Source organism: Rattus rattus, chromosome 1, assembly GCF_011064425.1.
Source record: "Rattus rattus isolate New Zealand chromosome 1, Rrattus_CSIRO_v1, whole genome shotgun sequence".
In the NCBI taxonomy this organism is placed as follows: domain Eukaryota; kingdom Metazoa; phylum Chordata; class Mammalia; order Rodentia; family Muridae; genus Rattus; species Rattus rattus.
Window position 1 is genome coordinate 250,730,108 of NC_046154.1, and position 250,508 is coordinate 250,980,615.

The following is a 250,508-nucleotide window of genomic DNA, read 5'->3' on the forward strand; positions in this document are numbered from 1 at the left end:
CTGAGCCATCTCTCCAGCCCCAGAACCCCTCATTCTTAATCTTCACAAGAGAATCCCTCAAAAATACATGGATCACATCCAACAGTAAGGTTAAGTGCGGTTTTGGGGTAAGAGATGCTTCATAAAGGCTGTCACCTGGTTTCCCTCTCCTGATGCGCTTGCCTTTCACTGCTGTGGCTTGAGGGCACTGGGAAATGGTCTTCTGAACTTCTGACTGTAATATCTCTTCCATGCTTTTACATTTTTTTTTTTTTTTGGTTCTTTTTTTTCCAGAGCTGGGGACCGAACCCAGGGCCTTGTGCTTCCTAGGCAAGCGCTCTACCACTGAGCTAAATCCCCAACCCCACTTTTACATTTTAATAAGGCAGCTCTCTTTAAAGTGTTCAAATTAGGATAGTGCTGTTTATAAGATTATAGGTAAATGCGCCTGAAATGTAATACAAAACCCAGACAAGGTTTAGCTAAGAATTTAACCCATAATTCATTAGGTGAATGAATTGCTTTCCCCCCAAGGATAAGAAGAGACTAACAGACTTTTCTTTTTTTGCATTTAAAAATGTTCATTTCAGAAACCATAGTGACACACACCTATGAATGATCTCTGCGTGCAGGAGGTGGGGCAGGAGGATGAGAAGTTGAAGGTCATCCCTGGCTACATAAGAGAGTTTGACAGCCTGACTTGTGGTCACAGCACTTGGGAATGCTGAGGCAGGAGGATAGTAAAGTTAACAACAGCCTGGTCTGCAAACTGAAGCTCTGTTTCAATATAAAGAAGGGGCATTGTTTCTTTTGTGATAGTTTAGGAAGATTATATATTTACTTTGTTGTTTGGAGACAGGGTTTCTCTGTGTAGCTCTGGCTGTCCTGGAACTCATTCTATTGAACAAGCTGACCTTGAACTCAGAGATCTGCCTGCCTCTGCTCCTGAGTGTTGGGACTAAAGGCTAAACCACCATGCCCAGCTTCTGTCGGCTCTTGAAATGGCGCCATTTTTTTTTGATTCAAAGAACTCTATGACAGTCTTTGGTTTTAGCTGGTGAAATTTCTCCTATTTACTCTGTATCCTGAGGCAGGTGCCAGTTTTCTCACACACATGTGCAGCTTGGCTGAATAATGTCAATACACAAGGTCCCATCTTATATGTATTTGTCATTGCTAAAACTGAAAGGAGCCTTGCTCTGGGCAGTGACTGTCCTAGGGCATTAAACCGTTTTTTGTTTGCTTGTTTGTTTGTTTTTGTTTTTGTTTGTTTGTTTGTTTGCTTGCTTGCTTGTTTTCTTCCTCCTGCTTTTGACTAATGTGGCCTAAACATATTTGTGCAGTTCCTATGCAGCACTTTGAAATAAGAAATATGTCATAAGGCAGATTTGATGGCGCACTCCTTTAGCCTCAGCAACTCGGAAGGCAATGGCAAGCAGTCTCCGGGAGTTTGAGGCCACCCTGGTCTACACAGGGAACTCCAGGTCAGCAAGGGTGAAGAGACCATGTCTAAAACAAAAACTAAGGGCTGGAGAGTCAGCTCAGTGATTAAGTGATTAAGAGCACTTGTTGCTCTTACAGAAGGACCTGAATTCAATTCCAGCTTCCACGTGGTGACTCAGAACTATCTGTAACTCCTGTTCTAAGGGATTTGAGGCTTTTTCTGACCTCCCCCAAGCACCAGGCATATGCATGGTATGCACTCATGCAGGCAAGGCACTAATACACATAAAATAAAATTCATACATCTTTCAATTTTTTAAAAGATTTTATTTATTTTATGTATGTGAGTACACTGTAGCTGTCTTACACACCAGAAGAGGGCGTCAGATCCCATTACAGATGGTTGTGAGCCACCATGTGGTTGCTGGGAATTGAACTCAGGACCTCTGGAAGAGCAGTCAGTGCTCTTAACCACTGAGTCATCTCTCCAGTCCGACATCTTTTAATTTTTAACCTGTGTGCTGGGGATGAGTTGTACACAATTAAAATGGTGCTGTGAGTAAAAAGACAAACCAACTTCTTGGCTAATGAATTCAGATTCCATTTTGCCCCTTCCTAGCTCTTGCTATTTTGACCAGTCCTTCTCTAAAGGCTTCTGTCATGAAATCAGCCTATTTGCTGGCATGCACCACGGTGGGGCTCTTGGACTGTTGGCATTCCCTCACAGAAGGAGGGGCAGAAGAGGGCAACTGTTCCCCCGACTTGAGATTACAGAAGCTCCTCACAGCCATTGGGAGGCAGTTCTACCCTAATTACACATGGCCTCTAAATCTCCAGATGTGACAGGTCATACATACTTCAGGAAGTTGAGAGGGGCCATCTCCTGAACTGTGAGGAAGCCATATTCCATTTTAGGTGCAGATGACAGTATGGCTGCTCTGTGGTTACCTGTGCTCCTGTATGCAATCTATCATCCATGCTCTGTAAGCGATCCCAATAAACTCATTGGCTCTCCAGGTTGAACTTCTCCGAGATCGTACTTCCAGTCCTCGTTGGGGCCACTTAAAGATCTGGTAGCTATTTAAGTCTCTCAGGGAAGGAATTTCCTGAAAGAAATGAGAATGATGACATTCACTCTGCGTTCAGCCCATTCTCGTGCTTGGGAGATGTGAAAAACCTGCCAGTGTGCTTTGTAAGCCGTCATATATTGTATAGCCAGGCTATGGCTGAGTCCATTTCTTGTTTTGAAAGCTTCGCTTCGTTCATCTGGGCACAACTAAACCAATACTATGACCAGGTGTTCATTGCAGGCAGTGTCTTTTCAGACTCGGCCGAGACGGCCCTTTAACGCTGTGGAAGCTGTTGGTAGCCTTTCTGAAGTGAGGGAAGGGGGAAGGGGGTTTCAAACTAGATTCCTTGCCAGCAGTGACAGCATCAGCTGTCATCTTTCTGGATTCTTCTTTGGTACTGTGTTTAAATGTTACCCCTACACACTGAGTTCTCATAGAAACCTCAAGTTCCAGGTTTCCATGGATGTGCAAAATGTTAAGAGTGACTCAAAAACAGGCCCTCAGGTTCCGCACACTGCCTCCTTCTTAGTCATGTCCTCAACCAATTAGTGTTTTCCCCAGGGCCAGTGACTGATGGAAAACTAGATTAACCTGGCCTAGAAGCCAGCTCTGTGAGCCCTAAAGAGAAGACCAGTTTCGGGACTTGTGCACTGCTCCCATCCTGACTGCTCCAAAACAACCTTGATTTGCTTGCAGCACGGACAAGGTCCCCAAGGTAGCTCCAAAAGGAGGCCTGGAACCTGGAGTGGGCCAGTCTTTTCGTGAAACTACAGCCCCCAGCATGCCCCGCGGCCGCCGACTCTACAGCCCGCGCGTGCGCAGTAGGGCAGCTGTGCGCTGATTAGGAGCCAGCCGCTAGCCGGAGCAGCTGAGGTGCTGAGGTGGCCCTGAGACAGGTGAGCCGGGCGCAAGTCTCCGAGCGAGGCGGACGCTCACTATCCCCTTAGTTGGAGGCCGCGGGGTACGAGCTGAAGGGAAGGCGGCGGGGAAGGTGCGGCCTCAGGCGGGGGAGGCGAGCTGCTGCGGCGCGGCTGCTCCCACGGCGACCCGGGACGCGCGTGACAGACCCACCCCCTCCGGCGGCTCCCGGCGAGGGTGAGGAACTGCGCCTGACGCAGGACTCCTGTCTGCGAAGTAGGGCAGCCGCGGGCGTCTGGGCAGGTGGCAACTCTACCTCAGAGCCGACTTGGGTGTTTTCATTTAAGAAGCAGGTTTAGCTTCTAGGCCGAGTCTGAGCGCGCTGCCGTGTGTTAGCATCAGGGAAACTGAGGCGGACATGTAGTCAGGGTCGCCTCGTGTGCTTCGGGTTAGAGTTCCTGAAATTACTCTGAGATTGAGGTGTGGATCCTGACTGCTTTAATATGGCAGTAATAGGAAATACAGATGCTTTAAAGTTTCTTTTTCAATGACAGATTGTGCTGTGTCTTCCCGTCTAATGCGTATGAAATGTATGATGGGCCATGGTGGGTTTCTTTGTTTTTCTTTTTGTTAAGTTTTTTGTTGTTGTGGTTGTTGGTTTTTGTGGAATATTTAGAGATAACCGGGAGCGGGGGGGTAATGTATTATCTGCCTGTCTGTCTGCCTGTCTGTCTATCTATCTCCTTAAAAGAAATCTTTCTAGGTAAATTCATTTTGTCTGTAGCCCAGGCTGGCCTCAAACTCAGAGATCTGCCTGACTCTGCTTTCCAAGTGCTGGAATTAAACGTGTGCACTCTCAAACCTCCCAAATTCAAATTTTTTTTTCTTTTTTTTTCTTTTTTTCGGAGCTGGGGACCGAACCCAGGACCTTGCGCTTGCTAGGCAAGTGCTCTACCACTGAGCTAAATCCCCAACCCCCAAATTCAAATTTTTAACTGGACTAATTTTCAGCTTCATCATTTTTATTTGTAGCTTTTCTAACTGTGCTGGTGACTAAGTTTCAAGGTACACGCATTTCCTAGTTCTTTTCCCCCTTATTCCTTTGTTAGCCTCCAGTTCTCTTCTGACTCCCATAATTTTCTGTTTCCCATACTCTGTTCCTCATGACCTGTGCGTGTGCTGCTGCTGCTACTGTTTTTGATAATCCCATATGGAACCCAGGGCCTCCACTACTGAGCTGTCCCAAAATCCTTAATGTAGCTTCTTTGTCATTTTTTGTTTGTTTGTTTGTTTGATTGGTTGATTGGTTTTAAATTTTTCGGATTTATGTTTTTAAGTGTGTGTGTGTGTGTGTGTGTGTGTGTGTGTGTGTGTGTGTGTGTTCATGAGCGCCTGTAGGTACCTGCAAAGGTCAGAAGATGGCTTTAGAGCCCTTGGAGCTAGAGCAGTGGTTAGACTGTTATGCGTTCTGGGAACCAAATTTGGGTTCTCTGTTAGAGCGGTATTCATTCTTAACCGTAGAGTTATGGCTCCACCTCAGATTGTTGCTGTTGTTTGTCCCTAATTAGTCTGGAACTTCCTGTGTAGACTAGGCTGGCCTTCAGTGATCATCCTGTTCTCTAAGTCTTGTAGATGTTGGGATTAAAGCATGTGTCAACACACCCAGCCCTCTGTCCTTTTTAACCACAGATGTGTGTGGTCTAATGGCAGAGAGGAGGTGTTTTGGTTGGTGGCTATGACCCATGGATAAACATTAATTTAATAAGACTCTGGGGAGCCCTGGATATGGCTTGGGTAGAATGCTGGTTTACAATGGTGAGACCTTTTGTTTGGTTCCTAGCAAGAAGAAGGTTGTGATCAAGTAGTTGCTGCCACATAAAAACACAATCACCCTCTTTCTTTGTGAATTTGGGAACTTGTCACATTGACAGGAGATGAACTGGGGTATGTGTCATGGCATCGAGGGAAGTTCTGAGAAAGTGACTCAGGAGACCATCCCTGCTGTTACACGGCTGTCTTCCTGTGCCTGGAGTGGCCGCAGCAGCATCCTACTGGCTCAGAATCATACAAAGTGTTCTGTCTGTGTTTTTACCTTATCTCTTCTTTGTTATCAGTGAAGATGTGGCAGAAGCCCAAAACCTTGTAGATTTGGTGACTTAACAGCAGTTTCATCGGCCTGGTCTCCAGACTCTGCCTGTTACTCAGTTGGTAACAGCAGTAATTTTCCACAGCAGCCATTCATGGACTCAGACTATCATGAGGAAGTGGGAATAGCACAAAGGGTGGTACACAGAAGAAAGATCCTGTTCGTCATTGCATATAACACAAACTTGGACAGGAAATCCGGACAGGACAGCTAGGTGGGAGAGGTTAGACACAGGAGTGTGGTTTCTATTTGCAGAAATATCATTGAAACTCTTTTCCCTAATAAACACTGTAACTGTGGCAGTCAACTGTAGGCTTATTGTGTTTTACATATGTGGAAATAAGGTTTAGAGGTTAAGTGATTTTGTACGAACACTGTGACACAGCCAACTTCTAGTCAGTTCTATCTAGTTCTAAAACCCTGTTTCTTCCCCTCTTCCATAATAATATAATGCTGAGTAGCCTAGAACCCAGGGTCTTCCTGCCTTTACTTTCCAAGTGCTGGGATACGAATGTGTACCCTCACTCCTCTTTTGACAGTGTTTTGTATTGTCCTGTCAACAAGTATATTCAAAGCATTGGGGACGTGGCCTAATTACTTTCTATGTACAAGGCTCTGTGTTCAATCTGCAAAAGGACAAAAGCAAGTTTGTTTACATCTTTCCTTATTCTTGTTCCCACTCATTCCTTTTAATGTAGTGCTTGGAGTCAAACCTAGGAACTGTTGTACGGTAGGCAAGCTCTACCTTTGAATTTTACTCTCAGGGCAAGCTTCCCATTTTCCTTTTTTTGGAGACAAGTTCTCTTTTTTATATAGCTCTGGCTGTCCTAAAATTTGATCTGTAGACCAGGCTGGCCTGGAACTCACAGAGATTCATCTGCCTTTGCCTCCCCAGTGCTGGGGTCAGAGGTGTACACCCCCACACCAGGCTCAATTTCTTCCTATATTTGTCCTTAAAGAGCAGATTCTAGGCCTGGGGATACAGCTCAGTTTGTAGGTTGGTTGTCTAATATGAATGAAGCCCTGTATTTGATCTTTAGCACCACATAACAGGATATGGTGGTATGTGCCTGTAATCCCAGTGGAGGCAGGGGGATCAGGGGTTCAGAGTCATCCTCAGTTCTGTAGATAGTTCAAGGTCATCCAGGGATACATGAATTTGTCTCAAGGGTGGGTTCAGATTCTACCCCTCTCTTTTATTTACTCCTTAGTGTAATACAATCTGGTGTTCATCTTCATGAACTTCATTGAGTCATGTACTGAATATCTACTGTGTATCATACCTTCTGAAGTTTTACCCTGAGACTTTAGGGAAAGAAGTCAGAAATTGTCAGTATTTTATGTTAAATGCTTACACCATCGCCTTCAGTCTTGGGAATTGGGGAAAGATGCAGGATTCCTAACAGAAATAATTCCTTGCTCTAGAAGTAGTCTAAGCCTGCATGTGTGGCGCTACACTCTCAGAGAGAGTAATACCCCCATCCCCCTCCAGTGAGAAGTGATATGGTTGGAAGATAAAGTGCAGGCTCTGGAGTCTGACAGACTAGGACCTGAGCCACAAATGCGTCCTTGTGATGCCAGCTTTTAGTGTAAGCCCTTGGAAAGTAGAGCCTTTGTCTTAGCACTACCTTACCTCTCTAGAGCAACAGTAGGTGAGTGATAACTTGGAGGAGAAATGCCTTATGGGGTTGTTGTGCTCAGCATGGTAGAGATGAGTGCTAGTAGTAGCAGCATATGACTAAATAATGAGGCTAAGTTTTCCATGCAGCTTAGCAGCTGTTTGACAGCACTGTGTTTTGAATATTACATATATAATAAATCACTCCTCTTTTGAAAATGTAGGCTCATTGCCTTATGATCACCATTCACAAATGAAGCATTCACCTCTTTACAGTAGGCACAGGTAGCTATTATCTGTGTCTTTTAACATCATATCTCTCTTCTGGTTATATTCATATTCCTACCCCTCCCTTTTTCATTCTTTTTTTTTTTTTTTTTTTTTTTTCTGGGGTTTCTCTGTGGTAGCCCTGGCTGACCAGGAACTCAATCTGTAGACCAGACTGGCCTTTTAAACTCGGAGATCCACCTGCCTCTGCCTCCAGAGTTCTGGGAGTAAAGGTGTATACAATAACCACTTTACCTTTTTATTCCTTTTTTTTTTTTTTTTTTTTTTTTTTTTTCGAGACAGGTCTCCATATAAACTCTATCTGGTCTGGAACTTGCCATGTAGACCAGTCTGGCTTCAAACTCACAGAGATCCATTGCCCCTGCCTCTGAGTGCTGGGACTAAAGCATGTATTTTTACATCCAGCTCTACATTTTCTGCATTTTAAAGTATTCATGTTATATAGTCTGTATTTGTGAGGTTCTATTTGTTTGAGACAGGGTCTCTTAGAGTCTAGGCTGGCCTCAAAGTAACTGTATAGCTAAGAGTGGCATTGAACTCTTGATCTTCCTACCTTTGTCTTCTATGTGCAGAAATCACAGGTGTATTCCACTGTGGCTGGCTCTATTTATGTGAGTTTTGCTGTTGTTTGTTTTAGATGTGGTCTTGTTATGTAGCCCAGGTTGGCTTTGAACTTGCGATCCTCCTGCTTTTGCCTCCTGAGGACTAGGACTACATGTGTATGCCATTCCAGAGCCCAGGATTATATTTGTGGTTTTCTCTAATGATGTGTGTTCTTGGGTGGCTTCTCTTGACTCGTCTTTCATTAGATGGATTCTCAATCAGATCAACATGAAAACTGAAGTTGAGAGCACTAATTAATTCCCAGAAGTCTCATCTTAACACAGGAGATGGCCCATACTTGAATTCCCAGCTACCGTGGAGCCTGAGGCAGGAGATAGCTTGAACCCAGAAAATTTCAGGTCAGCCTGGGTGACAGAGGGGAGACCAAGCCTCAATAATAAAAATAACTCTTAGAAAAGGCATGGTTTGCAATTAGGGTTTTAAAGAAGATTATTTTTTTCCTTAACAAAATAACATGGGCATTCCCAGCCCCTTTCTAGATGTGTAGTTAGCCTTCTAGTTAACATTCTAAAGACAGGAAACAGCAGGTCAGTTCCCACTTCTTATGTTTGAGTTCCATCTGTAAATATCCTTAACTTGTGTGACTTGAGAATAAGGTTAAAGTCCAGCACTCCTTTCATCCCTTCTCCTCTTTCAATTTCTCTTCTTCTCCTTTTTGAGGCAGTCTCATCTGTAGTCCCAATGCCCTCGACATTGCTGTACATTGCTGTGCGGGCCGGTGAGCTGGCTCAGCAGGTGCAGGTCTGATGAACTGGGTTTGGTTCCATGTAAAGGAGACAACTGACTGTACTTTTACCTCCACAGGGGCATGTGCTCTGCTGTGGTTATAGACAGGTGCCACCATGCCTGGTTTTCCTCTGGTAGCAAACTCTTGCTCTTCTCCCAAGATATTTGCCTGGTTTTCTTTCCTTCCTTCCTTCCTTCCTACCTTCCTTCCTTCCTTCCTTCCTTTCTTCCTTCTTTCTTTCTTTTTTTTTTTTTTGTTTTTTTTTTTTTTTTTTTTTTTTTTTTTTTTTTTTTTTTTTTTTTTTTTGGTAAACTTTTTTTTTTTTTTTTTTTTTTTTTTTTTTTTTTTTTTTTTTTTTTTTCCTTTTTTTTTTTTTTTTTTTTTTTTTTTTTTTTTTTTTTTTTTTTTTTGAGCTGGGGACCAAACCCAGGGCCTTGCGCTTGCTAGGCAAGTGCTCTACCACTGAGCCAAATCCCCAACCCCTCTCCTCCTTTTTTTTATTGTTGATGTTTTAAAATTTTTAAAAGATTTATTTATTTATTATGTATGAGTGCACTGTAGCTGTCTTCAGACACACCAGAAGAGGACATCAGATCTCATTTACAGATGGTTGTGAGCCACCTTGTGGTTGTTGAGATTTGAACTCAGGCTCTCTAGAAGAGCAGTCAGTGCTCTTAACCCCTGGGCCATCTCTCTAAAACCCCCCCCCCCCCTTTTTTTTCTTTTAATTTTCGAGATAGGTTTTTCTCTGTGTAGCCCTGGCTGTCCTGGAACTCACTCTGTAGCTCTGTCTAGCTTTGAACTCACAGAGGTCTGCCTGCCTCTGCCCCTCTGCCCCTCTCTGCCCCTCTCTGCCCCCCCTGCCCTCCTTTCCCCTCCTTCCACCCCTCTCCCCACTTCACCCCCTGCCTCATTGTTTATATGAATACACTGTAGCTGTCTTCAGACACACCAGAAGAGGACATCAGATCCAATTACAAATGGTTATGAGCCACAGTGGGACTTGAACTCAGGACCTCTGGAAATGCAAGTCAGTGCTCTTAACCAGTGAGCCATCTCTCCACCCCCTAGGCTGTGGTTTGTGTATGGTATTATGTGAGTATAAGATGTTGAAAGGAAGCAGTAGGAAAAGCATCACAGAGTGGTATTTACCCTGAGTGCTAAAAAAAAAAAAAGGAAAAAGTCGAAATGAGAGGCGGCCTTCTAAGCAGAGAAACAGGGTAAGAGCTGATACAGACAGGGCTGATAAGAGAGCTCATTGGTTAAGACAGCTTCTGTAACTCTAACTCTAACTACAGGGATGGGATATTCTCTTCAGACTTCTGTGGGCACCAGGAACACACATAGTATACAGACATACATGCAGGCAAAGCCCTCATACACATGAATTAAATAAATTAAAAAAACTGAAGCAGAATTGGATTATAGGGGTAAATCAGTGGCTCAGTGGGTAAAGGTACTTAACTCAAAGCCTGGTGGCCTGAGTTCAGTCCCTGGGACACAGGTGATAGAAGGGAAAAATAGTTTCTATAAGTTGTCCTCTGAGTTCCATGTTGATTGTGCACAAAATAAGTAAAAGTGGAGGTGGGGCTAGGGGGTTGGCAAGATGGTTCAGTGGGTAAAGAGCTTGCTGCTCAAGTATGAGGAACAGGATTGGGATCTTTAGCACTCTGGTGGCATATATCTGTAAGCCCCTAACATTTGGGGAGCAAAGACAGGCAGACCCCTGGGGCTTGATGGCTAGCCAGTTTAGCCAAAGGTAAGCTTCAGTGACAGGCCCTTTATCTCCAAAAAATAAGGCTGGGAGGCTAGAGAGATCGCTTAGCAGTTAAGAGCACTTTCTGTTCTTACAGAGGATCTGAGTTTGGTTTCCCAACACTTGCCTGTTAACTCCAGGTCCAGGGGCTCTGATACCCTCTTCTGATCTATGGTACCCATATATACATGGTATACACTTACACACACACCCACGCACGCACGCACACACATACACATGCACGCGCGCGCAAAATTAAAAATAAAGCAGAGAAGGGATTGAACATCCTGAAATCGACCTCTGGCTGAAGGGTTGGGAGCATATGTGCTACAGGGAGCTGTGCTTCTAGGCTGTTAATCTGACATAGTGCCTCCTTCCCCTAGTTCCTCATACTGGGGAATGAACTTGTGATCTCTTGCTTGCCTTGCTGGGCATGTGCTCTACCATTGAGCTCTATCTCCAAGGTTTTTTGTTTTGTTTTGTTTTGTTTTTTAAATTTTTTATTTTGAGACTGTTCTGTAGTCCAAATTAACCTTGAACTTGCCCTAGAGCCCAGGCAGCCCTTGAAAGTGTCACCCTCCTATATCAGCCTCCTGAATAACTGGGAGTGCAGGACTGTGCTGCTAGACAGGACTGATCTGTTCCTCGTTTGAATAGAAGACAGTCTGGAGGCACAGAAGCCTGTTTGGAGCTATGCTCGGTGGACTAGGAACATGGCAGTGAGGGTATGGATTAAGGTGATGGGGACAGGATACTAGAGGTGTTCTAGATGCAAAAGTGGCAAACTTCCCAGATAACTCAGTGTGAGAGTAAAAGAAACATAAGACCTGAAAATTACCTTAAACCTTAAAATCTAAATATGTTAGAAGAAAATTAGGATAATAACAAATCATCTGGGGATGGGCTAAAAATAGATGTGTGGCGTGATACCCAAAGAAAAGTTAGAAATAGCAGTGGGGCCTGTGGTGTGAGATGATTTGTAGCTTAGTAGGACAGGATGGCTAAATCTTGATTTTTTTTGTGGGGGAAGGGGGTTAATCCCCCTGCCTCGCCCCCTAAATGCTAGGATTAAAGGTGTTTGCTATTAAAGGTGTGGTGGCATCTCAGTACTCAGGAGGCAGAGACAGATGGATCTCTGTGAGTTTGAGGTCCACCTGGTCTATATAATGAGTTAGAGGACAGTCAGGGCTATATAGAGAGACCCTGTCTGAAGAAACAAAACAAAAGAAAAGATGTGTGCTACCATGCCAGTGTTAAGAACAAACAAAACCCAGTTGTTTGTGTTTATGTGTGCACATGCCCAAAGTGTGGAGGTGAGAGAACAACTTGCAGGAGTCAGATCCTTCTTTCTACAAGTAAGTCCTGGGAATTAAACTCAAGGTTGTCAGGGTTCTAGCAAGTGTCCTTGACCTACTGAGCCCTCTCACCGACCCTAAATTCTTCCGTGTTTTTTTTTTTTTTTTTTTTTCCAGAGCTGGGGACTGAACCCAGGGCCTTGTGCTTGCTAGGCAAGCGCTCTACCACTGAGCTAAATCCCCAACCTCTCTTCCGTGTTTTTAATTTTTATGATTTTATATGTATGAGTGTGCATTATGTGTGTGTCTGATGCTCTTAGAGGACAGAAAAGGGCATCAGATCCTTGGAACTGGAGTGACAATTTCGAGCTGCCCCGTGGATGGTGGGAATCAAACCTGGGTTCTCTGCTAAAGCAGCCAGTGCTTTTAACTGCTAAACCATCTCTCCAGCCCCTTAACTCCCACTTTGGAAGAAAAATAGATCCCAAACAATGGAGGAAAAAAAGAGTATGACTGACTTGGGAAATGAGGCAACAGAAGAGCCAATAAAGAAGCATCTGGGTAGAGAAGACAGCACCTGGGGTTGGGGATTTAGCTCAGTGGTAGGGCGCTTGCCTAGCAAGGGCAAGGCCCTGGGTTCGGTTCCCAGCTCCGAAAAAAAGAAAAAAAAAAGAGAGAGAAGACAGCACCTCAGAGTGTTAGGAAAAGAATTCTAAGAACCTGGGGGGGGTGGAGGGGTTAGGTGAGCCCGGTGCTACAGAGTGGAGTCAGGCCAGGGTAGAAGATTCCATCCATGAAATGACTAGGAAAGCAATGAGTCCCTAGAATCTAGTTGTTAAGCAAGTCAAGCCACAAAGTGTAAAGGAGTGAGTTGATCGACAAGTGCTTTTAAAAATATGTCAGCCAATAGAACAGATAAAAAGATGTTGCGCTGGGGAGGCAGAGGCAGAGGCAGAGGGGCAGAGGGGCAGAGGGGCAGAGGGGCAGAGGGGCAGAGGGGCAGAGGCAGAGGTAGAGGCAGAGGCAGGGGAATCCCTGTTAGTTTGAGGCCAGCCTCTTCTACAGAGTGATTTCCAGCACAGCAAAGGCTACACAGAGAAACCCTGTCTTGAAAAAAAAAATTTAAAAAAAGGTTGAAAGACAAGAGTCTTATGTGACAGTCACTTTATTGATTCATTAAGGATTCAGAGATCTGAGTATATGTATTGACTTAAAAGTAATGAAGAGAATAAGACACCACAAAGGGCTGGGCTTAAAGGCTGCTGTATGTGGAAGAGTTGTGGAGTAAAGGGAGAATCTGTTTTTCTAAGTGGGAAGGAGAGAGAACAGAGAAAATAAGTGGAAAGGCTTCACAAAGGATTAAAGATGTATTTATATTTATGTGTGTGTGTGCTTGTGTAGAGTTATGTGTATCCTGTGCATGGAGATCAGAAGAGGGCATTGGATCCCTTGGAGGTAGAGTTACATTGGTTGTGAATTACCATATGGGTGCTAAGAATCCACTCTGGGTCCTCCGCAAGAGCACTGAGTGTTCTTAACCACTGTCTTAGTTAGGGCTACTATTGCTTTGATGAACCACAATGACCAAAGCAACTTGGGAAGGAAAGGGTTTATTTCTCTTACACTTCCATATCATAATACGTCACTGAAGGAAGCCAAGGCAAAAATTCAAATAGGGCAGGAGATAGGAGGCTGGAAGCAGGAGCTGATGCAGAGGCCATGGAGGGGTGCTGCTTACTGGCTTGGTCCTCATGGTTTGTTCAGCCTGCTTTCTTATAGAACCCAGGACCACCAGCCCAGGGACTGTTCCACACACAATGTGCCGGGGTACACCCCACCCCCACCCCTATATGTCACTAAGAAAATGCCCTGTTTGCTTGTCTGCTTAAGCCTGATTTTCTGGTGGCATTTTCTCAGTTGAGATTCCCTCCTCTCAGATATCTAAAGCTTGTGTCAAGTTGACATAAAACCAGGCGGCACAGCCATGTCTCTAGTTCTTTTCTCCCCCTGACAAACTTATTGTTTTGCTTTTGCAGTGCTAAAGATGGAACACAGGGTCCTGCCCACCATCACACAGTTACACTGTCAACCCAATTGCAGTGTTGAACTCAGCTCTCTTAGGCCATGACCCCAGAGGTCATCAAAATTGTAAGGAGTCTGAATTAGCTCCAAATGAAATATAATACAAGGTTAATGAGACCGGGTGCATGCCCCACACATGTAATCATAGCACATGGTAGGCCGAGTGGTGTTGCCACTAGTGTTCCAGCCAGGTTGGGCCACTAGGTTCCAGGACAGCCTGGGCTACATAGTGTGACACCTCGAAGAAGAGAGACAAAGCAAGTCAGATGCATGGTGAAGCTTTCGACAACAGTGAAAATAAATGTGGGTTGTTCTTGGCTTGTTCAGTATGGATTGTTCAAAAGGAGCATGAATAGAAGAAGCAATGAAAGGAACGTACATGGGGCTAGCTAAGGCAGGAAAGTTAGGGTTACTTCAATGTCGTGATGTCATTCCTACCATGGAATAGTTACGTATGTGGCGCGATTGTTTTGCTTATTCTATAGTGCTGAGGGTGGATCCCAGGGTCCATGAATGCTAGGATAGCACTCCTCCCAGTGTTCCGTTCCCAGCCCACAACCTGATTGCTTAAGTCACGCACACCAAGTGCGAAATATACATAATTGTCACAAAAACTTAAGATATTATGGAAGGCAGGCCTGCAGATAAGATGAACACTGCCGGGGCTGGAGAGATGGCTCAGTGGTTAAGAGCACCGACTGCTCTTCCAAAGGTCCTGAGTTCAAATCCCAGCAACCACATGGTGGCTTACAACCATCTGTAATGAGATCTGATGCCCTTTTCTGGTGTGTCTGAAGATAGCTACAATGTATATAATAAATAAAGATGTTTAAAAAAAAAAAAGATGAGTACTGCCACATCTAGCTTTCTACCAGTCCTGGAGGTCCATTCAGGTCCTCATGCTTGCGCAGTGTACACCAATGACCGAGTCACCCCTCCCCGCCCCAACACCAGTTTGTATTTTTAGTTTATTTTCATCTGTTTGTTTTCATCTTATACATGCCTGTCCCATGCTACCCTAGAATGTAGCGAAAAATGACCTTAAATTTCTGATCTTTTGCCCCCACCTCTAGAGTACTGGGGTTATTACCAGCTTACACCACCATAGACTGTTTCTCTGTGGTATTGGGATAATACATTACCAGACCCCCGTCTTACTATACATTTAAAATAAAGATTTCACAGTGGACTTTTCCCTTGTCAGTCATCAAGGAGCCTTACTTTCCTCAAAAACTACCCACTGAGTGCAGAGTTTCAGGTAGGCCACACATTTCATTTTCTCTCCCTCAGTGGTAGAATAGATGGGCTGTGCAGGTGCCTTGCTTGGCGTTCCTCATTACCTGCTGGATACTGTCAAGCTGTAAATATTAGAGGAGAGATCCTTGGAGGGACTCGAAGGCTCAGAGACATGATGTGAGCTGAGCAAGTTCTCGCCAGAGGGCTGCAGTTCTCTTGGCTGCTGAGCAGGAAGTGGCAGCCTGTTCCTTGGCACGCTGCTCCAAGGGAGGTTCCTCTGTGCCTGGCTTGTGTTTGCCCAGTGTGTGTTCTGTATTACACTGCCACACCTCTCTGGCCTAAAAGAACATTCTAACTCTGGTCATAAAGGAAATATTGACTTAAGGAAGGGACAGTAGCCACAGTCGCAAACCTGTAGGAGCAGGAGCTGGAGGGGAAGTGGATGAGGAGGTTGCTTTGCTCTTCTGCTGGTGCCAGTTATAGGAGGCGCTGCTGAGAAGTGGGAGACTACCTCAGATGTGACACTGGGGCATGTAAAAGGTGATGGAATAATCATGTTTTTAACAAGGGTCATTGGTGTTTGGGAGAGGACCCGTTCTAGAAGGTTAGCAGGAATAATTCCTATATCAAGGCTTCACTAAGCACCATGCTCTGAGAGGATACAAACAGGCTCCAGTATCTGGGGAAATAGACTTAAGGCAGATGCAACAGTGCATGTTGAGAGCCAGGCAGGTGGCAAGGCCATTAGGTCATCCAGTATAAGTCAAGTCAACAAATTAACCCCTACCCCACCCCTTGACAGGATCTCTCTCCATCGCCCTGGCTATCCTAAAGCTCACTATGTAGATCAGTCTGGCCTCAGCTGATACTGGATGCTAGAATTGAAGGTGTATGCCACCATGCCTAGCAATTTAATATTTTTTTGTTTTTGGTTTTTGAAGTAAAAGAGGTTTAAAGAGTGGAAGGAAATTATTGAGTGATTTTAAAAAAGATTGTGTGGTTGTAAGATAGTGGATAGGAGAGGTGACAAGACTGGAGGCAGAGGTCCTCCCAGGAAGATTGGTAATGATGTTGATTACAGGAAATATTGGGTTCTTTTAGCATCAGGTTATAAGAAAAATGTTTCAGCCAGGCATGGTGGCATACATTCAGGGGTCAAAAGCAGGTGAATCTCTGTGAGTTCAAGGATAGCCTGATATCAAAGAGAGTTCCAGGACAGTCAGTGCTATACAGAGAAATCCTGTTTCAAAAAATTTTTTGTTTTAATTTCATATATATGATATTTTTATTTGCTTGCATGTCTGTGTACCTTGTACATATCTGGTGTCCTCAGAGATACAAGAGGGCACTGGATTCCCTGGAATGGAAGTTTACAGATGGTTGTAAGCTGCCACGTGGGTTCTGGGAATCAAACCCAGGTTCTCCAGAAAAGCAGCCAGTGCTCTTAACAGCTGAAGCATCTTTCCAATCCCTGGTTTTATTTTTTGAAACCATTATTATTGTAGCCCAGGCTGGCCTCAAACTTACTATATAGCCCTAAATGGCCTCAGACTCTTGGTCCTCCTTCCTTAGCCTCCCCAGTGCTGGGATCATAGACCTGTGCCTGTGTATGCTGACTATATCAGAGACTGGAGGGTAGCTCACTCAGGCAAGTGTTTTCTCTGCAAGCATAAGGACCCAAGTTTATATCATCAGCACCCACATAAAAGCCAGGCAAAGCTGCACCTGTAACCCTTGCTGGGGAAGCAGTGACAGGAGGGTCTCTGGGCTGCTGCTCAGCTGGTCTTGGTGAGTTGGTGAGCTCCAGGGTTAGAGGGACCCTATTTCTAAGAAAGGAGGAGGTAGGTGAAGAGCGTTGGATGCTCTCCCAGAGTATCTGGGTTCACTTTCCAGTACTCACATGGTGGCTCCGAGCCATCTAGTACCCTCATCTGGCCTCAGAAGGCACCACTGTATGCACACGATACATAGACATATACGTGTTCAGGCAAAATACCTATGTACATAAAATTAAACCTTAAAAGTGAAAAGCAGTGAAGAAAAATACTTGGCATTGACACAGACATGTGTGTGTCCTTGACAGACACATGCAGATACCACACACACACACATCAAAAAGATACAAGAGGGTTAAGTAAATTGTACCTACTGCCCAGTTTACCTTGCCTTCTATTTTATGTGAAATAAATGCCCAATTTTTTACATGGTTTGCTTGTTTGTTTTGAGATAGGGTCTCTTACATAGCTTTGGCTGTCCTAGAACTCATTGTATAGACCAGGATGGCCTCAACTGACAGAGTTGTTGCCTCTGTCTCTGCCTCCATAGTGCTGGGAATAAAACTGGACACTACTTACTACAGCTGGTTTTTTTTTTTGTTTTTTTTTTTTTTTTTTTTTTATTAACTTGAATATTTCTTATATACATTTGAGTATTATTCCCTTTCCTGGTTTCGGGCAACATCCCCTCCCCCCCCTTCCTTATGGGTGTTCCCCTCCCGACCCTCCCCATTGCCGCCCCCCTGCAACAGTCTAGTTCACTGGGGGTTCAGTATTAGCAGGACCCAGGGCTTCCCCTTCCACTGGTGCTCTTACTAGGATATTCATTGCTACCTATGAGGTCAGAGTCCAGGGTCAGTCCAACTACAGCTGGTTTTAATCTAGCTCTGCTTATTAGTGTTCGTGCATGGAAAAAGCCCGAATCGAATGGTAGCTATTAAGTATGTCTGGACAGGGTGGTTAGGAACTTGCTGGCTAGTTTTTATGTCACCTTGACACAAGCTAGAGTCATCTGGGAGGAGAGAATGTCAAATGCTTACATAAAATTAGGCTGTAAGCAAGTTTGTGGGGCATATTTTGTTTTCATTTCCTTTATTAGTGATGTGGGAGGGCCCTTCCCATTGTAAGTTGGTGCTACCTCTGGGTCCTAGATTGTACAACAGGCTGAGCAAGCCATAAAGAGAAAGGCAAGAAGCACAATTCCTCCATGGCCTGTTTATCAGCTTCTGCCTCCAGGTTCCTGCCCTGACTTCCTCTAGTGATGAACTGTTTCCTGGAAGTGTAACCCCTTCTCCCTCAAGTTGTTTTTGGTCATAGTGTTTCCTAACAGCAATAGAAACCCAATTTAGGCAAACAAGCATAAACTGAGGCAGAGGGAAAGAAGCTAAGCTTGAGCATTGAAGAAGGAATAAGCAGATAAAGTGTGTTGTAAGCAATAGGAGCCAAGGCATAGGAACTGAAGAGAGTGTGCTCCGTATTAGGAGCTACTGGGTTATTATCCTCCAGTCAACCCCTGCCCTACCTATATCAGACTCTGGATCAGGTACTGGATATAGGACAGCCATGTACATAAGCAGTATGAAGTAGGAAATATTAGGAGCATCCATCAATGATTGAGTCTTTCAAGAGAAGTGAACATAGGAGTCAGAAAGGGTTTGTTAGAGGTCCCATCTGAATTAGAATTTGAAAGACCATCCAATGGGGAATTTAGACTCGTGGGTCTGTGTTTTCCTTCCAGACCCAGCAGAATCAGCACCAGGGAAGTGATGTCAGCACTCAGCAGTTTGAGATCTGCTGATCAGGATATCCTGTAAGGGGACTGAAGAGATGACTCAGAGAATTTTTTTCTTTTTTGTGTATGTATCTCTGTGTAGTATGCATATATGTGTATGCATGTGCAGGTATGCATTGTGGAGACCCAACGTTGACATCAGGTCTCCTTGATTGTTATTTTCACCTTATATTGAGACACCGTCATGAACCCAAGTGAAATTTCTCACAGTGATGGCCACAGGCCAACTTGATCTAGACTGTTTCTCATTAAGACTTCTTCCCAGGTAATCCTAGGTTGTGTCACGTTGACAATTAAAACTGATCATTACAGCATATTTTTTCACTGCGTTGTAATTATAATAAAAATGCAGGTATAGATCATCGAGTCAGTTGTCAGCACCACATTAATCTTTTATATCAACAGTGCTATTAACCCAGCCTTGAATTCGGGTAATGTGTCCAACACAGAAGCAGATTTAAAAAATCCAAGTTCTCTCTTAAGTAAGACAGGTGTTAATTTCATTTGTTTTGTTTTTTTTATTTAGAGACAGGCACTCACTCTGAAGCCCCTGCCTCAGACTCTAAATGCTGACGTTACAGTTGTGCGCCATTGCACCTTGTTTATGGAGACTGAACCTAGGGCAAGCCCTGAGCTACAGCCTAGACTTTAACTTCTTTTTAAAAATATGCATATTTATTTTTTCTGTGTATGTGGATGGGTAAGATGTGGAAATCAGAGGACGCCTTTTTTTTTTCTTTTTCTTTTTTTCGTTTTTCCACACAGGGTTTCTCTGTGTATTCCTGGTTGTCCTAGATTTGACTCTGTAGACCAGGTTGGCCTAGAACCCAGAGATCCTGCTTGCTGCTGCTTCTGGAGTGTAGGGATCAGAGGTGTGCACCACCACTGGCCAGCCAGAGGATCATTCTCCTGCCATGTGGGTCCTGGGGATTGTCAGGCTTGGTGGCCATCTTGTCAGCCTTTAATTTCTTTTAAAATGTCTTCAAGTTTGGTTCCCAGGATCCTTGTAGAGGTGGAAAGAGAACTTACTCCACGAAGTTTTTCTCTAACTCCTACACAGGCAGAGCCATGGCACAGCTACACACACATACAGACTTAAAAAAAAAATCAAAATTGTTCTTTACAGTGTTTTTTTTAAAAATATTTATTTATTTATTTATCTATCTATTTATTATGTATATATACATCATACAGCTTTCTGCCTGCATATATGTGCCTGCAGGTCAGAAGAGGGCACCAGACCTGATCATAGATAGTTGTGAGCCACCATGTGGTTGCTGGGAATTGAACTCAGGACCTCTGGAAGAGCAGTCAGTGCTCTTAACCACTGAGCTATCCCTCCAGCCCTACAGTGTTTTGTTTTGTTTTTTTTTTTTTTGTTTTTGTTTTTTCTTTTCTTTTCTTTTTTTCGGAGCTGGGGACCGAACCCAGGGCCTTGCGCTTGCTAAGCAAGTACTCTACCACTGAGCTAAATCCCCAACCCCCCTACAGTGGTTTTTATTGCAAAAATCTCCATTGATATTTAAATGTCCACTGGTAGATGACTAGATCAGTGAATTATTGACCATATGAACAGTACAAAACATGCTGATAATGTTTAGTACTTCCCAAGTGCTGGGATTTCACAGGGATGTGCCACCATGTGTGCTTTAACATGTCTGTGATCTCTGTGTGTTCGTCTGAGATAAAGCTGAGGATGTAAGAGAGGAAAGTCAGGGTTGGGTATGGAGTCCAGAGTTCCCGCTCAGCTTGTGCAGCGCCCTGTGTTTGATCCCAGCATCTCTCCCTTTAAACAGGTGGGGGTGGATGGGAAGTGCGATCTGATCAGAGGGTATCAGGTCCCCTGGAACTGGAATTACACAACAGATAGTTGTGCAGCCATGTGTGTCCTTATTCCCCTGTGTAAAAGCAGCAAGGGCTGGAGTTTTAGATAACTGTGAGCTGCCATGTGGATGCTGGGACTTGAACCCAGGTCCCCTTGAAGAGCAGTCAGTGCTCTTACTCAGAGCCCTTAGCACCAGAATTATTTTGTGTTGTTTTAGTGTACTATTAAAAAGTTCAGGGGCTGGAGAGATGGCTCAGAGATTAAGAGCACTGACTGCTCTTCCAGAGGTCCTGAGTTCAATTCCCAGCAACCACATGGTGGCTCACAACCATCTATAATCAGGTCTGGTGCCCTCTTCTGGCCTGCAGGCATACATGCAGACAGAAAACTGTATGATGCATACATAATAAATAAATAAATGTTAAAAAAAAAAAAAGTTCAAAGGCTCTAAGCATGGTGGCACACATCTTTTATCCCAGTATTTAGGAGGCAGAGGCAGGTGGATCTCTGTGTTTGAGGTCAGCCTGGTCTACATAGTAAGCTCCTCCAGATCAGCCAATGCCACAGAGTGAGACCCTGTCTCAAAAAATCAAAAAACCAACCACAAGTTCAAAGGAGTTCAGAATTTCCTCTGTCATACATAATAAACCCAGTGGCTCTTTACAATCTAGAGACTTTTATTTACTTATTTTTATGACAAGGTCTTGTGACGTTGTAGCCAGTTGTCTTGCCTCCTCCCACATCTTACCAGAGAGCTTATTTGTCTAGTAGCTGTCTTGAGTTTTCATCTGTGTTTACACCTTACTGTGTTGCCAGTGGATAAGATGGTCCTGTGGGCAATGCAGGGAACTCAGGAGACAGGGAAGCATTGTGGAAATGGGTTTGAAAATGCCATCTTTCCCCGGGGAGTGTACTTTGCAGATAGCTATGCTTTGCTCTTCTCTCTGGTAAGCATCTTTTTTTTCCCTGTGGGCTGCTTTTATGCCTTTTGCTTTTGAAAAAGTATTTCATTTCAGCATGGTGGGAATCATCTGCAGCCCGTGTGAGGGCTGGGGTACCTGGGGACTATGTCCAGCCTTACAGAATAAAACTAGGCCTTATCAGCTCTAGTTCCAAGGTTCACTTCCATTGGTTACTTAGCCTTTCAGGGGTGGGGGCCTTCCTACAGTAACGTGGGAAGACTGCTGTACCCATTAGCAGTTTAAGAAGCTCATTTTCCCAGGTTGCTAAGATGTCAAATTCAAACTGTGCTGTGTTAGTAAAGTGTTACCTCCAACAGAGAGGGGAAGGGATCCTTTTCACAGTTACAGAGCTATTTGCACTTTATCTCCTCCTCCCCTCCTCTTTCTCCACTTGGTTTTGCATAAACACTAAATTCCCAAAGCAGGAACTCTGAGGTGGCAAGAGGCAAATAGTCTTGTCACCAGAGGAAGAAAAGGCTTAAAGACCTGCACCTCCTATCCAGTGTAATTACTAAGTTGTAATTATTTCTAATTATTATACATATACTATAACACTAGCCCTAATAGTTAAGTAATTACTTTGGAGATAGGGTCTTCCTATGAAGTCCTGGCTGGCCTGGACCTCGCTGTGCAGACCAGTCTGGCCTCAAATTTGTAGAGATCTACCTGCTTCTGCCTTCTGAGTATGGGGATTAAAGTCCTGCACCACCACACTGAGCATTAATTTTTAATTATTATTTGGGGCTGCAGAGATACCTTGGTGGTTGAGAGCACTTGTTACTTTTCTAGAGGACCCAGAATTAACTCCCAGCATCCTACATGATGGCTTACAACTATCTGAAAGTCCAGTGCCAAAGAATCTGACCCCTCTGATCTCCTCAGGCACCAGCAACACATATAGTGCACATACATACATGCAGGCAAATTTCCATAAATAAAAGATAGATCTTTAAACATTTTTAAATTTTAAGCTATTGTCTTATGTGTATGAGTGTTTTGCCAAATCTTTGTACTATACACATGAAGTACTCTCAGAAGCCAGAAGAGAGCATTAGATCTCCTGGAACTGGAGCTACAAACAGTTGAGAGCCACCATGTGAATGCTGGGAATTGAACCTGGGTCCTCTGCAGGGTCAGCAAGAGCTCCTAAATGTTTTTGAGTGTTTCTGATACTTAAAAAGTTTCAGGCCAGACATGGTGGCACATGCCTTTAATCCCAACATAGGGAGAAATAGGCAGATCTCTGTGAGGTCAAGGTCAGCCTAATCTACATAGCAAAATCCAGGACGGCCAGGGCTATGTAGAGACCCTGTCTCAAATAAAAAAATGAAGTTTTAGACTTTCCAATTAGGGATACTAAGATTTTCTAAATTCGGAAAAAGTGTGATAGTGTGATACCTCAAGGAGTTATAGTCCCAAGTATTTCCAAGGAAAATAACAAAAGATCAAGACCAAGCTGGGCAGAGTGGCATATGTCTATAGTCCCAGCATTTGAGTCTGAGATGGAAGAAAGATCACTTGAATCCAGAAGTTCAAGACCAGCCTGGGCAACATAGGCCAGATTTTTTTTTCTTTTTTTCTTTTTTTTTTTTTTCTTTTTTCTTTTTTTCGGAGCTGGGGACCGAACCCAGGGCCTTGCGCTTGCTAGGCAAGCGCTCTACCACTGAGCTAAATCCCCAACCCATAGTCCAGATTTTAAAACACATAAAAACACAACAAAACCAAGACCAATAAATGGCCTTCATGGCCTGATCACCTTTTGTTTTGAACCAGGATCCCATTATATAGACAGGCTGATCTTAAGTTTCCAGTCCCCTACTTCTGCTCCCTGAATGCTGGTATTATAGGTGTGGGTCTTATGACCTAATCCCTCCTCCCTCTCATAGGTCCAGTCATTTCCTCTCTCTTCCTGTTCTCTCCCTCTTCCTTTCTTGCTTTTTAGCCTTTCTCAGACTTTCCCAGCTCTGAGCCATTCTCACCAGGTTATCAGTTATCTGTAGCTTTCAGAGTCATCTCATCTCTTTACAGAAAAAAAGTGGTCTTTAGGCTCTTAGGTGCCACCAAAAATCAGCGTTTTGTCTGTATTGGTTCAGCCTTTGTGTATCCTGGAAGCTGTTTGGAGAAAGGCACTTGTGAGGCAGTAACCCTGCTGCCTTGTCAGGGGTATCTGTCTCTCCAGTCCATGTCAGGAGACCGCAGGAAGTGAACAGTACCTCTGTGCCTTCATATAGTGGCAACATTCGTCTAACGGGAAATTGTGGGATTGATAAACTAAGGAGGGACACACAGCATCAGAACTGGCTCTTTTAAGCTTGTGCATTTGTTACAGTTTCTTCAGAGCAACTCAGAAGTGGCTTCATCAATTATGGTTTTCTAAGGTTTCTTTTTAAAAGACAATATGGGGGCAGCCACAGATCAGGTAACCAACATATGATTAACTCCTTAGGCTGCTTCTATCAGTTCCCAGCTGAGTGCTCTCAGGGTAATTTCCAGGGCAACCAGAAGCTGAAAAACCTGCCTGCCCAGCTCAGCAGTGTCACGTCCAGGAGACGTAAGGACAGCCCTAAGTGTATGTGTCCATAAATGCAACATGCACGAAATAGCAATCGAAGCTCTCAGCCTGTAAAAATGTGTCCACGATCTGACCCATTCTCAGTGTTTGCACCCAGGCAAAGCCCACATCATCTCCTACCGTGGGCTCTGCTCCAATCCTTCAGTCTCCATAGATCTCTGGGCAGCTGGAGATATTGTTCAGTCCCAGCAGATTTTGCTTTGTGGCTGTTCAGAATCTCTTGACTTCTCTACTCTGAGAATAGAGGTCAAAGGCCTGTCTTCAGAGTGAGGTGCCCTTGGCCTCTGCTGTTGCTTCCTCCCACTCTGTTCCCCCAGGCTGTGAGCTCCCTGACTGCTCCCTGGACCTGGATCCTCCCTCAGTGAAGTCCAGGCCTTGGTCTCTAGCTTCACTTTGCCCTTGCTCAGCCCTCAGCTCTCAAAGGCTCTTTCGGATTTGATACAGAATGCCCCGTATGATACCATCCCACCTCATTTTGTCTCTTATCTGATTTTCTACTACCCTGCCACCTGACCTTTCTCACTGTTCATGCCTGGCTCAGTGCTCCGTCATTGTTTGCTGAGTGACAGGTGAGTAGGAGGCTGGTGAGAGGGAACTGCTCTTGAGAATTGTCTTCCAGCCCCTTCTGCCCTCCACAGCAGATGTCATTTCCTCCACTTTAAACAACCTCTTTTCCTCCATGTTTTTGCTCTGCCATATTTTATCCCCACCCCCCTTTTTTTTCTTCTCTGACAGGGTCTTACTATGTAGCCATGGCTAGCCTGGAACTCACAAAAATCTACCTGCCTCTGTTGGGATTAAAGGCATGTGCCACCCTGCCTAGCTGATTTCTCCAGATTCTTGCTAACATTTTTTTTTTTTTTTTTCTTTTTTTGGAGCTGGGAACGGAACCCAGGGCCTTGCGCTTCCTAGGCAAGCGCTCTACCACTGAGCTAAATCCCCAACCCCGCTAACATTTTTTAAAAGAAAAAATTGAAATTATGTATATGTGTCTATGTATATATGTAGGTATACATGTAAGTATGTAAGTGCCTTTGGGTTCAGAAGAAGTGATTGGATCCCCTGGAGCTGCAGTTACTGGCTATTGTGAGCTGCCTGATATGAGTGCTGGGAATTTAATTCAGGTCCTCAGAAAGAGGCTGTCTTAACTGCTGAGCCATCTCTCCAGCCCCTCTGTTTTAAAAAAATGTTTTCTGAGACAAAGTGTCATGTAGCCAAGGATTCTCTTGAACTTTTGACCTTTCTTCATCCTGGTGCCGGGATTACCGGTGCACACTGCAACACCTAATCTCATGTAGCGCTGGGCACTTAGACTGAAGAGTTTCATGCATTCAAGGCCAGCACTTTATCAGCTGAGTTAGCTCTCCAGCACTCTGCTTTTGTTTGAGCGTAGCCCTCGTGGCTGTGGAGTAGCGTAGTTGCCTTCACAGTTAGATCGCCTTCACCTGCTATTGGCCATTTCTCTCTCTTATTTGAAGAAATGTATATTCAAACATCTTTTTAATTAATTAACTAATTGATTAATTTGTGGATGTTTTGCCTGCATGTATGTCTCTGCATCACATATGTGCAGTGCCCTCAGAGAAAAGGGCATGAGATCCAGAACTAGAGCTATAGCCTGCTGTGAGCTGCGGTGTGGGTGCTGGGAACCCAAGCTCTGCAAAGCAGCCAGTTCTCTAACCACTGAGCCATCTCTCCAGCCCTGCTTACCTATTTCTAAATTGGGCTTTTTTGTGTCTTTACTGTTCAGTCTTTTTACTGTTGAGTCTTTTTTTTTTTTAAAGATTTATTTATTATGTATACAGCGTTGCACCCGCATGTACACTTGCAGGCCAGAAGAGGGCACCAGATTTCATTATAGATGGTTGTGAGCCACCATGTGGTTACTGGGGATTGAACTCATGACCTCTGGATGAGCAGACAGTGCTCTTAATTTCTGAGCCATCTCTCCAGCCCTACTGTTGAGTTTTTAAACAAACACAAATGAACGAACGAACAGGACAGAAAAGAAGGGACAAGACTTTAAAATGATGAGAATGGGAATATGGTATATAAAGGCTGTTCAACACCCAGCACCACCACTATTACAAACCCAACAACAATAAAAAACAAAACAAAAGAAAAACCCCAATCCACTCAATATTGTGGCTCTGGGAAATTGATGGTAGGGTTCAGTTTCTTCTCTCAAAAAAAAAAAAAAAAAAAAAAACTCGTCCAGGAGGGGCGTGGTATGTAATGACCTCTCCTTTGCTTTCCTGACAGGGCAGATGAAGCCTGAGGAGCCTCACGACAGTCAGAGATGCCAATGATGACCATCTATGCCTAGACCTCTGAAGAGCTGCCGTCGTCCACAGCACATGATGTCAGGTGGGAGCAAGGCCTGCACTCACCAGGAGCTGACTTCTGAACCGTAACAGCCTCCACCGAGGCCGAGCCCGAGCACAGGGCTACGAGACCTTTTCTCAGAAAACAACCCAAACAACTGAAAAGAATCTTCTATGAGAGAAGTGGAAAAGGGGGAGGAGGGGGCTTTAGGCTCTTGTGTTGATGACCCATGCTGTCTTCTCTGTTCAAATCTCTAGCTCTCTGTTCCTCCGGCCTGTGAATCCTCCCAGTGTGGCAGGGAAGGAGGCAAAGAATCTGCGTTTTTGTGTTGGACACACTGTTGGTTTTCCACAGTGTTCACTTTTAGGTTTCTCCACCAGCCTCCTTGTTCTACTCTGTACAGCCAGTCTTTTTCATGAGGATCCCCTTGGATAAGGGAGAGATATCTCACTTCAAGGATGCCTCCACATTTTCTTTCTTTTCTTTCTTTCTTTCTTTCCTTTCTTTCATCCATCCATCCATCCATCCATCCATCCATCCATTCATTCATTTTTTTGAAGTAGGATCTTACTAAGTATTCCTGGCTGGCCTGGAATGAGAACTCACTATGTAGACCAGGCTGGCCTCAAACTCAAACACATGTGCCTCAGCTGGGGTGATTAACGGTGTTTGCTTCCATCACGCCTGGTGCTTCTGCTTTTCTTGATTGTTCTTCTCTCTGGTCTTTGTAGGAAACCACACGCCTTCTGCTAGTGGCCCTTTCTCTGCCCTGACTCCAAGCATATGGCCCCAGGAGATCCTGGCAAAATACCCACAGGTATAACAGTTAGCATAGCCAGGACCAGCCTGCCATGCTACTATGCCTTTCATGAAGAGATTTACCTTCTGGGAATGGGTGACCCACTCAATGTTCATACAGGGTCACGACTCAGTACTCGAGACAACATCGTAGTTTCTTGTGGGACTCGGTCACTAGCTAGGAGGAAGGCTAACTGGAGACACGGGAGACTGCATGACCATAGTCAGCCCTTGCGGTTGAATGATGGCCAGAGAGGGCATCATAGAAGGGTAGCCTTTCTCAGGGTGGGTTCCAGCAGTCAGCATTTGAGTGTCATCTTTCGGAACTGCTTCACAGTAGAGAATAGACAAGCCTTCTTCTTACCCTGCTTCTAGAAGGAAGACTCCTCAGAGCAGCCAGAGATCTGCTATGATGAGTTTGGTTTCCGAGTGGACAAGGAAGGTAAGATGGAGCTTCCTTTTGTGTGTGAGTTTGCTGATGTCCTTGGGAAAATTCTGGCCCCATGTCATGCATTCCTCTGCATGTGACTTCTGAGGTCTGGGAGGTGTCACTTAAGGAGTTAAGGACAAGAATATATTTGAGGATGATGTAAGTTTATGAGAACTTCTAAATTTTTTGTTTTTTCAAGACAGGGGTTCTCTGTGTAGCCCTGGCTGCCCTGGAACGCACAGAACTCAGAGATCTGCCTGCCCCTGCCTCCCTAGTGCTTGGATTAAAGACATTCTCCACCACACCTGGCTTTTTGTTTTGTTTTTAACTTCTGACTTTTTTTAGATACATTTTATTGATCTTTACAAAATAATTGGTTATTTATATTGTAGAAAAGTTAAACAGTGCAGAAAGGGATGAAGATTAAAACCAAATGAAGAGTGAGTTCCAGGTCTATGTCAAGATCACACATAGCAACCTTCTCTTGGAGGGGGTTATTTAAAAAAAAAACCCTATAGTCCCAAAATTTGAGGAAGCTGCTGCTGTCTGAGGTGCTCTTTCCCTGACACTGCAAAATATCACAAGTTACAGGGGCATTTCCTATGTTATTTAAGATGCTAAAAAACACATTTTTAATGGCTGCATAATATATTACAGCAGATTCATTGATGTTTTTGTAGCCCTTTTTTCTTTTCTTTTTTAAGACAGGGCCTTTGTACAGAGTCCTGGCTATCCTGAAACTCCCTATGCCGACCAGGCTGGCCTTGAACTCACAGAGATCCAGCTGCTTCTGCCTCTGTTGCTGGGATTAAAAATGTGTGCCGTCATTCTTGGCATAGCCATTTTTCTTTAAGAGAGCATCTGACTAGGTGCTTATTGGGAAGACTGTTTGTCAGAACTGTGACAGCCTGTCCTCGGGAAGAGCAGGAACAATTCCTTAACTGAAGCACTCGACTTCACTCGTATTTCTAATTCAGGCATTAGTTTTCCTTGGTCTTCTAACTTGCAAGAAGATGGGAGTTAAATCCTGAGGTTAAGAGAGACACAGAGGACTTTGTAGAATGGTGGATCCGTGTTGATAGGTCACTGGAGTTTTAGAGTTAAAAGTTTTCACAAGCTTGCAGAATAGCGTTTTGACATTTGTTTATTGATAACCATCAAGATGCACACTGAGGACTTGGGCATTTTCTCTGTGTAATGTTGACAAGGTTAAGGTTTTTAGGGCTAGCTGGGATAAGAGCTTGGCTTAGGATGGGTGCTGAGAAGGCTCTGTGGTCAAGACTCATCACAGATCGTTTGCTGGCCACAGGCTTTGTCCTCGTATGTTCATGGGGTTCGTGAGGTTATGGTGCTTTCTCCCCTTTATGTTCCCAAAGATGGCTCCCACTCTGGTGGAGGGATGGCCGTAATCAAGCAGATATAGAGCATGCTGGGGGCAAGAAAGCCTGTGAAGACCATTCCATGGCTAGCAAAGGGGGCAGGGAAAGAGTTATTCATAGGAAGTGAAGTGAGGCTCTTCTGATGGGAAGACTTTGGTAGAGACTTGGTGGAGGTGAGGGAAGTATGACAGGAAGAGCAGTGACAGGTGGGCAAAGCTTCCAAGGAGCGAGTAGGTTTTTTGCTGGGGAGAAATGGAGTGGAGGAGTAAAAAGGCGTGAGGCAAGGATGGAGCCTAGAAAGCCTTCAGTTTTGAGCCATAGACATTTCTGACAGTGACGTGACATGGTCTGACATGTCCTACACACACGAAGTAAATTTAATAAAAAAGAAAAAGTTCAGGAGCCACATTGTATTTGCAATTGAATTTGGAGTTTAGGGTACAGGGAGACCCCTGAGCCTCTGGGGGATGGAGACCTGGCTTCTGGGTTGGGCAGTTTTGAGTAGAGGGTCTGCCTGGGTCTGCCTTGGCACTAAGAAGACTGTGTAGCTAGAGCTCCCAGGAGGCTTTGGGCAGTGGAGTCTTTTCAGAGGAGCCACCTGGCCTCGAGACAGCTCGAACGCATCAGGGCAGACTGGGCTGCCGTGATAGTGTGGAGTGAGGAACACATCTTCCTCCCTCCTCTGCTCTCTTGGTGGAAGGTTCTGAGCCTGGATGCAGCCAGATGGCAGGCACACCCCTGGTAGAGGATCCCCCTCAGAGGCTACGTTGGCAGGCTCACCTGGAGTTTACCCACAACCATGATGTTGGGGATCTCACCTGGGACAAGATTGCAGTCTCCCTCCCCCGCTCTGAGAAACTCCGTTCCCTAGTGCTGGCTGGCATCCCGCATGGCATGAGGCCACAGGTAAGACAGCCACAAAGACAAGGATCTCCTAGGGGGTTGAGAGTGCCCTAGTCTGTCACAGGAGACACTGCTAACATGGGCTCTCCCTCCAGTTGTGGATGCGGCTCTCTGGGGCACTGCAGAAGAAGAAGAACTCTGAGTTGTCCTACCGTGAGATTGTAAAGAACAGCTCCAATGATGAGACCATCGCTGCCAAACAGGTAATGTGGGGCAGCCAGCCAGTCAGGAAGGGGGTACTGGGCAGAGCCTGTGTGCCCTGGCACGAGGGAGAGGTCACCTCTAAGATTGCCCCTTGTTGGTCTCCGCGGCAGGGTGGGTAGCCCCTTTACTCATGAATGTGGCCTAGAGTAAGCTTGCTCCTTTCCAGGTCCTTCAGGGCTGCAGGGAAAGTTACCTTAAGGTCCCGTGTGTGGGAAGGACATGGAGAGCTCCACATGGGGAAGCAAGAAGTTTTAAATACAGATCTGGGTGCTGAAGTAGGAGGCAGGCAGCAGGTCCTCAGTAATGCACACATCGTCTGGAAGGCGTCCTCCTCCTCCAGGAACAGCAGGAGACAGGCAGCCACCTAGGCAGGGAGGGGAACAGAGGCTTCTGCCCAAATATTCATGGGACTCAGAAGAGGGGTTCTTAAGTGTGGGCTCAGTTTTATACTTGCTGGCATCTAATCCTGGAGAAGGTGGGGTTAGCCTGGGCCTGGACTATAATAAGGAATACCTATTCCTGGGACAGAGCAAACCACCCACAGCTCCTCTGCCTTATTACATGGGCATCAGTCTACAGTTTCATCAAACAAGGTCTTTTGGGGTGGTGCGGGGATCTGACAGATCGAAAAGGACCTGCTCCGTACCATGCCCAGCAACGCCTGCTTTGCCAATGTGAACAGCATCGGAGTGCCCCGCCTGCGCAGAGTCCTTCGAGCATTGGCCTGGCTCTATCCAGAGATTGGCTACTGCCAGGGCACAGGCATGGTGAGCAGCCTGAGAGGCAACTGGTACACCAGGGTCTTTTCCAGGCCTCTTGTGAGGCAGGTTTTCCCATGAGGTGCTGTAAGGGTGGGGGCAGGGACTGACCTGGGAGTCCCCTTTTTCCTAGGGGCCCTCAACCAGCCTGAAGAGGCACCAAGAGCCTTTCCTGAGGGTCTCTCCTAGAATGGGGCCCCTCTTCTGAGTCCCATGAATATTTGGGCAGAAGCCCCTGTTCCCCTCTCTGCCTAGGTGGCTGCCTGTCTCCTGCTGTTCCTGGAGGAGGAGGACGCCTTCTGGATGATGTGTGCCATTATCGAGGACCTGCTGCCTGCCTCCTACTTCAGCACCACCCTGCTAGGTGTCCAGACTGACCAGCGGGTCCTGCGCCACCTGATTGTCCAGTACCTGCCTCGCTTAGACAAGCTGTTGCAGGAGCATGACATTGGTGAGACCTGGCTGCCTTCTTCCCCGAGGTCCAGGGAGCCCAAGACGGTAGTGCCAGTGCCATCTCTGAGCGCTGAGGTTTTGAGGCAGCAGAGGCTGAGGCCAGGCTGCAGGCAGCTCATGTGGTTTCCGTTGCTTTTGTCTTTTACATTCTCACCCCTTCCCTTCCCTTCTCCTCCCCTCCCCCTACTGTTCTTTGGGAGCTGGCCCACACCTTTCCAGGCTATTCCTGCAGGCCACAGCCTGGTCTCAGCCCCTGTGGCATTGGTGTCTGTTGGCAGAGCTGTCTCTGATCACGCTGCACTGGTTCCTCACGGCCTTCGCCAGCGTGGTGCACATCAGACTGCTGCTGCGCATCTGGGACCTGTTCTTCTACGAGGGCTCCCTGGTGTTGTTCCAGACTACGCTGGGCATGCTGCGCCTTAAGGTGCTTCTCAGTCTCCGGTCACTGCTCAGGGCTGCCTAGCTTCTAGACAACAGGAAAGCACACGCACCAAATACGGTAGCCCTGGTGTCCTCCTCTGGGGACGCACTGCAGTAGTCCAGTCTTCATCACAGTGTTGCCTGAGAGAAGTCCTGAGTGTGGGTGGGCACAGGTTTCTGAGGAGGGTGCCAGCGCTGTGCTCCCCTACTCTCCCGCTCCCAGGAGGAAGAGCTGATACAGTCGGAGAACTCGGCGTCCATCTTCAACACGCTGTCGGACATCCCTGCCCAGATGGATGATGCAGAGCTGCTGCTGGGGGAGGCCATGCGGCTGGCTGGCTCCCTCACTGACGTGGCCGTGGAGACCCAGCGCCGCAAGCATCTGGCCTACCTCATTGCAGACCAAGGCCAGACCCTGGGGACGAGCACCACCACCAGCCTCTCTCAGGTGGGCTGAGTAGGGAGGCCCTGTCTTTGACAAATCATGGAGATCTCAAGAAAGCCATGATTGAGGGGGTATGGGGGAGCAGACTAGCCTTTCCCTGCTGAGCCACGGTCCAGCTCACCCAGCCCAGCCTGTACCTGCAAAGACCCAGTTAGACCATCAGACGGCCACTAGGGGGTGATGCAGGCTTCCTTGGTAACATGCATTCCTGAACCCTGAACTGGGTAGTTTAAGAGTGGGGCACCATCCATAGCCTGAGCTGAAGAACTGCCTTGATCTCAGAGTCCGCTTCAGGCATTAGAAATTCACAGGCACTAGCAAGCTGTGTCTGCCCTTTCTGCGTGGCTACTTTGCCCACTGCTGATTGGCTGTCCTCTCCACAGGTTGTACGGCGCAGGACCCAGCGGAGAAAGTCTGGCATCACCTCCCTGCTCTTTGGTGAGCCCAAGTGTGGGTCTGTTTTGGCTCTTCTAGAGGTTGGGCAGGAGCAGGTACTGTGTGCCTCTTGGGGATGGAGGTGGGCAGGACCAGTTACTATGCCAGTTACTGTGCCTCTCAGGAGAGGACGACCTAGAAGCTCTCAAGGCAAAGAACATCAAACAAACAGAGCTGGTAGCTGACCTTCGTGAAGCCATTTTACGTGTGGCACGCCACTTCCAGTGCACAGACCCCAAGAACTGTAGTGTGGTGAGTGGCAGGCTCCCCTCAACTTGGGGCTCTCCTTTTCTAGCCCATTCTTGGCACTGAGGCTTCTCCTTCACTGTGGGCCTTTCCTTTCCGGCAGGAGCTGACGCCAGACTACAGCATGGAGAGCCACCAGCGGGACCATGAGAACTATGTGGCATGCTTACGCAGCCACCGGCGCCGGGCCAAGGCCCTGCTGGACTTTGAGCGTCATGACGATGACGAGCTAGGCTTCCGCAAAAATGACATCATCACGGTGTGTGGGGACCTAGCATGCATGCTTCCTGCTGCCTCCTCCCCACCTTCCCTGCAGCCAGCTGATGCTGCTGAACAGTTTTGGTCTCAGCCTGGCGGGCACTGAGCAGCCTGCTTTGTGCAGGCCCTGAGCCCCGGCCTGTTCTCTCCTGCAGATCATTTCTCAGAAGGATGAGCACTGCTGGGTGGGTGAGCTGAACGGCCTGAGAGGTGAGGGCTTTTGTCTGCTGCAGGCTGGCAAGGGAGAGCCTTGGCTCTGCCTAGTCCTTCCTCTTCATGGCCTGTGCAGCCGCAGACCCCTGACCTTGGGGTGCGGGGCTTTTCTTTCCTCTTGGTCTTCTTGGCATGCCTGGCCTGCCTGAAGGTTCTGGGAGGTTTGGGAGCCCTTTGTTCTTGGACCTTGGGGAGAAAGGTTGGCACAGCTGCTACTGCTCCCCACATAGCTGCTTCCCCCCACAGGCTGGTTTCCAGCCAAGTTTGTGGAGGTCCTGGATGAGCGAAGCAAAGAGGTAAGAACGTGGGGCTGCTCCTTGTCACAACCCCTAGTCGTGGGCACATCCTACCAGGTCCATGTCCCAAGTGAGCCCAGGCTTGTGGCAGCTGCCAGGATGACAGGAGAGGGTGGCTGGCTGTAGGTGTCAGGCAACTGCTTCTCAAATGTTCTCTCCATCAGTACTCCATTGCGGGGGACGACTCTGTGACCGAAGGAGTAACAGACCTCGTGCGAGGGACCCTCTGCCCAGCCCTCAAGGCCTTATTTGAACATGGACTGAAGAAGCCATCCTTGCTTGGGGGGGCTTGCCACCCCTGGCTGTTTATCGAGGAGGTAATCAGCGTTAGTCCCTGTGCCTTCTCAGTCTTAGCACTACAGGGCCCGTGGTGCTCACCTGACCTTTCCCCGGTTCCTGGAGGAGGCGGAAGGAGCTGGTAGGGCAGTGGCATGTCCTCATACTCACCGTGTCTTGTCCACCGCAGGCAGCAGGCCGGGAAGTCGAGAGAGACTTTGATTCTGTGTACTCCCGCCTGGTGCTCTGTAAGACCTACAGGTACACACACACTGCCTGTGTTAAGCCTGCCAGTGTCCAGCACGGCAGCCAGTGATGGCCGCAGCCAGTAATGGCACTCTTGTTCCTGCAGGTTGGATGAAGACGGCAAAGTCCTGACCCCTGAAGAGCTGCTGTACCGGGTAAGTTACCTGCGCACTCTTAAGATCTCTCTGGCCATCACTTGGCACTTAAGTGACAGTGTGCTCTTCTCAGGCCGTGCAGTCTGTGAATGTGACCCATGATGCAGCACACGCACAGATGGACGTCAAACTCCGCTCACTTATCTGTGTAGGGCTCAAGTAAGTGTAGAGGAGGGACCTTCCTTCAAAGGGTACCCCACAGGGCAGGGCCAGTGTGCATGGGAGGTCCTCAGGGATTCTGGGTCTCCTGGACCTTTCTGTAGAGGGTGCTCGGAAGCTCCTGGGAAAGGGTTGTTGGAAGTTGAGGTCCTCCAGGCCCTAGCCTCATCCTTGCTGGTTCTCAGTGAGCAGGTCCTACACCTGTGGCTAGAGGTACTCTGCTCCAGCCTGCCCACCGTGGAGAAGTGGTACCAGCCCTGGTCCTTCCTGCGCAGCCCTGGCTGGGTCCAGATCAAGTGTGAGCTCCGGTGAGTAGGCGGCTCTGCAGGGCTTAGAACTTGCTGGTAAAGGAGGCTGGCAGACGAGCCCAGCGTGAGCACAGGCTGTTCTTTGGTCCCCAGTGTCCTCTGCTGTTTTGCCTTCAGCCTCTCCCAGGACTGGGAGCTCCCCGCTAAGAGAGAGGTGAGTATGTGGTTTGGTTGGTCCTGGCATTGGATTTGCCAGGAGGGCTGTGGTGCAATCTGGGCTGAAGAAGTGACCTGTGGTTCCAGGGTGGTTCCTGCCCATGACTGGGGCTGTTCTGTGCGCAGGAGGAGAAGCAGCCACTGAAGGAGGGTGTTCAGGACATGCTGGTGAAGCACCATCTCTTCAGCTGGGACATAGATGGATGATGCTCCTTCTAGCTGCTCTGTGGCTCCCAGGCCTACCCATCATAGACTGCCTGGCAGGCTCCTCCCTTCCAGAGAAAGAAGGCAGAGCCCTGGCCAGCCTCAGGCCTTCCTCCTCAAGCTAGGAGGTTCAGGGAGACACTCCAGAGCTTACTCAGGACCCATGATCAATGTCTGGGCCTCCCCAGTTGAGGCTCCCACAGTTGGCAAAAGCATATACTGGTGGCCAGCTCAACTGCTCTCCTTAATATGGTCCTGGGGGTGTCCTGCCAGAGTCCTTAAGGAAGCCCTGGGTGCCAGCCATATGGTGTACGAACCAAAAACCACGTGAAGAAGCAGAAAGCCACACCTATGCTGGTCTCTGCTCAGGAAGTGCGTAGGCTAACGGCAGATAAAGGCCTCTTGACCTTTACTGTAAATAAATCTTTTTGTGAGAGCAAGACTCCCATCTTTTGTTCCACAAAGGCTATTCCACCTGAAAAGATCTGACTCCTGGATGTTTATCTCAAGTCCACCTGATGCAATTAGGGCCCACTTTGTGGCCTCTAGGTGCCAGCATGGAAAAGACCCAGGACCCCAGCCACACTTCTCAACCCTGATGGATCAAATACAGCAGACTGGCAAGTCAGTGTTTTTGTTTTATTTTAAAAAGTTCACACAGCTTCCCCACCTTTGTCCCAGCACTGCTTTCGATGGCTCTATCCCTTCTCTGTATTGAGTCGGGACAGAACGAGGCTGGTGTTGGGCAGAAGGTACCTCTCAGCCCCCAGTAGATGCACTGGGACCCACCCCACTCCCAGGCCAAGGTGGCTACTACAGCGAGGAGGTGGGATGGAATGTGGTGGGCAGAGAGCTCCTAGAGGAGGGTCAGGACGCACCTCTCTACCCTTGTGGCACTACGGAGCCAGGAAGCAGGGCAGGGTAGCGTGTAGGCAATGGCAGGTGTCTGTCTACATGTCACATACATGTGTGGGGTGGGCCTGGGTGGCTGCATGCCAGGTTGAGTCCTGAGTCATGGTGCACACTTCTCACAATGACCCTGTATCAAGCCCTAAGCAGCCCTTCAGGCTTCTTACGTGTGAAAGCAGGTGGAGGTAGCCACACCCATTTCCCACCACCCCTAAAAATATATGTATATATGTAAGTTGATATATAATAATATAGAGATATATACATCTATACAGGTTTTTGCCACCAACCACTGGTTATACTATACACCAAGACTAAAACGGCAGAGTGCCGGGTCCTGGGACTGGCTGAATAGGGAATGGGTGAGTAGAGGCCTGGCTAGTTTCTTCCTCGCAGTGAAGGAATGGGAGACTTCACCCAGATGTGCACCTCTGACCTCAGAAAAGGAGGTCGAATTGAACTGGCTCTGGCCAGCCTCCCAAGACCTCAGCATGGGCCCAGAGTGGTTTCCTGACAGCTTCTGCCCACTGCCCAGGGTGAGCCTGAGCCAAGCATAGGGTTTCTCTGCAGCCTCTAGGGATTGTGATTGTCGAGGCTCACAGTCACAGGGAGCGTACACTGGCTATGGTTCTGTGGCTCCCCAACTTCTGACCCTTCCCTAGCCCATGTCTGAGTCAGAGGGCTACAAGCAGGAATCCCAGTGGAGCTGCAAGTCGTGGCCATCCAGGAAGTCCATCGAGAAGAGGCTGGGAGCTGTGGTGCTGAGGGGAGCCAGGCTGAGCACAGGGCCACCAGATGACAGCTCCAGCCAGTCCATGCTGTCCAGGTGGCCAACAGCCAGGTCCAGGCCCATACCACTGCTGGGCTCAGGAGCAAAGTGCAATTCAGAGGTGTCCATGGGGGATGGGGGGTGGTCCAGGATGGCAGAGCTGCTCAGCATCTGGCTGTGGAGGTCGTCAATGAGGGAAAGGGGTTCTGGTCCCTCATGCCCACTTGTCAGCAGGGGCAGCCCTGTGCTGCTCTCCAGGAAGTCTTCAAGGCGCCCTGGGAGCGTGGGGGAACCTGGTGGAGGAGCAGCCTGTGGTAGTTCACTCAAAGGCGAGGGTTGTGGTGTTAACGGAGGCCCATACGCTTCTGCTGGAGGTGACTTTTCCTTGCCTGGTAGGGATGGTGGCTCTTTGAAATCTGCTGAAATCTCTGCCAACAGAGACAGTTAATGGGGTCAGAAACCGGGTTTGAACATGCACAGAGAGTGAAGTGACAGCCCTTACCACAAACCAGAGAAAAATCTACTGACTTAAGTGAGATAAAACCGACAACTTGGCTGGAGCTGTGGATGAGTGGTGCAGGGCTTGCCTAGTACACATGAGGTTGAGGTTTAAACCACACATGCACACACCAAACGCCGAATGGAGGAAGTAACTGAAGGTCACAGACTTGATAAGGGAATTCATAAGCCCAGAAGGTATAAACCATTTGTAAAGTGTTGGTATTCAAAAAGTGGCAAAGGATAGGAGTTTTCTCCAACGGTCTACACATAGCTGTAGCAGTTCATGGCATCACTGGTCATTAGGGAAATGCAATGCCAAGTCACAGGGAAATAGTAGGGGGCTGGAGGTGTTGGTTAGAAGCGCAGAACAGATTAACTTGTGTGAGGTTCCCAGCGCCAGAAGTGTTGGTGAGGGAGTAGGGCCAGTGGAACCAATGTGCATGGCAAGGAAAGGTGAAACAGCTCACAGCAGCTTTGGAAGCAGTAAGATCTAGCTAGCGTGGGTATGGACCCAAGAGAACATGACAGCAGCTGCTTCCACACACAGTTCACGTGTCTAATAATAGACAAGTGGGTGAGGACATGCTAAGTAAAATTATTCACAGGCTGACCAAAACCATAGGGGTCCACATACAGGACAGTCAATCAGACAAGGTGGGGCATGGGACAGTCCATCTAAGGTGTCCAGGGTTTAGTTTAGGAAGATGAAAATGTTTGAGATGTAGATAGTGACATAATGCCAACACACTTAATACAACTGTCACAATAAAGCGTTATACAAACCCTCCATGTCTCTCATCCCTGGTCATCTATTCTTGCCTGTGTAGCTCACTGCTTCCCAGATGCCACCACCTGCCCCTTTCTGGCATCCTCAAGTGTCCCTTGGGGGATATCCAGTACTCTAGCTGCGCTTCCTCTGCCATACTTAGACACCAGATTTCAGTGGTTGCCACTCCTTCAAGCAGGGGATAGTGTTTGTTCAGGACACAGTGGCTGCTGAGGCCTAGGTTCTTCTGGACTCTAGTTCAACTACCTGTACTCATCAGAGGACACTCAGGCTCCATGGCAGAGCCAGCACCAGCTGTCCCCCTTAGGCCTGAGACCTGCTGAGCACCACGCACTGCTCCCTGGCTGCTCTCTCCAGTTCACTGCTGTCATCGTCCTTCCTTCCTGCATAGCCACAGTCACCACAGCAGTGAAGACCCTGTCAGACCATGCTGTTCTAGGCTGTGTACACCCTGCTGCCTGGGGGCTGTGTCCCCAGCTCTTCTGCCCTCTTCCTTCTTGGGGCTGCCCCGGCCCTTGGTGCAATGCAGCTGCCCAGGTACTTGGATGCCCCACACGCTGTAGAAATGCAGGTTATGTTCACCTAATTGCAGGGCTGTAAGGTTTTTGTCAAGCAGTTGTGGGACAAGCAGCCAAGGACTGTATGTCAAAGGAGTGTGCCTGTCAGGCCTGCTGCTCTGAAACAAGTAGCCGACCTGTGAGGGAGACAGGGGATAGGGCTTTACCTCCACTCTGAATAAGAATATCAAACAGATCATCCATGTGCTGACTGGAGGAGCCATTTTCCTGTGGGACAGAACAAGAAAAGAACATGAGAGTCTAGAATGGCACCAGGTACCATCGAAGCTCAGGTGCCGATCCTAGCTTGTGCTTCTGCCATGTTGGTACTGGATGTTTCCCACGCTCCTCACCGACCTGCTTCTGAAGCCCCACCCCTGTGGGACTGAGGCACTGCCCATGTGGGGTTTGGCCTACTGCCTTGAAATGTTGGTTTATTGTACATGTGTGAGTACACGTGTGAGTACACGTGTGAGTACATGTGTGAGCACATGTGTGAGTACATGCCGTATGTGGAGGTCAGAAGACAGTGCGGGAATCGGTTCTCTCCTTCCACCATGTGGGTCATGAGGCTGGAACTCTGGTTGTCAGGGAAGTGCGTGCCTTGATCCTGCTTGCGGCACCCCTGCTCCTAGGATCCTCACCTGCTGCTTAGGCTGCTGAGTCACACTCTCTTCATACCCAGGCGGCTCCTTCTTCAGCAGAGATGTGGGGGTTGCAAATGAAGGCTGAGGTGGGTGCTCCAGGTCCATCTGGGCAGGTGGACCAGGGGCTGGAGAACCAGGCTGGGACAAGGGCTGGATGGGAGAATGGGAGAAACGGTTGGTGGTGGGGGTAGGGACAAGGTCAGGCTCCAAATCTGCCTGGTGGGGAAGGAACCTTCACTGCTCACAGGGACAGCTTTGCTGCTGGCTAAGGAACTTCTGGGCGTTCTCGTGGATAGGGAAGAGGAGACACTGAATGGGGTAAGTGTGAGGCCAAGGGTGACAGAACACCAGGCCTCAAGGAAGCCCCTTTAGGAAGCCAGGTCCCAAGTCTGATAATACAGCCTGCACAAGACAGGGTTCATTCTCCACCCAGACATGCCACCCCAGCCTGTCCCCATGCCTCAGCTACCTGTTGGGGGCTCCCCGTGGGCAGGCCAGGGCCATCTGCACTCTTGTTGGTCACAGTGAGGATGAGGTGAGTCCCTGTAGAGTCAGTGACCAGGGTAGGAGGGCTGACCTTCTTGAGGAAGCTGGTGCCCTGCGAGCCCAAGAGCAGCTGGGAGCCAGGGGCCAGATCTGGCTCAGGTGGCCCAGCTTCCTGTTTTACCACCACAGGTGGGGACTCGGGGGCTGGAGCCTGAGCATCTCCATGGTTGGTGGTGGGAACTACTAGGCCAGGGCCAAAGGCACGGGCAGCGCCCTGGGGCTGGCAGCTGAGCTGGCAACTGGAGAAACTACTTTCCCGCTTCACAGGGCTGCTGGCTGGGGCTGGCTGCTGGGCCCGCTTCTGCTGCTCCAGCTGTAGCCGCAGCAGCTCAACCAGCTGCTGCTTCTGTTGGAGCATTCGGGTCAGCTCCTCAATCTGCTTGTCCTTCTCCTGTAGCATCTGGTCCTTGTCCAGTCCCTCCAGCTCAGCCCGTGCACCAGGGCTCAGACAGCAGGACGCAGCACGGGCACCCTCCTCCTTCACGATCTGTAGTGGGGAGGCCTGCAGGGTGAGCTGTGTCAGCGGCGATGTCACCATTTCACCAAAGGCATCCCCAGGTGTGGAATTCTCATCACCCGTGCTGAGCAGTGAGCGCTCTGAAGGGGTAGGAGACACGGGGGGTGTGGAGCCTGTGCTGCCAAACTTCACCATGCCATTGCTGGTTACTGTGGCCACCACCATCTCAGCTGGTGCAAGGCCTGCTGTTACAAGAGCTGACCCTGTGCTCAGCAGGGCCGCAGGGAAGGCGACCACTACCTCACCAGCCTTGGACAGGACAGAGGTGGTGGCAGGGGCCTTGGGGGCTCCTGGAGCTGGGCTGACTTGGTCTTGGTAGGCACGCAGGCGCTCAATCAGCTCTGTCTTGGTGCCTGAGACGGGCAGCGACCGCAACTTCAGCTCCTGCTTCAGCTCTGCCACCTGTAGGGGTTGAGAGTTGGAGCAGCCGGGCACCGGGTGGGGTCTTGTGGACACGGGTGCTGTGTGGCTGGGTTAAAGGACAGGCTATGAAAGGTAGGAGGCTAGCAGTGTGTAAGCTGGGCCTTCATCTGGTTCCCGCTGGCCATTCCAGATGACTCCCGGAGTCTTTTACCCTGCAAGCCCCTCCCCTAGAGTATTCCCCGCAGCCCCACATGGTGCTTGGAGCTCGGTTTCTTCCTTGGCTACACTGGACAAGAAAAGCTCACAGAGTAATGCACCCTTGAGGTCATAAAGCTACTGAGCAGCAAGGATAGGACTTAAGTCCCCTGGAGTCCATCAGCCCAACACCCTCATGAATGTAGTCTTGTTGGGGGATCCAGGAGGACACTGGAGGACAAATGTTCAAGAGAAGACTTTGGCCTATCCCACCTTCTGATCAGTGACAGAGAAAACAGGCTGAGTCCAGGCTGAGCTGCTGGTACTGACTGGCAGGCCTGCCTGCTCTTCTCCCAGAGGGAGCAACCCTGCTGCTACTCACAGACTGACTGCCATGGGATAACAGAGACTGTGAGATTTGCCCCCCGCCCCACATGCACACACAAGGGCTGAGATTAGGACCACGAGCCTGAGGGGCCTTCCAGAAGGCTCTAAGTGCTCCTTTCAGAGCAGACCAGATCTAGAGCCTGCTCTGCCTTCCCATCTTGTGGTCACGGGCCATTACCATCCCTGCCTAAAACCTGCCCCCTTATCCCTCATGGGGGAGGCGGGGTCAGCCACCTACCTTCATGTCATCCAGGTTGGCCGGCAGGGCTCCTGGTTTGCCAGCCAGGGCAGTGCTGTTCTGACGGGCCAGCCCACTGGGCCCTGGGGTGCCTGAGCTAGAGCTGCTACTGGTGGAGAGACTGCGTGATGGGGTGGGGGCACTGCTTCCGGGAGTCTCACCCGAGGGCCTGAGGCAAGACAGAAACACATGGCTTCAGTACCTCCTAACCTCTGCAGGCAGTGGCCCGAGTGAGGAGCCCGGGGATTTGTGCTCCTACTTGGGAGGGGCGGGCAGGATGGCCTGGTAGTTGTAATGCTGCTGCTGCTGCTGCTGCTGCTGCTGGTTGAGGATCTGCAGCTGCAAGAAGAGCTGCTGCTGCTGCAGGATCTTGGCGTAGGAAGAGTCCATGGCAGGCGCCCCCTTGTCCTGCTTTTGGTCCGGGGGGATGTACTGGTGGTACTTGAGCTTCTTCACTTTTGGCTTCAGCTCCTTGGCCTTCTTGCTGCGCTGTGACTTCTCGCTCGCAGACTTCGGTTGGCTTTGCTGAGGGAACATGAGACCGTGCATCAGGGGCCACCCCAAGGAGGCGCCACCTAGGCCCATGCCCAACATCTGAGAAGCGCCCACCCCGACTCTGACAGACAGGGCAGGCTGGAGGAAAGACCAATCAGAAGGATCTGTACAGGTGTCACATGACCTTGAGCAACATAAAACAAAGAGGCCAAGCTACAGCCGAGCTGTGTAGCATGACCACGCTCAAAGGGACCATATGGCCTCTGAAGAGTCCCACCCAGAGAGGAAGTGTCATAGCAACCTGGAAACACACTCAGAAGTTGCTTGCCCAAGGCTGCACAGTGACTTTGTTCTTGATCCAGCCCAGGGGGCCACAATCTTCTGTGTGCCCGTAGGCTCCCAGCTGACACAACCTTAAGAAGGCCTGCTGGGTGGGCAGGACTCTGGCCACATCCAAGAAAGGTCAGTGGGCCATGGTGAGAGCACTGCTCTTGGGGCAGGCAGAGGTAGATGTGAGCAATAATCAGAGGTGCGAGAGGATGGGGGAGCCTAGACGTTCTGTAGACAAAGGTAGAAGGTACAGCAGCCTCATTCTAAGGGAGAAGAAGTAGGAAAAGGGAAGCCGGTAGGAAGCCAGGACCCAGGAGGGGATGGGGTTCAGCCTACTGCTGGCATCAGAGAGCGGAATATAAGCTGGTGAGGGGTGCACCGGCAAGGAACGCTGTTAAACTATGTTCAGAAGAGGCCAGGTAGTGTGCAGAGAGTTAAAGAAAAGCTGGGGACATCTATGACATCCATGGGCTGTAAAGACAGCGCAGTACCCACTGAAGAGGCCTGTGGTGGGAGGAGAGGCTGCTGGCCAGGGGAGGAGGGGTCATTGGGAACACTGCAGACAGACAGGAGGCCCCCAGGCAATTGAGTCCTCAGTGAATACTGGAGAGAACCTGGACAGTCTTGGGCTGTGATGTGTGTCTGTGTGTTTGTGTTTGTACGTTACAGTGTGCACGTGCAGGTGAGAAGACGACTTAAGGAGTCTGTAAGTACAGACATCAGGAGGACCAAACTCAGGATGTCAGACTTGGCAGCAAGTGCCTCATCCCAGTGAGAGCCATTTCCCTGACCCAAGCCTCTTTTTCTGTCATCTCTATCTAGGCTGTGGTAGTGTGTTCCTAACAACAAAAACAGGCTCAGATGGGGTTCCATGGGCTATGACAGTACGTCAGCGTCACCACAGCAATGCAGAGACGAGAAGAAATGCCCAGATCACCTTGGGTCAGGTCTTGACTGATGGAAGATGAACACGCCCACCCCTTGGAGTTGTTCCCACAGTTAGAATGACACCAGCGCAGGACTTCAAATCCCAGGGAAGGGAGGACAGCCACTGGCAGAAAATACCTTGATGAGTGTGGGCGCGGGCTTGGCAGTGGGGACGATGCTTCCACTGGCTAGGCTGGGGGGCAGCAGAGGCGGGGGAGGCAGAGGAGGCTGCTCTGCCAGGAAAAGCGTCTCTCCAGGATCTGGAGCCATCGGGAGCTGAGAAAGAACCTGGGAGGTAGGGAGCGGAGAAATAAGGACCCTGGCATCCCCAGATGGAGTTGATCTATCCTGCCCCACCATCCTCATGGTCGGAGGGCAGAGGGGGTGTGACAGCCACATCTCTGAACTGAGTGTACTTGTTTGAGCAGCCAGCTAGGAGAGCCAGTCAGAGTGTGTGGCCAGGGTGGTAGGACCCCAACCCAGCTTCTCCTTACGCTTGGGCTACTAGAACTGGGTCCATTGTTGGCCTCTGAAATGAGGGTCACACACACACACACCTCATGCACATAGCAGGAACTGCCCATCCTGCCCAGGACAGAAGCCAGACTCTGGGCAGCCTTGGCAGGTGTGAGGAAGAAGCTAAGAGGTAATCTCACCTGAGTGGGTGATATGGAGGTGGCACTAGAAAGTGGATCACTGGCCCGGGGCTCCAAGGGTGATGGCACTGAACCCTGGGACTCATGGCTGGCGGGCTGCTCGGGAGACAGGGCATCGCTGCTGTCCTCGTCGAAGGAGGAACTGTCTGCTACCTTTGGGTAATTCACCTGGCCCACTGAAATGCAAAGCCAGTGTAAGACTCCTGCAGCCAGCACACAGGAAGGTGGGCAGGAAGGGCTGTCAGCACCCAGCCCCATGTCCAAGAGGCGCACAGTATAGAGAACCAAGCGAGCGCCTGCCTTGGTGCAGAGCTCAGAAGCAGTCAGCATTCTGGAACAGGCTTGCCAGGAGCTACAAGATCTGGCTTTTTACACGGTGAAGGCCATGAGCCTGCTGCTGACAGACCATGGTGACAGCAAGTGACCCCAATTCCTCCTTAGGGTTCAGTTCCCAGAGGCCACAACAGTCTAAGGCTCTGAGGCTATGGAGGAAGGGTCCCTGGAAAGGGATACCCACCTCACAGGTACCTGGGGTCAGTGAAATTATGCCCTTATTCAAAGGTCCATGAAGCCAAGACCTAGCGCCCAGGCAGCAGATATGCCAGGACAACCCAATGCCCCGCGTGCCCTGACTGGCCCAGAACCACACTCTGACAGAGCTGACAGAGTCGGCTGGAAAAGGGCAGAGGCAGGGACAAGGGCCCCAGCTGGGAATGGCAGTGGCAGTGGAGGAAAGACGGAAACACAGGCTAGGAGGATATGTCAAGAGGCATGTCACAACCACTGCCTCCAAGCCAGGGGAAGACGCGTATGTGGGGGACCTCAGATAAAAAGGGGAACAAGCCCACGGCCTCTTCCTCTTTAGCTGTGACCTGAGGCTTTCTACAGCCACGGAACCAAGGAGGAACATCCAAGCTTCCCTCTCACTGGCTGGCTGTGCTCATGGGCTAGGAAGGGAGGGTGGGGCTTGCCCTCTGTTCCCTCACCTTTGCTATAGTTCATGCCAATCTTACAAACAGAGTTTTCTTATCCCAGCATGGGGACCTACTCAGAGAAAGTAACAGGGTGAGGCCAAGAACATAAGGGTGATCCAGCCCAGATAAGCTCTCGTTCACGCTGAGCTGGGCCCATCCTTAAGAAAGTCATGCCGACAGGACGGAGACCACACACAGGCTGGCAACCACACATGCTATTTCTCCCTTTCCCACACAGGCCATGTCCTGGAAGCAGAGCTGGGAGGGTTGGGGTGGGGCACTGCCCTCCGGGAGGCGATGTTAATAGACTTTGGAGCAGGACATGAGCTCTTCTGAAAGGCACACTGAGGAGACACTCAGGTCTAAGGATAGCATGAAACTTTGGTTGAGTGTCTGAAGAGACGGTGTGTGTGTGCGCGCAGACGCGTGAGTGTGTGGGTAAACACCAGGCCCTCAGCAGTCCCATTACTCCTGCCTGAGACAGACCTGGGCCTGGGCTTCACTTCTTCCCAAGAGCCTCCCTGAGGTCTTCCTCACATTTCGTCCTGGTGAATCCCTGTTCCATCTGTCTAAAGTTCCCCCTTAACCTGGTCTCTCTCCTACGCTCAGTCCACGTGTGGGAGACTCCTCACCAATGAGAGCCTCCTTCAGGCTAGACTCGACAGGCAAGATATTCTTTTCCACCAGCTCCATGGGGCCAGGCCTCTGTGCAATCTTCTCATTGAGGTCGTCGGCCAGTCTGGCTCTCTTCAGCTTCAGCTGCTTGGCCTGGAGAGAAGGCTCAGCCGAGGTCTCTACATGGGAAAGGAGGGGTTCAGAGAGATGGAGGGAAAGGTGCCCTAGGGCCTCTAGAGCACCAGGAGCCTACATAGGAGAGAAAAGCGTGCCCAGGGAGAGGAGTGCAGCCTGGCTTCCAGTGTCCCAGGACAGCTACAGCCAGGCTGGACCTGAGGGGTTTCTGAGGTGGCGCTGCACAGCCAAAGGAACACCGGACAAAGGACAGCTCTGCTCCACTTAGACCTGGGCCACAGAGGTACAATGTTGGGGTTCTGACTTGGGAAGGTGTCCTCCAGGCTCCCAGTGACCCCAAACTAAGCAAACAAAAAGTAGGCACATATGTGCCACTCTCTGGAGCCCAGGCCTCTCCTTTTCAAAAACTATGGAAAACGAATACTAGAGCTAACTAGAGAAACAAAAAGGAAAGCTGGGTGAGCGGCTGCCATCACAGACGGGTTCTTGGGTAATGCAAGTAGGTGGGCGAGCGAACGAGCAAACGAACCCCAAACAAACCACAGTGTTTGGGAGAGAAAGGGCTCCATCCCAGCAGATAAGAGACCATTTTATACCAGTGGGTGGTGGACCCAGGAGAAGGGTCATGCCAACCCGGATGACTCCATGCTTCTCACACACTCCCATAAGACACTGGCAGCTACAGACATGTGTCTGACTGTGAAGCCAACAGTTGGCCCCTGCTAGCAGGAGACAGACAATAGCGGAAAGTGGGAGGGTGCAAAAACACAAAGTGCAGCCAGCCGGGGAATACCTCCAACCTCACACACCTTCCAGAATGTGCATCCTGACCAGCTCTGATCTCTCTGGCCGGGAACGGATCTTCCGTTTCAAATAGTCCTCGGTCTATGGAAAAACACACCAACAAACTCTCAGGGCTGGGACACAGCTTATGTATGGACAGGACCACAAAACATGCTTTGGCTATCGTGACTGGTGCTGTCCACCTCAGCAGCTTGGGGACTGTAGGGTCCCTGAGGCAAGTGGGGCACACACCAGCTTCCAGCTGTGTCCGTTCTGTACCTCTCAGGACACTGCTGGCTGTGTTTAAAACTTACACTACCCCAAGTACTTAAAGTTAGAAAACAAAACAGTCACCAAGTTCAACAGAGGAATGAATGCTTTTGCTGTTTCCAGCCCTTCTTTCACGTAGTTTGATTCTGCAGAGCTGTAATCACTGTGGATGTAATTTTATGTCCTGTTTCAAAAACCTTGCATTGCGTGATCTCAAGAGTCTTTTCAATTCAGTCTGAACGACTGCCAAATGCAATACTAATTTTGATACATGGTGTCAGAGCTCTAGTTCCTTAAAGTCCAATGTCCTCGTTTCTGCATTCATTAGATGCTGGGAGAACTAAATCCTTCCTTCAACAGCACTGAGCCCCTGCTGTTTAAGGCTAATTGTAAGTGCATGTGAGCACAGAGCCTGTGCTCCCCACCTCTGCAACGGCAACTTTCAAATATCAGTCAAGACCAGCCTAAGAAAGGAAGAGGCAGGATGGGACAGGGTAGACGAGAAGTTACTGGGGCACATCATTTATGGTGGAGATCAGTCTGGTTCTCATCCTGTTGGCTGCTGCCCCAGAATCCTGTGGCAGTCCTGAAGCCTGAGCCTAGAGATGTAGAAACTGTGGACTCTGTATATTAGCCCGTCTGTAGTGAGCAGAGGTCAGGTGCTGCAGCTTTCCACAGAAAGCCGCTCTACCGACGGCCTAGGCACACGTGGAATACTGGGTTCGCGTGGATCTAGCACTTACTTGAAAATCTGGAGGAATTTCCAGCTTAGAGAACTCAGGTAGGTGCTGGGAGAAAACGCCAGAGAGGCCAAACCCATGTAAATACATCTCTTGGCTCAATGGTTCTGAGTCATGGCTTTTATAACAAATAATAAATCTTCCAGGGATGGCCACTGGCTAGGGTCTTCTGGCCACCCAGAAGCTACTGAGGATGGACAGCCAGAGAAGCAGTCTGCTCCCCGTGTAGAAGGTAAGGAGAGGACTTTTAGCTGATGCCGTTGAAGGCATTTCTGGGGCTGGAAACCATACGCGGCTGATGGGAAAGGAGTCAGCCACACACAGCTGCATCTGAGTGCTCCTTGGGACCAGGGATGAGTCTCCCCGAGATGCTATCTGAACAGGAGTTACAGACACAGGAGCAGTGAAACGGCTGGAATCACATAAGGAATTTTCTCAGTTTCTTGAACACAAGCTTACATGCAAAAAGTAAGTTTTCAAAGCTCTGAATTGGTGTAATTGAGTAAAGCAAGTTATACTGTGACCAATCCAATACACTAATTTTTCATACTTTAATTAAGACAGTTCAGTGCATGTTTAAATATTAAGCCCATTATTGTAATTTGGAAGTCACTTGTGAACAGATGTGCAACATATGCACTTGTTAGATGAATATATTTACCGCATGTGAGGAAATAAAATGATTTTGCATATATAACCAAACATATATATGGTTATCTACACATATACATATATGTGGTTGCTGAAATGGCTTAGTGGGTAAAGCTGCTTGCAACCGGGCCTGATGACTTTAGTCTGATGCCCAGGACCTACATGATGAAAGGAGACAATTCCTTAAGTTGTCCTCTGACCTCCACATTATGTACGCGCGTGCGTGCACGCACACACGCACACACACACACAACCCCCCACCCCCAATGTAATAAAAGTAAAAGTCTAGACTCCACAGACCTAGGTTGGAGTTCTAGTTTTATCGCTCTCTAGCTGGACATATTAGTTAGCTCCCACTGCATCGAAAAAACAAGGCTGTGGAGGCGCACGCCTTCAATCCTAACACTCAGGAGTCAGAGGCATGTGAATATCTGAGTCGGGGGCCAGCCTGGTCTACAGAGTGAGTTCCAGGACAGCCAGAGCTACATGGAGAAACCCTGTCTGAAAGACCAAACCAAATCAAGAACTCAGGGCAGCTGCACCTAACTTGTGAGGGTTCCTGTGTGGATAAAAACAAAATGAACACAACCTCACATGCAGCCATGCTCAGTAGGACAGTGGTGTCTAACCAGAGCTAATCTGCTTGGCTCCCTGCTGGGCCTCCTCTAGCTCCCAGCAACTGGAAGTGTGGTTTGTTAATGTTTCTGTTTCTCAGTACCCTGACTTCATTCTCCTACTCTCTAAGAGTTAATCATGATTTTCTAAAGACAAACAAAAGCAGTCTCAAGAGTAAGTGTATTAGACTCTGGGAGCCAAGGCCAGCCGTCCTCGTCCTCCGGTAGGAGCAGGAGGGGAAATGAGCCAGTCACTTCCCCATCTCCACCCACACCAAGCCCAGGACGTTGCACAGAGCCAGAGGGAACTGAAAGGGAGGGGACAAAGCTGCAGCTAAGGTGCTACAGCAGAATGTGTGGCTTTGGCACACCCAGGTCTGCTTTACAAAGGATTTTTTTTTCCTTTTCTTTTTTTTTGGAGCTGGGGATCGAACCCAGGGCTTGCAAGCGCTCTACCACTGAGCTAAATCCCCAACCCCGACAAAGGATCTGAGTGGAGGCTGGCTGCTTTGGGGCAGGTGGAAATGGAAGCTCACTGAGTGCTCTGGGCAGTGTCTGCTCCCTGCCATGGGCAGTCCTGGTGCAGATCGTCTACCTGACCCAATGTAATCAGTGCAGGGAAGAGGAGTGGGCACCAGGTCAGGTTTGGGGAGGGCGCTCTGGGGACTTTCGAGAGGCCTCCAAGGTACTAAGAATCTCACTCTGTCTATATCCTACCAGGGAAAGTGGCTATAAAGGGAAGAAACAGGAAAGGCCAAGGTTTCTACTATTTAGAGCTTCAAGGTGAGGGCTGCCCCCAAAGCTGTGCTAGACTGGAAGGAAACGCAGCCAGTGGATGATGTGACAGTGTACTCTGGAGGTCCTCGGGGAAGGGAGTCTTACCCTGGCCCGCTCCAGGCTCCTTCTCTGCTCATGAAATGCAGCCGGACTTTTCAAAGCTGTTGAGAAAGAACAATAAAGAATTACATTTAGAGGCTGCGGCTAGCTCCGTGCTAGAGTGCCTACTTGGCACAGGTAAGCCCCTGGGCTCAGTCCCAGAACCGAAACTCCAAACAGCAGAACACAACTTCTAGTAACACGCCACATACAACACTGCCACTGCAGGAGAGATGGTACTAGACAGGAAATGCCACTGACACCCAGGAAGTATGTCTTTATGGCTGGTCACTTTAAGATCCCCGGGGACAGCAGTCCCTCCTGAGCTTTGGTTCAGTGCTACACCATTCCCCATCTCAGTTAAGCTCCATGACCGCCTGGCTCAGGTGGAGCTGTGAGGTAAACCCACCGTACTTTTTCTGTTTCATTAGGAATTACAGTGGTCAGATGGGGTAAAGCAGAGGCCCAGGCCCTCACAGGGCTGCATCCTTCTGCAGCTGGTACCAGCAGCACTGCTGGAATGACCTTCGGGCTCATCTTTGAGAACTAAGAAAACCTTGGACATTGTTGGCTGGCCCTGGTGAAGGCAGGGTCCCGTTCTGGGGTCTGCAGTTATGACAGGGGCTCAGCTTGTCTCTAAGGGAAGCCCAGCAGCAGCTCCTTTGCAAACACATCATGAACACACCACGTCTCTTGAAAGGTGACACATGGCAATTTAAGACATCGGGGAGGGCAGGGAGCGTGTGGCTGGCTTCACTAGGGAACAATGGCAGTAGGTGAGAAGTATGCAAGGCTGCGGTCAGTTTCAGTTCTGCTGCCCAGGCTGCAGACAGTGTGAGACTGTGTGTCAAGATAACCTTCCAGGCTGCTGCTGTGGTAGAGGGTAAGGGTGGGAGCCGCTAAAAGTAGCAAGACACAGATAGGACCCATCCTGCCTGGCCTCTGTGCTTCCGCCCCTCTTCCCTGGGGTGGCCTCCCAGGAGGATGCTCAGAGGAGCGTCAGTGTCCCAGCAGCATCTCTGTTTAAATTAGAGACAATTTTGGGAATAGTAATAAGAAGAAAGAAAACTCTATTTTAAAGGCCACGAGAACCCTTCCATTTTCTGACAGTAGGGGGAGCTCTAGACCCAGCAGACAACCTCATGACAAACCAGTACAGGTTCCCTTCTCAACCTGCACAGCTAGAGAACCCATTCCAGGGAAGCAGGCGGCCCAGCCCTAGAATGAAGCTGGCCCTCACTCCTGGTCCCACTGTGCAAGGGTGTACCGTACCAAGCCTGGCTTTGGGGGCCTGGAAGCAGGAGCTTGATCTGAGAGTGACAGGCCAGTGCCATGCCAACCCCCAAACCCTGCCCCCACGCCACAACGCTGGGACAACACACCACAGGAGCATGCCTCTTCTCACACAAGAGAGCCACTCTACAGTCACTCATTCAGTAAGCTATCGGGTGTCTGTAAGAGAGTTCTACATGGTCACTGATGGGACGGCAAGAGAGTTCTGTGCTGCAGCTTGAAACAGCCGGGACCTAGAGTTCAGATGCAAGTTAGAAACTTGGGAAAGTTCCTGTATGGAAGGAACTGAGTCCCAGTACTGGGTCCTGCCAACTCCTGGGACAATTCAGGGTGTGACTGCTTTTTGGAGACTAAGACTGCCCACCTCCTGGAACACAAAGACTCCAATCAGTGGCACTGGAGAGATGGATCAGTAATTACTTCAGGCAGCTCATAATAGTCGATCACTCCAATGGCTTCTGAGGCAGGTCTGTTTGTCTTCTGTCTGTCTGTCTCTCACTCACTCGCTCACTCTTTTTTCCAACAGCATCTCTCTGTTTACCTATGGCTGGAACAAGCTCTGTAGTCCCAGGCTGACCTTGAACTCAGAGACGCTCTTGCCTCTGCCTCTTGAGCACGGCAATTCAAGGTGTGCGCCAGTCACTCCTGCCCAGCAAACTCTATTTTAAAAGAATCAGGCTGAGTGTGGTAGTGCACACCTTTTATTCCAGTACCCAGGAGGCAGAGGCAGGAGGATCTCTGTGAGTTTCAGGACAGCTTGGTCTACATAGTGAGTTCCAGGATAGCCAAGGTTACGAAGAGAGACTCTGTCAACATACTAGTAATGAACCAAATCCATGCCCACGTGTGCAGAAGCACACACCCACCACTCCTGGAATGCACTGCCGCCATAAGCACGGCTTAGCCAAGTCAGTAGTTCGATTCTCTCAGGCTGGCTGGGCCTGGGCTGCAGCCATAGACGACCATCTAACGCCCTGGCTACCTGACCATCCTATACTTGCCACCCCAGGGGTAATGCACAAACCTGGCTTCTGGAAGCATGCCTCACAGCACTACTACAGGGGTGGTAGGTCTTCATGACGGCTGCATCAGTGCAAGATGGCAAGAGGTCAAAGGGCCATGGTGGACACCAATTCTGAACCCGCTGACCTAAGGGCACGTTCTCACACCACCAAGACAGAAACTAAGATCCACTGAGTGCACACTTACGTGGCAGGGATTGGACCAGATTGGTTTTGTTTTTCAGATGTGGTCTCACTATGCAGCCTAAGCTAGACTCAAACTCAGGATGATCCTTCAGCCTCAACTTTCAAGTGCTGGGATCATAGCATGGAGCTCAGCTGCTAACTTGGGTACTTTAACACGCTAGCTAGTTTAGCATTTTATCCAAGGAGGGCTGCCGAGAGTAAAGCATTTGCCACACATGCTCAAGTCCTCAGCCCCCATGTGGGTGCAGGAGTATGAGCACTCTGTAACCCCAGTGCCCTTAGGGTGAGCTGGGAGACGGAGACAGGAGTGGTTCACAGGCCGGGTGGCCTGATGCACAGTGGCAAACAGTAGGCAAACTTGCTTCCAGGCGAATGGTTCTCAGCCTGTGGGGCATGACCCCCAACATCAAAGGATGTTGAACAACTCTTTCACAGGGGTCTCCTAATATTTACATAATAGTTCATAACAGAAGCAAAATTACAGTTATGAAGTAGCAATGTAAAAAGTTTTATGGTTGTGAGTGACAACACGAGGAACTGAATTAAAGGGTCACAATATCAGGAGGGTTGAGAACTACTGCTCCAGGGGAAAGGAGAGGCCAACATATGAGGGTGTCCTTTCATGAGCACCTATGCACACACAGGAGCACACACACACACCCGTGCACACACAGGAGCACACACGCACACACACCTGTGCACACACAGGAGCACACACACACACCCGTGCACACACAGGAGCACACACGCACACACACCTGTGCACACACAGGAGCACACACAGGAGCACACACACACACCTGTGCACACACAGGAGCACACACACACACACCCTGTGCACACACAGGAGCACACACACACACACACACACAGGAGCACACACACACACCTGTGCACACACAGGAGCACACACACACACACCTGTGCACACACAGGAGCACACACACACACACACCTGTGCACACACAGGAGCACACACACACACCTGTGCACACACAGGAGCACACACACACACCTGTGCACACACAGGAGCACACACACACACCTGTGCACACACAGGAGCACACACACACACACCTGTGCACACACAGGAGCACACACACACACACCTGTGCACACACAGGAGCACACACACACACACACCTGTGCACACACAGGAGCACACACACACACACCTGTGCACACACAGGAGCACACACACACACACCTGTGCACACACAGGAGCACACACACACACCTGTGCACACACAGGAGCACACACACACACACCTGTGCACACACAGGAGCACACACACACACCTGTGCACACACAGGAGCACACACACACACCTGTGCACACACAGGAGCACACACGCACCTGTGGTAGGTAAAGTGCCAGTTAATAAGCTCAGCAAAGTTAGAAAAACCTAGAAAGTGATAGTCATAGTTACAACCTTATTCTGTTATCCTGAAGAGAGATCGTTCTGCTTATCTGACTTAGTTTCTTAACTTCTTAAAAAAACAGGGAAAAGAACTTGTCAGGTGCAGGTGGCGGTGGGGGTGACAGGTCAAGGCTGCACTAACTGGATGTACTAGTGAGATGAGGACCAGACTGTGGGCCATGGGGAAAGGCAGGCACAGGCAAGAGCACAGGCACACAGAAGGGCTTATGTGCCCATCTGAGAGACTGCAGGGCGTTCGGACCCTGAAAACTGCAGTGTGAAAGCTAGGGCTGGCTCACCGTGGAGCAGCTTACACTAGACAGACCAGGATGAAGGAGGCAGGAGAATTCTTGTGCTGGATGAGGCTAGGGCAGGAGAGTGAGGAGTGACCAGGAGAACTCACGACAGCAATGACAGAGCTCTGTTTATAACAACCACATCCTGGTCGCTAAGGACTGTTCAGTTTTATATGATGGAACCAGCACTGGCTGAGCTGCAATGACCATGGAGGGTGGATCCCTCCCAGGACATCGTCTGCCTCTCCTTCTTCCCTCAACTAACCCTGCTCAGCACGTTGGTTCCTCTGGCCCATGGGCAGCCTTGCTAAGGTTGTGGTTCTCGCTCCCATTCTGAATTCTACTTCCTGACAAAGGCACGGCCATTTCCATAGGCACTTCTGCCAGGCAGGCAGAGGAGAGGGCAGCGGCTCCTCCCTCCTTCAGGTCTGTGAAGACTTCTAGCTACCTTATCCATCAGAGGGATCAGAGTCCCTGGGCTGAGGCTGGGCAGCTCCTGTGTGTCCAGCCAGCTCTGTTAAAGCACACTAGAGTGTGACGTGGTGATGGAGATGTGAGATGATACGGGTAGAGCCCAGGGCTCTCTTGATGCAGGATCAAGTGGCACTGGAGAGCCCAAATCACCAGGCCCTCTTCCATGCCTAGGAGGCTGGACACGGGGAAGTAGAGCAAAATGAAAATGGGCTCTAAACCCTGGCCTTTGGTAGTTAGAAGAGCAGACTCCACCTCCTCCCCTTTTGCTGCCTTAAAGCTTTGTCAGAAGGGTCCAGGGCATTACTCATCCCAAGTTTCATGTTCCCAGAACTCCAGGAAGGCAGTCCCTGTGAAGAGATGCCCCTTATGACCCAGACAAACACCAAAGCTGTTAAGAACACACGTTTCTGGTGGCAAAGGGCAGTTCTTGGCCCTCTCCCCACCCTAGGGACCTGGTGATGCTCTGAGCAAAGGCAAGTGTGCAGCTCTGACTGAGCAAGAAGAGCAGGGACGCGTCAGACACCAATGGCACACTGGCCAAGAGCTGTGGCATCCCGCACCACACAGCCTCAGTCCCAGACTGGGCTCCACCCCAGCTGGCTGTAACCAGTTGCTACTCTGAGCCTTCTTGCTAGCAGCTGTTTTCTTCCTCTCTGCAAGCTTGCCGCCTTAAATGAGCACATCTGTGAATTAAGAGTGAAGAGTTCTGATTTCCATTTTCTCAAGAGTACACCACCAGCCATTGCAGGTGAGCTCAGAGCTGTGTGCAAGGCGCCCACGAGGCTTTGATCATGAGCTGAAACAGGAAGGGAATAACAGCGCCTTCTGGAACCAGTTCCAGACTTACTTAAGCATCCAGGTTAGTGAGCCTCCTAGGGCCCACCAGGAAGTTCTGGAGATGCTTCTCATCACTGACAGTTCTTGGCCACCACGTTCAGTTCCTCATTCCCCTTGACCCCCCCTCCTGTGTCTGTCTGTGTGCCTGTGGGCCTGGGTCTCTACAGTGCTGACATCAGGATGACAGACAATGGCTGCTGGGCTCTGGTTAACTTTAAGCTCACGAACAACTCTGTAGTCAGGAGCTGTAAGCTGTAACGATCACACATTAGGACACTTTCTGTAGCCAGCCTTTTCTCCTAGTTGTGATTGTTAGGTTTTTAGTTTTATTCTTTTTAAAAACATTTTTGTTTTATGTTCATGTCTGTGTACCACTTGCATGCAGTACCCTTGGAGGCCATAAGAGGGTGTCACACCCTGGGACTGAAATTATAGATGTTGCGAGCAGCCATGTGGGTGCTGGGACCTTAACCCAGGCCTTCTGGAAAAGCCACTGGTGCTCTTAACAGCCAAGCTCCTTCTCTCGCCCCTTTCTCTTTTGTTCTTAAAATCACATTTATTTTTAAACTTGTGTGTGAGTGAGCGTGTGTGTGAGTGAGCGTGTGTGTGTGTGTGTGTGTGTGTGTGTGTGTGTGAGAGACACAGAGAGAGAGAGAGTTTGGTCCTTCTACCATTTGAGTCCACGGATTGACCAGGTCATGAGATTTGGTGGCCAAGTACTTTTACTCATGGAGTCAGCTCCTAGCCCTCCTGGTTAGTTAGTATTGATAACTTGAAACAATCTAGAATCACTTGGAAGAAGAGAATCTTAATGAGAGGCTGTCTACAACAGGCTGGCCTGTAAGGGCCCAGTCTGTGGGGGATGGAGTTTTGACTGAGTTGGGAAGATTTGCCCACTGTGGGCGATACCATCCTTAGCAAGAAGTCCTGAGCTTCATCAGAGGAGAGCAACCATGCTGCGTACAGCCATGTATGTGTGGACCAACTCCTCTCTGCTGCAGGATTGTAGATTCGGCGTGCCTAGCTACTTGGGGCTCAACCACAAACAACGTGACTCTAGTCTGGGACTGTGAGCTAAAGGAATCCTTTCCCCTAAGAGCTCTTGGTTTTTCCCCCCATGGCATTTTATGACCTCATCATTTTCTCTAAATTGGCAATATGACAGAAGGAAGACTTCAGCTTTAAGCTTGAGCAAATACAGAGATGTAGTTTCCTATTTTATTCCTTCTTCTTTTCTTTTCTTTTTTTTTTTTTTTTGGTTCTTTTTTTTCGGAGCTGGGGACCGAACCCAGGGCCTTGCGCTTCCAAGGTATCCTTCTTCTTTTCTTAATGATATTTATTTATTTATTTATTTATTTTTTTTTTTTTCCGGGGCTGGGGACCGAACCCAGGACCTTGTGCTTCCTAGGTAAGCGCTCTACCACTGAGCCAAATCCCCAACCCCTCCTTCTTCTTTTCTTGAAGAGGCCAGCATAAAGGACAAGAGGCCACTGGACAATCAAACCCTACCCAGAGAAACTGAGTCGCACAGCTCTGGAGAGTTATCTTTTTCAGAACTGTGACAGATGCTACACCACTACTGAGACAGGAAAGGCAGGCTTCTTGGGGGCGGGAGGTGTGGAGGCTCTCTCTCCCCCATGGGGCAGCAAAGTTACCTTTGACATCAACTCAAACCTCTGAACAGAGCTGCGTTCTACTGCCACTCGGGGGAGAACAGAACAGCAATATCCTCCACAAAGTAAATCCAGGAACCGTTCATTCCCCAAGTGCAGCTCAAGACAAGGGTACTCCATTCCAGTAGAGTTCAGGGGTCTCTAGAGTCTTGGACTCTAAGAAGTCTTATCTCTGGTGGGTTGGCAATTTTGGTACCACAGAAGTTTGGAAATCACTGTTTCACTAGTCCAAAGGACAAACAGAAGTGAGAAGTGGGGATTTATGGATGTCCACCCTCCCACAGTCCTAAGTGATGAACAGTACATGTGGAAGGACTTCACCAACTTTCTTAACAGCCTGGCTTGAATTTTCAGCTCTGAGATATGGGCCGTCTGCCTTTGACATCTGCCAGCCCATTGATTGCCAAGGTTGACATTTCAACCACACTGACTTCATGGCTAAAGAGTTCCAATTTCTAGAGTTATATTCCTGGGAGTCAGAGCATCCGGCTGGGTGGAGCACCTCAGCAGAGTCCGGCCCATGCGAGGTCCTGGACTGGATGTGACTTAATAAATCTGGCCTCTGCTGCTGTCCTCACACCCTGGCTAGAACCCATTGCTGCTGCCTGGGATGGCAGCTAGGCCTTCCACCCAGCAGGGAAGAACAGAGAGCCTTGGGACAGACAGAGGAAACAGAGACAGCCCCTCCCTCATACCCTACAGAAGGGCATAGGCTGGCTACACCGCTCTAGTACAAGGGCTAACATAAACATCGAGGTGATGATTCCGGGATTCTGTCCCAGGCAGGAGACTCACTCCAGGGCGCAGTAGGCCCACCTGAGCAGCTCTGAAGGCCTGGAGATCATGTAACAGACTGCAGGTCCTTGCTTAGACCTCTGTCCAGTCAGAGATACGCAACGCTCAGGAAGCATCCATAGAAACTAAGTGCTCCTGACTTAGCACAGGCACTCATAACCGAGGCAGAGAGCAGCAGACATGGACAGCAATCCTGAGGCCAAACCAATGATCGTCTCTGCCTCTGAAACTTGACCTCCTGAGCCCAGAAATCCAGGACCTCAAGTGGATGCTGTGTCAGTTTTCAAGAGAACCCCTGCCCTGCCCTTCTACCTTAGTAGCTCATAGCTTTGACCTTAGGTAGCGGAGGATGAGGCTGGCAGGCACACGCCACCTCACCTAGTTTATGTGCTGCTGGGCGCTGAACCCAAGGATTCATGCACAGCAGGCAAATACTTTACCAGCTGAGCTGTGTCCCCAGCCCCTTCAAGTATTTCAGTATTGAAAATTCCCATGTGTGTAAGCACTACCCCAAAGTGTTTCCTTTAGGATCAATGACAGGCATCACGGAGAAAAGCTGAGTGAAAAGCTGAGTTGAATGTGCCTCTGTTTCTAAAAGACAGTGAAGCTAAGGGCAAGTCATGTGACTTCTGAGGCTTTGGTCCTCATCCACAAAGTGGCAGTTGCGCTTACTATACCCCACCCAGTGATGATTAGCATGAAGCAAAGTGAAAGTGTTCTGCCAGCCGCTCGCTGGGTTAAGGTGAGGCGCCTGTTACTGCTGCAGCCTCTTCCCCTCTTACCCGCTGGAAAGAAACGACATGTGCGGGAAGCAATCTGAGTGCTCACTGGGCCTGACTCCATTCTCTGTCTGTGTCAGCGGACTGCCTATGACCATCAAAATACCTGCAACAAAGGCCATTAATCAAAGAGCCATGTCAACGGCTCTCCGGCCTGACTATGACGATAAAAGCAGCAAGACTAAGACAGTAAGTTCCTGAGAAGCAAAGTCGGAGCCTTAGTTAGAAGGAACCACGCATCCAGGGCAAGCAAGGCCCACACTAAGTCATGACGCATTCTTCAACACATATCCTGTTTTGGATGTAGGTTTGACGCCACCCTTGTTTTGGTACCTGGCTGTCACTCCCACCCAGACCAGCATAAAAACCGACTACCACAAATGAAGCCAGGAGTGCAGGAGAGGCTCAGTCAGTAAAGTGCTTCTGTGAGCATTAACACAATCTCAGGACCACACGTTTAAAAAAGGCTGCATACAGTGGTTCATGCTTGTGACCCCAGGGCTGGGAGATGGAAGGCCCTAAGGAATAGTACTTCTGCCCTCCACACACATGTACACAAAAAGGAAGGATGAATTAAGAGGCAGAGATCTGAGGTACAAGCTGCTCGAGAAGCTCCCGCTTGGCCCAGTGGTGGGAAGAGCAAGCCCAGGAGAAGAGGTGTGCAGGCTGGTACACGCATGTCAAAGACACGGCTTGCCAGGGGTAAGACACAGTGCCAAATACTTTGAATCTGACTGCTATGGCTTATGAGTGTTAAAGACTTGGTCCTTAGCCTGTGCTACCACCAGGAAGTGATAAACCCTGGAGCAGAGCTTGAAAAAGGTTAAGGATCGTCCCCCTTTCCTTCCTTAGCTTCCCAGCTCCATGAGCTAACAGCTCAGCTGTGCACTCCGACCACTGTGTGTTGTCTCCACAGGCCAGTCAGCCATGCGTCAGCCTCAGACTCCACGACACTGGCTACTCCTGCAGAAGTCTCAGACTGGCTCCCACCACAGACATGGTGACTCACAACCATCTGTAGTTCCTGGGGCCTCTGATGCCCTTTTCTGGCCTCCATGGGGACCAGGCATACATGTGACATACATGCAGGCAAGCCGTGAGCAAAGATGACCTTTAATAAGTTGGTCACTTTATGTATTTGTTATGGTAATGGAAACGTGATCAACACACTGGTTTTCCAGGTTTGCCTCTGACATACATGCAGTTACAGTTCTTTGTGTGCACATACACATATGCACATATGAATGTGGAGGGCAAAGGTCAACATCTAGTATCTTCTTCAACCACTTAGCAGCTTATTATTTTAATTGTTTTATGACTAGAAACTCACGATTTATTTCTATTTGTGTGAATACACACACATGTGTGAGCTTGTACGTGCGCACGTACATACCCATACATGCCCATACAAACACTTGAGAGGGCATGTGGAGGATTTTGGAGCCCATGGAGATAAAGTTACTGTTGGCTGTGAGTCACCCAACAGGAGTGCAGGAAACTCAGCTGTGGTCCTCGACAGGAACTTACCACTACAGCACTCTTACCCCTCACCCACAGCTCTGGCCCACTTTCAAGTTTCTTTTTCCTTTCATATTTTATATATTTTTGTGCATTGTGTGTGTGGTGGGGGTACACACACCATGGCGCATGTGTAAAAGTCAGAGGGCAGCTGTCTGGGCTTCTCTGCTTCTACTAAATAGGGCCTGGGGTCGAACACAGGTCATCAGGCTCAGCGGCAACTGCCTTTACCCACTGAGGCAGCTTGGCGTCCCTCCACCTTCCTTCTTTAGATAGTGTCTCTCATTAAACCTTGATCTTGATGGCTGGGCTAGACAGGCCAGCAGGTCCCAAGGACCCAGGCTGGGTTTATAGGCACTTGTCACCATAGTCAACTTTTTAAGAGTGCGTAAAACCTTATGGTTGCCACAGGTGTTTACTTGTGACTGTCACATTGTTCTGCAGCCAGAGGCCTTAGACTGGTCTATTGTTCCAGTACACCTTCCTTGGTAAAGTCCAAAACAGTTAAAAAACATTAGTCTCAGCCAGGCACGGTGGCTGGGAAGCTGAGAGAGAATGATCTGAAAGTTGGAAAGGATCCTCAAAACCAATAATACACGCATGAGTACCCATGCATGCAAGCACACAGGCACGCACGCACGCACACACACAGGTACACACACACAGGTACGCACGCATACATGGGCACGCCCATCATCACATGCCCCAGGGTTCTGCTTGGCATGCGATGAGCTCTGTCTTTGTCCGTGAGTGGTGCTGAGGATGCTGGGCAAGCATCTATCTACCTGATCTGTAACATTAACAAGGCGGCCAACAGACAGATCCACAGCCCTCTCTGCTTCCTTTAGTATCTTTTCCGTTCTCAGAGGCAGCCCTGACTGGCCTGGAATGTGTTGTGTAGACCAGGCATGCTATACCCCACTCATTAGTACCTTGAAAAAATATTGTCCTTTATACCTCAAATATTAAGAACAAATTTGAAAAGGAACACCACCCTCCTGTTCTTTTAAAAAGATAATAAAATTGTATATAAAACTTCATCAAAGGACTGGAGAGATGGCTCAGCGGTTAAGAACACCGACTGCTCTTCCAGGGGTCCTGAGTTCAATTCCCAGCAACCACATGGTGGCTCACAACCATCTGTAATGGAATCCAATGCCCTCTTCTGTTGTGTTTGAAGAGAGCGACAGTGTACTCACATACATAAAATAAATAATTCTAAAAAAAAACCCAAAACCTTCATCAAAGATTAGCTGGCAGCCTCTCAGGACAGTGCAGGCCTTTAATTCCAGCAGGAGGGAGGCAAAGGCAGGCAGATCACTACAAGTTTGAGGCTAGCCTGATCTACATGGCAATTTCTAGGCCAGGGTAAAACAAGGGACTGGTTAGGGCCAGTGAGACGGCGCGTGGGGAAGGCACTCTCTGCTGAGCAGAGTCTCAGCTCTGGGACGCACACGGTAGAAGAGAACCAAGGCCCCCAGTCCCCTGGCCTCCCACACACTGTGACACGGGCATAGCCACCGCATACACTCACTCACAAATAACTCGGTCTCTCTCTTTTCTTCTGGCTGTTCTGGAACTCAATCTGTAGATGAGGCGGGCCTCAAACTCACAGAGATCCCCTGCCTCTGCCTGCTGAGTGCCGTGGTTAAAGGTGTGTGCTCCCAGGCCTGGCCAATGAACGCTAATTTTAAGAAGACTTCCTCTACCCTGTCAACAAGACTTGTTTGTTTTTTGTTTCAGGCACACACAATGAACTCCAGACTCTGATTTTGAGACTTGGGAACAACTGGCCCTGAAGGGCCTCTATGCCAGTCAGTGTCCACTGTGGCCCATATACACCCTGAACAGCAGAGACGAGGACTCCGATGTCCATCAGGAGCACAGCCATGGGCTCAGGAGTCTTCCCGAGTTACAGGAAAGCACCCCTGGAACTACATGCTCACACACCTAACACAATTCTCTTTGGGTTTCAAATCTAGGAGTCAGTCCAGCCTTATTCCAAATACAAAACACTAGAGCTGTGGCTACAGATAAACAATCACATTCCTGTGGAAAAAACATATCATCTCATAGGGTTCTCTTCATTAACAAAAACAAAACAACAAAAAGAACAACAGGATGAAGAAGATGAGATGGAGGAAGGGAAAGAGGGAAGGGAAAGGGTGGGGTGGACAAGAGAAGAGCATCTTTTCAGCCCAAATCCCCTCTGTATCTGAGAGGGCCGATGGGCTGTGCTGAGGCTCCGAGGGGCACAGGAGCAGTCAGAGCCTAAGGCAACCAGAACTACCCGCTGGCTAAAGCTGTGTTGGAGGGGGGGATTTTCTAAGCTCCTTCTAGAATGAGTGGATCTTAGCCAAACCTCTGGTTAACAGGGTAGCAATTCTGAGACTTACATAAAAGTATCCTTTCAAATGGACTTAAACAAATGGACAGTGGAAGCCTAGACAGACAAGCGTCTGCCCTGCCCTGGCCCACACACAAGGGTACTGTGAAGTATGAAGTATGCATGGAGACGGATGTCCCTAACAGTATCAGCATTTTCAGGCTGGAGACGCGGCTCAGCAGCTAAGAGCACTCGGTGCTCTTGCAGAAGACCTGGTCTGATTCCGCATCCACGTGGCCATCCACAACTGCCTGCCACTTCAGTTCTAGGGAAGCAGTGTTTTCTTTTGACCTCTGTGGGCCCCAGGTATGCATGTGGTGCACTTCCATATTGCGTACAAAGCACTAATACATATGGAAAGAAACCCTTTAACAAAACCAAGCAAACAAACCTACAACTTTATCACCTTAGTCTTTTGTAGGAAAGGAACACAACACGGTGGCCCGAGTGACCCCTGTGAGGGTGAGACTTGCTTTAGTCCACCCTCTCCTCCCCACAAAGAAGAATTTAACTTGAGTGGAAAGGGGACATAGAATGAATCCCACTGCCTCACGGGGTGACGTGTAACCCTTTGTCAAACTAAGATCTCTCTTCTGGGTGAGATGAACAGGAACTCTGTAGCAGACACTGGGGCCTAACAAAATGATCACTCACGTTAGCTATGGGTGCTAAGTGTTGAGACTGACTAAGGAGCCAACAGCCTTAGTTCAAGACGAACAACAGGGTCAGACTGCAAGTGGAGGGCTAGAAAGCAAAGGTGGGTCAGAGTTTATTCACAGTGTTAGGATCTATTGCTCACAACCGTTCTTTGCAGGGTCAGCAGGAGACATACGGGATTTACACGAAAACCTAAAACCATTCAGTCAGCTGGTGGAGCCAGTCACTCTTCTGCTCATCAGTGTATCTGAGGCTGCGTTTGGATGAGCCTAACTAGCTGTCCTCACACTCCTGAATTCTAACCAGTCAGACATAGGTCACCAATGGCACTGGCTAGACAGGGATTACAATGTAAAGACACAGCACAAGGTAGCTTTGCAGGTAAAGGTGTTTGCTGCCAAGCTGGATGACCTGAGTTCAATTCCTGGGATTCACATGAAGGAGAGAAGTGATCCTGGACATCTATACACACACACACACACACACACACACACACACACACATGCACACACACTTGACACACATACACACAGATACACACACATACATCACACACATGACACACATACATCACACACATGACACACACACACACACACAAACAACACACATACAGAGACACACATACAAACAACACACATACAGAGACACACACACAAACAACACACCTACAGAAACATACACACACTTAACACACATACAGATACACACACATACATGACACATATACAGACACACACACACACACACACACACACACACACACACACTAAGCAAATAAAAAGGAAGGACAGGGTACAGCTCAGGTTAGAGCTCAGGAGGAAGACCATTTGCTCAGCATGAGGACCTGGGTTTGATTTTCAGCACCAAAAACAAAAGGAAGGAAGAGAAGCAGGGCGGGAGGAAAGCCACGAAAGGACTGAAAAGCCAAGCTCAGGGAGGCCAGGCCAAGCCCCCAGAGCATTTCAAGGACAGAGATGTACCCCTATCACGGCTGCTCGGTACTAGCTCACGGTGACAGATAAACGGGTTGGCTGCAGCACCCGAAAAACGTTCCCTCTGTGCTCACTGTCAAGAAGTCTTGGTGGAACGGACTGAGAAGGAAAGACTAGTGGCTCTTCTCTCATACCCAGGAATTCACAGGAGTCCTTGTCCTTTGCCTGGGTCCAGACAGCATCCACACCGGCCTCTGGAATGGTATGCCTCTTTGACAGCTGGCCCTGTCAGAACACTGTGCCCACCTCTGGCCTTCACTTTACGTGTACCTGTCAGTCCCACACACGGCCAGACTCTGAGCCTTTTTCCTGATGACAAGGCACTCCTGGCTGTGGACTGGAGGGCCCGCTAGCTTCCTGCATGTGCCATCTTCCCTCTTCTTCAGAGAGCACTAGATAACGTTCAGAGCCTAGATGGCATGGGCACTCTGTATTTGACGAGTTTTAAGAGGTGTTATATCTGCGACATGTGTTTATATAATGAGATTCAAGGATCCTGGGAAATGGCCCTGTTTAGAGTACATGGGAAACCAGCTCCATATCCACAGCTGAGACACATGGTCAGAGAACATGAGCTGCGGAGAAAGGTATGTGGGAACTAGAGGAGTTTAATCCCTTAAATCCTAGCGACGCTGCTGTCAGTGCTGAGTGCACATGGAACAGGAACGACCGTGATGGGACGGAGCCCCTGAAGTACACCATGTCCTGCAGACTTGCTGCCCCAGCTGAACGGAAAAGCTTGGCCTACATGGGAACTGCAAGAGAGGATTCTGGAAAATAAACAAGCCAGGTTGTCTTTTCCCTTCCATACTCATCAAAGATTTAAGGTATAAACCAGAAATAAAGCACAGCCCCAGGGACCTTGTTCCTTTCTGTGGCTTTGCTTACTTGCCTTCCTTCTCTGTTGTACAACAAATTTAAATGCAAGGGTTCTGTGGAAACACCTCAGGCCACCCCCATGGACTGCAAGCGGACACTTCAGAGTAGGTGTTACTTTTCAGTCTGCTTGCTGGCACTGGCCATGTTTCCCTTAAAAGACTACAGTGAGGTGAGGAGAGCGGTGAGCACCAGCAGGGTAGAGGTGAGGGGGGCAGGCAGGGCGGCACTGGGCTACTCACCTCTGCGGGCCAGCAGAAACATGGAGCCTCTTTGGGCACATGCGGCCTACCAGTGCTACCCAGTGTGTGTGTTCCCGCACACTGGTGAGGGGTCGCCTCACACCTGACACTTGTCTGCACTCCACTTCTCTTCCCCACCATCTTTGTTCTCTTTTCCTCTGAGAGAAGCTGAAAACCAGCACTTTCTACAGGGAGAGGTCCTGGAGGGGAGACACTCAAGGAGCCATTTCTACTCCCACAGGAGAGGCTGAGTGTTCCCAAACCACAGAGACAGCCCAAGCATGCAGTTAGATATCTAGGACAGCTTGAGACCTGGGCTCCCAGCAAGATGGGAGAGTCACTGAGATTATTTCAAATGCCGTGATCATAATTCTAGCTAATCTGTTAGTTTTTACACACACACACACACACACACACACGCACGCACACACGCACACACGCATCCACACACACTACTTTGTACTCAGCTGCCGTCATTCATCTAGGGCCAGGTACTGGGGGACAGAAACACAAATGCTTTTCTTCAGGAGCTCAGTGGCTGAAGGTGCACGCAGACAGCTGTAATTTGTGAGTACCACACAAGCAGCAAAGCCATGACTGCTCAGTTCTACCCGACAGTGGCCCCAGTGTACCATGGATGTTGGGATGCGGGATGCAGGCGTTCCACTCCTGCACAAACTCCGGCCCCAAACCTCCTACGGCCCTAAAGACGAGGCTCTCAGAATCAGTGAGGCCTTACAGCAGCTGCTATGAATCTGCACGCGGTGACTGCAGCAACCCAAACTCTGGCTGAGTTTAATGTCTGGATCGCTGTAGTGGATGAGGGGCTGCGTGCACGAGGTGGACACTGAACAAACATGCCATTTGTGAAGGGCCCTAAGAGGATGAGACTGGCTCCTGGCTGAGGCTTGCAGACCGTGAGGCACACTGCAGATTCTACTGCAGAGGTCTGACATCAGGGCTGGGGTGTGAGTCCTTCTCTGGAGGTTCACAGACCACAGAGAACAGCAGGTGAGTCCCACCATAGTCAGGGACGGGGAACAAAAGGTTTAATACACGATACGAATCAAACATGAGCACACCATTCTCAACGCTTTAGAAGCCTCACTGGCTTCCTCCTGTGCCTACAAACCAACGCCTCTTGTCTACGTGGTGCCCTGACTCTCAGCTCACAATTCTCCGCTGGCTTTTCTGGTTTCTTTTTCTGTTTTCTCTGTTTTTTGTTGTAGCTGTTGTTTTGACCTAGCCTCACATTATAACCCAATCTGGCCTTGAACCCTTGCCTCAGCCTTCCAATGATGGAAACATAGGAACGAGGCACGGCTTTTGTCCCCAGCTTACCCAGAGTGGCTCCAACTTTTCCTGGTAACGGCTAGCGCATCCACCACCACTAACTTACTACACCGCACTTACCAGGCGGTGTGGTATGAACTTCTCTGCCTCCACTAAGCACAGGTCTGAATGAGGGGCAGACTCACTGCCAGCTGCACACATCACTACCCTGAATGAGGGGCAACAACGTGGATGGCAGTGGGGCAGCAGGCGATAAAGTGAGGGGGACCAGTTTTCTCTTGAAAGCAGATGTTGTGATTGGTGTGTGTGCAAGTGCTATCCTCTTCCTCAGGGTGGAGCCGCGTGGTGATGACATCCACCAGGGGACGGAAGCTTGTGTGATCTACTGAGAACTCACGAAGACATGTCGGAAGAGCAAGACCCTGGATCCGGCCGTCACTGTCCACAGTGTCTTAGTATTCAGAGCAGGCTTTCTTGTTTCTATCAGATGCTAAGGTTTGGTTTCATTTCTACCCCAAGGACGCAGTCACTGGCCCAGCGTCCGAGCAGCTCACCCAGAGCTCCATCCAGGCATGCACACACCCACATCCTCCATGGGTGCCTCTCAGCTAAAATAAGCTGCGGTTCACGGACAGTACCTGTCTGCAGTGGAAGAGCAGGGGTTCCTCCTAACACCTGAGCATAGAGGCAAAGCACAAGTGAACAGAGCAGCCCCTGCCCCTCACATGAAGGGAGCTGTAAACCCAGGGAAGGGGTAACTCAAAAGCAAAGGACTTTTGAATTGAAACCTGCTTGAAACCTAACACCACATGTTTCACTGAACGCGGTGAATCTGGGTCATTGACTACCTGTTCCATCAAGGATTCCTGATGGAAGAGTAGGAGGTGGGTGAGACTGGAAAAATGACCTGTGACCCTTGCTCTGTGGGATGTTCCGGTGCCACACAGGAGCCATGTCAACACAAAGAACAAGTGTACAAATGCTGAGAGAGACACTTACGCGGCATGATCCCTTGGCTCACCAGCTCCTCCCGGGTCCGCCGCTGCTGGAGCTTCAACTGCAGCACTGCATGGTAGCAAGAAGAGAAGACAGATGAAGGTTAGTCAGCCGTCCACCTCAGCAGACACATTCTCAAATGCAGAAAGAGTCAAACAGTTAGGCTATGATGTGAAAGGAGGATCTGGGTAACTGCAGAAGTGGCCTGACACAGCAGGGTTTCCGCATTCTGCTGTGGGCGGCAAGAGGAAGTTGCGAAGAGTCTTGCAGGGTGATAACAGTCCACAAACTACCAGTCTTGCCTCTTGCTTAAACCTTACAGGGCTCAGCCTTCCTCCTGGGACTCAGAACACCAATTCTAGGCTCAAAGAAAGTCTAATGGGGCCGGCACCCAGCACAAAGAGCTTCCGGTTACGGGCTAAGTTCTCAGCAATGGTTGCCCATAGTATGAACAAATGCACTCGGCAGAGACCAGGATCTAAAATTACGGCTACCTTCACCACGCACCACATTCCTCTAGACTACAAGGTATCTAGCCATCCACAGGTTCTGTTTTCACGCAGGCCTTTCTTTGCCGAGATGAGACGACTCAGAGTACATCCAGGCTGGTGGAGACAGGTGTCGCTCCCAGCTCTGTTCTGCAACACTGCTTAATGAAACAACAGGGGTTTTACCAAACTCAATATCAGTCATCTTTAACTACATGCTACTCAAAGGATCAACTAGCATAGCTGTGCTACGATGCTAAGAAAATGTCTGGGGAGGGTTAGGAGGATCCCACAGCTCAAAGCAAGTCCCCTTCCATATAACAGGTTTCAACTGTAGGGCCCTTCATCTACTAGGAATAGTGGTCCACTACATGGGCCTTTTCTACACAGCGGTTTGTCGAGGCACCTGAAAATGGGAGGACAATGATTGGGCTCTTACCTATGTCTCAAAGTCACAGGGACAAGGCAAAACTTCTCTTTCCCTCAAAACTACGACTTGTGTTCCAAATTCCTTTCCCTGCCCTGTTAGCAGGCTCGTCTCCTGCTCTTAATTCACATCTGGCTGCACTGGTGACTTTCAGGCTCTATTCCCTAGGGTGAGACACCGCAACGAGAATGTTAACTTTTACTCTTCCTTAAGTACCACGGACTTTCCCCCACCTTTAAAATTTCATTTTTGCTTGAAAATGCCCACTTTCTTTATCTGGTCTCCCTATATTCAGAATTACTTTGGCTCACCTAAGCTACTTTACATGTGGTTTACAAGCTCCTGTAAGTTTAATTTAAAAAGGCCTCACTGAGTTGAGCATGGCGGCTCCTCCCTAGATCTCCCGAGTCTCCCAGCCTTTGAAAGCTGAGGCAAAGGATTGTTAGCAGCCTGGGGCTGCTACAAAGTAAAAGTCTGTTTCAAAAGGAAAACATGTTCTTCCTATTTTTTATTACAGCAGGCATTTAGTGACAGGAATCATCTGGTGGGGCAGCTACTCAGAAGGCTGAAGCAGAAAGATCAAAAATTCAAAGCATACCTTGGCTACAGAGTATTGAATTGGCAGACATCTTTAATCACACTCAGGAGGCAGAGACAGACAGATCTCTGAGTTTGAGGCCAGCCTGGTCTACAAAGTGAGTTCCAGGACAGCCAGGGCTACACAGAGAAGCCCTGTCTTGAGAGAGGGAGGGGGAGGGAGAGAGAACTAAATTGACTCTCAAAATGATGACAGACACAGTTTGGGAATCTAACAAAGAAGATAATATTTTACAAATTAACATTGTTTAAAATAAAAATCGTAATTAAATAGGTAAAAACAATGACCACACTAGTGGCTGATGTTATAGCATGTGCTTTGTGCCAGACCCTATCCTACACACCTTTGGTGTGTGTGGTGTGTGTGTGTGTGCACATGCATGCATATGTGTGTCTGTGTCTATCTGTCTGTCTGTGTCTGTCTCTGTGTCTATGTGTGTGTGTATCAGTGTGTCTCTATGTGTGTGTATGTATGTGTGTCTGTCTGTGTCTATGTGTGTGTGCGCGTGTCTGTCTGTCTGTGTCTTGTGTGTGTGTATCTGTCTGTGTGTCTGTCTGTGTGTGTGGTGTGTGTGTGTCTGTGTGTGTGTGTATGTGTGTGTGTGTGTGTGTGTGTGTGTGTGTGTGTGTGTGTGTGTGTGGGTGTTGTGGTTTTGTGACAATGGGGATCAAACCCCAGGCCCTGTGCACAGCAGGCAGATGCTCAGTGAGCTACCTCTCAGTCCTATGCATGTTCTGAAACCACTTAACTGTCCTAAGAGCCCTAAGGAGACTGGTATTGTTTATCCCACCTCACGGGTTAGGAAAGTGAGGCCCACAGAGACCAGTTTTCCTCCTTTGTCTCAGTAATAAGGGGTGGAACAAAAATCGAACCCAAACAATCTGATGTCATAACCTGAGCTCCTAACTTTGTTTCTCCCAAGATTTTCTGCAAGTCAGCTCTGCTGAGATAAGAAGCCTCCGGGTTCATTATCTGGTGCTGAGGAAAACCACTGGTTCAGATTAGGGTCAAGGGAGATGAGGTAATCAATTGAGTGGAGAATCTCGCCTAGGAAGTGGCCTGCAGCGTTAACATGAACACCAGCAGCACAGCACTGAGATGCAGCCTGCGAGGAGCCACTGTGTTTGTCACTTGTTTCTGTGCTCAGTGACTGAGTGCTTTTAACTTACTCAACCACCGCACACGATGATGGCCTTACAGTTCAGGGGTCGTAGCTAACACATGCAGAGCCCTCAGTTTTACCCTCGGCACTGACAAGAAAGTGGGTAGTCTGCGAAGACGGCGTGATCGTTATCTCCTCTCACACAGAAGAAAATTAGAGCACGTCCCTTTACATTTGCTGTTCTGTGCCACAAAGCTCATGAGAATGGAAGCTGGTTCCAGCCTGCCCTGCAGTCTTCAGTGTGGGCACTCAGCAGGCAGCACCTACTCATGAGGAAGAGAAGGGAGAGCCAGGCCCGACGGGATGGAAGGGGATAAAGGGCAATCAATCGTCTGTCATCTTCTACAGTGCTTCTAAGGCCTGGTAAGATTAGCATTAAGGACTGCTTAAATGTAACAAATTAATCTGAGCTCAGGGAGCAGAGAACCAATGAAATCAAATAAAGAATAATTATGAAACGGCTATTATCCAAGAGTGACTTTGAAGTTTCAACTAACAGTCCTGCGTGAAGCACCCACAGCCAGGGTCACGAGGGCCACTGTGCAACTGTGCTGTTGTTTAGAAGACGGGACAGTGAGAGCTCTAGGGCTGGCCATTCTAATCTGGTTTCTTTTCTTTTTCTTCCAATTCTTTGTAAGGAATTTTAATATTTTATGTGTATGTGTATTTTGCCTGAATGCTTATCTGTGCACCACACACACGCAGTGCCTGTGGAGTTAAGAAGCAGGTATTGGATTCCCTGGAACTGAAGTTACAGCTGGCTGTGAGCCACATGTGGATGCTGGGAGTCGAACCTCTATCCTCTGAAAAGCAGCCAGTGCTCCTCACCATTAAACAGTCTCTCAGCCGGGTCCTGCAGTTCTTTTCTGGCAACCAGTCAGCTGCTTCACCATTCGTCAGCTATAAATGCACTTGTTCACTTGTATGCAGGCTACCCACACAATCCCATGTAGAGACAGACGCTGTACTAAGTTTGTGGGATTTGGTATTGGCAAAGGTAAAAGACAAGCCTGTGTACAGAAGGCATCTGCTGGCTTTTTACTTATTTGGGGAATGATAAGGAGATCTAAGCAGAGATGACGCAGTCAAACAGGAGACACATTCTTATTTCCATTCTCCCCAGACTAGCACTGTCTATGGCTCACAGGTAAAGGCTGAAACTGAGTTCGATCCCTGTGACCCAAACAGTGAAAGAAGAAAAACCAACTCTTCCAAGTTGTCCTAAGACTGCATGTCTGTCTGTCCATCCATCCGTCTGTCTGTCCTGTCTGTCTGTCTGTCTGTGTGTTACACACACACACACACACACCCCAAATTTAAGAATAAAAGCAAGTCATTTGAACTGGTTTTAAATATTTCGTAGAGTGAATGGACAAAGCACTAAGTTTACTAAAACACACTTCCACCGCTCTGAAGCTTCAAACTAGAGGCCGTCCTTTCCTGGGAAGGACTAGAGAAGCAGCTGGCTGCTCGTCTCAGAAGCTGAGCATGTGATAATTAGAGCACCATGCTTGCAACAGTGCGTCACATCAACTTTATTCCTGTATCACACACTGTAGTTGATCCCATATCCTTAAATTCACTTAGTGGTGTTCAAACTGTAAAAACACATGACCTATTACTTAGACCCAGATACTCTGAACACACTAGTTTTATTCTTACGACATGAAGAGGGGCTGGAGGGGTGGCTCAGTGGTTGTGCACGCAGGCCAAGGTTCAATTTCACATAGAGGCTCACAACCACTTGTGACATGAGCTCTAGGGGATCCAATGCCCTCTTCTGGCCTCCTCAGGTACCACTCATATTAGGTGGTACATAGACATAAATGTAGAGAAAACACCCATACACATAAAACACAATTACGATAAAAATTAAGTAGGTAAAAAGTGGGGCCTGGGGTGGAGCTCAGTCGGTAGGATCCTTGCCCTGCATTCACGAGGCCCAGTAGCACACAAACTAGGTGTGGCAATGGTCCCAGGATTCTGGGGGGCACAGGCAGGGGATCAAAGCTGAAAGTCATTTTTGGCCTATATATACTCAGCTCAAGGCCACATAAGATCCTGTTCAAAATAAATACAACAAATGACACTGGGAAGCAGCTGAAGGTGCCCTGAGAAGATGGTTCCCAAGTTCTGCTGTTGATGTTCTTTCCAGCATCCACGCTCAGAGCAGGAACTCGGAGCTGGGTGGAGAGAGCTCTTCACTCAGTCATCAGCAAGTACTACACAGCCACTGCACGGCAGGCCTGTGCCCGGTGTGCAACACATACAGGAAAATGGGGAGACCCAGCATGTCAGTGACAACAAAGAAATCACTACAAGTCGTGATAATGTTTGACCGAAAGCCCTGCAGCACAGTCAGAGCCCAGAACCCAGTCTTTCCTCCTTTAATGCTCTGTTGGCTACTATTACAGGGGCAACTGTTTAAAACACATTTCAGGGGAAACGAAAAAGGCTTACACCCTTTACCCTTCCCTGCTCAGCTGCCAAGTGCCAATGTGTGTATTTGCTTCTATCCACCACACCTCAAATTCCTTCTCGTTCCCTGTCAAGGCGGCGGTGGTGGCCTCTTCTTCCTTTTCTTCTCCTCCTCCTCCTCTTCCCCATAGTTATTATAATGGGCAGTGTAGACAAAACAGTGTTCATAATGACACAGCCCATAACAGTGGCACAGGAGAGGTGACATTCAAAATGGCATGACTTGAATAGACCTTTGGTACTGGCTAATCAGTCATGGTGTTTCCAGGCATGAAATAGATAGGAAACCGACTGCATATCTGTTTGATCTGTATAAGCAGAAAAATTCTCAAACAAAGAAAAGAAAGGCTACATTGGATAGTGGCAAAAAGCAATCTCAGACAGTGAATCAGTTTCCAGACTTGAGACATCTGCAAACCCAGAACTCTTTGAATAAAGGCCACATTGCCCCCAAGAAAGGATCTTGATAAGACACCTAAAAACTTTGCTGTTAGCCTTTCTCCAGGGGGACTTACACCTTTTACAAGTACCCTTTTACTGTATACTGAAGGAAAGGAAATAATCAGACTTTCCGACATCTATTGGATACTGGTTCTGAATTGATGCTGACCCCAGGAGACCCCAAGAAACCTTGTGGCCCTCCAGTTAAAGTGGGGGCTTATGGAGGACAGGTGATTAATGGAGTTTTGACTGATGTCTGACTCACAATAGGTCCAGTGTGTCCCCAAACTCATCCTGTGGTCATTTCCCCAGTTCTAGAATGTATAATTGGGATAGATATACTTAGAAGTTGGCAGAATTCTCACACTGGTTCCCTGACCTGTGGGGTGAGGGCTATTATGGTTGGAAAGGCTAAATGGAAGCCTTTAGAGTTGCCTCTGCCAAAGAAAAGAGTGAATCAAAATCAGCATCGTATTCCTGGAGGAACTGCAGAAATTACTACCACCATGAAGGACTTGAAAGATGCAGGGGTGGTGGTTCTACCACATCTCCCTCTAACTCTCCTATCTGGCCAGTACAGAAGACAAATGGATCATGGAGAATGACAGTCGACTATCGAAAACTAAGTCAGTAACCCCGATTGCAGCTGCTGTTCCAGATGTAGTTTCGAGCAAATTCACACATCTCCCAGTACCTGGTAAGCAGCTATTGACCTAGCAAATGCCTTCTTGTCAGTACCTGCCCATAGGGACCACCAGAAGCAACTTGCTTTCAGTTGTCCAGGCCAGCAGTATACCTTTACAGTTTTGCCTCAAGGATATATAGACTCTCCTGCCCTGTGTCATAACTTAGTTAGAAGGAATCTTGATCGTCTGTCTCTTCCACAAAATATCACATCAGTGCACTATATTGATGACATTATGCTGATTGGACCAAGTGAGCAGGAAGTAGCAACCACCTTGGACTCATTGGTAACATATATGCATATCAGAGGATGGGAAAAAAATCCAACCAAAATTCAAGCACCACCTACCTCAGTGAAATTCTTAGGAGATCAGTGGTGTGGGGCACACAGAGATAATCCTTCTGAGGTGGAAAATAACTTATTGTACCTGGCCCCTCCCACCACCAAGAAAAAAACCCAACCTTTAGTCTATTTGGATTCTGGAGTAACTTGGGTGTGTTACTCAGGCCCATTTACCAGGTGACTCGGAAAGCTGCTAGCTTTGTGTGGGGCCTGGAACAGGAGAAGCTCTTCAACAGGTCCAGGCTGCTGTGCACTACCACTTGGATCATAATCCAGTAGACCCAATGGTACCTGAGGTGTCAGTGGCAGATAGAGAAGCTGTTTGGAGCCTCGGCGGGCCCCTGTAGGTGAATCACAGAAGAGACCTTTGGGATTTTGGAGCAAAGCTCTACCATCTTCTGCAGACAACTGTTCTCCCTCTGAAAAACAGCTCTTGGGCTGGAGAGATGGCTCAGTGGTTAAGAGCACTGACTGCTCTTCCAGAGGTCCTGAGTTCAATTCCCAGCAGCCACATGGTGGCTCACAACCATCTGTAATGAGATCTGATTCCCTCTTCTGGTGTGTCTGAAGTCACATACATAAAATAAATAAATCTTCAAAAAAAAAAAAAAAAAAAGGAAGAAAGAAAAACAGCTCTTGGCCTGCTATTCGGTCTTAGTGGAAACTGAATGGTGGAAATTGAACGTTTGACAACAGATAGGACACCAAGTTACCATGACTGGAACTGCCCATCATGAGCTGGGTGTTATCAGACCTTCCAAGTCATAAAGTAGGACATGCGCAGTAGCAGTCTGCTATCAAATGAAGTGGTGTATATGTGATCGGCCGAGTGGGTCCTGAAGGCACAAGCGAGTTACAGAAGAAGTTGCTCAAATGCCTATGGTCTCTACTCCTGCTACGATGCCATCTGCTGCCAAGCATGCACCTATATCCTCATGGGGTGTTCCCTATGATCAGCTGACCTAAGAAGAGAGTAGTAGGACCTTTTACTGACGGCTCTGCATGTTATGCTGGCCCCACTTGGAAGTGGACAGCTGCAGCTTTACAACCCCTTTCCAGAACAACCCTGAGAGACACAGGTGAAGGAAAGAGCTTCGGGCAGCACACATGGTATTACAGTCTGTTAGGAAGAAGGAATGGCCAGACGTAGGATTGTTCATTGACTCATGGATTGGCTGGCTGGTCAGGAACTTGGAAAGACCAAACTGGAAAATTGGTAAAAAAGTTATCTGGGGAAGAAGTATGTGGACAAATCTCTCCAAATGGGCAAAGGATGTGTCCCATTTGTGTTCCTTGTAAATGCTCACCAAAAGGTGACTTCAGCTGAGGAGGAGTTCAATAACTAAGTGGATAAGATGACCTGCTGTGTGGTTAATCCCTGTCATTGCTCAATGGGCACATGAACTACGTGGCCATGGTGGCCAAGATGGAGGTTATGCTTGGGCTCAATAACATGGACCTGCACTCACCGAGGCTGACCTGGCTACAGCTGCTGCTGCTGAATGCCAGATCCGCCAACAGCGGAGACCAACACTGAGCCCCAGATATGGCACCATTCCTCGAGGTGACCAGCCAGCAACCTGGTAGCAGGTTAACTACACTGGACCACTTCCTCCACGGAAAGAACAATGTTTTGTTCTTTCTGGAATAGATACTTATTCTGGTTATAGATTTGCCTTTCCTTCACGTAATGCTTCTGCCAAAACCACCATCTGTGGACTTACAGAATGCCTTATTCACCATCATGGTATTCCATACAGTATTGCTTCTGACCCAGGAACTCATTTCACAGCCAGAGAGTGGGCCCATGATCATGGAATCCATTGGCTTTGCCACATTCCCCACCATCCTGAAACAGCTGATCTGACAGAAAATGCAATGGCCTTTTGAAGACACAGCTACCTCATTAATTATGTGGCAGCAGCATGGAAGGCTGGGGCAGAGCTCTTCGGAAGGCAGTATATGCTTTGACTCAGCATCCTATCAATATATGGTACAGTTTCTCCCATAGCCAGGATCCACGGGTCCAGGAATCAAGGGGTGGGAAAGGAATAGTTCCACTCATTATCACTCCTAGTGACCCTCTAGGAAAATTTTTGCTTCCTGTCCTGTTCTAGGTTCTGCTGGCCTAGAAGTTTTGGTTCCAGGGGGTGGGGGGTAGTGTTCTTACTAGGAGCCACAACAAACATTCCATTGAACTGGAAGCTCAGACTTCCCTGGTCATTTTGGGCTTCTAATGGCCTTAAACCAACAGGCTAAGACAGGAATAACAATGTTAGGAGGGTGATAGATTCAGATTACCATAGGGGAAATTGGGTTGCCTCTCCACAATGGTAGTAAGAAGGATTATGTTTAGAGTGCTGGAGATGCCATAGGGTGTCTCTTAGTACTACCATGTCCTGTGATTAAAGTCCAAGGGAAACTACAACAGCCTAATCCAAGCAGGATGACAAAAGACACAGACCCTTCAGGAATGAGGGTGTGGGTCACTCCTCCAGGAAAAGAGCCTGCTGAGGGGCTTGCAGAGGGTGGAGGAGATACAGAATGGATAGTAGAGGAAGGGAGTTACAGATACCATCTAAGGCCGCGGGACCAGGTGCAGAGATGAGGATTATTAAGTCGTCTGAACTCCTTATTACTTTGTTAAGAACACATTTGTATAGCTATTTGTACTTTCTTCCAAGTTCTTTAACATTAATTGGTATTTAAGTCGAGATACTAAAAGAATGTTCCCAAGGCACACTGACCTATTTTAAATTTAGAAATGCGTTTGCGATTGTATGAAGTAGAGTTATATCATGTTAGGTGTATTGATGACCTGGTTATTATTTCATTTGGACATGAGATATGACTTATGTCAAGTTGACAAAGGGGGGATTGTGATGGTTATTCCTGGTTGTCAACTTGACTACATCTGGAATGAACCACAACCAGAATTGGAGGGCTCACGTGAGCCAGATCTTGAGGCTGGGAGACACAAGTTTCTGACCTGGATTTTGGCATGGACATCTTGAGGCATAGTGGCCATGAAAAGTTTAGCTTAGTATACACACCATTTAATCCCGGGAGACTCAGGCAAGGAGATCTCTGAGTTCAAAGTTGGCCTGGGACAAAGCAAGTCCCAGATCCAGGCATGGTGGCGCACACCTTCTACTGGAGGCCTACATAGGGACATTGGAAGAAAGAAGATTCACTCTTCCTCGCCTGCTTGCACTGACTTGCCAGCACATCTGTTGGAACCCACTTCTACAGAAGCCCAGCTCAAACAACCAGCCTCGTGGGACTGAGCAACTACTAGATCCTTGGACTTCCCATCCACAGCTGCCCATTGTTGGGTTAGCTGAACTACAGACTGTAAGTCATCACAATAAATTCCCCTAATATACAGAGTCATTCCCTAAGTTCTGTGACTCTAGAAAACCCTGAATACTACACTAAATGGTTGGCCTGTTAGACTAACTCAAGCATTTTACATTTCCAAACCAGGGCAGTTAAGAATGCTATCTGAAGGGAGCCCTCATTCTCATGGGGAAGAGGACTCACTCATTACATGCTGTAAGATAGCAATGTTTACTTATGGCTTTCAAACATGAGTCTCAGTGCCAGGCACAGGATACCTCCCAACAAGTTATGATCAGAGAGCCCCAGAAGCTCCAAGACAACAAAGGCCAAGGTTGTTACTGTTCTCTGGGCTGCCTGTAATAGGATGGCAAGACTCTCAACAGCTGAGAGCAGTAGCGGAGCTTACCCCATGCTTTGGTGTCATGAAGAAACCAAGCTGGGACTGACTAGGAAACACATCTTTCTTAGTGCGAGTGGTGCTACGCCGGCTGCTGAGGGAGAGAAGACATGGTCTTATGCAGTGTGTTACAGTACTGACCTGCTGCCAGACAAGAAGTGCTCCCTGGTACAACTGTGCCACGATTGCTTTGGGAGAAACTAACCACTTTCTGGTTGGACGTGAGGCCTCCTTCACAGGAGTAAATGTCTCCATGCTGTAAACCTGTACAAAGCACATAGTAGGGGAGGTCACAGGCCTGGGTGGAAGCTACTACTGTGTTACTAAGTGGACATATTGTCGAGTGGCCTTTGAGATACTTTCTGTTTATACCACAGATTAGAGCTGTTCTCACCTTGGTCAGAGAAGCTTCTCTCTGCAGTGGGCATGGTTAATGAAGACTCAATTAGTAACGGTGCTGTGGGTCAGAAACTAGCCAGTGCTCAGCCACAGATGTGACATCTCTGGAAACTCTTCCCCCACAAGGCTCAGAGAATGTAACAGAAGAGGAAAGGGCAGGGAGAATCGCTGTAAAATGTTGTCTTATGGATGACGTGGTCATTGCACTCAAACTCATAACAGCTATGGTTACCTGCACAACATCAAGCCACTATTCCAGGGTGGACTGGGGAGGGGCTCACAAGGTCCCACCTGTAGCTGACAAACTATGGCAGCTGATGGCTGCGGGAGTGAGAGATAATTGGAGTATTTTTCAGTTCTGAGCAAATGCATAAAAGGACATTAAAGAAAGAACCAGAAGATGAGGACTGCAGCCCTGATTCTGTTGCTATGTAAATCAAACCAGTTAACTTTCGTTAGCCTCAATTTTCTTACCATCATGTAATCTTGAAAACTAACCCCCGCCCATTAAAACTTTGAAATTCCACAAATGTACATGGAAATCACTCTGTGTACATGCAAAACAGATCTGAGGCTTTCAAACCATTGATTTCTTTATAGCAGAATTGCTAGTGATCTGTACTACAGTTCCAAAGAGATAATTTTAATATTTAAAATAAAAGGGCCTTCTTGCTTACTGAAAAACATTTTGGGGAAAGAAATTATTTATTTATTTAGAGACAGGGTCTCATTATGTAGCCCCGGCTAACCTGGAACCCAGTAGCTAGACTAGGCTGGACTCACAGAGATTCACCTGCCTCTGTCCCCTGAGTAGTGGAATTTAAAGGTGTGAACCATCCACACCAAGTGAAAGATTTGTTGCTGTTGCTGTTGTTAAAATTTGTGTCTGTGTGAGTCAAGGCCATGTATGCAGGTGCCCACAGAGAGGTGGGGCAGAAGACAGTGTCAGATCGCCTGGAGCTGGGGCACCTGGGCTGTGAGTGAGCCACCTGAAATGGCTCTGGAACTGAGCTTGGCCCCTCTGAAGTGACTTAGTTGGGATTTCTATCTCATGATAAAACACTGTGACCAAAAACAACTTGGAGGAGGAAGAGGGTTTATTTCAACTTACAGTTCCACATGACAGTTTGTCACTGAAGAAGTCAGGGCAGGAACTCAAGGCTGGAACCTGGAGGCAGGAACTAATGCAGAGGCCATGGAGGAGTGTTGCTTACTGGCTTACTCCTCATGTCTTGCTTAGCCTGCTTTCTTATAGAACTCAGTACTGCCTGCCGGAGTCACCCTCTCACACGAGCTGGGCCCTCCCACATCAATCATCAATAAAGAACATGCATCCATCTCTAAAATGACCCTGACTGGTGTCAAGTTAATATAAAATCAGCCAGCAACAAACACTCAGCCACCGAGCCGTCTTCTCCAGTCCCAACGAAACATTATTTAAAAGTCGCATCCCAAGTTGTTGTTCTCGGTAGTGGGAGGTGCAAGGAAGGAGGAAGGGGTGAAGAAGGGGGAAGACAGACACAGGGAAGAGAAGAAAAAGAAGGCAGGGGAAGGCACGGCAGGGCACCACTGCTTCCCTCTGGAAAGTATGGTCAGGGCACTTTGTCCCTAGGTTCTAGTCCCCTTGTAAGTCTAAATATCAAGAAAATGGCAGGAGTATCAGTGACATTCAATGCTGAAATTAAATGTACAGTTAATGTTCAAAGCATGCTCCTAAAACTGAGCTGTCCATGGATAAGTAGTGGTTGAAGGACCCACAAAGATCCACTTATCTTTTGCTAGGGAAAGGAGGGCTGAATCTCAAGGTCCAGAGTGAAGACAGAGCTGAAAAAGCAGAAGACAATGAAAGCATATTGTCTCTGGGGCTGTTGATTCACTCAGTGAGGACTGAGTGTGACAAGGCAGGAGGATCTAGGAGGAGAGATCAGCCTGAGCAAGCTGCACAGAGACTCGGTAGAAGGGGAGCGGTGTGGAGGAAAGAGAAGGGGAATCATTTGGTTAAATGCATTGCTGGACACTGGTACAGAAAATGGCAGCAGCAGGGAGTGGATGGAGCACATAAGCTTGTGCTCACTGACCTAACAGCCACAGGGCATGGCCACGGCTCACACTCACAGGCGTGTAAAAGGCTGCACTGGGGAGAACTGTGCGAAGGGAATCAGCAACTCTAAAACCATTCTAAAATAAAAGTTTATCTTAAAAAGCTGTAATCTGGAACTGGAGAGATAGACAGCTCAGCAGGCTAAGAGCACTGGCAGCTTTCCCAGATGACCCAGAATTGATTCCCAGTACCCACATGGTGGCTCACAACATCTAACTCCAGTCCCAGCTGATCCAATGACCTCTTCTGGCCTCCACAGGCACCCGCTGCACATCATGATACGGAGATGTTTCAGAGATGTATATGCAGACAAACACCCATACCAAACAAATTAAAAAACAACAACACCTTGTGGGTCTTATTTCTTCCAAAGAATTTATGAACCAATTAGTGAATCACATCAAACCTCTGTCACCTCTTGGACACAAATAAATCATTATTCCACAAATACCTAATTAGGAAGAACAAAGAGTAACAGGCTCTAGAGCATCTAAGCACAAAGTGATCTTTAGCATAAACAAATACAGCTAATTATAGTGTGACACTGTAGAGAGAATACTGTGGAAGAATTCTGCCTGATACAATGTTAACACAGATTTCAAACTTGACTGATAGTTCCATCAGCTTTTACAGACCCACTTAGAAACCAGAATACAGCCACCTGGAGGACAGAAGTATTTTCCACTTACTCTGACACTGTTAGGAATGAAACAGCTTTTGCTGAAGTGTGTGGGAAGCCTGGGCTTCTCATCCACCTAGCCTAGCAATTGGTAAAGGGTGGGATCAAGAAACCTGATTTAAGCAAATACAGAAAATAAGACACAGGCTGTATAATAATACTTACAAGGTGGTGAGAACACTCTCTCATGGTTCAAGGCTCCTGAGAGAACCATGCAGAGGGTACCATCCTCATTTTATGGCTTGAGTTTTGAAACAATTAAGCAATTTGTCCAAGGACACAGAAACTATGGGCAGAACAGAGGCTGGGGCCAGCTGTGTCCAAATTCAAAGCCTTATACACAGTTCTGTACTCTACTTTTCCTTTCTTCCTTCACAAAACGGGTCAATCATGTTTTAGAATGATACATCAGTGTGATCAAAATGACACATCCATGGCATCAAGAAATTCCAACAAATAGGATGCTAGGCATACAGCATGCACAATCCTCTGCAAACATGGCTTGTTTTTACAGGAACCAGACTCTCTAATGAGACAATGTTGGACGTGTCTTAAAGGCACCTCAAGGGGCTCCTACACGCAGAAGTCTAGAAGGATGCAAAGCCTGCACAGGCCATTGTACCATCCCACTTCTCATTACAGGAAACTTTCATAAAGGAAAACCTAGCATGGTAAGAGGGCAGAGTGACTGGGGAAAATACACACAAAGTCTGAGAATAAAACATGACTCACACAGAAGCTGACAGTACAAGCCAGGAACAAGGCCGGAGAGACTGGGTGCCCGGGAGCAGAGAGTAGCAGGTGCCCAGGCTGAGGGAAAGACTTGTCTTAAAGAGAATGATATAGGGATGGAGACTCTTACAGGGTGGCTGCGCGGTCACTGGGTTCCATACACAAGTACAGCTATTGGAGCCATGCCTTACTCCTGTTTTAGAGATGAAGAAAGCAACAAGGAGGTAAGTGACTGGGCAGAGCCGGCCAGGCAGTGCAGGAGCTAAGATACAGGTTGGCCTGACCGCAAAGATCCGTGCTCTGCTCTACTGCCCCCCCGCTTACTGCCAGAGTCAAATGTCCATTATTACACATAATAGGCATGTTAAAACTCTTTCTGACACGTTCAAAAATCTGGGGGAATGGGCTGCATGACAGTACACTGGGTATAAGCTCTTGCCGTCAAGCCTGACAAGCATAGCTTCAATCCACAGACACTACATGGTAGACGGTGAGTGCCAACTCCCAAGTTGTCTCTGATCTACACATGGGTATTGTGGCATAAACACACACACACACACACACACACACACACACACACACACACACACACACACACACAGTATTTAAAATCAGGCCAGGCAGTGGGGTTCCAGAACACAGAGGCAGGTGGATCTCTGTGAATCAGAGGCCTGCCTGGTCTACAGAGTAAGTTCTAGGTCACCCAGGATTACACAGTGAAACTGTCTCAAAAAACAAAACAAAACAAACAAACAAAAAACCCCAAAAAGCTTTCCTCTGAGAGGCTCCACCCAGCAGTTGGCAGAAACAGACATAAAGACCCATAGACCATTCCACAGAGCCCGAGAAGTCTTGTGGATGAGTTGGAAGGATTGAGGAACTGGAAGGGATAGGGACTTCATAAAAAGTCCAACAGAGGGGTTGGGGATTTAGCTCAGTGGTAGAACGCTTGCCTAGGAAGTGGAAGGCCCTGGGTTCGGTCCCCAGCTCCGGAAAAAAAAAAAAAAAAAAAAAAAAAAAAAAGTCCAACAGAGTCAGCTAACTTGAACGCCTGGGGGTTCCCAGAGACTGAACAACCATGTCTGGGGGTTCCCAAAGACTGAACGACCAACCAAAAAAAAAAAAAATACACAGGCTGGACCTAGGCCCCCTGCACATATGTAGCAGATGTGCAGCTTGGTCTTCATGCGGGTCCCCCAACAACTGGAGTGGGGGCTGTCCCTGAATCTGTTGCTTGCCTGTGGATCCTGTTCCCCTAAGTGAGCTGCCTTGTCTGGCCTCAGTGGGAGAGGATATGTCTAGTCCTGCAGTGACTTATGGTGCCAGTGTCAGTAGGTACTCAGGGGGGACCTTCCTCCTTTTCAGAGGAGAAGGGTAGGGGGAAGGGAGAGGGACTATGTGAGGCAATACTCAAATCCAGCCAGGCACTGTGGTGCACACCTTTAAGAGGCAGAGGTAGGTGGATCTCTTTGTGTTCAAGGCCAGCCAGAGCTACCTGGTGAGACCGTCTTAAAAAATAAACAAACTGAACTCCATAGTGCTGGGGTCTGGCTCAGTGGTGAAGAGCATAGACTGTTCTTGCAAAGACCCTGCATTCAGTTCCCAGCAGCCACGTGGGTGGCTCACAACCACCTGTAACTGCAGCTTCAGGGGATGCAAACCTGGCAACTAGGATGCTGTACTCATGTTTATAGACCCACACACCTACACAAACTAAAATTAAACTCCATCGCATAAGCTCTGAACACAGTGTGCAGGACCACACCAGCGCCTGAACCACACACACAGCAGTAGGCTAGCAATGAGCTTGGAGAGTAAGGACGCATCCGAAAGCAAAAGAACCAGGACTGATGTTTGTCTGCGGGAAGTCTGGACCCCTATCTTTGTGTGTGAGACTGTGTGAGAATCCACCCGTGTCTGCTGAGGACTGTGACAGGTGACAGGTGACAGGTGACAGGTGACAGGTGAGAGCCTCAGACCTGGATCAGGTCATTACTCCAGCCAAACAAGACAAAGGGTGATCTTCCTAGATCTGAGACTTATGATGTCTGGGTCTTTAGATAAGTGGACCTAAAAAACAAAAACAACCTTAGAGTGTTATGAAAGCCTGAGGAAGGACTACAACGTCATTCAAATTCTGTCAGTATTTTGAAATTTGGGGTGCTTTTCCCCATTTGGAATATTGGAATATTGGAAGCTCTTGAGATAATCTTTTCCTATTTCTTTCTTTCTTTCAAAGCAGCAGCAACAACATCATCCCACCAAACAAACAAACAAACAAACAAAAAACCAAACGAGGGACTCACCATGTAACACTAGCTGACCCAAAACTCATTTTATAGATCTGCCTACCTCTGCCACCCAAGTGCTAAGATTAAAGGCTATTTAACTTCTTGAAACTTCTGATGCTCAATTTTAGTGTTTATAACATTTCCTTTGGTTAACATTTGTGGGGGGTGTCTAAAATTTAAGTTCTCCTTAAATACATGCATACATATATACATATACACATATGTACGTACATTTTTAATATAAAGGAGATCTTTTTAAAGTTTTGTTTTATGGACATGGTTGTTTTGCCTACATGTTTGTCTGTGTAGATCATGTGCGCTGATGTTTTCAGTCTGACAGAGCACTGTCAGATCCCCTGGGAATGAGTTATGGATGGTTGTGAGCAGCCATGCAGGTGCTGGGGACTGAAACTGGGTTCTCTGGAAGAACAGCAAGTGCTCTCTTTCCTTCAGACCCTAGGAGGGATCATTTCTAATGGAAGGATTCAAATGCAAAAAGGAGATCAGAAAATAAAAATTAGAGCATGAGTTTTAAGTACATTCGTTTTCTCTCTCTCTCTCTCTCTCTCTCTCTCTCTCTCTCTCTCTCACACACACACACACACACACACACGTGTGAGCACGCGCAATCTGAAGATTTTTTAATGTTTATTCATAACGTTCTCACTGCTTAAAGAAAGAACAGAACAAAGAGCAATTTCTCCCTACAAAATCCCTGTTTGTTCTCATGATGGAGCGAGAGGAGAGGACGGCCCGACAGGCAGAATGGCATTGCAGGTTCAGGGGCCTACATGTGCCATGAAAATTCTCCTTGAGCAACGGAATCATTGGTGCCAAGGATCAGGCTTCCATCCAGATGATGTGGCCAAGGCTGACAAGGTCACAGGCAGGTTTAATGGCCAGTTTAAAACCTACGCCACCTGCAGGCCATTGTGGGGTAGGCAGGTCAGAGGATTCTCTCTGCTTAGCTAAGGCAGACGGCATCATCTCAAAGAACTTCTGATCAGAGGAAATTTGGGGACATGTATAATAAACAATGAGAACCCCACCCCAAATTGTAGGCAGTGTAAAACTTTAGTTTCCTAACTGAAAAGAATTGGAGATTCAAAACTAAATTTTCGGAAAGGCCGCAGCAAAACTTGTACAGATAAATCTGTAAAATTAAACTTCCAGGTGGTATGTGAGAATAAGACCTCCAAGGTCGGCAGTCAACAGTGCTGAAGAGAGTTCTTCTCAAGCTCAAGCCCATGTAGGAGAAGCCTGGGCCACGTAACTGCTAACAGACTTAACCCCACAGACCTGGTCCATGATTAGTGAGGCTGGACCACAGCAAAGGCAGTGCAGCCCGGGGGTTCACGCCATAAGACCACAGCTCTGTCCTTGACAGCTCTGTGGTTGGATTTGCAAAGGGAGCAGTCTACTCCTGCAAGTTTGCAGAAGATTCTACAGAGAAAACCTGCATCAGGTCAGCCATGAAAGGAACTGATGCTTCCATCACCTCAGGATGATTTCCGTCTCTCCCGTCACAGACCCGCCTTGTTAGTCAGGTTTCATTAGGCTTCCTCAGCACTGCATGGTTGGAAGGCGATAGGCCAGATTGTGAGTTTAAATACAACACAGAACAACACACATATTTTTTAAAATTTTGTTTGGCACCAAGATTTGTACATTTTTATGAGGTAAAATGTGATGTTTTTAACTCCTGTGTAGTCGGGTAACTAGCATATCCATTACTTTAAACTTTTACCATTTCTTTATGCTGAGTACACTCAGAATTCCTCCTCTTTGGGTCTATGCAAGGCATTGTTGCTAACTATATCCACTGAGAATGTTTACTTTAAAAATGTCCCCGAGAGGAAATGTCCTCACTCTTGTGTCATCACTTAACCATCTCGGTATTAGCATCCCTAACCAGCCTTACTCTAGTGGTTTCAGAAAAATGGGTGAGACTTGTTTGACAACCTGTGTGATCTATTTCAAGCAAGACCCCTCTCTGCTGGCTCTGCTGATTCTCATGAAAGCAGTGAGAACTGCAGCAACAGCTGGGGAGCATTAAACCGACAGAAATAGCTGAGGAGACTCCGGCATGTGTGAGTGGGGGAAGGCGAGGGTGAGTATCAGATTTAAAAAATCAAAGGGCAACAGGCAAGTAGGGAGGCAGGGAAGAGGTGAAACCCGAGGAGATATCTTGCCTGCATTTCCCTTAGAGCCAGGATGGATAGAACTATTGAAGCGGCAACTGACTATACCAAGCTGCTTCACCCCTACCTATTCTTAGATGGAAGGCACAGTCAAACCTGAGGATGTGACAGGCTGGGCTGTAGAGAGGGAAGTTGTAGGGTGCTAACGTCTAGCCTCAAATCATCTCAGTCTGAAGGAATCTTTTTGAGAGGAGACAAATCAGTCCCAGGGTTGTACTGAGAGTAGAAACCAAGTCCAGCACAGGGCAAGCACAAGGTCTGTGAGGATATATGACAATGCCTAGGTGGACTCAGCCATGCCCAGGCCCGGCCATGTCTACCTCACCCCCTCCAACAGCTTTGAACCCGGCATGCTTCAGGAGATCGGTGCAGGAATGTGCCATCTGCCTGGGCCGCAGCCCAAGTGTGTTCAGCACATACCTGATGTCCTGGAGGAGCTTTACTCAGATCGCCCCCAGAGGAGTAGCCTGGCACATCGTGAGCTGCACGTTTAGTTCTGACGAGGTCCAGAACCCTGTTAGCTTCTTCATACCACACTTGCCAGGGTGTCCACTCAGTATCACCAGGACCTCTCCCAGCAGGGCAGTTCTGGGACTGACTACACAGGACTGTAGGCTCTGTTCCCTACCTGAAAGCCTGAACAGGAAATTTTCAAGTGCAAATAGTGTGCTGCAACTTTCTTTGGTAAGAGATTGTGTATGTATGAGCCTGCATGGATTCAGATGGACATTTTATTTGATGACTCTATAATGAGCTGTGGACGAGAGCTCCATCTCACTGCATAGCCCTGGCTATCCTGCTCCATCTCACTGTGCAGCCCTGGCTGTCCTGCTCCATCTCACTGTGTAGCCCTGGCTATCCCGCTCCATCTCACTGTGCAGCCCTGGCTGTCCTGCTCCATCTCACTGTGTAGCCCTGGCTATCCCGCTCCATCTTACTGTGCAGCCCTGGCTGTCCTGCTCCATCTCACTGTGTAGCCCTGGCTGTCCTGCTCCATCTCACTGTGTAGCCCTGGCTATCCCGCTCCATCTCACTGTGTAGCCCTGGCTATCCTGCTCCATCTCACTGTGCAGCCCTGGCTGTCCTGCTCCATCTCACTGTGTAGCCCTGGCTATCCCGCTCCATCTCACTGTGCAGCCCTGGCTATCCTGCTCCATCTCACTGTGTAGCCCTGGCTGTCCTGCTCCATCTCACTGTGCAGCCCTGGCTGTCCTGCTCCATCTCACTGTGCAGCCCTGGCTGTCCCGCTCCATCTCACTGTGCAGCCCTGGCTTTCCAGCTCCATCTCACTGTGTAGCCCTGGCTATCCCGCTCCATCTTACTGTGCAGCCCTGGCTGTCCTGCTCCATCTTACTGTGCAGCCCTGGCTGTCCCGCTCCATCTCACTGTGTAGCCCTGGCTGTCCTGCTCCATCTCACTGTGTAGCCCTGGCTATCCCGCTCCATCTCACTGTGGCTAGCCCTGGCTAGCCCTCCCGCTCCATCTCACTGTGTAGCCCTGGCTATCCCGCTCCATCTCACTGCGTAGCCCTGGCTATCCCGCTCCATCTCACCGTCTCACTGTGTAGCCCTGGCTGTCCTGCTCCATCTCACTGCGCAGCCCTGGCTGTCCCGCTCCATCTCACTGTGCAGCCCTGGCTGTCCTGCTCCATCTCACTGTGCAGCCCTGCTGTGTAGCCCTGGCTGTGCAGCCCTGGCTGTCCTGTTCCATCTCACTGTGCAGCCCTGGCTGTCCTGTTCCATCTCACTGTGCAGCCCTGGCTGTCCTGCTCCATCTCACTGTGCAGCCCTGGCTGTCCTGTTCCATCTCACTGTGCAGCCCTGGCTGTCCTGCTCCATCTCACTGCGCAGCCCTGGCTATCCCGCTCCATCTCACTGGGTAGCCCTGGCTATCCTGGAACTTGCTCTGTAGACCAGGCTGGCCTCTAACTCTGAGATCCACCTGTCTTTGCCTCCCCAGACTCAATCCTTCTGGAAATAAAGGTGTGCACCACCACAGCCAGCCTACTGTCTAACCACAAACCCCCACAGCTAAGTGTGTTCACGCTATTTCCAAACTGCAGCTGTCTTCGCTCAGCAAGTACATCTGAACATGGTTTTCATAAAGATCCAGATACCGTACAATAAATGGCTGACTGAGTATTAGAGGTTAATAAGAAAGGCAGAAGATGTTAGAATATTGAATCCACTTGAGACTGAGAACAGGGGGTATGAACCACAGAGTGAGGTAACACTCTGAGGCAGTAACATCAGAAGACGAGCTTTGTTGACCAGACTGGGCACTTAGGTGGGTTGAACTGTACTTCTCACCCCTGATCAGTGCTTAACAGCACGCAGTCTTCAAGATTTAAAACTGAATGTTAAACACATCACAACCAGTCTCTTACTGTGTCCATTCCGTACGGAGGTGAAGGCAGAAGCAAAGAAGGGGCAGGACAAGTTCATGTCATGCCTTACAGAGCGCTCACACATGACCTCATCTGACTGTTATGACTGAAGACACTAGAAAGTCAGAAACTGGTTTACTAAGCTAGAGCAAGTCACACACACACACACACACACACACACACACACACACACACACACACCACGCACACAACTGCTAGCAACAGCAAATGCAAGACAATCTGCTCTGTGTTAAGACACTAACTGCCTACCATATAAAGGTGTCTAACCTCAAGGAACTAATGTATGACGCCCAGTGACTTGACTGATGTCTCTCAGATGTAACAGATGTTAAATCTCTTGTTCCAAATTCGTATTCTGAATGCAGCTGCAGAGCATTACAGAGACATTATTAATATCACGGACAATAAACATTATAGAAACATTATTAACATCACTGACAATAAACAAGCAAGTTACTTGTGAATTATCCACATGAGACCAACTAAAACTAGACTAGGATAGTAGTCAAAACCTCAGTTACTGCAGAATAAACACGTCTCCCTGGGGACACAATACTGGCCTCTAGTGCCCAGAGACAGTAATTATCAGAAGGCTCAGTAAACTGCTACACGTGCACAAACGGGTGGTGATGTACAAAAGGCTTTGGTGTGAGCACTTGAGAGGATCAGAGAGAAAAGGCTGGCTTACCACGTGCATTAGAAAACACTACAAGGGGCTGGGGATTTAGCTCAGTGGTAGAGTGCTTACCTAGGAAGTGCAAGGCCCTGGGTTCGGTCCCCAGCTCCGAAAAAAAAAAAAAAAAAAAACACTACAAAGTGCAAAAGACCTCCAGGGACTCACAAAGGCAGTGGAGAAGGTAAGTGCAAAACGGCCTGTGAGACAACACAGCAATGAAGATGCTGTTGACCTGAGTTCCATTCTTGTCTTCCACAGTCTAACCGGCGCGCACAAGCACACACACACACACTCTCTCTCTCTCTCTCTCTCTCTCTCTCTCTCTCTCTCTCTCTCTCTCAGTAAATGTTTAAAATCTTAAAAAGCAAGTGTAGAGATGAATTACTGGAGAACAAAGGGATTCTGTAACGCCCATGGAGGCAGTGGTGTATTGGAGACCTTTGAAACACTTCACAGACCAGAGACGAACAGCAAGAGCCCAGCCCAAGAGGTAGACATGCTCTAAGACCAGGACAGCCAGCACTCTCCCATTTAGCTGCAATAGTGAGCGCTGAAGAGGAATAAAGGCAGGCAGGCGGGAAGAGAATTGGGAGGGCAGAGAGAACTTGCCCATCTCAAGGAACAGCCAATGGCAGTATCTACTATCTACATCTAACTAAAGTGAAACATTCAGTTTCTCAGTAATGTCAGCCGCATTTGAAGTCATAATGGCCACATCTGCCCAGTGTCCAACATGCTGGTAGTACGGACACAGTGCTGTACCAGAGGGTGGTATAAAACCATAAAATGCCATCTCTAAGACTGCTCACTCCTTAAAAACAACAATCAGGCAGATCTGATGCTTGCCAAAGTCTATTAAAGAAAACCAGGAAAGAAAATGGCTGTTATTAGGAATTTATCTATAATAATAAAACACAAGAGCAACATACACCACTTTTACTGGGTATCTTTGGGCATTCAGCATAATCCACTTCTTTTTTTTTTTTGAGCTTACAAAATAATGCATTAATGAAGAAATTAATTAGAGAAGACATAATCTGAATCCTCAAAGGCATGTCCAGTACTTTAATACAGACCAACACAAAGTCAAAAATCTATGGATGAGGTGAGGTTTGGGGGGTTTTTGGGGGTGGGGTGGAGAATCCTACTATGTATGGTTCTTAAGTATGACTTTGTAGGTAACAGTGTTGTGTTGCAAAGTCAAGAGTCTGGATACACCTGACAGATGTAGAGAATTCCACAAGCTACAGGATGTCTAGTGCCTGGAGTGAGCATGTGCAACTGCCGCTCTGAGCCTGTTTATGTCAAGTCTACACTCCCACTCCCACTCACGGACTTCTAAAGCTAGAGCCTGAACCTCGGGCTTTTCATCCTACACCAAGCTAAATCTGCAAAGATATTAACCCAGCAAATTGTCCCTGGAACACTACAACTCTCTAGACTCCACAGTCAAGGGTTGCAGCCCAATGATTGAAGTCTCCCTGCTTCTCAGGCAATCTTCCCTGGCAGGGCCACGGTATTTCTCATGTAGATCCGGTGCACTTATGGATTTTCAAAAAGCAAAAATAACTGCCCCACAATGTGCTCTTTAAGTTCTTTGCAAACCAACCCCTTCTTCAGCTGATTCATTCATTGCTGAGTCCACATTCTTAGGTCGTCCTGTAAGAAGCCAGCAAAGACCCAACAAGAGCTCAGGAACTCAAAACCATCCACGCTTTTAGCACTTACAGAGCTAATGGCAGAAACTAACGACTGTAGATCATTTCCAAGCTAAGAAACAAGACTGATCGATCATTCTTTTTCCATCCAGATTTGATAACATTTTGATGAAGGTTCTGTCCACTCCCACCAATGACCCAAAAGGCCTGTGAAAAGATTTTTCTCAAATTAAAAACTTTCTGCAGAACACAGTATCTACTTCTCTCCAAAAGAATATCTGTCATCAGTTTCAGAATAGCAAAGAAGGCTGTTGTACGTAAGGGAGCAGACAATGAGGCTGTCATCCATTGCTCCCTATCTATTTATAGTCAGGGTGATTGATTGACAAGACATTCATTGTTCTTGACCTGCAAACAGAGGCGGAGTCACGGCTTTTCACTACTTCTACAGCCTGAGTTTACCGTGGTTAAGTGGGAGGGGGCATGAGAAACATCCTCATTGCTGCCCCATCTGGTTTTAGATGCTATGGTACTCTGTTCAGTTATCCATTTGTTGAATGCTCAATAAACTCTGGGAGAATAAGCCATCCAAAGTCAAAGCTTGAGTGGCAACAGATTAACAGGCAGGCGATAAATGACAGCAATACATTAAGCTGGGGGAGAAGCATGCAAACACCAATGCGATAAATGCGATAAATGCGCTAACCTTCCCGCAAACTCTGGTAAGGGGTCAGGCACACAGCTGAGTAGCTGTCTTTCCCAGGCTTCAGGACAATCCATGAGAATGGCAGGATCCTGCAGGCAGGCTGACAAATCTTGGTCTTCTCCAGTGGGCTGGAGATACAAGACTCCAGAGGCCAATATTGCAAGCAGTCAGTCTCCATGCCCGCCCTCCTTAGGGCAGCCGTTTGTTACTTGTGGAGGCTTTGATTAGCACTGCTCTTTAAGTGGGCACTTCATTGTTTGCAGTGCAGATCCCAGGTTTCCTTAGGGAGTGGGGCATTAAAGCACTGACAGCAGAAGGGCAGAATCAGTAAGTCCCTGGCAAAACATTTCTTCCTGTCAGCACTGGGACTCGACACTGATACCTCCCTGCACTATCCAAATGCCAAAAAGCAGGGCTGGGATGGTTTCAGTGTGTAGAGCTGGAAGACCCAAGGGCTCCCTCAGAGAAAACGCTCGCTCGTAGCAACCACCCCACCTCATCCACCCAAAATAGTAAACAGTTGGTTTCTCTGCTCAGAACCAAAAGGCCCCTGCCAGACAAGCAGTATCACATGACCAGCTTCCCTCTTCTTGCCTCTGCCTCCCTTCCTTCTTGTGCAAAGCCTGTACTGAAGTAGAACAAGGAGCTAAAACTCAGAACTATTTTATTTTATTTGACAATTACGTTTGTTTAAAATGTTTGTAGATGAGAGATAACCAAATTTGGGGATAGGAATTCAGGAAGAACTGGCTTCAAAAAAAGCCATACCCTAGCAATGAAATAAGATGGGAACCATAAACACAACAGTTGTTAACAAGGTGAATGCACTCAATGATGAATGAAGGGACATTTCTTAGCAAACTGTAAGCACTGTGTTGATAAACCCTAAAAAAGGATATAGCTTATTACACATTTGATCTTTCATTTTAAAAGAAAACAAAGGCTGGCCTTCTTTTTTTAAAGAAGCAATCCCTGACTGGCCTAACCCTCCCTCCATCCTTAGCAGGAGAGGGATCGCAGGTGTGCCCAACCAGGACTGTGATGGTTTGAACAAGAATGGTCCCAATATACTCAAATCTGACGCTTAGTCATCAGGAGGGGCGCTCTCTGAAAGGCTTAGAAGGATTAAGAGCTGTGGCCATGTTCAAGGAAGTGTGTCAATGGAGGTAGGCTTTGACCAGGCTCTCTCTCTCTCTGCCTGCGGGTCAGGATTTAGCTCTCAGATGCAGCTCTCAGCTACTTCTCCAACATCACACCGGCCTGCCTGCCTGCCTGCCACCATGCTGCCTACAATGATGATAACAGACTAAGCCGGGGAACTGTAAACAAGCCAATTAAATGCTTTTTTAAAAACAAAGGTTGCCTTGGTAATGGTGTCTCTTCACAGCAATAGAATAGTAACTAAGTCAGAGAGTGAGGTATTGCTATGACAGGCCTGTCTATGTTGTTTGATGAAGAATATGGAAGACTCTGGGGCTTTGGACTAGGAAAGCAGTTGGACACTTTAAGTGGGACTTAATGAGCCACCCAGTCAGGGTCTTGGAAGACAGTATTGAGAGTGATTTGAACTGTGGGGGCCCAGCTCAGTTTCAGAGGGGAAGAATATAGTGGCTTAGTGGCTGTTCTTTTAATATTTTGGTAAAGAATGTGGCAGCTTTCTGCCCTTCTCCTAAAAAGAAAATCTGCCTGAGGCTAATTGGGAGAGTTCTGGATTAGTGGCACTGGCAGAGGAGATTTCAAGACAGCCTAGTACTGACTGTCTTGTGGTTCTTAGTAATCGCTCTTATGAAGGTCTAGTGAGGAGGAGCAAGCAGGCAAGAGGAGCAAGCTTCCTTCCTCCATGCCCCTTACATAGACTACCAATACGTGTGAGACCCAGATAAAGGTAGATCTTCCTACCTAATCAGAAGATCTGGTTTAAAAGTTTATCTTCCCACCTCAAAGATCCAGAAAAGTGGGTCTTCCTATTCAAATGATTCAAGTAAGGAAAAAAAAATCCCTCACTTGTGCCCAGCCATTTGGGTTTTACTTATTAATTCCAGATGTAGTTAGGCTGACAACTAAGAATAGTCATCACAATGACTAATCAGAATAAAGGACTTTATGTGCTGAGACCAGAGAGCGAGACAGTAACAGCAGCCTGAGACATCTGAGACTTATGGCCCTGTCCTGTTACCCTCACCTTACCTTAGCAATTGATTTTACTCACTCAGAATGTGGTCTCATCAGTCATCCTGTGAGAAGGTGATCAGAAGGGCTATACCATTAGGCTGAATTTAAATATTTATCCAGCTGACTATAGAAACATCTGCCACCATGACACTCACTGTCAATTCCACCGATAGCAGTGGCTCTTGACTTGTGGGTTGTGACCCCTATGGGGGTTGAATGACCCTTTCACAGGCATTGCAGATCAAATATCCTGCATACTAGATATGCCCATTACTATTCATAACAGTAGCAAACTTACGGTTAGGAAGAAGGAACAAAAATACTTTTATGGTTAGGGGTCACCACAGCATGAAGAACTTTATTAGAGGGTTGCAACATTAGGAAGGTTGAGAACCACTGACCAAGAGAGATAATAATAAGTCATATAATAAGGCCAGCAGTACAGAGACATGCCATCGTGTTCTTCCCACACAAGGTTTCTTGGCATGCGGAAGGAAGCTGAGCAAGGCATGAGGAATACAAACCTCTATGCTGGATAATTTGTTCCAGAGGAAGGAAAATAGGTGAAGTTCAGGAATCTAATACATCGCTGTATTTGCCACAGCTCCTATTCCCAGAGCCAGCTGGGAAGTGGGCTGTCAAAGCCTCTCTCCATCCACCCCCACATAATGAAAACTGATAAGTATTAGTGAATCAGAAAGGGAAGAACAAAGACAATCTTCTCATCAGAGACTCCTAGTTCAGCCACACCCTTTCCAACAAGAGCACCCGTGGGTTACTCAGCCACAAGAATAGAAAAAGCTAAAAGAATCTGGTGCTGAGGATGGGGAACAACCAGGGCTCTTGAGTACAAATGCTCCTCTAGAAACTGTTTACAAGTTTCTTATGAACTTAAACTTCTTATTATCCAAGCCAGAAATCCCATTCCTGAGTGACTTAGGGTTTCTACACAATGATAAAACACCATGACCAAAGAGAGGTTGGGGAGGAAAGGCTCTATTCAGCTCACACTTCCACATCACAGTTCATCCTTGAAGGAAGTCAGGACAGGAACTCAAACAGGGCAGGAACCTGGAGGCAGGAGCTGATGCAGAGGTCATGGAGGGGTGCTGCTTACTGGCTCGTTCCGTCTGTCTTCTTATAGAACCCAGGACCACCAGCTCAGGAATGGTACCATACCCAATGGAGTGGGCCCTTCTTCATCAATCACTAACAAAGAAAATGCCCTACAACCAGATATATGGACGCCTTTTCTCAAATGAGTTCCTTCCTCTCTCATGATTCTGGCTTGTGTCAAGTTGACATAAAACTAGCACCTACTCAGGAAAGATAAAAAAACGTGTGTCCACATAAGGGTCATACATGAACATGCAGGCCAGTAATTTCCTCAAACTAGAAACAAGTTAAGTGGTGTTTGATCTGTGAGTGGTATACAATAAATGTGGTATACCAACTCATAGAAATAATAAATATCCAGCAATTAAACAAGTAAACTGCACTCCACTCCAGTGCTGGGCTATCTTTCTCAGAACCCACTGAACTACATTCCTGAAAGGGAGGATCAACACCACATAGAAGCTGCCCTCTTTTTTTCTTGTTTCCTCAAAACGTAGACTATAATGTTGCTCGTCAGAATGGAGGAGGAATGCTGGCTCTGTAGGAATCTGTCTTTTTCTTCCCTTTCTCCTAACCTAGCAACTGTCCAGAAGCAGACTGATTGTTTTACAGAATTTATTGTGATTTCTTTCTTCTTTAAAGCTCATAAAAAGACAAAACAAAACAAAAAGCCAAACCAGACTGTTTAGATAAAACACATGCCCATTACTTGCACACAACAACATTTTTGGGTATTTAAAAACCAGAAAAGGAAAGATGAACAAGCTGCAGAGCTGATGCCTTGATTTAGGTGCCCTGTCTACCACTTGTTAACTGAGACCCTGGGATACTTCTACTTCTGGGTCACTATTTCCTCACTTATAAAGTAGGGATGAGAGAATCCATTTAGGGTCACTGTGGTCAACAGATTAGCACGTGTGGAACACTTGAGACAATGCCCACTCTACAGTTATTCGGTATGTGTGAGCTGGTGTTGTCACCGTGCGTGTAACCTGGACACAAACATGCCCATACACACAGCACAGAGGAAGGAAGGCTCCATCTGGGGCAGAAATAGGAAAACTTTATTTGTTCTCTTCTTCCCTTTGGTGTGTGTCTTCAGATTTCTATGAAAGAAGCGTTGACTTTTTAAACACGTGTTTTGGGGTGCCCCCCCAAAACAAGCAGGAGAAAAGGGTGCTGGGTAGGAGTCAGGAATCTTGCTTTCAGCTTTAGCTGATGGCTTATTGCTCAGCTATGTCTCTTAAGACATTGCTTTCCTCTCCAAAGAGTGCTTAGAACAATGAGGTGTCCCCATCTCTCAAACAGCATGCTCCCCAGACTATGACAGCACTGGGCAAAACACATTACTTATTTTAATTATCACATTACTTTATGCATATGTGATTGGGCAGGCACACGCACACACATACACACACAATACCATGCACGTGTGGTGGTTGGGGAACAGCTTTGTGAGTTTGTTTTCTCCTTACACCTTCACATTTAAGCTAGGGCTTAAATTCAGGTCCCCAGGCTGGCAGGCCCAGTGTTCTTACCTGTTAAGTTACCTTGCTGTCCCTCGATCTCCTTCTGATATTTGCTGTCTACCTACCAAGTGTCAAGCACTGTGAATACAGACAGAAAAACACCCCTCAGCCCACTCTGAGTGTGCCTGACAGTTCACTAAGCTTTCAGAGTAGACTTGTACCCACTAGGACCATCCCTGAACCTGACAGTACTCTGCCTGGAACTGAGAACCAGGTGCCTGCATGGCTGGGAGGATTCAGAGCAGGCCTATACCTAGAGGACACCTCTGAAATGAATCCAGACTGGCAGGAAGCTGGGTGGCACACAACTTTAGGCCCAGTTTTTGAGAGGGAGAAGCTGGCAGATCTCTGTGAGTTCAAGGTCAGCCTGGTCTACAGAATGAGCTTCAGGCCACTCGGGGCTATACAGTGAGGTCTCCTATCAAAAAACAAAAACATAAAGAACACCCTCAAAAGATGAAAAAATTTTAGGGGTGGGGCAGTCTGCTTAAAAGGTTAGATGAGCATTCTAATCAAAGGAAAAGAAATGCACAAAGTTAAGGGTGTGACAACAACTGCTTGAGAAATGGAGAACAAAGAAAGAGAAACAGAAAACACATTTTCATTTTCAGCAGCATGGATGTGAAAGGGGATGAGGAGGGGGCAGAGTGGGTCAGGAAGTGAGAATACAGCACTTCAGTCTGCTGGGAATCTCCAGAAACAACAGACAAGATGTCTTTTATTCTTCTCTACGAGGGTAAGAGGGGCTGGTGACTCGTGGCTCAGCTGGCTTGTCTAGCATGAGTGAAGTCCTGGTTTCCGTCCCCGGCACTGTACACACTGGGCATGGTGGTATATGCCTATGATCCAGGCACGTGGGAGGCTAAGGATGATCAGTTCAGGCAGGTCGGACCATGTGGGACGGAACCTAACTCAAATAAAGGTTATATCTGCTACAATAACCTGACGGTGACTACCTTCAGACACACATTACTAAGTTTTACACTCAGCATTTAGTTGCAAATTTCAAGATTTACATTTATGTGTTTAAATGTTTTGCCTGCAATTATGTATGTACATGTGTGCAGTGTCAACAGAAGCCAAAAGAGGGCATGAGCTCCCCTGGAACTGGAGTTAGGAACTTTTGTAGCTGCCATGTAGGTCCTAGGTCTTCTGCAACAGCGACCAGACCTCATAACCACTGAGCCATCTCTCTAGTCTCCAGGCACAAAGGTTTACAAACAAAAATGTCAGTAATTTTTACTCTCCATAGCTAACTGTACATACATGCTTATTCAATAAATACCAGAGACGGGCAGATCTGAGTTCCAGCCTGGTCTACAGAGTGCGTTCCAGGACAGGTAGGGTCACACAGAGAAAGCCTGTCTCAAAAACCATCCAACCATAGAAACAAACATACACCCGCGTTACACATATGGTGGGTGGGTGGGGAAAGAGGACACGAACAGCAGAGCAGCTGACACGCGCCCTGCTCCTCGGCTGTCTGCGGCCTACCTGGAGCAGATCTGCTTAGAACTGGACAAGACTCGAGCAAGAGGAGGAGAATTCACCTGGAATCAGGTGCGTGGCTGAGTTCTGACTCTAGCTACATCGTTTTTGCACCTGGAAACTGAAACATCACCACATTTATACAATTTTAGGGTAAATTTAATCAGGTAATTGGCCAATAATTTGTATTAACAGTACTAAAACTATTCAACTAATTGTCTTTTTTGTTTAATTTTTGACATTTTACCTTTACGACTGCTCATGGTCTCCTACAGCACAGACAAAAATGTTCATAGGGTGGAAAAAACAGGGAAAGAACAAGGCATAAAAGTGAGTTAACATCACTAAATTAATATTTTAGTGAATTCATGATAGTGCTCATAAAGACATCATGCCTGAAACAACATTCTTTCAGTTTTCTAACTGCTAACATCTTCAATCAGATGACCTAATAAATTAAAGAAAAAACATCACCCAAAATAGGGAGCTGGTCACTATCTCCCCTGGGATTTCTTGTTCTGCTTCTCTGACCGCCAGTGAGTCACTTTAGAGGCAGCCCAGGGCACTGGCAAACCTTCTGAGCACAGGCAGCTTGTGCAGCAGTGTTGCCAGAGCACGGACCGCTTCCTGCACATGGAGACTTCTGAGAGCAAACAGTCAGGATGAGAGGAGTAGTTCATCTACAGAAAGAAACACAGCACAACACTGAACGTTTCTTAAGCAGATGACAATTCGAAAGACTTCTGCCTGGAGATGGTTACATACTCAAGACCATGTTTGCTTTGTGGGACTGGGTTTTACTATGCAACCCAGGGCGCTTCAGAACTGCACTCTTGTAGCCAGGAGGAAGGTCTCTCACACCTTTAATCCTAGCACCCAGGAGGCAAAGCAGAGGCAGATCTGTGTGCCTTTGAGGCCAGGCTAATCTACATAGAGAGTTCTAGGACAATCATGGCTTTGTAGAGAGACCTTTGTCTCAAGAAACAAAACGAAAAATTGCAATCTTCTGCCTCAGCTTCCCAAGCTAGGATTCAGGCATGCATCACCATACATGGCTTTGAAGAACCCTTTGAAAAACTGTGTTAAAAGGTGGTGTTGTTAGAAGGTTGAGAACCACTGCTCTAAGTTGGGGGGCCTGGTAGAAGATAGATTATTGGGGGTGCTACCTTCACAGGGTATTGATGCAGCTACATGGGACTCTGGCTAGTTCCTCCAAGAACAAAACACACCTAAATTTCTCTACTTTCCTGTCTTGTTTTGTTATGGTGCCTTTCCCTCTCATACATGCTCTCACAATGACCCACCTTGTAATGTAGCTGCAAAATCCTCACCAGGACCAAACAGAAATAAGCACCATGCTCTTGGATATCTAGAAGTATGAACTACAGAACCTCTGTTCTTTGCAAATTGCCCAGACTCAGATGTTTTGTAATAGCAATAGAAAATGGACTACGGGTCAAACTGATTCTACTTAAGTTTTCCTCTTATGGCTTCCTCTTTCGAGTTGAAATCAGCCATGTGATACACAGCTCCAACACAAAAAGTTAGGAAGCAGAGGGAATCTGCACAAGTTTTCAAGTTCAACATCCACTTTTAAAAAAGATTTGTTCATTTTAACTTTATGCATAAGAATGTTTTGCCTCATATATGTATGTGTCCTAGATACATGCCTGGTGCCCATGGAAGCCAGAAGAGTGTGTCTAGTCTCCTGGAACTGGAGCTATAGATGGTTGTAAGGTGCCATGTGGGTGCTGGGAACCAAACTAGAGTCCTGTAAGAACAGCACGTAGCCAAGCTTAGCTGCTCTGTGGGTTCTTCTTTTTCCCAACCTTTATTTCCCCCTCTCCTCCCACCCCACCCTACCTCCAGGTTTCAACACCTACCAGTAGACAGGAGAGAAAGAATGAGGGGGGGGGGAGAAAGAGATCCTTGAATCTAATTCCTTTCTTCTGTTTCTTCTTTGAGTATGACTACTAGCAAACCACAACCAACCTGCTGAGTGAACGACAACTGCCAACCGCCAACCTCGTCTCTCAGGGCCCTAGCATTTACACAGCCTCTGAAAAGTTCCCAGAATTCCAAACGTCACACAATCGCAGAAACTGGCAAAACCATGCCTCTGCTAGAGCACGAGGCAAATCATAGTCAGCTGCCCGACCTCCTCACACCCGGAATTAAAGAGGAACTATACTTTATATATTTTTGTGTTTTTTAAAAGAAACCAAAATCCACCAGGCATAGTGGTGCAGACCTTTAATCACAGCACGCAGAGGCAGTTGGATCCTTGTGGGTCCAGGACAGTGAGGGCTCTGTTACACAGAGAAATCCTGTCAAAGAAGGAAGGAAGGAAGGGAGGAAGGGAGGAAGGAAAGAAGGAAGGAGAGAGGGAGGGAGGGAGGGAGGGAGGGAGGGAGGGAAGGAGGGAAGGAGGGAGGGAGGACTAAAGAAAGAGACTCTCCTTTACAAGGTCATTTTTGAGTGGATAACTGTGTTTCCTAGCCTGTGGCATATTTTTTCCCTCACCTAGCACCACAAAGGAGACCCATCTACCACTGTGTTCTATTGCCCTCATCCCCCTCCTCATCATGGAAGCTAATAGCTAACGAAATTTAGAATAGTTGCCTCATCCTGGTTAAAAGACTGATGGCTGTGCTGTGTGAGAGCAAGAACCTAAAGAAATCTTTCATTTTGGGTTTTGGTTTTCAAGACAGGGTTTCTGTGTGTAGCCCTGCCTGCCCTGGAACTCACTCTGTGGCTTTGAGCTCACAGAGATCTGCCTGCCTCTGCCTTCCGAGTGCTGAGTGTGAGCCAGCATGAGACAGGTTCTCTCCCAGAGAGTCCAGCTAACGAGGCTGAACATCTTGCTCTTCTGGCCTCATTATAACACTTGCACTGTTTCCAAACTTACTGCTGTCCAGCAGTGAACTGTCAACAGTCAATTTCTCCACATTATGAACTGTCAACAAAATAAAAAATACAGATTCAAAATAAAAAACTGCAGATGGTGTGAGACAACTCTTTCCCCACTCTCTATGATCCTCATTTCTTTCCTAAGCTGCCAGCATCTCCCATCACACTCCTCTCCCTTAACTTCATCTCTGCAAGGGCACTGGATCATTTTTCTGCAAATCCATATAATTCTTTAGAAGCCAGAAGCCACACACACTCACCAGGGTTCCATGCTGTGTTTATAGCCTTCAGCCCTCTAATTCACATAATTCAAGGACAGGGCAAAAGCAGAGATGTTTAACTACCTGCTATCTTTAGTGTGGAAATGGAAAGTTTTATTCATGGTGTAGTAAGACAACTGAGCTCCCTCAAACACATGAGTCTATTCCAACTCCAAATCCTTCATAATTTTTGAAAAAAATTTAATTTATTTTTATTTTATGTGCATTGGTGTTTTGCCTACATGTATGTCTGTAAGGATGTCATATCTTGAAGCTATCATTTGGGTGCTGGGAATTGAACCCAGGTCCTTGGAGGAGCAGTCAGTGATCTTAACTGCTGAGCCATCTCTCCATCCCCTTGTTTATCAATAAAAAAAAAAGTAGAATGCCTATCAACATGCTTACTTGAGTTTCTGATACACATACAGCATTTCAATGGTTCTAGGATCAACTCCTGGTTCTTGGTAGGCAAGTGAGTACTACTAAGACTGTCCTACAGGGTGCTAGAGATATGCTTAGCTGTTAAGAGCATTTGTTGCTCTTGCAGAAGACCCAGGTTCTAGGATTTGAAACCAAACTAGGTTTGGAGAGATGGGCCAGCGGGTAAAGTGCTTTGCCACTCAGACGTGAAGCCCACAATCTGGATTCCGCACATCTATATATATGTGCTGGGTGGTGAGACTCCAGTCCCCAGGAGTCAGAGACGAGGCAGTCCCCAGAACAAGTTAACTAGACTAGACAAACGGGCAAGCTCTGGCCTCAGTGAAAGTAGAGATTAATGAGGAAGACACCCAGTGTCAACCTCTAATTCCTATGTGTACATGTCCACATGCATGCATGCATACACATGTGCACCCACACACATAATTATGTGCACACACATACGGTGATAAAGCAAAACTATAACTAGTACATCTGTATGAAATTTAGTTATTTCACCATTTTAAATGGAATTGTGACTGACGCGTAAGCTCAAGCCCTCAGATGATGTCAAGACCAACGCTCGTGTGCTCGGAACTCAGGCCATGGCTGTTTCTGGTGCTGCAATAACCAGCCCTTCCATTAGGAAGCAGCATTTTTCCGGATGAATAGAGCTAGGTAAATGATGCAAACAGTTTAAATTTATCTCATTTTTTGATGAGAGAAAACTGAAAATTATTCTTTGAATCCAGACTTTATATTTAAATGGCACTCCTACAAATCCCAGCATTCCCTATGCTGAGTGTGGCAGAGGGCAGAGTTCACACTCCTAAGATTCTAACCATCTTTGAAGCACACACTGGCTCTATCTAGTGCTTCTACAATTTCAGCTACCTGGAGGCTCATTTGAACCTAGCTGCACAGTGAGACTTAGACTCTGAGTGAACCATAACTGGAATGAGGTCTATGATAATGTCACCGCTTAGGAAACCTGGCCCTGCTACCTGGTCTGCCTTCTTAAAAACATGGTTCAGGGTCTGGAGAGAGGGCTCCATGGTTAAGAGCACTGGCTGTTATTCCTGAAGACCCAGCTTCAATTCCCAGCACCCTTTTGGTGGTTCAAAATTATCTTTAATTCCAGTCCCAAACAATCTAATACCCCTTTCTGGCGTCTTCAAGCACTAGACATAGACATGGTACACAGACATACATGCAGGCAGGGATAAATACACATAGTGAAAAACAAAACGTACATGCACATCAAACAAAACCCTGGATCAAAATCTATCTGTTCCACAAAACTGTCCCTGGTTCAGCTCGAAACACTGACAATTCCAATGGCTGTACTATTTACATACAGCTTCCTCTTACTTTGTAGCAGACCATTACCCCCATCTGCAAGTGAATGCTAAACTCTCTGAGAGCGAGGCTTAGTATCATCTCACTTTCTGTGGTTACAACACAAAATGAGGCTCTTTCCAAAGGGTACGCTCGGACCCCCAGATCATCTAACCCACGCCCTCTAATCCGCCATCTTTGAGCCAGCAGAGAGCACTGACAACAGCACTCTCCACCAGTGCCGGGCCACAAAGGACAGTGGAAAGAGACCAAATTTAAAACGGGCCCCCAGAACTGATCAGGCCCAGACTGTGGTGGACTATGTCAAAACTGTATTCAATTCTGTAAGAGTCATACTCATCCCTTTCATAATCCATCTATCCAAGAGAATTGCATGCTCTATTTCATCTAGATTAGCTGAGGTGAGACGATCTGCCCACTGTGAGCGGCATCATCCTGGGCTGTGCACAAAGAACAAAGGGACAAGCTAAGATCCCATCACTCTCTGCTTCTTGGCTGTGAATGCAATGTGGCCAGCTGCCTCAAGCTCTGCTCATGTGACTTCCTCGCCACACCAGCCTGTACCTTTGAACTGTGGGCCAGAACAAGATAAGCCCTTTCCACCTTCAGTTGCCCTCCTTTTGTTTTTGTTCTTGTTCGTTTTGTTGTTCTTGTTGTTTTGAGACAGGGTTTCTCCGTGTGCCCTGGCTGTTCTGGAATTCGCCCTGTAGACCAGGCTGGCCTCAAACTCACTGAGATCCACCTGCCTCTGCCTCCTGAGCGCTGGGAGTAAAAAGTGTGGGCCAGCACTGCCTGACTGCTTTGCAATGCCTTTGCCAGGATATTTTATCACAGCAGAAGGAAGAGAAGTAAGGTACTGAGTCTCACTGGCACTTTAAAGAGACATGGCTACTGCCCAAAGAGGCCGAGCCTTCTTAAAGGTTTATTCTCCTTAAGACCTACCAGAGTTCTTGGATGGAGGAATAATAAAGTAAAATGAGTTGTGATTTAGCATCCATTAGACCAGCCAAAAAAAGAAAAGACTGTAAAATGCCTACCTGGCAAAGGGGGAGGGGCTCTCGTGCATACCTGGTTGCCACAAGTACAGACACCATGTGTTCACAGTTTTTTCCTTTGAGGCGGAATCTCATACATAGCCCAGGATGGCCTTAACTTTGAAATGACTGTCCTGCCTCGGCCTCGAACATTCTGGGATAGAGGCATGACAGCTAAAAAAGTCTTTCTTGTATTTCTAAAATTTTTATTTAAAAAAAAAAAAAAAGATGCTGCTTGAGACCCTGTCCCACTCCCAAATAAAATAAATAATCTGAACTTAAAAAAAGACTTCCCCCAACCCATCAAGCCCAGTCCTAGGAATACACTACACTGGAATACGCATGTCAGTACGAACCTGTCCGGGACGCTGGCATGTGCCCATAACCCCAGCACTTAGGAAGTGCAGGCCAGGAGGCATCCTAGGCTACACAGTGAATTCAAGGCCGACTTGAACTACACAGTCAGATGCTGACTTGGGGGCAACCCCCTCCTTGCATGTGAAAGGCCTTGGTCTGGTGGATCCCCACCCGACCCCTCTACACTGCAAGATAAGAAGAGAAGAGAGTGAATGGGGGAGAGGAAAGAAACAGGAAGGGCTGGGAGGAGGGGAAAGAGACCATGGGAAATAGGTTGGGCATAATGGTGCACACTTCCGTTACCAGCACTTGGCACTCAGGAGTCAGAGGCAGGCTGACTTCTGTGAGTTTGAGGCCATGATGAGTTTCAGGACAGCCAAAGTTATAGAGAGAGACCCTGCCCCCAACCCCACCACCACCCAGAGAAGTAAAAAACAAAAAACAAAACAATAACAACAAAACCAACCAACCAACCAAATAAAACAAAACACAATTCAATGGGACAAAAAACAAGGACTGTGCTTCTTCATATGTGAATTCAGAGAAAAAACATGGAACAGGTTACTGACATGGTTTTAAGGTAAGAACACGCCTAAGCAAGGCACAGGAATGCTAAAACTCCACAAAAGACTGCACGTTTACTTAATCCATTTTATTATTTTATATATATGGCATTTTCCATTTGTGTACTATGAGTGTGCTTGGTATCCAGGGAAGCCAAAAAAAGGCTGTCAGACCCCCTGGAACTGGAGACAGACAGTTCTGAGCTGCCTTGTGCGTGCTAGGAATTGAACCTCCGTCCTCTGAAATTAACCAGTGAGCCATAGAGACTATAGCCCCAATATGGCTTCTTACAATAAAGAGCTAAGATCGAGTGTAAAATGGGGTGTCGCTATGGAGGAAGGAGGTCTGCCTGACTTTGCTGCTCCCAAAGTTTGCTGTTCCTACACGATAAGTCAGTCAAGGATCCAGGCTCAGCCATGGCCTTTATAGACTCCAGACGGACATCTGTGGTTCCTGCTGACTGACTGGTTTAAAAATCACCCTACTCAGTCACAACAAAATCCCAGAAGCTGGGTGCTTACTTCATCAGAGACACAGAGAGAAGAATCTCACAGTGAAAGGACAGTTCCTAAAGAGAGGCCCGGCACTCACATCTCCAGCCCGGAGGCTGCTCGACAGATTGTTTCCAGGAGAGTGAACTATGGAGCTGAAGTCAACACTGCAGATACCCACATCTATTTAATACATCAGCAGTCTTTAAGGAGAATAAAGTGTCAGATTCAAGCACCTATGCGAAGTTATGTGAATATACGTTAAGATTATGTGTATGCATATGCCTGTACATGGGTATTTGGATAGGTGTGCAGGTGCCTTTCGAGGCCAAAAGAGGGCACTGGATCCCCAGAAGTGGAGTTGTGGGTTGTATGTTCTGGGAACCGAGTTGTGTCCTCTACAAGAACAGCACCAGTAAGCGCTTTTGACTACTGAGCCACCTCTCTAGCCCCTGTGGTTAGATTTGGGTGTTTGTTTGTTTGTTTGTTTGTTTGTTTTGAGCTTTCTTCCAGGATCTCGCTACACAGCCCTGGCTGGTCTCCTTCTAGGATTAAAGGCATCTGACCCTACAACCTACTTTTTATATAACGCCTGTAAAGATTTCTTGGGTCAGGAATGGGCATATGCCTTCAATCCCAGCACACCTTTAATTCCAGGCCAGTCTTGTCCCAAGCCTATACAGTACGGCACTGTAGCAAGCTCCAAGCCAGCCAGGCCTCTACAGTACGGTCTCATATAAATAAGTAAATGAAAATTTATTTTTTTTTTTTTAAAGATTTATTTATTTATTATATGAGTACACTGCAGCTGTCTTCAGAGGCACCAGAAGAGGGCATCAGATCTCATTCCAGATGGTTGTGAGCCACCATGTGGTTGCTGGGAATTGAACTCAGGACCTCTGGAAGAGTAGTCGGGTGCTCTTAACCGCTGAGCCATCTCTCTAGCCCTAAATGAAAATTTCTTACGCAAAAATTTTAACAGTAACAACCTCACAACTAGAGCAAAGAGGATGACTTCAAACTATCCATTCGATTACCCTACTGTGATGGCTGCATTTGCCAACTGTTGTTTTATATAGAATGTCTCTAAAACTATAACTCCAGCCCCTACCTTCATAGCTTAGGCAGAATACAGACCCATGGCAGCTCAATACACTAGCTGCCAGCAAACATAGTGACTCACAGTACAAGTTTGTATTGTTGAATATACTATCATTTTATTCCCTAATGAGCGCTTATTACAGCTGGAGAGTTCTGACTAGGACACATGATGGTTGAAAGCTAGTTTATCCAGAAGTTACTGCTGTCTTAGAAGAAGTGCCCCAGACCACAGTTCCTATGGAAAGAACCCATTACTAATACCCTTCTACTTTAAAGAAACTGACCTACGGCCCCAGCTACTTGGCTGAAGGATCTCTGGAATCCAGAAGTGTAAGACCAGCCTGAGTGAGGTATAGTAAGCCCACAAGACCCCATCCCCAAAAAAAAAAACAAATCTAAATAAAAAAAAAAAAAAAAAAAAAAAACCCAAAAAAAAAAAACAAAGCCCACTTCCAGTTGAGAGTATCAGTGAGTACAAATAAGTCTGAGCCCAGCCCATCTGTTTATACCACCAACAGCCTCTCTCCTTCTATCCCTCCTCCTATTTAATTGTGTAGTACTGACAACAGAACCTGGGGCTATGCACGCATGGCACACACACACACACACACACACACACACACACACACACACACACACACACACACCACCACCACCACCATCACCACCATATATTTGGTTATTTAGCTAATGTAAGATAGTGAATTGTTCTCAATTGCTGTTAGCAGAAAGACAGCACCCCACCCACCCCGCCCACCCCGCCCCCATCCAGACACATGCCAGTTACTGCTGTGTATGTTTCACACCACCAGCACCCTCACTCTTCACATGGGTTCCAATACTGGGCAAGCTTGCCCCTGAGGGGACATATGAATATCTGGAGGTATCTTTACTTGTCATAGCTAGAAGGCTGCTGTTGGTATATAGAAAGTAGGACACCACCTCCCTACCACACATCAAACAAACAAAAATCTAACCCAAATTGTCAACTATGCTTTAGTTCAGAAGCCATGCGGGGACCCTATTGAGGTTAGGTATTAGTGCTCCCATTTTTTTTTCCTGAAAAAGAAACTGAGGCACACAAGCAGGAACTTGCCATGGTTACACACGCAGGGGATGCACAGCTGGATGGGGACCCACCAGTTGAGCTCCAGTGACCAACCTCTTGAGCTCTCACTGATTCTCCCCTTCCCAGATCCCAGGCTTGTTAGAGAGCATGACTCATTTGTTGATCAGTCGCTGTCTGGTCTGTCTAGTCAACAGGCATGCACAGAACACACACTATGAGCCAGCAACCACTCATGCCAACTCCAGGTGAGCAGGATGGGAGATCCCAGCTTGCATCACGTATGTTCTCATTCGCAGGTACAATCTTCTCTAGTCCTTGGCCATGCTAAGCATGCTTAGACTATGGAGGACTCCTTCCCCTTCATTTTAGTCTCTTCTCAATTAGCTCTTTCTCAAAAGGACCTTCTTTCCTTGATGGTCCTTCTCAATCACCTACAGATGTTTCTCTATTCCCTATCACTGCTTTATTTTTCTTACCAGGACTTAGTACTAATGTTTCATCTTTGTTCATTGTCGCCATCAACAAAACGTAAGCACCACAGGGCTGGAGAGATGGCTCAGCAGTTAAGAATGTATATTGCTCTTGCAAAGGACCAGGCGTTCGGTTCCCAGCACCCACTTCAGGCAGCTTGCAACTACCTGTATCTCTGGCTCCACGGGGATCCAGCGCCCCTGGCCTCCAATGGCATCTGCACTTATGTGCACATACTCCTACGCTGACACACACAATTAGAAAGCACACCTGCACACGGTGAGCATGTTTGAGGACCATGTCTCATACTGACTTTGCATTCATCTCTGCTCTCCCTGCTGCTTTTTCCCCCCTTTCAATCTGGCCTCCACTCTGAAGCCAGAGCACTCTAAAATGAAAATCCCCTGCATCGACCTCTCTACTATCTTAAATGCCTCTTGTATCACTAAGCTATGGTTTCAGACTGTCTTCTCACACTGTATACTTGCAATTAGTACTGCCCTAGCAGTAGAAACTAAAGTGTACTGAACACTTGCTGTTTGCCAAACACTAGTCTGAAGACAGACATCCTCAGTTACTTAGCCTAATCTTTAAAATGATTACTGTTGTACCTGTTTGCAGATGGGGAAAACAGGCGGATAGAAGTATCTGGGGCAACCAGGAAGTGGTCAGGACAAGGTGTGTCCGCCTGTACTTTGGAAGCTTCACTGGTACCTGCTGTACTGTGTTGCTCTATCACCAGTTGTAACAGTCCCTCAAATAAGCTCTTTTACTTTTCTCCAAATCATCTCTGTGTCTCGGACCCCCACCCCTCGAGGCCTTCTCAGAATATTTCCTAACTTGTTTGGAAGCTCCTGTCCTGTTTCCCCACAGTAGTCTGAACAGCTTACCATAGACCCTTTGCTGTAACATTTACTAACCTGCTTCCACTGAAAAAATTCCAATTGTGCATAAACACCCACCATGTCGGGCCAATGCCCTGATACCTGGCGTGAGCTAGGCATGCCAGGACTGCAATGGGTAATTTTGCATGGCACCAGCACCATGAAGCACACTGAAGATCACCCCTTTACAAAAGCAATGTGTCACTTCCCTAAGAATCTTTCACATTTGCCACACATCTTAACTTTCATGTTTATTGTTATGATTTATTTAAAATAATCTCCTTCCCCTGCATTTTTTCAAAAAGTAGTTTATGTATCTGTGACCTTTGCTTCGACTTTCAGAAGCTTAGCACTTAAGAGGTAATTACTGTGGCTTCCTGTTTCACCATGTGATCTCTCCCTTCTGCATATGTTCCCACATGCCACCATGATGTCATATAGCCAAAGGGGCCTCCACCAAAGGCCAGACTGATGGGCCTCCTGATTCTGGACTTTCAGCTGCCAAAACTATGCGCTAACTCAGCCTTCCCCTTATAAAAACTCTGAAGGGATGCTGGTTTACTAAGAGCGCTCAGTACTGCACTGCTTATGACTGCTGCGACCATGTTAATACAGATCGAAACTGAAAATTAATAAAAGAAATAACTATCCAAAAGCTTAAAAGACTTATCTGGCCAAGGCCAAACGCATTAATTACATATTCAACCCACATTTCCAACTCCCCTCCACCTCCTATTCTCATCAAGGTGAAATGTCACTCCCAGTCACTTACTGCGACTACTGCTTCCCAGACACTGGCCCTGGATTCCCTGCCCATCCTAACACCACCCTACACCACCGGGCTTTCCTTGCCCTTTCTTTTATCTACCAAATTTGGCTTATTCTCTGGTCTAACTCCAATCTAACCTCAAAATTTCCAGATCTCACTCATCTTTTCTACGGATCTTATAGGCATACATTTGTTTGTTTGTTTGCTTGCTCCTGTATATCCAACAAGAGCGTAAGTTTATTTCTTGAGTTTTAGAATCACTCCTTAGAAATCTGAGAGGTCCCTGAGGTACAGCGAGGCTGGGATTCCTCAGAAGGGCTAAGCAGAGTTCTAACTAGCTGGAAGAAACCTGATAACTCTGAGTATCATCATCAGTTCTCAGTCATACATCTCTCCTACCCACAGGAGAGAACAGTATAACTGGTGGGTGAGCCCAAGTGTCCTTCCAGGTGTCGAGACAACCTGCATTTAGACTAAGCGCAATGTAACTGCCTGCAATTTTCTGCGACATCCCAAAGCCACTGCAGATTAACTACACAATTCCTTTCTTTCAGGGCCCAGTGTCTGCTCAGCTTATGACTGCATTCGACAAATGTCTGTATAATTTTTCATCTGTGACACAGAACAAATGTACAGATATATGTAGCATGTAGCTGCATTTACTAGGCTTGTTTCTATGCTCCCTATCACCAAGACAGCTCACTTTTTAGGTATCAAAGATAATTCACAACAACCCGTGTGAACAAATATCTTCTTTATGCCAGGGAAGTGCCCTGTACACACAAAACACTAGTAAGGTTCGAAAGATTTGTTTTAAAAAAAAAAATCCCCTATTATCATCTACTCTTACTATAATTCCAAAGTTGAGAAAAGTCAAACTCTTCCCACAGACCAGAGTCTCGGCCTGTGGCTACTCTCCCTAGTTGGCGAGTTACACAGCTCACTCTGGTGATGTGCCTCCCATGCGGGTCAATCTGCTTTAGCTAACACACAGGTGAAACACGAACACTCACCTTCCACTAACTGTGAGTTATTTCAGATCCGCACAGAGACAAAGTCTTTCATGTACATATATGTGTTTTCTCATGCACACACGCACATATGTGTCCCGTCTTTTCTTGTCCCTGACTAGCTCTGCTGCTCCTCTTCCCAGTGTCCTCTCTAGAAAATCTAGGTTTCTCTACCAAGGTCTCACTATGTAGCTCTGGCTGTCCTAGAACTGGCTATGAAGACTAAGCTAGTCTCCAGCTCCCTGAGATCTGCCTGCCTCAGCCTCCCAGTGGGCATGCACCACCGTGTCCAGCCCTCTGCCTGGGTTTGTCTTCTTCATACCTGGCAGAAGCTACAGTTTTGTTTTGTTTTGTTTTGTTTTTTCCCCAATAGGGAATCCAAAATGCCTACACTTATCTCTAGAAAACTTTTCAAATATTTTCAGTAACCTAATGACAACAACCTTGCTACTAAAAAATTTCCCGGCATCTAGCTATTTTGGCTGGTTCTGCTAAAACTCCCCCCTTAAGGGGGAATTTAAGTAAAAACACTGCCAGTTTCCAGTTCCCTTAGGCAAATTTCCAGCCCTAGCAGAAGGCCATGAGGTTAAACATTTCTCAATGACGCAGGCTCCCTCAGAAGAAGGAACAAGAAAAAAAGAGAAAAAAAATCAAAATTTATTCTTCCCAGTGCAGTAAATCAAGATAGTGGTCAAGGCCAAGAAAGAAAGAAAGAAAGAAAGAAAGAAAGAAAGAAAGAAAGAAAGAGAGAGAGAGAGAGAGGAGAGGGAGGGAGGAGGGAGGGAGGAGGGAGGGAGGGGGGGAGGGAAAGAAAAGAAAGAGAAGAGAAGAGAAGAGAAGAGAAGAGAAGAGAAGAGAAGAGAAGAGAAGAGAAGAGAAGAGAGGGATCTAACTTAAACTATACACTGTGTGTGCTGCCAAGATCCGTAGTGCAAACAGAGAGGAGAGGAGGGCCACCGAGTGGGACTTGAGGAAACTGCAGAGCAGCGACCGGCGTGCCTCCAGGAGTATGCAGGTGCTCTGTGGAACGCACGCCACTAGAATGCACAAAGCATTGATGAGTCGGCGGTTGTCGGGTGAGGAACAGTGAATCATTGTTTAGGAGCGAAACATGCAGTTGGGAAAGCCAAGGGAACCTGGGTTGATCAACTGCCCAAGGACAGACGTAAGCCGACCACAGAGGATGGAACCATCTGATGGGCTGATAAGGTTCTTGGGCTTCTGGCCGCCTTCAAACAGGTAACAGGATGAAATAAGATCAAATCTGTCCCCAGGACCTGACTCCCAGCCTACAGAACTTTAAAAGTCAGAAAATGCTTAATGCTTCCAAGAAATGCCAATTATACAAATATCATAAAACGTGTACACTGTTTTACTTTTAAAAATGCTTTTATTCATCAGTCCTTAGATAAAATTATTACACAAAGCCTACATGCTAGAACCTAGGGATACAGAAACAAGATCCCGCCTCTATTTGCAAGAATGTACTTCCTATATACCGTGGGGCAAACTAAGGATGCACTTAGTCAAGTACTTTATCGTGGTATGAACCAACTATTAAAAAAGCACAAGGAGGGAATTAGAGAGAAGGCTCAGCAGCTAGGAGCCCTGGCTGCTCTCCCAGAGGACACAGGCTCGATTCCAAGCACTCACGACCGTCTGTAATTGTAATTCCAGGGTACCCTGACACCTTCATTTGGCCTCCTAGGGTACTGCATTTATAGTGCACAGATGTATGTGCAGCCAAAACACTAATACACATAAAATAAAAATGGGAAAAAAATAAAGAGCACAAGGAAAGAACCTCTCACATCCATGTGGGAGGAGGGCACATAGCACACATTTCAAAGAGTTAGGCCTGATCTAGAAGGACAAGTGTTGTTAACAGTCTAATGCACACAAGGAGGAGTGGTCAGGGCAGAGCTGAGAACAGAAAACTGCAAGGGCACCAGCAGTTCCAGGACCTCAGAGCTGGTCAATATTCACAAAGTGTGAGGGAAATAACAGAACAAGAGATTAAACACATACACAAAATAGTTAAATCCCACAGTAAACCTCAGAATTCTGGGTAGGAGAGTAAAACGCTTAACACTGGTATTTAGGAGAAGTATGTGGGCCTGGTGCAATGAGTGGTGCGTGCCTAATCCCAGTATTCACAGATTCAGGCAGGAGGACTGCTAGAAGGTTCAAGCTGTCAGAGGTTAGGAAATTAGTTTTGCCGGGTGTAGTGGTGCATGACTTTATTCCTAGCACTCAGGAGGCAGATGGATCTCTGTGAGTTTGAGGCCAGCCTGGTCTACACAGTGAGTTACAGGACAGCCAGGGCTATTCAGTGAAACCCTGTCTCAGGGGTTGGGGATTTAGCTCAAACAAGGGAGGGAGGGAGGGAGGGAGGCAGGCAGGCAGACTTTACCTCAAATGAATAAACACAGGGCTGCAGAGAGAGCTCAGCAGTTCAGAGTACTTGAAGCTCTTGCAGAGGACCTTTTTTTTTTGGTTCACAAGTACTCACACATCTGCTGACAGGATCTGACACCTTCCTCTAGTCTGCTCAGGCACAAGGCACACATGTGGTTCATATACAATTCATGTGGCTAAAACACTCATTCATATGAAATAAAAATAATTAAAATAATAATAATTTAAAAAGAGGTTGGGGATTTAGCTCAGTGGTAGAGCGCTTGCCTAGCAAGCACAAGGCCCTGGGTTCAGTCCCCAGCTCCGGAAAAAAAGAAAAAAGAAAAAGAAAAACACTGGCTGGTCATATGACCCAACAGGTAAATAAAGGCACCCACAGCTAAGACTAAACCTACATTTGATCACTGGAACCTGCATGGCAGAAGCAGAGAAATGTTTTTCCCAGGCTGTCTCTGACCACACATGTGTGCCTTAAATAAAGACTCTGGCAGCTGAATAAAGAACAGATCAGAGTTGGGTTCTAGGTAGAGCAACCAATGAGAAGGCCACTCAAGCTAAAAAGCCAAAGTGAGACTCTGATCTGGGGCAGTGGACAAACGAGGGAAGGTCAAAGAGCAGACTCCGTGTGAAGAGTACAGGAAAGGAGAGGAATCGAAGATGACTCCTGCCACTCCTGGCAGGCAAGTGGTTCTAGGTCAGGATTACAGGCCAGGGTAGTCACAGGAGTGGTGACATCAGCTTTAAATGCACGTGAGTCATCTAGGTGTCCAGTGGGGAAAAGCAGTGGGTGAGCTGAGTCCACGGTAAGGACTAGGTCAGCACTGCAGACATAGATAGATATGCCACCTGGTACATGACACTTGAAGCCACCAGCTCAGATGAGTCTGGGGAGAGGGAATGTGTATGCTAGGGTTGTCTATATGGCTGATGCTTTGGCCTGACAAAGATCAGGAAACTCCCAGGACTCAGGAGACTTCCCTGCAGCCTCAGGGTTGTACAATGAGTATACAACTGCTGGGAGAGAGGGGACCCTCTGGTGACACAACTGCTACAATTTGTGCAGGGGACTAATGGTACAGCTTTCTTGAATTGTCACCCATGTGCCTGCAAATGACCCCCTCATTTGTGCTCCTTTAAGTAGCCCCGGCGAGTTCACTGTTCACCGAGCTGGACTTGGGGGTGGGGGTAGTTTCTTCAGTTTGTCACTGCTCTGTGTTAGGCAAGCAGAACTAGATTCCCCAGAAAACACATACTGCAAGGGTCAAAGCCTGGACCAAGGGTACACTTTGAGAAAGAACCATGGCCAATAATGAAAGGAAAACGGTTACTGAAGAGAGGATATCCTAGAGTTTAGCTGCACAGCACTTGAGCCCCTTTTATTTGGAAAAATTTCAATGCCAAGAGAAACCCTCTTCCTTCCACAGAAACACAGATTTCCCCTCTCTGGGCTTCCTGGCCTCTAAGTTCACAAGTGAATAATCCAAGGCCAGATGAACAGATTCTCCCATTGGGGACTGGAATACGAAGAAATTACACTAAAGTGAAAATACAGCGAGAACTGCCTGTAGCACTGGTAGAGCAAGCAGCAGGGCAGAGAAACCTGGCTCAGCTCTGTGAGTTTCTGCTCAGTGCCTGAGCTGGCTAACAAGATGGGGTTCACTAATTTTCCAGTTAATTTACCTTATGCTCAGTTTTTAAGCTGAGTATAGAACAAAGGGAGAGCATCAGCCATAGGCCAGGTTAAGACAGAGGCTGATAGGTCTCGAGGGGATTGTCTGCTGTCACACAGCACTTCCTCCCAAAGGCTGTCCTCAGGAAAGAGTGATGCTCACGGAAGTGACCAATGCTCTGTAACACACTCACACTACAGCCAACAGACACACAGAGACCACAGACAGAGTCTGCATCTGTCTGTCCAGCTTCTTCAAGCTTAGTATAAAGAGGAACCTGAGGAAGCACTAGAACCCAGACACTAGCATGCAGAAACACACAATCAGGACCTCACCAGCACCCTCTCTAGCCACTCATGGACTGCATCATCGGCCACAAGGACCTCAAGTTCAGAAGCAACTTTCTGTCTGGCCATGAGAACTGCTGTGGGAATGAGAGGTCGAGAGCTTTGAGAGAGGATGATTTCTCAACTTCATTCCTTTGGGATATGTCACAGCCAGGAAGACAGAAATCGGAAAAAGCAGTTTTCACAAGCTGCCAGATCCCTGTCGGATCCCAAGGGATGGTTAGCCAGTGAGGTTTTGTGGAGCTGATGTAATGTTGGCAGAGGCTAACATTTTATGGTTGAGCATGTAGCCTCTTGATATTTAGCTCTGGGGCTAAAAGGGATAACATCCTGAAAAGCCAAGAAACCATACCGTACACCATCCCACAACAATCCACATTTAAGAGTACTTTGTAAACTTGAACCGATCCATCTTCTCATGATTAGTTTACAAAGGCTTTTCTAAATCTTACTTTATGTAACTCTTTTGCTATGAAGAGAAATTTCTAAAGAACTTTCAAAGGACAAAGACAATTTAGAGAGCTTAAAGTAACAGAAGAATTAAAAGGAAGGGAAGTTTCCCAAGGAGAAAGGCCTATGCGTGACATACTAATACACAGCCAGGCCACGATTTAAAGCTGTCTATGTTCTTATGAAAACAGCTTTTGAAACAGTCTAACCCAGAGGTTTCCAAGAGCCCCACATATCTCACAGAAACCCTCCATCTTAACCGGAGCAGCACTCTGCCATGCGGGAGGGAGCCACGAGCGGACTCAGAGAGAAGACCTGGACATTAACACTCTTAGTGTTAGCATGAATCGTTCAGCTCAAACATATCAATGGAAACTGTTAAGTCTTTTGACTGAAGTACACCACAACGATCTCCCAAGGCCTGGACAAATCTAAGTATGGCAAAAAGAGAAACCTTTTTTTTTTTTTAAAGCTAGGTTCTTACTATGGAGCTTTATTAGTCAGCCCAGACCAGAGCTTGCTTAGTGCAAACCAGGCTGGCCTCAAAATCAGAGTTCCTCTGCCTCTACTAAAATTAAAAGCGTGTGCCACCACTCTTCAATGGAAAGAGATCTATTGAAGCCCCAATCAACACACAAAATGCTTCCAAGAACATGCATTCTACCTTCTGCGGGACAGAACAGTCAACTCTTAGTTCAGCCCCGGCTGAGATGAAGCTAATGCCGTAAGCACAATCACTATGTGTATACAGATCTTCACAATCTCACAAGAAACAAGGACCTTGCTTCTCAAATTGAATTAGAAGTTAATGGTTTCTGTTTGTTTAATGACCCTCTCAATTGTATGAAGGAAGGAACTGTATGAAGTCCTTGTTAATAGGACAATTTATATTGGTAGTTGGGGGAGCATTATTTTATAGGAACTGTTGGGTTAGACATCTGACTTTCCCCCCCAATCTCTACAATACTTCATGTTTAATCTGTTCATTCATCATTTACATTTATACAATGTTTAATCCTAATGGATGGTTAAAACAGTTAAAACTTACTATGACAGCAGGAAGACCTAAGTTCAAATCCCTAACATCCATGTAAAAGCCAAGCATAGCCACACAATGAGAGCTCCTGTTGCAAAAACAAAGCAGAAACCGGGTGTGGTGACGCACAGCTTGGAGGCAGAGGAAGGTGGACTTCTAGAGTCTGAGGTCTACACAGTGAGTTTCAGGCCAGCCAAAGGCTGCTTGGTGAGACTCTGCCTCAAAAAGGAGGGCAGGGGTAGACAGCGAGAGAGGAAGACACCCAGATGTTCCCTGTGCTTTCTAATGTTTATAAATGAATAGAAACATGCACTACAGGCAGTGGTGGGCACACCTTTAACCCCAGCACTCCGGAAGGCAGAGGCAGACACACCTGTGAGTTCAAGTCCAGTCTGGTCTACAGTGAGTTCCAGGACAGCCTGGGCTACAGAGACAACCTGTCTTAAAAAAAATAAACAAACAAAAAGTATACAAGAAACAAAAATCTCATAAACAAGGGGCTGGAAAAATGGCTCAGCAGTTATGAACACTTGCTGCTCTTCCAGAGTACCCAGGTTCGATTTCCAGCATCTATGGAGGCTTACAATCATCCTATAATACAGTCCCAGGAGATCTAAGACCTTCCTCTGGCCTCTTCAGGCTCCAAGCACACATACGGTGCACATACATACACACCAGCAAGACACCCACACACATACATTAAAGTAAGGCCTTTAAGAAAAATCTCATAAACATTAGTCTCAAAATATGTGCACAATGAAGAATAGAGAACTAGGAAGTGTGAGGACAGGGTGAAGAGGTCCTTGAGACCTGAAGGGCAAGCAGGAAGGAATAACGCAGGTCAGAAATTGAGTGAAAGGAGATGAAGCCTAGGAAGCAAGGAGAAAGAGAGCAGGAGGCAGAGTCAGAGGTGAGCAGCCACATGCCAGCAAACTCACTGTGTCAGAACACAAATTTCCAGACCAGAAATTATTCACATTTTTATTCTTTTCAACACAGGGTTTCTCTGTGTAGCCCTGGCTGTCCTGAAACTCGCTCTGTAGACCAGGTTGGCTTCAAACTCAGAAATCTCCCTGCTTCTGCCTCCTGGGTGCTGCAATGAAAGGTATGGTGGTCCGGCTTAAAATGCTATTCTAAACCAGCTAGAATGTAATTCATATGCATGTGAAAAATCACATTTTCCCTCTAGGTTCTCAAAATGCCTTTCAGGTAATATTCAGTATGATTTAAATCTGTGAATATTTAAAAATTATATTTTTTCTTTAAATTCACAGACTTTTCTACAAGTACTCAGACCAACCACCAAAACCAGGTTTAATCACAAAGGACCAAAAGCCTAAATGCAAAATGGATGATTATTTCTGGCCCCCCTGTGGGGTGGGTAGTAACTCAGCTGTTAAGAAGCATTTCAGAGCCTTCCGAGATAAAAGTGAAGAAGCCAAAAGCAGAGCCCACACAGGACAAGTCCCCTCTTCCAATCCACAGGCACTGTGTTTAGGTTCAAACACAGAACACTAACCCACCAAACAGCATCATCCCTCACCTGTGAACATGTAGAGAGTTGCTACAAGTCAGCGGCTAAGTGGCTTTACAGTTGTTGTATACCCATTGACTCCCAAGCAAGTTCAAATGTAGAAAAAAGGCTTGTCCTTTTGTGGAGAGGAGGGCTGGAACAACAGATGTTAAAAGAAAAAGTTGGAAGTTCTCTTTTTATTAACAGGTATATCACTGTGTGTGTGTGTGTGTTTTGTGTGTGTGTGTGTGTGTGTGTGTGTGTGTGTGTGTGTGTGTGTCTTGGGGTGATACATCAGGAGCCAAAGACAAGTGGGCTACACACCAGGATAATGGAGCAAAGGAACCCAGATGGTCAGAATTGTCTAGCAAGAGCTACCATAAAATGGTGTAAAGGGGTTAAGTTTGTTCTAAAGGAAAAGATATTTTCTTTAGAGGTAAAGAACATGGAGTTTGAAGCCAGATCACCTGGACAGACCCTTAGCTCCATATTACCTCTCCAGGTGTGTGGCACTGGGCGGGTTTCGTACCCACTTGGTCCCTCAATTCCCTCCTCTGTAAATAGCATAATAAAGGCATTGAGTTCAAACAGCTGCCATGAGGCCTATGAGAGTTATGGAAGCTGGAACACAGTCCCACACATTGTGTTAGTGTGGTTTATAATAAGAAGGACATATTTGGTCTTCATCCCCACTCCTGGCACTGAGCTACTAATTAATGGAAGCTTGGCATTTCCTAAGCACTAAGAGCGACCAAGGTACAGGCAGCTTTTGTGAATCACAGCAAGCCGTGCTGTGAGTGCAGGCTGGCACAGTACTTAGAAAGGAGGCTGACTGTAGTCAGAACCAACCACACAGTTAAAAGACTAGAACCAGAGTTCTCCCTGGGTCCGAGAGGAGCCAGGTTCAGAGTATACCAATAGCCAGCAGGGTGTGATGGCATGCATCAGTAATCTTAACACTTGCAAAACTGAGGCAGGAGGATCATGAGTTGGAGCTCACTGTGGTTTATGTTTGAGGGATAAGGGGTGGGAGGATCACCTATAGCCAGTGATTTAATTAACTGTACCTACACAGGAGCCTCCATAAGCATCCACAAATAAGGACAGGTTCAGTGAGCCTCTGGGCTGGCAAACACGTGGAGATGCTGAGGGTGATAATGCCAGTGAAGCCATGGACTCCATACACAGTCTATGCCTTGTCCTGTATGCCTTTTCCTTCAGTTGTTTCTGAACTATATTCTTTTAAATAATGCAACTGTAGGTAAAGAGACTTAATTCTGTGTACCATTCTGGCAAATGATCCAACCTGCACAGAGGATTGTGACACCTCTGATTTACGGCCACGTCATACAAAGACCGTGGGCACACTGTAACCCCACCACTCGTGGTGAGGCTGAATAGTCCGTGGGACTAAGCTCTGTGCTCGTGGAGTCTGTGCTCATTCTAGGCAGCTGGATGAAACCAGGTGGCTGGTTGTTGTAGGAAGAGAGGACCAGGGACCTTCAATCTATTGTCAGACGTTGAGAAGCAGAATACGGGACCGGTGAGCTTTTCCTTCCCACGCATGGTAAACTCCACTTAGCACCAGCTACCACAGTTCTACAGACTCTGCTGGGACTCCTGACAAAATGAGTTTAAACTCTGGAATGTGCCTCTGTGTTTAAGGCTGTTTGCTTGTCTCTGCATTTTCCTACTCAGTGTCTACTTAAGAAAAGCTGTTTTTAACCCATCAAACCTAGGAGGAAAACAGAAGGAACAAGATTTGTGTCTAGCATTCATCCCCTAAACCCTAAGCTCCATCCCCAGCACCAAGGCAAACGGAAAACGGAGCTATCTGCCATGAGGCAGAGTCTACCCTGGGCTTGGACACAGGGGTATTTAAGAACTGAGAGAGAGGGCGGGTGGAGGGAGGCTCTCAAAGACAGTCCTTCTCAGAGAGCCCTTCTAGAATCCCTCACAAACTGTGGTGTGTTTTCTATAACATTTATTTAGATAGCCTACTTCTTGGCAAGAAGAAGGTGAGAGCCAGAGGCAATGTAGGTGGGGAAGAAGTTCCCACACTTGGCCTCAGTTGTTTTTACCCAGCAGTGCAACCCAGGCCCTTTCTTCATGACAGATTCTAACCTCCTGTGCTCAGATGAACTGAGGCAACCACTGCCGTTTGTTATACCAACTGGATATTCGACAACCTGCACTTAAGAGGCAAAGAATGCAGCAAAATAGCCTAAGCTAAACAGACAAAACAAACAAAACAGAGTGATTGCACCCATGAAGAACAGAGGTTCACAGCCCCGAGAGGCCAACAGCAGGAGCTTCACAGCCCCGAGAGGCCAACGGCAGGAGCTACACAGCCCTGAGAGGCCAACGGCAGGAGGCACGGGCTGATCCTCAGCCACCCTGGGCTCCGGGAAGAACTCAGCTCACCTGACTGATCTCTCCTTGGTTTAGGTCCGTAAGGACAGACTGACAGACTGAGTCTCCTACATAAGGGCCACTTTACACTTGCAATTATGCAGTCTTATACATTTTAAAAATCACCTTTATTTAACTTTAGACAAACCCGCCCGTGCTGCGGCTCAGTGCTCGTGGCCATATGCATGGGGGCCATGTAAATCCAGGACAGTCAAGACAACAGGTACCTCTCAGACCCTTTCACTTCATCCGGCCCTCAACTGTCTTCTCCTTCCACTTGTTTGTTACCCAAAAAACCTGCACAGTTTTCCTCACGTGTTTTTTTTTTCTTTTGAAATGGGTCTCACAATGTTGGCCACACATAGTGGCCTGTTCCAGATCATCTGTTTCAGCCTCCCAAGTAACTGGGACTACAGTCACATGAAGAACCAAACTAGATGTCACAGAATTTAAAACTAGGCCAAGTACAATTCATCAAGTGTCATAAGCAGAGCGCACTTTCATTACCTGGTCAGTAGTCACCTGGTCACTCCCCAGCCAGTCGGCATCGTCCTCCTCAGGGCTCACGACTAGCCTATAAGGTTTAATGCATTCCAGTAATGCATCCCATACAAACCCAATCACTGCAGGGCTCCTCTTGTGCCTATCTCCGCGCACTTGGCCCACTGTTCTTTCAAGCTTTCTTTAGTTTATTTCATGTGTATGAGTGATTTGCCTGCATGTATGTCTGCATCAAGAGTGTGCATGGTGTCCCTGAAAGCTGGACGATTGACCTGAAATTGGGCGTTGAAGACAGCTGTGAGCTGCTACATGAGTTCTGGGAATTGATCCTGCGTCCTCTTAGAACTCGAGTGCTCTTAACAGCTGAGCCATCTCTCCAGACCGCGGGCACAGGCTCATCGAGGTTCACTGATTTTGTAGCAAATGTCGGTTCTTCATTCCCTCTCATGGCTAATAGTCTACTACACAGTCATATCACACTTTAGCTTTTTCACCATACGACGGTCAGTTGGGTTGTTTCCACTTTTGGCTATCTGAATTAATACTGCCAAGAACTTTTCCTAATCGTGTGTGTATTTGTTTGTGTGTGAGTGTGAGTTTGAGTACGTGAGTGTGTGGTACATGTGTGGATGTCAGAAGACAACCTGTGGGAGTCAGGTCTCTCCACCCACCACGTAGGTTGCAGGGATCAAACTCGGGACATAAGGGCTTGTCAACATGCGCCTTTACCGACTGAACCACCTTGCCAGCCCTGCAGGGAATATTTGTGGACAAGTTTTTGCACCGACGATGTTTTGACTTTCTTGGGATGAAAGTAGAAATGCTAGGTCATATGGGCTATGCTTTAATTTTTTGAAAAGCTGTCAAACTGTCTGCATTTTAAAAACCAAACTTTTATTTTGAGCTAATTATAGATCTACACATGCTTGTAAGAACAGGGCAATCCACACACCCTCACCAGCTTCCTATTAATCACGCAATACAGAGCCACATACAGCACTGCAGCCAGTGAGAGTGCACACAGTGCCCGCCTCCTTTACTGCCTGGCCTCCTACAGCTGGTGCAGAATTAAACCCTCGCTATCCTCAGACTCCAACAACCACAGTCTTGTCTTACTTCTACGTTTTGCCAAGCCTGGTGGTGTAGGCTTTAATCCTGTCAAGGGAGTTGGAGGCTGGCAGGTCTCTAGGATTGCAAGGCCAGCCCCCCCCCCAAAAAAAAACCAAGTTAAGTTTATACAAATATCATACAGTGTGTATCTTTTTCATGCCGTAACTGTCTTGGGAGTTACTTATAGGGACCCCCCACACACAGTATATCATTCCTTTTTAAGAGCTTGAAGCAATATTTCAGTCAGCATTTTTATCAAGACAGTGTCTCTCTATGTAGCCCTGGCTGTCTTGGACTTGCTTTATAGACTGGGCTGGCCTCGAACTCACAGAGATCCACCTCCTCTGCCTCCCAAGCGCTGGGATTAAAGGCGTGCACCACCACTGCCAGGCCCCCAGTGAGAGTGCATATGCCTGTGCCAGCACATGTCCATACGTGTGTACACCCGTAGAAGCTAGAAAAGGGCACTGTAGACCTGGAGTTGTCCTACATGGGTGCTAGGAATCAAACTCAGCTCCTCAAAAGCAACAAGTCTCTTGCACATCTCGCCACCTCTCCAGTCCATCACATTAAAAAAAAAATGGGGCTGAGGAGATGACTTGGTGATTAAGAGCACTGGCTGCTCTTCTAAAGGCCTTGCGTTCAATTCCCAGCACCCACACGATGACTCACAATCGTCTGTAACTAAAGATTTAATGCCTTCTTCTGGGCTCCATAGGCACCTGACAAGCACGTGATGCAGAGACATACAACCTGGCCAAACCTCCATTTAAATATAAAATTATAATAAAATATTCATTTTTAATTTATTTATATGTGCAGGTATCCACAGAAGCCAGAGGATTCCCAGGAAATAGAATTATGGGCAGTTGTTTTTGTTATATGATCTGGAAGTTTTTATAACAAAAGACGGTCCCCTGAAAGACCCATTTCTCCAGCCCCCCCAGCCTCCATTTTTAAGAATGTCTTATGAATTGGGTGTGTGCACTTAGTTAAATCTGGTTCCTTACATTTTACACAGTGTTTATGAAATTCACAGAACACTGGTATGCGGGTAAGCTGTGAACTGGAAACTTGTTCCTTGTTACTGCTAGTATTCTGGTTTGGATTAGTACTGTCACTTACCCGCCAACAGCCATTTAGATGGTTTCCAGTTTGGAGTCCTTAGAAACTAAGTTGTTATGACCCTTCAGCACAAGTGTGTGTTTTTATATCTCTTGTGTAAAGATCTGGAGAGTGGGTGGCTGGGCAATAGACTAGATCTATTCAACACTGTACTGACTTACCTTCCCACGCCATTATGCGCCATTTTATACTCCATGCTGTGCCTCCCCACCGCTTCCCACTTTCACACACCCTTCCCCATTTTAACTATTCCGGTAGGTGTGTATGGACCTCTTTCTGTGGCTTTTATTTGCATTTCTATGCTGACCAATAACATTTAGGGACTTTCCACAGATGATTGTTAGCATCCTTTTTTTTTTTTTTTGGACAGACTCACTGCGAATGTGGAGACAGATCTGCTGCCTCTGCCTGCACCTGCCCAGCATCACATACCGAAGTGTCGCATTCAGATGTTCTGCTCTATCCACTCTTTACTGGGTTTTAAGAATTCTTTATAACTAAATGTGTGACGAGTGACTGTAATTCTACCATTCAAAAGACTCAAGTAGGAAGATCAGAAGTCCAAGATCACCCTCCTCTATCACAGTGAGCTCAAGGCCAGCCTGGGCTACATGAGATCATGAGTGTCCACCCCCTCCCCATCCCAACCCCCCCCCCAAAAAAAAGAAGAAAGGAAGGTAACTTACTTAATCTTAACATTTTAATCCCTTGTTTTTGTCCTCATGATTCTGTGCAGAGCACAGGCAAACGCTCTGAAAACAGCTCTCTGGCGAAGAACACATGGATGAAGATTTTCAAACTCACAGGCAGGGGATGTGGCTCGGTGTTTGATCCCAGAGCTGCACACCTGGGCCTGGTGGCACACATCTACAATCCCAGGACTCAGAGGGTAGAAGCAGCAGGAGGATCAAAATTCAAGGTCATCTGAGGCTACCTGAGAGACCTTGCCTCACGGAGGGGGAAAAGATTTTTAAAGAACAACACTTATTTTGGAAAATCTTTTAGTAATTAAAGCATATATACTAGTATCATTTTATGCTTAAAAGAAGTTGCATTATGGTTACCCATCAAAAATTTAAAATATAACTTGATGTATTTTCAGCTTACAAAACCTTCTGAAAGGTTCAGTCAAACGAGTGTGCGTTAGTGTGCAGAGGAAAGATCCCAGCTCTGCCAAGAACATAGCCTAACACAAACACTGCAGAGATAAATTTCAATAAATCTTATAAAATAGAAACAAAGGCAAACTGTAAAAGGGATTTATACAAACAAGCCAGTGGGAACACAGCGTATGAGATGGCATGGCCACCACGCAATGCCTGCTCAGTGCAGCACTTGACTTCACTAAACCTACAGCCCAGGCTAACCCGAGACACCTCCTCCTTGTCCTGCCAGCCACACGTGCACACAGACGTGAGAGTTTATATGGGATTTATAGGCACAGAATGTTCGCCATGGAAAACCAAAGATGCAGGAAAACACAAAGGCCCCAAAAGAAACTCTCTAAGCAAGTCCTACTTTTGGACAGACTCTGAGCCCGCCAGCCCGCCAGCCCACACTCCCTCCTTCCCTCCCTCCTTCCCTAGTCAGTCTCGTGTAGCTCAGGCTAACCTCTATCTCACTATGTTGCTGCAGAAGATAACCCTGCACTTGTGATCTTCTGACTGCCTCCACCAGTGACTGAGTTAGAGGCAAATACACCTCTCCCCAGTGCTGGGAACTGAACCCAGGTTTCTTCCATGACGGCAAGCGCTCTAAACTACATCTCCAGCCTCTATTACTTTAGACGGAAACATGGAAAACATTTTTTCTATATTTTGAATATATTTGTTAAAAAAACAAGTATTTTCCTCTCTTTTAGTTTCCTTAAAAGAATTTCTTAAAAGTATTTTAGGACTAAAGAAAATAACATTTTTAAAATGTCCTCGCTGCCAAATACCAAGGGAGCTATCTATAGTGAGTTATTAGAAAACCCAGGAAGAAACCTTTTGAAATTATTATAGTTGTATGTATATACATATACATACATATATATACATGCATATATCATAATTGTATGTATATATACATGCATGACACGTGCAGGCGCATGCATCCCTGCATGCATGTAGAAGTTAGAGGACAACTTGTGGAGTCCGTCCTCTCCTCCTACGTCAGGTGGGGTCCATGCATCTGACTCAGGTGCTCAGCAAGTGCCTCTGACCACTGAGTCATCTCCCCAGCCCAGAATTAAAACTCATACACCTTACATAAAATGTAAACCCCCAGACACGGCGTTTCCCAGCATTAGGAACTGTGAGAAGAAGCACTTTACACATACTAAGCAGTCCCTGAGACAGGCAATGCTGCATTACTAGTTATGAAGGAGGTAACAGAAACAGAGGCTGAGAAAGGCTCACCACGGCCCTTGAGTGCTGGGGCCTGAGCACTAGGTGGGGGCTGTACCCTGGCAAGGCAAGCACTGCTCACTGCAGCTCCAGCCTGGGATTCCTCACTGCAGCTCCAGCCTGGGCTTCCACACTGCAGCTCCAGCCTGGGCTTCCTCACTGCAGCTCCAGCCTGGGCCTGGGCCTGGGATTCCTCACTGCAGCTCCAGCCTGGGCTTCCTCGCTGCAGCTCCAGCCTGGGCTTCCTCACTGCAGCTCCAGCCTGGGCTTCCTCACTGCAGCTCCAGCCTGGGCTTCCTCACTGCAGCTCCAGCCTGGGCTTCCTCACTGCAGCTCCAGCCTGGGCTTCCTCACTGCAGCTCCAGCCTGGGCTTCCACACTGCAGCTCCAGCGTGGGCTTCCTCACTGCAGCTCCAGCCTGGGCTTCCTCACTGCAGCTCCAGCCTGGGCTTCCTCACTGCAGCTCCAGCCTGGGCTTCCTCACTGCAGCTCCAGCCTGCCTGGCTTCCTCACTGCTCCAGCTGCAGCTCTAGCCTGGGCTTCCTCACTGCAGCTCCAGCCTGGGCTTCCACACTGCAGCTCTAGCCTGGGCTCTGTTTTTCTTTCCCCTTTTCTAGTTACTGGGGACTTCAAAGAGCGTTTGTTTTGCAGGCTACATCTATCAGTATTTCATCTTGCTAGGATGTAAAGCAGAAAGCCCTCTAACTTTTCACATCTAATTAGCTTTTTGCATTTAATTCTGCATTCACATGCTGGAAATGCAATCATGTAGCTTTAGAACAATGTATTTTACACTCATGAGACCATAACGCTAAAAAACAAAAGGTAAACCACATTTTAGAATTAATATAAACATTTTGCTCTTGCACCCTTTGAAAAAGCTCAGGACATTTAAAGCATCCTCAACCACACCCTGAAAGCCACTACTCTTCAGTCTCAGTTGGGGCCTGTCACACAATGATTTAAAGGCATACTCTGACATTCACAGAACCAAGGTAAGATACCAGCCTAGGTGCCCATCAACAGATAATCAATAAGAAGCACGTGATCACATTTACATAAACAACAAAGGCATTTTATTCAGCTATAAAGGACAACCAGTAGGACCAAGGTGGCTGAGAAGATAAAATATTTACCATGCAAACATGAGCACCTTTAGAAACCTAGTTCATAAAGAACTGTGACTATAATCCAAGTGATGGGGAGGCAGAGACAGGAGAACCCCTATAAACTCTCTGACCAGTTGGTATAGCTGAATAAGAGAGCTCTAGGTTATAAGAGATCTTATTCCAAAAATTCAAAACAAACAAACAAACAAGATGGAAACAAGATAGATATCCACTGCCAATCTGTGTCTCCATACATATAAACATATATATACACATATACACATATGTATACATATAAACATATATACATATAAACATATATAAATATAAACATACACATATACATATATAGATACACATATAAACATATATATATCCCCGACTTTCTCTCTCACACACACACCAGAATTATGTCATCACTAGGTAAACAGATGGAATAGAATATTGCCATGCTAAGTGAAATAGCCCCAGATTCTAAAAACAAAGCAAAACAAAGCCACCATAGTTCTTCTCCTATGCAGCACCTAGACGTATGTATGCATATGACATAAGAGGACACCGACTATGGGGAGACAAAAGAGTCCAAAGGGAGGGGGATAACAAGGCAATCAGGGAGATAATCATGTTTCCTCTACACACACAACCTAGATGTAACACACATATGCACATATATGACATGATAACAGAAGTGAAGCTATTTGGAGGAGGTAAGGCACCCAGAGGTGGGGGAGGGGGGCAAATATGAGTAAAGTTAGTATTTTGATATTGAATAAAAATATGATAATAAACCAATTACTTTGTACTCCTACTATAAACATTAATAAAAAAGGAACCCCTCACCCTACAAAAAGCCACATTCTGAGGAACATATTTGTCTAAAAGACACTGTAATTTTTATTTCATTTATTAAAGATCATCATACACGAACTCTACCCAACAGTCACATACACAGAGCGGGGGTTTGAGGACCAGCCCCCCATTCAGTGACACATTCTTCAAGACAGCCACATCAAGAAACTGATAAATAAGTCGTGAGTCTGCCAAATGATAAATGGTGTGAAGAAAACATTCAAGGCTTTACAGTTCTTGGCCAGAGAAGGGCTTACTGAGAAACTAATGCTTAAGCAAAGCTCTACAGGGAGGAAGCCATGAGCAAGTGAGAAGTGTCCCACTTAGGAGTACCACTATGAGAGATTAGCACAGAGCTGAGGTGGCAGCAACACTGAATGAGCCGGCATGTTTGTGTGAAATGAGTGAGGGAGAGGAGCAGCCAGAGCACTGGAGGACAGAGTGGTGCTCTAGGAGGATCTCTTCAGCACAGCCTGCAGAGGCCACCAGTAGGTTCTGAGAGGACTTTTAACTTTAAACGGATCAGGAAAGTGACTAGAAATCTAAACAATTTGGGTTTACACGAGGAGGGCTGTTTTGTTGGAGCTTTAAAGTCACATTTTTATTTATTTAGTTCCATTTTGTGCCAGTTAAGGACAAAGGACAACTTGTGGGAGTCAGTTATCTCCTTCAAACATGTGGGTCCCAAAGATCAAAGTCAAGTCATCACGCTTAATGTCTGGTTCTCTTACCCAGTAAGCCATCTTGCCAACACTGTTTGGTCTTTTTTGTGAGAAGCTCAGGCTGGCCTGAAACTACATAGCCTAGGCTAGATCTGAACTTGGGAAGCCTCCTCCTGGCCTCCTAAATAGTGGGATCACAGTGATTTAAACCACTAGAACATAGAGATGTGTTCCAGATCTTACTATGTTTCTTCATGCTTTTGAGTTTCAAGTTTCCTTTATAGAGGTGAAGCATGACCTTGGTAATTAAATATTTCACAGGAGAACTATATATTACAGTAGTACATACTTTTCACTTTTTCATCTCTCTTCATCAGTTTAATTTCTTCTTCTATAACCCTTCTGTGCTCACTCTGCTGCTACCATGTACTCAGTGTCTGCATGACATAAACCAGGCCCCAGACGCTGTGAGCTCAGCCCAACGCTGCCCTTTAGCTTAAGAAGTACAAGGCAAAGAAAGTTGGGTTTTTGAGTGTTGGTGGTAGCACAAGGCCTTTAGTATTTTTCCTTGTTATTAAAAAGAAAAAAATTTAAAATAACGCCTGTGGTGTTCATAAAAGCAAGGTTCCAAAAAAGTAAGACTGTGTCCGGCTTATCTTTGTTTAATTTGGCACAGTTTTTAATGAGGCTGAAATCGTGGCTCAGAGTCTTGACAGCCTGCTTCATCCAGAGAAACAAAAGAGAGGGAGAAAAGAGAAGTGAAGAAGAATTTAAATTCCTTTGATCTGGATCTTAACTCTGAGAGGGCCCAGATGAATCAGTGAGTCAGAGAGAAGGCAGTGAATGTAAGCAGAGCGCTGAGGACAACTGTCTGTCTGCTACCTGTCTTGTGAGATCATCACTCAGGCCAAAGAAGACAGAGCAAGATGGAGGGCGGAGAGTGGCAGGTCTGTGGCACTGTGACCTTACTTCCTAGCAGCAGAAAGTAGGGACCCAGACATCAGGGTTTGTTTTTTTGTTTTTTTTTTTTTTTATCTCCTCTGGTCCTCCTTCCCTCCTTTTCTCTCTTGAGACAGGATCTATCTAGTCCTGGCTGTCCTGGAACTCACTACCTCAGGCTAGCCTCAAACTCCCAAAGATCCACCTGCCTCTGGCTCTCCAGTGCTTGTATTAAAGCCCTGCTTTCACCTTCTCTCTTAACCCAAGAGAGGCACCATCTCTGGGGTCTCACGTCTAGTCTCATGCACTGGAAATCTCCGGTATCTCTTTGTAAATACTGTGAAGCAGAAAGGACACTGGGAAGACAGTGAGGACACAAATTCTTCTCCTACCTCTGTCACAATTAATTACACGACTTCAGGAAATAAACTAACCCCAAAGGCCAATTTCCTCTTTTCAAAAGAAAAAGAAGGCAAGAAAATACCTAGGGTTTCCTTCAAGCTCTATAGTTCCTTAAAAAGAAATCAGGGTGTTTAGAAGTCCACAACGTTGAAAGCACTCAGAGACCTAAGAGTAGGTGACATAGGCTGAAGGCTCTGAGGTTTTGATCCGTTCTCTATACTTCTGAGTGGCAGGGATGGGGGGTCCTGAGAGGACCATGTACAAAAGTGGGCGGGGCCTACTGCTATGTCCCTGTGTCTTGGCACGCTTCCCCAGCTTTCCTTGAAGGAACTGCTTGCCCCTATTCTGCACATTCTGTTTTAAAATGCACAGTGCAGAAGAAAACTGCCATGATCGAGGAACAAGAAGTCAAAGATACATCTAGGCATTAAGTATAAAGATACCAAAGGAAAAGGAAGTTAATGAACGAAGGAGAAACTTTTTAATTAATTATTTTTTTTTCAATATTTAGGTGGTGTAAAACATAAAAAGACCCAAAAGGACATTAAGAGCAAGCTTGTCTCTGTAGCACAACCATTAAGTGTGCTCACATAGGCTATGCTCTGCTTCTTAGGCTGAGGAGTAGGACGCACAGGCTTGAGTCACAGTTTACATACCTACTGCGTACCTACACATCCCTTTGCATTTATGGTACAGTCTCAGAATAAGCTCAAAAGAAAACTTGACTGCTTTATGGAACACAAAGTCTCTTCTACTCCAGTCTCCCAGTCTTCTGTCATCCTCTTTCCCTGAGTCAGCCTACGCATGGGCAAGTGTGAGGCCTCGGGGACATACACATGTGCACCAGCAGCAGGAGAAAAAGAGCCAATGGACTCCTTAACTGTAGCCTAGCATGATCAGGCATGTACCATGGGACTCAAGCAGACCTAGGGGCCATCTCGCTCCATTCTTTCACAGAAGTTTGCCTCACTGTTATGGAGAAATGAATGGATAGAGTGTTACTGGCTGGAAAAAGGCAGAGGGCTGACTGCTTGGGGCCACACACACCATCTGCCAGGCCTGAGCCCTAGCACACCCCCATTCTGAAAGACACCAGTCAACCCTGTGGCCCCATCTTACTTATTCCCTTAGGGCCAGCTTCAGAAATTCTACAATGTCTATTCAAGTCATTTTCTCATTGTGACAATCTAGACAGATTCCTATGGCAGTGACACAAACTCTAGCCATGGCTTGATTGGACACTGAGGTCCATATAAAAACACACTTCCTCACAGATAGGGCACACTACAAATTCGGAGAGGCAAGAGAATGTCAACTTTGAAAGCCGCAAAGCTTTGGATAATGATTGGCTAAAACAAAGGATTTGTTTATTTATGGAAGAAAAGATTACAAAATACTTTTATAAAAATCTTAACTTAAAGGCTTTGAATATTAGTCAGGAGAACTAAGTCAAACAAAATTCCATCATTCTTGAAAAAATAAATTAGTGTCTATCATGTGCCACCACAGGAACCCACATATAGCTGAGCAATTTGCTCTTAAGAAATGAGTAAGCGGGGGCCGTCCAGGGATGACAGTGGCACGCAACTGCCTGTAACAACAATTCCTGCACTCACAGGGACACGGCCACACAGATACATATACCCATAATTAAAAATAAACCTTTTTCAAAGAAGCTAATGACCTATTCTGGAAGCCACATGTAAGTGACGCCTGGTGTGCACTGAGGCCACAGGAATGACAGGAGGGGGGGGCTCCTACTGAGACGGGTTTCACAGAAAGGCAGCACACCTGGCAGTGTGGACGAGGTGAACCTTCACTGACTCTAGAATGTCCTACCACAGCCCCAAGCTCTAAATCCTGAGCAAAAACTGTTGCTGAGCACCGAGTACCAAACTTTATATCCAATTCCTTAACATTTTTCACTTCCTTCTGAAGGGTTTAGTTATTTTATGATATGAAAGGCATGTCTCTTAGAAAGCTATGAAGGAACAGATTAACAAGATTCACTGTTTACTGGCATTTCATAGCAGACTCTTTTCATTTCCTATCAAAATGGTGACTGCATTATTGCTACAATAGGCTTGTGGCTATGGTACTCCAGAACAAACAGGAAAGTTTCATAAACCCATCTGCGGTGGCTAATATTTAATTTTTTTAAACATTTTCCTAGCGTAAGTAATGGGAAAGTCATCTCTGAATGAGGTTTCTCTGCTTTTATGAACACAGCAAAAAGACAAAGTCCCTTTCTATTGTCTTGTTGGTCGACCCTTGGTCCTACCTGTATCCATGGCCTGTCAATTCACCCACACTTGTCTTACACACTGCTGTCCTTTGAAAGTTTTATGAAGTAGCTGGTATGACAGATGGGTGACCAGCCCTGCCCAACACATGCTGTAGGAAAACCTACTCTGAGACAAGAAATGACAAAGAGCGGTCCTTTCTCTCCCCTTAGAGCTAGGAACACTGAAATTATCTCAGAGGAGGAAGCAGCCTTTAACATGTACTGTGAAATGTTATTGTCTAATATACCTATTAATAAAAGTGATCAAAAAGAAAGAGTTCAAGTATTAAAATCTGCCCCTTGAAGTAAATATGCATTTGCCCACACAGAGCAGGAAACTGGAGCGTAGATGGGAAGAACCCAGTCAGTTTAACGGGGAGCTACTGAGATACCTCATCAAAGACAGATGGGAACACATTCAGATAAGCCCACTGTCTGTTTGGAACGCAAAGCTCCTGAGAGGAAAGAGAACCTGAAATGCACAGCACATAAGAACAGAAAAATTCATATGATAAATGACTCATTATGGCTGTCTGCAAACCAGGAAGAAGAGAATGGTAGTGGCTCCTTCTTCCCTGGCCCTTCCTGTCCACAGGCACAACCTGTAATGTCTCAGCTGCTGTGTCCCTGGGCCTGAGAACACTCACTCTAAGCACTCCCCGGGGAGAATGGAGACCACCAAGTCAGTGGCTGCATCAGCCCCAGCAAAGAGTTTCAAGCTCTGCATGGGGCCAGGGCCAGGGTAGAGGGTACAAATGCCACTTGTATGTATCTGTCACAAACACTGCCGATTACAATTTAGTGGAAGTCTAAAAATAAGAAAGGGAACATTCTCTATTTTTAGATATCTGACTTACAAATTTTAAAAACACCAAAAGTAAAAGAAACCATTAAAAAACTATCTGGCATTTTTAAATGTTTTAAGAGAAGCTTTGAATTAGAAAACTATTTTTAGAGATAGAATTTAAAAAATCCTGCATTCTTTCTGTTAACTGCTTCCTTATCTGTAAAATTTAACCCCAACCCTGTGCTTCATCACGAGCGTCCCCACAGATGCTAAAGATGAAATGGGAAGGTTTAACACAAGAGAAAGAACAGTGACGGAAACCACAGGACACTTTTGCAGTGACATAAAAAGAGTAGGCTGTAACTAAAGACATACTGTATAGAGCAGAAACGCAATCTAATTGTCTTTCACTAAAAGCAGTGCCGAAACAGTGATAAAACGGTTAAAGCAAACGAGCAGGTCTCCTAGCTGAGAGCTCCTCAGGTCAGTGAGCATCTAACACACAGCTGTGTGTGAGTAACTAGAAAATGCAATTAAAGAAAAACTAAAGACCATGAAACCTGAAAATGAAGCAGTTACAGGACAATTGATGTTAAAGCCTCCCACCTCAGCCCAGTGCTAACACAAATGTATTCAACCATCTTAAAGACGCCTGTGGCAAATGAGCTTTGCAGGAAACAAGGGAATTACCTGACTGCACAGCCATCATTAGCATCTCAGGCTCCAGCAGAGTCATGACGGAGTCCTCACGGAAACAGACCACAAATACAAAAAGTCCAAGTCACAGGGAAAGTCTAAAAAGGCCACAGCAGGCTTTACAAACTCAGTCCCATGCCTGTGCGCAGAGGAGAACGAGAGACCTCACTGCTCTTCTCCTGGAAGACACCAACTCTCCACCCTTCAGGCAAGGCAAGATGGCCCAGAGTGGAGTGAGTGCAGACAGGAAGCCCAGCTCCAGAGAAGACCTGAAGTTCGTGGTTAGAGCAGTGGCTCCTCCCCTCCTGTCCTCTCTAGGGGGAGGGGAGGGGCATAGAAAGACTTCGGAAGACAGATCAAACTGCTTCTCTCTCTTAAAAATGGGAAGACAGGTTTTATTCAAAACTCTACTGGAAGGAACTCTGGGGCTAATGCAGTTTAAGACAAGAAAGCAAACATAATCCAAACTCAATCTCATGAAAGAAACACTCGGAGATCAGACATGCATCAACGTATAATACAGATAAACGCATATGCAGCATAACTTTGCTGCGGATTCCAACAGCCTTTTATACGTGGTATTTATAGGCAACAGCTAAGAAAGCTGATTATTTAACTACAGTTCAACTGTTTCCCCACCCCCTCTCCAATTAAAAAATGTTTTGAAAAGCCAGAGCAGTAATCTGTTTCTCACATCTGCCAGTCCTCCTGAAGAGCCCCTCATTGCCCATGGGGTGGGGGGGATGCTAGCTGTGGATAGACAGAATGCCACAGATAACCTTCCTAAATGCTCTCCGATCGTGCTGGATGTATGGCTTACGTGGGAAAAAAGACCCTTTCCTGAAACACCTCAGCCTTTCCTACAACAAGAAGCTGCTTTTCGAAAATAGAATGGACAAGGGCATGTTGCTTTCCCTAGGGAGAAAAAAAAAAACCAAAACCTAAACCTAAGATCCTTTTCAATTACAGATAAAAATCATTTCATTTGCTCCAATAAAGGTCATTTATCCCTTTTGCAGTTTGTTTTCTATAACTGATACAATAAAATGATATTAAGATGCTTCTGGGCAATTTGATGGACTTTGAATAAATACCAGAAAACCAGGAAGCTGTCGGGCTGTTATCTAGAATTCCTGGCTCTTGCTGGTGAAGCATACTAGGGCAATCTCGGCCCAGAGGATGCCTTAATGCCTATAAAGTCAAACAAGTGATAAACGAATGAACTCACTGGGAGACCTTTTAAAAGAACAGTTTCACAAAGAGGGCAAGGCATAAAAGAGAAGGCAACACAGACTTGGTGCAGGGAGGTTTTTTGCAAAAGAAAAACTCTTTCTTTCTCACTCCAAGAACATCATGTTTAAGAGCTCAGCTCTATATAGAGCTGAGGCAATGACTCAACAGGCAGTGGAGTGGCAGCCAGTGTGGGCGCACAATGCTTTGGGAGGCAGCAGCATTCTCACGGCCCCCTTCTGGCAACCGAGCTCCAACTGTCATATGAAAAATGAGTGAATTTCAACTGGGGCTGTTTAAGAGTCTGGTCAGAGGTTAGTAACTTTGGGAGAGGCAGCCCTAAAAGGCTGTGTCATCCCTTTGACACTCTGGAGCTGTACAAAACGCCAGAAGGGGTTGGTTTGTTTTGTTTCCTTCATACCTAGCAAGTTCTCACTCACAGTGCTGTGCTTGGAGGAAATTCTAAGATTTCTGCATAAAGACTGAAAGAAGGGCACAAACTGTCCCCCTCCTGTGCTGGCGCCTCCCTGCCTTAGGAAGCGCTTACAATGCCACACAGTCAGTGTTCTGCCCTCTGGAGACACTGACAGTTATGTGGTGGTGATGGACAGTAAAGGGAACAGCAGGTTTCAGCTGGTTTCACTTATTTACAGCAAATCCTACTCATATGAACTTGGGACAAGAGGAACACAGTAAAGAAAAGCTGTTTTTAAAACCGAAATCTAAACAAGTGATTTATTTTTAAATCCCAGAAAATAAGATATTTGCCTAGCATCTAGATTTTGCTTTTATTGTGATGGCTGCTCTGACTTGTCATCTTGAATACATCTGGAATTAACTTAAAACTCAAATGGCTGGGCACACCCATGAGGGAGTGAAGTAGGAGGATCCACCTCTAATCTGGATCTCTGAGGTAGAGAGATCCACCTCAAATCTGGGCCACACCTTCTGCTGGCAGCCTACATAAAGAACACGGAAAAAGGAAACTTGCTCTCTGCCTGCTTGCACTCACCCTTGCTAGCAAGCCCATTCCTTCACTGGCATTTAGAAGCTACTTCTTCACCAGCTGAGAGAGACATCAAGCCTCGTGGACTGGAACAACTACGGGATTCTCAAACCGTCCATTGGTGGCCAGCAATTGTTGGATCACAGCCTATAAGCTATTGGTATAAATCCCCCTTTAGGTAGAGATAGCTGGATGAATGATAGATTCATTCATTCATTCATCCATTCATCCTATAAGTTCTGCTCCTCTAGTGAACCCTGGTACAAACATCTATGCATCCACAGTAGCTATACGGACTTTAGGATAGGCTCCCCAGTTCCAAAGCATTGGATCCAAAGCAGTGAAAGCTTTAGGTCCATATCGGTTGTGTAAATTGGTGATATTTCACAAAAACAACGGAAAGACACTGATAAAGCGTACAGAACTGAAGTATACATTCTCTGCATTGGGCTAGAGCCCCAAGGAGACGAAGGACAACCAAATGTGAGGTAAAATAAAAGCTTTGCATCTTTCTAATCATGACATTTTAGCTATCAAGGCAAATTTAACATGATCCACTCTATTAATCCACTAAAGGGGTATGATACTACAAATACTAGTATAGTTCTTAAATGCTTGACACGTTTTAGTAATTTCTTAAAACATTTAAAGAATGTTAAATAACTTTGCATATTACACATAGGTCTCCTTCCTACCTCATCAGATACCAAAATCCCCAAAGGCCTTTGTTCTTCCAGGTCTGGAAGAACCAGCCAGAGCAGTGATACAAACTCAGGACCTAACACCCTGGCAATAAGGCAGAAAAACTGAAAAGTCAAAGGTACCTTGGGCTGCATAGTGAGACTGTGACTTCAAGGAAGAAAATAAAAGAGAGAGAAAAGCAGGATGGGGGTAGGGAAGCGGAAGAAGAGCAGCACAGTCGAGAAAGAAGCTCTTATACTAATATCCTGTCAGTGCTTTATACTCGTCCCACTTCCTTCAGCATCCCCTTAGAGTTCCAAATGACTCCTCTCTCTCTGCCCCTCTCAGGACACCCTTCCCTTCTTTTACACACTCCCAAGGCAATCTCACCCTTCCCGAATGTGTTAACTTCCAACTAAATTTTAGCCTATGTCTCACATGACCTGTAAGTCTGAGACTATGCCCCTCTACCTAGCTATCTTAATTAACTATGCCCCTCTACCTAGCTATCTTAATTAAATAGTACGTCCAAAAGCAAAGCTTCTAGTATCGTTAGCCTGCACTGCACCCCCCGGCCCCTGCAAGGCATGCCTTTCCCTTTCCCCATTACATAGATCTCAAACCATAAACTTATGCTTCTCCCAACCCTGAACCACTAATGAGTTACAAAATGCAAAATTAGTTACCAAATGTAATTGATTATGTCATTTCCTCAAAGTCGATTTTTATTCTTTCCCGCCAACCAGTGCTTCATTCCAGGCCTTTTAGTGTTGCCCAAAGTCTGCAGGTAGTTTTAACTTACAGACAAGTTTAAACCTGTACAAAGACAGCAAAGAACTGTGTGTTGAGCTGCTTACACTCATCATTTACCTTGAAACTCACACTCATGTGGCCACACTTGTTCCATCTGACCTGTGACCCCACCACCATAGAGCACCAGTCAACAACGTGTCATGTGAAAGCAAATCCATGGCACCTAACTTTCTATAGATAGAAAATACAAAACTATCCAGTATATAACAAGTACCAAACTATTTTAATCCCTTAACATCATCAACTAACTGGTATTTAAATTTTTACCACAACACACCAAAATATGTTTAATCCCTTAATATAATCAACCATCTAACAAGTATTTACATTCTCCAAGTTATCTCATACATCTTTAGAAACTGATTTATTCAAATTGGCGTTCAGCGGTGACATCACGTTTCCCCACTGACATATAGAGAATACAGTCTGGCTTTCCACTTGGGTCTTTGTTTTCCCACAGCACTGTTGAACATATATACTGATCTATCCCTCCTCGTTTCCAGTTATGGAGAGTTAGATATACAGCCCCAAGTTAAGTTAAAGCAGAAATGCGTCATAAACTGTAGCTTTGCTCTTGGCTGTGCCACAGTGGCATGAAGGAAGGACAGACACGTGTGCGCTCCACGTCCAGCAGCAGCCCAGCACACTTACGTGGCTGAGCAGGAGGCAAGTGTACTACACACGGTTGAAAACGGAGATGGACAGGTTAGCTGCACTCAGTAGGAGGGCTCCATAGACAGCAGTCTCAGGTCTCAGACATTTGGGAAGAGAAAGCTATGGTAGTTTCTACATACACAAGTCAACTGTTAAACTGTTCACAAACACTTGTCCTTGGACCAGAAGGAGGCATGACCATTCCCACGGGTCTGAGGCACTGGGTTCTTGGCATGGCCATGCCAACAACACACATTCAGGACCTAATCTACTCCCCATACAACAGTAACCATCCATCCATCCATCCATCCATCCATTCATTCATCCATTCATTCATAGGCAGGGTCTTAACTTTGTAGTAACCATACTTCCGCCTCCTGGGGCCGATGACAAGCAGGAGTCACTCGCAGTGCTTCTCCTGCTGTTTAAATGGAGGTCAGAGGGTGACTTGCAGGGCTTTGTAGGAATCATCTCAGGCAGCAGGTGCGCTCAGCAGCCCCTGAGGTAAATCCCTAACTGTGCTGTTCCTGTGCTCTCTTCCTGTATTAAGGCAGTCCTTGTTACCAACTGACTCTTGGCTGTCATTCATCTTTTTCTGCTTTATCTTACTCATTTAAATTTGTTAACTTTATTTTTTAATGAATATGCGAGAGTGCACCACACATGTGCAGATGCCCCTTGGCCAGGAGTTTGATCTGTTATCCTAACATCTTGTGTTTTTTCCTTTTAAAAGAATTATCAATGTTTGTAAATGAATCGGTTTATATAACTTATTTAATCTCTCTCTCTCTCTCTCTCTCTCTCTCTCTCTCTCTCTCTCTCTCTCTCTATGCCTAACTATAAGTTAGACAATGAGATCCTCATTTATCTCGATTATTCTCTAATACTTTAGAACTCAGTTGAAAGAGTCCTGGAATAAATGTTTCAACACTAAAGTGGTCAAACACTTTAAGTCAATATCTCTGTAAAAAGTAGAAAATGTTTTAAATACCCAATTGAGGAGAGATAAAAAACCATTTAACAGAGTATGAAAAACCTCAGGCCACAAGGCTAATGCAGCTACAAAGCAGGACACATGACACACAAGTCAGCAGTGATGGGGGTGGGCCTATGAGGAGCCGAGGTCTTTGTTTCTGCTGTTTATCTTTTTGGAGTAGGGGGTTCTGTCTGGTATCTGTTCACTAGGAGCCAGGCTTAACATCTGATGAACAAGATGGAAAACTGATTATCTTTAAGACTGGGATAAAGTAGTTTTAGGAAAGTCTCTAAGTCACTTTATAAATAGTCATTTAAAGAATCTTAAGATTTGGACATTTTCAAGTGAGACTAAATCTGAAAAAGCTTTGAGACTTCCTGAGGAACATAGTTTTAAAACTCTCTTTTCGGGGTTGGGGATTTGGCTCAGTGGTAAAGCGCTTGCCTAGCAAGCGCAAGGCCCTGGGTTCAGTCCCCAGCTCCGAAAAAAAGAAAAAAGAAAAAAAGAAAAAAAAAACAACTCTCTTTTCTTTACCCAAGAAAATATTATAATTTAGATCTGAAACTGCCCACTCAAGATTTTTACTTCTCTCAAGGATTAATTAGTACCTCCTGTACAGCACTGCAGTGCGGAAGCACACAGGCGTCCCTCACAGGGAACACAGGCAAGATTGTCCCTTTCTCCCCTGGCAGTAAAAAACATGCAAAACAGAAATGAGGACTTCTTACATCACTCACAAAGAGAAGGAAAAGCCACATGGAAGGGAGTAAATATAACATTTTCCCGCCCATTCTCTCCTGTACCTTCCTTCACACAGCTCTCCCCACCCCACCCAGCACCCTAGAAAGCAGACCAGACTAATCTTTCAGGAAAATACTTGGGATCAGCTAGCAAAAGAGACTCAAAGAAAAGGGAACATTTGCAACAGTATTTAATATAAGAAACATCTAAAGGGAAATGGAGGGCCCAGGCTACAACTAGCATGCAGGGCCCAGGTTCAATTCTCAGGGCCACAAAAATAGGGTAAAGTGAATGGAACAAAACACATGTACGAAATGAGAAATTATAATCCCCACACAGGAAATTATAGAACTGCATACAGAAGCACTGATATACCAGAGAATATAGTCTCAGGACAATAACCTAAAAATATGATTCTCCTAGTTTACAGACTTAACATAATTTTAACCAAACCCCTACAGAAATATTGAAATTCATAAGGAAATGTAAAAAACCAAGCACAGATGAGAAATTCACTCTTGGAACAGAACAAGGTAGGAGTTGATTCTCTCATGTAACATGGCTTATTCCAGTTAGCATAATTCAAATTGTGAGAAATACTGTCCATCCTTGGTATATCATGAGATATTCTTGCACACATAAAACAAGATACATAAAACATCAACAGTCTAGGAATGACACAGATATCCACACAAGGAATCTATCTATCTATCTATCTATCTATCTATCTATCTATCTATCTATCTATCCATCCATCCATCCATCCATCCATCCATCCATCCATCCACCCACCCACCCACCCACCCATCCATCTATATACCTACCTACCTATTTTTTATCTATCTATTGAAAAAGCATTTCTCTGTGGAGCCCTGACTGCCCTGGAACTGCCTCTGTACACCAGGTTAGCCTCAAACTCAAGAGATTCCTGGGCCTCTTCCTCCTAAGTGCTAGGATTAAAGGCACGTGTGACCACACCCATCTTGTGGAACAGATTAACAAGATATGTGTGTGAGGGAAACAGAAACATACTTTCTGTTGTCCAATAGTTATCCATGGGAGCATGTAACACCAGCAATGGAAATGGATAAATCACAGACGTACACAAGATGAGGAAAAGAGGAATAAAAATCCTTTCAGTCATATATATTTAGCTAACCGATATATTATTTAGAAATGAATAGTAAAGAAGATTATAGTGTATTCATTCACTGGGTGCCAAAGCCTCTGGGGCTAGAGTCAGGATTGGCACACTGCGGAGAAGACTGTCCAGGTTTCTCTAGTGGATGGACACTGCGTCCTTTTAGACCTAGATGCTCAGATTGAGAGTAGATTCAGAGTGCTATGAAAACATAGACCATGGACTTTTCTTACCAACTGTTTCCAAGTTAGGCTATCAAGGTCTAGGTAAAGCAAAGGCACTAAGGTAGTGGTCCTCAACCGTGGGTCATGACCCCTCTGAGGGTCACATATCAGATACCCTCCATGTCAGGTATTTACATTAAGATTCATAACAGCAGCAAAATCACAGTTATGAAGGAGCAACGAATAATTTATGGCTGGGGGTCACCACAGCACGAGAAACTGTATTAAAGGGTCGCAGAATCAGGAAGGTTGAGAACATCTGACCTAAGGAAACCAACTCTTCAGGAAACAGGTACCAGGAGCTTGACTACCAACTACCCTTGAGGACGCCTTCTAACCCACAGCTCTTCCACGTAAGATAAAAGTAAAGCAGATCTGAGAACGCAATGGTCTCACTTCTCCACACACAGTGCAGCTGTGTACACTTCAGACTCTCCAGACTTCCTCTGTTCTAGAATGGCACCCGGCCTTGCATCACAGTCGCTTGGGGATTTTCCACTTCTGCTCCTGCCTTGACCTCCTTCAAAGGTGTAGGCAGGAGGACCGATAAGGCCAGCCCAGTTCATGAGATGAGATCTAGTGTAACTCCCATTTCTCGCCCTCTAAAACCGTCGATGGTGGAGGCTGGGGAGACCAGAGGTTGAGCACACCCGCTCCTTCTCATAGGTACAGCTGTTCTCTTGCCAAGGCAACTCTGACAGAATAGGCATTTAACTGGGGCTTCCTCACAGTCTCAGAAATCTAGTCCATTATCATCACAGTGGGAAGCACTGGGCACCTCCTAATCCTTCTTAAGTAGTGCCACTCCCTGATGACTAAACACTCAAATACAGGAGCCTAAGGCGGCCATTCTTATTCAAACCACCATGGGCTCTTCCCCAGACCCAGCACTGACACAGCTGCTCACAACCATCCACAAGTCCAGTTCCAAAGGATCTGATAGGCCTCTTCCGGCCTCCGCAGGTACCAGGCAAAACACTCATACACATAAAATAAAAATAAATCCTTAAAAAGGCAGTGATAGACTCTAAGAGGAGGACAAATAGGTTTCATCAAAAAACTCTATTATGTATTTTAATATCTTTTTAGAGAAAAAGTATCTCTTTTCTTGCCATTATTTTGTTTGCAGAAACTAAATAAATTTAAAATTATGGGAAACTTAAAGGGTAAGAGCAGCCAAAACAATTTAAGAAACAGAGAAAGACCATCCTAATAGAGAAGACTGATTAAAACAATGCCATCAACACAGAAGGTAGATGTAAGGCTGGTATGTTGACGGAAAATTGCACGCTAAGAGACTAGATCAGAAAACATGTATCATTATAGCTCATAAGATAAATGTTAAATATCTATTATTAAATTATATTATTAAATATTAAATGTTAATTTCTTCTACAAACACAGGCTGTAGAAGAATACATAGTTTCTGACCTAACAATGGTTCAACTTACAATTTTTTGACTTTATGGTGATGCAAAAGCAGACCAATGCCACCGGCCTCTTTTGAGAATCTACTGGCTTTATGCTGGGCCACTCTGCCCAGTTGTAAACTCGGGAAGTGTCGTGGGCCTGAGTGAGATGGGACTGTGTGCTAGGGAGGTTTCGTTATATTATGGATTTGGCTATGAAATGCTCCTGACAGGCTCATGTGCCTGGCACCTAGTCCTCAGCTGGGGATACTACTTTGATGATGATCAGCTAGGATTTGCTCAACTGATGAACTAGTGGACAGAATGGTTGGAATCAACAGAGCAGCAGGAAGGCAAATTAAAGCAGCCTCAACAACTACAGTAGGAAATGCTAAACTCCTAAATTAAGCTACATTTTTTTCCTAAAACATTTATTTATTATGCACAGTGTTCTGCCTGCATATATGTCTGGATGCCAGAAGAGGGCACCAGATTCCATTACAGATGGTTGTGAGCCACCATGTGGTTGCTGGGAATTGAACTCAGGACCTCTGGAAATGTAGTCAGTGCTCTCAACCTCTAAGCCATCTCTCCAGCCCCCAAACTAGGCTATTTAAAATAAGATAAATAAAGTTATGAATATAATAAATATTTTCTATATTATATATAAATAATAAACACATAATAAATAAAATAAGCTATTCCTCTATTTTATAAGAAATATTAAAAAAAAAGAAATATTAAAACAAAAAACTTTCACCAGATGTGAAGTGAGGCAAGGATCTGTAATCATAAACAAGGGAACTCTGGTTCAAAGCAAGCAATACAGAAATTTCTTAAGGACTCACCATTCTTCCGCTCACTAAGTGGAGGCAAATTGGGGTTCCTTCCAGGATGGAGGCCCAGAGTCAGCTCGGGCTGCAGGGACAGCTCCTGCAGTTCATTGGCAACAGCTTCGCTCTGGGGGCTGGGGGCCGCAGACAGAGACAGGAGCACTGGTTCCTCATCATTTTCGCCAGCCCCTCCTCCGTCCAGCCCATTCACAGCAATGACGGAAGGGGGCAGGCACACCACACTGGAGAAATCCACCTTGGCTTTCGTGATGGTAACCTAGAAATTGGAAAAGAAAACACAAAGTTTAGATGTTACAATGAAGAAATGAGCCGCTGACCATACACAGAATACAAATGTCTAGGTTACAGACCCAGGATGTTATTAACAGGCTCGGAAGTTTAAGGCAACACCTCTCTACACAGTTCAGGTGAAGCTCAAACCTGTAATGCTCCTGCCTCAGCCTCCTGGATGTGTGGATTATAAGTGTGCACTGCCGCAACCAGTTTAAGAGGTTTTTGTAAAGTGATTGGGGATGGTTATTAAACTCTTAGAGTTTAATAATTTAATTTCTTTTTTTTTTTGGTTCTTTTTTTTCGGAGCTGGGGACCGAACCCAGGGCCTTGCGCTTCCTAGGTAAGCGCTCTACCACTGAGCTAAATCCCCAGCCCCAATAATTTAATTTCAAGTTAGCTTCTCAGAAGGAAAACATACAGTTAAATAAAAGCAACACACACGCGCACGCGCACACACACACACACGCACGCACACACACACACCAGGTTAAAAGGAAATGCTAACCAAGGAGACATAGCTGTGAAATAATTATTACCTCCAACTACTAAGCAAAAGTATCCTGAGAAATGACAGACTGGGCAGCCATTGGTAAGTCAGTGCATACTGCATTATCACACCTAGGATAGGGAAGTAAACGTCTTTGTAAAGAAGTGCAGAGATGTCTGTCTGGGGATGGGTATTGGAGTTAGCCAACCGTTATATGGGTACCCAATCACAGAACCCAGAACTAGCGTATTACACATAGCACTCCCACAAACATGGCGAATGCCCCTAAGTCTGTTGGACTTTCTGCATGACACGTGGCAAGTACCAGCCCCACAAAGTGACGGTGCAGAAGGGTAAGCCAGGAGCAGAGTGGCCACCGTGGGCAGACTGAGTTTATCTTCCAAAACTGGCTAAAACTGCAAAGGCTGGGCTGAGGCTGGAGTGTGTGGAGCTGACCACAGATCTAGAAGGCTGGCTATTCAAGGGATTCCGGCATTTTGAAAAAAGGGTCGAGTGATCAAGTCCTAGTGATGTTGTTATGGAAACAATAAAAGCAAGAGCTTTTACTTAAAAAACAAACAAAAACAAAACTCCTTACAGAATTGAAATGTCTTTAAAATGATAAAGAATAAAAAACAACAACAAGCGTTTTAATGGTTCACGCCTGTAGCCCCAGCACTAAGAGCCTGAGACAGGATGATCACTAAGCCCAGGACCACACTGAGCAACAAAGAAAAATCTTCTAACCCAGTCTCCAACAAATATCAAACACAGTGAGTAAATAAACAAGAACCGAGAACTGGTTAGGGACACAGCTGAGTGACAGAGCACTTACCAGCATGCATGCCCAAGTCGCTGGGTTCAGCCAGTACCACAAAAACAGCAGAACCAAAACAGAACCCAAAACAGAACAGGCAACACAGACAGCCTGCAAGCACTTCCAACAATGAGACCTGGTGCTTGCATCAGCTAAGAACACGTGCATTCTCGGACGGCGGTGGTGCACACCTTTAGTCCCAGCACTCAGGAGGCAGAGGCAGTCAGTCCGAAGTCAGCCTGGTTTAGAAAGTGAGTTCCAGGACAACCAGGACTACACAAAGAAACCCTGTCGTTCTTCTTCCCCCCAACCCCCTGCACCACCACCACCAAAAAAAAAAAAAAAAAAAAATAGAGTACACGTCTTCTCCGAATAGTATGCGTTATTAAAAATCACTCTATAAAGCATTGAATGTAGAAATGTTGACTCTAAATTTTTTTAAAAGATATGAAAAGCATAAGAATTATGTTAAAACACAAGAGATTTTTGTTTGCTTAACCTATTAAGTTTTAATGTTTTCTTTCCCAGATTTTTACATATTTTAAAGTCTGATTAAATTGTATATATTTACCATGTACACATTACGCCTTGGAGCACACAGACATTATAAAATGATTGTTGGCTTTATGATAGATTCCAAGGGTTTCTAGAATACTTACATTGCTCTTTTCTTTTTAATGAAAAGGTTAGGTTTAAGTCTAGGAAGGGAAACCAGTGTTCCCTTGAGACTACAGTGAAGACTTTGGAAACCAGTGAAGTCCTAGACAGCCTCCAAACTACAAAGGGCACTGAAAACTAAAAGATCACATTCTACCCTACCTTCAAGCCACAGTGCATTGTTGTCGGGGATTCCTTCACTGGGGGTAAGGAGACAAAACCACCAACCCCTCCTGACAGGGCACAGAAACCTGTATTGACACAGTAGTGCACCTGTACTGGTCCTCCATCTTTGACTCGCTGGACTCACAGAGCTTGGGCGAGGGGTTGATTCCTCAGAGCAGCCTCATACTGGAAATTCTCACACCGGCACGGGTGACTTCCCCGAGCGGCGCACACGGGAGCCTGCCCATTCAGTTAGCCCTCTGTCATCTACACACAGGCACTTCACAAAGACTGCGGAGGCACATACATTAGGGGGTAACTGTAACTGGCCAGGAGGTGTAGGATGGGACAGACTCTCAGGTGAAGGTCCAATGACCATCCTACCCCTCCCATGAGGGACCATCCACAGTCAGCAGTGTGGTCTTGAAGGTTGGGATGACAGTTGTGCTCTCAGATCAGTGCTACACACACAGTAAGATCAGCTGTGGTTCCGTCCTGACAGGTGTCTCTGCCTGCTCACAAGTACGAAATGGACCGAAAAGGTAAGAGATGAGAGCAGCAAGGACATAATTATGCAGATAACATAATTAAAAGTAAAGCTTAAGTGTGCTGGCACACGACTTCATTCCAGCACTCGGGAGGCAGAAGCAGGTAGACCTCTTGAGTTCCTGGCCAGCTTGGTTTACACAGTGAGTCCTGCCCAGGCAGAGATGCACAGTGAATCTCCCCAGAACAAACAAAGCTAAGGCGGGAGTTAATTTGATGTGTTTTAGTTGTTTTATATATGAAAGCAGCATTCTAGGCCAAAATCTCTGCTCAGAAAACCCTGGGGACAAACTAGAAGGGCTCAGCACTTGCTGCCCTTCAGGGGATCTGAGTTCAGTTCCCGGTTTGAACAGTTCTCAGAATGAGAATGGAGGTCCATAACCATCTGTTACTCCAGTTCCAGGATTCTAGGACCCTCTTCTGACCTACACTGGCCCTTGCATGCATAAACACATGCAAGCAAACACTCATACACATAAAATACTTACTTTTATGTGTATGGATAATTTGTCTGTATGGATGTCTGTGCACCAAATGCCCATTGGGGCCAACAGAGGGGGTTGGATCCCCTGAGTCTAGAGTTATAGACAACTGTGAGTCACTACGTGGGTGCTGGAAATGGAAGCCAGGTTCCCTGGGAAAACAGCCAGTGCTCTTCACTAATGATTATCTCTCCAGCCTCAAAATAAATATCTTTTTTAATTGGGGAAAAGGTTGAGGGACAGGAGTGAGATGAAATATAATGGCATATTTTATTAAATATGTCGTAGTGAAACCCAGTACTTTATATGCTAACTTATGAAATTTAAGTCCTGGTGTCACAGGGCTGGCAATGAGCAGCCAGTCATGGTGACAGCTGACAGACTCAAAGTAATCAATTCCTTACTGCAAAACAAGATTACAAGAGCTTTTCCCACCTCAGCACACAACTTTCCTACCATATAGACATTCTCCCCGAGTCAATCTGGACCACCACACAGAGGGAAAGCACAAGAGCATTTTCCTTTACAAGCCAGTGCGAGGTCCATCAGAGCATGCAGATGCATACCTGTAGTGCCATTTCCTAAAGAGGCTGAGGTAGCAGTGAGACTAGCCTGGGCATCTCAGGAAGACACCACCTCTTTAAAAGTGTGCAAGCTGATGTGGTAGCACACGTCTTTAATTCCAGCACTCAGGAAGCAGGTGGATCTTTTTGAGTTCAAGGCTAGCCTAGTCTACATAGTGAGTTCCAGGACAGCCTGGACTATCTATTTAGAGATCCTGTTTCAATAAACAAATGAAGACTAATGAGACAACTCAACAGGGAAGAGCGTTTGTCAAGCATACGTAACGACAGTGTTCAATCCTTGGACTCCAGAGAGAGACAACTACCAAGTTGCCCTCTAAGCTCCATACTTGGGCTGTGGCATGTGCATACACATAACAATATAGAACAAGAATTTGAATACATAAATATGTAAGATCTGAGAAGATAGCTTGGTAGGTAAAAGTGCTCGCTATGCAAGCCTGACTGAGTTTAGAACCCCTGAACCAGCATAAAAGATGGTATAAATATAGGAGCACAAGAGTTAGTAGTGCTAGCACCCCCTACAGGCCTGTGTAGCAGGCCTGTTAACCTGGCTTCCAGAGTGATCAAGACATCATGTCTCAAGTAGAAAAGAAGACTAAACGCACCGGTCGCCTTCTGATCTCCCCGAGCCCAGTCCAACATCCACACCGTGGATGACTCTATTGCTCAGTCATTATCCAGAACAGCTTCTAGCAGCTGGGCCAGTAACTGGCATCCTGACCGGGTTGCAAGGGCAATAAAGCCAGGTCATGGCTAGAGCTACCTTTCGGTTCTGTTACCTCAGGCTCAGGTCAGGCAAAGGTTGGCAAGACTGAAGCAAGAGGCTTAACAGCGGGCCTCCATTGCATTCATTCAGTTGACATTTAATGCAGTTCTATAGTGTCTATGGGGCTGAGGATACAGAATACACTAAAACATTGATTCTGAAAGTGAGGAAACAGACGTGTAAACAGAGCCTGGAAAGCCCCGGGACTATTGTGGTGAAGGTGCCCATGAGGCATGGTGGAGGCACACCCCCCTACCAAGAGCATGCATGCCTACTTATATATATACTCCTATCACATACATACACACACTTAAAAATGAATACAAGTAATTTCACTGCGAGATACAGTGCCGTGTGCCTATGAACAGTTCAAGATTGAGCCTAGAGGTTCAAGGTCGACTTGGGCAACATAACATTACCTACAGCACCTTCCTGAAATGGGGTGGGGGCAGGGAGATGAGCAAGCCACCGAGCACAAGGGTCAACTCTTATTACTCACTGAGCTTCAAAGAGTAAAATCACAGTTTTCAAAGTGTTTACTTTTCACTGATGAAGAACCGCACTCCCCCTGAAATGATTAGAAAATTAACAGCGCTGCTGGGATTCTGAGCTTTGACACGGTGTGTTACTAGTCCCAACATGCAACAAGGATCCATCCTGTGACATCGTGAGTTTTTCCTAATGAAACATGAAGATAAACTTTGGCTTCCCTGTCCCGAAAAACTTGGAGTTACTCAAAAGAGAAGTGAGGGTCAGTTTGCTTTTTTTTTTTTAAAAAACGAGATGGGAGGTAAGGGTGTGGCTATGCTGCCTGTGGGCCCTCCTGATTCGGCCTCTTAAGCAGCTTACATCGCAGGTGTGTGACAACACCCCAGCTAGTTTTTCATATGAGAGCCATACGGTTGTGATGTAATCCATAGAACACAAATTACTAATGAAGGTTGTCAAGTTTTGTTGTGACTGGGGTCATGACTGTGCCTTTTTACTGTGTAGAATAAAAGGAACAGCAAATTCAAAGATTGTTAACAAGGTTCTGTTCAGGGTTAGTGTTAGTATTTTGTGTTTCTTTTTTTCTCTCTTTAAACAGGGTCTCATGTTTCAAAAGCTGGCCTCAGATTTGCTGTGTGGCAGAGACGACCCATGAACTGCTGGTCCTTCTCTGCAGTGCTGGGATTATAGGTCTACACCACCGCCAACAGTTTTATGCAGTATTTGGAGATCAAACCCAGGGCTTCCTGAATGCCTGGGAAGCACTCTACCCAGTGACCCAAATTCTCAGCTTTCTTGATTCCCACCCCCATTTAGTAGCTTAATCATGGATTAAGGGCCATATCTATGTGGGGGGGGGGGCTGGTGATGATGCACACCTTTAATCCAGCACTCAGGAGGCAGAAGCAGGTGAATCTCTGTCTGAGTTTGAAGTAAGCCTGGTCTACAGAGATCCAGGACAGCCAAGGATATTACACAGAGGAACTCTGTTCTGAAAAACAAAACAATCCACATTTATAGAGCCATTTTTTTTAAATGAAATTACTTAATCGCTTAAATTTGTACATGGATACTTTGTTATTGTGTGAATTGAGTAAATGATATGCTATGGTGGCATCCTCTCAGGTTTCATGACGCATTCTTTAAAATGCCCTTATTAGTGTAGAGAGAATCTCTTATTAGCAATACCGGTCACTAAGAAAGCTTATGGCCAATGAACTGAGGCAGAAAATAGGAGGTGGGACATCCAGCAGGGATAGAAAGAATTCTGGGAAATAGAGATCTGGAAGATTCCCCCAGATTGCTGATGAGACAGGTGTATAAACTAGCAGGTAACTGTACCCAGGACAGAATGAAGGGGAGACTTGCCCTGGAAAGCTGAGGAGACAGATGTAAGGAGACAAGGAAAAGAGACCTGTCACATACCTAAACCCAGGTCAGAATAAAAGGGATAAGAGGTTAAGAGCTCGTCAGAGATAAGCTGAAGCTTATGGTCTAGGTATTTATTAATAAATAAATAGTCTCAGTGTCTTTATTGTTGGGAACTAATTGCCCAGAAGAAAAAAAAATGATTTTTTTTTTTTTTACACATTAGAAAAAAACACAGTAACATTCCTTTTTTAAAAAAAAGAATTAAGGGGTTGGGGATTTAGTGGTAGAGCGCTTGCCTAGCAAGCGTAAGGCCCTGGGTTCGGTCCCCAGCTCTGAAAAAAAAAAAAAAAAAAAAAAAAAAAAAAAAAAAAAAATTATTTATTATATGTATACTCAGACACACCAGAAGAGGGCATCAGATCTCATTACAGATGGTTGTGAGCCACCATGTGGTTGCTGGGAATTGAACTCAGGACCTATGGAAGAGCAGTCAGTGCTCTTAACCACTGAGCCATCTCTGCAGCCCCCACAGTGACATTCTTTCACAAGGGCCACGGGACAGCAAGATTGGACGGAAGTTGACAACACAAGAGGACAGCACAAGCTGCTGAGGCTGAGTCGTAAGGAAACCTTCCCCGCCTTGTGTATGATGCTTGATAACATAAACATACCTGTCTACGTGTGTGCATGTGCACCGCCTGCAAGTGGTGCCAGTGGAGGTGAGAAGGAATCAAATCCCCTAGAACTGCAGTAATCTGGGTTTGGTTCCCGACACCCACCTGGTGGTTCACAAACATTCTTGACTATTTCTGGTAATAGTGCTCTTACCAGAATCCATCTCTTTAGCTCCCTTGATAATGCTCTCATACTTAAGGTTTTCTAATCACTCTTATTTAGTTGTCTGTGGAGAGGGGCACAAGCCACAGTGCACTTGTGGTGGTCAGAGGACAATGCTGGAGTCAGTTCTCTCTTGCCACCATATGGAATCCTGGGATTAAACTCAGGTTGTCAGGCTCATTAGCAAGTGCCTTTATCTACCAAGTCAGCACCCTGGCCCCATTTAAAAGTTTACATATGATTCTAGGATCTAGAGAAATGGCTCAGTGGTTAAGAATGCTGTGGTCGTCTGAAAGAGAATGGCCCCCATAGGCTCATAGATTTAAATCTTGGTCAGTAGGAAGTGACATTATTTGAAAGAATTATAAGGCCTTGTTGGAGAAAGTGTGTCACTGAGGGTGGACCTTGGACTTTCAAAACCCAAACCAGGCAGTGTCCCTCTCTTCCTGCTGCCTGCAGATCCAGATGTACAACTCTCAGCTCCTATGTCTGCCTGCATACAGCATGCTTCCACCATGAGGATAGCAGACTACACCTCTGAAACTTTAAGCAAGCCCCGATTAACTGCATTCTTTTATAAGAGCTGCTGTAGTCATGGTGTCTCTTCACAGCAACAGAACACTAAGACAGATACTGTGCAGTCATGAGAACTAGAATACAGATTTCAACACTTATATCAGCAATAATAAGCCAAGATTCTTGCACAGGCCTGAAACACCAGCTAAAGGGGCTCGGGGATAGGACCTCTCAGGTACCAGCCTACCTCAGAAAACACAAGCTCCAGGCTCAGAAAGAAACCTTGATTTGGAAGAATAAGCAATGAATGATAAGGAAAGACACCTGATGCCATTTCCTGGCCTACGCATATGCGCATGGACACACGTACACAGTCAGTCAGCAACTGAAACAAAGCTTCAGCGGTAGAGCACCGGTCTAGCTGCATGAGGTGCCCTAGGTGCACTCTCCATACTGATTACAAAGACCTTCCCTAGGCAAAGGGGGGACTTGGTGAAGCATAAAAGGAGGTTCCATTGACCTTGACCATATGACACAAACCAGAAATCACTACAGGACAAGCACTGACAAAAAAGAAAGGATTTCAGCATAAAATACAGACATGGATTTACTTCTCTAGCAAATATTACTCTCTACTCATTTTCAAATAGCCAAATAGCTTATGTACAGAAAATCCCAAATACAGTATGACCAGGTAGAGACAACACTAAAAGCTGGGCAGGGGTCATCACTACGGATCCAGTGTCCCTCTTGGTTCCTAACATCCTTAAATTGAATGTTTCAATGTTGCCAGTTTATAGACCTACTGAATCCAAGACTATTATCTGGCCTGCTGCTTCACCTATGATCAGCAGCAGCTAGAACAAAAACAACACAGGCAGGGTCAACTCCCACAACCCATCTGTTCCCTCTCTTGGTTCCCCACCCAACCCCACCCCCTTTCAGGCTGCATGCCTTCTGTCTGAGCAACATATGTACCCAGAAGCAACAGCACAAAATGTGTCAGAGAGTGGAAGAGCTGAGGGAGGCAGCTGACACTCTACCAGACGTGAACATACTAGACTAGTGGAGTCTGTATGCCCAACGGCTTCATACAATCAAATGACACTAGGCCAATTCCTATGATAGGTTTTAGGACAGGCAGACCAAGCATGATATCGTACAACTAAAATCCCAGCACTTAGGAAACACAGGCATAAAAGATACTGAATCTGGGCTGGAGAGATGGCTCAGAGGTTAAGAGCACTAGCTGCTCTTCCAGAGGTCCTGAGTTCAAATCTCAGCAACCACATGGTGGCTCACAACCATCTGTAATCAGATGCCTTCTACTGGTGTGTCTGAAGACAGCTACAGTGTACTAATAAGTAAATAAATCTTAAAAAAAAATTAAAAAAAAAAGATACTGAATCTGAGGACAGCCTGAGTTAGTTAGATCCTGTCTCAAATAAATTAATTAACCAAAAATATTTAAAAGAAACGGCAGCTTCTACTTTAGATCCTTTAGCATGTTGTGCTTCCATGTGGAGTGTCCTCAACCAACTGTTAAGGACTAGGATCTAACGTTTCCAGACAGCCCTACAGCTTTAAGAATGTAAGCAAAGTCTTCCTGTATACGCTAACCAGGCCAGGCACCAGTGAATGTCATTTGACCCTGGTTAGCAATATGTGGCTTATATTGTATAGGAAGGACAGCTCTACAAACAGTAAGATAAAAAAATAGCCACAGAGTTCTAAACAGCAATGCTGAAAACCAAATGATGATGCAACAATGACTTAAGTTCTGGGAATGAGGGGAAGGGTTTTGAGTTTGGGTTTTGGTATGCCTGTTTTGTTTTGAGGCAGGGTCTCAAGGAACCCAGGCTGCCCTTGAACTCACTGTGTAGCTAACCCATTCTCTCTCCAATTCTATTCAATGGTTGGCTGCTTTGTACATGAAAACATCCACACTAACTTTCTTCTGCTCCCTACTACCCATTCCTTCCATAGTTGTGTTTTTACCACTAGTGGGCCAATGACCCAGTAGCTGGTAAATTTAATGAGGAAAAAAAAACTGCATTCTGCTTTCTTTTTGTCTCAAGTATTTAGACACAAATCTTGATACATGATAAGGGTTCAAAAATACTGCATTTACTACTTATATTAACCTCATAACTAGCATTCATCTATGCCCAAAAGTCAGAGAATCAGAAAGCAAAGAATAAAGAAGGTTCTATCACAGGTAGGTATGAAAATACAAAGATCAGAAAAAGCTTCATGGAAAAGGCCACAGGACTTAAGAATGACCTGAAGTTTTGGCTGTGCAAGCAACTTGGGTGAAAAGCTCACCTGCACCTGGGAGTTTCAGGTTAACTTGAACCATCCATCATCCAACATCCTTAACAACAGATACAATCAATGGGATGCACACTTCTCGCTGATTCTTCAATGCATGTTTACTGAGCATACTACCTGCCAGGCACAATACAAGTTCTTAGGGTTGAGAGCAAAGAAGAGAAAATTCCTGCCCTCGGGAAGCTTAGACTCTTCCAGGAGAAAGGACTGCATGAACACAAAGAGGAGAATAGTCAGGAGATACCCTGAGTATCAGGCAAACCATGTGATTCAAGTACAAAAAGATTCAAGAACAGAAAACTAAGCCTCTAGCTCTAGAAAGCAGGAAGTGACATCATCAATATTTAAGAGAATCAGCACATCAGAGAACTGATATGGAAAAGACAACTTACGGGGGGGAAGGAAAAGTGCTCTTCCTAAGTTAAAACGTAAGTACACTAAGGCTGCCCTGAACGTTAGTTCTGCAGAAGAGGACTGTCACAGTGTTCTCAGGAGAGCTGCGGCTCACATCCATTGAATTCATGTTGAGTGAATGAGACAGGCCTTCTATGGGATACAATGTGTTATGGGATGCATTTGGTTGCAGGAGATGAACTAGAAGAAAGTATCAAAGATGACTTTAATAGCTGGGTGTGGCAGCACACCTGTGTTCTTAGAACTCAGGTAGTCTTGTTAAGAGAAACAAAGAAAGGGGGAATTTTATCTGAGGAGGTAAAGCTGACTTTGCACATTGAGTCCAGGGTCCAAGGTCAAGTTCGGAAAATGTCATCTGGGTTTCCTTTACTATTAGCATAGGAAATGAAGGTAGCGCAAGAGAGATTATCAACAAGAGAAGAAGAGGGGGCTGGAGAGGTGGCTCGGCAGTTAAGAGTGCTTCTGCTCTCGCAGAAGACCCAGGGTTTGGTCTCCACGATGGGCAACATCTAAGTCTATGTAACTCCAGCTCCAGTGGATGGGAGAGGGTGCCCTGAGCACCTATATGGACATGGAGCACATAAGCTGAGGCAAACATACACATAACTTTTTAAAAACATTACCTGGGGGGGAAACCGAAACAAAGAGAATAACAGAAAAGTAGTGAGACTGTGAGACCAAGCAGGTGTAAAACTGCAGAGGGGATAATTAGGTTAATGTTTGTTAGTTTGTAAGTCAGTAATGGAATTGCTAAGGGAGTGAAATCACTACCAAAGTCGGCTCGGTTGAAAGCTTAGGCATTCCCAGCCTCATTGCTTACTTGGGCTCTCGGGCCATCCCTGAGACTCCTAAATTATCATATACAGACAAGTATCTAATTACACGTCAGCACTGTCTATTCCTACTATTTCAGACATGCAATAAAGCTGTAACTTTATAGTGCTGAGAGGCAACCAGCTGTCTCCCGACTTAAAGACACAAGTAAGCTTAAGGGCTTATAAAGGGGCATAAACTCACCAGCTGGAAGCAGCAGAGATAAATAAAAACAGAAGAGAAGCTAAATATATACATCCCATCCCCAGACTCAACTCCTGCTCCACTGATTATGTCACTCCCATCTTCGTCCATAGCTTACAGTACACCCTACAGGTGTCAGGTAGGTAAGGCACCATCTTCCCTTGACTGAGCAACACCGTCCTAAAAGATCTGCGGTAGACCTGACTCTCATCATCACGCTCTGTTTTAGGCACTGAAGTTCAAGAGATAAAATTTATCTGCTGTGCTGAAACTTACATTATAGTAGGAGATTCATTAAATAAAAACCCAAAAAACAAAGGAAGTGTGGTAGCACACTGTGATTCGATTCATCACAGTGGGGGGCAGAGGCTGGTAGATCTCTGTGAGGTTGAGGCCAGTTGGGGTTACATAATAAGACCCTACCTCAAAATAACAGAAGTAAAACCAAAGTAAACAGCTATACAGTAAGATAATCTAAATAAACTATAAACATTATATGCCGGGGCCAAGTCAAGAAAGGTCTCATTGAGGAGATGCTATCGGAGCTGAACTGAGCACAGTGAAAAGCACTTAATAATCACTTAATATAAGAGAGGTGCTCTACCTGTCTATATTCAATCTGGACAGCACTAAGAGCTAAGTATTTATAGTACTCGGTTTTAAAGTTGAGGAAACTAGGTGCTGAAAGGATACGTTATTAGAAGACGCTGTACAAGCAGCTTCAGAACCTATGCCTCTAATTACCACACACTTTCTGCCTGAATTCACTCGGTAAGAAACAGACAGCAATGCAGAGGGAGAAGCAAGTACAAACCAAAAGGCACTGAGGAGGGATGACAGGGAAGACAGATGCCCCTGGATGCACAGAGTGCAAGGCCTGATTCATCGTTTCCAAAACCGCGTTAGCAGGTACACAAAGAATGACCATAGGGAAGCTATTTGCTTCTGACTTTGAGTCTAATTTACTAGCCTGTCCCCAAACAACAATGGAATGTTCTTTAGATTACAGTGTGATGTGTGACCTGAATAAGTCATATCACCATGTTTGGTGATAGATATTATTGTTGTTTATCTTGTTATCATAGAGTGTCCAACAAGAAAGTATTCTGAAAAGCACAGAAATACTAACACAAGGTTGTGTTTTGCGGACAACATTTAACATAAAGTTCACAATTTACCTTAAACCATCCCTTGGCACACACCCCTCTGAGGATAAATGCTTGCAACCTAAAGCATTGTTTTCAGCCGATGACCTCACTGCATTCTTTCACGGACTTTATCCATGCCCACAAATATCACAGGTATGCTTCCCATGATTCACAAGCAGCCCCCTTCTGCGGAGGTCAAGTCTTAGATTTGTAAAAGTGGAATTCCATTGCGTTTTGGAGACGTGTAAGAGATGGGGCCGTGGATACCTAGACACTTCCTGTGTAGCTGTGTAACAGATTCTGTGTGTTCACCTGAAAGTCACGTGGTCTATTATGAGAAAGCGTTCATTCAGGATTGGGATTTTTCAGCCACTTTCTCTCCCTAAATCTCCACGTGCCAATAACCAGCATAAGATGAAATGTGGCCAGGCCACAGAAAAATCTGCCATAGCAATCCTGTTCAGAGGGGAATGACAGGAGTGAGGCTTGTTATTGTTTTAACATAGTAACGTTGGAATGAAAAACCTGTTGAGACAAACCTCACCTAGGCGAAGGAAGGAAGCCAGCTACAGTGCTGCGCTTTGTTTCCCACTACAATGGAGCATTTAAGGAGAAGCTGCACTCTGCAGCGCCAGCAGCCTCATCCTTCAGTTTCCCAATGACCTCTCCCTACACAAGAACATGCTCATGCTTTACGAAAGAAACCACAGGGGTTTCCTAAATTCTTGATCCAAAATTTACAAGCACTTTGAAAAAAGTATCTTGCCATAAAAAGAAGGAAGTTGGTGCAGTTTTGAAGGGATATCCAAATAAACAGGGAGCATCTGCCCTTGGCTATGCAGAGCCTGGGAGGGCACCGTGGGCAGTGAGCCCCAGAGCGCCTGGGCTCCTGTAGGTGCCGTGTGGAGGAGAGCTGTGCTCAGAGATCACACTTTCAAATGAGCTGAGTTGGAGAGGCAGCTTTTAACCACTCCACTAACTGTGTGTGTCGAGGTGGGTGCATACATGCCATGGCACATGTGTGGTCAGGGGACAACTTTTGGAAGAGTTGGTTTTCTCTTTCCACCATGTGGGTCCAGGGCATTAAACACACTTCCTCAGACTTGGCAGTCAGTCAGCCAGTGCCTTTTACCCACTAAGCTATCTCTATAACTCAAAATTAGCTTATTTAAAATTTTATCTGTGTGTGCAGATCCATGGAGCATGTGTAAAGATCAAAAGACAATCTACAGGAAGGAGTCCATTCTGCCCCTGTATACTGGAGGTTCTGGGTATCAAATTCTGATCATCTAGCTTGGAGACAGGCACCTTTACCTGCTGGGCTATCTCACTGGACCCAAATGAGCTTATTAATTAAACTAACTTACTGTGGTATGACAGGTTACTATACAGAAGACTGGCTATTCGGTCACTCTCATTTTCAGCTTATTAAAGACCTTTGATCAACATAGTACTTCTAGAGATACAATGACCCTTGACAATTTCAATAAAAACCACGCCTCAGCCATGACTTATTGCTCTTCACTTCTGACCGCTTCCTGTAGACAGTGTTACTCTGTATCAGTGAAAAGGCTCAGCGACTTAGGGTGCTTGCCACCGAAGCTCACAACTTGAGCTCAACCCCCTGATCCCTCAGTCTTAGGAGAGAATACTTTCCAGAATTGTCATCTGACCTCCATAGATATGCACCAACATGGGGGCACCTGCTCTCTTTCTCCCCTAGGTTCTTGCTCTCTGTCTGTCCCACACAGAAATACAAATAAAATGTAAAAGAAAAAGTTTTACAGTATCACTCTTAGTTCGTAAGTGTTTTGAAAGGTTGCTGAGAACCCCTGACAGTGCGTGTAAAGCATCAGCAGACTTTAAATGTCAGCACAGTTAATTTAAAGCCTTAAAACAAAGAGAGAGGGAAGGGAAGGCCTTCCTTCCAAATGAAAAGTCATGAGAACATAGCCCTCTGGTCAACACAGAGCAAGGGTACACACATGGCAGCGTCCCCTAAGATTATGCTGCCTGTCCTAGCCATGTTAGTTTTGGTAATCACACTCTATGTGCTTGCACAGTGACAATGTCACCCACTGATACAGTTCTCAGACTGCACTCCTGTCATGAGGCAGCACTTGTCTGTAAGCATTACAAAAGAGGCAGGTCTTGAACTCAAAGATCTGCCTGCCTCTACATTGCAAGTGGTACCTCCCAAGGCAGGCAATAACAGCAATTATTATTACCTTTTTTTGTCCCCTGCTAGGGGTCAAACCCATAACCCCAGGTGTGCTAGGCTGGCGCTCTTCCAACTGCTGAGCTACACTCCCCAGTGCTTGAGTGCAGTTACTGTAAAACTTCACAGAGGGGTAAAGGCCGGGCACCACCAGGCAGCACTGAGTACTCTGAAGTCACCTGTGCAGGCAATTAGCATAGCGTAGATACCGAGCCAAGTGGGCTCTTATGCGAATGGCCGAATAGTTTGTTGGTGGTGTATCTTAAAAAGAAAAGGTTTAAAGCTAATCAAGGAAAAGGAGAACACACTGGTGACCCATATCTAAAAGAAAACGTTTGAATGTGGTAACATGGATGTCACAGGCATGAAAGTGAAATAGCAAGAGGACTGAGAATATTCTTAATACCAGACAGGAGGCAGAGGCCCTAACTCTCTTTATCCCCTAAACTCCTTTTTCCTCCTCTCTCTTACTAACAAAATCCCAGGCAAAGGGCAGCCTTAGTCACTTAATGACTACAATACCCAGCTCCCTCACAACTAGCTGGAGTCACGGCGACACTCTGGCCGGGGGCTCTAAGATCAGGCGGCACAGGAGACCTTCAGGAAGTTATGGAGAATACACGGCTCTCTCGCGGACGAGTGCACCTGAGTCACTAGAGGCTGGACATTCAGAAGACGGAAACGGACCTGTGAAGAGCAGGAGCCCCTCCCCCACAGAGACCTATGGATGCTATGGCTTCGCTGATCCATTCGGCATCTCAGAGCTAGCAGAGAAAGGAGAGAGGACATCCAGGGAAAGGATACCTTTCTATTTTGATGGAACTATTAACCCACACATCTAAATAGTTCAATAAACTCTAAGTATGTGTAAGGGATCCACACCTAAACACTCTGCAATCCAACGACAGAAAGAAAACGTGGAGAGCAACAAAGGAAAAAAAATATATATGGTTATGATGCACGAGGGATCTCCAACCGTGAAGACTGCTCGCTCGCTCGGTGGACAACACACACACACACACACACACACACACACACACACACACACACACACACGGTGGACGACAAACTCAGTCAACAGTTCTATTGAAACTTACCTACAAGACACGCTAGGCGTCCTTCAGGTTGAAATATAAAACAAAAAGCTGTAGACCAGTTCAAACGCACACACACAAAACAACAACGCAAAGTACTAAAAAAGGAATGACGGAAGTGAGCACAAAAACGGTTTAAGTTAATTTGGTTTCCTTCTGTCTTATTAAAATAAGAAGTACAAAATCCAAGAGTTAAATCTACATAACTAGGACACAATGGGTAAATTGTAATTTTCCACCATTTCAACCCAAAGGAGGTGATACAGAGTTGTGTGGAAGGGAAGTTAGATGCTATTGAAATTGAACTGATATTAAAGCCAGGCATGAAATCAAAACAACCTGAGATTTCACCTCACACCAGTGAGAATGGCTAAGATCAAAAACTCAGGTGACAGCAGATGCTGGCGAGGATGCGGAGAAAGAGGAACACTCCTCCATTGTTGGTGGGATTGCAGACTGGTACAACCATTCTGGAAATCAGTCTGGAGGTTCCTCAGAAAATTGGACATTGAACTGCCTGAGGATCCAGCTATACCTCTCTTGGGCATATACCCAAAAGATGCCCCAACATATAAAAAAGACACGTGCTCCACTATGTTCATCGCAGCCTTATTTATAATAGCCAGAAGCTGGAAAAGAACCCAGATGCCCCTTCAACAGAGGAATGGATACAGAAAATGTGGTACATCTACACAATGGAATATTACTCAGCTATCAAAAACAATGACTTTATGAAATTCAGAGGCAAATGGTCAAACTGGAAAATATCATCCTGAGGAGGTAACCCAATCACAGACAAACACACATGGTATGCACTCATTGATAAGTGGCTATTAGCCCAAATGCTTGAATTACCCTAGATGCCTAGAACAAATGAAACTCAAGACGGATGATCAAAATGTGAATGCTTCACTCCTTCTTTAAAAGGGGAACAAGAATACCCTTGGCAGGGAATAGAGAGGCAAAGATTAAAACAGACACAGAAGGAACACCCATCAGAGCCTGCCCCACATGTGGCCCATGCATATACAGCCATCCAATTAGACAAGATGGATGAAGCAAAGAAGTGCAGGCCTACAGGAGCTGGATGTAGATCTCTCCTGAGAGACACAGCCAGAATATAGCAAACACAGAGGCGATGCCAGCAGCAAACCACTGAATTGAGAATAGGACCCCGCTGAAGGAATCAGAGAAAAGAACTGAAGAGCTTAAAGGCTCGAGACCCCATGTACAACAATGCCAAGCAACCAGAGCTTCCAGGGACTAAGCCACTACCTAAAGACTATACATGGACTGACCCTGGACTCTGACCTCATAGGTAGCAATGAATATCCTAGTAAGAGCACCAGTGAAGGGGAAGCCCTGGGTCCTGCTAAGACTGAACCCCAGTGAACTAGACTGTTGGGGGGGAGGCCGCAATGGGGGAGGGGGGGGGGGAACACCCATAAGGAAGGGGAGGGGGATGTTTGCCCAGAAACCGGGAAAGGGAATAACACTCGAAATGTATATAAGAAATACTCAAGTTAATAAAAAATAAATAAATAAATAAATAAATAAAGCCAGGCATGGTGGCACATGCCTAGAGCCTGAGGCAGGAGGATTTGAGGTTGGAAACCAGACTTACTATGGGATACACAGTAAGCTCCAGGTTAGTTTGGGCAATACAGCAAAATATTGTCTCAAAAAAAAAGCTTAAAAAATATTTTTTTAAAAAAGTAATCCTACCCAGGGTATTATGTTATGAGTCCTACTTCCATGATTTCAACAAGAGGAACTCAAAGGACATACTCCTTAGGAAAATGAGCAAAGCCAAGGAAAACCACCCGGGAAAAGCAACCATTTAAAAGCTCTACAAATGCTCCTCAGGAGAGACTGCAAATGAGGAGTTCCTCAAGGAAGACTGGCACTCCTCATGAGTGTGAACCAACATCCCACTGACCAGCTCACACCCCATCTCCACCTGAAAGATCTGAGTGTGACCAGAGAGCAAACACTAGAAAGAGTGGCCACGAGCTTTTCTCATCCTTGACCCCTTCAGGATGAACAGGTTAAAATCCTGGTGAGACCAAGAGTCTGAGGCACCACAGTACAGAGGCTCGACCTAAGCAACAAGAGCCTCAAAATGCTGGGGCTCCAGCTCCATCACCAGGCAAAAATTCCACACTGAGGCAGATCAAAAAGACCACAAGCCACCCCCCTGGCCAATGTCCTAAGGAATGACTCAGAGATCTGCCCAAGAGCAGAGGCTATCCACAGGAAGCCCCCAAGTTCTCCACAAAGGAACTGTTTTTATTTAGACAGACTGGGGGACTCAATCCTGAAGGCGGCTTGAAAAACAGCTCCTCTTACTTAGGAACAACAATCTAGACCACAGGGTAGCCAGCTCAGCAATGAGAACCAGGAGAGGCAGCTAAAAGCCCGCCTCTAGGGTCAGAACAAACCTCGAAGACTTCAGCTCCAATTTAAATGATCACACTGACTAACGAGTCAGTGGAGAGGAGAGAAGTCCCAGAGCAGGTACTGGGCAGACAGACTCTACTATTCAAGGTTCGGTGCCAGGGAAATGGACCCATATCAAACACTTTGCATTATACGAACTCAAAAATACATGTAAAACAATACCTAAAAATGCTACCAACAAAACAAGTATGAATATTCATGACCTTTCATTAGGCAAGGTTCCTAGATATGACATACACACACAAAAAAAGTGGGTCCAGGAATATGGCTCAGAAGAAAAAAGTGCTTGCCTCAAAGGCTGAGGACATGAGCTCAGTCTCTGATACCCAAATGGCAAAAAAAAAAAAAAAAAAAAAAAAAAGGAGAGAAAAGGAGAGAACTGCCTCCCTCAGAAGTTGTTCTCTGCCCTCCATACATCTCTCTCTGCCTGTCTCTGTCTGTCTCTGTCTGTCCGTCCATCTGTCCATCTCTCTCTCTCTCTCTCTCTCTCTCTCTCTCACACACACACACACACACACACACACACACACACACACAGAGAGAGAGAGAGAGAGAGAGAGAGAGAGAGAGAGAGAGAGAAAGACAGACAGTAGGGAAAGGATGTATCTGGGGAGTAAGAGGTAAAAGGGAAACGGCACAGGTTCATCATGAAGCAATTGAAATGTTCTAAAACCAACTGTGATGGCTGTACATGTTTATAAACTCACTAAGAAGCATTGAAATGTGAATTTTAAGTCTGTGGAATTGTATAGTTTGTTAATTTTGTCTCTATAGCTACTTTTAAAAAGATTTAATGGGTTAGGCAGTGGTGGTACAAGATGCCTTTAATCCCAGCACTTTGGGATTAAGACAGGTGGATCTCTATATGATTTCAAGGCCCGCCTGGTCTACAGAGCAAGTTCCAGGGTAGCCAAGACTACACAGAGAAACCCTGTCTTGAAAATCAAACCAAAACAAAAGATTTAACAGAGAGTGGGGTTGGAGAGATGTCTCAGTGGTTAGGAGTGCTTGTTGTTCTTCCAGAGAACCAGGGATTGAGTTCCAGAACCCACACTGTGACTAACAGCCACTTGTAACTCAAGTTCCAGGGAATCGGACATCATCTTCTGGCCTCCCTGGACCACATACATAGTGCACAGACCAGACATACATGCAGACAAAACACATATACATATAAAATAAAAATAAGTTAAAAAAAGGACAGGGCCAGTAAGATAGCTCAGTAGATGCTTGCTGCTACCAAGCTTGACAACCTGAGTTTGATCCTTAGACTGCAGATCATAGGAGAGAGCTGTGTGTGTGTGTGTCTGTGAATGTGTGTGTGTGTGTGTGTGTCTGTGTGTCTGTGTCTGTGTCTGTGTGTCTGTGTGTGTAACATATATGCTAGTGACTTCTGAGGCTAGAAAAGGGTACCAGATCCCTTGGAACTAGAGTTACAGATGCTTATGAACCATTATGTGGACACTGGAACTGAACCTGGGTCCTCTGGAAGAACAGCAACCACTCTTAACCACTGAGTCATCTCCCTGGCTCCTAGAATTAAAAAAATAAAACAAATAAATAAAGTTCGAGGTTATAGACAGGGTCACACTATGAATCTATGGCTGGCCTGGACCTCTCTATGTAGATTAGATTACCTTCAAACTCACATAAATCCCACTGCCTCTGCTGCACAGATGCTGGGATTAAAGGCCTGTGCCACATGCCTTAATTGATTAAAAAAAAAAAAAAATCATGAGACGAAGTCCACACACTGCATCAGTGAACTTACGTGGACTGCTGGGGATGGGTAAATCTAGGCAGGAAGTAGATGATAGCTGCATGGTGCTACAGTCATGCAGATAAGTACAGAGGTCACTCCTGAGGTGTCAAGAATTAGCTCTATTTGACAGTGGTGATGACAGACTGATCTTTTGACTATGCAAAAGCCCAAGGGCTCACACACTAGAAAGACAAACTTCGCACCATTTGACCAGATCAGTAAACAACTTGTACACTTTGGGCCTTGATTTAACTGCAGCACCAAGGGACATTTATTTTCTTTTCCTCACAGTACACAGTGGCAAAAATTACAATAACTGGAGTCTGGTATGGTGCCCCTCCATGAGTCTGTTCTAAGGTGCCAGAATCTTACCCATTATGGCCGTGGCATCAGCAGTGAAACAGCACCTTAATATTACTTAATATAAAAAATTAGTTTTGAACCTGTGACTTCCTGGAGGTGAATCACAGACTTTTCTGATACATCTCTGGGAGCCCGAGACTAAACTCTAAATTCCTGAAACAAGGACTTCATCACATTTATATAAGAAGCCATGTGGTGCGTTAGGAAAAGACATAGGCTGCTTGTCAGGGAGAATTAGGTTCAAATTCCAGAGCTGCTGTTTAGATTAACAACTTAACTTCAAAGTCTGCTTCCCGTGCTATAAAATGAGATAATATCTGGATAAGCAGTTACCACATGGATTAAACGAGGTGATTAGCTAACGTAAATTCAGACTATCTGAAACTGTTTTCGATAAATGCCAGATCCCTTGCCCGCTGTGTTCCTAAGTAGTTCAGTGTTTTACACAGAAAATGCTCAACTGCTCAGTAAGGATCGGTGGACTTAACTTTTTTATATGGAGCTACAGAAGCCAAAGCTCTGAGATGGCGTCCTATACATGCTTACTGGACTTTGACTAGCTCACATGTTCTAGGCACACAGTTGAGAAGTATGTTCAGATATTTTTAGGTAAATATACTCATACAGCAGGTTCTTTGGTGGTGGTGAGTTTTGTCATTACTGTTTTATATCTGTTTATTTTCCAGTACTGGGGAATCACATTCAGAGCTCTATGAATACTAGGCAAGCATTCTGCTATGAGCTACATTCCAGGATAGTTTTTACGAGGGGGAGACAGACAAACACAGACATACAGAGAGGCCTGTCTGTGTGTATGTGTCTGTGTGTCTGTGTGTACACTCTCAAGAATGAACAAGTACACACATCATATCTGACTCATGTATCCTAGGTTGGCCTTGATCTCATTTTGTAGCCAAGGATGGCCTTGAATTTCTCACTCTTTTCCTTGGCCTTCCTGGTATGTAGCATTATGTACAGGTGTCCTACTACTGTGAGTTTTATGGTGCTGGGGATTGACCCCCAGAGTTTTGTGTGCATATCAGCCAAGCACTCTTTCATCCCCAGCCCAGATTATCTCCAATAAACAATATCAAAACTACAATTGGGAAAAAAGGACAATAAAACAACAACAACAACAAACTACATTGAGATTCCACCCATGCCAGTCAGAATTAGTATCGTCAAGAAGCATAAACAAGGGGTTGGGGATTTAGCTCAGTGGTAGAGCGCTTGCCTAGGAAGCGCAAGGCCCTGGGTTTGGTCCCCAGCTCCGAAAAAAAAGAACCAAAAAAAAAAAAGAAGCATAAACAACACACCCTGGCAAGGATGCATGCAAAAAGAAACCTGGCACACCACGGAGGGAATGTAATCAATAAATGATCCTCAAAAAAAAAAAAATAACAAAATCTACTTTCTGTACACACTCCAAAGAATCACCACCAGCCTACACAGAGGTGCTGCACGCCCATGTTCATCAAAGCACTTCTCACAACACCCAAGCTACCGTCAGCCCAGGTGTCCATCAGTGATGAACAGATAAGGAAAACAGGTTTGATTTGGCTATTAAAACATGGTATTGGGGTTGGGGATTTAGCTCAGCGGTAGAGCGCTTGCCTAGCAAGCGCAAGGCCCTGGGTTCGGGCCCCAGCTCCGAAAAAAAGAAAAAAGAAAAGAAAACAAAACAGAACAGAACAAAACAAAACATGGTATTAGATCTTAGGAAACCACATGGAACTGGAGATCATTACACCAAGCAAATTAAGACAAATTCAAGTCACAAACATAAAAACTGTATGATTTTTCTTGTGTGGAATTTAGGAGGGAAAGGAGGATATGAAATTAAATGGGGAGCTATCAATCTGTTAGCTTGTTGGATGTCAGTCTTGGTGCATGTCTGTCATGACGTGTGTGGTCAAAGGACAACCTTCAGGGACTGGTCCTCTCCTTCCACCATGTGGAACCCAGGAATCAATCTCAGGCTGCCATGCCACCGTGCAAGCATGTCTACTACTGAGCACCTCACCAGCTCAAGGAGGGCTACTAGGAATGTGGGAAGAGAGCAGGTAACCGAGGAGTTAACACATCAGATTACATTATATGCATGTATGAAAATTTCAAATTGAAATGTATCCCTTTGTGCAACTTATATAATTTATACTACTAAAAAAAATGGAGTCATAGAAGATACAATGTTTTATGACAGGCTCCTGGTTACTTGAAGGCAAATATAGTGACAGGATAGCCCCCAAGCACCTCACAGAAAAAGTTACAATTTAGTGAGAAACACTGTGTGATAAGGAAACCCATAGCTTCCTATTGAGGCCTAGGGGCCAGCTCACAAACCGAGCAGCTCTAACTTTGGTAACTTTATCTCTTCTCGTGCTGTATTTCTTTGTTAAAAAAAAAAAAAATCCCTGAAATGAAAGAGGAAGACTTCCAATCCTCCAAATAACATCCTACAGTAACTCTGATGAATCAAACACATATGAGGTACAAAAGACAATACAAAAAGAATTCTGCAAGGAGCTGGCCTTGCAAGTCAAGAGGAATGCTACAGAACAGCTCAAGAGAGTCTCTATGCAGGGAAACAGTAGGCAAAAGTTAGTTATGAGGTAACCTCAGAAAGCTGTAGCTGTATCTCTCAGTGTTTCCTGTTAGTCACAGAGCAAGATGTGAGGGAGCGAAGGACTCAGCAGTTTTATCTTGGCTAGCTCTGTCTCCTGACCGGCAGAATGCCGCTTTGTGGTTGAACATCTTTAAGGACGATGTAAGGTTCTTGCCATGGTATCAGAAACACAGGCATACAGGAACTCTCCCAGTTGCCATCCTTGTACTTTAATGGAGCGTCTGCATTCTCCAGGTCCGCTATAATATCATGTATATCATTGTGGTTAAGATCCCCTTAGGCTTTTCACGAGGATCATGGGAAGAAATGACCTAGAAGGGAACAGCTACTCCTGTGATTTCTAACACAGAGGGGAAGATCCCCTTACCCGGAATAACACACTCACAACATAAACACTCACAAGGCTTCTTCAGAATCAATAATACAATGAACTACTGTCCCTCAGCCCCCACTCTAGCCTCCTCTGAGGTGCCTGCCCTTTGTTTTCTTTGCTCTTCTCAATCCTTTCCTTTACAATGAAAAAAACCTTACCAGGTAACAATGACTGACACCCCAAAGGTCACTGAAGCACACAGGAAAGGCCTGACTATCTCCGTCTTCTGCTCCTACAGATGTTTACAAACCTGTGATCTGCATAGTGTTTTCTATGTCCAGACAACTGTATAAATGCCATTCTTGAATTCTGCACCTGAATAATTAAATGTAATACTAAAAATGTTCTTCTAAGCATGCAGATAGAAGATGAGGAGAAATTTCTCTTACTGCCTCGAAATACTGTCTAAATAGGAACAACTTTTGAATTTCCATTTTAGGTATGTATTCATGGATGTCCACATGTGTACTGAAGCCAAGGTTCACATCACATGTCTTCCTCAATTGTTCTCCACATTATTTTTTGAGACAGAATCTCTCACTGAATCTAGAGCTCACCAACTAGCTAGGCTGACAAGGGCCAACAAGTTCCAGGGACCCTTCTGTCTCCACCTCTCCAGCACCAGGATTACAGGAGCGTGCCCACCACATTATGTCCAGGGGTGGGTGGGTGCATGCATGGGTACATGTGTGTGTGGTATATATGCGTATGTACACAAGTTCAGGTGTGAATGTTACACGTTCAAGTGTGCTGGCCTGTACAAGCAGGCACATATGGAGACCAGACATTTCTCCTCCATCACATCACTACCTGATTTTGTTGAGACAGCCTTTCACTGACCTTGACGCTTACCATTCAGCTCCACTGGCCGGTCAGCAAGCTCCAGGATCTCCCCATTTTTACCGTGCAGTGCTGGAGTTCCAGTTTTCACATGGGTTCTGGAGACCCAAACTCTGACCTTCATGCTTGTACAGCAAGTCACTTTGCCCACTGAGCCATCTCTCTAGCCCATAAATCAGTATTTTTAAAACTGCATTTAGAAGCTTAATCACGGGGCTAGAGAGACAGTTATCTGCATATGTTCCAAGTAGCTAGCTGAGTTTTGCAACAAGGATGCTACTAAACTTTTAAGGGGATGAGTCTACATTGTAGACTGTTATCCTTTGTCCCTAACCAGCAAAGGGCAGCTGTACATCTCCAACCCACAGTCATCTGAATTTAAAAAGTCCTTAATACTTTCCCAAATATTCTCTGGGGCTATGAGAACCACTGGAATATTAACTGGTACCTCCTTATCTCCACTGACACCCGTATAAGAATTGTGGCCTATGCCAGGATGGTGGCACATGCCTTTAATCCAAGCGCCAGCACTTAGGAGGCAGAGGAAGATGGGTCTCTTGAGTCTATAAAGACATATACAGCCCGGTCTGTAAAGTGAGCTCCAGGACAGGCAGGGTTACACAGAGAAACCCTGTCTTGAGAAACCAAACAAACAACAAATAGATTACAGCCTTATTTGGGGGCAGAGGTGAAAGGCAAAGATGCTAAGAACGCAGTAGGTTCTGTGGCCTGGAATAGAAAGGCTCTTTCCAGATTTTACACGCACCAGGAAATCTTTAAATATTATTTTCAAAATAGTATATGTTAGGTCTCAAACCAGGGACATAAAGCTAACTGAGGTGCCATACCAAAGCAGACCTGGCCACCAGATTTTCTCAGCATGCCAGTACCTGGCTGGCATACCCCTACCCTAAAATTTCCAGCCCAGAGCTAGGCCGGCCTTCCCCCAGCTGTTCTTCCCTATATAACCCGGCCATTTTGGCTTATGCCACTCTCCTGACCTTGGCTTCTGGCTCACCCCTGTTCTCTCCCTACATCCTCACGGGGCCCAGCTCAGGCGGCTGGTCACGTCAGTGTGGACCCTTCCAGATGCCTCTGCTGCGCTCTCTCTCACACCTACAATAAGCCCACCCTAGCAGCTGTCCTGCCTTCCTTTTTTACATTCACCATGCAGAAAACACAGACACTGGAGGGCAAGAAACGGCAAGCATACGGACTCAGCACTAAGTCAGATGTGAGTCTGCTTTTATCAAGTCTCACAGACAAAGGACAGCGCAGAGATCAGAGAAGAAATGTCAAAGATATTCTCCTTGAGCAAAGACTCCAAGAACATTTCTATGTATGGATGCATGGATAACAGGGCAGAGACTTGAAGGAAAGTCACTAAGTATTATGTGGAGAATTTTAACCATTTAAGATACAACTCAGAGACCACATGAAGCTCAAGAAGAAGGAAGACCAAAGTGTGGATGCTTCGGTCCATCTTAGAAGGGGGAACAAATATACTCACTGAAGGAAAAATGGAGACAAAGTGTGGAGCAGAGACCGAAGGAAAGACCATCCAGAGACTGCGCATATACAGATGTTTGACTAAAAAGTACAGAAAATGTTAATATTCTAGTAAAGAGAGAAATCTGCAAAGGGTATCAGCAAAATTCCATGACCCAAGGAAAACTAGATGTGCATCCCAACACTCAAAGAAAATTCAGTATTTCTACTCTGACAACTATGGGACCTTGTACACAAAAGATATCAAAATGTATCTCATAGAATCACCTTGTAGGCTATATATTGTGGGGTGGGAGGTATGCTTAAATGAGTAAATCAGCTAGGTAGGAACTTAACTAAATGATGAGACTGACGTCACCACTAAGGAGACAGAGCAACATTATGAGGCTTTTGATAAAACTTGGGTAGGGCTGGAGAGACAGTTCATCTCGTAGAGTTTGTCCTGACACTAGGGCTCTGGGTTCAATCCCCAGCACTGCATGAACCATGCCTGTGAGCCCAGCACTCTCACAAGATCAAGGTCACTTCACAGCTTCTCAGTGAGCTGGTGGATAGGCTGAGTACATCAGATCCTATTCAAAAAGTAAGTAAAATAATAATGGTGGAGGTGACAACAGTAAGTAAACGGGAGCGGGAGAGCTGGCTCGGCTGCTCTTCCAGAGGTCCTGAGTTCAATCCCAGCAACCACATGTGGCTCACATGCTCCTGTAACTCCAGTTCCAAGAGATCTGATATCTCTTCCGGCATCAGCGGGCACCCAAATTCATATGCATGCGTGTGTACTGCACGTGTGGGGACACACACACACACACACACACACACACTTTTTAAAATAAGTGAAAAGAAAAGTGTTTACAGAAGAGCTTAGTGGTGAATGTCTTTAAAGCCCAGTACTACAGAGGCAGAAGCAGATCTCTGTAAACTCCAGGCCAACAGAGCTCTTTAAGTTTGAGGCCAGCCTGGTCTACAAAGAGTTCCAGGACAGCCAACATTGTTACACAGAGAAACCCGGTCTCAAACTTTAAAAAGAAAGAAAGGAAATAAAGCAAAGTGTTTACGAAAGTAAATGTGGTGGTCACCACCTGTGACCCCAGCTAGGGAGCTGGAGACAGGAAGATCAGGAATTCATGATCTTCCCCAGCTACAAAGAGCCTGGCCAGCCTGAGCCGTATGAGACCCTATCTCAAAAGCAAAGCACTCAGAAGCGATCTGTGGCAGATGCTGATGTCAGGAGCCATCTAGGAAAGGCTAAAGGCGTCCAAGTTTTCTGGAGACGGCCCACAGCGCTGAGTGGCTTCCACGGGCAAACTCTGAATCGCAGGGCCTTCAGAGAGGTTTACCCTGGGATTGCTTCTTGCTACTGACATGCCTTTCCTGCCATTCTTACAGAGTCTAATGATTCCTGGGCATCGGCCCGCACCATGGGACAGATCTGCTGCACATCAACAAAGATATAATATTATGTACTAATGCTGTGTAGGCAATTGGTGATTTCATAATTCCTGATAATGATTTTACAAAATTCCTGATTTGATTCAAATAATTTTAGGAAGAAACGTTTCAAGAGATGGTTACTTTTCCAGAAAGATATAATAAAGTTAGAATCAGGAACAGAATGTGCCCACTCCTCATAGAATAGAAAGTAAAGGCTGCATAACAAGGAATACAGTGAGCTTTCACAATTACACTAGAAAGAGAAACAGGCTCGGGACATTCACTCTAGGTCAGGTCCAAGGATGAAGCCACAGGTGTGCACTGTGATAAAACGAGGTCATGTGAAACTGTTGCTTTGAACTTGTAAGCTTTCAGAATGAAATGCTGCTTTGAACTTAATATCAACATCCTTCTGTAATTCTCCTTTTGTGTAAAATTTTATCTATGGGGTAATTTTCTAAAAAAGACACAAAACAAAACAAAACAAAACAAAAACAAAAAAAAAAACCTTTTGCCTAATAAGGTACAAGAAGGCCAGAAGAGGAATAAAGTGTGGCATTTGGAGCCCAGCCCCATTCACCAGACATATATGTGTATATGTTTGTCTATATATATGTGTACATATGTACATGTATAGGTATGAAGGATCCATGAACACTTGTGGAGTTGATGAGATAAGAGGTCGGACCCGACCAGAGTATGTGTGTATGTATGAGTGTGTTCTGTCATATTGCCTGTGTAAAAAATTCTAATTCTTTTCCTTTCTTTTCTATCTGGTTCAAAAAGAGTTAATGAGTTACAAACCTCTCCAAGCTCAAGAGGTCCTTGAGCCCAGAGACAAGAGAGAGAAAAAAACAAACAAACAAACAAACAAAAAAAAAAAACCCAGTACTTATTAGCACAAAATAGTAAGAGTTAGAGAAAAAGAAACCAACACTTATTAAAGCACAAAATAGTAAAAGAAAGGAAACTAGTGCTTATTAAAACACAAATAATAAGATTATAAGGCCAGAGATCATCAGTCTTTAGCCTTCGTCTGGCACTGTGTACCCAGTGCCATTCAACCAAAAAGGCCTGGGGAGATCCCAGCACTGATATGTGATGCTAGAGTGTGGTGACAGTTGGATCAATGCATACATTACTAAAAGTCACTGAAATGCACACTTCAGTCAGGCAAGTTACACAGTAAACACTCAGTAATGCTGTTCGAGGTATTAGCTAGTCAAACACGAAGGAAAATTACTGATCATTTCTCTGATTAATCTGCAAGAGGGAAGCAGCCAGAAGGAAACATACCCATTTCATTCAGTAGACAGAAAACTAACAGTGAAAACTTCCATAAGATAAAAATATTAACCATGTCCACTCCAGTCCTTGAAAGGACACAATGTGGCTAATGTTTCTGGATAATTCTCTGCAGACTTTGTTCAAACTACAATGAAAGCTCACCATTCTAAGGGCAGAAAGACAACAAGTCGGAAATCTTAACTATGGAACCGCAGAAGAACACTGAAGTGGATTCCATGTAACGAAGAAGAGAGCTTATCTACGCTGATCCCACATGAGCCTGTGGCTGAAGGACACAAAGGAAGGGTTTCTCAGAGAAAATTTAAGATGGCAAATCAATCAAAATTATTTTGAGAGAATGTTCATTTCTTTGCAAGTGTAAAGACAAATTAATTCCCTCAGCTCATCTAAAAAGCCAAATGGGGCAAACGTTTTTGGTATTTTTGGAGAAGATAAATTTGCATTGATTCAGGGACTTTTGTCAAAGTTTCTCAAAGCAGAGGTCTTACACTTTACTAACTCCATTTGCGGATAGAGACAAACATGAAGCAAACCACACCAATAAACGACCCCAATTCACACTCAGTTTGAGTTCTGAATGTTAACCTACTCTGGCCTCCTCTGCATCAACTTCAGCAAACCCTGGGTCAAGAGTTTCAGCTTTCCAAAACATCACAGTGTCTCTAATTTCAAATCTCCTATGCTCCTTCCTGCCTTTGGCTAAATCAGTTGCAAGATTAGAAGATTAAAAACAAAATTAAAAAAATCTAACTCATGTGGGAATTTTCTTTCCTTTTCTACAAAACAATGTGCGAGTCGATGCTCACAGAGGAACATAATCAGCAGACACTTGCTTCACCTGCAGAGCTGCATTTAAAACAGCGCAGCAAGGCAGCAGCATCCACCTACACCTAAAACACTGCATCGTCAAGTCACATGACAGAATCAAACACAACATGCGGAAGTTGGCAGGGCCCTGTTTAACTCTCAGCATGCCTCGATGAATCTTTCTCTTCCACTAATTCTTACAGTATTTCCATAGAGTAGCTGTCAACTATTATCACCCTGATATAAATGCAGAACAATACACAGAAGGCAATTTTCTAAATGACCAATCAGTCAAATTCAGACCAGCAGGTACCAGGCAATGAGGTTAAATTTTAATCTCCCTTTCTCCCTCCCTCCCTAGGCAGCAGCTCCTGATCTAAGAGCTACAGGGAGCACCTCAATAACTCTCCTTGTAGCAGCACTAAAGGTTCCTGTGTAGTGTGACTGAGAAAGCCAGTCTCTGTGGCTCAGTGACAGGGTACTTGCCTAGTACAATACAGGCCTTGGGTTCAACACTAAGCCCGGGGGGGGGGGTTTGGTGGGAGGTAAAATCATGTTTTAACCCTACACTGGGAGCGAGTGAGATGTCTCAACAGGTAAAGGTGCTTGCTGCAACGCCTGATGACCTGAGTTCAATTCCGGGGATGTACATGTTGGAAAGAGAGAAATAATACCCACGAGTTGTGCTATGTTCTGCAAACATGCACATGGTTTGCACATGTGTGAGCACCAGTACACATACACTACAGTATAAAAAGGACAACTGTATTGGGAGCCAGAATGATGGTTCATGGCTCAGCAAGTAAGAACACTGTCACATAGCCTGATGACCTCAGAATCTATGTTGAAAAAAATCTAGATGTAGTGGTGAATGCCTGTAAGCCCTGGACTCCAGTGAAACAGAGGCACACGCAGGAGAATCCACCCTTCCACCCAACAACCTCTCAAGGGCCAGGTACTTTAGGCTACACAGCACAGCAGCAAACAGTGAGAGACTCTGACTCTGAAATCAAGGACCAACACGCGGGATTGCCCTCTGACTGCACAAGCACACAGTGGTGTCATGGACATGGGCAGACAGACAGAAACAAACAAACACACACACACACACACACACACACATACACACACCATACACATACTCAAAAATAATCTTTTTAAAACTTATGCAATACTAGTAATGGTGGCACATATCTTTAATCACGGAACTTAGGAGGCAGAGGCAGGTGGATCTCTGTGAGTTCAAGATCAGTGTGGTCTATGTGTGTTCAGGCCAGCCAGAGCTATGTAGTAACAAACAAAACAAAACAACAACAACAACAAAAGCCTATGCTATTCCAATTACACATGCACAAAGACACTGACCCATAGAACTCCACGTGCAGCTCCCGGGTTCCCCTGGGGGATTCTGATGAGCAGTACTGATGTTTTGGACATCAAGCTCACTGATTACAAAGTCCCCCACACTGATGGGCAATCGGGTCTTACCACACTTAAGATGGCAAAAACCCACACCTACATGAACAGCAATGGACCTCTAATGGTAACTGTCCACACAGAAAAAGGTTTGGGGACCCACATGAAGCCTGTCTGTGTAACTCTTTGTGGGCATCTGACATAAGGCAATATATGAGTCAAAGTCATACGTGGTATATACTGTTAACACCTCAGGACTACGCTGGAACATGAGCACGCTGTGTCAGGGCACACGCTGGTAGTTACAGATACACAGACAGAGCCTGTCACCATATCAGCGGCTACTGCTGCCATTACAACCCAGTGGCTATAGCTGCCATTACAACCCAGTGGCTATAGCTGTCATTACAAGCCCTCTCTCTATTCAGTTTAGTCTACCGTTCACTTTTTTTTTTTTTTTTTTTGTTCTTTTTTTTGAGCTGGGGACCCGAACCCAGGGCCCAGCGCTTCCTAGGCAAGCGCCACTGCTCACTTTTTTAACGTGACTACTCTTTGCTACTCCTACCTCAGTTGGTTTATAGAATGAGTCCAATACGAGAGCTTCTGCCTTCAGTCTGCTCTACGGCCACTAAACTTCTAAATCGTTTATACTGTTTCTTATAACTCAATCCTTTTTTGTTCTGAGTCAGGGTCTCTCTATGTAGCCCTACTAGTCAAGGACCCACTATGTAAACCAGGTAGGCCTCAGGCTCCCAAATGCTGAGATTAAAGGTGTGTGTCACCACATCGACCTATCTGGTGCCGAATCACCAGATGCAGCACGTGATACTGCACAAACCATGATCATCATTGGGTCTCAATAGAACTGCAAAACAGTGTCTCCCTACATAACTGCAAATCTACCTGTCCCACCTAATTCTACTGAACACCAACGCACACACCAGCTCGGAAGGCACGGAAGAACAATCAACATGGGGCCCGCCCTGCTCAACAGTCCCACGGAAACTCAACCCTGCAATCTCTAAAACACAAACAGGAAAACGACAATCCACACAGTGTAAGCGGTGCTTCTAATTCTCAAAGGACACTGCTTTCATCAGCTGCCTAAACCCTCCTGTCCTCTCTAAACCACAACAGTCTGGGCTGTCTGCCGCTACATTCAGGTGGAGTCAATGGCAGGGAACAATTCCGCACCTACTTATTTAAGCACTGTAGGAGCCCTGTGCGGTAACTCGGTCCCATACCACTGAAAATTACTCTTGCAAGGGAGTTAGTTGACCTTGCCTCTAAGGACCCGTGGGCATCCCCCACCCCACTACAGCTGGGATACTTCAATGGCTGGCATCTAGAAAGGCTCCACTCATCCGCCCACCGTGTTTTTCTGGAGTTGCTGTAACTTGTGGAGCAGCACACAGAGTGGGGAGAGAATGCACTGCCTGCCCTCTAGGAGCTGAGCAACCCATCAGCCACATCAGACTAAATGACATGAAATGGTCCTGTCAGAAGGTGAAGCCTCTTTGTACCATTATTTGGTTAAAAACTCAAGGCCAGGCTGTCCTGGAACGTGATGGGTAGACCAGATTGGCCTCAGACTTACAGAGATCATTCTGCCTATCCCTTCAGAGTGCAGGAATTAAAGGTATGCACCACTACATCCAACTAACGATTTGTATTACCTCAGATTCAACTGAAACAACTTTTATAAAACCTTCCAAATCCCCAGAGTTAACTGTGCCCCACCCCCACACTCCCACAGCTCTGACCACACGCTCTGTCAGAAATCATCCTTAAACACCTCTGCTGCCTCCATGCTCACCAGGGTCTGGCACTTACTTGGTGTTCGCCACTTGATGACTGAAGGCCCAGCTGGCCCAAATTTAAAAATGATTTACACTAGAATTTGTTTTCTTGGTACACTTAAACAATTCTAAGTCAAAATATAATGCACATCTATATTTTATGGATATGACTGCTACATTATTATTAAGCCAACAGTCAGGCACAAAGGTTACGGCAGATCACTAAAACATTGAGTAGTTTTTCTGTTTTCTTTTGTTTTATATTATTGGTTTGTTGGAAAGGGTCTTATGTAGGCCAGGCTGACCTCAATCTTGCTATGTAGTTCAGTCTGGCCTTGAGACTCAACGGGCTCCTCCCCGTACCTCCCAGGTGACACGTACAGACCACCACTGGTTACTTTTTGTTAGACCACAAAACTCCCCTTCGCCCATGCTGACTGAGCCAGAACCGGTAGTGTATTAAGTATGGGTTACCTGTCGAGGCAGGGTCCTTTCCCAGCTTTACATGTGGGGTCTCCATAGTATGTAAGGTGGCTTTTGTCAGGAACTGTGGGAGTCACATTTAGAAATACAGTAGCCAATCCAGTTTATTTCCAGAAACTTTCCAAACAGCCAAGTTTGAGAGCCTAGAGAGTAGCCTTTTGCCTGCTGAAGGCAGAGGGCAGCAGAGTGCAGAGGAGCAAACCCCCTGCTGCCCTGCTTTTGGCATTGCTTAAAGCAAATGCAGGGTCAACAAAGAGCCCCAGGAAAGTCAGTCGCCCAGCGCAAAAGGCATCTGAATGTCTGGGCTCTCATGGCTTATTATTAATTTTATACATGCCGATGTTCATTTAAAACACAGTTTGTGGCCTGGAACTTTAAAAATGTTCTAATGTGCTGGTCTATCCACATATTAATCAAGCCTGCCAGGTCTCAACATGCCAAGCTTAAAATACTCTCCAGATCTTGTGGAAAGGTATGAGCGCGATCTTTTATTCACAGGAAAAGGACTCAGAGGAGAATGACTAAGAGTAACAGGATTTCACTGGAAACTCTGACGGAAAAGGTCTGTCCTAAACAGTGGTCTATGTACTTTGACAAAACATCTGAATAGAAACAAGGTACAAACTGACGGTAGATCTCTCACAGCAGTCTCCAGATGAGATCCTGGACTGTAGTTGAGAGTTGTCAAGGAATGTATTTTGGAGCTGTTTTGACCGTGAGACCATCTTGTGTAAAGGTTGTTTTAGTCACCCACTGACTAAGCCTCTTCAGAACCCCATCTACCTCACTTCACATGAAGTGAGCTCTATTTTTATAAGAGCAGTAATATAAGCAAAGGTCTTCTCTTATTTTCACCAGCTTTAGGAACATGGCGACCAAGTGAGGACTGGTCACACTTCTATAACTAAAGCCTCTGGACCTGTATCCGACCCTTTCCTCTCCACTCAAGGAACCGGCGTGCTGAGCAGAGTTGCTCCAAGGGTTTTGGTGGTTTTGCTTTGTTTTGGAGGGAGGGTCAGCCAAAGCTGGCCTTGAGGCTCTTTTGTTTTGGAGGTAGAGCCTCACTATGTACCCCAACTGGCTTGGAAAGATCAGACGGTCTCTGCGTCCTGAGAGCTGGAATGAAAGGCAAACACCACCCTGCCCAGCCCAGAGACTGAATTGTTAGAAGACTGGATCCCCAGCTGGTACACTATTCCCAAAAGCCGGGATCTTTAGAAAGCAGGGTCTAGTCTTTCAGCCAAGGCAGCCATCTTCCAGTGAACTAACTAAAATGACGAACACAAAAGGAAAGAGATCTATGTTCTCTAGGCCTTTTAGGAAACATGGAGTTGTTCCTTTGGCCACACGCATGCGAATCTACAAGAAGGGTGATATTGTAGAAATCAAGGGAATGGGCACTGTTCAAGAAGGAATGTCCCGGGGTTGGGGATTTAGCTCAGTGGTAGAGCGCTTGCCTAGCAAGCGCTAGGCCCTGGGTTCGGTCCCCAGCTCTGAAAAAAAGAAAAAGAAAAGAAAAAAAAAAAAAAGAAAAGAAGGAATGTCCCATAAGTATTAGCATGGCAAAACCGGAAGAGTCTACAATGTCACCCAGCATGCCATGGGCATCATGGTGAACAAGCAAGGGCAAGATTCTGGCCAAGAGGATCAATGTGCAGATTGAGCACATCAAACACTCAAAGAGCAGAGAGAGACAGCTTCCTGAAGAGGGTGAAGGAGAACGATCAGAAGAAAAAGGAAGGCAAAGAGAAGGGCACCTGGGTTCAGCTGAAGCGCCATCCTGTGCCACCCAGAGAAGCCCATTTTGTGAGGATTAATGGAAAGGAGCCTGAACTGCTGGAGCCCACTCCATTCAGGTTCATGTTCTAATGTACAAAAAAGGAAATAAAGGACCCGGATTAGAAGAAGAAGAAGAAGAAGAAGAAGAAGAAGAAGAAGAAGAAGAAGAGGGAGAGGAAGAGGGAGGAGGAGGAGGAGGAGGGAGGAGGAGGAGGAGGAGGAGGAGGAGGAGGAGTGGAGGGAGGAGGAGGAGGAGGAGGAGGAGGAGGAGGAGGAGAGGAGGGAGGAGGAGGAAAGCAGGGTCCAACAAGTGCATCACTAGGGAAGACTTGTCCCAAGCAGCTCACTCCACTTCTTGGCACTGTATTATGAACACAATCTACCACACATTCTGCTGCTATGAGCTGCTCCATATAGAATCTCTTCTACAATATATGGATCATCACCTGTCAATAAAATGCTGTTGGCCCATTAGCTTAGGCAGGAAATAGGGAGATAGAAGTTCCGTTCAGAGAGGAATTCTGGGAGAGAGTCCGATGCCCTGAACTCTGAGGAAGTCAGAAGCATGAATCTGCGGAGAGGTAACTCAGAATAGAATAAAGGGCTGAGTTACGAGCTGGTGGGAACGAGCCAAAGCTTCTGGCCTAGGTATTTATTCATAATTATTTCAGTCTCAGAGTTGTTCTTGTGGGAGCTCGGATGAGGATGGAAAAGCCCATGGTTACAGTTCCCGATGATAGGCTAGAACTGTGAGCCAAAATGTCTCTCTCCTCCCCAAACTGCTTCTTGCAGGCCTTGAATTATCATCCTGTACTCCTCTCTTCCACTCTTGTCCTTTCTGACGCCTCTCTCTTCTTCCTCTATTGCTCCCTCCTTCCCATCCTTCCTCTGTTTTTGAGACAGGGTCTCCCTATATAAGTCCCGGGCTGGCCTCAAATTCAAAATCCCCCTGCTTCAACCTTTTAAGTGTTGGTATTCAGGAATATGCTGCCAACTTATGAAGTGAAGGAACTGTCTGCTCAGAGTACTCCTGGCACCTCAAGCCTTTCAGAATTGTCAGCAATACTGTCTCCTCCTGGTCATCTAAAGGTAGCTCACATTTACTCATTCACTGAGCTGTGTCCCGCTACCACCACCTCCAGGCTTTCAGTTCAGTGCTCTTTTAGATGCATGATGACAACACTCTAGGCTCTGGATAACTGAAGCTGGACAACAGCCCTTTCCACATGTATTTAATCAGAGTTGGCCAATAGATAAGTACATTACTTTTCTCATTTCTAGGAATAACACATATTCCTGTACAATATTAAAAATATTTTTATTAAAATCTACAGTATGGGCTGGCAAGATGGCTAAGTGGTAAAGGTGCTTGTCACCAAGCCTGACAACAGAGTTTGATTCCTCAAACACATGTAGTAGGACGAGAAAATTCCCACAAGTTTCTCTTACCTCCACAAGTGTGTCCTCACACATACACCTAAATAAATATAAAAAAAAATGTTATAAAAGGAGAACTAGGGGTTGGGGATTTAGCTCAGTGGTAGAGCGCTTGCCTAGGAAGCGCAAGGCCCTGGGTTCGGTCCCCAGCTCCGAAAAAAAGAACAAAAATAAATAAATAAATAAATAAATAAATAAATAAATAAAAGGAGAACTAAAAATCTACAATAAACTGTTATTCAACTGCCAACCATGCCTAGAACATGGTAGGCATCAGGTAACAGTTAACAAATGACTCAAGATGATTATGATCTGGCATGGTATACACACCTAGAAGCTTAGCTTTTAGAACTGAGGCAGGAGGATAGAAAATTTGAGGCCAGCCTGGACCACATGTCGAGGACTGACTTTATTCACTTGTCTGTACATGTGTCTGTGCAAGTGTATGCCACTGTGTCTGAGCGCCGACAGAGCCAAGAGCTCGGGTTCTCTGGAGCAGGGGCTCAGGCAGTCGTAAGCTGCCTCATGCGGGTTCTGAGAAAGGAACTTGGAAGTACTCTAAAAGTACTGAGCCATGTCTCCAGCTCAAGACTCTGATGCTTACGGAGAAGTTGGTGGAGAGGGAGAGGAAGTGGGTGGGGGGAGGAAGAGAGGGAGGGGGATAGGGAGAGGAAAGAAAGGAGGGAAGAAGAGAATGAGGATGAACAAGTGTATTTGGCTACAAGAAAGCAATGTGGTCAGATCTAGATTTCATATCTAAGCTCTCATTAGCCACACGACCTGAGCTAAGTAGACACTCTATGCTAGTTTTCTAATCTATATTCACAAAATTATTATTAACAATAAATTATTATTGTTGTTGCTGTTGGTAGAGCCTGATGGTAGCACATCTTTAAATCTCAGCACTCAGAGGCTAAAGCAGGAGGATCAAGAGTTCAAGGTCAGCCTGAACTATACAGGAAGCTGCAGGCCGGCTTATGTTAGATGATGAGACACTGTTTCAAAGAAACAAAACTGAAAACTGTTACCACCTATCCTGGAGAGTGACCAAAGGTTACAGAGTGCAAATGGAAGTGTATTTAACTAAATATACTACTCTGTTGGTACTAGCTCTAAGTTCTACAAAAGAACCAAGAAGGTACTTTTTTATATAAACATACACTCTCATATACATATTATACATGCACACATAAATAATAATAAAGTTTTTAAAATGTAAAGACTGTGAAGGACTGAACAGATGGCTCAGTGGCTAAGAGTGCTTGCTGCTTTTGTATCCTCTGATACAAGTTCCAGGTCCCAGTACCCACGGTAGGAGTTGCGCCTATAACCCCAGCTCCAGGGGATCTGATGCCCTGAGCATCCTCAGACACCGGCACTCACAGCCATACACACATACACATAACTCAAAACAAACAAAAATCTTTAAAAAGAGTTCAAGAACAAGCCAGACTATACGACAAGACTCTGTCTCTAAAATCTGAACAAAAAATTAGAAATTACAGAAATAAACAAATTATAAGATTTAAACTGTCTCATTTGTTCTGAGTAGGGTAATAAAATCATAGGCTGTTTTGCTCCATCCTTCTGTAGAAATGCATTCTTCCCTTGCCCAATGCATCCACTTACATATGCTGTCCATCTGTTAGTCATTCAGCCATCTTGGTTCGCTCCCTGTGCCATCTCAGTGTTGACGGTCAAATAATCCTTAACTTAGAAATGATGCCAAAGCCCATTAATATTGATACTGGTAGCTTTAGGAAAGTGTTTGATTTTTATTACTGTTTGATCTCTTACTGCATCTAACTTAGAAATCAAATTTATCAAAGGAGATTAGGAATAAAGCTCAGTGGTGAAATGCTTACCCAGCATGCAAGATTCCCATTACTACCAAAACCAGCAGCAACAACAACAAAGGAATAAAAAAGTTCTATAGACGCGTACATGTGCACATTCAGAGAAATAGAACGCAGAGGTGAGCACTACCCACAGCCCCGGCCGTCTACTGTGGAAATGCCGCACAGCCCCACAGATAAGGAACGCTGTAATTTACTTCTGCTTTCCAGTACACTCCGTTTGAGATTAAGGGTTTTCCAACATTCCCAACAGGTACAGAGGGTTAAGCGAACGAAATACCCTTTTTGTTTGTTTTAGGGTAGGGTCTCTCTGTGTAGCCCTGGCTGTCCTGTAACTCACTTTGCAGACCAGGCTGGCCTCAGACTCAGAGACCCACCTGCCTCTGCCTCCTGGGTGCTGGCGAGTGCATGGTGGTAAGCCACCATGCCTAGCTGAAGTAACATATTTTTAACAGTTCTGGGGGCAGGGATGCTTCAGAGGGAACCCAAAGCCTTGTGCATATATCATGAACAACTCACCCTGAGCTCCATCCCTCACCCCGTGTTACTGTAACAGACGAGAAAGCTGTCAGACACTACTGTTTCCATACACTCTCGCTGCAGCAGCCGCGACAGACAGACAGACTCATCACACAGTTTGAAGTGATAAATTCTGAAGAGGTGATCGTGGAAGTTAAGATTTAAACATTGTCCTATCACAGTTTAAGGGCTAACATCTCAGGACATGAACAATAATAATTAAAAAACAAAATGAGTTCTTACAGCTGCTACCAACATTGTAGGACCTTGGTGAAAACAGAAATAATTAATTTCAGTTTAAATACTCATCTTGTTCTACATAGACTTTTTTCTCTCTCTCAGTTCTCTGGAAGGTCACCAAAGAAGAGAATAATCCAGAGCCTAAGAAATAGAACTTCTAGGAAGAGGTAATCTACATATTACAAAAAATTATTAGCACATTCTGGGTCAATGCCACAGGGGAAATAACGAAATCATACCATCTTGGTGTTGGAAGGGTATTATTGAGTGTTGACAAATACTCTCCAAGTGATTAGAGTCTAAATGCTAAGGCCACAGAAAGGATGGTGGTAAAATCCCTACCTAAGGCCCTGTGGGATGAAGGCTTTGCCAGAGGAAATTACCTAGAAGTTACAGAAGTACAGAGACTGAACAAAAGTGTAATTTTTCTAAGGAACTACCAAAGATCACCACATCTACTTCTCTTACCACTTTATAGGCAAAAGCCCTGCTAATTCTGGATAAGGAGGAAGCAAGGCTGCAGTCCCATAGGCATGGGACTTGCTGCCTCTTAGAATCATGATTCACTCTGCGATATGGCTGTTTTTGTTTTTAATCTAACATGGCTATGATTATTTCTACTCCCCCTTCATTTCCCCACAAGGAAATGTCCTAGTGCAACCATTAGTTCAGTGCCAAGTTCTTAATTTTACAAGATAATAATCCACAAAAATGTATGCGGAAAGAAAATTGAGCTTTCTCTTTCCGTCCTACGGCAAATTTCATTTACAGGCAATTTACAGAGGTCTCCACAACTCCGGCTCTCAGAACCCGGGCAAGCACAGTCGCACAGATGCTGTGTAACCTGGCTCTGGATCAGGTTCTCCTCCCAAGGCGTCCTTCTAGTTCCAAACCTTCTGGATTCCCCCTCCTAATTATGGCTCTCAGGAATTTACCCCAAAGAACTACGGGAATTTACTCTACTAAATCCACAAAGCATATTTCACTGTTGTTTTCTAGACAACTCTTAAAATATTTAGAACACACAATGTCAAAGACATCTGTTTTTGTACATCTATCTCCAAAGAGAAAAATTTGTGTTTTCTCTTATAGTACCCTCCCTCCACACGACAGAAAACCTAACTTAACCATTACAGCACACTCTTGCACACTGTTAGAGCAAGTACAATGGAGGATATACTTTCAACAGTGAGTCAGACCTTGGGAGTGGTTTACACATGGAAATTCACCAGCTGGCATGCAGACTCAGATTCATGGAGACAAATGGAATTTTTCTGTCAGATTTTCCAAGAGTTAACTAGTTTTTAAATTGATTATATCTTCCCAAAGTATTTACAGACAAAATGGTAGATTGTCTTGGATTACAAACATTGTTTTAGAATACGGAAGAGGAAGGGGAATACAGTTAAATGAGACCGGCCTACGCTGTGCGCTGCCGAGGACGGTGGTAAGCCTTGAGTGGCGGCCCATCACTTCAGTCTCTACTCTCCCTAACAGACTGAAGGTAAGGCCTGGAGGCACACGCCTGTAACACAGGCCCTTGGGAAGCAGAGGCTGGGGAGCCGTGCTCTTCTTAGCCACACACAGCTCAAGCAGAGCCCAGAGTACATGGGACCCTGCCTTAAATAATTAAAAATTAAAATGTAACTTGATGGCCTGGGAATTTTAGGGCTCAGTGGTAGAGTAGTCCACTACCACTCGTACCACAAGTAGAGTGTGCAGCACTAGGTTTGAGCCCCAGTATCAAGTCTTCCAACCCTCAAAAACAAACCTTAGCCCTGCAGATCGAGGTTAATACAGAGGTGGAAGGGGAGAGCTGACAGGAGCTCACAGGAGAAGACCGTGAACGGAGGATGAAACTGCCCAAAACTCAGACTACTCTGCCTGAAATCATCACAGACCAGTGTGAAATAAAACAAGTCGTTTACAAAGGCGACATCATCACCTGGTGAGTTTTATGAACTCATAAGGACACTGAGATCCTTGGGACCAGTGAACATTGTAATCTACCAGGTCAACGTTGTTAGCTTTTTAACACAAACCTCGATTTCAACAGTTATTCCTCCCTGAACAAATAGTAATAGGGTCGGCTATCTTGTGCACTGATCAGCCAGGGCTATGGGTGTGATCGACAGAACCCTTCCCTCCAGGAATAAACCCATTATTATATAAAATGTTATTGTTATAATAAAGCCATTGTCGTGGACCAGGGACATACGTAGTATCAGAGAGCAGAAGACCCATCTGACCAATAGAGAAAACCTCTGCGGACAAACGAACGTGCTGGTGCGTGTGCCCAGCCCAGCACTGGGCTAACTCGAGAGGATGGATTCTGAGAGTCAACCGGGCTACATACCAAGTCTGAAATGCTAGGAGCCTGAAAGCTAGACTGAGACCTTGTCTCAAAAAACAATAGCAGGAGATGCCAGGTACATTAAATTCTAAAATATTTAACCCCAAAACAGTTTTTTGTTTTGTTTTTAGACACATTTTGACCTTCATTTTCTTACAGATGTCTAACGTATAAGTAGACATTAGCAATTGTGATTCGAATAGCTACCAAGTGCCAGTGTGTGCTGGACAGAAGCGACAGCATGACTCTTCTTACGCAGGAAGACAAAAGACCACTAGGCATGGTGACACATGCTTTAATCCCAACACTCCTGAGACAGAGGCAGACTGTGGGCTCCAGCCAGCCAGGGCTCCATAGTAAGACCCTGTCCAGACAGACAGTCAGACAGTCAGACAGATGTATTCATGCCATCAAGTAGAAAATTAGTTCCAAACTTGTCAAAGTTACAGAGAAAACAAAGACTGGACACTGCCAGCAGACAGTGCCTATTTTGAGACAGGGTAATGAGGAAGGCTGAAGGAAGAGAAATGAGACCAATGAAGGACTGTGTGTCCAACTGGAGGGGGAAGAGATGGCGGGTGAGGAACTGGGGCCCGCAACCCAGGACGCAGCTTGCAAGTCATGTGAAAAAGCCGGAATGCCAGTGTAAGGACAGTGCAGGGACTGCCAGAGGTTCTCAACCTGTGGGTCTCCACCCCTCTGGAGGCTGAACCACCTTTTCACAGCAATTGCCTAAGAAAACACAGAGGTCTGCATTACAAATCATAACAGCAGCACAGTAACAGTTATGAAGTAACAGCATGAACTGTGTTAAAGTGTTGCAGCATTAGGAAGGTCGAGAGCCATTGCTTTAGGCAGAGAAGCTATGATTTAGTTCATGGGCTCTATGTGCGTTCAGTATGCATGTGTGTGGGCATGTGTACAAACATATGTTTATGTGCTCATGAAGGCCAGGTTTTTAGGAGTATCTGAGATGGCTTAGCAGCTAAAGGTACTTGTCAGCAAGCCTTGCAACCTGGGTTTAACCCCCAGATCCCAAATGGTAAGAAGGGAAAATAAACACAGGTTGTCCTTTGTCCTCCAGACATGCCTACAGCACATGTGTTCCCATACACGTACACACAAAAATCATAAACACTGTAAAAATTACTTTCAGAGAATGCTAGATGGTGGGCAGGTGGTGGCGCATCCTTTAGTCCCAGCAATAGGGAGGCAGAGGCAGGCGGGTCTCTGAGTTTGAAGCCAGCCTGGTCTACAGAGTGAGTTCCAGGACAGCCAGGGCTATGCAGAGAATTCCTGTCTGGGAGTGGGGGAGGGGAGAATCTTTGCTTAATAAATTCCAAGTATTTTTTTTTTAAAGGTTTCTTTTAGAAGAGCAAACCAAACAAATAAGAGTGAGTGTGGCTCTGGAAAATCACCTCTGTCCCATCGCTGCCCTAAGATCTGAGGTTTCTCACTTTCCTAATAAGCGGGAATAATACTTTCTGCTTACTAATAATTATAATAATTAGGTAAACAGCCAGTTAGTGCAGCCTTCACCTATGTTGTTTGTCCTCTGTGTATGTGTTTAATGCTTACGACCAACAAGCCGTGACGCTTGGGTCTCTGAGAAGCTGAAACAGGCTCACATGCCTAGACTCCACTCTTAGAATTCTCCAACTGCCAACACCAACATGGGCTTTCATCTCCTCATCCAGCCCTAGACCATCATCACTGTTTTATTACTATGCAAAGTAGCAAGTTTCCTTATTGTTGAACACACACATTCACACAGACAGACACAGACACAGACACAGACACAGACACAGACACAGACACAGACACAGACGCAGACACACACCTCCCCTCCCACAGTCAGCTTTCCTGACAGACAGAAAAGGAGCGAGGGACTTCCTTCAGAGCATTTGGACAGGTCAATGAACAGCTGATAAGGAATGTGATTGTGCAATCTTTCCTGGCTTCTGCCAACTATGTTCCAGGTGGGAACTCCACTATGAAAGCAATTCTCATTTTCTTGTCTGAATTTGCAAGATCTCAGGAAGCTGCCTAAAGCAAACTTACTAATTCTGTATAAAATTTATTTCACATTCCAAAGTCTGTACAAGAAAAAATTTCCAACAGCATTTACAAATGATAAGAAAAATAAACTCCACTGCCAGTCTCAGGGCATGAAGTTCAATGAGCTTAAAGAAAGAACCCAACAAAGTCACACTCAGAGAGATTTTACTCAAATTACTTAAAAAGTAGAATGTAAGGAAAATATTTCGGTTGGTATAATGAATTTATAAAGAAAAATAGCGTGTTTAGTGTTTGGAGGAAATGTCCAAGATCAGTAGTGGCCTCTGAGGAGAAGCTTTGGAGATGCATCAAAGCACAGTGCGTAAGCAGGCTCTCTAACGATCCACTCCGAAAGAGCCACACAGTCTCCTGAGCACGACATCAATCCCTCTCAGAGGCACCTTGTCACCCGACTGCATTGCTTTGTAAGCCATTGGTGTGCAAGCGCCCAAGCTCCAGCAGAGGAGAAGCAAAAGCACCTGAGTGTGCTGAGGGCACGGTTACAGCCCACTTTCCTGGCAGCGGCCTACAGTGTCACCCGGGGCACGGATGAAGAGGCCCAACTCACATTACCTCGGTTCATTACCTCACTCCTCTCATTAAACAAACATTCCAACAAAGATCTAGACTCAGAGATTCTAGGTGAAATCAAACCTCTATTTAATGGGCAAACTAGCCCAATACTTTCTTTCAAGCCTTCACACAATTTGCAAACTCATACCACATTTACAAAGAATATGAGGGGCATAGCTAGCCACACCCTAAAACTCAGAGATTTGCTCTTAAGAATTATTTTGTTTCTTCCACCAATCAGCAGAGCAGCAGATGGACAGAAACACATTTCTAAAGCAAATCTCCTCAACAACTAAGACCAACATAACTCTACAAAGCCATCCAGCAGTGGTGGAGGAACCGTCAGTGACACAGCATGTGTTTCACTTGTGCAAGGCCTGCTGCTCAATTTTGTGCATCCCTCTCATCCCTTGCCCCTTAAACAACTCACCAAGCTACCACTGCAATCACCATGGCAACCTGCTTCCTCCAATTCATTGATCACTGAGTGATCATTCACAACCTGGCATATAAATTATGCTTCATTTATGTCATCAGTTTAACTTTTAAAATGATAATATCATGTGGTGGTGGTGGTGGTGGTAGTGGCACATTCCTTTAATCTTAGCACTCAGGAAGGAGAAGCAGGCAAATCTCTAAGTTCAGGGCCAGCCTGGTCTACAGAGTAAGTTCCAGGACACCAGGGCTACAGGGAAACCCTGCCATGAATGAATGAATGAATGAATGAATGAATGAATCAATGAATGAATGAAGTCTTTAAAGTTGGCATTGTAGAACAGGCCATTAATCTTAGAACCAGAAGGCAGAGGGAAAGACGGGCGTATCTCTGGGAATTTGATGCCTGCCCAATCTACATAGTGAGTTCCAGGACAGCAAAGGCTACATACAGAGTTAGATTTTGTCTCAATGAAAACATTTTAAAAGTTAGTGACAGGCTGGAGAGATGGCTCAGAGGTTAAGAGCACTGACTGCTCTTCCAGAGGTCCTGAGTTCAAATCCCAGCAACCATATGGTGGCTCACAGCCATCTGTAATGGGATCCAATGCCCTCTTCTGGTGTGTCTGAAGACAGCTACAGTGTACTTATATAGAATTAAATAAATAAATTTTTTAAAAAAGTTACTGACAGTAATATATACCTTTAATCCCAACACTTGGGAAATGAAGGAAGGATCAGAAGTTCAAGGAATGTGGGAGTTGAAACAGTCTGGGTTACATGAGACTGTCTCAAAACAAAACAAAACAAATCAGAGGTCTGGAGAGATGGCTCAGCAAGCAGGAGCACTGGCTGCTCTTCCAGAGACCTGAGTTCAGTTCCCAGCAACCACATCAGGCAGATCGTTATCATCTGAAATTCTAATTCCAGGGGATCCATGACCTCTTCTAGACTCTTAAGTTCACACACACACACACACACACACACACAGCATACTTACATACACTCACAAATAAATTTTTACGCTTTTTAAAAATTCATTTTTCTTCAGTAGTATATATACTGCTTAACTGTGCATGACCCAGTAACTAACCCCACACTATGCACAAGAAAGCAGCCTTATAAAACTCAGTGGTTTAACCTCAGGGGAAAACTAGACATGGAAGTGATAGGGGACTGTGTTGGAAGGAGGGGACAGAGGGAGTGGAGTAGGAGGAGTAAAGTAATGATAATGTATATACATACATTATTGTGTGTATATGTGTGAGGTATCTGGAGAGGTAGCTCAGGGGATAAAGGCACCTGCTGCTCTTGCAGAGAACCCAGGTTCTGTTTCAAGCGTCCACGTGGTAATTCACAACCATACATAACTCCAATTTCAGGGGATCAGATGCCCTCATCTGATCTCTGGGCACCAGACATACAAACTGTACATATTCAAACAAGCAGGCAAAACAATCAAACACATAAATCTATAAAATATTTTAAAATCAATTTTAAATTATCAAATAAAAATTATTTTATAAAACTATTTTAAGTCAATTCTACCATTTAGATACTTCTGAAATTGACTCTAAGATTGACAAGTCTTATGTACGTAATGCTGGGATAGCATGACATGGTCAGGCCTGGAATGAGTACAGTAACAACTATCAGATCAAATATGAACCACAGAAGGCCCTTAGCAGACAGCTAACTTGACAGAGCAATGACCTCAGACTCAGAACTCACGCAACATGCTTAGCAACACCAACGTCCCAAAGCTTATTACTCAAAGTGAGGACTGTCTTTTCTTGTTTTATTACTTCATGTGTATGGGTGTGCTGCTGCACGTATGTCTGTGTACCATACGCATGCATGCCTGTTGCCTTCAAAGACCAGAAAGGACACCAGATCCCCCGGACCTGGAGTTACAGATGGTTGTGAGCTACCATGCTGGTGCTGGAATAGAACCCTGGTTCTCTGGAAAAGTGGTCCAGCCTCAGAATGAAGACCTTAAACCCCAAGGCACCAACAATGCACTGGCCAGCTGAGCTCTCGAGAATAATGGCTGCCACATCTCAGAGAATGGTGCTTCACTGTGTTCATCTCGTCTCACACACCACTTGTGTGACATTATTAGATTCATCTTACTAACGAGTAAGCCAGAGTCTAGCCAAGTCTTAACCACGAGGCTACTTCCCCTTATTGTCCACTCATCCGCTACTTGCTAACCAAATGCAGTTCTTCAGCTACTGGGTACTCACTGTTAGCACTGAGCACGGACAAGGTTCTTCCCCGCCTTTGCAGAATTTATGGTAATGAGCCAAAGCGGAAGTACTGGATACCTTACTAGAAAATGTTGAGGGAAACGCACTACTATGATAACTGGCACTGGCACTGTGCTGCCAATTACACATGAGAACATTAAACATGCAAAGACTACCATCCCACACAGTAAGGACATGGAGAAACTGGACTCCAAGCACACCACTGGTGGGAATACAAACTCCACGTACACTTAAATCTTTGCTAGCACAAAATAACGAGGTATGAACTATCAAACGCACATTAGAAGTAATGCATTCTGAATGACATAAATCTCTGTCATTTCTTGACATAACATTTTTAGTAACTTTAAACACAGACCCCATTTCCCCCTCCTTTACATGGTATTAAGCTTGCACATAAGCAGACACAGTCCTGAGGACAAACAGCCTTTTGAAACTGGAAGTACTTAGGTTATACACATTCAGAATCCCGACGCCCATCTGTCTTTCCCTCATCTCCACCCTCCTGTTACAGTGCTCTCGCTCGGTCCCTCCAATGCATGTGAGCAGACAGACTACTGCAGAAGTAAAGCCATTTACTAGGCTTTTACCGGACTCCAATTGCAGCCGTGGGAAATGCCTCTCCTTAGGTTACTAAGCTATTATCAGATAGGAGCCATTCTTAATCTCCCTGGCTCCCTTTTCAGGAGAGTGTGCCAAGTAAAGGTGGAGGAGAAGAGGCCAGGTCCACAGTCACTTAGCACTCTTCATGTCCAGCGCGGACTCTGAACACGTTGTGCAGCTTCACACAAATAGAGGCCCACCTTGGTTTTATTCATTTTCATTTTATGTATATGGGTGTCTTATGTGTGTACATACATGTATGCTGGAGGAAGCCAAGGCAAGCATCTCCATTAGGGTGACCAGCATTGGAAAGCTCAAGGATGAGCTGCATTATCCCAACGAAGCTGCAGGAGGACACGGCATTCGCACCGCCCTTCATTCAGCAGAATGTGAGGCCTCTGATATGCAGCAAGAGTGCAAATCAGCACTTAGAAACTACAGGACCAAAACCAAACATGCACACAAACACCTTTTATGAGGCTGAAACTAGGGAGATGGCTCAATGGGTAAATCACTTGCCAGGCAAGTATAAAGACCTGAGTTCAAACCCCAGAACCGGGTTGGGGATTTAGCTCAGTGGTAGAGCCCTTGCCTAGGAAGCGCAAGGCCCTGGGTTCGGTCCCCAGCTCCGAAAAAAAAAAAAAAAAAAAAAGAACCAAACCCCAGAACCCACATAAAGCCAGGTGGTTGAACATATCTATATCCTGTGCCAAGATGGGAGGCAGAGACAGGAGAATTCTGGGGTGCCTGTGGGACACATGATGCACAAGACAGCAAACAAGAAAGAGCTGCTTTAAACAAGTTAGAAGGCGAAGACAAGCACACAATGGTGTCCTCTGACCTCATGAGTGCTGTAATACACACATGCCTGTGCGCAGACACAGACAGATATTTTTAAAAAGGATCCTTTTTAATAGCAAAGTGTTGACCTGCATAGTGTTTTTAAACCAACTGTGAAGTATATTTGATAGGGCTACAGAGGCGGCTCAGAAGTTAAGAATGCTCACTGCTTCTTCAGTAGTGTGGGGTTCAGAGCTAAGCACCCACATCAGAAGGCTCACAACACCTTTAACTCCAACTCACAAGAGCCAACACTCCCTTCTGGACTAGGTGAACACCTGTAAATACATGTGCACATATGCATAAACCAACACGCATACTGGCACAAATAATAATCTTTAAAACATAGGGTATAGTTTACATACAATGAAAAAGTCTTAATGTACAACTGCAAATAAGTTTTGATCAGTTACACTCTTGTGTGACCATCACTCTTTTAAACAAGTATGTGTGTGTGCACGTGTGCAGGACACACAGAGGTCAGAGGACAACTTTTGTATAGTCAGGTCTCTTCTTGCACTTTTACTCAGGTTCTGGGGATTAAACTTGGGTTTTCTGGTTTGCAGGGCTACATAATGAGACATACATACATACATACATACATTCATGCATACACACATAATGTACATGCATAATATACACATACATGCATGCATACATAATGCACATGCATACACACATACGTACATATGTAGATCAAGAGGAAAATATGGACAATCCAGTTCAAATTATTACAACAGTGAGGTGTTCATATGAATATAGTTGGGGTTTTGGGTTTGATTTATGCAGTATGAGGGATTTCAGCAAAGGCCTTGAACTAAGCAAGCATTTTACCAGTTAAATAAATACCCAGCCTCTGGTTTTCAGAGATAGATCTTGCTATGTAGCTCAGGCTGGCCTTGAACTTAAGATCTTTTTGACTTTAATTCCCAAGTGCTGGGATGACAGATGACTTGGCAGTGAACTCTTAAGCTTACGCTCCCAGTTACTCAAGCATACATTCAGGCTCTTGTGAAGATACTGTGTAGACATTTAATGTCCATCATCAGTCAACACTGGTAAAGAAAACCAGCTTACATAACGTGGACGGACTGGCTTTAATTCACTGAGAAGCCTAAGAGCAGACTGCGGGACATGTTAGTGCAGCTGCAATGGAGAAGTGTATACCAGCACTTAAGGGCTTCTGAAGGAAGGCAGACGTTCTAGTCCAGCCTGTGCTGCACACCAAGACCCTATCTAAAAAATAAATTTATTCTTTAAAAGGCAGAACTTCGGATTCTTAGAAGAAACTCTGCCTTTGGGCAGCAGCAGCAGCCTTACCTCCTGACAAGAGCTCTGTCAGGTCCTTCTGACAGCCAAGTCTATAGCAAACTTGTAAAACCTGCCCTCATAATCCCATGACCCAGCCCCTGCCATAGCCTTTCAGGAGATCTCTCCTACTGGTTCTGTTTCTCCAAGGCTAACAGATTTTGGTACCTGCGAGTCAGATGTTGCTGTAAAAAATACTTTATAAATGTTTAGCGTCTTTGACTTCCATGGAAATGAAGAGGCTGGAAAGATGTCCAGAAGCATGGCAGACAGAGTCCAGACTGCCCTGAGGCTGCTGAAGAAGTGCACGCATGGAAGATGAATTTGCAAGGGTCAAAAGCAGCAAAGCAGATGTGCAGCAGAGAAGGCACACAGTGTAGAGCATGCAAACATCCAACTGGGTGTGGTAGCACGAGCCTTTAATCTCAGGGTTCCACGGGCAGAGACTGGCAGATCTCTTGTGGGTTCCAGGTCAGCCAGAGTTCCACGGGGAGACCACGTCTCACAAAAGGTGAAACACTAGAAGACACAAACACCTCCACCAAGAGAAACCAGGACACAAACACCTTTCAGGGGGAAGGATAAGTGTAACGGGCACCTCCGGGAGACTAAGAAGGAAGTGAGGAGAAACAATCTGTATAAAGGAACATAGAGGCGAGCTGTCAGTAGTGGAACCTTCAAACACAGTAGCAAGATTTCTGAGTAACACGCGAAGTCCGCAGCCTAGCTTCACCCTTCTGCTTACGATAGCATGAGAGGAGAATAAACCGATGGCAGACATGTTAAATGAAGAACAGGACTAGGGCTGGAGAGAAGGCCCTGTGCTTGCTCTTGCTCCGTTGCAGAAGACCACATTAGGTTCCCAGCTACGCTGGTCAGCTCGCAACTGCCCAGAATCCCGCTGCAAGGGGTACGATGCCGCCTTCTAGCCCTCAAGGGCACCTGCACACAGATGGCATACATACAGACACACAAATATAATTAAAAACTTTAAATCTTTAAAAAAGAGAAAATAGGACTTGATGATATAGAAAATTCTCAGTTTATCTTGATCACAAAAGATGCTAAAATTAGAGATTCACTATTAAGAAAGCATTTGATGGAGAAAAAGCTAAGGGCGTGGCTGAACAACCTTTTACTAGGGTTAAAGACTGTGACTCATAGATTCCCTCTACCAACCCTAAGCAGAAGCTAAGAATAGAGATGAGATTATCCAGCAAGGCTCTATGGAGGACCCTCTTGACTAATAAGAATTCCTGAGATATACACAGGAGACCCACAAAGTTTCTAAGAATGCTTTATGAGCAGAAATACTGCAAGCTTGGGCTTAAAGGACAAAATGAAAGAAAGATCAATCATGTTAGAACTCCATGGGTGGAAGCACTGGTGGCTATCAGAATTCCACAGGGAAGAACCAGACTAATAAAACTACTCAAAACACTAACAAGGGGGGGACTTATTTTATTTAAAGAATACCTTTTTTACCCCCAAGACAGGGTTTCTTTGTGTCTGTAGACCAAACTCCATAGACCAGGCTGGCCTTAAACTCACAGAAATTCACCTGCCTGCCTCCCAAGTGCTCAAAGGTGTGCCACACTCCTGCCCAGCTAGTTAAAGAGGACTTACCATATTTATTGATTTTGTAGTATGGGACTGTGCCTATATGTGGGCACACACATACCACCACAGCATACATGTGGAGGTCAGAGGACAACTTTTAGGAGTCCATTCTCTCTTTCTAGCATGTGCGTCCTCAGAGATCAAACTCGGGTCATCAGGCATGGAGACAAGTGTCTTTACCATGACACCCCCATATCTGTGGCGCAGTGTTTTATAGTCAGGTACTATTCACAGTTCATCATCAAAGGAATCAGCAGGGCAGGAACTTGAAGGCAGGAGCTGATGCAGAGGCCATGGAGGGTGCTGCTTACTGGCTCGTTCCTTGTGATTTGCTCACTTATAGAACCCAGGACCACCAGCCCAGGGACGGCACCACCTACAATGGACGGGGCCCTTCCCCATCAATGACTAAGAAAAAAAATGCCTTACAGGCTTGCCTAGAGCACAATCTTATGGAGGCATTTTCTCAGTCTAGGTTCCCTACTCTCAGATGACCATAGCTTGTATCAAGTTGACATACAACTAGTCAGCAAACCCACAATTTTTCCTTAACATTTGTTTGCTATATATGTGTGCGCATGCATTCATGACACCACATGTGTGTGGACATCAGGACATCTTGAGGGACTGGGTTCTCTTTTACCATGTGAGTTCTGGGAATGAAATCCAAGCCATTAGACTTGAACGTAAGTGCCTTCATTTGCTGAGCCATCTAGTCAGTGCAGCAGGGAGGAAAGTGTAACATGGGTCTGAATACATTATGCTAAGTGAAATAAACCAACCTCAAGAGACAAATATATTATATGCCTCCATAAATATGAGGTACTTACAGCAGAAAAACCACAGCAACGGAGGCTAGAGAAATGGATCAGTGAGCAAAAGCACCTGCTATACAAGCAGAAGAACGCGACTTCAGACTCCAACACCCACAGAAAACGCTGGACGTGTGCACGTCTGCAATCCTAGTGCTACTGTGGGTATAGATGAGAGAACTACTCCGCCCTGAGGCAGGCGGCATCACTCCAGGTACACTGAGAGATCCTGGGTGGATGCAAAGAGATAGAGCAGGGCACAGAATGTCCTCCTCTGACCTCTGCACAGGCATGAGCACTGCGACACACTAGTGTGTACACAACACACATACATCGTAATGATAGTATAAGACTGATTGCCATGCTGGAGACAGAGGAGAAAGGGGAGTTGCCATTAGTGGCACAGAGCTGCAATTCTGCAAGATAAGGGGGCTCAGGGATGGAGGATGATGATGGACAGCTGCATAAGGACACCATAAGGACACGAATGTGCCCAACGTCACTAACAATACGCTAGAAAATAATGATGGTGGTAAACGTCAACTGTATTTTAAAATGCCTGAGGCCCTTTCATACTCTCCCCCCTCCTTCCCTACTTCCATCCTCCTGATGGAAACATTCCTAACTGCTATACTGTGCCTACTACACTTGTCCCCGGAGAACAGACATCTTCCCCTTTGATGATATCATGTTTTATTTTGGGGTCCTGCAATATGACTCAAGTAAAAGCACCTGCTACAAAACCTGACAATCTGAGTTCAATTCTTGGGAGCCACGTGGTGAAAGGAGAGCGGCATGTACTGCAAACTGCCTCTGAGCTCTACATTTGCACCACAGCACATGCATGCACGCATGCACGCATGCACACACACACACACACACACACACACACACACACACACACACACGCTAAATAAGTTTTAACCATTTTAAAGAACTAGCATCTTGGAGCTGCTGATGAACAAATGAGATTGCAGAGACATCAGCTCAGACTGAAGCTGTGTTGGGTTGAGATTTTCAGAGCCAGTGGAATGAATTAATGTATTTTACAGTGGGACAGAAAGGAACTTCTAGAGGCCACAGAACAAACTACAAGAGGTAAAAATGACCTCTAAATATGCCACATCCGAATTCTTATAACCAGTGACTGGAACTTTATAGCAAGGGGGTGGGGGAAAAGAAAGAGGAGGTGAATGTTTATAATTGAATTAAGGAGTTTGAAATGGGGGAGATCAGCCTGGATTGTCAGGTAGGCCCATGAGTCTAAACAGAGTCACAAGTCCTGTAAAAGAGGAGGAAGAAAGAACTCTGACAAAAACAGAGATAAAAGTAGTAAATACTTCAAGGCTAATATATATTGGACACTTCTATAAACCAAGGAATGCCAGTGGCCACCAGAAGTCCCTCACCTAAAGCTTCTGAAAGAATACAGCTCTCGTGACTTTGATTTTGACGGGAGAATCTGACGTCCCACATCCGACCTCCTGAACTGTAGAAGAACAGTGAATGCAGAGATCTGTCACAACACTGCAGCACATGACTTAACAGAGCCTGCTTGCACCAGGGGACGGTGGGGGAGGAAAGAAGTGATGTGGTTATGGACGTGTGTGTGTGTGCACTGAAGACAGAATTAACACTGGCTTCTGTGAAGCAGGAGACACTGAGGAGAGGACAAGGCTCTTGCCTCAAGTTAGCCACCTCATGAAACTAGGGAGAACCTGCTGACTCCACGACACCCGTGTCAGTGCAACCACAGTGAAAACTGTTTGGTTGACTGAGGCTGGACACAGAGAAAGAATTCTGATCACTGACTTTGATCACCATTCTGCTCTTTCTGGTTTTCTTACTAGCTGTATACTGTCCTTACCATGTCTAGCTCCAATCTTCTATACGTGAAAATTCAATAAGAACACACAGATCTGCAGGAAGTCGTGTTGAAGGGCAGGTATTTAGAACTCTGCCCTTTAAGCCTAGGGACAGGATCAGAAAACCGAGTTCCAGTCATCTGTTGACTGTTTACTGAGCACCTACTATAGGGCACGCCAGCCGCTATGCTGATGCTGGGCACACAGCAGCAGGAAAGAGATGGCTTTGGTCCCTAGCATCACAAAAGCTTACAGAAAAAGACAGACGTAAGGAACTGTGTGAGGGGTTGAAGATGGTGGCGATGTTAGTAAAGCACTTGCCTCCCAGCCGTGAGTGTGGGACTGTGAAAGGCAGCCTGGTTCCAAAGGCAGCCTGGTTCCTGGTTGAGCTAAGGCTTGAAACCCCGGTGACCCTGAAGGGAAGGTAGGAGCTTCGCCTGTTCCCAGGCACCAGGCCCCTGTCACTAGCCACAGCCCCCCATAGATTTGTGGTCATCAGTCACATATGGCAACATCCCAGCCCCTCCACAGGGAGAGGACATGACCATAGGTCACACAGGCTCAAGACAGATCTCCATTATAATGAGGTACCTAAAGGCCTGGAAGGCTTAGCCAATAACTTTCCTTCCCAGACACTCCTCCCTGCAAAAGGTATTTAATCTGAGGCCCACCCTGAGAAGTGGGGTACAGTTCTACTCATCCACTCTCCACCATGACAATAAACGCCTTAAAACCACTGACTGTCTCTTTTCATCAGGATCTGCCGTAGGGGAGCCAGAGAGGGCCTTCGCCTACAGAGCCACAGTCTAATCTCCTGTAGAAGGCCTCTCTGTGCTCCCAGTCACAGCCACCACCAAGTCCAAGCCCAGCCGTCATCAAGTCAAGAACTCTATCCCTGTTATGGGACCAGCCAGAGGCCCCTCCCCTCCCAGCATTCCCCCCATTTCCGGCTCCAGGCCAGATCCAGCCCATGGGCCCCCACTCTGTTCTCAGCTCTTCCACAACATTCAGCATTGCCTGGGTGTCTAAGAGTCTGAGAACCTGACAGACCCATCCTTGCAGGCCTGGTGACCCCTGCACTAGCTCTGGCTGTCCTGTGCCCCTGGAGAAGTGTCCCAGGGCTTCCCTACAGCCGACACCTTACCAGAGGCAGCATGGGGTAAGTGCAGTCACTTCTCTCATCCTGCCTCCCCGAGCAGCCCAACCCTGTGGTGGAGCAGACAGATGCCAGACCCAACAACCCCTACAGTGTGAGGACCTGAATTCACGCTTTAAAACCCATGTTTTATTTAAAAAAAAAAAAAAAAAAAAAAAAAAAAAAAAAAACTGGGCACAGTGACATATGCCTATAAGCCTAGCAGTGTGGAGATGATGGACTGCAGAGAGAGGCAAACTCCTGAAAGCTCACCAGCCAGCTAGTGGAGCCTTACGTGGCAACGTTCCAGACCAATAAGACCCTGTGGAAAACAAGAGGAAGGCACCCATGGGCCACCCATGGGCCACTCCTGGTTGTCAACTTGACTACATCTGGAATTAACTCAAACCTAAGTGGCTGGGCACACCTGTGAAAGATTTTTCTTAAATCACTTCAAGTAGGAAAGCCCACCTTTAACCCAGATCTTTTGAGGTGGAAGATACACCTTTAATCCGGGCACACCTTCTGCTGGCAGCCTATGTAAAGGACATGAAGGAGGAGGCCTGGCCCTCTGCCTGCTTGCTCTGGCTCTTGGGGCCAGTGTGCTCCTTCACTGGCATCAGACCCTCCGTCTCCAGAATACCAGCACGCACTGAAGGCCTCTGAGACAGCCGGTCTTGTGCACTGAAAAACTAGTGGATCCCTGGACCTCCCACTGGTAAAAGTCATCTTTGGACTAAGTGGACCACAACCTGTAAGCCACTCTAATAAATCCCCTTCGTGTGTGTGTGTGTGTGTGTGTGTGTGTGTGTGTGTGTGTGTGTGTAAGGGATATATATATATGTACATACATATGTATAGATCCATATACACACATATGCATATGTTCATGTGTATACATATAATGCACATATAGGTACATGTATGTTTATGTACACATTATATATGTGTGTATTACACACACACACACACACACACACACAGAGAAAGATTCATTTTTTAAGTTCTGTTCCTCTAGAGAACTCTGACTAATCCAGTACCTGAGGAATGAGACCATTATTCTTTGACCTTCATACAAATATGCATATATGCAACATACAAACAAACATGCACACACATGTGAAATAAACTTTTTTAAAAAGTGACTGGCAGGGGGTTGGGGATTTAGCTCAGTGGTAGAGCGCTTGCCTAGCAAGTGCAAGGCCCTGGGTTCGGTCCCCAGCTCCGAAAAAAAGAACCAAAAAAAAAAAAAAAAAAAAAAAAGTGACTGGCGGGGCTGGAGAGATGGCTCAGGTTAAGAGCACTGACTGCTCTTCCAGACATCCTGAGTTCAATTCCCAGCAATCACATGATAGCTCACAACCATCTGTAATGAGATCTGATGCCCTCTCCTGGTGTGTCTGAAGTACTCACACACATAAAATAAATATTTTTTTTTTAAAGTGACAGTGGTTAGTGCTACTAAAAAAACTCTAGTAGGGGCTAAGAAAAATAAACACTGCTTAGTTCTCACACCTGTCCTCTGAGGGAGGAAATGGAGACTCTAAACATTTAGTTCCCTTGCCCAGATCTCAAAGCTGGTAAACAGCAGGGTCAGGACAGAAAACAGGTGCGTGTAATCCCGTGCTGATCGCTGGGGAACCTGCTATGCAGAAAGGGCGGGAGAGCAATGAGAATGCTAGCTTTTGAGAGTTTCTGCTCTAGGAAGAGCTTTCTAAGTTTTCTACACTCACTCCATGAAGGTGAGTGTAGGAGAGCATTCAAAAAGCCCTTACCACTCTCCAAATAGAACAAAAGTTACACTATAATTAACTCAGTGCACCCAACAGGTTACTAGATATATTGGAAAGAAATCGCCATGAACAGCTTGCCCAAATTATGTCAGTTTTGAGCATTTTGGTTTATCTTCAGAATCAGCTTTTAGATAAATGTTTGAAGAAGAAAGCATCCTAACTGTGCCCCACCATTTCTGATTTAGAATAATTGCCTGATTCAATGTACAGAGATCAAGAGAGACAAAATGAACCATACCATCCTATGAACCTCTACTAAATTTATTTCATTTCAAAATTAACAACATGTTTTCATTTGCTGTACTTCATTCCAGGCCATCCTTTCTCACTTTAAAAAAAAAAAAAAAAAAAAAGTCTGAGCAGAAAGCAGCAGCAGCAGCAGTGAACCAGGTCACTGCATTTACAAAACACAGCAGCACTGCCTCTGATGAATGCCATGCCTTCAGAGATGCTTCTGCAGAGGTCTAAAGGGTGACACCTTACCTGGGACTCACACCCAGAGACCAAGGGAAGAAAACTTGGGACTCGAAGGCCAGGCTGGGCTAGCAAGTTCAAGGTCAGCTTAGGCTACGAAGCAAAACCTTGTCCCAATCAATCAAGATAAAAATACAATATAGCTGGTGTGGTGACAGACTACCTTAATCCCAGTATTCAGGAGGCAAAGGAAGGCTGATCCAAAACAGTAATCATCACTTACACCAAGGGTTTAAAAAGAAATAACTTTTGATTGATTGTTGTTTGGGGTCATTTGCTTGTTTTTGTTTTTGCGGGGTTTCTCTGTGTAACTCTGGCTAATCCGAGAACTCAGTCTGTAGACCATGCTGGCCTCAACTCAGAGAACTCAGGGATCCACTTGCCTCTACCTCCCGAGTGCTGAGATTAAAGGCCTGCACCACAGCCTCCAAACAAAATAACACATTTTTGACGTCTAAATTCCTGCCTCACCTCAGCTTTTTCCTTCTGAATCTCAAGCTGCCCAAGTTGGCCTCTCTTCCCCAGCACTAAAATTGTAAATATGTGACACCAGACCTGATCTATGTGATACTGGGATTGACCCCAAGAATTTGTGCATGCCAGGAAATGACAAAAAAAACTCTTCCAACTGAACTATACCCCTAACTCCTTCCACTCTATAAAGGCAAGACAGCACACATGTGGCAAACTCAAAAATATCCACTATCACTACATATAAAATCAAGCGCCAGGTACGGTAGTTCATGTCTGGATTCCCAGCACTTGAGAGGCTGAGAGAAGAGGTCTGCTGGGTGTTCTAAACTAGCCTAGGCTACCCAGTACAAGCTTCAGGCCAGCTTGGCCTATTGTGATAGACCCTATTTCAAAAAACTTTAAAAGTTAAGATTTACCCTTCAGGTGTGGCTTAGTGGTAGAATATCTGGCTAGCATGTACCTTGGGTTCAATCCACAATACTGCAATGGGAAGAAAACTGAAGTGTCAGACATCATCAACACCAAAGGCACACGGTAGATCCTAAAGTGTGAAGACAGGAAAACGTTCCAAGTCCCGGTGAATTCTTGTGGTAGTGAAAGTATGTACAAACTAACCATGACAGAGGGACGCGGGCATCACTTACACAATGTACAATTAAAAAGACACTGAAACACTAACAAAAAAATTCTAAAAATGTGGACATTATAGTACGCCCATATTTGGTTAAGTATTTATTGAGCAGTTGAAGATGGGAAGCCCTCACTGCAGGAATGATAACTAAACACATAGAAGGAATGTGGCCAGGAGAGCCTTGAAAGTTACATCACCTTGACTATTGTCACAAAGAACCCTCACTGTGACATTTCTCACTAACCAGGCAGAGACTGCATAGGGACTCAGAGACGAGGCTGGCAGCCAGTACAGCTCATTAACTCAGGCACTAAGACTGTGACCTTCCTGAGCTTGCTCCTCTCTCAGCACTTATGTCACAGAACTGCTGGTCAGAGCTGACGAGAACTGATGACCATCACACAATCCCCTAGAGAGGAAGAGTCATTCTAGTGCTGCCTTCAAGCCTTTTGCAATCATTTATTTTTATTTTATGGCATCGGTGTTTTGCTTGTATGTATGTCAGTGTGAGGGTGTCAGATCTTAGTTATAAGCTGCCATGTAGGTGCTGGGAATTGAACCTGGGTCCTCTAGAAGAGCAGTCAGTGCTCTTAACCGCTACGCCATGTCATCAGCCCCCCCAGCCCTTAAACTTTTGATGTAACTTAATTGGCTACTGGTCTTGGGAAAGTCAGACATTTTTTATATTATACCCATTATGATTCAAGTTTTTAATATTTGAGCAAAAATGTCAAAGACCTGTAAACAACACATCTATATTCAAATTCAATTTAAAGACCGAAGAACACTCTAGGTTTCAAAATGAACTATGTAAAGCAGTAACCCCAGCACTTGGAAAGCACGGGTAGGAGGGTCAAGAGTTCAAGGCTAAATTCAGCCATATTTTAACCTTAAGGTCAATCTGGAGTTTAAAAAAAAAATCCATGTTTCGCTCCATCAGGTCTCATTTGCAAGAGATTCCTAATTGTGTAATAGTGAGGGTCCAGCATGGTGGGGCGCTCCTTTAATCCCAGAACTTGAGAGGCAGAGGCAGAGGCAGAGGCAGAGGCAGAGGCAGAGGCAGAGGCAGGGCAGAGGCAGAGGCAGAGGCAGAGGCAGGTGGGCAGAGGCAGAGGCCAGAGGCAGAGGCAGAGGCAGAGGCAGAGGCAGAGGCAGAGGCAGAGGCAGAGGCAGAGGCAGAGGCAGAGGCAGAGGTAGAGGCAGAGGTTGAGGCAGAGGCAGAGGCAGAGGCAGGGGCAGGGCAGAGGCAGAGGCAGAGGCAGAGGCAGAGGCAGAGGCAGAGGCAGAGGCAGAGGCAGAGGCAGAGGCAGAGGAGGCAGAGGCAGAGGCAGAGGCAGAGGCAGAGGCAGAGGCAGAGGCAGAGGCAGAGGCAGAGGCAGAGGCAGGCTCTGCGTTCCAGGCTGGCCTGGTCTACAGAGGCAGTTCCAGGGCTACACAGACAGACCCTGTCTTGACACCCCCTCCTCCCCAAGAAAAGAGTGAGGGGCAACAAACCAAACACAAAAATAAGATATTTAAAAAGAAAGGGGACTTTTCAGAGCACTCCTTCCAAGGACTGCTCAGTGCTCTCGTCACTGGGTCCACGTACCTTAACCATGGTGGGGGAGTGGCCCAGATTCAGTCATTGGACCCTCAAATCACTTCATCTACGAAACTACACCATGAGAAAGTTGAACTTCAACAACTACAGAATTGAGACCACTTCAGGAGTTCCCTCCTGGCACCGTGGCAGGGCGCCCAATTTCTGCCTTAACATCTGCAGACAACGAGTCTAATATAGTCCCTCTTCTGAGAGGACAGAGTTAAGGTGTGGTGGCTCAGGCCTATAATCTTAGCATTTGGAAGGTAGAAGCAGGAGGATCAGCAAACAGGATACTGGAGAAATGGCAGCAGGCCTATGTTTGAAGCACACAGATCGTGTCACATAAAAATATCTGTCCAGGTATCCTTGTCACACACAAAAATTAAGTAAAATAAAAATCTGACCCACATTTTCCTGTTAGACAAAATCACATCTTTGTGGTTTGAAAGACCCAGAACATTTAATCCATTTCTATTTCCACGAGTTAGTTTCAGCCTGAGGCAACCTATGGAAAAGGACTAATGTCTGTGAGGGGTTTCTTCCTTCATGGGGGAAGAAGGAGAGAGTGTCACACTATCTGTTCTTTCAATTCCTAAACCTCTACACTCCATACTGGCAGCATCTTTTGCTCTAACTTTCTATGCCTTTGAATTCCCCTCACATCAACCTCTCCTGAAGCGTTAGCCACACCTGTTCTCATCCTATGCACTTTCGCCTCTCATTTCTTTTCCAGTACTTCTAAGTACTGCATCTGGCTGAGCCCATTCTGCAGAAGGATGACTCAGCCATTCAAAGGACAGTCTGAGGGAAATACACACCTTTAGCAAGCAACTGTGCTCTTACTTTTACTGTGCAGCTAAACTCAATAAAGTGCTGGGGGGTGGGTGTGGTGGTGTATACCTCTAATCCCAACACCCAGGAGCTAGAAGCAATGGCTCTTGAGAGTTCAAAGTCAGCCTGACTACACACTGAGTTCCAGGACAAGAGCCTGTTTCAAATAAAGTAAACAAACCAGCCCTGCACTCTACTTTGCAAAGTTAGAATTATCTATCCTATGGGAGGCAGCGAGATGGGTCAGGGGTAAAGGCATCTTACCACCAAGTCTTGACAACCTAGGTTCAATCTCCAGGACCCACAGGTGGAAAGAAAAAAAATAAACAAACTCATGCAAGTTGTCCCTGGCCACAGAAACAGACAGACAAGGTGAACTAGAAAAACAAAGCAAAGTACCAATAGTTGACATTTAAATGCCTCCTTCTGAATAAAAAATTGACAGTCATTCATTCATCTTTCGGACTCCAGCCTCATGCACTCAGGTCAACATATATGCCACTGCCAAGAACATAAATCATGACAATGAGATGGAAAGTAATTCTGAGAGGCTCATACTTGTTTAACCCCATTTTAACAATATAAAGTCTATACCATCTTCATCCCCATTTTACAGCTCGTGAGGTCACAAAAAAAAAAAAAAAAAAAAAAAGACAGAAGCAAGACCATCAGCCACAGAACTACAAGTGGGGCCACTGCTTCAGCCCAGCCAGCCTGACTCCAGTATTTACATTAACTATTAATACCCGTCAGCTGCTTGTCCACCATTCTGATAAAGTTATTTTCTCCAGTATCAGACAAGCAACTCCACCTCACTCTACAGAGAAAACAAAATATTTGCCCTTCATGTTAATGGTGACAGGCTGTTTAAAATGTCCCATGTACACTGAGGGTGTGGCTCGGCGGGACAATACCTACTCATCTAGCACTCGTGAGGCCCTGGGTCCTAATTTCAGCATCTCAGAATCCTTACCTCTTGGCATCCATTTATATCATCCCCTCCCACAATGTGTACGAAAGAGGACACTGGAGAAGTTATGGTATGTGCCTTCTAAACCTAACGCACAAACCCAGGAGAGCGAACGCTCAGTAAACTGTGGGAAAGGCCCTGTGAGGAGGAACTGAGTCAACCCCCTAGAAAGCCTGCGTGCACCAAATGGTCAGCTACACCGGCAGTCACAGTGGAGGATGATCCACCAGCCTGAGTTAAGCTTTCAGATAACCACACCATCACTTAACATGTTGCAGTCTCTTTCAAGACCCTGACCCACTCAGCCAAGCTGCTCTCAAATACCTGACTCACAGGAGACAGAAGCAGGCAGATCTCATGAGTTCAAGGCCAGCCTGGTCTACAGAATGAGTCCCAGGACAGCCAGGGCTACCCTGTCTTGAAACACTCCTCAGCTCCCCCAAAAAGAATAGTGATGTGTTCATTGATTTTCTTGTTTAGGGGTTTGGTGGGTTGTTTTGTGTGGTTCTCTTTTAATATGTACGCATGTGTGAATGTAGTGTGTAAGTAGGTGCACAAGTATGCAGAGACCAGAGACTGTTTTCTGAGATCTGCTGCTGCTCTCTGCCTTATGCCTTTGAGGCAGGGCCTCTCCCTGAGCGTGAAGCTTGTCCACCCCCAACACCCCACTCCAGACTGGAAGCCCCAGTGGTCCTCTGTCTGCCTCTGCCTCGTTCTGGGGTCACTGGCATTGGTGGGACCATGCCCAGTTTGTTTCATAGGTGCTGAAATCCAAACCTGGGTCTCCTCTTGTTTCTACCTTTCCAGTTTTGTTTTGTTTTCTTGAGAAAAGCTGCCCTGGAACTCCCATCTTTCTGGCTTGGGTTTCTGAACTATGGAACGATAGGGGTAAGTCACCATGCCCACTAAGTTTCCTTGGTTTCCAGACTGCAATAAGACCTCTTGCATTGACACTGACCACCTTCCTTCCTCTGTGCGTCCATCTTTAGTCAGGCCTTATGCTCACCCCATGTCTGCAATCAACAATGTACTCCTTTTCTTTTTCAAAGGCCTTCTAATTAAAATCCCACAGAAAGCAGGGCACAGTGGCACACGGCCGTAATCCCAGCATTCTGGAATGACATTGGCAAGTGAATTTCTGAGTTTGAGGCCAGCCTGATCAACGTAGTGAGTTCCAAGACAGCAAGAGCTACAGTGAGAGCTACACCGTGACACTTTGTCAAAAAAAAAAAACAAAAAACAAAAAAAAAAAAACCCTCAACTTTAGTATTTTCTCAGGCAGGAGACAAATGTTCTATACAGAGTAAATATTTAATTCATGTTTATAAATTTTATATTCATCGGGTTTTGCAGAGCATCTACTATGTCCCAAGAAGAGCCTTTGAGGCTAGGAATGAAAGAAAGCAAGCTGAGCACGCAGTACTGTACTGTGGCCCTAGTTAGTCAGGAATCCAGTGCAGAAGACGGCAAGACCCATCCTGAACAATACATCAAGAGCCTTCCTCAAGACGGGAATGGAAGGGAGAGAAGGTGAAGCTGGATATGGCGGCTCATATGTATCTGCAGCACTTAGGGTCTGGAGCAGGGGGAGAGTGCCCTGAGTGCTAGGGTCCACACCACAGTAGGTTCCAAGTCAGTCTAGGTTACAAGAAGGACATCTGTCTCAAAAACCAAAGGGTTGGTAGAGTGTTCTAGCAAGCATGAGGCCGTGTGTTCAAACACCAGCCCTGAGAGGGGGCGAAAGAGTCTTTTATATAGTGGGCATCAAAGAATGCTATAAACAGTGGTTCTTAACCTTCCTAATAGTTCGGCCCTTTAATTCTTCATGTTGTGGTGACCCTCAACCATAGAATGATTTTTGTTGCTACTTCATTACTGTGATTTTGCTACTGTTATGAATTGTAATTAAATATTTTTGGAGGAGGTTTGCTAAAGGTTGAGAACCACTGTTATAGACTATTAGGTTTCCTTCCTTTTGTCTGGCCCAAGTGCTCATAAGTGCCTTTGGAAAATGTCAGGAAGCCAAGCTCAGTTTCTTCTATCTGGGGTGGTCTTTATCTTGTTCAGAGGAATTAAGATGCATCTCAAATATCACCTTCTCTTTAAACTTTCCCATCAATTCATTAATAAAAAGAAAAAGCTGTCTTGACATTCTCCTACAATTCTGGGTTTGCACCTAGACTTTATTTCGTCTTCTTATAACCACCTGTCACACTTTCTGCCCCTCCAGACCAATGACCATATCTGACTTACCTTGATCTCAGCTCAGAAAAACACCTGGCACATTACATGCCTGGAACAAAAAGTCTGCTGAATGACTAAATGAAGTTATTACTTCAGAAGAATCCATAATTACTACTGGGTGACCCAAACTTTATGGTTTTGCCCTTTATGGGCTAAGATCCTGTTTTATACTTTTCTGAGTCCCTCCCTCGCAGCATTTGGCAGAGTATTAAGGACATGGGAAATCTGCAATAAATACTTTTAGATGATGAGAGACACATTACACTTCTCTCTCTCTCTCTCTCTCTCTCTCTCTCTCTCTAATATTAAAACAACAAAAAAACAAAAACAAAAAAAACCCCAAAACAACAACAACAAAAAAAAAAACAAAACCTTAGCCCTAGTGACTCTAGAAACCCTTGTTAAACAGGACACTTCTCAAAACTACTGACAAAGAATTGAAGGAAATGCTAGCCCTGGACAACAGACATTTTTCTTTGGGTATCTCTCTGAAAAAAGCAGTAACAGTCTGCTTCTTTCTAAGGTGTAGGCCTTTAATCCCAGCACTCCGAAAGCAGAGGCAGGCAGAAGTCTGTGGATTCAAGGCTAGCCTGGTCTACTTAGTAAGTTCCGGGTCAGTCACAGCTGCACAGTAAGACCCCACTTTAGGAAATAGAACAGTTAACTATTAAAAGCCTTTTGATTTGCTATGACAAACACCAGTATATGAAGCTCGGTTTAACTTTCAGCCAAGGGTTCCCCTCCCTACCATGATGGGGCTGTGGGCCAGTTGGCTGTACCATTTCACGCCTGGAAGGCGGTTCATTTTCAACAATAAAACTTCATAAGTGAACCTTTTTTGTTGGACGGGGCTTCTACAGTAAGCCCTTAAGTTTCACTTCTGGAACATAAAGATCGGGCTGCAGGCTTTAGCTTCAGACTTCAAAAACTTAAAATTTGGGGGCATTCCGGACACTTTTTGGATTTTAAAACTATGCACACCCATGAAGCACTGGTGTAATCTCATCATATTTAAGTTATGAGGTTCATGTTCTTAGTCTTCACACATTTTATGCCAAGTATGCTGGCAAACAGTAAACTGACCACCAATATGCCCTTTGGTTATGCCATTTAACAAAGAGAAATCCTGACAAAGACAAGCTGCGCTGTGCTTACACACCTATCCTGCAGTTCTCAACATCAGAATACTTGTCTCTTCTTGGAACCCTTCCTTGTATGTGCTGAACACCGTGTCAAGCATTTTATGCGAATTCTTTCATTTACTACCTACATTCCAATGTAATAGGTATTGCTAGTTTCATTTTCTAGATAAGCAATCTAAGCATGGGTTTGATAATCTAACAAGAAAAGCTCCAGAACTAACCACTCTATAGTATTATTAGTATTTTCTTATGGAGCAAGGAGGGCGGAAGTCATCAAAGGTACAGACAGTCAAAATAGTCACAGTCTCACACACACACACACACACACACACACACACACACACACACACACACACACACGAGACGGACACTTCTTTGGCGGTCAAGTTTCAAATCTGCGGAGCCCTGCTGACCTGCAGACACCCATGCTGCTATACGGTCGTCAGGTCCAGGTGACCATTCTTGCCGTGAGAAGCCTGAGGATTGCACCTGGATCCTCCAGGTTTGCACAAGGGCCGGGAGAAAGCGCCCGACCGGTCCCAAACAGATTGCACACACTCGGGGAGCACCCAGGGCGGGAACCTAGCTGCTCCCTAGCAAGCACAGCCACGCAAGGCGGTGCACAGGTGCACCGTCGCACCCGACTGCCAGGCCGAGTGACCAGGGCTTTGCGACCCCAGCCCCTAGGGAAAGGGCGGGACGGGAGTGGAGGACTGCAGGAGGCAGTCCCGGGCTCAGAGCCCGCAGCGCCGGGCCAGTCCAGGGCGCACACGGAAGGGTCGCAGGGAGAAAGGATGCTCGAGCGGGGCGGGGCCGGTGGGGGAGGGGGACCCTGCCCGAACTCTCACTCACCGCCTCGTTCGCCTCCTGGCCTGGGCTCCGCGGCTCGCCCCACTCCGGTGCCAGCCGCTCACGTATCCTCCCGAGCCTCAAGGACCAGTCAGGCTGCACCAAGATGGGGAGAGGTCCGCACGAGCCGAGGGAGCGTGGCTAGCGAGAACGAGGGGGTGGGGAGGGTGGGACGGTCGTTCTCGCCGCCGGGGACACCGCAGACACGACCGCTGCCGGCTCTACTCAGCCACGGAAGCTACGGGCCCTCCCACCACACTGGGTCCCGCCTCCGCCCCACCCCCACCTGGGAGCGACAGCCGTGTCGACCAATCAGAAACCTAGCGCCGTCAGGGCTGGCCCGACTTAGGGGGCGTTCGCCGAAGGAAGAGGAACGAGGAAGGCTAGTACGGCGGCGCGACTTCCTGTGACTGACAGCATAGCGCAACCAATCAGTAACTGAAAGATGACTTCATTGCTGAGGAAAGTCTGGAACTGGCGGAGATGATGCCAGGAGGTGGGAGGTCGGCGATGAGCCGGGGGCGGAGTCTGGGTCTTAAAGTGACCGTAACCCATCTGATCACCCTGTCAAAGGAAGGGTGACCGCGGAGCTACCCAGGGTTCGGTGCCCAGCCTGGAGGTTTACTGCAAAAATCCTGCAGCCTTCATCTCGGCCCTTCCGCCTGTTTTTGCTCCGCGGAGACTCCCTCGTCAATTATTCCACATTCACATTTCCCGAAAGGAGACAATAAATTCCGCTCTGGCATGGAGCCTGAATTCTATCATGTCCCTGCCCTTTCGTGGACAAGCGCTTTCTTTCTCTGAGTCAGTTCTCCTCTGATAAAAGGACCGACACCTACCTTCCTAGAATGATGAGATTATATATCAACAGCGAACGTACTTGCAACTGGAGGAAAAGGGCTGAATGAACCCAGAAGATTTTATATGGCGCCCCACTGCACTAAACGAATCTGGGCGGCTCTTCCAACTTTAAAATTCTGAACTGCGGGTGTGTAGCCAAAAGTGGTGTGTGTGTGTGTGAGAGAGAGAGAGAGAGAGAGAGAGAGAGAGAGAGAGAGAGAGAGAGAGAGAGAGAGAGAGAGAGACCATAACTCAAACATTTGAAGAGACTGCCTACTAAAGAGGTGAGACAGTTAAGCAAGGCCCACCCCTTTCTGGAACACCACCCCTTACCCCAACAAAAGGAGAGAGCGCTAAAAAGGAGAAATAATTCGGACTTGGTGCCGTGGCATTTGCGAAACACTTTCCCTGGGGAGATATAAACAAGGGTCTAGCTCCTCCTTTTAGGGAGGATAAACCGAAGTAAGATTGCCCCAAATCCAACCTGGAAAACCAATGAGTTTATTGGGCTTACGAAGAAAGCATGGCTGGCCCTTAAAGCAGCGGGATCACCAAAAAGTTGCACCCCAGCATGGATGATGATGTCCTCATGTGCTGCGCACACAGTTCAGTTAAACTTCCAGAGACTACACACTCTAGCCAGGTCACAAGAGGGCAATCAGGAGGGAGGGGAAACAGGAAGGATAAGCTGGAGGAAGTAACTGGGATCCAATGAAGGCTCAATGACCCTCCCCAAATCCCTCCTTCAATGCAGGAACACCCACAGTCAACAAGTCCAATGTTGAGGGTCTCTTGCAAGATAGCTGTATGTTTAGAGGACAGTGCTGCTGGACACAGGGGAAAGGAAGGGCGGTACCCTCACTGAAGGTTCTGGAGAACCAGAGTCGCCAGGGTGGGAGGAGGAGGTAACACTGTAGAAGAAAAAACCCACAGGGGCATCCTAACGGTCTTGGGAAGGCACAGTGACTGAAAGGAGGTAACTCATGTTACATCTCAGACAGAATTATTCTGTTGGCTTCCGTTCTCCCCCCGGAGGTCTCCCAGACTGCTCACTGATGTGTGGTTCTGTTGGGCAGCAAGGAGGAGGTGCAACTCTTTCTATCCACTGCAGTAAGCCAACCGGGCCCTGAGTAATTCCCAATTATTCATCTGTAAGTCAGCTTCAAGTTCCGTACCACGTGTCTCATCAGACAACCTTGGAGGTAGGCCAGATCCTGTGGCCCCTTAATCACACCTTCCCTCCCAAGATAAAAAAAAAAAATTCCACAAAGCTCTAACAAAATCACATATTCAATAACTATGTGCTATATAAACACAAATTTTAAATGAAATATATATTTTATATATATAAAACATGGTCTCATGTATCCCAGCTGTCCTCTAACTTGCTATTTAGACAAGGATGACTTTGAACTTATGACCCTCCTGTTTTCATCTCCTAGGTACTGGGATTTTGAGCACTCATCCCCGCACCCTGTACAACTCATTCCTTCTTGAGTAAGACACCAAGGGGTGAGACAGAGGAGATTTGGTAAAGCATAGCCTTGGGGTACCTGTGCTAAGTGGGGAGAAGCTAAGGCAATGTTTGAGAGACTTCCACACTAGGCTAGGTCCTGACTAACAGATGACACATGCACCCTCAGAGGAGAAAGTCCTCCAGCCTGGAATTACCGGTGTGGTAAAGATTTCTCCAAGATAAGCCCAGGGCAGGGCATTCTGGATATTGTCCACAAAGAGACAACCCTGGTGTAAAAGCTGAGGCGAAAAAGAACCACAACCATACGTTATGAGTTACTGGAAGAGCAGTGTGTTCATTCATGTCTGTCTGCAGGGCAAGCACCTATGAACTGACAAGCCCGCCACCTTACAAATAATCCTGTTCTTCCGTGAACGACTTGCATTTTTTATTATATATATTTTGTGTGTCTATACATGTGTTTATATATGTGTGTACATATATTTGTATATATATTCAAAGGACTGTGTTTTCTTATTTATATTATTTAATGTACGTAGGTGTTTTGCCTACACTTTTATCTCTGCACCATGATCATGCCTGATGCTCTCAGAGGCCAGAAGAGGGTGTCAGATCCCCTGACACCAAAATTACAGATGTTGTGAGCCACTATGTCAGTGCTAGGAACTAAACTCAGACCCTTGGAAGAGCAGCCAGTGCTCTTAACCCCTGAACCGTCTCTCCACACATTAAAAAATACTTTTAAAAATTATACAGAGGAGCTGGAGAGATGGCTCAGTGGTTAAGAGCACTGACTGCTCTTCCAGAGGTCCTGAGTTCAATACCCAGCAACCACATGGTGGCTCACAACCATCTGTAATGGGATCTGATGCCCTCTTCTGGTGTGTCTGAACAGCTACAGTGCACTCATATAAATAAAATAAATAAAAAATATTTTTTAAAAAACTACACGGAATATGTCTACGTCTACGACTTTCCCAGTTCCTACCCGTCCCCAATACAATGGGGTTATAGTCCCGTTTCTTGTTATTGTCCCTTAGATGGCAGCTGACTGGAAGTGGACATTCTTCATTTTGTCAGGACCTCTGGGAGATATGTGTCATTTTTGTTCTTCTAGCTAGCATTCTCTGTCTGTCTCTGTCTCTGTCTCTGTCTGTCTTCGTCTGTCTCTGTCTCTCTCTTTCTCTGTCTCTCTGTATGTATGTCTGTCTGTCTGTCTCTCAAACCCTCTTCCTTACCCTCTGTCCCTGTGCTGTCATGGGAAAGGCTTCATCACTCACATTGCAAGAACAAACCTATGCTCCAGCCAGTCTTGACAACCACTGCAGTATTTATTGCTACAACCATCACCACCATCACCACTACCACCATCACCACCACCACCACCACCACCACCATCACCACCACCACCACCACCACCACCACCCCACCACCACCACCACCACCACCACCACCAACCAACCACCAAAAATAAAGGGGTTGGGGATTTAGCTCAGTGGTAGAGCACTTGCCTAGCAAGCGCAAGGCTAGGTTCGGTCCCCAGCTCCGAAAAAAAAGAAAAAAGAAAAAAAAAGAAAATAAAGTAAATCTAGGCCAGTGAGATGGCTCTGGAGTAAAGGCCCATGCCAAGGCCAGCATCCTGAGTTTGATACCCAGAACCGACATGATGGGAAGAATAACTGACCACAAGGTGCGTATGACCCATTAGAGTCCAATCAGAATGAGTCCTGAGACTTCTGTTCACAGAATGAAATGGAGACGTTCTCTGCTGGGCCTCCTGAGCTGTCCTGGAGAGGGAATCATCAGTAAGGATGCCGTGCAACACAAAAGCAGACGGAGGGATAGCGCTGTAACTCATTGGTAGAGCACTTGCCTAGTACACTCACAGCCGAGTTTACACACACACACACACACACACACACACACACACACACACACACACGACAGAGAGAGAGACAGAGACAGACAGAGACAGAGAGAGAGACAGACAGAGACAGGGAGACAGAGACAGGGAGAGGGAGAGACAGAGAAGGAGAGAGACAGAGACGGAGACGGAGACAGAGGAAGAGAGACCATGTAAGAGAAAGCTTATAGTCAGAATTTATTGCGGGAGGACAAAAGGGCTGAAGAGGAAGTTGAACAACACCGGGGAAAGAGAAGGAGGCCAGCAAGCCCCAGCTTGAGCTCGTCTTGGCCCGATCCTCAGCTGGAGAGCTCCAACAGTCTGCGGCACAGGAAGGTTTTTGTGTCTCAGTTTCTCAGTCCCTGGCTGCGGGCCTTGAGGGAGCCATGCTCCCCGAGGCAGCTTTCTTTAACTGAGGGCGGCCGTTGGGAATTTGGGGGCAGCCAGAAACCGTTAGCAGCCTCTGACAGCCGGGTGGCGGATGAAGACACTGGACTGAGGTGATGTGAGAGAGGCCGCCCCTCCAGAGCTGGGCTTTCTACTGTTGACGAATGTAACCAGTGAAATGTCTGGGTGTGGCCAGAAGATGGTGAGTCTGTGTCCTCCCTGGACACCTGGTCTCAACCATGGCAAGCTACATCTTTATATTTCTGTCAACAAATTGGGTGACTATAAAATTGGGTGAGCCGAACTGGTCCTTTGCCTCAAACTAACCTTATCAGCGGTCCTTTCTACTCCACCTCCCTCAGATTCTCTATCCACAAACTAGTCTAATTCACTCTTCCTTATACAGGAGACTGAGAGCGTGTCTCACGTAGCCCAGGCTAGCCTCAATGTCACAGTGTAATGAAGGGTGACCTTGAACTCCGGATCCTCCTGTGGCCACATCTTGAGTACTGAGATTACAGGCACACACCACCATGCCTAGATTTCTCTTACATTTTTCTCAACTCTTTGAAGGGGGTGGGGTGTGCTGGCTCAGAACCTTGAGGCCTGATAGGCAAGCCATTCAATTTTGGCCTCCGTTCATGGTCCCTGTGGTTAATTCTTCAATACAAATGTAGGACTTTGAACTTAAAGCTGTTAATAAGCAGCATACAAGTTATCATTTTTCTATCTTTCTTTCTAAAGCACTAACCCTGGCTGGCCTGGAACTCCTTCTGTAGACCAGGCTGACCTGAACCTCACAGAGATCCACCAGCCTTTGCCTCCTGAGAGCTGGGAACACGAGTTTGTACTGTAACTTGTTTTTTTCCACATGATCATGTTGTCACTTCTGAAAGACAAAGCCAATGACAGACCATTTTGGCAGACCGCTAGGCATGGATCCCACACATCCAACCTGGAATCCACATGCCTAGAAAACACGCCCGCTTATCCTCTCTTCTCTGTCTCTCTTCCTGGGTGATTTCTCCAAGGGAATCTCTGGGTCCTGACTGAACTGTTCTCAGGACTTCGCTTCCCGTTGCTTAACTTCTCGTTCAGATAGGTCCTGCGGCCCGGAAGGTCCCCTCTTCCTCTTGAATCCAAATCCCCACTCTCTCATCCCATTGGCTCCAGGAAGCCCTTGGTTCTTCCTCTAAACATGGATCCTTTCTCCCCTCTAACACTATACGGCTCCTACGAGGCCATGTAGGCTGATAACTAAGTATCTTAAGGGCATGATGAGGTTTACCCCGGTGTAGTCTACTGCTCTTATGATCCCATACTACAGATAAGGAAACTGAGACCTAGTGAAGGCGCATGCCTTGCCCAATATCACAAACCCAAACGACAGCAAAGCCAGAGTCCAGATCCTAAGATTAGATTCCTGCATACGCTTTGCCAAGTATTTATTGGCTGCATATAGAGGGATAAAGGAAATATTTAAAGATAAAATAGGCCAAGCATGGTACATAATGTATGCCTTTAATTCCAGCGCTCAGGAGGCAGAGGCAGGAGGATCTATCCCTCGGGGTTCCTGGTGAAGCTGGTCTATGTGAGTTCCAGGCTAACCAGGGCTACATAATGACGTGCACGGCAGCCATGCTGTGAAGATGTTGGAGAGGAGAGTTGAGTCTGCTGGGGTCCAGTAAAGACAGAGACAGGTTTGTTTGATAGACAGGACTGAGGTGGGGCATTTTAGCTCACAGCACTCTGTAAACACAGGGCTTGTTTGAACAAGGGAGACATCTGCTTTGCTTTGGGAGATAAGGCTCCCATGCTTGTTTGAGGTCCTGTTGTTAAAAGAATGCTAGAGTGAGGGATGCTGTGTGCACCTGAGAGCAGGAGCCAAACTAAGATAAGAGTTACCTGGTAGGGCCTTGCCTCTGTGTGTGTGTGTGTGTGTGTGTGTGTGTGTGTGTGTGTGTGTGTGTGTGTGGTGAGTGTAAGTGTAGAGTGTGGCCTGTGTGTGTGTGTGAGTGTGTGTGTGTGTGTGTGTGTGTGTGTAAGAGTGTGGCCTTTATGTGTGTGTATGTGTGAGTGTGTGTGTGTCTCTGTGTGTGTGGTGTGTGTGTGTGTGTGTGTGTGTGAGAGCAAGAGTGTGTGGCCTCGGGTTGGGGATTTAGCTCAGTGGTAGAGCTTGCCTAGGAAGCGCAGGCCCTGGGTTCTGGTCCCCAACTCTGAAAAAAAAGAACCAAAAAAAAAAAAAAAAAAGAGTGTGTGGCCTCTATGTGTGCGTGTCTGTGTGTGTGTCTGTGTGTATGTCTGTGTGTATCTGTGTGTGTGTATGAGCGTGGTGTGTGTGTGTATGTGTGTATGAGCGTGGTGTGTGTGTGTATGTGTGTGTGAGTATGTGTATGTGTGTGAGTTTGTGTGTGTGGTGTGTGTATGTGTGTGTGAGTGTGTGTGTCTGTGTGTGAGTGTGTGTTTCTGTGTATGTGTGTGAATATGTGTCTATGTGTCTGTGTGTGTGTGTGTGTCTGTGTGTATTTTGTAGCCCAGGTCAGACTTGAACTCCTGGCACTCAGCCTGCATCTGCATCCTGAGTCCTGGGATCTTGGGTGTTATTATAGCCACCACACCCAGGCCATAGTTTGTTAGTTGGACCGGAAAGACTGAAATGGGTGTGGGAAGCTGAGAGTACAGCTCAATGGCATTTTTGCTGTTTTTCTCTCCACTTGCTGGGGATCAAGCTCAAACATTGCTAAGAAAGTAGGAGCTCTACCACTGATTTATATTCCAAGACATATTTTCCCCCTATGTTCTACAAACCCTTTCTTTTGTTCTGAAACCATCCTTGAGCAGTGGCAATCACTGTTTAATATTCCCATAATAGCACAGCAGGGGAACTGTAGCCGGCAACAATGAATTGAATGTTTCAGAGTGGCTATTAGGAAGGGGATTGAATGTTCTTAACACAAGGTGATGGATGGATGGAGATAGATAGATAGATAGATAGATAGATAGATAGATAGATAGATAGATGAATATATAACCCAGTTGGCTTGATTTTAAGCATTGCACATTGTACACCTGAAATGGCATATCACACTGTATACCATAAATATGTACAATTATAATGTGTCGATTAAAAAATGTTTTAGCCTGTTGTGTGGCCTGTGGGAGGTGGACCAAGAGGATCAGGAGCCTGAGGCTATCCTCAGCTAATCATTAGTTTAGGCTACCTGGTTTCATGTTTCAAAAAAAACAGGGTTGGGGATTTAGCTCAGTGGTAGAGCGCTTGCCTAGGAAGCGCAAGGCCCTGGGTTCTATCCCCAGCTCAAAAAAAAACAAAAAAACAAAACAAAACAAAACAAAACAAAAAAAAAAAAAACAGGGTTGGAGAAATGGCTCAGCCGTTAAGGTTAAGAACACTGGCTGCTCTTCCAGAGGTCCTGAGTTCAAATCCCACAACCACAGGTGGCTCACAGCCATCTGTAATGGAATCCAATGCCCTCTTCTGGTGTGTTTGAAGATAGTGACAGTGTACCCACATACATGAAATTAATAAATTAATTAAAAACAACCCCCCCGCAAACAAGTGGACATATATATGTAAATATAGATTCAAATCCTATGTAATATACATAAATACTAATAATTTTAGTGTGTAATAAGCCCTCAGCAAATTTACTTTAATTAAATTGAATATATAAGCCCTGTGATAAAAGCACACAGCCTTGTGAGCAGTGCCATACACCTATAGTCTCAGCACTCGGAAGGCTGAGGCTGGAGGATTGCTGCAAGTCTGAGACCAGCCTGGTCTACATGGTGAATTTCAGGCCAGCCAGGATGATATAAGGAGACCCTGTCTCAAAGCAAACAACAGGGGCTGGAGAACTCATTCAGATCTGAGTCAGGTTCGCAGCCCCGTTGTCAGGCAGCCCACAGCCTCCTGACACCCTCTTCTGGACTCCACGAGCATTGCACTCAAGTGCACACACCCACACATTTACAGATAATTTTTTAAAAAATCTTTAAAACAAATGAACAATAACAACACAACGAGTCTCTGTTTAAAATGTTTTTGGAGTCAGAAATGGTGGTGCACACTTTAAACCCAGCACTTATCTTACTCAGGACCCATGAGTAACTCTGTTTCCTCAGTGCCATTTTAGACTCCTTTGAAGTCTTAGCTTTATCTCGCAAATAAGAAAAAGAGGTCAAACAAGTAAGGTGACCAAGTGCTCCAGTTTGCAGGAACAAAGTAAAGACTCAAGACAGGACAAATTTCAATGGCCGTTCCATCTACAAAATACTTTCCGAATCTTGAATTACACAAATCGGGCAAACTCAGAAATGTCAGAATTTTTTTCATTATCACAACCAGTATCTCCGTCTCCCGAAGACACACAGTGCTTTTCAACCCTGGTTCTAGGAACCAGAACTCTGTCACCAGTCCCTTGCTTGGCTCTCTCTGGGTTCTTCAGAAAAGAATACAGATATGGGGCGTTTTTGGTCTGGTTTTCTATGCTGATATTTTTGTCGCTGTTTTGGTTTTGTTTGCTCGATCCGTGTAGAGATCAAAGCTAGAGCCTCAAGCAAGCTGGGCAAGCCTTCTGACCTAAAACATATTCTTACATTGATCTGTGTGTTTTGAGCCAAGCCTCTAGAAAGCCAGAGAATGAGTTTTCATCTCAAGTGTGAAGAATCCAAACTGGGGCGTCTTTGCTGGAGGAAAGCGTAACTGGAGAGATCGACTTTAAAAGCTGTTCTTTGGCGCCCCCTGGTGGTTATGATCACAACATCTTTTTAGAGTTTTGTTTGTTTTGCTTTTGTTTTGTTTTGTTTTGTTTTGTTTTGTTTTGTTTTGTTTTGTTTTCCGAGACAGAGTTTCTCTGTGTAACGTTGGCTGTCCTGAAACTCACTCTGTAGACAGGCTGGCCTTGAACTCACAGAGATCTGCCTGCCTCTGCCTCCTGAGTGCTGGGACTAAAGGCGGGCACCACCACCACCACCACCCCAGCCCACAACATCTTTTTTTTTTTTTTTTAAAGATTTATTTACTTGTTATATATGAGTACATTGTAGCTGTCTTCAGACACATTGAAAGAGTGCATCAGATCTCATTACAGATGGTTGTGAAGCACCATGTGGTTGCTGGGAATTGAACTCAGGACCTTTGGAAGAGCAGTCAGTGCTCTTACCCACTGAGCCATCTCTCCAGCCCCACAACATCTTTTTAAAATTATTAATATTTTAGTCCTTTCTAAAGAGGAAGAAACAACATCCAAGAAAAGCTAAATTAATGATAAACATTAAAGTTTTTATATCATGGCTTCCAGTCAGTTATATAAGGAGGTGCTTTTGAAAAATAAACTAAACCAAACATTAGCAGGATTTTGTGTATGAGTGTGTGAATGTGTGTGACTGTGTGTGAGTGCATGTCAGTATGTGTGAGTGTTATGTGTGTGAGTGGGTGAGTGTTTGTGAGTGCGTGTCAGTGTGTGTGAGTGTATGTGTGAGTGCCTGTGTATGTGTGTGACAGTGTGTGTGAGTGTATGTGTGAGTGCATGTTAGTATGTGTGAGTGTATATGTGTGTGAATGTATGTGAGTGTGTGTGAGTGTATTGTGAATGCATGTCAGTGTATGAGTGTGTGTGAGTGTGTGTGAGTGTATGTCAGTGTGTGTGAGTGTATATGTATGAGTGTGTATGTCAGTGTATGTGTATGAATGTATATGTGAGTGTAGGTGAGTGTATTGTGAGTACATGTCAGTGTATGAGTGTGTGTGTGAGTGTATGTATATGAGTGTATGTCAGTGTACGCGAGTGTATGTGTATGAGTGTGCTGTGAGAGTGTGTGTGAGTGTATGTGTGTGTGAGTGTATGTGTGAGTGCATGTCAGTGTATGAGTGTGTGTGTGAGTGCATGTGTGTGAGTGTGTGTCAGTGTATGTGTATGAGTGTGTGTGTGAGTGCATGTGTGTGAGTGCATGTGTGTGAGTGTGTGTCAGTGTATGTGTATGAGTGTGTGTGTGAGTGCATGTGTATGAGTGTGTGTCAGTGTATTTGTATGAGTGTGTGTGTGTATACGTCAGAGGAGGACACTTGTATCCTGTTCTATCATTCCTCACTGGAGCTAGGCTGATGGAACACATGTCGGCAATCCACCTGTCTCTGCATCCCCTACATAGCATATAGGGGTTACAAGCACAATTGGCCTCATTCAGCTTTTTTTTTTAACCCAGATGCTGGGAATTCAAACTCAGGTCCGCCCTCAGCAAGTCCTCATACTTGCTGAGCCGTCTCTGTAGCCACAGTATTGTTTAGTTGTTTGGTCGTTTTTCTTCTCTTAAATTAATTCTGCCCAAGCTGCCATAGTGCAGGGTGGGGAGTCTCAGGTCCACAGTTAAAGTGCACGCTGAAACAGCGCAGTCATCAAAACACAAAAGATTCCACTGCAATACTTCAGCGAACCAAAATTAATGCACGACATCCGCGACAACCAAACACTAATTTTGTTTGTTCGTTTTGAGACAGGACTTTTTCTGACTTTTACCTTTTTCGGGCGACAAGGTCTCATGTAGCCCAGGCAGGCTTTGAATTCACTGTGTAGTCAAGGCTGGGCTTGGATTTGCACATCTCCTGTTTCTAGCTCCCGAGTTCTGGGATTGTGGGTATGCGTCTCTGTAGTGAGCTTAGGTCTTTGTGTGGTTTGAATAGGTGTGGAATCTGTAGACTCCTGCGTTTGAATGCTTGGCCCATAGAGAGGGGCACTATCAGGAGGTGTGGCCTTGTTGGAGTGGGTGTGTCACTGTGGGCTGGGCTTTGAGGTCTCCTATGCTCACACTACACCCAGTGTGGCACACGATCCTCTGCGCTAGCTGGGGATCAAGATGCAGAACTGCCAGCCCCTTCTCCAGCACCATGTCCGCTTGCACACCACCACGCTTCCCACCACGATAATAATGGATTAAACCTCTGAAACTGTAAGCCAGCCCCCATTAAATGTTCTCCTAAGACATTCTTGTTCCCCCAGCCCTTTGGCGTTGGGATAGAACACAGGACCTCAGGCACGCTAGGCAAGTACTTTACCACTGAACTCTCCAACCCAATATCAAATATGAAACACTGATGAGCGGTGAGCAGGACCTAACGCTGTGCTTGCCCTACCACCTCACTACTGACCTGAGTCCGGCAAGCATTGGAAAGAAAGCTACCTCTGTTCCCAAACGTGAAGCTCCAGGACCCTTGAAGGCAGCACTTCAAAACTTCACTGTAGGAAAATGGGTGGACTTGCCCACTGTGGTGATTTAAACTTGAGTGTCCCCATAGACTCATATATTTGAATACTTGGTCCCCAGATGGTGGCTGCTTGGGAAGGATTAGGAGATGCAGCATTGTTGAAGGAAGTGTGTCATGTGTCCCTGGGGGGTCGCAAGAGGTTTCAAAAGCCTCCTGGTATCCCCAGTGGCTCTCTCTGCTCTCTGTTTGTGGGTCAGATGTGAGCTACAGATGTCACCACAGTGCAGTGTTTGCCGCCTGCTGCTCTGCTCCCCACCGTGACAGTCAGGCTCCTAACTGCCTGGAGTTGTAAGCCTCGATTAAACACTTCCTTCTGTAAGGTGCCTTGGTCATGGTGGATTATCACAGCAAGAGAAAAGTCACTAAGACACCAACCAAACAGTTCACAAAAGTAAGGACATTGTTATATCTCGCCAGGGAAGTAAAGGTCTTCCATAGGAAGAAAGATTTCTTCTTATTTTTGATTTTGTGTGTTTCTATGTTTGTTGTTGAGGGAGTTGGTTAAGTGCACATAAGTGCAGTACCTGTGGAGGCCAGAAGAGGGCACCAGATCCCTGGAGTTACCGGTGGTTGTAGGGCACCTGTGGGTGCTGGGAACTAAGCTCAGGCCCTCTGCAAAGCAGCCAGTGCTCTTCCCCCTGATCCGCCTCTCCAGCCCCATTTTCTGTCATTCTTTTTATATGAGCTCTCACCGTATAGCAAAGGATGACCTTGAACTCCTGATTCTCCTGCCTCTGCCTCCCAATTGCTAGGTCTGTGGGTGGGTACTACCATACCAGGTCTCTCTCTCTCTCTGTTTTCTCTTTCCTTTCTCCCTCCCTCCCTCCCTCCCTCCCCCCTCCCTCCCTTCCTCTTTCCCTCCCCCCTCCCTCCTTTCTTCTTTCCTCACAGTCTTGGAGCCCATAGCTGGTTTTGTAGGTAAATGTTCTTACCTAGCAAGGCTATTGGCTTAAATCTGATCCACATAAAGGTGAACTGAGATGGCCAAGCATGATGGTGCACACCTTCAATCCAAGTACTGAGGAGGCAGAAGCAGGAGGATCCCCTCAAGTTCAAGGCTAACCTCGTCTACATAACAAGTTCTAAGGCAGCTAGGGCTACATACAAAGACACACACACACACACACACACACACACACACACACACACACACGCTTCCCCTGTCTCAAACAAAACAAAACAAGACAAAACAAAACAAAACAAAAAAAAGGTAGACCCAGAGAATCAACTCCACAAAGTTGTCCTCTGATCTCCACATTCCAAAAATGCATGGTAGCACATGTGACAATTAATACATTAAACAACAACTTAATTTCAGTGTCTCGTTATGTTGCTCAGGCTGGCCTTGAACTCCTGGCTTAAGTGATTGTGTTTGGTTCATTTGTTTGTTTGCTTGTTATTTTGTGGTTTTTTTCTTTTTTTTTTTTTTTTTTTTTTTTTTTTGCTTTTGTTTGTTTTAATCCACTTGACACAAGCCTGGGTCATCTGGGAAGAGTGAGCTCCAGTTGAGAAAATGTTCAATTAAACCAGACTGTAGAGAAGTCTATCAGATCATTTTTCTTGCTGATTAATGTGGGAGGGCCCGGTTCGCTGTCCACAGTGACCACCTCTGGGCAGGTGGTCTTTAACTGTATAAGGCTGAGCAAGCCATGGGGAGCAGGCCAGTAAGCAGCATCCTTCCGTGGCCTCTGCATCAGCTCCTGCCTCCTGGTTCCTGCCTTGATTTCCTGCCCAGTCTTCCCTGTGTGATGGACTGCAGGCTGTAAGCTGAAACAAGTCCTTCCCTCTGCAAGCGACATTTGGTGGTGATGTCTGTCACAGCAATAGACCCTAACTAAGAGTGTAGACCTTGTCACTCAGCATCCAGTAGATCACAGATGTGTACTGCCACAGCCGCCTGGCCTCACTCGTGTGGTTGCAACGTGTTTATTCTTACTGCCTGGGGGAGGACATCACAGCAGATATGTCTGTCCTGCTCAAACATCCACCCATGGCATACTTATGACTACTTCCATGTAGGGTCGACCCAGAGCCCATGGGAACACTCTTGGGTACACACGCATCTCTGTCAAGGAGCTGCTGGGTCACAAGGCTTCCCAGCTTTGACGTTTTCCTATCCATCTGTCCAGCCTTCTCATTCTTTCTCTCTCATCTAGACAAGTGGCACTGGAGGGGGTCGAGGTGCCATTCAGTTCAGATTTCCTTTTCATGCGTTTGCTTGGCTTTGAATAGCGTTGAGTCTGGCCTTGGTTTTTTTTTTTTTTTTTTTTTTTTTTTTTTTTTTGGTTCATTTTTGAGCTGGGGACCAATGTTTTTCAGGGCCTTGCTCCCTAGGCAAGCCCTACCACTGAGCTAAATCCCAGCCCCTGGCCTTGGTTTTGTGTTGTCGGATTTGGTGCTAGGTGTGTGCCGAGCAAATGTTTTACGGTGAAACTACGCTCCTGGGCCCCGTCACTCGCAGTTACAGCCACTCCAGCGAGTACACATTCTTTAAATGGGTCGCCCTCGTCTCTGCCCTGATCCCACTATGAATATTTCTAAGTCTTGAGTTGTTTATTTTTTGAGGCGGAGTCTCCCACAAAGCTTTATAGCCTTGAACTTGTGACATGGCTGATGATGGCTTTAGCCTCCTGACCCTTCTGCCTCCACCTTCGAATACTGGGGCTACACTCGGTGGGACTTTAAATTTGCACTTTTCTGATGACCCTGGAGCTGAAGTACTTTTAGATGTGTTTTGGTGACTGTCCTAGTTCGGGTTTCTATGGTGAGGAGGCACCTTGACCATGGCAACTCTTGTAAAGGAAAACATTTCATTGGGGCTGGCTTACAGGTTCGGAAGTTTAGTCCATCACTGTCATGGTGGGAAGCATGGCAGTGTGCAGGCAGACCTGGTGCTGGAGGAGGAGCTGAGATATATACATCTCGATGCAAAGACAACAGAAGTGAAAGAGACACTAGGCAGGCTTGAGCTTCAGAGACTTCAAAGCCCACCCACTTCAACAAGGCCACACCCACTCCAACAAGACCACGCCCACCCAGCAAGGCCACACCTACTGCAGCAAGGCCACACCTACTAATAGTGCCACTCCCCACAAGACAATAAAGGCCTTTTTTTTTCACACACACAATCTCACACTATATATCTTTTTTGGTAATGTGTGACACACACTCTATCCATTTACACCCACATTGGAATGTCACACACATGCACAGGCACAATTGAGGGGCACATACATACACTCACATACATGGATCACATGTACACACAATTTTCACACACACTGACATGCACTTCACACAATCCAGGACTCACTCACAGCACAGGCACATACATACACAGGCACATTGTCATTTGACACTCTACATACACCTGGGCATGTACCTGACACACACACACACACACACACATGCACACACACACACCCACATACTGTCACACAACAGGCACATACATACACAGGCACATTATACACAATCCACATACCCTCAATGACACACTTGACACACACACATGGCTCACACACACTCATACACATGCACTCACACACACACTCATACATTGACATGCACTCACACATACACCCACATACTGTCACACACATGCACAGGCACATACATACACAGGCACATACATCATCATGCAGTATGTGCACACACCTGACACACATACAAATCACACAACACAATAAAATACACTTCACACACTCAACATTCCTCATGCACACACCCTTGACATTGACATGCACTTTGCACATGTCCTCTCCACACCTGTCACACACATCACTTTCACACACACAGTGCACATGGATCCCACACATATACACACTGACACTTGCACTCACAAACACTGTGGAACCACACACACACACACTCCATACCTCTGACATGCACCACACACAGTCACACACACTCACACTCATACACAAAATCCTGCTAATGTTTGGTTTAGTTTATTTTTCAAAAGCACCTCCTTATATAACTGACTGGAAGCCATGGTATAATCAGTTGGCCTTCAACTACTGTGCCCTTCCTGCTTACGTCTTCCAAGTGCTGCGATTTCATGCATGGGCCAAAAACCCAACTTTAATGTTTATCGTTAATTTAGCTTTTCTTGGATGCTGTTTCTTCCTCTTTAGAAAGGAATAAAATATTAATAATTTTAAAAAGATGTTGTGGGCCGGGGTGGTGGTGCCGGCCTTTAGTCCCAGCACTCAGGAGGCAGAGGCAGGCAGATCTCTGTGAGTTCAAGGCCAGCCTGGTCTACAGAGTGAGTTTCAGGACAGCCAAGGTTACACAGAGAAACCCTGTCTCAGAAAACAAACAAAACAAAACACAAGCAAGTTTTTCTTCTTCTTCCATTTTTAAACAAAAATTATTAACATTGTGTATATGTGTGCGTGCACATACATAGCCTTTGTGTGGTCATAAGAAGGGGACTTGCAAAATCGTTCTTTCCTTCCACCAAGTGGGTTCTGGGAGTCAAACTCTGTCACCGAACTTTCATGGCCTTTCCTTTACCCACTAAGCCATTTACCACCTCCCCCACCCCTCTCTCTCCTTCTTTTTATCTTATTTCATGTGGGTGGCTGTGGTGGTTTGAACACACTTGGCCCAGGGTGTGGCCTTGCTGGAGGAGGTGTGGCCTTGCTGGAGGAGGTGTGGCCTTGCTGGAGGAGGTGTGGCCTTGCTGGAGGAGGTGTGGCCTTGTTGGAGGAAGTGTGTTGTTGTGGGAAAGGGCTTTGAGACTCTCCTCCTAGCTGCCTGGAGAGGCTGCTCCTGGCTTCCTTTGGAAGAAGATGTAGAAGTCTCAGCTCGTCCAGCACCATGTCTGCCTGCCTAGATACCACCGTGCTTCCCACCATGATGATACTGAACTAAGCCAGCCCCAGTTAAATGTCGTCCTTTATAAGAGTTGCCTTGGTCATGGTGTCTGTTCATAGCAGTGAAACGCTAAGAAAATGAATGTTTCGCCTGCATGTATGTATATGTCCTGCGGGGTGTGTGTGTGTGTGTGTGTGTGTGTGTGTGTGTGTGCGTGCGTGTGCATGTGCACGCGCACGCGCACGCGCATGTGCGTGCAAAACGCACACACAGTGCCCATGGAAATTGGAAGAGAGTGTTGGAACCCCTAGAACTGGAGTTCTGGACAGGACCTGAACCTGGGTCCGTTGTAAGAATGAGCGTTCTTTTTTTTTTTTTAATTTATTTATTTTATGTATGTAAGTACAAATGTCCCTCTCTTCAGACACAACATAAGACACACATCAGATCTTATTACAGATGGTTGTGAGCCACCATGTGGTTGCTGGAAATTGAACTCAGGACCTCTGGAAGAGCAGTCAGTGCTCTTAACCTCTGAGCCATCTCTCCAGCCCAAGAATGAGCATTCTTTTTTTTTTTTTTTTTTTTTTTTCTTTCTTTTTTTCGGAGTTGGGGAACGAACCCAGGGCCTTGCGCTTCCTAGGCAAGCACTCTACCACTGAGCTAAATCTCCAACCCCAAGAATGAGCGTTCTTAACTACTGAGGCATCTCTCCAATCCTCCAAGACCCTCAGCTATGGCCCATTAGGAGTTACTTCATGTGTGGCCTGAAGGGCTGTTCTACTTGGCTTTTTCATATTGGCTTTCCTATGTGACATTTGTTGACAGGCCCTTTTCCTGTTGCATTGCCCTGGAACCTTTGTAGAAAATCAATTGACCGCAAATAGCAGACTCTTCCACAGTTTATATGTCTGTCCTTACACGAACGCTCCCCTGTCTGTCCTTACACGAATGTGCCTCTGTCTGTCCTTACACGAATGCTCCTCTGTCTGTCCTTACAGGAACACTCCTCTGTCTGTCCTTACATGCACACTCCCCTGTCTGCAGCAATGGGCATTTTACTAAGTTTTGAAATCAGATAGTAAAATGTTTCCAACTTTGCTTTTCTGAAGAAGAAAAAAAAGAGCTTACTTTAAAACTGTATGTTCTAAGCTGGGGGATGGCTCAGTGTTAAAATTGCATACTGCCCTTTATTCGAAGTTTGGTTTGGTTCCCAGCACCCACATGATAACTCGCACTTCCCTGTAACTCCAAGTTCCTGGAACCTGATACTTTTTCTCTGACCTCCTTGGGGTTCTGCATACATGTAAGGATACACAGAGAGACATAAACAATAAAGCTTTATAAAAGCAAAACAAAAACAAGAAACCTTGATGGGCATGGTGGTGCACACATAAATAACCAAGCTGTGTATAAACTTTGTCTCAAAAAAAGGAAAAGAAAACAAATAAAACCCTATGTGTTTTGCTTTCTGACATTGTTGCGATAAAATGTAAAATATAAGGCACATGTCACTCACTATGCTGGACTTAATTTGGGTTTCTTCTTCTTCTTTTTTTTTTTTTTCTGAATTCATTTTGGTTTTTGAGATAGGGTTTCCCTGTGTAGCCCTGACTGTCCCAGAGGCTCTCTCTGTAGACCAGGCTGGCCTCAGACTCACAGAGATCCACCTGCCTCTCCCTCTCTCTCTCTCCCTCTCTCTCTTTCTCTCTCTGCCTCTCTCTCTCTCTCCTCTCTCTCTCTGCCTCTCTGCCTCTGCCTCTCTGCCTCTCTCTGTCTCTCTGTCTCTGCTGCCTCTGCCTCTGCCTCTCCCTCTGCCTCTCCCTCTGCCTCTCTTTCTCTCTGCCTCTGCCTCTGTGTCTCTCTCTGTCTCTTCCTCTGCCTCTCTGCCCTCTGCCTCTCTGCTCTCTCTCTCTCTCTCTCTCTCTCTCTCTCTCTCTCTCTCTCTCTCTCTCTCTCTCTCTCCTCTCTGCCTTTCTGCCTCTGCCTGTGGAATGCTGTGGAATGTGGTTAAAGGCATGAACCAGCCAGCCTAATTTGGTAATTTTTGAGTAACATTTCACTATGGAACCCAAGCTGGTGTCAGACTTTCCGCAATCCTCCTGCCTCAGCTTCTTAAATGTTACTGTTGCAGGCATATACTACTGCACCCAGGTATATTTAATTTTTTTATTTATTTAGTTTTTATCTTTTCTTGGTTTGTTTTTTACTCTTTTCTTGTTTGTTTGTTTGTTTGTTTGTTTGTTTTTCAAGACAGTGTTTCTTTGTGTAGCCCTGGCCATCCTGGAATTCTTTCTGTAGACCAAGCTGGCCTCAAAGTCAGAAATTTGCCTGCCTCTGCCTCCTGAGTGCTGCTGGGATCAAAGGAGCATGTCACCACTGCCAGACTGTTTGTTGTTTTTTCTTTGTTTGTTTTAAGATTTATTTACTTATTATGCCTACAACATTCTTGCTGCATGTATGTCTGCAGGCCAGAAGAGGGTACCAGATCTCATTACAGATGGTTGGGAGCCACCATGTGGTTGCTGGGAATTGAACTCAGGACCTCTGGAAGAGCAGCCAGTGCTCTTAACCACTGAGCCATTGCTCAGCCCATGTTCTGGCTTTTTGAGATAGGGTCTCACCAAGTAGCCCTGGCTTGCCTGGACCTTGATGTGTAGACCTACTGGGCTTCTGGCTTGTGACGATCCTTTTTTTTTTTTTTTTTGGTTCTTTTTTTCTTTTTCGAGCTGGGGACCGAACCCAGGGCCTTGCGCTTCCTAGGCAAGCGCTCTACCACTGAGCTAAATCCCCAACCCCTGGCTTGTGACGATCCTTTTCCGCCTCCCAGTTCCTAGGAATACAAGTGTGCACCGACATATCTGGCTTTTAAGATTTCCTCCTGATGAATAGCAGAGTTCAAAAATTATAATTTTATGCTATGTAATAATTGCTTCAAGTGAGAATAAGGCCATTACTTTAAACTTCATTTGGAGGGATTTTTTACTTACTATTGTTCCCTGGGTTTATGAGTGCCATTAAATAGCGCAATAAAGTAGAAGGCACAGAGAGATGACATAAGGACCAGGAGAAGTACAGAAAAATGTAGCAGATGCAACCCAGGGATCCAGCAATGTGAGGGACAGCCGGAATGCTGGGATGCTGCATGGGGGCTTGGGGTACTTTAGAAAATACCCCTAGTGCTCTTCCTGGCTCTTAGCACCAGACTGTAGAGCAGAACGCCTTGCATGTCTCTGCTCCACAGGATGATGGTTCCTGGCACAGGCAAGCCTCCTGCTGGCATCTAAACGTCTCCAGTCTCCAGTCTACTCCTTCCTGTCCGTCCCGCACCGGGACGGAATCCCCACACATGAAACAATGTATCTTGATCATCTCCAACCCCTGGTCCCCTCTCCCTTTCCTTTCCTTTCCTTTCCTTTCCTTTCCTTTCCTTTCCTTTCCCTTTCTCTTCCTTCTTCAGAGTTCCCCAGTGACAGCTAAGTGGGTCAGACCCAGCCTCACCAGCCCTGAATCTGTGAATGACGGGGAGATGCAAAGCCTTTACGTGGGTAACTTGAGCAGATGTGCTGTCTTTCCCTCTTTAAAAAAAATAACAAAAAAAACAAAAACCTTTTTTTAAATAAGAGAGCTAAATCCCCACCCCAAAACACCTTTTTTTAATAAGAGAAAAACTGCATGAAAGAAATGTCACACACAATGAGTTCTCATGGACCAAATCCCCTTGTAATTACTTTGAAAGCTTCCAGGTCAAGAGGCAGAGCTCGGCCAACCTCCCAGCAGCCTTCCTGACTCCCCAGAGGAAGCTCTTACCTGCCGTCTGGTTTGCTTGCCTTTCGGTTTTGTGTTTTTCTTGAGACAGGATCTCAGGTAGCCCAGGCTGGCCTCAGACTCCCTATATAGGAAGAGATGGTGTCTTAGCTACGTTCCTGTTGCTGAGTTCCTGACAAAGGCGATTGAAGGGAGAAAGACTTTATTCTCACTCACAAGCTTGAGGCTTTGTAACATAGACAAGAAGTGAAGTGGAGGAAACCGGCTTCCTGCCACTTTGCTGCCTTCCTTTATTTTATACAGTGGGGGTCCCCAGAGAACCATCCCACCCACTAGTGACAAGCATCTTCCCACATTATTAACCTGAACAAGATAATTCCCCATAGGCAGGCCTACAGTCCTTTCTCCCAGCTAATTCTACAGTTGGCGAGTTGATAATGCTAACCTTTATGCATGGCCTTGAACCTTTTGTGTATGTGTGTGTGTTTGCACACTTATGAGCACATGTGGTGTGTATTTGTGGTGTGTGTATGTAGTGTGCGTGTCTGTGGTGTCTGTGTATATGTGAAGTGTGGCATGTGTGTGTGTGGTATGTATGTATGTGGTGCGGATGTGTGGTATGTGCATATGTATGTGGTGTGTATGTATGGTGTGTGCATGGTGTATGTTGTATATGGTATGTGTGTTTGTGATGTATGTGGTGTGTTTATGTGTGAGCACATGTGTTTGTTATGCATGTAGTATATGTGCATGTGTGTGGTGTGTGTGTATGAGGAGTATGCATGTGCTTGTAATGTGTATGTTGTGTAGGCAGTGTTATGTAGTATATACGTGGTATATGTGTGTGGTGTGTATGTATGAATTATGTGTATGTGTGTGTTATGTACATGTGATATATATATAGGAGTTATGTGTATGTGTGTTATATATATTTGTGTATATATTATGTGGTATGTGTATGTGGTGTATGTATTTGATGTATTTGGTGTGCATATGTGTGGGTGTGAGGTAGTTATGTATATATGTATATATATGGTATGTCGTGTATGTGTATGGTGTGGTGTATATGTATGTGTGGTACATGTATGGTATGTATATGGTACACCATATACACCATAGTATGTATGTGATGTGTGTTTATGTGTGGTGTGGTATGTGGTGTGTGTGGTGTGTGTGTGTGTTGTGTGTGGTGTGTGTGTATATGGTGTGTGTGTGGTGTGTGTGTGTGGTGTGTGTGTGTGTGGTGTGTGTGGTGTGTGTTATTGGTGTGTATGGTGTGTGTGGTTGTGTGGTTATTATTGTGTGTGTGTGGTGTGTGTGGTGTGTGTGTGGTGTGTGTGTGTGTGTGTGTGTTATGTGTGTGGTGTGTGTGTGTGGTGTGTGTGTGTATGTATGTGTGTGTTATGGTGTGTGTGGTTGTGGTGTGTGTATTGTTGGTTATTATTATGGTTATTGTGTATTGGTTGGTTGTGTGTTGTGTGTGTGTGTATGTATTATGTGTGTGTATGGTTATTGTTATTATTGTATGTGGTTGTTATTGGTGTTATGTTATTGGTTATTATGTGTGTGTGTTGTGTTTATGTGTGTGTGGTGTTATGGTGTGTGTGGTGTGTGTGTGTGTGTGTGTATATGGTGTGTGTGTGTGGTGTGTGTGTGGTGTGTGTGTGGTTGCATGTGTGTGTGTGTGTGTGTGGTGTGTGTGGTGTGTGTGTGTGTGGTGTGTGTGGTGTGTGCATGTGTGTGTGTGGTGTGTGTGTGTGTGTGTGTGTGTGTGGTGTGTGTGTGTGTGTGTGTGTGTGGTGTGTGTGTGTGTGGTGTGTGTGTGTGATGTGTGGTGTGTGCATGTGATGTGTGTGTATGTGGTGTGTGTGTGGTGTGTATGTGTTGTGTGTGTTGTGTGTGTATGTGGTGTGTGTTGTGTGTGTGTGTGGTGTGTGTGTGGTATGTGTGGTATAGATGTGAATAGATGTGGTATATGTTGTGTAGTGTAACTATATTTGTGTGTACGGGATATGTGTGCATGTGTTTGTAATATGTGTGGTGTGTGTGCATATATAACACACACGTGTGGACACACACAAAAGTATATGTGTCCATGTGTGTGGAGGCCCGCAGTTGATACTAGTGTCTTTCTCAATCCCTCTCTGCTTTATTTTCCTGTGTGATTCTTGTTAGCCATCTTGCCTCAGAGATCCCATCCGTTCCTCTCGTGCACTGGGATTATAAGTGACCCGCACAGCTGCCCAGCTTTGTGGGGGTCTGGAGATCTGCACTTCAGCCCTCACCATTGCTCCTCAAGCATTTCATCCATTGGGCCATCTCCCTCGCTTGAACTCTTGATCCTCCTGCCTTCAGCTCTGCAGTGCTGAGGTACATGCCCCCATACTCGGCCCCAACCCACTTCCTTGAATGTACTATCACTGAGATCTGAGATCCAGGCGATGTGGTCCCATACTCCTTTCTTTCATACCATTGGAACTGACCCCTGCCGAGTGTCCACCACAGGACCACACTGACAGCCTTTTCTCTTTCCTTTATTTTGACATAGTATCCACCTACCTCAGCTCTGGGCGGATGAGATATACATTCTGTTTAAAGTGATCTGTCTCCCTAGGGTGGAGATAGGACCAATCCAGGCCAGTCAGAGTGTTCCCTGGGGCTTTGCCAGGGTCAGTTGGAAAAACTGCTTTCCCCTCTTATTCCACAGATATTTATTTTATATTTTATTTTATTTTATTTTTGAGAAAGAGGCTCACTGTGTAGCCCTGGGTGGACTGGAACATCCTAAAGACACAAAGACAAACCCATGTAGGCTCTGAGCTGCCCATAGCCAACTTTCTTGGACTCAACAAGTAGCCCCCAAAATGACAAACCCATCCATAAAATCCCATAAAGGCAGTGAGAACAAGAGACAGGGTCTCCCTGATGTGATTCAAGTCTCTCTCTATAACCGTGTCTGAGCTCTTAGACATACAAGGCCAGGGACACATGGATCCTAGTACTTGGTGGGTGTCTGCTGTGTTCGGAGTTGTCGAAACAGGTCCTGCTGGTTTCCCTTCCTCGAAAAGGCACACCCGACTGGACCAGTGTTCTGAGTGACTGTTGATGGGGCTGTTTTGTCTACACTCACACTGTTTTGCCTTTATACACTCACTCTGGGGTGAGATTTTCTTGCCTGATTGGTCCATGATACCCGAGGTCCCTTTGTACCTGAGCCTTAGGGACCCAGAACACAGAAAATTGAAAACGCGTATTGATGGAGCACAACAGTAAAGCAATAGTCCCAGTTCCCTGAAGCCGAGCAGCAGCAGCCCAGTGAAGGCCGGAAGAAAAGAATCAAGGATTCACAGCGAGGAGGGCTGGCAGCTTGCTGTAAAGACAGCTGTGGTTTCAAAACCCAGCTCTACAGGGCCAGCCAGGTGACCTTAGGCAATTTACTCCGAGTCCTTGAGTTTCAGTCTCGTCTGGCACACACGCCTGTTGTAACTCAACACCACCCGCCCTGCTGGCTCTGCACTCAGCTTTCTCTGGTACTCGGTGAGAAAAAGAAGATTCCCTTCTAGCTTTCCCCAGGATTTCCACTGGCTATGGCCGTGATTCTCAATTTGTGGGTTGAGACCCCTTTGGGGCTCGTATATCAGATTTCCCACATATCGGATGTTTACATTATCACTCATAACCCTAGTAAAATTACAGTAATGAAGTAGCAATGAAATAATTTTATGGTTGGGAATCCTTGCACCCTGAGGAACTGTATTAAAGGGTCTTGGCGTTAGGAAGGTTGAGAGCCATTGGTCTGTTGGGTCCCTCACCCCTGCTCTCTTGGTGCCCGTGCACACCGCTGTGGTGGGCACAGTGCCTGGATACCTGGCTCAGTCTGTGTCCTTTTAGCTTGTCTGTTCCTCCCACAGAGCTCCGTTTCTCTGTACCACTGCATTTGCAGAGAATTACAACGGAAGCTGAGCTCAGTTGGTAGAATGCTTGCTTAGCATGCATGAAGCCTTGGGCTTTGAATGAAAAATGAGGATGTGACCACTCCTAGGTACGGTCGGGGAGAGAAATTTTAAGTAGATATGAGGGAGAGAACAGCTAGAAGCATCTGAAAGGATCCAGACTGAGCCCGGCCCTAGGGTGTGGGAAGGGAGAGAGAGAGGAAGAGAAGGTAAGGGAGGAAAATAGATCAAGAGAGAAGCCAGGAGCCGAGAGAGCACATATCCCAAAATGGCTGTGTTATATAGGAAAGAGAAGCTGGGGGAAGGGAGGTGGAGGGCTAGTTCCTGGGTGGGAGAGATTTAGGGTGGAGGACAGGGTGAGAAGTGTGTGGTGGTCACGGCTACTGAGTGAGGACTTGTCCCAGGTTTCTTTGCTACCTAACAGACACCACAAAAGACCCAGACAATGGTGGCACATGCCTGTCATGCCAGCACTTGGAAGGCAGAGGAAGGAAGATGAAGAGTTGAACTTGTCCCGGCTACAGAGCCAGTTTGAAGCCGGCATGGACTGCATGAACGCTTGTCTAAAAAGAAGCAAAACAAAGCTACAGGCTGAGTTCTGAGTGGAAAGACCCCTCCGGTGGGAAGGTTATTGTTACGTTGTTATTGCAGGAATTACTAACTGCTTTTATGCAGACGACTTAAGGAAGTAAATACATAATAGTAATCCCAAAACTCAGGAGACATAGACAGTGAGTTCTGTGAGTTCTGTGAGTTCAAGACCAGCCTAGTCTACATAGTGAGCTCCAGGACAGCTGGGGTTACATAGTGAGACCCTGTCTTTAAAAAACAACAAACAAAAAAAACCCAAACCAAACCAAACCAAACCAAAACAAAACAAAAACAAACAAACAAACAAACAAAAAAACCAAAAACAGGGCTGGAGAGATGGCTCAGCGGTTAAGAGCACTGACTGCTCTTCCAGAGGTCCTGAGTTCAAATTCCCAGCAACCACATGGTGGCTCACAACCACCTTGAGATCTGATGCCCTCTTCTGGTGTGTCTGAAGACAGCTACAGTGTACTCATACATAATAAATAAATAAATCTTTAAAACAAAAACAAAGCAAAGCAACAAACAAAAAAACAACCAAACCCCAAACAACAACAACAATGACAAAAACCTTCCACTTACAACAAAAGCCTCGAAACCCCAATTTGATCCAGGGAACCCATGTAGTAAAACTCGATGAGACAGCACACATCTGTAATTCTGGTCCTCCAGTGAAGAGATAGGATGCAGAGACCATAGTCATTTGGAAGCTGGAGGGCCAGTTAGCCTGCAGTGAACAGAATGGTAGAAAGAATAAAGGGACTCCCAAGAGCTGTCTCTGACTGCCAACGCAAGGCACAACCTAGAGACAAACTACGACAGGACCTGCGAAGGCTGGCAGAGGCAGATCCCACTACTGCAGCCTAGTGAGCTGCAACAGAAAGCAGAAGCATCAGTGACGTCCAGACCACAGTAGTGCTGGGTCTCTCCTCTACTCAGACAGCAGGAGAGGCCTGGGCAGACTCCCTACCCCATCTCCACTGCCCCAGGCAGGCAGTAGGAGAAGCATATATAGTCCTTGGTGACTGATTGAAAAAAATAAATAAAAAGGAAAGGAATGGATAGGAAAGGAAAGGAAAGGATAGGACTGCTCCAGGGTGTGGTGGAGGAGGGTTGTGGTAGATATGTGGTAGAGCATAGCCAGAGTCAGAGACATCTGGGAGAGTCCAGAATGGGCCAGACTGAGCTGTGCCCTGTGGGAAGTGGGGAAGGGGAAGAGGGAGGGGAGCGAGGGGAGAGCAAGATGCAGCAGCCAGGAGGTCAAAGGTAACAAAATGTCAGGGAAGAGCCTCTTGAGGAAGGGCAGCCTAGCCACTGGGCAGGAGAGTTCAGGGTAGAAGGCAGTGTGCCAGCCACACCCTGTAATAGGTAGGGACTCAGGGATGCTGGGAGAACCTGGAGATCAGGTACACTTGTACACTTTGTATGTTAATAGACATCTCAGCCATTTGTCCCACAGAACATCCTGCAGAGAGCAAGTATACCTCACAGTTAGACCATTTTAAGTGCTGGGTTCTACCTCCTCTCAGAGAGCAGGAGAGGCACTGGCGGACTCCCCAACTCAATTTCTATCTGCTTACCCACCCCCACCAGTCAGGTGTTGGGAGGAGGGGGCACAATGGTCCATGGGAACCTTGATTGAGCAAGTGACTTTGGGAGCCTTTGTACAAAGGCAAACATGTTCTGTTGCATCCTGGAGAAAGAAAGCAACTGCCCTGTGACGGTGTGTGGCTCTGCACTTGGCCTGCTTTGAAATTCTTCTCTCCTCTGAGACCGTCTGCCCCGTTCCTTTTTCTTGCCTGCAGTGACAATGCGTGGTGTGTGGTAGTCATCAACCTTTTGTTATTGATTTTTGGTTTTAGTTAATGTGTGTCTCCCCGCACAGTGCTGACATGCCAGGCACTGCTTTTGTTTACACGAGTGCTGAGGATTTGAACTTAGGTCCTCTTGTGTGTGCAGCAATCACTCTTATCCACTGAACCTCTCCCCAGACCATAGAGTTCATCTTTCCATTTTTATTTTCCCTGAGGCAGGGTTTCTCTGTGTAACCCTGGCTATCCTGGAACTCGCTCTGTAGACCAGGCTGGCCTCAAGATTCACAGAGCCCGCCTCTGCCTCCAGAGTGCTGGAATTAAAGGCGTGCACTACCACTGCCCAGCTTTCTTTGTTTCTTTGTATCTTTGTATCATCTGTGTTTCTTTGTATCTTGCATTCTTTTGTTTTTTGTGAGTCTTTCAGGTACAAAATGAAACACAACTTCTCCTGGGTATCTTCCCATCTTAGAGTTAGTTCAAAGAGTCCAGGCCAGTTTGCTTTGAAAGCAAAGAGCAGTCGCTCTTCCTCAAACAAAAGTTTGTTCCAGACGATGGGATGATGCACACTAGACCATACACTGGGTCTCCTCAGGCTCCAGAAGCCTGGACCAAATAAGCTTTAGTTCCCATAATTTACCCAGTCTTCTATTTTTTTAAACTATAAGAGAGAGGTTGGGTTATCAATCAAGGAGATTGCAATTGGGTAGTTACTGTATTCAGCTCCCCCATCTCAGGTCCCCCTCCCCACTAGATGTCTTAATGTATCCTGTGGTTCTGGGAGACCCCAGCTGAGACCGGGGCTACTGAGTCAGCCTGTGCCAGGGGGGCTGGGGTGCTGAGGTGGCCCTCACTGACTCAGTGACTGATGAGCTGCGAGCTGCCTGGAAAGTTAATAAGTTTCTGAGGCAAGACGTCCCTCCTATGACGTGGGCTGATGCCGTGAGTGGGTGGGGATGAATGAATAGGAGTGGAAATGTCCCTGGAGCATTTATGAAGCTAAGATGTACTGGGAACAGGAGGGGACCATCAAGGGGAGTCACTGCCAAGGCTGCCAAGGAAGGCTGAGCTGTGCACTCAGGGTCTCAATGGCACAGCCCAGACCTGGTGTGTGACCAGCTGCTGTACCCCACCACCCACACAAGCTCCTGCCCACTTCTGCTAATGTCTCTGCCTCGGAGCCAGATGGGGGCCTTGCTTCCAGGCCCTCCCCCTAAGTCTTCCATCCACTCTAATTTTTAAGAGGCAGGAGGCGTTGAGAGTGGGAGTATAGCTCACTGGTAGGCTCTCTCTCCTCCTTTTCCACAGCCCACCCCAAACTTAGTCATAATAACTCATGTCTTTGTCACTTGCTGGGGAGGGGAGGCACAGAGGGAGAAGCCACAATTAGCTGAGAACCCCGGGAGGAGGAGGAAAATAGAGATGGAGACAGGAAGGCCAGGGGAACGTGACTTAGGGACCGTCTGAAGCTATGCTGACTTCAATACAGAGTCCTTGCTCTATGCCAGGCCTCCAACTAGGGAGTGTGGACATAGAAACAAATAGGACATTACCATTGTCCTTCAGGACCTCAAAATCTGCCCCGAGGGACGTGAGAAAAGTGATTAAGAGCTGGGTTTTGTGGGGAGTATGCCTGTAATCCCCCCACTCAGGAGACAGAGCTGGAAAAATACTGTAAATTGCAGGCCAGCCTGGGCCTACAATTGTACACTATGCAGGAAGTTCCAGGCCAGCCAGAGCTGCATCCAGAGATCCTGTTACAACAACAGAAACAACACAGGTTAGTTAGAATAGAATGTGCTAGTGCCTAAGAACAGCTTGGGGAACTGAAGTGTATAAAAGGAAAAAAATCTCAGGGACAGAGAGAAAGAAGCCATTTCTGAGCCAGATTGCAAGTCCTGTCTAGCCCTCCCTGGTCCAGTAGGCCAGGGAAGATGGGGCTAAAGCATGGCTACACTAGAGTGGTCTCTTGGGATAGGAAGTTTGTCTTTCTGGATTTTCATGTGTGCTAGCTTAGTTTTATGCAACTCGACGTAAGGTAAAGCCATCGGAGAGGAGAGAACCTCCGTCAAGAGAATGCCTTCGGCCTCTCTCTCTCTCTCTCTCTCTCTCTCTCTCTTTTTTTTAATTTTCTCTTTTTTGAATATTTATTTATTATGTATACATCATACAGCTTTCTGCCTACATGTAGGCCTGCCGGCCAGAAGAGGGCATCGGATCTCAATACGGATGGTTGTGAGCCACCATGTGGTTGCTGGGAATTGAAATCAGGACCTCTGGAAGCGCAGGCAGTGCTCTTAACCTCTGAGCCATCTTTCCAGCCCGCCTCCGGTCTCTTGCTGCAGCAACGCAAGTTTGAGTACCTGGAGCACGAGCTCGGAACGAGAATCCAGGAGTTGTAAGAAAATGGCAGACAAGCCGGACATGGGGGAAATCGCCAGCTTCGATAAGGCCAAGCTGAAGAAAACCGAGATGCAGGAGAAGAACACCCTGCCTACCAAAGAGACCATTGAACAGAAAAAGAGGAGTGGAATCTCCTAAAAGCCTAGGAAGATTTCCCCACCCCACCCCTTCATCTGGGGGAAGAGCCACCTGCAAGATGGACGCCAGTCACGAGCTGCGCTGTGAACCCGGGCACTCCGCGCCGATGCCACAGGCCCGTGGGTCTCTGAAGGAGACCCCCCCTCCACTAATCGGACTGCCAAATCTCAACGGTTTGCCCTGGGATATTATAGAAAATTATTTGTATGACTGATGAAAATAAAACATTAAAGAATGCCTCCATAAGATCAGGCTGTAGGCAAGTCCAAACAGCATTTTCTTAATCTTCTTAATTATCGGCCCAGCCCACTGTGGGTGGTGCCATCCCTGGGCTGGTGGTCCCGGGTTCTATAAGAAAGCAGGCTGAGCCAGCCACGAGGAGCAAGCCAGTAAGCAGCATCCCTCTATGGCCTCTGCACTGCATCGGCTCTTGCCTCCAGCTTCCTGCCCGGCTTGACTTCCTGTCCTGACTTCCTCTATGATGAATTGTGATGCGGAACTATAAACCCTGTCCTCCCCAAGTTGCTTTGGTCATGGCGTTTCAGCACAGCAACAGTGACCCAAACTAAGACAACATGCTGACTGACAGAGCTGGTAGCCTTCCTTGCAAGAAATAACCTGTCAGTAAGGGCCATTCTCTGCCTTAGGAGGAAAGCCAACCACAGCAACTGGGAGTTAGGTGACCGGCTTAGCAAAGTCACCTGGAAGGCAGCACAGGCATCCACCAATGTGTGTGCGGCCAGCTGTTTGATGGGGATATGAGGGGAGGTAATGGGAGCATAAGAGGACAATCTCATTTCAAGCAAGAGAAGGACTAAGGGGTGAGCATGGGCAAAGGCAGAGGAACAAATAGATAGCAGGAGATTATTCAAGGTCACACTAGGAGTCAGATGGATCTGTGGATTGCAAGAGGTCAGATAGGCTGGCAGTTCTAAACAATTTGCCTTCGTTTGTTGGTTTGTTTGTTTTTGACAAAGGTCTCATCTTTCCCAGCCTGGCTTTGAACTTGCTACACAGCTGTGGCTGAGAATGACCTTGAGTTTCTGGTCCTCTTGCCCAAACCTCCCAAGTGTTTGGACCAAGGCATTCGTCACTAGACTGCTTCATGAGATGCTGGGGACTGAGCCCATTACTTTGCACACATTAGATTATCACTGTATTAACTCAGATACTTCCTGAGCCTTGTTCTTATGTTACTTTTAGATTTATTAACTTCTATTCTATGTGAATGGGTGTTGTGCCTACAAATATGAATGGAGGCCAAACAGAGCATTTGATCACCTGGAACTGGAGATAGATGGTCATTACCTACTATGTGGGTGCTGGGAATTGAACCTGGGTCCTCTGGAAAATCAGCCAATGCTCTTAACCCCTGAGCCATCTCCTCGGTCCCATTTTTGTTTTTAAATTATTTAATTAAAACTTTTACACTTTAGCGGGGTGTGGCAGTGTTAGCCTTTAATCCCAGCAGGGCCTCTGGGAGGCAGAGGCAGGTGGATCTCTGAGTTCAGGGCCAGCCTGGTCTACAAGGTGAGTCCAGAACAGCCAGAGCTACACAGAGAAACTCTGTTTTGAAGCACCACTCCCCAAAAGTTTACATTTTGTGTGTGAGAGAGAGATGGGGGGGTGGGGGTGGGGAGAAAGAAAGGCAGAAACAGAGAGTTACCATTTATTTATTTATCTCTATTTATTTAGGGATTAACCTTTAATTACACAGAGACATCTATATTTGCATGTGTGCCCATGTGTATTCAATGCCTGTGAGGCTAATGGCACTTCACCCTCTGAAGCTCAAGTTAAAGACTATTACGAGGGTGCTGGGAATTCAATTCCCGTGCTCTCTCCAGCCCTATTTATTTATTTTCTGATAGCAGGTTTATTATGTAGCCCTGACTGGCCTTAAACTCTCCATCCCCCTGCCTCAGACTCCTCAGTGCTAGGATTATGACATGTATCACCATGCATGGCCACTGCAGTCTCTTTTGCAAACATTTATCCAACATGACGGCAGAGTCAGCCAGACTAGCTGTGCTCAGTCACACAAAAATCAGGACTCAGGTCCTGCAGAAGTGGAGGGGAAAAGGAGCCACCAGCAACAGGTGGCCAAAGGGACTGTCCCTGAGTGACGGGAACACAGATACAGAGACCAACTGAAACCCAAGCCATTTCCTCCATGCCGGCATTTGAAATTAGGAAGAACGTATTGTCACAAGGGAAGTCCGAGGAAGGAACGAGCATAAAGCCTAAAGTTGGGAAAGTCAGGGGTGTGTTCTCCAGTATCAGCTGGATGCTCTGGGAAAAGTCGCCCAGTTCTGAACTTCTCTGCCCTTACATCTGTCAACAAGAATCCTATCAGCCCCCAATGGATCAGCTATTAAGGCCTGTGTTGAAAATGGCTATGCAAACTTTAGTTACCATAACCTTGTCCAAAAATAAACTCACAGCAAGAGGACTCTGGAGACAGGTTCATGTCATTCCACTTGCCATTTGGCACCAAGCAGGTTGGAGATTCACTGGATGACACAGCAAGTCAGCAGGGGAGCCCAGGCACGAAGCCATCTCAGTGATGAATGCTGGTACTGTCAGCTGAGCCAGCCAGGACCCGACTTCACACTGCAGGCCTGAGCTCAGGGGCTCCCATGGAGTCCAATGTAGAAGTGTGCTTGAGGGTGCCATGGGCAGCCAGACATGGTTACTAAGAGGTAGCTAGATGAGATACCCGGGAGGCAGAGTGGCAAAGGGCACTAGAAGAAGGAGACAAATGTGCCAGTGGGTCATCCGTCTGAGAATTAGAGAGCAGACAGGATTTCTTCTTTTATTTTTGTCCTTTTAAAAAAAATTTATACTTTATTTACCTATTTATTTACTTGTTTATTGGGTGTGTCCAGGCACACATATGCTTCTGAAGGTCTCTCCTAACATCATGTGGGTCATAGAACAGGATTTGTGTTGTTAGCCTTGGCTTCAATGCCCCACACAAAAGTCATCTTGCTGGTACCTCAAGACAGGGTAGCCTCAACCGGCTTTCTATTCACTATGAGGTCCAAAGTGACCTTGAACTTCTGGTCCTCCTGCCTCTCTACCTTCTGAATAAGTGCTGAGGCTATAGATGTACAACACCAAGCCTGGTCTATGAGGATCTAACCCAGGCCTCATGTAGAGTAGGCTAGACTACATAGCTGAGAATCACCTCAGACCTTGAACTCCCCATTCTCCTATTGCTGCCATTTTCCAAGTTCCCTCACCTTATAAAAGTTGATTTGTAGCCAGGAGGTGGTGCCCCAACCTGTAGTCCTGCACTTGAGAGGCAGAGGCAGGAGAATAGGCTTCAGTGTTGGATCCTGCTATTTAAGGTCTACCATGTCTGGGCAGTTCCCCTTGAGCTCAGTGCAAAATGGAAGACTCCTTTTCCCAGCAGCGCTTCCTCTTCACCGGATTTAGTGAGCCCCACCCCACATCTTCTCCTGAGGAAAAAGATGTCATATAGTCCTTGGCAAAGTTACAGGTTCAACTCCCTGGAGTGCCTCTTCATGCAAATGAGGCATTCCCAGTACCTTAAATCCAGCCAATGATTTACATGCATCCTGAATACCCCTTCCCACTCTCCAAGGTTCCCATATCCCTCATTCACCCTGACAAAGTGTGTGCACACAAGCTCTTTTTCTGAACATCTACGAGAGCAGTTCAGACACACACACAGACACACGTACACATGCACACACACACACACACACACATATACACACAGACATACACACAGACACATACAAAGACACAGACACAGACACACACAGACACACACACACATATACACACAGACACATACAAAGACACACACACAGACACACACACACACACACAGAGACACACATATACACATAGACATACACACAGACATACACACAGACACATACAAAGACACACACACAGACACACACACACACACACACACACACACACACACACACTCACTGGAAAAGGATCCTGCTTACCCACCCAATCCAGACCCCTCTTCATCCTTTCCTGCTTGGTGTGCACTAATAGCTGAACACGCCAAGGGAGGCCTCAGACATGAAACCACACTTCAGCTACTCAGTTAAGTTTGAGGCCAGCATAAGCTACATGAGACCTTACCTTAAAAATAATAATAAGGGGTTGGGGGTTTAGCTCAGCAGTAGAGCACTTGCCTAGCAAGCGCAAGGCCCTGGGTTCGGTCCCCAGCTCCGAAAAAAAGAAAAAAGAAAAAAATAATAATAATAAAATTGGAAGCCGGATTTGCTATGCTAGAATTCACATATAATACACATCCTTTTAAAGTATACTGTATAAAGTATACAGTAAACTGTGCGTGGTGGTGCATACCTGTAACGCCAGCACTCAGGAGTTAAAGGCAGGAAGATTAGGAGTTCAAGGCCATCCTCACCTATGTAGCCATATTGAGGCTAGTCTACGTTACACAAGACTCAAAGAATAAAATGAAACTAAAGTGTAGAGGTTAATGGTTTTTGAGCACATTTGCAGTGCTCAAATTCACGGTAAACAGAACGTGTCCTTCACCCCATTAGCAGACATCTTCTCTCTCATTTCTCACTTAAGCCCCGGCTTGGGAAAGCAAGAATCTATTTTCTCGGGGTTGGGGATTTAGCTCAGGGGTAGAGCGCTTGCCTAGCAAGCGCAAGGCCCTGAGTTCGGTCCCCAGCTCCAAAAAAAAAAAAAAAAACATGGAAAAAGAATCTATTTTCTCTGTAGATCCTCCTCTTCTAGACATTTCACTAGACAGAACTGTACAATCACAGTCTTTGTGACTGGCTTTTAAACACAGCATAACGACTTCAAGATCCATGCATGCGGTGGCCTTTGCTTGGACTTCTTTTTCATGGATGGATACTATTCTTCTGAATGGAAGTACTGCCCTTTTTGTCCCTTTGGTAGACGGACTTTTGAGTTTCTACCTTCCGGCTGCTATAAACATTTACGTATGACATTTTCGTATGGCTATATTTTAAACATTTCTCCTCGGTATGTAGCCAGTACTGTGCATTTAAGGTTCAGTCAGTGTGGGTGGGCATTGTCGGGGCTTGGGAGCTGCATGTGTCCTGAGTGTGTGGATGCCGTTCCTCCTTGCTATTCCTAAACAATACACACAGAAGCTGTTTACATCACATTTATGTTGCATTAGATGACACCGTTACCAAGATAATGTGCAGTGTACAGCAGGTGTGGAGGATGAGGAAGGAGTGCCGGGAGATCAAGGCCGGCCTGGGCTACAGAGTGAGACATAATCAAAACATAAGCAATTAACAATTACATTTAAAAATTTAAAGTATATGGGAGAGCTCAAGGCCTGGGTTCAATATCTGACAGCACATTTGAATGCACACACACATATGTATGCATATGAGCACACACAAGTGTCTGGGAAGATGTTTGCGGGTTCTAGGTAAATGTACTATTTTACATATAGGACTTATTTCTGTATCCTTGTGATGCTTTAAACATTTATTATTATTATTATTATTATTATTTATATGTATGGTTGTTTTGCCTACATGCACGTCTTCATACCGTATCTTGTATCCCCTAGAACTTGAGTTATAGTTGGTAGCCGTCAAGTGGGTACTGAGGATCGCACTCAGGACTTCTGGAAAAGCAGTCACTGCTCTAAACTGCGGAGCCATCTCTCCAGGATCCCTCTTCAGGATTTTTGTTTTGTTTTGAGGTTTCGTTTTTAAAGATTCATTTTATTTTCAAGAGCGTGTGTATGTGTGTGTGTGTGTGTGTGTGTGTGTCTATGTCTGTGTGTGTGTGTGCGTGTGTGTGTTGTGTGTGTGTTTGTGTTTGTGTGTGTGTGTGTGTGTGTGTGTGTGTGTGTGTGTGTGTGTGTGTGTGTGTGTGTGTGTGTGTGTGTGTGTGTGTGTGTGTGTGTGTGTGTGTGTGTGTGTGTGTGTGTGTGTGTGTGTGTGTGTGTGTGTGTGTGTGTGTGTGTGTGTGTGTGTGTGTGTGTGTGTGTGTGTGTGTGTGTGTGTGTCTGTGTGTATGTGTGTGTGTTTGTCTGTGTGTGTCTGTGTGTGTGTGTGTATGTTGTGTGTATCTGTGTGTGTGTCTGTGTGTGTGTCTGTGTCTGTGTGTCTGTGTCTGTGTGTGTGTGTATATGTGTGTGTGTGTGTGTAAGTGTATGGGTATACAAACAGTAAGTGTGTGCAGGTGCCCAAAGAGCCCGGAGATATTGGATTGCCCTGGAATGGAGTTACCAGCATTTGTGAGCCACCCAGTGTGGGTGCCGGGACCTGAACTTCAGTCCTCTGCAAGAGCAGTGAGCACTCTGGAACATAAAGCCATCCATGCAGACCTTAGAGGGTTTTTGTTTGTTTCGTTTTTTTCATTTGTTTGTTTAAGACAGAGTTTTGGTTTGTAGTCCAAGCTGGCCTTGAATTCCTGACCTCCCTCCCTCTGCGTCCTGAGTATACTACACCGGGTTCTGGGCAGAACTTTCCCTTAATAAAGCAGCCTAACCTTAGTGCCTTGGACTGAGCCCTTGATGGTGCTGACTACAGAGGACAGTGGTCATGTCCCTTTATTTTCCCTGCAAATGGATGGGCTAGTAAGAAATGAGCACCCAGGCGATCCCCTGGAACCCATTCTTGCTTCTTTCTATTACCTAAGAGGAGCAAATGACTCATCTCTCTGTCGTTGAGACCAGTCACCACAGCTGACCCTGTGTCTTCCCTTCAGCTTTTCTTCCCATCGGGGAGTGGAGCCTGGTCAAGTGGAAGGCTCCGTCTCTACTGAGCAGTCACCAAAAGTCACTGCTGGCTGCCGCAGATGTAACTCAGTGGTAGCGTGCTTGGCTTGCATGCAGAAAGCCCTGCCTTCCACCCCAGCACTGCAAACCTAACAGCAGTTGCAAAAATGAAAGCCTGTGCTATCTGGTGTCATAGTGAAGAGTCATCTGCCAGGTACAGAGTGTCCCCTGCGGGTGAAAGAACAGAGAGGACATAGGCATGAGGATGGAAGGGTGGCAGTGACAGATGTATGGCTGCAAACTGCAGCGCTGATCTCCCCCAGAGCATAAACCTCACTTTCAAACGACAAGGAAGTGCTAGGAAACAGCTGTGGCAAGTTTGTGACAACTGGCTGAGACGCTTTGGGTGTCTGTTAGCCAATGCTTAGGCAGTTGGTGTCTCCCAGAACCTAGACATTAAATATGGATTGTTTCAGCAAAGGCGGGGAAGAAGCGATTCGAAGACAGCAAGATTTAGCTCCAAGCAACTGGTAGGACCCAGAAACTGGACGTGGTAGTGCGTGTCTTTAATCCCAGCACCCAGAAGGCAGAAAGCAGGGACGGGAGGATCTCTGTGAGCTCCCGGATAGCCGGGGCTACATAGACAGACCTAGTCTCAAAATGCAAGCTACTACTCGGCGTCTTTGGATCCACTGTAGAAAGCTAGCACTTCACAGGACCTGCAAGGTCTCTAGGGTCAGGTGACAGAATTTGTCCCGCAGCATGAACCAGGTGCAATTTTTTTCTTGCTCAGGCTTTGTACAGAGCTGGGAGCTTTTTTCTGGGGGAGGGGAGTGTGCATATCTTGTGTGTCCCATGACAGCCTCACACTGTGCAATGAAGGGTGACCTTGAACTTCTGATCCTCCTGCCACCACCTCATGAGTGATGCTGTCACAGGCATGTGCCGCCTTGCCTGTTTTATATAGCGCTAGGGGCTTCGGACATGCAAGGCAAATACTATGCCACTCACGATACATCCCCAGGTCCAGAACAGCTTTTAGATCATCTTGAAAACGGGTTGGAACCGCATACTTAACGTCGATGTAACCCTCAGATCCCTGGAGACTCACAAAGCACTATGCCTCTTTGGTGTTGGGAGATGAAGTTCTACTGTCATGTACTTTGGAGAGAGAGAGAGAAAAAAAAAAAAAAAATAAAAAAAAACCAGATCCTTATAATGCCAGACCCCAGAACCCTGATTGAGATGTCAGGCCTTGGTATTTTCTTGGCACTTGTGTCACATTTAGGGTACTTTTCACTTCTATCCTCTGGCCCCCAGCAGCATGATGTCATCTGCAGAAAGTGGAGTAGTGTAGCATCTTGGGAAACAATGAAGTGCTAGAAGTCCGAGACGTGAAGAGCTGTCAAAAGAGCTAAGGGCAAAGCCGTGACAAGAAGGGGCAGGTGCTCTGATGACCCTGACAGGTGGGAGCCGTTCCTGATCCCTTTAGCTTCCTAGAATAGAGAGAGAGGGAGGCATTTGCCAGCTCAGCGACTGCATATCAGGTGTCAGGGATGGAATTTATTTTCTCTATCAATGGGACCACATCAGAAATAGCGGCTGCCACTGGAGTCACCGCCTAATTAGGTTTAGGGAAATCCACTGCCATTCTCCAAGACCCAGCTGCCATCTTCGCTGGCCAGGGTGAAGAATAATCTAGGAATTTAGTCAAATCATCACGCAGAGTCATCCAAAGCCATGATGGTGAGTATTTTTTCTTTTGAGGAGTAGATTATTGGCTTAAAAAAAAAGATTTGTTTTTATTCTATGTGTATGGGTGCTTGGCCTGCATGTGTATTTATACCCTGTGTGTGGGCAGTGCCCAAAGAGGCCAGAAAAGGGCGTTCGATTCCCTAGAACGCAGTCACAGACAGTAGTTGGACTGCTGTGTGGGTGCTGGGAATTGAACCGCGGTCCTCTGGAAGAACCTTAACCACTGAGCCATCTCTCAGTCCTCCCCTCCCCGTTTTGAGACTGGGCTTCATGCTGCCCAGGCTGATCTTGAAGTCACTGTTAATGAGCTTGCATTTCTGATCCTCCTGGTCAACCTTCATAGTGCTGGGATGAGGGATGGGAGATGTATACAGCAATGGCTCGTTTATGTGGTGCTGGGCTTTGAACTCAGGACTTAGTGCGTGCAGGGCAAGCACTCTGACAACTGAGTTACAGCCTCAGCTCCTTGTGGGTTTTGTTGATTTTCTTGTTACTGCTGGAGACGGGGTCTTTACCCCAAACTGACCCAGAACTCGCTACGTAGCCCAGACTGACTCTGAACTCGAGTTAATCCTCCTGCCTTACCCTCCTCCCTTTGATGCCAGGATTATAGACATGAGATACCATGGCAGCATCATGATATTAGCAATCTTCTCAGTTCTGTAGAGGAAGCTGGGTCTCTTTTTTCCATTTGACTTTTCTTATTATCAGATCTCTTATTCTGCCAAAACCAAGAGCCAATGTAGTAATTGCGCCAGTGGCTGGGACATCTATTCCAGGGTCCTCTGGAACTAGAGGCTTTGAAATAATGTCGCTGGATGGGGGTGTCACTGCTTTTCATCCCAGCACTTGGGAAGCAGAGGCAGACGGATCTCTGTGAGTTTGAGGCCAGCCTGGTCTACAGAGTGAGTTCCAGGACAGTCAAGGCTACACGGAGAAACCCTGTCTTGAAAAACCAAAAGAAAGAAAAAAAAAAGAAAGATAGGTAGAAAGGAAGGAAGGAAGGAGAGGGAGAGGGAGAGGGAGAGGGAGAGGGAAGAATAGGGAGGGGGAGAGGGAGGGAGAGGGAGAGGGAGAGGGAGAGGGAGAGGAGAGGGAGAAGGGAGAGGGAGAGGGGAGAGGGAGAGGAGAGGGAAATTGGTTCCCACAGGACCATGTAAAGCCATTCCAGCCAAGTCCATTGATTAGTTGATTCATTTTGACCCTGCTCTGACCACAGATCCCAGTAGCATTCTGGTCAACAAGAATTCCTATTAATCGAGAGCTACTGCCTGCAATACTAATTGTCTGTGGCATATGGTCAACCTGGCAGCTGGTCATAGACCCAGTAGAAGAACTGAGTCCAATTCACAGCTCATACCTGTGTCTTTGCAGCATCTTTGTGTGCGTGTGTGTGTGTGTGTGTGTGTGTGTGTGTGTGTGTGTGTGTGCAAAGCCGGGTCCTTGATGCACGCTAGACGAGTTCCCACTAAGCAACAGTCCCAGCCTCATTGTCCTTTCGTGGGAGTGTCCAGGCTCCATTTCTTCCAGGGCTCTTGAGTCGTGACTGATTCATGCTTGGAAACAGGGAGACAGACTGTCCTAACAATCATCACAGAGAAGGTCAGCCTCCCAAGTACCAGACCTGAAGGTTTTTATGTCTTTTTTTTTTTTTTCAGTGCTAGAGATGGAACCCGGGATTTTGTGCACACTGGGCAATCGCTGTGATGCTGAACTGTACCCCCTGCCCCTCAGTTTTTCATGTTTGAGTCAAACACAAACAAGCACAGCTGAAGGCTGCAGCCCATCTAGTTTGTTCTAGGGACCCAAGATGGACTGAGCCCAGCATTCTGCAGTTAATACTGTCCAGGGAATAACAACCCACTCATCTCCCACCCCAAAGAGTGCTGGACTTGGTTCCTACACCCCCAGAATCTACCCTCCCTATTCAATGGGGAGGCCACTCTCCAACTCACGCCAGCACCTCCCACTCAGGGGTGATCACGGGTGCTAGTATTTCCTTCTCTCACAAGGGACCTCCCGAGACCCGAGTTTTCCAGGAGGTCAACTTTTAATGCGAGAGGGAGCCACGTCTATGCTGAGAGTTAATTTTGTTTTGAAAGCAACTGGAAGCTGCTAAGCTGCCTTCCACAGTAGATGGGTGAGGGTTACATTTTTACAGGACCATTTCTGCCCTTTGGTAGAGGATATATTGGAAGAGGCCGGGTAGGTGTGAGGGAGGATAAACAGTTCTCCGAAGCAATGATTCAAATGAGCCTTGGAAACATGGAGATGGCAGCTGGCTCATGGGACAAACGGTGGTGGACATCCATAAGCAGGATACACAGAGCCCTTAGGGTGCCTTAGGCGGGCAGATAAGTAAGTGACACGTGGATGTATAAGCTACATGGATGTATAGTATTGCTATAAATAGACTTGACTTTTTTTTCTTTTCTTTTTTTCTGGAGCTGGGGACCGAACCCAGGGCCTTGAGCGCTCTATGGCTGAGCTAAATCCCCAACCCCGATTTTTTTTTTTTTTTTTAAAGACAGGATCTTACCATGTAGATCTGGCTAACTCAGAACTTGCTTCATAGACCGTGTTGGCCTCAAACACAGTCACAGAGATCTGCCTGCCTCTCGCTCCTGGTGCTGGGATTAACGGTGTGCATCTTCATACCTAGTCAGACTTCACCCTTTTTCTCCTGCATTGGCGTTTTGCCTACATGTATGTCTGTGTGAGAGCGTCAGATCCCTTGGATCTGCAGTTAGAGACATGACATGAGCTGCCATGCGGGTGCTGGGAAATGAGCTCTGGTCCTCTGGAAGAGCGGTTGGGGCTCCCAAGTGCTGAGCCATCTCTCCAGCCGCCAGACTCCAACTTTTTAACGATTTTACTGGGGCTGAGGAAGACAGGCTAAGAGCCAGGATGACTAGAGGAGGTCAGAGCTCTGCTCCTTGGAGACTGGAGCAAAGGTAGCCTTACGCAGACATTTGGATGACACCAGTTATAAAGTTCAAACTCCAAGTGCCTTGTCTGGGGCAGAGGTTTAGACTCTCCGGCCTGTAGCACGCTCGGGAAGCAGGCAGTGAAGAGAACCCAAATCTAGGGACATCTGTCAGCAAGATGCTTCGTGCTGCTCCTGAAGTGACACTCTGTGAAGCCGGGATCACCCTGTTACCTTTCCACACTTACCTAAACCCTGAAAAGCCATCATCAGCCCTTTGTGCCAACGAGCAAAGCAGGACCTAGGCTGCCAGCCCCGGCTGAACTAAACAATAGCGGGAGCTTTCTGCTTGATTGACAGCATTCGTGTCAAGCCCGCATCGCTGTCTCTGGCCTTTTCCCCATCATCTCCCTTCCTCTGCTCCCACGTATACCATATACTCTGCTCTCCACCTCAGCCTCTACTCTGAGCAAACCCATGCGTATGGCAACCCACTTCTTCATCTGTCACACAAGGATGATAGCATTCAGTTGCTTCAAGGATTAATAATAAAACTTGCAGGTCTCTTCCTGTGCCCGTACACTAATTTTCTTACTTTTTGTTTCTTTTCAAGACAGGGTCTCTCATATTTCAGTTCGGCCTCAGGT

At 46.2% G+C, this 250,508-nt stretch overlaps 3 protein-coding genes across 5 annotated transcripts; 2 read left to right on the top strand and 1 right to left on the bottom strand.

Annotated features, from left to right (window-relative positions):
- The first annotated feature begins 3,306 nt into the window (after positions 1–3,306).
- On the top strand, positions 3,307–35,743 carry Sgsm3 (small G protein signaling modulator 3). 2 transcript variants are annotated; one of them, XM_032918196.1, is made up of 22 exons: positions 3,307–3,388; positions 26,311–26,415; positions 27,105–27,190; positions 27,547–27,613; positions 29,681–29,886; positions 29,979–30,086; positions 30,711–30,854; positions 31,101–31,296; positions 31,577–31,722; positions 31,942–32,166; positions 32,547–32,601; positions 32,723–32,850; positions 32,948–33,103; positions 33,258–33,312; positions 33,562–33,611; positions 33,776–33,928; positions 34,078–34,148; positions 34,240–34,288; positions 34,362–34,447; positions 34,633–34,755; positions 34,849–34,909; positions 35,038–35,743. In XM_032918196.1, exons 2-22 carry the CDS (start codon positions 26,367–26,369, stop codon positions 35,116–35,118), a joined length of 2,295 nt encoding a protein of 764 aa, XP_032774087.1. In that variant the 5' UTR covers positions 3,307–3,388; positions 26,311–26,366; the 3' UTR covers positions 35,119–35,743. The 2 variants fall into 2 exon arrangements, with proteins under 2 accessions (XP_032774087.1, XP_032774081.1); XM_032918190.1 differs by lacking the exons at positions 3,307–3,388; positions 26,311–26,415; positions 27,105–27,190 and having other exon boundaries at positions 27,524–27,613.
- A 691-nt stretch (positions 35,744–36,434) lies between these two features.
- Positions 36,435–209,306, bottom strand: Mrtfa (myocardin related transcription factor A). 2 transcript variants are annotated; one of them, XM_032918186.1, is made up of 14 exons: positions 209,068–209,306; positions 142,971–143,232; positions 67,340–67,405; positions 49,604–49,659; positions 46,473–46,548; positions 45,546–45,707; positions 43,940–44,115; positions 43,422–43,571; positions 41,791–42,056; positions 41,532–41,700; positions 39,755–40,750; positions 39,283–39,435; positions 38,806–38,866; positions 36,435–37,221 (listed from the first exon to the last, which is right to left on the bottom strand). In XM_032918186.1, exons 3-14 carry the CDS (start codon positions 67,344–67,346, stop codon positions 36,707–36,709), a joined length of 2,787 nt encoding a protein of 928 aa, XP_032774077.1. In that variant the 5' UTR covers positions 67,347–67,405; positions 142,971–143,232; positions 209,068–209,306; the 3' UTR covers positions 36,435–36,706. The 2 variants fall into 2 exon arrangements, with proteins under 2 accessions (XP_032774077.1, XP_032774073.1); XM_032918182.1 differs by lacking the exons at positions 142,971–143,232; positions 209,068–209,306 and adding an exon at positions 133,242–134,108.
- Positions 209,307–238,293: 28,987 nt separating this feature from the next.
- Positions 238,294–238,438, top strand: LOC116890152 (thymosin beta-10-like). The gene has a single exon (XM_032890886.1). The coding sequence runs from the start codon at positions 238,304–238,306 to the stop codon at positions 238,436–238,438; it is 135 nt and encodes a 44-aa protein (XP_032746777.1). The 5' UTR covers positions 238,294–238,303.
- Positions 238,439–250,508: the final 12,070 nt, after the last annotated feature.

What these genes read in the sequence shown, in the direction of transcription:
- Sgsm3 (XM_032918196.1), top strand. Translation starts at nt 26,367, where the DNA reads ATGCCTAGACCTCTGAAGAGCTGCCGTCGTCCACAGCACATGATGTCA. An exon ending in CGCATGGCATGAGGCCACAG is followed by an intron (nt 29,887 to 29,978) that starts GTAAGACAGCCA and finishes CTCTCCCTCCAG; the next exon opens with TTGTGGATGCGGCTCTCTGG. An exon ending in TGAGCTGAACGGCCTGAGAG is followed by an intron (nt 33,313 to 33,561) that starts GTGAGGGCTTTT and finishes TTCCCCCCACAG; the next exon opens with GCTGGTTTCCAGCCAAGTTT.
- LOC116890152 (XM_032890886.1), top strand. Translation starts at nt 238,304, where the DNA reads ATGGCAGACAAGCCGGACATGGGGGAAATCGCCAGCTTCGATAAGGCC.
- Mrtfa (XM_032918182.1), bottom strand. Translation starts at nt 133,287, where the DNA reads ATGACTCTGCTGGAGCCTGAGATGCTAATGATGGCTGTGCAGTCAG. An exon ending in GAGCCAAGGGATCATGCCGC is followed by an intron (nt 49,660 to 67,339) that starts GTAAGTGTCTCT and finishes CTTTCTCAACAG; the next exon opens with CTTTGAAAAGTCCGGCTGCA. An exon ending in CCACGGGGAGCCCCCAACAG is followed by an intron (nt 39,436 to 39,754) that starts GTAGCTGAGGCA and finishes TCTCCCATCCAG; the next exon opens with CCCTTGTCCCAGCCTGGTTC.